Below are 288,358 nucleotides of genomic sequence, written 5' to 3' on the forward strand. Positions count from 1 at the left end.
TACTTCAAGTAAAAGAAATTCTAAGTCAAATAGTATAAACAATTAAAGGAATCTGTTTAAAAGTCAACCTTTTAGATACCCTCAATCAGGGATAGGTTGAGTTTCAAGAAGCCTTGACCAAGTGGCTCAACAGAATCATTGAAATCCATTTAATTCCATTTCCCCCTTTCATCTTTCTGTTCTCACTTTTTAAGACAGGAATTTAAACTATGTCTGGCTTCCCTGGTAGTTGCAAGATGGCTGTCAACATGAGCCAGACAATATATGTTTTCTCTTTTCACGTCCAGTGGAAGAAGAAAAGCTTATTTCTCCTAATCTTGAAATAATGGTATCCTGCCCCTCACCTTTGATTAGACCAGCCAAGGCAATCACTTATTGGTCCAACCACTGTGCAAAGGGGCTGAAATTGCATCACTTGTCTGGCCCAATCATGGCCCACACTGGAGCTATGAAAGGTAAGAGATGTCAACCGGCTTGAACAGCATGACTGCAATCAAAAAGGGAATGGAGGGATGCTTTTATATATATATATATATATATATATATATATATATACACATACACAATATATTAAAAAATAGTGGCTCAATCATGTCCGACTCTTTGTGACCCCATGGACTACAGTCTCTCTAGGGTTCTCTGTCCATGGAATTCTCCAGGCAAGAATACTAGAGTGGATAGCCATTTCCTTCTCCAGGGGATCTTTCTGATCCAGGAATTGAACCCGTGTCTCCTGCATTGCAGGCAGATTCTTATACAATACATACAACAGTCTTCATAGCTGGTTGGGCCACAGTCAAGTCTTTCCCACTATGGGCCTTTGTATTATCTGGCTGCAAGACCAGAATTCTCCAGGCTATTTACTCCTAGGGCTGAGGTTTGTAGTTCAGTGGTGCTGCCAGTAAGGGTGGGGGCGGGGGGGTGGGGGGGGGGGGGGTGGGGCGCGGTTTGTTATGCCTTCCTCTCACCTTATGTTCCAGAATTACAAACACATCAGTAACTACATGGGTCAACTAAAAAATGATCACTTCCCTGATTTAAAAAAAAAAAAATGTTAGAACAGCTTTTAAAAATAAAGAATTCAATAGTTAAACAGTTTTTTAAAAGTTACATTAAATAGGTTAGAAATAGGCGGTTAAAGAGAAAATTAAGAATGAAAAAGTAAGAGGAAACAAATATATAAGGTTATTAAATTTGCGTTTTAAAGGAGATCATGAACAAAATCTCAGCCATTGATTGGTACGCCCTCCTGATCCACACCATCACCATGATGATGTCACATATCTAGTTGGTGCGCTGTCTTCTGCTAATGCCTAATCTAGGGTGACTTTGTGTTTCTACTTCACTTTTACACCATTTAAATGCAAAAGGGATTTCTTCAAAATGTTTCTGTTGTTTTCCTGTCACCAAACCATGAAAGCTTTTTTTTTTTTTCACTTTTTTTTTCTTTGCCTACCTATGGTATAACAGATATAAACTCACAATACACAGAAGCCCTCTGAAATATTCATTAATCTTTATAAATTCAACTTCATATGAGCATGGATTCCATTTCTTAAAAACTTCTTGAATGTCTTCACACAATATCTCATCTCTCCCTCTAGTCTTTTTTTTTTTTTTTCCCTCTAGTCTTAACTCAATTCTTTCCAATCAAGCTTCCATCCCATCAGCCCTACTAAGGTCATTCCTTGCCAGAGTCACCAGTGACTTCCTCCCAGAAAATCAGTTGTCAATTCTCAATTCTCATTTTACTTGACCTTTCAGCATTTTCAGGGGTGAAGGGGAGGGCAGTTTATACTTTCCTTTTTTTAACCACTTTTAGAAATTGGCTTCTAGGGTACTAAACTCTCTTGCTTTTCCTTCTTCCTCACTGCCATTCCTGCGCAGGTTCCTTTGCTGGCCCTACCTTTCTTCGAGCTGTCTAAATGTTGAGTGTCCCAGAGTTTAGTCCTCAGCCATGCTTTCTTCTACTCTCACTCCTTGGTAATCTCATTCAGTTCCACAATGGTTCCCACAAGTATTGTAAGGTATAGCTCGGGCCGAGGCAGAAAGGGGAAAGATGACTTCAACAGAAGTAGGTTACCTTTATTCAGGCAAGGGGGGGGCGACAGTCGGCCTAACGACCAGGCTGAGCATGGAGAGGCATCAGGGAGGCTCCATATTTATAGTGAGGTTTGTGGAAGCGATAAGGGAAACATTAATCAGGCAGGATGTTTTGGGTATTCTTTAGTTGAGATGGCATTTGTAATTGGGCAGGGGGTGATAAGTCTTCTGGGCAGGTGTAGGGGGTGGAAGGTTTCTGGACAGGGGGTGATAAGTCCCAGACAGATGCAACCGCCCTAGAGCATCAGGGCAGGACCTAAGTTCTGTTTTGTTTTCTCCAAAGTTAGATGATTCAGCAAGGGCCTTTGAAACTGTTGTTTTCTTTTCTAGGCCCAAAAGACTCCTTCATGTATACCTCTAGTCCTAGTCTCTATCCAAGACTTATGTACCACCCATCTACTGGACATGTCCCCCTGGATGTGTAATTGAAGGAGGAAACAGAACAGGCTCTATCTTGAAAGCAGGACTCCATCTTGGGCCGGACTGTGGACTTTGAGCTATATGCCCAGTACGTATGGTAACGACATACCAACTGGAAAACCAGGCCCCCAAAGGAAGAGCCCCAGGGCTCTCCCTCGCCTAAAAGAATACCCTAATTATCTGTGTAACCGAATAGAATCATACATTCTACTATGCTTATTGTGGTATGACCATAGGCCTATTGATAATTGTCCAGTGTTAACTACCTAGGCTTAAGGCATATGATCATGGGTTAACTTGATTGTATCTTTCTTTTTCCTTTGTTCAGACTAGTTTCAGGGAACCTTATACACTTAGGGTATATAAGGTTTTCACAAAAACTGGTCGGGGTCCTTGGCTAAGAGGAGACTCTGCCTTGGGCCCGCCGGTGTAATAAACTGCACTCCACTATCTGCATTGTCCTTCTGAGTGAGTTTGTTTCCCGGAACACGTGGTTACAACAAAATAAGTATCTCAAAGTTAATGCACTCCCACTAGAACTTGAGATGCGTCTCCTCCCCTGACCACTCTGATCTCCACCTCTCTATTACCTGCTAAGCCCAAACCAGAAATAATCTTGAACTCCTGTTTTCCTCATTCACTACAACCAGTTCATCAGCATGTCCTGTGGGCTCAATCTTCAAGATACACCCTTCATATGACCACTTCTCACAACCTCCACCATTTCACCTAGTCCAAAGTTATCTCATTTCTGGCTAGGATTTTTTGCAACCGTTTTCCCTTTTACTGCCCTGTTTACACTTTTGTACCCTTCGAATCACTTTTATACCCAGGAGCCATAGGGGTAATTTCAAAGCATAAATTAAACCACATCACTCCCCACTTCAACTCTCCAGTGGATTTCCATCACTGTCAGAGTAAAATCCAATTTTCTTCCCATAGCTGCAATGTTCTACCTATCTCTCCACCTCATCTCCTGCTAATCTCAGCGTCCCTCCTCTGTTGTCATCAAACTAAACTCCTCAGTATTCTGCAAGCGTAATTAGTTCTTTTCCTTCTCAACGCTTTTGGCTTTGTAGTTCCCTTCACCTGTGCTCCTCCCCTGGACCCTCAAGTGGCTTGCTCTGTTACATCATTCACCTTTCTGCATGTCGCCTTCTCTGAATGGCATTTGAAGAACCAGCCGGTTATCCTTTATTTCGTTACATTTAATTTGCTTTCTTTTTAATACTTATCACTAACTTGTGACAAAAAAATAACTTACAAAGTTATGTGCCTGTTTATGGTATTTGTTTAGTTTTGTATTCTAATACCTAGAACAATGTATGGTACTCAATAAACATCAGGTGAAGAAAAGAATAAAATGCCTATTGAAGTGAATTTCCCCAGCCTGCTTTCAGAGTAAGACTTGGTATCTGAGTTAATAACATTGTAAAAGATATCTTTTTGAAAAACATTCTTTTAGGCACCTGGGCACCTCCCCACTTTCAGACCTGGTAACTCAAACCTCAAGAGTTAGCACTGAGCTTTGTGCTGGTCATAAAGGCCTCTCCCTCAGAGCTCTTTGCAGCTGAAAGGTGTGGTCTCCTCAGCCCCCAGGTGTAATTTGAGCGAGCTGGCCTGGTGAAACTCTGATTTGGGGAGCTTTGCCAGTGAGGAGTAAGATCTATACAGTGATGTGGTTATAGTTGTTGAAAGACACAAGGGGGCAGCAAATCCGGCCCTTATTTTTAAAGGCAAACCACGTCATCTGAAAATTACAATTTGATGTCAGATCGTTAAATAAATCTCAGCATGTCCATCCAATGAATAATAAGAATCAATGTAAATGAATGAATTACAGCTACAGGCAGCAATACTGATAAATCTTACAAACCTAACGTGAAAGAAGAAAGACATGAAAGAATATATACGGTATGATTCCATGGCGATAACATTCAAAAATAAGCAAAACTAAACTACACGTTTGGGAGACACACAGAAGTGCTCACACTCTAAAGAAAAGCAAGAAACTGATATACAAAACCGAGGCTTGTGAAGATTGAAGTATTTGTGGTCAGGATGGTACATACTGAAGGCTGTGAATCCTAGCATTAATCTATTTGCCACCTTTGCAGAAGTTACATAGGTGCCCAATTTATAATTACTTGCTAAACTTTAAAGGTTTATGCCCCATTAACCACAAATGGTTAATGATTTATACCCTTCTTTTACATATGTTTATGTTTCACATTAAGGTTTTTTTCAGCAAAAGGAAAAGAAAAGAGGTTAAGAATGTGAGCAAGAAAGAGAAACACACAGAGAGAGGCAGAAAGAAATAGAGACTAAGAAATAAAGTAGCAAAGAGAAGTTTGAACTTATAGAAGAAAGGAAGAGAGACTGAAAGAGGGGATAAAAAGAGAAAGAACCAGGAAAGTCCAGAAAGAAATGTTTAAAGGAAGTAGTGTTAGAATAAGTACTGACCTCCTAAGGTCAGTAGTCAAGAGAGAAAAAAAGAAAGAAGGGAGAAAAGATGAAGGGAGTAACAGAAAGAGGTGAAGAGGGTTGAAGACAGAGTGTAAAAGGAAACCAGAGTTCCTAGGAAGAAATATGAAATAGCAAATCTAGAAGAATAAGAGGAATTGCCTTTGGCCAGGGGAACTGAAGGGTTGGGCAGTCAGCCCTGAGACTTTGGTGGGGGGGTGGGGGGGCTCAGCCTTACAGTGGGCTGCAGCTAGAATATGACAGTGGAAAAGAAAGAAATCAAGAGACATTTGGTGTCAGGAGAGAGGTTTTTACCTGTGGGCTTTCATAGACAGAGCTATGAAAGGCAGGACTGCGGCCCAAGCAAGAATTGTTGTTGTTCAGTCATTCAGTCATGTCCAACTCTTTGTGACCCCATGGACTATAGCACTCCATGCTTCCCTGTCCTTTACTATCTCCCAGAGTTTGCTCAAACTCATGTCTGGTAAGTCGATGATGCCATCCAAACATCGCATCCTCTATTCACCCCTTTTACTCCTGCCCTCAATCTTTCCCAGCATCAGAGCCTTTTCCAGTGAGTCAGCTCTTTGCATCAGGTGGCCAAAGTATTAGAGCGTCAGCTTCAGCATCAGTCCTTCTGATGAATATTTAGCGTTGATTTCCTTTAGAATTGACTGGTTTGATCTCCTTGAAGTTGAAGGGACTCTCAAGAGTTTTCTCCAGCACCACAGTTCGAAAGCAGCAGTTCTTCGGTGCTCAGCCTTTTTTATGGTCAGACGGAGAGACATTGAGAACAGTAATGCTAATGTAAATAAGCCAGTCATGGAAATAAGCCAGTCACAGAAATAAGCCAGTCACAGAAATGATGTGTGATTCTGAAGCAGGAGATAGATGGGCCCCAGGCTAGACATTTGCAACTGGCCACCTGTTTACGTTGGAGCAAGAAAAAGATGGGCCTCAGGCCAGACCCTTACAACTAGCCTCCTGTTTACATTTCATGAAACAGGGGATAGGTGGGCTCCAGGTTATATTTACAACCAGCCTCCTGTTTGCTCTCTGAAATGGAAGTAATGACTGAAATAAGGTAACTAGCCAGGCTTTGTCTCCTGTGGACACCTTAAGATAGCAATCATGGCAAGAACAGAGAGGCAAGAACCTTGTTTCAGTAATGCATCAGGAGGTCATGTATTTCCCATCCTTGGAGTAAAAGAGACATTTCACATGCTCAGAAAGCCTCCTTCAGAGTCAAAAGCAGGAGGCACCACCCCATAATATGTGATGCTAATATGTGACCCCATAGGTCTCTGGGCTAGAATCTATCCTGGACAAAAACTGTGCATACGTGTGGTGGGAGTGGGGAAGTCCTAGGGCAGATCGGGTGTGGAGAAAGAAACTAGATAACTGGCCAAAGGTAAACATAGACCTGGAAGAACTGCCCTTTATAAATGATTTAACTGCCTCTTTCCCATGCTCCTCCTCATTTAGGGGGATGCCCACACCCTTTCTCTCCAGGTGTGCATCTCTGTCTTCTTCTATCTTAACTGTTTTCTGTGTGCTCTCCCACTTATTGTTGTGCTGTGTCTCTAATAATAAACTTTGTACCTGCATTCATAGTTTTTGCCTCCATGCTGCTGCTGCTGCTGCTGCTAAATCACTTCAATTGTGTCCGACTCTGTGTGACCCCATAGACAGCAGCCCACCAGGCTCCCCCATTGCTGGGATTCTCCAGGCAAGAATACTGGAGTGGGTTGCCATTTCCCTCTCCAATGCATACATGCATGCTAAGTCGCTTCAGTCGTGTCCAACTCTGTGCCACCCTATGGACATCAGCCCACCAGGCTCCTCTGCCCACAGGGTTCTCTAGGCAAGAATACTGGAGTGGGTTGCCATTTCCTTCTCCATTTTGCCTCCATAAGAAATGCATTTTTCACTGGGGGCAAAGATCCAGGGAAAAATAGCTTCTAGCCTCTAGCTCTTGCTAGTCTATTGGCTAGGCTTTCAGGGTTTCATCCAGGCTACCCAGGTTCACTTCCTGAACAGGGAATTAAGATCTCTGTTTACGCCAGTGCTCACCGTTGACTCTCTGAGATCAGTTCTACTCATTTGAGGTATCTGAAATAATCAAATTCACAAAATCAAAGAGAAGAATTGTGGGGGGCTAAGAGGAGGGGGATATGGGGAGTTACTAATCAATGGGCATAAAGTTTCAATTAAGCAAGAGATTGCTGTACAGCACTGTACCTATAGTCAACAACAACAAGTTGTATCCTTAACAATTTGTTAAGAGGATAGCTCTCATGTTGTGTCCTAACCATAGTAAAATAATTTTTTTATATCTAAGATTCAACATTTGGACAGTAAAATTCCCAGAAAAACAAAATTACGGAAAGGAATAATTTTCCAAAGCTGAAAACCACAGATTTGTTGATTTAAGGGAACCAACAGAAGTGTGGCACTTTAACAATAAAAGGAACCACAGTAAGACATTATGATGAAATTTCGGAATAGTAGTAATAAAGAAAATATCCTAAAATTTCCCAGAGATGGGGAAGTTCACAAGTTCAAGAATCAGGCATTGGATTTCTCCACAGTCTTCGAAGCTAGCAAATGACGTAACACCTCCAACATTCTGAGATAAAATTGTATTCAACCTAGAAGCTTATACCCAACCAATTTCTTAATTAAAATGAGGGAGGAATAAAGATGTTTTCAGACATACGATGTCTCGAAAAATTATTTTTCTCTCATGCAAGGTAGTAGGGGTAAGGGAATTTTTAGTTTGATGATTTGGGGGAAATCTGTTGACCTACAAAAGCAGCCAAGGAAGGATTCCAAAGAGGAAAACTCCCTTCATAATGAGCAGATTGTAAGGCTTTGCCTCCAGTGTCATAAACTGAAGTGTCTTTGTTTCCTTTGACGTGTTTCTAGGAGGTAGGAAACATTAAGTACGCTGTTGGAAGAAGATATGAGGTACAGCAGACTCATGGCTGACGGCAGGGTATTTTCAGGTGGTTCACAAATGAAATGGGAACTGAAGAGACAACAAAGGCTGAGATGCCACATATCACACAGGTAATAGGGGACCTTAAAAAAACCATCCTTCATCTATGTACGTTATGAACAGGACCCTTTATCTCATCAGAAAAGGACAAAGATCAGGGAAGAGTCACTGTATAGATACTGAAAAGGACACATGCAATAAGAGAAATATCCACCACTGGAAATTTCTCACCGGCCACGTTTCCCTTGCATACTCCTGTTTCTCTGTGCATCCAGAATGTCTCCAGCAAGTTATTATGGCTGGAAGCTACAACTGACTAAACTTCAGCCAGGGAAGAATTTAATTTAAGGACCTCTGGTTTGAAGATGGGGCATCAAGTTTCCATTTCTTCCTTTCCTTGGAAAGAAATCTAAAAGCAACCAGTAGGAAGAGAGGCAGAAATGCAAACTCTTCCTTCAAAGAAAGTAGGAGATTGCTGAAACCTCTATTCACAAAACTAGAGGAAACAGGAAGGATTGGGGAGAATTCCAGTGAATTGGAATTACATGAGGAGTATGTGAAAGAGTGAAGGAGAGAATGCCTACATGATCAGAAATAGATCATGAAGTACATAAAGCATACCTTCTAAGGACAGGTGCATGCTCTGAATTGCAAAAATCTAACTTTTTTTTTTTGGAACTGAAGGGATATAGTATACAATGGCAGGGTCTCTGGACTTGGTTTTGAGGTAAAAAGTGGAAAAGGTAAAACTGAGTTACAACAACAAGACATAATTTCAGATAACAGTCTACCTTGTGTGGTGCAGGGAGAACAGAGACTTAAGTGAAAACCCCTGTAGCTGCCTTTTCCCATCATCAGTAAGAACTAAAGGCTGTAAAAACTCATTAAAACCCTCTTAAAATCCAGAACCAAAAGAAAACTTCTGCTAACTTAAAATGTAGGCCTGGCTGCACCTCCATGTGGAATCTCCTGGAAATACTGAAAATATATGATGCAGAAAAAACTCATCTCTGTCAAAAATGAGGCCACCAAGAGATCACCAAAACTGCAAATATCTTATTAAAAATAAGAGGGAAAAGAAAACAAACAGGATCTGAAGGACATTTACCAGGAGAAAAAAAAATCTGTTTTAGACAACTTGAAAACTATGACTATTTCACCATGAAATTTAAAAAAAAAAAATAAAAATTTGATTGCAAAATTGCAAGGACACACAATGTCCCAGGAAAAGTAACAGAGAGACATACTGCAAAGCTAAGCTACTGAGCTTCAAAGACAAAGAATTCTTTGGGGAGTTATGCAAAAATACTAAGTCATTTTCAAGGAGAAAAATAAGGCTGGTCTCAGATTTCCCAAGAGCAAATTTCCATACCAGAAAATAGTGGAGCAATGCTTATCAATCCTCAAGAGAAAGTGTAAGCAAAGACTAACACACTAGTAAAATGTCACTGAGGGCAAAGGCAAGAAATAAACATCTGGAACATCTGATGAGCCCTTCTTGTAGAAAATACTAGATGAACTTCAGTCAGCCAGGAGATAAGTGAGAAAGACAAAAGGACTGGCACTGAGATTGACCTACTTTACTGTAGGACAAAGATGAAAGCAAAGGCGGGGATTATGGTAATAATGCAGAATGTAAAAGCAATAATCCTGACTGCATGGGAACAACATATATAACCGATTTGAGAAGAGATTTTGGAGAATAAGTAGGTATTAATATTTGCTGCATTCATTCACACTTTATAGCAAGCCTTCAAAAGACATCATTGGAAACTAATAAATCAAGTGAAATTAAAGGAAGTTTATTTAGCAGTACAAAGGTAAATGCTAAGAAAAATGGTAACTAATATTGAATGGAGGGGTAAAACTGAAGCAAAAGGATATATAATTTGTGATTACTCACAGTGTGGAGTTAGATTCTGTCTAAACAGACATAGGATTAAAGGTTTTATTTTAAGTTACAGTTATAACAATAATTGTTAGATCAAAAATAAATAATGTTCAAAGTATTAGAATAAACATATACATTCAAAAAATAACAAAACACATTGCATGGTAGATATTAAAATACTAAAACATAAAATTAAATAATGTGACAGAACTAAGCTAAAATGTTCGCTCTGTGAAAGACTTTGTAAGAGGATGAAAAAACAGCTACAGAATGGGAGAAAAATATTTGCAAGACACATATCTGACAAAGAGCTACTACTTAGAATGTATTTTAAAAGCTCTCAAAATGCAACAGTAAAATAGGGACAGGGTGGTAAAAGGAAACAAACTTTCAGTTATAAGATGAATAAGGTCAGAGGATCTGAGGTATAGCATGGTGTCTACAGTTGATAACACTGTGTTGTATCATTGAAATTTGCTCAGAGAGTAGAACTTAAATATTACCACACCCTTACCCCCCAAAAAGGTACATATGTGATGGATGTGTTAATTAATTCAATGGGAGGAAAGCTTTCATGATGAAATATTATGCCATTTTGTGGTATACTTTAAATATCTTATAATTTCATTTGTCAATTTTTCACTTTAATAAAGCTGGAGGGAAAAACCCAACAATGAAAAAAACCCAAAAAATCCAAAGGAGAGACAGTTCACTGAATAGGACACACAGATTGCAAATCAGTACAGTAAAGGTGTTCAACATTACTGAGAAATGCAAATTTAGACCACAATGAGATATCACAATGAGATATTCAAAATGTTGACAACACCAACTGCTGGTGAGAATGCAGAGAATTTGGATGACTCATAGTTTGCCGATGGGACTATAAAATGGTATGGCCATCCTGGAAAGCAGTTTGGCAGTTTCTGAAAAACTGAACATGCATTTACTATACAATTCAGCAATTGCATTTCTGGGCATTTATCGCACAGTAACCTGTATACAAATGTACATAGCAACTTCATTTGTAAAGACCAAAAACTGGAATCAGCCCAGATGTCCTTCAGTTGGCTACATTGTGGTATATCCAACATGGAATACTACTCAGCAACAAAAAGGCACAAACTATTGATACAGGAAACAATGGAGATGAATCTCCAGATAATTATACTGCTTAAAAAATGCCAATCCCCAAAGGTTATAAACTGTTTCCATTTATATTACAATCCTGAAATTACGTGATTATAGAATTAGAGAACAAATTAGTTATAGTAGTTATCATGGATTAAAGGTGGGAGTGGGAACAGGTAGAAAGTGGGCGTGACCATTAAGGAGCAACAGAAGGGATTCTTCTGGTGATGAAATGTTCTGTATCTTGACTACATCAATCTCAACATCCTGGTTGTGATATTGTAGTATACTTTTGTAAGATGTTACCTTTGGGAAAAACTGGGTAAAGGGCACAGAGGATCTCTGTGTAATTATTTCTTACAACTGCACATGAATGTATGTACAATTACCTCAAAATATGAAATTTTTTGATATTTCAAAAAATAGAGGGTAATTTTTTTTGTAAAATTATTGAAAATAGATAAAATGGAATTGTTAACATTTGATACACAAATTGTTTCAGAACAATTTTAAAAAACACATTTTGATAGCATTTTTTGAATATCAGCTGCAGTTGGTTAGTAGGATCAGCTGGTCACATCATTTATCAATAGTACTCTTAGAAAAACATCATAACCCAGAAGCATTATAGAATTAATTACCAAAACTAAGAGAACAACTTTCAATGGTATTTTTAAATCTCACATTAACAACAGATACGAGTTTGAATGTCGTAGCCTGCATAAGGAAATCTTGTCTATAAAAAAATTTTTTTAAATATTTTGTTCACTATTTGAAATGACTAGGATGCTTTGTTTCAATCAAAAAAAGTAAAAAGTAGAAGACTGACATATGTTTTAAATATTTTTCAAAGGTAAAACTCAAACTGTAAGAAAATAAGTTATCATTAAATGAAAGAAATTAAGGTAAGATTTACCAACAAATTTAAGTCATGTTATGTTAATTTCATTTACCAACATCTTTCAAAATTTCCACCTTTGCATGAGTTAAGTAAGGATATGCTTTTTTTTTTTTTTTTCAATCTGATGAATTGTGACAACCTAAAGTGATATCCTCAAGCTCAGAATTGGGTAACTGGGTGATTACTAAAATGCAGATTCTTAGGCACCCAGTTCATCCCTGAGATTCAGAGTCATGGGTTTTTTGGTTTGGTTTTCTTTTTTAATAACTATCCTAGAGGATTTTTATAAAGTGGTGTAAGCTTTTTAAAGAAATATAGTTCAGTAAAATTCAACCCTTATGTATTGGATTGGGCTCACAATTCTTTTATGAGTCAAGTTGGAAAGGTTGTTATTAACCATATCTTCTTAATCAATACGAAATTTACTTTTTAAAAATTTAAAGACTATAAAGAAATTCTGGCTTTACAGAAAAAAAACTGAGGGTAAAATGTCCCCATATCCAGTTTCCTCTATCATTAACATGATGTATTAGCATTGTACATTTCCTACAATTGATGAGCCAGTATTGGAAAGTGACTTTGAACTGACATGTCCAAGGCTGCCAGTGGGTGGGCTGATGCTGAGAACCAAGCCACACCCATACTCTCACTTGAACAAGCTTGCCTGGTACTTCCTCTTGAAAGATGTCCTATAGAAATTAATAGCATAATGACTGTAAATTCTCTGCAGAAGTATCTGAACACAGGTGGCAGCAGGACTTATTCGACTAAGCACTTTGGTTGGTGCCTGGGATGGCTGGTGTTTATCCTGGCTCCATCTTTTTTTCCCAGATTTGAAAATGTACTGACTTCTGAGTATGGTAAAAAAGATCTATGTGATTAATCCACGTGTAATTATATAAAAACAATATCAGACTATTTGCAGGACACCTATTCTACTGTTATATGATTTAATCTGTGTAATTAGGAAGGGTTTTATATCTTCAGTTCAAACTTTTATATCCAGTTGTTTGGAAATAAGATACACTTCTTATAATAGCATCTCCAGCTGCAAATTTGTCTGAGAATGGTTTTGATGTACCATTGCACTTACTGCAAAGATGAATAAGTGATAAACTGCTAGCATGTAACAGATTTTGCATTCCTTTAAATTTAGAACTAAATTAGCATAGATATTGCATTAGTAGGAATCTTACTAATTTTGTCACTATTATTTTTAAATAAAGCAGTTTAAATTTTAGTTGCCTGTGATGTGAGCATATCATCTTGACTGCCAGTAGTGACTCCATGCTAAGTTGCTTCAGTCGTGTCCAACTCTATGCGACCCTATGGACTGTAGCTCGCCAGGCTCCTTTGTCCATGGGATTCTCCAGGCAAGAATACTGGAGTGGGTTGCTGTTTCCTTCTCCAGGGAATCTTCCCCACCAAGAGACTGAACCTATATCTTTTACATCTAACCTGCAATGGCAGGTGGGTTCTTTACCACTAGTGCCACCTGCGAAGACTTCCAGTAGGGAGAGGAGCCGATAGGGATGGAGGAAGACTTGGAGCTGAGAGTGGTGGTGCTGATGTCTGAGAGGCTGGAGGTTGCTCGGTGGACGGGGGGCGCATCCTTGAGGCCTTGGCGTCTCCTCACCTGCCAAGGTGTGAAAATCTTTCACTAGTTTATCTGACACATGAGAATTATTAGTCCATGTAGTGTGCCAAGCGTCCTTGTTGGGTGGCAGACACAGAACAAATAAACAGTAGGAACCCCACAGCATCCCAAACGGCAGCACACCCCAGAATCCCTCCTGCCCTTGGGCTACTCCTCAGAGGGGCGTGGCCAGGCGCGCGGGCGGTGGCGGGAGGGGGGCCTGTTGCCCAGGAAACCCCTGGCTGGCCCTGCCTGCTTCCAGACACCAATTTCCGTTGAACGGCTGCAGGTGGACGCCCGGAGCGGTTGAGACCCCCGGACACCAGTGGAAGAAGGATCTCTGAGGCTCAGGTCCACAGTGGCCCCAGCTGCCTTTTGCAGCGCCATCACGGGCTTCAGGAACAGTAGAGGTGGTTCGGGTTAGTTGTTCCCAGACCTGGCAGTGCCTCTAGTCGAGGGGCTGACAGGCCCGGCCCTAATCTCCTAGTCTCGAGGTCTGTGTTCCCCTCATCCTGGAGAAGCAGAAGTGAAGACTCCAGAAAGAGCCGATGCTGGCCATGGGTAAGAAATTTACCTCCTCACCCTCAGCCCGCCCAAGCACGGTCGGTGGCTACAAACCACGCCACAGCTTAGACTCCTACAGGGCTTCACAGACCTTCTGGAGGTCACTCATCATCGCCACCTGTTTCTGGCTAGGAGAGGTGAGACGTTGAGTAGAAGTAGCTTTAAAGGGATTCCTGCTCAGGCCCGCAAGTCACCTTTGTAGATGTAAGTCTGTTGTTGCCCAACCTTGACCTTATGAACATCCGATGTGTGAATGACTCTGACTAATCAGTGGTTTAATCAACGAAGGCACATGTCTTATCTGCCTCCTTCATCTCCTCACTTCCTCTTTCCAAGGTTTTTCATTGGCTCAAAAACTTCTCTTCCCCAGTGAATTCCAGTAGATACGATTTTGGAGTCTTCTTTAAGGTCTAGATCCTCAAGGATAGTCTAGGGAATCTTACCACTTGCCTGCTTCATCCAAAGACACAAGCCCAACGGGGACCAGTTTTGTAGAGGGTCAGCCTGTGCAGTTCCAGGACTCCAGGCTCAGAAGGACACTGTTCTCAGAGGGCCCTGTGCTTGCTTTAATGCTCTGTAGTCAAAATCTTAAAGTTCTTCATTTTTGAACAAAGGACCCATATTTTCATTTTTCACTGGGCCCAGCAAATTATGTGCCAGCTCTCCTCTTTTTCCAGAGGCCTTCATTGATGACATTTAATTATCAGATCAGATCAGTCGCTCAGTCGTGCCCGACTCTTTGCGACCCCATGAATCGCAGCACGCCAGGCCTCCCTGTCCATCACCAACTCCTGGAGTTCACTCAGACTCACGTCCATCGAGTCAGTGATGCCATCCAGCCATCTCATCCTCTGTCGTCCCCTTCTCTTCCTGCCCCCAATCCCTCCCAGCATCAAAAAATATAAACAAGGTTTCTACTCTAGACCTCTGAGCTACTGACACCTCAAGACAGAGGAGGGGTGATTTTACTGACTACACTGAGAGTTGTTGAGATCTTGAGACCTTTGTGATCCAGTGTTCATTCCCCACTGCCTCATATTTTAGGGCCTTTGAAGAATGTACAAAATGTGGAAATGCCACATCACTGAAGGCAACAATGCTTGGCTGCTTGCCTAAGGAGAGAAGCAGGTAAGGAATTGGCTAATCACGTACAAATGGGTGTCCTGGGAATGTTTTTACAGGTGCTTTGGAAGGGCTGGTGCAGGTGGGTATGGGGGATTCAGAGAACAGAGGCTGCCTTGTTTGATATCCTTCAGAAGAAGAGAGACACTTGGAGAAGGAGGTTCTAAAGCTATGCCCTCCAATTCTGTAGCCACAAACTACAGGTGGTTCCTGAGCACTTGAAGTGGGGCTGTCTAAAATATGGTGTGCTCTACATGTACACGGAGAAGGCAATGGCACCCCACTCCAGTCCTCTTGCCTGGAAAATCCCATGGATGGAGGGGCCTGGTGGGCTGCAGTCCATGGGGTCGCTAGGAGTCGGACACTACTGAGCGACTTCACTTTCACTTTTCACTTGCATGCATTGGAGAAGGAAATGGCAACCCACTCCAGTGTTCTTGCCTGGAGAATCCCAGGGACGGGGGAGCCTTGTGGGCTGCCATCTGTGGGGTCGCACAGAGTTGGACACGACTGACACAACTTAGCAGCAGCAGTAGCAGCTACATGTACAAAGCCCTCCAGATTTCAAAGTCTCACTTTTTAAAGTAAAATATTCTATTTTTAAAAATAAAAAAAAATGAATTGCTTGTTGAAATTATATTTTGGATATATTAAATGTTAAAATTAATTTCAGTTCACTTTTACTTTTTAATATGACTACTGGAAATTTTATATGTGTGCTCACATTTCTTTTGGAGAGCTCTATTCTAAAGATTTTGGAGTATGGAAATGGCTTACTTTAAAAGTTCAGGAAATTCTGCCTCTCCTCAAAAAACTCACATTTCCCAGAAAGTACCCTACCTATCATTGTCCTACCACCCACATCACCCGCAACCTTACTAACCCAGTAACTTCAAACTAAAGGCCTCAGCACTTAAAGAACTGCAGCCTAACCATGCTCTAGAATTTCAAAATTATAGTTGCGTGTACAGAGAAGGCTCAAACTTCTGTCAGCTGTTGCCACTAGAATCAATTCAGGTGCTTGTAAAGCTGTTTGTGCTACTTTGGCTCTTTAATTGTTCAGGTTGGCAGAAGCAAATTATTGAAAAACTAGCGAAAGGAACGGAGAAGGCAATGGCAACCCACTCTTGCCTGGAAAATCCCATGGATGGAGGGGCCTGGTGGGCTGCAGTCCATGGGGTCGCTAGGAGTCAGACACGACTGAGCGACTTCACTTTATTTTTTCACTTTCATGCATTGGAGAAGGAAATGGCAACCCACTCCAGTGTTCTTGCCTGGAGAATCCCAGGGACAGGGGAGCCTGATGGGCTGCCGTCTATGGGATTGCAGAGTCGGACACGACTGAAGTGACTTAGCAGCAGCAGCAGCAGCAAAAGGAAGAAGTAAGAGGGGGAAGGTGGTCATCTCACCAACTTTTACTGCAAATCATTATGTTGTTACAAATTATGGGATTCAGCAGCCTTGGTCTGACTTCTTTTTGTTTGTCATACCACCTCAAAAAGCAACTGGCTTTGGTGAAGAAATTGCTTGGTGCCCTGGTCTGAAGTAGAGATAAGAATGGAGGGTTATCTGTAAATTTAAGCTCTCACTTGAGCTTAATTAAACTTCCTTTAATTAGGAAATGCACAATGGGTGGACTTGAATATCTTAACCTCCAGTGTTTTGAATGGTTCTTAAAAAAGCAGTATGGTGAGTAAAGATGTTAGCTCTAAACCAATGTGCATTAGATGCTGGTCTTAACCCAGTCCTCCTAGAGCCTCTTGTTCACTGGAAAATAGCTCTAGAAGTGTATGTAAGAGAGCTGAGGCCCAGTGTCAGCCAGTATTGAGATTTTTCCATGTCACTGGATTACCTCACTCTACTGTGAAAGGGATCCGCCCAGCTGCTGTGGCTGCAGCCAGGGCATTTGCTGCCATTCTCCCAGCCTTTGGGCTGCCTTCTGTGGCATGGTTCAGTTTGTTTTCTTATTGCCCACATTTTCCAGAGTGATTCAGTTTTATGTTTGTGTCTCCCACTAGAATGATTTGGCTTTGTTTGTGAGCTACTTGACCCAAGAGTTTGCTTTGCCCACCCACTGTTTACCCCTTCAACCATGAGGCTCACTCTCAGCTGTGCTCTTAAAGGGCTTTGCCTCATGAGCTACACTATCTGACCAAAGCCCAGAACCTTGTCAACTAAAACAACAACAACAACAACAACAACAACAGGAGAGTTGCGAGTCAAGTTTTATTTGGAGCACCATGAGGACTGCAGCCCGGGATACAGGTAGATGGCAAATGCCCATGGCAAGAGACAATTTGTAGTTGACAACCTGGATCTCCATACCCTTAGACTCTTAGATCTTAGATCCTTAGATCTCCATACCCTTCAGTAATCCACACCTGTGTTTTACTGAAGTGAGACTGCCCCATAAAGTATGGGAAGACCTACCAGCACATGGATGTATCCAGACAAGAGATAAAGAAAGCTTTAAGCAGAAAAGTCTTAGCAAGTTGAGTTGGAGAGACTCAATTTCAGAGGCTGAATTTCAGAGGCTTCCATGATTTCATTCAACTTGCAAAAGCCAAGGGCACCTTTCACCCATCATCAAGTCAGCACCGCAAGATAGCACTAAGGTGTCTTCATCAAAGAATGTGAAATATTTAGGTCCCTGAAATGGTGCCTTAGAGAAAGAAAATAACTTGAAATTCTGGAGTTTTTGTAATTTGCAGGAGGTTGAAGCCTGAGCATTAAGACAGATAGCACTAAGATAAACATCTGTCAAATAGATGTGTAGTAAGAAGAGCTAGTCTTGTCCTAATCTTTTCCTTTTGGCGGTGAAGGGATCTTGGCCTACAGGTTGCTTTGAATTTGTAGTTAAGAATTTTTAACAATGTTTTCAATAGATGTAGGACTATATAGGTTATGTGCTTAAGTAAGCTTTGGTAGTTTCCACCTTATAAAGAATTTATTTCATCCAAGTTTTTGAATGTATAGGCATGCATTGTTTGTGATATTGTCTTACTCTTTTAGTGTCTTGGGACCTGTAGTGATGTCACCCTTTTCATTCCACACATTGGTAAATAGTGTCTTTTTTTTTTTTTTATTAGTCAGGCTGAAGCAGTCTGACATGTTTGACATCTCAGGTTGAATAATTCTTTGCAGTATGGGGCTTGCCTTTTTAGGATGTAGTATGTTTAACAGCATTCCTGGCCACTACTTGCTGATGCCAATAGCACTGTGCCCCCATTGTGACAACCAAAAATGTCTTGACATTGCCAAATACTTCCAAAATTGCTTCTGGTTGAGAACCACTGCTTTAGATGACCAATTGTCTTTTAGAGCAATTAAAAAGAAGATGAAAATATATCTTTTATATTTTGCTTTCAGTTAAGTTCAGTCACTCAGTCGTGTCCGATTCCTTGCGATCCCATGAATCACAGCACACCAGGCCTCCCTGTCCATCACCAACTCCCAGAATTCACTCAGACTCACGTCCATCAAGTCAGTGACACCATCCAGCCATCTCATCCTCTGTTGTCCCCTTCTCCTCCTGCCCCCAATCCCTCCCAGCATCAGGGTCTTTTCCAATGAGTCAACTCTTCACATGAGGTGGCCAAAGTATTGGAGTTTCAGCTTCAGCATCAGTCCTTCCAATGAACACCCAGGGCTGATCTCCTTTAGAATGGACTGGTTGGATCTCCTTGCAGTCCAAGGGACTCTCAAGAGTCTTCTCCAACACCACAATTCAGGAGCATCAATTTTTTGCTTTAATTTTAATTATATCTGTAAATCTTCATTTTGTGTGTGTGTGTACATGCAAATATGGTTGGTATCATGGTCTTTCTGTTGAGGAAGTTTTTAAACCTTTATTTTAGTGCAGATCTGCTGATAATAATTTCTCTCTCTCTCTCTCTTTTTTTTTTTGATCTGTCTTAAAAGGTAAAATTTTCCTTCATATCTGAAAGACATTTTCCCTGTGTAGTATTCTGGATTAACAGTATTTTTCCTTCAGTGTTTTAGATATGTATCCATTGTATTCTGGGTTGTATGGTTTCTAAGTCCCCCACTGTAATTTTTAATTTTGTTTCTCTGTATTGTATCTTTTTTCTGTAGCCAACTTCAGTATTTTCTTTATAATTTTAACTTTCCAACAGTTTGAATATGATGTGTCAGGGTGTATATTTTTTAATATTAATCCTGCTTGAAAAATCTTTGAGTTTCTTGGATCTGTGGTTTGGTGTAGATTTTTTTTCTTTTTTGAAGATTCAGCCATTCTTTCTTCAAATATTTTTTCTGCTGTTCTCTCTCTTCTTCTGGAATTCCAAATCCCTGCTGAAATTTTCTATCTGTTAAGTCATGTTTTCCATTGGAGCCTTTAGTATTATGATTATTGATATATTAGTCAAAGTTACTTTAAATTTCCTCTCTCATAGTTCCAACACTTAACGTTCTCTCTGAATCTGGGTGTTTTGTTTTTTCTTCCATTTTATTAATACATGTCTCATATGTCAGGCATCTTGTATAGAAAAACAGTTTATGATAAAGAGAATGTATACCTTAAAATGAGTGTTTTTTTCCCTGCAAGGTCAGCAATGTGATGTGTTGAGTTAATCTAACCACTAGTTACGGCGGGCTTGGGTTTTATTGTTCCACCTTCAATATACAACTAGTTTTTATTTTCTCTAGTGTTACCTTATGCTTAGAGTGTGGGCTGGAAAAGTAGCCCACAATATTCTCAATATTCCTGTTTCTCTCATAGTTTCCAACCTTCCCTCTGAAACTACATCTCAAAGGGATCTCTCTCCATGCTTTTGCCTTTCCTTTTGCTTGTTATCTGGTGCTCACTAGCTTGGGAGTAGGGACTGGAGGGTTCTTAGTCATTCTGGCCCAGCTTGTCTTAGCAAGCCTTGTATTCTTAGGCCTGGAGAGTGAGGCTTTCTTAGACCTTCAGCCTCACTGTGGCAGACAAAATTTCTGCCTCGTGTCCTTGGTATGTCTTGAGAAGATGAGAGTCTTCTGACCCTCTTCCAATGTTCGTGCATGTGTGCTAAGTCACTTCAGTTGTGTCCAACTCTCTGTGACCCTATGGACTGTAGCCTGCCACGCTCCTCTGTCCATGGGATTTTCTCTAGGCAAGAATACTGGAGTAGGTTGCCATTTCCTCCTCCAGGGTATCTTCCTGACCCAGCAATTGAACCCACATGTCTTAACGTTTCCTGCATTGGCAGGCAGATTTTTTACCACTAGTGCCACTGGGGAAGCCCCTCTTCCAGTGTAGGAGCCCACTAATTGTAATAGCATGGGATCCTGGGCCAAGACAGTTTCCTGCCCTTCCTTACCCAGAAGTGTCGGAATTGTCTGTCCTCCCCTACTTCTGTCTTTACTCAGTATCAAAGGCCCCTGGAGGCAATAGAGTTTGCTGTCCCTTCCCCAGAGACTCAGGGAAGGCAATGGCAACCCACTCCAGTACTCTTGCCTGGAAAATCCCATGGACAGAGGAGCCTGGTAGGCTACAGTCCATGGGGTCGCTAAGAGTCGGACACGACTGAGCGACTTCACTTTCACTTTTCACTTGCATGCATTGGAGAAGGAAATGGCAACCCACTCCAGTGTTCTTGCCTGGAGAATCCCAGGGACGGGGGAGCCTGGTGGGCTGCCATCTATGGGGTCGCACAGGGTTGGATATGACTGAAGCGACTTAGCAGCAGCAGCAGTAGCAGCCCCAGAGACTTGAAGCTATATATTATAGGTGAAGAGGGTCTGTACAGGACCCTTCCCTACAGTGGGAGCTACTCCCTTCCAACAGGCCTTCACCACCAAGAGAGTCTCTCTCTGGTCTATTGGTTTTTCCTAAATCTTTCTCATCAGTACCCAGTAGAGCATGGAGAAGAGACTGAAATTGAGGGCAAATTCTTTTGTGTCTGAGGCTCCCAAGGGTTTGGTACTCTCACGCTAGCCCACACTTGGCCTTTAGCAATTATTTAGCTGAATTCTTATCATTTTGTGTTGTATTTGATGTCTCTTTTGTGCCCACATCCTATCTGTCCTTGATGGGTACAGTCTTTCCATGAATTTCAGTCTACTTAACTAGTCTGCAGCTATAGATAGGGAGACCAACCATCCCTGATTGCCTGGGACTGAGACGTTTCCCAGGATGGGAGATTTTTAGTACTGAACCCAACAAAGTTCACTTGGTCAGCCTAAGCTCAGATCTCTGATAGGTTCAATAAAAGTTATTTTGTAATTTTTCTAGTTGTTAAGGTGAGAGCAATGCTCTTTCTAGATTTCTGCATCTTCAGCAGAAGCCAAATTACTGAAATATTTACACATACTGAATCTGAACAAAGATGGTTCTTGAGGTAGTAAGAAGCCATATGGGGAAACATCTGTTTCTTACTAAGGCAAAGGGGTTCTTGTGAAATCTTTCCTAAAATAGAGAATATGAAAAGTGAGTTGTCTCACTATTTTTTTGCTTGTCAGGAGCCGATTTATCTCATTACTTAAACGAATTCTAGTTGAAGAGCTGGATTCATACCTGTTCTTTCCAAAACTCTTGGTTCATTTAGCTGGTGCCAGGTTTGGACTTTACTCCCCTGCAGGCAAGCATCTTCCTATAGATTTCTGAGTGAAACTTAAAAGTTTATGGTCTTTTGTGGATGAGGAAGAAGGCGGAGTGTAGCTATAAGCTATCTACAACAAGAATACTGACCATCTCTGGGTAGATGTGTAAGTATTCATGTACATGCATGTAAAACTTTGCTGTCAAATGTCTGGAGACATTTGATTTATATTGCTATGGGTCATACATCTGGTCTGGGCATTTTTTTGTTGTTGTTGTTTTGTTTCAGGTATGGAAGCCAGGAGTGTTTATGACCCCTAGAGCCTGCATTAATGGTTGTGAGGCACACAGCATCAAGGCAATGCTCTGTTATTTTGTGAGATAAGGAAGGCTCTATCATTTTCTCACTCTTTTACATATTCTTGAGTATCCAGAAGAGATACTTATGACCTCTAGATGAACTTAAAAGCTGTATATGTGTTATCTTCCTATTAAATGGTCAAGATAGTTTGTTTATATAGTAAAAAACAGCACAGAAATCATAAGACCAGGAGCATATATAATCTCAACAGCTATGAGGTTTATATGGCTATAGATAGAATTATTTTAATAATAATAGCTAAGACTCGTGTAATGTTTATCATATGTCAGGCATTATTCTGAGAGTTTTACATTCATTAACACGTTGAATCCATACACAGACAAAATCCATAATAATGACTTCACAAGTATGATGCCAGCTATTATTATCCACATATTACAGATTAATAAAATGAACAACAAGGAGATTTATAGTGTATTCAAGGTCACACTGATAACAAGTGGTGGTATTGGGACTTGAACCTGTGCAATCCATTTCCACTATCATGGTGATAACCACTATCATGGTGGTCAAAGACACATAAAAAACAAAAGAACCATAAAATAAACCAAACTGAAGAAAAACAAGCACACAGATACAGAAAACAGTAGTATTTACACAAAAGGAAGGGAAAGGGTGAAATGGGTTAAAGGGGTCAACTGTATGGTGACAAATAGAAACTGAACTTTTGATGGTGAGCAAGCAGAGAAGGCACTGGCACCCCACTCCAGTCCTCTTGCCTGGAAAATCCCATGGGCAGAGGAGCCTGGTAGGCTGCAGTCCATGGGGTCGCTAAGAGTCGGACACGACTGAGCGATTTCACTTTCACTTTTCACTTTCATGCATTGGAGAAGGAAATGGCAACCCACTCCAGTGTTCTTGCCTGGAGAATCCCAGGGACAGGGGAGCCTGGTGGGCTGCCGTCTATGGGGTTGCACAGAGTCGGATACGACTGAAGCGACTTAGCAGCAGCAGCAAGCTGGTGTGTGTACAGAAGTTGAAATATAATTTTGTATGCATGAAGCCTACATTGTATTCAGTATTATAAACTATGTTACCTCAATAATGTTTATAATTATTTTTTAAAAAGACACAGAAGAGGTAAACATTTCAATCTGCAGCAAGGTGTATGGGAATGGGATGTATGTGTATGTGAAAAAAGGATTTTAAAAAACACTTTGATTTTAGGTTATGTACCAAACAAAGATGTGCAAAAATGGAAAGAGGACATGCTAAGGAAAAGGATTCAGAAAATTGTACAGTGATGCCTTGAACTTTGTACGAGCCAGTGGAGTATGAATTACACAGACAAGAGTGATCAAATATTTGATGGAAACTTCCTGATGCAGATAACCTGGTAATGATGGTAATGTGGAAAAAACAACTTGCAGGAAGATTACTACTTCTGTGTCAAATATTTTCTGCACAAAATACTTGAATATTTTCAGTTTCAAAATTGAAGATTACTAAGAAGCTTCTTGCCATACAGGAAAAAAAAATAATGGGGAAAAGTTTTACCAGTCCTATTTATGATAAAGTGAGAATAAAACCAATGAATGGTATGTATAAAGAACTTTGGTCTGAGAGTGACAGAGGACATTTTCAACTCACATGAAGCGCAGTAAGATTTGCAAAAGACTAGAAAATCTCACAACCTTCCAAACCAGTTCTGGTAATCCAGAGGACACAAAGGCGAGTTGGACAGTCAACAGGTATATCTACAACTTTTTATGAGTCTATAGCAGGGACTCTGACTTTCTTACAAGAGTAGGACGCTTTGAGGACTTGTGATTGGTTTTCAAGCCAAGTGATTATTAGAACAAAGTATAGTTTATAACTGTGGATGGGATGAAGTCTTAACCTAGCTTGAGAGTAATCACTATTATCCTCCTTATACCTACAGGGTGACCTAGATGATTTTATACAGCTCTTAAGTGACACTTATATGAACCTGGTATCCTCACAAGGGCAAAAAGGGGTTGTATTTGCATCTTTTCCTTGTTAAAGTAGGAAGTTTCCCCCTTTCTTTTAACTTCAGGAAAAAAGCAGTAACTTTTTTTATTGTACACTTTTTCTTGTTAAAATTTAAGATGGTGGTTTTTCAGCTTTGCAGGTATTTTTACATTGGGCTGTGTCTGGCATATCTCTAGGATTTTCAGAAACTTAAGCAGTTTTTCTTAACTCTGAAAGCATTTTGTGAGCTAATTACATTAGGAACTAAAGTTGAAGAAGTTATATTGTATAGCTTTATAACTTTTTGCACTTTCTACTTTGGGGATTGACTTTAAATGATAGTGGCACGATCATGGTGGGTAAGCTTAGTGGCATTTGATGTATGTGACTCAATGGAAGGACAGACAGTGATATCACTGCATTTGAATATAAATGTATAGTGATAACACCATGTAATCCCCACTGATATCAAGAAATAGAGAATTGCCAGGAAATTGTAGGAAATTTCTGCATGTTGCTTCCAAATTACAGCCATTCTCCTCCCCATAGATGACCACTCTGCTAACCTGTGTAATAATTCACTTTTTAATACCAGTGGTTCTCATAGTATGGTCTGGCATCTACATCATCTGGGAATTTGTTAGAAGTGCAAATTCTTGGGCTCTTTCCCAGATGTAATACACTTACACATTTTTGTAGGATGTATATTTAATATGATTAAAGTATGAAGCATTGATTCTCAAACTTGAGCATATATCAGAATAACCTGCTGCTGCTAAGTCGCTTCAGTCATGTCCAACTCTGTGCGACCCCATAGATGGCAGCCCAACAGGCTCCCCCATCCCTGGGATTCACCAGGCAAGAACACGAGTGCATTGCCATTTCCTGGGTGGCCTATTAAGACACAGATCCTGGGTCCTTCACTTGCAGTTTCTGATGATCTCTCTCTGTTTTATTCACTAATTTTAATTTTCCTATGTGCTGGATATATTTGGCTCTGCACTAGTCATTGCACTTGAAAGGTTATTTTGTAGGAAGAACTGTGAGACTTGTAATGAAAATACTTTGCTCCAAAGAGTATTTGTGTTTACTTCTACCAGGCACCTAGGGGCACTACCTGTCTGGGACCACCTGTTCAAAGTTTGCTATTTCCTGGATAACTCAAGGGATTGTTACTCTGTTTTCATTCTCTTCAAGTTAATTCCATTTTTGTTCACCTTCACTCTCAGATCCTGGAACCCAGATTGTTGTAGGGGAAGGTCTCCTGTCAGACTCTCTGACTTGCATGGACCCAGAATTTAGTTTTCTATCCCCTTCTACATCCTGAAAAGCTGTCAGAATGGAGGTTCTAGTTTTCTGGGATTATCTTCAGGAGTGTTTACTTCTCTAGATTGTTGACTTCTCTTTACTTTTGCCTGATAATTCCTTACTATTTTATAATCTCTTTGATGTTTTTAAAAAGATTATTTCAAATATATTTTATCCAGCTTTTTAGTTGTTTTCAGCTGTAAGCCTGATTCAAACAGCCTGAACCACCATTAGCAGAAACGGGAAATCTGGAAAATACATTCGTAATGCACAGCAGTTTATCAAAATACTGTGGCTTTTCAAAACATTAAAAATATATGGATGTTGAGGCCCTTAAGAAAAAACTTCTGTTTTTAGCTTATACCTTTATCCAGACATGGAACACACAAGATGATTTTGATACAGAAACTCTCCTTGTGAAAAGATTCCCAGGATTTCATTTTTATGACCATTAACCACTCCAAACTGCTCTTGTTTTTACTAGTGGGTTCCAAGGAATGCTTCCCACCATTCAGAAAGCCTCACAAAATGCAGAGATGTGCCTAGTACAGGATCTATTTCACAGTTGGTGGCACTTTCTTTGAGGTTTGATTTTTCCATAGCTTTAACAAGTCTGGAGACATGAAATTTGGGAAGCATAAATGGTTTACACTCTTATCCCTAGGAAAGTTTCTGTTTGTGATAGCACATGGAGTGTCCCAAACTTTATTTACTGTCAAGTTCTAATCATTTGATGGATAATATTTTAACCACCTCCCTCCCCCCTCCAAAAATATGTCACATCATCTCTTTTTCCTATGTCAGGTTGATCTCTTGAGGTAGGCAAGATTCTCAGTGAGAAAATACCTCTTCCCAACCTGTTCCTGATGACTCAGAACACCTGCTTTCTGGGCAAGGATGAGTCTGTTATATTTATCTTTAGATATCTTTTGAAGGGGACTGGAAATAAAAATGCACTACTCCTGCATTTGACCAAGTGCTAGTGCCTGTTCCCTTCAGCTCAGACTCAAGAGAAGCATATATAGATAGGACTGGGGACTATGGTTAGGACAGGGACAGCAGGGACCAGGGACCAGGGTTTAGGGAATGGATCATTTCTGTAACAGCTCCAGGTAAATGACCCAACTATAGTTAATCCTGTTTCTTGACCTTTGGAAGTTAAGCTGGTAGGCTTTTCAGAGGTCAGAGGTTGTTATAATTTGATGAGATACTTGAGTACTCTAATTAGTGCATAATAGTTAGGATTTATAATCATCCCTGTAGGCTAGGCTTGGGGCAGGAATGAACAAATTCTGACAGTTATGTCTAGAGTCCTTCAAGGATGCTTGACAGTCACTTGATGAATTCCAGGATTCCCTGAAAGGAGTAATGGTTGACTGTGGTAAGAGCCCGTGACCCCTAGAAGATTGTGAGTCAGGATAAATGTCAGAACTTAAACCTGACAGTAGCAAGAATTAGCTTATCTCAGATGAAGGCTATAATTCAACTAGCTAGAACAGAGAATGCCTTAAGGTGGTAGGACAGGTGCTGCTCCCCAGTGCCTTTCTTTTCTCTCTCTGAGATGTGCCTGAATCTGTGGGTTTATGGGACTAATGCAGGATGGGAATCCCACCAGATTACAGGGGCACTGAGTCTCTTCAATTTGTTTCTTTATCAGTTTAGAGGGTGATGTCATTGATAGATAAACCAGTAAATCTGTACTCTAGCTACCTTGTTACGGTACCTAAAGTTCATGTTTTGAATACAGACCCTCAAACTGAAAAAAGAATATAGAAACTCTCCAGTTCAGAGCTACACATAACAAGGGCCCTTTCCAGAGGGCTTTTGCAGCCATGGACTTCTTAAATTACAAGTCATGATCCACCCCTTAGTTGATAGCTTTTGTCTAGACCAATATAATGACTCCAGATCAACATGCTGCCGTTGCTTTCATAGAACTCATCACTTAAAAATAGAAATATTTATTTCACAAATAATAAATTTCCTTAATATAAATCCCCAGTTTATTACAAGGCAAGGAGCCATGACCACATGAAATTCACTTAGTTTAGCCACTTCCTTATGGATATATCTTATTGAATCCCATGTGTTTTGGGAATTGTCTGGGATATAGGTATTTTCCCTGTTTAATAGCACATGGTCCTTCTTCCTTCCTAACTAGAATATAATATTAAGAAGATGTGGTTTTATACCACTATATATCTTATGGCTACCATTTCTTCAGCATTCAGTTCAGTTCAGTTACTCAGTCATGTCTGACTCTTTGAGATCCCATGTACTGCAGCACACCAGGCCTGCCTGTCCATCACCAACTCCTGAAGCTTGCTCAAACTCATGTCCATTGAGTAGGTGATGCCTTGATGCAACTCTTCAGCATTAGGGTTATATATGTGTATGTGTATGTATGTATGTGTGTATATATATATAGAGAGAGATATATGTGTGTGTGTGTGTATATATATATATAAGCTTTATCACAAATCTCTATAGTGCTTTGTTAATCTAAACTTTGGAAATTATAAATTCTGTTTTGGATCCTAATAAGGATTTGGAGGAGCCATTTAGTGGCTCCCAATGCTGATCTAGTGAGCCCCAAAATAGCAGCTCCTACTGTATTTCACAGGCAGCCATTGGATTGGTCCTCATATCCAACAGGTAGGAGAATTAAGAGTGGGCTACACTTTTTGCCAAAACCCAGGGTCCAGTTTTTGGTACTTAATATGGGTGTTATAGTATAAGATCTTTATAAGCATCCTTGATTTTACAAGTGCTAGTGCCTATTCCCTTCAGCTCAGACTCAAGCATATATAGTTAGGGTTGGGGACTATGGTTAGGACAGGGACAGCAGGGACTGGGAAGTGTCCTCAGGGTTTGGGCAATGGATCATTTCTGTAACAGCTCCAGTTGAATGACCAACTACAATTAACCATGTTCCAGCTGATAGAGATTTCATAAGTTTAGTGTGCCCCCATCCTCACTTGTGTCTTCTCTTATAACTAGAGTAGGACCTTCATGATACTTTTAAATTTACCCTTTGCATAAGCCATACAGGTTCTGGAATTTGCCTGGGTTTTTACTTGGCATGATATGATTTCCCATCCTTCGTTTGTTCTGATATGAAGTATGGATCTTCACAGTTGAGCTCTGTATTATTCTATATATGCAGCCTCTATACTAATTAGATAACTCGGCATATTGACAAATAATATGCAATTTAGTCTTTTGAGGAAAGTCAGTTATCACAGGTGTTCTGAATTACATAAGATGTCTAGTGTGATCATTCCTTCAAGACAGAGCTGCTGTCATAGCCAGTGCTGTTGTATTAGAATAAGGACCTCTAGCTTATGGCTATAACCTTATTTAAATTGGTATTATAGCCAGACCTTCTAGAATTTATCTTCACTATCTCCTATCTTAATGTGGGTTACAGATAATCTCTTTGAATTTTTTCCATAAAGAGTTAGCTCCAGCTAACAGCTGTGTGTTATTGGTATTGAACTTTCGGCAACACTGGGTCAGGGCTCCTAGTTCAAGAGTCCCCCGACTCTTGGTGCTCATCCACTTTACTAGGAACTACTATGTGAAATAATACAGTAAATACATTTGTCCTACTGCACATCTTTGTGTAACTACAGTGAAGTTTTCATTGAGAAGACTTTCAAATGAGGATGATCTCAAGAACCCTAGGAAGCACAACCAGTGTTCTCAAGGAAGGGAGTGGTCCTCTCATTGGTTTTGGCAGCCACCCAGCCGATTTCTTCTCTCACATCCTTCCAGGCTTTATCTGAATGGCTGGAGAGGATTAACCAATGGTACAAACTGTTATGGAAGGAATGGTAAAATCATCCAAAGAGTATATCTGAGTCAGATGCTTTCTATAGCTGTCCAAAGTCATCATTTGGTAACCCAGAGAGAACCATGATAGATAGCTAAAGATTCTCTTTTGTATAGGGAGAAAAGGAGAGGATGAAGCAAATATAGTAGTAAGTCTCTTCTTTCTTTACTATCCATTCAGTAGACATACGGGTCATGGTGGAGAGTTCTGACAAAATGTGGTCCACTGTAAAAGGGAATGGCAAACCACTTCAGCATTCTTACCTTGAGAACCCTATAAACAGTATGAAAAGTCAAAAAGATAATGACACTGAAAGATGAACTCCCCAAGTCAGTCGGTGGCAATATGCTACTGGAGAAATAGCTCCAGAAAGAATGAAAAAGCTAAGGCAAAGCAGAAACAGTGCCCGCCTGTGGATGTGTCTGGTGGTGAGAGTAAAGTCCAATTCTGCAAAGAACAATATTGCATGGACCTAAAATTTTAGGTCCATGAATCAAGGTTAATTGGAAGTGATCAAACAGGAGATGGCAAGAGAGAACATCAACATTTTAGGAATCAGTGAACTAAAATGGACTGGAATGGGTGAATTTAATTCAGATGACCTCTATATCTACTACTCTAGGCAAGGATCCCCTAAGAGGAAATGAAGTAGCTCTCATAGTCAGTAGGAATCCAAAATGCAGTACTGGGGTTCAGTCTCAAAAACGACCAAAGGATCTTGGTTCATTTCCAAGGCAAACCATTCAATATAACAGTAATCCAAGTATATACCCCAACCAGTAATGCTGAAGAAGCTGAAGTTGAGTGGTTCTATGAAGTCTGACAAAATACTCTAGACCCAACACCCAAAAAAAGATGTCCTTTTCATCATAGGGGACTGGAATGCAAAAGGAGGAAGTCAAGAGATACCTGGAGTAACAGACAAGTTTGGCCTTGGAGTGCAAAATGAAGTGCAGAGCAAGTGAGTTTTGCCAAGAAAATACACTGGTCATAGCAAACACCCACTTCCAACAACACAAGAAATGACTCTACACATGGATATCACCAAATGGTCAATACCAAAATCAGATGATTATATTCTTTGCAGCCAAAGATGGAGACGCTCTATGTGGCCAGCAAAAACAAGACTGGGAGCTGAACACTGTAGCTCAGATAATGAACTCCTTAATGCAAAATTCAAACTTAAGTTGAAGAAGGTAGGGAAAGCCACTAGGCCATTCAGTTATGACCTAAATCAAATTCCTTACGATTATACAGTGGAAGTGACAAATAGATTGAAGGGATTAGATCTGATAGAGTGCCTGAAGAACTATGCATGGAAGTTCATAACATTGTACAAGAGGCAATGATCAAAACCATCCCCAAGAAAAAGAAACGCAAAAAGACAAAAGGTCTGAGGAGGCCTTACAAATAGCTGAGGAAAGAAGAGAAACAAAAAGCAGAGAAAAGAAAAGATACACCCATCTGAATGCAGAGTTCCAAAGAATAGCAAGGAGAGATAAGAAAGCCTTCCTAAGCAAACAATGCAGAGAAATAGAGGAAAACAATAGAATGGGAAAGACTAGAGATCTTGTCAAGAAAATTAGAGATACCAAGGGAACATTTCATGCAAAGATGGGCACAATAAAGGACAGAATGGAGCTAACAGAAGCTGAAGATATGAAGAAAAGGTGGCAAGAATACACAGGAGAACTATACAAAAAAGATCTTAATGACCTGGATAACCATGATGGTGTGATCACTCGCCTAGAGCCAGACATCTTGGAGTGTGAAATCAAATGGGTCTTTGTTTGCATCACTACAAACAAAGCTAGTGGAGGTGATGGAATTCCAGCTGAGCTATTTCAAATCCTAAAAGATGATGCTGTTAAAGTGCTGCACTCAACATGCCAGCAAATTTGTAAAACTCAGCAGTGGCCACAGGACTGGAAAAAGTCAGTTTTCATTTCAATCCCAAAGAAGGGCAATGCCAAAGAATGTTCCAACTACCATACAGTTACACATCCTAACAAGATCATGCTCAAAATCCTCCAAGCTAGGCTTTAACAGTATGTGAACTGAGAAATTCCAGATGTACAAGCTGGATTTAGAAAAGGCAGAGGAACCAGAGATCAAATTGCCAACATCCGTTGGATCATAGAAAAAGCTAGAGAATGCCAGAAAAACATCTACTTTATTAACCTTTGACTGTGTGGATCACAACAAACTATGGAAAATTCTGAAAGAGATGGGAATACCAGACCACCTGACCTGCCTTCTGAGAAACCTGTATGCAGGTCAAGAAGCAACAGTTAGAACTGAACATAAAACAACAGACTGGTTCAAAATTACAAAAGGAGTGCATCAAGGCTGTATATTGTCACCCTGTTTATTTAACTTATATGCAGAGTATATCATGTGAAATGCTGGACTGGATGAAGCACAAGCTGGAATCAAGATTGCCAAGAGAAATATCAATAACCTCAGATATGCAGAGGACACCACCCAACGGCGGAAAGTGAAAAGGAACTAAAGAGACTCGTGTGTGTGTGTGTGTGTGTGTGTGTGCAATTATTCTTTTTTTAAAATTTTATTTTATTTTATAACTTTACATAATTGCATTAGTTTTGCCAAACATCAAAATGAATCTGCCACAGGCACACATGTGCTCCCCATCCTGAACCCTCCTCCCCCCTCCCTCCCCACACCACCCCTCTGGGTCGTCCCAGTGCACCAGCCCCAAGCATCCAGCATCACGCATCGAACCTGGACTGGCAACTCATTTCCTACATGATATTTTACATGTTTAAATGTCATTCTCCCAAATCTTCCCACCCTCTCCCTCTCCCACAGAGTCCATAAGACTGTTCTATACATCAGTGTCTACTAAAGAGACTCTTAATGAAGGTGAAACAGAGTGAAAAAGCTGGCTTGAAATTCAACATTAAAAAAACAAAGATCATAACATTCAGTCCCATCACTTCATGGCCTATAGATGGGGAAACAATGGAAACAATGACAGACTATTTTCTTGGACTCCAAAATCACAGCAGATGGTGACTGCAGTCATGACATTAAAAGATGCTTGCTCCTTGAAAGAAAAGCCATGACAAACCTAGACAGAGTATTAAAAAGCAAAGATATTACTTTGCCAACAAAGGTCCATCTAGTTAAAGCTACGGTTTTTCCAGTAATCATGTATGGATGGGAGAGTCCTACTATAAAGAGGGCTGAGCACCAAAGAATTGATGCTTTTGAATCATGGTTTTGGAGAAGACTTGAGAGTCCCTTGGATGGCAGGGAAATCAAACCAATCAATCCTAAAGGAAATCAACCCTGAATATTCATTGGAATGACTGGTGTTGAAGCTCTAATACTTTGGCCACCTGATGTAAAGAGCTGACTTATTGGAAAAGACCCTGATGCTGAGAAAGATAGAAAGCAGGAAGAGAAGCAGACGACAGAGGACAAGATAGTCGGATGGCATCACCAACTCAATGGACAAGAGTTTGAGCAAGCTTCAGAAGATGGTGAAGGACAGGGAAGCCTGGCGTGCTACAGTCCACGGGGTTGAAGGAATCAGACACGACTGAGCAACTGAACATGACAGAGTTTCCAGGCCTGTTTGTTAAGTCTATTAGCTTGTAGACTCCTGGAGGGGGTCCCTGTGGCTTGTTTTCCATGAAACATCTGTGTTTCAGCCAATCCCACTCTACACCCTACCGTATGTACCTGCAGGTCTGTTACCTGCACATAAAAGCTCAGTGCGGAACAGTTCCTGTTCTCAGTGTGGAAAGTATTCTGGTCTGAGGGTGTTAGCCTCCCCACTAAGGCATTTTTCTCAGACCTATCTGAAGTTTGGGTACTAGGGTTGAAGAGCAGACAGTAAGGTTGGCAATGTCTATTCCTTTTCTTGGTATTTCCTTACCATGGCATTCATAGATTGCCCATCAATTTGGGCTTTTTGTACCCTACCTTTTAATAGCCAGACCAATACATCTTTCTACTGAAACTACTTCTTTCTCTTTTTTACATTTCCCTCCATTTTCCTTTAGTTATTTTGGGAACTGAAATTCCCAGAAGTCTTCCTAAGCCATCTTTTCTAAAACTGTGTGTAGTTAACTGTGCTAGTTAACTACTCCTTTATTTATTTTTTCTTCTTTATTAATAGAATCCTGATTTGCATGGTGGTGACAATGTGCTCAGCTCTCCACTACTGATAAGGATGAAAGGGTGACACAGTTCTTGTCATGAGGTATAACTAAAGATAGGGCAAGGTTTCTAGTAAAGCTCATTAAAAGAGAGCTTTAAGGCATGGCCTTAGACATTCACCCTATTGCCATAATTTCTTCCCCTTCTTTCTGCCTGCATCTTAGAGAAGATGCTGGACATAGAATAGACATTTAGCAACAAGATGACCATGGGAGGAAAACCAAGCGAATAACTTGGGGTCACATCTGAAAAGGCTGGATTAACAAGCAGACAGGTCTTACGTGTGAATTTGTACAGACTTCATAATTTCTGTGGCCTGCCACACCCTTGCCACCTTAGGGTTGGGGAGAAAAGGCCCTGTCACAGCATATCATTAAGGCTCACATATCTCTAACATCATTTACAGTAAGACTGTGCTGCCATAATTTACTCCCACCTTCTGAGACCTAGACTTCTTTTGCACCTAAATCCATTAAAAGTAATTATTTGGCCTCTTAAACCCAAGTTCAGAAGATAAAATTTATTAGTGGGAGGTCTAAGATCCTCCAGTGGAACGGTAGCACACAGTTTGAAAGAAGTTCAATAGATAGAAAGTTAGTCAATTTTGACAGTTAGATTTTCAAAAGAAGATTAATATCCACAGGCACTGGGTCTTAAAATAGTAATGTAAACATAACATGAGGTGGTCCTACAACACATTACCAGTTTTAAATGTATATATTTGTGTTTTAAGTTTTATGGAGGTAAATTACTTTCCTTTTAGATTCCTATGTGTTTTCAACCAGCTATTTGTGTTTTGTATTTTTAATAGTGGAACATTAGAACAGATTTAAGATCTCCAAATATAAAAAGTTATTGTGACAACTTATAAAGTTCCCCCAAATTTGTGTATTAAGAATTGTAGTTACAAAGTTATATCTATAAATGTTTCAGTTTGTAGAAAGATAATTTCTGTGTACATGTATGTTCTCTAGGAAGATATTGTATCAAATTGTTAGTTTCTTTCTAGATAAATAAGATGATAGCTTTTTAATGTTATCCAATTTTTCTGTAATAAGTTTACTTTTTTCATAAGAACAATTTTTTTAAGATAAGGAAAACTTCCTCATGATAGTTAAGAGAAGCAGAAGAATGTTGCTGAGAAATGAATAGCAGGAAGAAATCAGAAACTGCAGGAACCGAGGGGCATTTACTTCTGTTGCTGAGACACCATAAGAGCTGCGAATGACTCAGACTACTGAGGCTCAAGAACTGCTCCTGAGTTGCCATGGGATCTGCATGCAAGGAGATGAGCCCTGGCTGTAATGCCAGGGATGCTCTTTCTTGTCTGTTTTTACTTCTTCATGTTACCTTCTCCCATCGCATGTTAACATGTCTCTCTGATCCTTAAAAACTGTACTTTCATTTATTCAATAAACACTAGAATCTAGGTTATATGTCAAACCCCTAAATAATGCTGAGGATATACCAGTGAGCCAAACAGAGCTTCATGGAAGTAATGTTGATAGTGGGAGAGAGAGCTGCTAATCAGAACATGCAAGTGTATAGATTGGGATAGAATGGGACAAGGACTATGGAAGAAAAGAGCAGGCTTGCAAGGATGTAGAGTTATTGGGCAAGAGGGGAGACTCACACTATGCAGTCAATATGCCAGTCAGAACTCAGTTTAAGCTGAGAACTGTAGCAAGGGCAAAAGTCAGGTAAGTGGCTATTCTGGTTGGGGGAGGAAGTGTTTCAGACAGAGGAAACAGCATGTATGAATGCCTGAGCAGCAGTGAACCTCAGAAACCTAAGGAAGTGGAGGGTTGGTGGCCAGAGCATAGAAAGTAAAGAGAGGGACTCAAGAGGAGCTTGCAGAGCTAAGTAGATGCAAACTCACACAGGGCATTGTAAATTATGATAAAATTTCACCATTTTTTCCTAAGCAGTAAAACCACTGGTAGGTTTTGAAGTGAAGAATAGCTTAATTAGGATAGTTTTCATAGTGGCTGTGGTACAGCAGATAGATTGGATGAAGAAACAAGAATGGGATTAAAAAAAAAAAAAACAGGTGACTGATAATGTGTAAATATCACAGCAGTCTGTTAAGGCCCAGCCACAGATTTGGTCATTTATATTGCTATTCCAGTTAAATGAGACAGTATTCAGAAGCAATTGTAGGTGCTGACCCAAAATTTGTATTCTTGGCTAACTATTAGCATTAGCAGTCTCTGCTTTGCAATTGGCTGCCCATCTCACTCTTCTCTGTAAGGGTCCCCATGCTTGCCATAGATAAACTTTTAAACTTTTGGACAATGGTCATGTCTGAGTTGGAAACTTTTTGCTTTGTCCAAAGAACTAAACCCACAGTTATAAAAAGGATCAAAGAAATAATGAGCGCTTACTAGGTACCAGACACTATAGTGGGCACTGACATAATGGAATGTGTAAAAACAGAGTTCCTAGTGGGCTTCCCAGGAGGTGCTAGTGGTAAAGAACCTGTCTGCCAATGCAGGAGATGTGAAAATTGCCGGTGTGATCCCTGGGTCAAGATGATCCCCTGGAGGAGGGCATGGCTACCCACTCCAGTGTTCTTGCCTGGAGAATCCCATGGACAGAGGAGTCTGGTGGGCCACAGTCCATAGCGTCACAAAGAGTCCGTCATGACTGAAGTGACTTAGAACGCACACGCGCAAACTCATGGAACTAACTAAACAGAATGGGGAGAGTATTCTTGCAGATGTAATTACAGACTGAGATGACCACGTCTACTTGCCTTGTCAACCGCTAAACAAAATCTTAAAGTAATACTGTTCTTGGATCCCACACTGAGGGCTACCTGATATGATTGTGCAATTGGAGTGTCACACAAAGATGCCTGGCCAAGGAAGTTAGTGGGGACAAAAGCTCTCACGATTTCCTTTGTCATGCCATCCCCTCTGCAGGGCTACATCTTCTCCAAAGGGAGGATATGTTTTTCTTTCTACTAAGGTGTCAGTAACATCTCTTTAATATTAGGAGGGAATTCCCGCTTCTCAAAATTGAATGAGAGACTCTACCTTGTAAGTGTGTGCCTGCCTCGAACACAGAAATGTTTCTGAGGTGAATGTAAAAGGTGTGAGTGGATAGACAGAAAAAATGGAAAATAAAAAGGCCTAAGACATTGATATTTTTTTAATTTAAATTTATTTATTTTAATTAGAGGCCAATTACTTTAAAATATTGTATTGGTTTTGCCATACATCAACATGAATCCATCACGGGTGTACACGTGTTCCCAATTTTTAAGACAAGTTTTTTGAAAAATGGATCCTACATCTGCAAGACTTAGAGCAATATCAAAGACCTAACACAAAGTAGGTAAAGACAACCCAGTGGTGGGACAGTGGAGAAAAGAGCTGGACTGTGCATCACAGCAGTGACTGTTACTGGGTTGAATGAACTTATAGGCATCACATTGGGAAAAGCTGTGGTGTTGGAAAAAGGGAAACATTAGGTATTTCTGTATCCTGAGCCTGGCTAATTGAACAGATCTTCGCTCCCAAATTTTAAAATGTTAGACTCCATTCTGCAATCATGAACTCAGTTTGTGGGAATGGTCCTGCTTCTGGGAATAATCTTGCCAGAATAAATCCAGAAACAAAAAGCGAAGAACAAGGAGACTGTTACCTTGAAGTCATGGTTTTTCCCAACAGTTGTATCGTATTGGACAACTGGAGCAGCCCTCTCAGACGCTTAGTATTCATCTGAAAATTAGAGGCTACTTTTCTTGGTGGGTTGTGAATCTTGAAAGGTATTAAGATACTCTGAAACTGGGGCAGTAAGGAGGATAAGTTTTTCATTAAATGCTGAGTTTCAGTGGCCTGGCTCTGAGCAGGGTTTAGTTGGCTGAGTGGGCAGAATCTCAACTTTGGAATGACGGTCTGTTTCTGAGTGGAGGTCTGGGCTGATTGCTGCCTGCACCAGAGGCTTTGACTACATTCTGGGATTGACAACTGAAAAACAATTTTAGTCATACAGATTCAAGACAATAAGTTTCTTGACTCAGGTTATGTTTTGAGCATAGGCCATATGCCTTCCAATGGCATCTGTGGTCGATTCAGTTCTTCTCTCCTTTTGAACAGGCCCATAAAACCAGGTAATTCATGCACCACGGCCAACCTTAACAGAAGCCCTAGAGAGCTCCCCTCTCCTTGGCTGCTGGTTTGTTCGGCATCTGCAGCCTGCACAGGACTGGTCCACTGCTCCTCAGGCTCAGTCCCTCACTTGCCTTCTTTCTCTTGATAGATATTTTCAGCTAATGAAGAGGATAGGGTGGCAAGAAAAGTAAAAGCATCTATTAGCTTCCCCACCCCTTCTCAAAATGAAGTTTAATCTCTGTGTTCAGTTCAGTTCAGTCGCTCAGTCATGTCTGACTGTTTGTGACCCCATGAATCGCAGCACTCCAGGCCTCCCTGTCCATCACCAACTCCCAGAATTCACTCAGACTCACGTCCATCGAGTCAGTGATGCCATCCAGCCATCTCATCCTCTGTCGTCCCCTTCTCCTCCTGCCCCTAATCCCTCCCAGCATCAGAGTCTTTTCCAATGAGTCAACTCTTCGCATGAGGTGGCCAAAGTACTGGAGTTTCAGCTTTAGCATCATTGCTTCCAAAGAAATCCCAGGGCTGATCTCCTTTAGAATGGACTGGTTGGACCTCTGTGCAGTCCAAGGGACTCTCAAGAGTCTTCTCCAACACCACAGTTCAAAAGCATCAATTCTTTGGCACTCAGCTTTCTTCACAGTCCAACTCTCACATCCATACATGACCACTGGAAAAACTATAGCCTTGACTAGACGGACCTTTGTTGGAAAAGTAATGTCTCTGCTTTTGAATATGCTATCTAGGTTGGTCATAACTTTTCTTCCAAGGAGTAAGCATCTTTTAATTTCATGGCTGCAGTCACCATCTGTAGTGATTTTGGAGCCCAAAAAAATAAAGTCTGACACTGTTTCCACTGTATCCCCATCTATTTCCCATGAAGTGATGGGACCAGATGCCATGATCTTCATTTTCTGAATGTTGAGTTTTTTTTTAAAATAATTAAAAATTCAAAATTTCTCCCAAATCATCCCGCCCTCTCCCTCTCCCACACAGTCCAAAAGACTGTTCTATACATCAGTGTCTCTCTTGCTGTCTCGTATACAGGGTTATTGTTACCATCTTTCTAAATTCCATATATATGTGTTAGTATACTATTGGTGTTTTTCTTTCTGGCTTACTTCACTCTGTATAATCGGCTCCAGTTTCATCCACCTCATTAGAACTGATTCAAATGTATTCTTTTTAATGGCTGAGTAATACTCTATTGTGTATATGTACCACTGCTTTCTTATCCATTCATCTGCTGATGGACATCTAGATTGCTTCCATGTCCTGGCTATTATAAACAGTGCTGCGATGAACATTGGGGTACACGTGTCTCTTTCAATTCTGGTTTCCTCAGTGTGTATGCCCAGCAGTGGGATTGCTGGGTCATAAGGCAGTTCTATGTCCAGTTTTTTAAGGAATCTCCACACTGTTCTCCATAGTGGCTGTACTAGTTTGCATTCCCACCAACAGTGTAAGAGGGTTCCCTTTTCTCCACACCCTCTCCAGCATTTATTGCTTGTAGACTTTTGGATTGCAGCCATTCTGACTGGTGTGAAATGGTACCTCATAGTGGTTTTGATTTGCATTTCTCTGATAATGAGTGATGTTGAGCATCTTTTCATGTGTTTGTTAGCCATCTGTATGTCTTCTTTGGAGAAATGTCTATTTAGTTCTTTGGCCCACTTTTTGATTGGGTCTTTTATTTTTCTGGAATTGAGCTGTAGGAGTTGCTTGTATATTTTTGAGATTAGTTGTTTGTCAGTTGCTTCATTTCCTATTATTTTCTCCCATTCTGAAGGCTGTCTTTTCACCTTGCTTATAGTTTCCTTTGTTGTGCAGAAGCTTTTAAGTTTAATTAGGTCCCATTTATTTATTTTTGCTTTTATTTCCAATATTCTGGGAGGTGGGTCATAGAGGATCCTGCTGTGATGTATGGCGGAGAGTGTTTTGCCTATGTTTTCCTCTAGCAGTTTTATAGTTTCTGGTCTTACATTTAGATCTTTAATCCATTTTGAGTTTATTTTTGTGTATGGTGTTAGAAAGTGTTCTGTTTCATTCTTTTACAACTGGTTGACCAGTTTTCCCAGCACCACTTGTTAAAGAGATTGTCTTTTCTCCATTGTATATCTTGCCTCTTTTGTCAAAGATAAGGTGACCATAGGTATGTGGACTTATCTCTGGGCTTTCTATTTTGTTCCATTGATCTATATTTCTTTGTGCCAGTACCATACTGTCTTGATGACTGTGGCTTTGTAGTAGAGCCTGAAGTCAGGCAGGTTGATTCCTCCAGTTCCATTCTTTCTCAAGATTGCTTTGGCTATTCAAGGTTTTTTGTATTTCTATACAAATTGTGCAATTATTTGTTCTAGTTCTGTGAAGAATACCGTTGGTAGCTTGATAGGGATTGCATTGAATCTATAAATTGCTTTGGGTAGTATACTCATTTTCACTATATTGATTCTTCCAATCCATGAACATGGTATATTTTTCCATCTATTTGTGTCCTCTTTGATTTCTTTCACCAGTGTTTTATAGTTTTCTATATATAGGTCTTTAGTTTCTTTAGGTAGATATATTCCTAAGTATTTTATTCTTTTTGTTGCAATGGTGAATGGAATTGTTTCCTTAATTTCTCTTTCTGTTTTCTAATTATTAGTGTATAGGAATGCAAGGGATTTCTATGTATTGATTTTATATCCTGCAACTTTACTATATTCATTGATTAGTTCTAGTAATTTTCTGGTGGAGTCTTTAGGGTTTTCTATGTAGAAGATCATGTCATCTGCAAACAGTGAGTGTTTTACTTCTTCTTTTCCAATCTGGATTCCTTTTATTTCTTTTTCTGCTCTGATTGCTGTGGCCAAAACTTCTAAAACTATGTTGAATAGTAATGGTGAAAGTGAGCACCCTTGTCTTGTTCCTGACTTTAGGGGAAATGCTTTCAATTTTTCACCACTGAGGATAATGTTTGCTATGGGTTTGTCATATATAGCTTTTATCATCCTTCTATTCCTGCTTTCTGGAGAGTTTTTATCATAAATGGATGTTGAATTTTGTCAAAGGCTTTCTCTGCATCTATTGAGATAATCATATGGTTTTTATTTTCCAATTTGTTAATGTGGTGTATTACATTGATTGATTTGTGGATATTGAAGAATCCTTGCATCCCTGGGATAAAGCCCACTTGGTCATGGTGTATGATCTTTTTAATGTGTTGTTGGATTCTGATTACTAGAATTTTGTTAAGGATTTTTGCATCTATGTTCATCAGTGATATTGGCCTGTAGTTTTCTTTTTTTGTTGCATCTTTGTCAGGTTTTGGTATTAGCGTGATGGTGGCCTCATAGAATGAGTTTGGAAGTTTACCTTCCTCTGCAATTTTCTGGAAGAGTTTGAGTAGGATAGGTGTTAGCTCTTCTCTAAATTTTTGGTAGAATTCAGCTGTGAAGCCTTCTGGACCTGGGCTTTTGTTTGCTGGAAGATTTCTGATTACAGTTTCAATTTCCATCCTTGTGATGGGTCTGTTAAGATTTTCTATTTCTTCCTGGTCCAGTTTTGGAAAGTTGTACTTTTCTAAGAATTTTTCCATTTTTTCCACGTTGTCCATTTTATTGGCATATAATTGCTGATAGTAGTCTCTGACCATTATATCTACTACTGAGGGCAGGAATCCCTCAGAAGAAATGGAGTGGCCATCATGGTCAACAAAAGAGTCCAAAATGCAGTACTTGGATGCAATCTCAAAAACGACAGAATGATCTCTGTTCGTTTCCAAGGCAAACCACTCAATATCACAGTAATCCAAGTCTATGCCCCAACCAGTAATGCTGAAGAAACTGAAGTTGAATGGTTCTATGAAGACCTACAAGACCTTCTAGAACTAACACCCAAAAAAGGTGTCCTTTTCATTATAGGGGACTGGAATGCAAAAGTAGGAAGTCAAGAAACACCTGGAGTAATAGGCAAATTTGGCCTTGGAATACAGAATGAAGCAGGGCAAAGACTAATAGAGTTTTGCCAAGAAAATGCACTGGTCATAACAAACACCCTCTTCCAACAACACAAGAGAAGACTCTATACATGGACATCACCAGATGGTCAACACCGAAATCAGATTGATTATATTCTTTGCAGCCAAAGATGGAGAAGCTCTATAGAGTCAGCAAAAACAAGACCAGGAGCTGACTGTGGCTAAGACCATGAATTCCTTATTGCCAAATTCAGACTTAAATTGAAGAAAGTAGGGAAAACCACTAGACCATTCAGGTATGACCTAAATCAAATCCCTTATGATTATACAGTGGAAGTGAGAAATAGATTTAAGGGACTAGATCTGATAGATAGAGTGCCTGATGAACTATGGACTGAGGTTCGTGACATTGTACAGGAGACAGGGATCAAGACAATTCCCATGGAAAAGAAATGCAAAAAAGCAAAATGGCTGTCTGAGGAGGCCTTACAAATAGCTGTGAAAAGAAGAGAAGAGAAAAGCAAAGGAGAAAAGGAAAGATATAAACATCTGAATGCAGAGTTCCAAAGAATAGCAAGAAGAGATAAGAAAGCCTTCTTCAGCGATCAATGCAAAGAAATAGAGGAAAACAACAGAATGGGAAAGACTAGGGATCTCTTCAAGAAAATCAGAGATACCAAAGGAATATTTCATACAAAGATGAGCTCGATAAAGGACAGAAATGGTATGGACCTAACAGAAGCAGAAGATATTAAGAAGAGATGGCAAGAATACACAGAAGAACTGTACAAAAAAGATCTTCATGACCCAGATAATCACGATGGTGTGATAACTCACCTAGAGCCAGACATCCTGGAATGTGAAGTCAAGTGGGCCTTAGAAAGCATCACTACGAACAAAGCTAGTGGAGGTGATGGAATTCCAGTTGAGCTATTCCAAATCCTATAAGATGATGCTGTGAAAGTGCTTCACTCTATATGCCAGCAAATTTGGAAAACTCTGCAGTGGCCACAGGACTGGAAAAGGTCAGTTTTCATTCCAATCCCAAAGAAAGGCAATGCCAAAGAATGCTCAAACTACCACACAATTGCACTCATCTCACATGCTAGTAAAGTAATGCTCAAAATTCTCCAAGCCAGGCTTCAGCAATATGTGAACCATGAACTTCCTGATGTTCAAGCTGGTTTTAGAAAAGGCAGAGGAACCAGAGATCAAATTGCCAGCATCCGCTGGATCATGGAAAACGCAAGAGAGTTCCAGAAAAACATCTATTTCTGCTTTATTGACTATGCCAAAGCCTTTGACTGTGTGGATCACAATAAACTGTGGACAATTCTGAAAGAGATGGAAATACCAGAACACCTGATCTGCCTCTTGAGAAATTTGCATGCATGTCAAGAAGCAACAGTTAGAAGTGGACATGGAACAACAGACTGGTTCCAAATAGGAAAAGGAGTTCGTCAAGGCTGTATATTGTCACCCTGTTTATTTAACTTATATGCAGAGTACATCATGAGAAATGCTGGACTGGAAGAAACACAAGCTGGAATCAAGATTGCCAGGAGAAATATCAATAACCTCAGATATGCAGATGACACCACCCTTATGGCAGAAAGTGAAGAGGAACTCAAAAGCCTCTTGATGAAAGTGAAAGAGGAAAGTGAAAAAGTTGACTTAAAGCTCAACATTCAGAAAACGAAGATCATGGCATCCAGTCCCACCACTTCATGGGAAATAGATGGGGATACAGTGGAAACAGTGTCAGACTTTATTTTTCTGGGCTCCAAAATCACTACAGATGGTGACTGCAGCCATGAAAGTAAAAGACGCTTACTCCTTGGAAGGAAAGTTATGACCAAACTAGATAGCATATTCAAAAGCAGAGACATTACTTTTCCAACAAAGGTTTGTATAGTCAAGGCTATGGTTTTTCCTGTGGTCATGTATGGATGTGAGAGTTGGACTGTGAAGAAGGCTGAGTGCCAAAGAATTGATGCTTTTGAACTGTGGTGTTGGAGAAGACTCTTGAGAGTCCCTTGGACTGCAAGGAGATCCAACCAGTCCATTCTGAAGGAGATCAGCCCTGGGATTTCTTTGGAAGCAATGATGCTAAAGCTGAAACTCCAGTACTTTGGCCACCTCATGCGAAGAGTTGACTCATTGGAAAAGACTCTGATGCTGGGAGGGATTGGGGGCAGGAGGAGAAGGGGACGACAGAGCATGAGATGGCTGGATGGCATCACTGACTCAATGGACGTGAGTCTGAGTGAATTCTGGGAGTTGGTGATGGACAGGGAGGCCTGGCGTGCTGCAATTCATGGGGTCGCAAAGTGTCGGACACGACTGAGCGACTGATCTGATCTGATCAGATGATCCTTTGTATTTCTGTGTTGTCTGTTGTGATCTCTCCATTTTCATTTCTAATTTTATTGATTTGAGTTTTATTGATGAGTTTTATTGATGAGTCTGGCTAATGGTTTGTCAATTTTATTTATCCATTCAAAGAACCAGCTTTTGGCTTTGTTGATTTTTGCTATGATCTCTTTTGTTTCTTTTGCATTTATTTCTGCCCTAATTTTTAAGATTTCTTTCCTTCTAACTAACCCTGGGGTTCTTCATTTCTTCCTTTTCTAGTTGCTTTAGGTGTAGAGTTAGGTTATTTATTTGACTTTTTTCTTTTTTCTTGAGGTATGCCTGTATTGCTATGAACTTTCCCCTTAGGACTGCTTTTACAATGTCCCATAGGATTTGGGTTGTTGTGTTTTCATTTTCATTCATTTCTATGCAAATTTTGATTTCTTTTTTGATTTCTTCTGTGATTTGTTGGGTATTCAGCAGCGTGTTGTTCAGCCTCCATCTGTTGGAATTTTTAATAGTTTTTCTTCTGTAATTGAGATCTAATCTTACTGCATTGTGGTCAGAAAAGATGCTTGGAATGATCTCAATTTTTTTGAATTTACCAAGGCTAGATTTATGGCCCAGGATGTGATCTATCCTGGAGAAGGTTCCGTGTACACTTGAGAAAAAGGTGAAATTCATTGTTTGGGGGTGAAATGTCCTATAGATATCAATTAGGTCTAACTGGTCTATTGTATCATTTAAAGTTTGTGTTTCCTTGTTAATTTTCTGTTTAGTTGATCTATCCATAGGTGTGAGTGGGGTATTAAAGTCCCCCACTATTGTGTTATTGTTAATTTCCCCTTTCATACTTGTTAGCATTTGTCTTACATATTGCGGTGCTCCTATGTTGGGTGCATATGTATTTATAATTGTTATATCTTCTTCTTGGATTGATCCTTTGATCATTATGTAGTAACCTTCTTTGTCTCTTTTCACAGCCTTTGTTTTAAAGTCTATTTTATCTGATATGAGTATTGCTACTCCTGCTTTCTTTTGGTCTCTATTTGCATGGAAAATCTTTTTCCAGCCCTTCACTTTCAGTCTGTATGTGTCCCCTGTTTTGAGGTGGGTCTCTTGTAGACAACATATATAGGGGTCTTGTTTTTGTATCCATTCAGCCAGTCTTTATCTTTTGGTTGGGGCATTCAACCCATTTACATTTAAGGTAATTATTGATAAGTATGATCCCGTTGCCATTTACTTTATTGTTTTGGGTACGAGTTTATACACCCTTTTTGTGTTTCCTGTCTAGAGAAGATTCTTTAGTATTTGTTGGAGGGCTGGTTTGGTGGTGCTGAATTCTCTCAGCTTTTGCTTACCTGTAAAGCTTTTGATTTCTCCTTCATATTTGAATGAGATCCTTGCTGGGTACAGTAATCTGGGCGGTAGGTTATTTTCTTTCATCACTTTAAGTATGTCTTGCCATTCCCCCCTGGCTTGAAGAGTTTCTATTGAAAGATCAGCTGTTATCCTTATGGGAATTCCCTAGTGTGATATTTGTTGTTTTTCCCTTGCTGCTTTTAATATTTGTTCTTTGTGTTTGATCTTTGTTAATTTGATTAGTATGTGTCTTGGGGTGTTTTGCCTCGGGTTTATCCTGTTTGGGACTCTCTGGGTTTCTTGGGCTTGGGTAATTATTTCCTTCCCCATTTTAAGGAAGTTTTCAACTGTTATCTCCTCAAGTATTTTCTCGTGGTCTTTCTTTTTGTCTTCTTCTTCTGGGACTCCTATGATTCGAATGTTGTAGCGTAATATTGTCCTGGAGGTCTCTGAGATTGTCCTCATTTATTTTAATTCATTTTTCTTTTTTCCTCTCTGATTCATTTATTTCTACCATTCTATCTTCTAATTCACTAATCCTATCTTCTGCCTCTGTTCTACTATTTGTTGCCTCCAGAGTGTTTTAGATCTCATTTATTACATTATTCATTATATATTGACTTTTTTATTTCTTCTAGGTCCTTGTTAAACCTTTCTTGGATCTTCTCAATCCTTGTCTCCAGGCTATTTATCTGTGATTCCATTTTGATTTCAAGATTTTGGATCATTTTCACTATCATTATTTGGAATTCTTTATCAGGTAGATTCCCTATCTCTTCCTCTTTTGTTTGGTTTGGTGGGCATTTTTCCTGTTCCTTTACCTGCTGGGTATTCCTCTGTCTCTTCATCTTGTTTATATTGCTGAGTTTGGGGTGTCCTTTCTGTATTATGGCAGTTTGTGGAGTTCTCTTTATTGTGGAGTTTCCTCACTGCGGGTGGGTTTGTACAGGTGGCTTGTCAAGGTTTCTTGGTTAGGGAAGCTTGTGTCGGTGTTCTGGTGGGTGGAGCTGGATTTCTTCTCTCTGGAATGCATTGAAGTGTCCAGTAATGAGTTATGAGATGTCTATGGTTTTATAGTAACTTTGGGCAGCCTGTATATAGGAGCTCAGGGCTGTGCTCCTGTGTTGCTGGAGAATTTGCGTGGTATGTCTTGCTCTGGCACTTGTTGGCCCTTGTGTGGTGCTTGGTTTCAGTGTAGGTATGGAGGCGTTTGATGAGCTCCTGTCAGTCAATGTTCCCTGGAGTCAGGGTTTGTACTTAAGCCTCCTGCTTCCGGTTTTCAGTCTTATTTTTACAGTAGTCTCACAACTTCTCCTTCTACACAGCACCATTGATAAAACATTTCTGAGCTCGCCATGGCCAAATAGTGAACAGAAAAACCTTCTTCAATCTTGCCAGGGAAACCTGCCTATGAGCAGTTTTTCATATCACAGAAAATGCTGGTCCTGAGGCTCAGAGCAGGATATTTCACAGCCTCCACATGGACAGGAAGTGCAGGGTGGAGACTGAAGGCCTGTTCACTGTGGAGCAGCTCGGCTTCCACCCTGGACTCCTGAATGTTGAGCTTTAAGCCAACTTTTTCACTCTCCTCTTTCACCTTCATCAAGAGGCTTTTGAGTTCCTCTTCATTTTCTGCCATAAGGGTGGTGTCATCTGCATATCTGAGGTTATTGATATTTCTCCCAGCAATCTTGATTCCAACTTGTGCTTCTTCCAGCCCAGCATTTCTCATGATGTACTCTGCATAGAAGTTAAATAAGCAGGGTGACAATATACAGCCTTGACGTACTCCTTTTCCTAATTGGAACCAGTCTGTTGTTCCATGTCTAGTTCTAACTGTTGCTTCCTGACCTGCATATAGGTTTCTCAAGAGGCAGGTCAGGTAGTCTGGTATTCCCATCTCTTTCAGAATTGTCCACAGTTTATTGTGATTCACACAGTCAAAGGCTTCGGCATAGTCAATAAAGCAGAAATAGATGTTTTTCTGGAACTCTCTTGCTTTTTTGATGATCCAGCAGATGTTGGCAATTTGATCTCTGGTTCCTCTGCCTTTTCTAAAACCAGCTTGAACATCTGGAAGGTCACAGTTCACGTATTGCTGAAGCCTGGCTTGGAGAATTTTGAGCGTTACTTTACTAGCTTTGTTTATATATTCATAAATATGTCTAATATGTTTTTATGAAGACCCATGGGGAGATTTCCTTGTGTCCTCATTAAAAATAGTTTTGCTTCACATGAATGGCAGATTTCTCCATTTTTTGGAGACCTGATCCTGTATCAGATCCTAAGTTCCTCATTTTGATGGATTGTCCTGTGCCCAGAACACACATGTGACAGAAAAATGGGCAAAAGGTTTTAACAGACCACATATACACACAAGAAAGATATAAAAATGGCTCTTAAAACATATAAAAAGATATCTAGTCTTAGAGAAATGTAAATTAAAATTACAATGAATTACTATTTCTCATTTATTGTATTGAGGAAATTGGATGGTACCCCTAAAACATTTAGCTCTGGTGACCAGACGGGAGTGTGCTGCTGGGCACCATAGGATGTCTTCTACATAAGGCTACTTCAGCAAGATCAGGAAATATAACTGACATACCTAATACATAGAAATAAACACAGAGAATTAGGCAAAATTAGATAGAGGAATATGTTCCAAACCAGTTGTCATTCATTCGTTTAGTCATGTTGGACTCTTTGCGACCCCATGGACTGCAGCATGCCAAACTTCCCTGTCCTTCACTATCTCCTGGAGTTTGCTCAAACTCATGTCCATTGAGTCAGTGATGCCATCCAACCATCTTATCCTTTGTCACCCACTTCTCCTCTTGCCCTCAATCTTTCCCAGCATCAGGGTCTTTTCCAATGAGCCAGTTCTTCACATCTGGTGGCCAAAGTATTGGAGTTACAGCTTCAGCATCAGTCCTTCCAATGAATATTCAGGACGATTTCCTTTAGGATGGACTGGTTGGATCTCCTTGCTGTCCAAGGGACTCTCAAGAGTATACTCCAACACCACAGTTCGAAAACATCAGTTCTTCATTGCTCAACCTTCTTTCTAGTCCAACTCTCACATCCATCCATAACTACTGGAAAAACCATTGCTTTGACTATATGGACCTTTGTCAGCAAAGTGATGTCTCTGCTTTCTAATACACTGTCTAGGTTTGTCATAGCTTTTTTTCCCAAGGAGCAAGCGTCTTTTAATTTCATGGCTACAGTCACCATCTGCAGTGATTTTGGAGTCCAAGAAAATAGTCTGTCACAGTTTCCATTGTTTCCCCATCTATTTGCCATGAAGTGATGGAACAGGATGCCATGATCTTAGGTTTCTGAATGTTGAGTTTTAAGCCAACTTTTTTCACTCTCCTCTTTCACTTTCATCAGGAGGCTCTTTAGTTCCTCTTTGCTTTCTGCCATACGGGTGGTGTCATCTGCATATCTGAGGTTATTGATATTTCTCCTGACAATATTGATTCCAGCTTGTGCTTCATCCAGCCTGGCATTTCACATCAGACTTCCCTGGTGGCTCAGATGGTAAAGCATCTGTCTACAATGTGAGAGACCTGGGTTCGATCCCTGGGTTAGGAAGATTCCCTGGAGAAGGAAATGGCAACCCACTCCAGTACTCTTGCCTTGAAAATTCCACAGACAGAGAAGCTTGGTGCAGGCTACTATCCATGGGGTCACAAAGAGTCGGGCACGACTGAGCGACTTCACTCACTTCACTTCACTCTGCATGTAAGTTAAATGAGCAGGGTGACAATATACAGCCTTTCCCAATTTGGAACCAGTTTGTTGTTCCATGTCCAGTTCTAACTGCAGCTTCTGTACCTGCATACAGCTTTCTCAGGAGGCAGGTCAGATGTTCTGGTATTCCCATCTCTTTAAGAATTTTCCACAATTTGTTGTGATCCACACAGTCAAAGGCTTTAGCATAATCAACAAAGCAGAAGTAGATGTTTTTCTGGAATTCCCTTGCTTTTTCTATACTTTTTCCATACAAGTAAAACCCCAGAAAAAGAACTAACTGAAGTAAAGATAGGCAATCTACTCATAAAATGTTTCTATTCATGAAGTGATTTTTCATATAGAAAATCCCAAAGATTCTATAAAATATCCTACAAAACAGGTAGAACTAATAAGAGAAGTTGTAAAGCCACAAGATACATAGTATACAAAAATCAATTAGATAAACATTTATAGAAATTAATGATTAGAAATTAAAATAGAACCAATTACAAAATACCAAAACATGAAAAACTTAAGTTTAACCCTTAACAAAATATGTGTAGGATTGTGTGCTGAAAGTTACAAAACACCAATGAAAGAAAGCAAAGCCCTAAATAAATAGATACACCATGTTCATAGATTAGAAAATTCAATAAAAATTCAAATTGTTAAATTGTCATTTCCAAATTGATCTATAATTTCAATACAATTCCAATCAGAAACGTAGTAGACTTTCTGATAGAAATAGACAAGTTGATTCTAAAATTTATATGGAAATACAAAGGACCTAGAATAATGAAAACAACTGCAATGGAAAAGGACAGCAATGTTGAAGGACTCAATCCTACCTCATTTTGATTCTTATTATAAAGCTACAGTACTCAAGTCAGAGTGGACTTGTTGAAAGAATAGACAGGTACAATGAAGGAATCAAATCGTTTTATTAGATTATCTTGGAGCTGACCATTTCAGATTAATTTTTTTCATCTATTTAGCAAATCCTTTCAATGTGTAGATACATGTTTTATTTCTGGGACATTTTCTTCAACTATAATTTTTAAAGTTCATTATTTTATAATTCTTCTTCAAAGGCTCCAATTATGTCTAAGCTGCATTGCCTGTCTTCTGTGTCAATCATTTCCTTCCTGGCTCTTATTACTCTATCTTATTTCATTTTCTTGGCTGATTGCTTGTCCTTCTTTGGTGCTGCTTATTAAATTTCCACGTGAGTTCATTCTTCCTTAGGTGCTGTATAGAGTTGAATGTTGGCCTCCCAAAAGATAAGTCCACTTCCAACCTGTTAATGTGCCTATATTTGGAAAATGAGGTTTTGCAGACCTAATTAAGTTTAGAATCTTGAGATGAGATCAGTCTATATTAGCTGGGTGTGGCTGAATTGCAATGGCAAGTGTGCTTAGATGAGAAGCGGAAGAAGACATTTAGAAAAGAGGGCAGTGTGAAGATGGAGGTGGAGATTAGAACACTGCATATATAAACGAAGAAGATCAAGGGTTGCTGGATGTCCCCAGCAGCTAAGAGCAAGGCCTGAAGACTGGGAGAGCTCCACCAGAAGAAACCAGCCCTGCTGACACCTTGATTATAGGCTTCTGGCCTCCAGAACCCTGAGGGAACCAATATCTATTGTTTTAAGTGACTCAGTTTGTGGTGACTTCTTAAGGCAGCCCTAGGAAACAAATACTTAAAATTTACTTTTCAATTCTGAGATAATTTTTCTTTTTGTTCTAGTTATTCCTTGAGTTCAACCAGCTCTTTTAAAAATACTTCCTTTTTTTCCCCCAAATCCACCTATGTTTTTAATTTCTGATTGAAGATAACTTTTCATATTTCCAAATACTTATTTGAGGTTATTTAATTCAGCCTTGAAACGTGGTGTTGCAGTTTTCTTTCACTTCATGTTTGCTTGGGTTTGTGTGTGTGTGTGTGTGTTTTAAATCTCCCTTGGAATGCTGGAGTTCCATCACTTGAAATGTTTATTTCTCATAGATTATTCCCTTCAGTTCTTTTTGTGGATTTGTGATGGTTTACAATATTCTTAGTTTAATGGTGCCCTCTTCTGTCAATATGGCAAAGTACAGCTTCTTTAATGGTTGTTTTCTGTATGTTCTATATTTGAGTTTTAAGCCTGTTACATGCATGGAAGAATATAAAGATTTATCTTATGACCCTTACCTTTCTAGTTCAGTATGACTGAAGCTTATTGCTGCCTCAGGAAAAGCAGAAGTTCACAGTATTCTTGCATTACCCCCAGAAGGATATCTTTACATTTCTTTATGAAGGTGCTTTCTCTGAGCCATCCCCAGCTTTACTCCCTGCTTCCCTCTCTCCATCCATGTATCCTTTCTCTGAAACCACTGTTGAGGTATATCTCACAAAAGCATGGAGGTTTAAGCCAACAATAAAGCAGTTGTAACAGAAAAGGGACAGAATCAACAGAGAAGAAAGGCAAAGGGAATTCCTGAGATGACAATGAAATGAAATTCTGTGAAATGAAAACCTGTTTAATGTAGGATAGAGACCACCAACTCAGAAGAGATGACTCCCTCACAGCCACTCCTCAAAAGTTTAAGGTATAGAACAGTCTTTTGGACTCTGTGGGAGAGGGAGAGGGTGGGATGATTTGGGAGAATGGCATTGAAACATGTATAATATCATATATGAAACGAGTCGCCAGTCCAGGTTCAATGCATGATACTGGATGCTTGGGGCTGGTGCACTGGGACGACTCAGAGCGATGGTATGGGGAGGGAAGAGGGAGAAGGGTTCAGGATGGGGAACACATGTATACCTGTGGCAGATTCATGTTGATATATGGCAAAACCAATACAATGTTGTAAAGTTAAAAATAAGAAAAGAAAAATAGAAAAAAAAAGTTTAAGGTAATAGAACATCTAATATTTATAAATATACTGAGAAATGTTATATAGTTCTGTCAGAATTCCGGGATAAACTGGTTGTTGTTGTTTAGTCGCCCAGTCATGTCCGACTGTTTGTGACTCCATGGACTGAAGAACGCCAGGCCTCCCTATCCCCCACCATCTCCTGATGGTTATATTACCAAAAAAGAAACATAAGCCAGCAAAAATGTAATCATTAACTCTTGGGAGAGGAATAGATTTTAAACAAAGGAAATGTCACCATGAACTATAGATCAGCCACAAATAACAGGTAACACTTACATAGCCAAGAATGTAATCATTAAATATTGATTTAACCAAGTAGGATATTATTAAGACCACCTTAGGAGTAGCCAAAAGATCCAAAGTGAAAGTCGCTCAGTCATGTCTGACTCTTTGTGACCCCATGGACTGTACGGTCCGTGGAATTCTGGAGTGGGTAGCCTATCCCTTCTCCAGGGGATCTTCCCAACCCAGGAATCAAACCGGGGTCTCCTGCATTGCAGGCAATTACTTTACCAGCTGAACTACCAGGAATCACCTTAGGAGCAGGGTATAGGGTAATTATGTATTGGTGAGGGGTGAATTGTATAATAGCTAAATTATCATGTTCAGTAAATAATTTCTAAAACTGAAAATTTATAATCATATTTTTAAGAAAGATGGAAGTAAATACCATGATAAATACCTGAAAATTTTGAAAGTTGTTGCCTCTGGGGAACAAGAATAGAGAGATGGGGTGGGAGAGAACAAAAGGAGAATGAGTGCGTTGTTATGCTACTGATGTGGTGATCTGAGGATCGAAGTTGATAAGCACTGATAAATAGCATTTTCCTGTCTCTCTTCTCTGTACTAGATGTCTCCACACTGCACAGACACTTTAGCTACTGTGGAGGCAATTCCCCTCCACCTTCTCTACAGCTTATCATATTTTAATACTCAAGTCCTACTGTCTTCTGAAAGTCTTCCATGTTTGCTTGAACAAAATTGTCTCTGATTCCTGCATTGGGGCTGTAGCTCATCTACTTCCCACTAATGAGACCCTGGACTTGCAATTCAGTCTCTCTGGGCCTGAGTTCTCCCTTTGGAAGGATGGACTGGGACATCATTTTATTTCATTAGATTAAAACTCAGATAATACATATAAAGCCCTAAACATAGGGTCAGATACACAGTGAATTCTCAACAATGATAGCTTTCCACATTCTGATGTCTTAAATTTACCATAAATGTAACTTGTATTGTCTCTTATCATTTCAAAAATTTGGTCACTGAGCTCTCGTATTCATTATCTAGTATTCTTTTTTGTTTGTGTCTCATCATATTTTGTTTTGTATTATTAAATAGCAGTGATTCGCAACTTGCAGTAAAGGCAGGGAAATTGTAAATGTTAAACTGATACAGATATGTCCCAAGAGAGGATGCAGTGCCTTACTTCAAAGTCCTTGCTGGGTGACCACACCCAATACATAGTGGAGAGTAAGAGGTGGAAAAGGAAAAAGGCTGGGAATGGAATGGGGAGCAGGGGAATTGGGCCAATGTGCTCAGAACTTACTTTTTCAAAAGATATTTCCTAGAGGACCTTGCAACAAATATGAAGGAGAGATTATTGAGCAGAGGTAGATGCTGAGATATTTGGGGTTTTGCTTTGTAGTTTGTTTTTTTTTTGAGCCTAGTGGCTCAGCAGTAAAGAATCCTCATGCCAAAGCAGGAAACATGAGTTCAGTCTCTGGGTCCAGAAGATTCCCTGGAGAAGGAAATGGCAACTCACTCCAGTATTCTTGCCTGGGAAATCCCACGGACAGAGGAACCTAGTGGGCTATAGTCCATGGGATCACAAACAGTCAGACATACCGACAAAACAACAATGGATAATATAGAGAAAGCATTAAAGAATCTCAGTGTCACCTCCTGTGGTAATTCCCTCTTGTGCCCAGTCACTACTGACAGCCCCACTAAGGATAACTATGATGCCCTTGTTAAGACAATTGAAGTCATACATTCACTGCCTCTCAATTAATCTGTCTGAAGTCTGACTTTGTACAGGGAGCTTTCTCTGACCACTCCATCTCTCTCCTGATCTCTTGAATCTCTGAAGTCAGAGCATTTCTTCCTGTCTCACTGTGGGGCAAGCATAAGGGTGCCCTCCTCAGATGCCCATAACCAGTGTGTGTCTTCATCCCCCAGCTTCTCCAAGCTTTGCAGCTAACCGTCAACACTTGTGACCAGCAGCTGTTTTCTCTCCTAGGTAGTGGGGCTACTTACTTTACCATTAAAAAAAAAAAAAAAAGAATAGTTCCTGGCATCTGAACCCTGACAAAAATGAGCATCTGACCTTTGTAAATCAAGTAATTCTGGGACAAGTGCTGCCCCTCTTAAGCTGAGAGCTGTGAGAACTGCCAACTCATAATGTCAGGCAGGCCAGCAGCAGGCCATCATATGACAGAAGTAGTATGTTCCAGATGCAGCTGGAGCTGGTCCAGAGGGCACAAGTAATCTGCATGAATAGGTGGCCCAGTTCTCACTCATCATTCATCACCAGTACTTCTCTGCTAACAACTGTGGCCCATAGAGGACCTGACTTTGATCAACTGACAGAGGACAAAAATAATCAAACCTGATTCATGGGTTGTTGAATATGTTCGTTTAAGCCAAAAATCAACCACGTCTACACTCGGCAGTGGTTCTGAAGATAGTGTTGAGGGGAAATTCTCCAAGTGGATTGTTTGGATGTTGTATCTGGTCATCTACCTTGTGTAGAGAAAAAAGTGGGCTCTTAAGGGTACTTCCTTAGTCAGTCACTACCACCCACCTTAGTTCAGTGACTTAAGGAGAACCTAAGTGACATAAGACACACTCCCTTGTCATATATGAAACTATGTCATCATTTTTGTGAGCTTGTATTGATATTTAGGCCTAGCAATGTTAACTTCACTCTTTTGTGAACATATAATTCAGCTCCTTAACTACTAAACAAATGCCTTTGAAAGCAGGGATCTTGTTTTATTAATCTTATTTCCTTAACTGTACAATGGGCATAATAACAGCACCTTCTCCTAAAGTTATTGTTGGGATTAATATTAAAAATATTAAGTACATAGGAGTGTTCCTGGCATTTAACAGATATACAAGAGTTTGTCGTCGTCGATTTTTCCCTCAGCTTTACTGAGATATAACTGATGTGTGACATTGTGTAAATTTAAGGTGTACACATGTTGATTTAATATACTTATATGATGCAAGATGATTAGCACCACATCCTCAGCTAAGACTTCCATTGTATCACATAATTATTTCTTCTTTGTGGTAAGAACATTTAAGATGTACTGTCTTAGCAACTTTCAAGAATGAAGTACATTGTTGTTAACTATAATCACCACTCTGTGCATTAGATCCCAGAACTTATAACTGGAAGTTTTTAACCCTTTGACTAACACCTCCTCATTTCTCCTGCTCCCCATGCATGCTAAGTCGTTTCAGTCGTGTCCAACTCTTTGTGACGCTATAGACTGTAGCCTGCCAGACTCCTCTGTCCAGGGGATTCTCCAAGCAAGAATACTCGAGTGGGTTGCCATGCCCTCCTCCAGGGGATCTTCTTGACCCAGGGTTCGAACCCACGTCTCCTGAGGCTCCTGCATTCCAGGAGGATTCTTTACCACTGAGCCACCAGGGAAGACCCTCTCCCGCTCCCCAGCCCCTGGTAACTACCACTCTCCTCTCTGTTTCTACGAGTTCAGCTTTTTCAGATCCCATATATCATATAGTATCTACCTTTATCTGTCTTTTTAAATTTAACTTAATTTAATTTATTTTTTTAATTTCATTTTATTTTTAAACTTTACATAATTGTATTAGTTTTGCCAAATATCAAAATGAATCCACCACAGGTATACATGTGTTCCCCATCCTGAACCCTCCTCCCTCCTCCCTCCCCATACCATCCCTCTGGGTCGTCCCAGTGCAGTAGCCCCAAGCATCCAGTATCATGCATCGAACCTGGACTGGCATCTCGTTTCATACATGATATTTTACATGTTTCAATGCCATTCTCCCAAATCTTCCCACCCTCTCCCTCTCCCATAGAATCCATAAGACTGTTCTATACATCAGTGTCTCTTTTGCTGTCTCGTACACAGGGTTATTGTTACCATCTTTCTAAATTCCACATATATGCGTTATTATACTGTATTGGTGTTTTTCCTTCTGGCTTACTTCACTCTGTATAATAGGCTCCAGTTTCATCCACCTCATTAGAACTGATTCAAATGTTTTCTTTTTAATGGCTGAGTAATACTCCATTGTGTATATGTACCATAGCTTTCTTATCCATTCATCTGCTGATGGACTTATTTCACTTAGAATAATGCCCTTAAGATTCATCCATGTTGTCACAAATGGCAAGAATTTTTTCTTTCCTATGGCTGAATGATATCCCATTTTATATATGTTTACACCTTTAATAATTCATCTATTGACAGACACTTGGGTTGTTTCCATATTTTGGCTTTTATAATTAATGTTGCAATGATCATGGGCATGCAGATATCTTTTCAAAATACTGTTTTCATTTTTTTCCAGTCTCAGAAGTGAAATTGTTGTATCAATGGTAGTTCTATTTTCAGTTTTTGAGAAATCTCCATACTGTTTTCCACAATGACTGCATCAATTTATATTCTTACCAACAGTGAACCAAAGTTCCCTTTCTCTACATCCTTACCAATCCAAATTATGTCTTATTTTTTGATGAAAAGTCATTCTAACAGGTGTGAGTTGATATCTCATTGTGGCTTTGATTTGCCACAGTGAGACATCACTAATATCTCACTGATGATTAGTGTTACTGGGCACCTTTGCATGATTCCATTGACAATTCGTACATTTTCTTTGAGAAAATCTCTATTCAGTTTTTTCCTCTTCTGCCCATTTTTTAGTCAGATTGACTTTTGCTATTGAGTTGTATGAGTTCTTACTATATTTTAGAATATTCACCCATTACCAGATATATGATTTGCAAATGTTTTCCACCATTCCCTGGGTTGCCTTTACATTTTGTTCATTTTTTCTTTTGCTCTGTAAGAGCTTTCTAGTTTTACGTTGTCCTTCTTACTAAGTGTTGTTTTTGTCGCTTGTGCTTTCAGTGTCATATCCAAAAATTTGTTGCCAAGACTATTGTCAAGAAACTGTGTGTTTTCTTCTATGAGTTTTATAGCATCAGTTCTTACTTTTAAATCTGTAATCCATTTCGAGTTAATTTTTGTGAGTGGTGTAAGATAGAGGTCCAATTTTGTTTCTTCTGCATGTGAAAAGAATAGTTTTCCCAAGATCTTTTGAAGAGATGACCTTTTCCCTGTTGAGTATCTTTTAGGCAGCATGTAGCTGGTTCTTGTTTTATTTTGTTTTACTCACCCAGCCACTTGATGTCTTTTGATTGAAGAATTCACCATTTATGTTTAGAGTAAGCACTGATAGGTAAGGACTTAACAGTGCCACCTTATTTATTGTTTTCTGACTGTTCTGTCATTCTCTCATTCCCTTCTTCCTCTCTTGCTGCCTCCCTTTGTGAATTGATGCTTTTCCTTAGTAGTAGGCTTTGATTCTCTTCTCTTTATCTTTGTGATTTTCCTTTGTGTAGGTTTTTCCTTTATGGTTTCTGTGAGGCTTATACAAAACATTTTATATGTGTAACAATTTTTTATCCATAAGGATAACTTCAATCTCATACAGAAACTACCCTTTTACTCTCACTTTTATGTTTTTGATGGCACAATTTTACATATTTTCATATTGTGTATCCATTAACTAATTGTTGTAGTTACATCTATTTTTAATACTTTTGTCTTTTATCTGTTATACTAGAGTTAGGTAGTTAACACACCACCATATCTCAGTATTCAAGTATCTTGAATCCGGCCATAAGTTTATCTTTATCCCAGTGTGTTGTATGCTTTCATGTTTTAAAATTACTAATTAACTTCCTTTCATTTCAGCTTGAAGGACTTCTTTCAGCATTTCTTATAAAGTATTTTTAGTGGTGATGAATTTTTTCAGCTTTTATTTAAAAAAAGTCATTATTTTACCTTGATTTCTGAAACAGCTTTGCTAGGTATTCTTGGTTGGCAGTTTCTTTCTTTCAGCACCTTGAATACATTATCCCATTCTCTCCTGGCCTGCAAGACCTCTACTGAGAGTTTTTTTCTCTTGTTTCTTTTAAAATTCTCTCTTTGATTTTAAACAGTTTTGTTACAATGGGTCTTGGAGCTTTCTATTCCTTTCCCCTTCTCTTCTCCTTCTGGGACTCCAATCATTGTACATTATTTCTCTTGATCATGTCCCATAAGTCCCACAGGCTCTTTTCATTCTTTTCTATTTTTGCTCACATGATTGGATAATTTCAGTTAGTCTATTTTTAACTCACTGATTCTGTCTTCTGCTTTGTCAAGCTGCTGTTGAAGCTCTCGTTGGATTCTTCAGTTAAGCTATGGTATTCTTCAGCTCCAAAATTTGTTTGGATCTTTTTTATGTTTTCTTTTTGTTGAACTTATTTTTTCTTGTATTGTTTTCCTGTTATCATTAAATTTTTAGTTTGTATTCTCTTTTGGCTCACTGAGCATCTTTAGAAAAATTTGTTTGAATTCTTCATCAGACCACTTTCCTGGATCTCCATTTCTTTGGGGCCAGTTACTGTAGGTTTATTGTATTACTTTGATGGAGTCATGTTTCTCTGCTTTCTTCATGATTCTGGTAGCCTTGTTTAAGTATCTGTGCATTTAAAGAAGCAGTTGCTTCTTCCAACCCTTGGGGACTGACTTTAGTAAGAGAAGACCTTTACCACGTGGGTGGGTGTACACTGGAGCTTGCTGTGATGTCAGGTCTGGTGTTGCCGGTGCCAAGTATGGCAGCATGTGGCAGCACAAAGTCCATCAGAGGCATAATGTCTCTTCAGCTCTGGCCACTGGAGTGCCCAGAATCAACAGCTGCATGTCCTTGGTGAGGACTGCAGGGAATCTGCAGTGGTTGCAAGAGCTGCTGGGGTCCTGGGTGGTGCCTGCAAGTCCAGCAGCTAGTGACCAGGGCAGGAATTGCTGACAGTGGGAACACACTCGACTGTGGGGGCCAGCTGCAGGTGCCTATGTCATGGCAGGAGCCAGGTGTAGGTATACAGAACTCGGTGAGGGCCAGTGCAGGCAGCAGGGACCAGGGACAGCTACAAGCTGTAAGCTGGCAGCTTCTGGAGCTCTGACTACCAGCATGCTCTCCCATGGCTGCACAATCCTCCCCTGGGTGTGTGAACTTCAGTAGAGGCCAGTAAAGGGGATTGGGCTGGGGGCGTACAGATGTACAGCTGGAACAATTCCAGCTAAGGTAATCACAGTTGTTCAGGCCAGTTACATAGGGCAGGGCCTGGTCTGGACCCACAATTGGCTATGGGAGCCCTGGCGGTTAGCATGATCTCCCAGTGGCTGTTCAGTCTCCCCCTAGGTGTGCAGCTGGGTGAAAGCTAGTGATAGATGTCAGGCTAGCAGCATAAAAGTGAGCTGAAGGGCCTAGCACTGGGTGCATGTACAGCAGTAGGGGTCATCCACAGGGTCTAAGCTGCTGTTTTGCATTGGTGCAGCCTCAGGGGCTTGAGCTAGCTACCAGTACTGTTCCCAGGCTCTGGCAAGGGGATATAGGGGGTGGGGGTGGGGAAGGTGATGGAGCAGGGAGGGACTCAGGCAATTGGCATCAGTGAACACAAATACCTATACGGCAAGAGCCAGGGAAATCTTCAGGGAGTCTGTGGCAGCTGTGTTGGCCACTAATTCTTCTTCGGTGGCAAAGGGTTTGTCTATAGAGCAGGTCAGTGTGAATTGCAATTGCTCCCACTATATGACTGGTTTCTTTTCGTCCCTCGCCATCTCTGTACATCTCAGTTTTTTCTGTCTGTGGAGCAAAACCTAAGCAGATCCTTTGTATGGTACCCAGGAAGGGTGGAGAAGCTGCTTGACCCACTGTTTCTTTCCTAGAAAGGAGACTTCTTTCTAGCTGGGAAGTTCTTTCTTGGCACTAAGAAGTGCCAGCTTGAGGGATGGAACAATGCAGGCAAAATGAAACTAATTGTCTTCTCTTCTTGTGCATTTATTCTCAGAGTTTTTGTTCCACTGTGTGTTAAAATTTCTTAGGTGGAATCCAGAGCTCTCCCAGAGCTATTTGGTTTTACAACTAGCTGTCTAATTGTTGGTCTTTGTGCATGGAGAGAGCTTAGGGCCTCCTATGTTGCCATTTTGATGCCATCACTCTCCTTGTCACTGCTATCATCAGTGTTATCTTTGTAACTCCATTATACAGTGTGTACACCAGTGTATATCAGTTGAATGGAAGAGTGAATGGGTGGATGGATAGATGGATGAAGGAACAAACTTAATACTTTTTTAAGTTCTAAAAGAGGATGCAATGAGATAGCTGGAAGGATTGGTGGCACTAGATTCAGAGTTTTAAATGAACTTAAAACTGAGTGTCTTAAAAGAAGGTTTCTAGGTTAGGCCATCATAAAAACGTCAGTGCAAGGATGACTTTAGAAAGTGTTACCACTCTTGAGTAGTGGGGTGGCACTGTTGGTGTTCTTCCAGCTAGTAAACATGAAATAATGCTGTCTGGCTTCTGATGGAATTTACCATGTCTGATGAGAAATAACTCACATGAGTGAAACTGAAGGGAAAAAACTGAGATTACTCACTGCTAGCCAAGTATAGCAGACAGTGAGATCAGCACCATCACAGGCCAAACCACTAACTCCCTTCTCTTGGTTAGCACTGCCTGGAGCATTAGAGTCTCCTCCAGTTGGATTATTTTATTGTAAAAGTGGCTACTCAGACTTTCTCTAAGTTTTTACTTTCACCTAGAACTCCTAGTTGAATAGTACTTTATGACTCAACACTTCCCAGGGCCACCCACTTTCTCTGTGCAGTATGTTTCAAGAATGGGATATTTTCTATTTGGAAAAAAGGTGTTCATATAAAGATCTAGCAGACGTTTTTCTTTCAGTCTACTTCCACAGAGATTCAAGAAGGTTCATAGCCTTTGTCTCAATGTAAGCTGCAGATTTTAACAGAGTTTCAGCTATTTTCATGCTGTGCCTAAGACTGGTTCTTCTCCATTTATTTGTTCATGCCTTGGGGTAGACCTTTGACAAGTGGGTTTCGGTTCAGTTCAGTTCAGTTCAGTTCAGTCTCTCAGTCATGTCCGACTCTTTGCGACCCCATGAATCGCAGCACACCAAGCCTCCTTCAGAGCTTCCCAATAAAGAACTTTATGTAACTTTTTTCCACCTATTTTAAGACTCCCTCAATCTTTCTTTGGCAAGTGGTAAAAGCAAACATCTGAGGAAGCACAGTGAGAGCTCTGGGCTTTCAGGCCTGACCCTGTTTATTCAGCTGGACAGGCCCACCTGTAGGCTGCCCAGGAGGAAGATGTAGTCATTAGAGACAAAGGGATCTCATTACCACAGACAGACAGACCAGATCTCATGTCTGAAAAAGACTGGGTCACTTTTGTAGCCACAGTCTGAAAATTCAGTTACTCAGAGCTTTGTGGCCCCCACTATCATGTTGCCCTTGCCACCCCCTCCTGGTTGACCTCTGTGTGTGTGTATATATACGGACTCAAGGAATTCTTCTGTCAGAGGCCATTTTTGCTTCCCCAAATCTCACTTCAAGCTTTGACCTTGGCCCTTTAATTAAAGCTCCAGCACCCACAAGTCTACTGAAATAGCGCTGAGAGGCATTGGTATAAGTGAATCTGTCTTCATAACAGCCATCACTTTCCTCCTCTTTGTCTTCTGTGAACACCAACACCAATGCCTGGTACCAGCCTTTCTTGCTGACTCTCCTTACTGCCAAATTAACTGTTGCTGGAGCTGCAGATTTCTCGTGGCACACTGTGTTTTCGATATCCAATGTATTTTTAGGGGACTGTGAACTCAGAAGGTCTTCTTATACTTTCACTAGAGTCCTCTCTTCCTATTCCATGGAACAGGGCTACAGAACAATCAGCATCCATCCCTCCTCCTGTGGCCCCTTGACCTTAAGCCAGGCAGGTTCACCTCAGCTTTGTCCCCTCCCCTTTGGATGAGGCTCTTTTCTGGAGGCTCTTTACCAATTAGGAAAATAAAGGCTCATAGGATCCCTTCTCCAGTCTCAGAAAGTGAAAATGTTAGTAGCTCACTTGTGTTCAACTCTTTGTGACCCTATGCATGGACTATATCCCACCATGCTCCTCTGTCCATGGGATTCTCCAGGCAAGAATACTGGAGTGGATTGCCATTTCCCTTCTCCAGGGGATCTTGATTGAAGATCTCCCACAGTGCAGGTAGATCCTTTACCATCTTTAGCCAACAACCTACCTGCCCCTGGTCTCTGAGACAGAGCCAGATGATTGAGTGAGCCAGATTCAGTTTCAGTAAAACTCTTATAACACTTATTCACTTCAGTGTTTAATGATTAAATACTTCATCCTCCTGCATTAAACACCTAAAGAACAACAACAACAAAAAAAATGTAAAATGTAGTTTTGAAGATGTTGGAAATGTAACAACAGGTAATGGATCAAGTAACAGCAGTGATCCCTTGAGAAATGAGAAATAAAAGAGCTTAGGAGAAGTACTTAAAAAGAACCAATGGTTTCCAGGAAACTTACTTGCATCCCAGAACAAAACTCAAGAATATTTATTGGACTAAAAAAGTATCTAGCATCCAAAAAGAAAATATTTATATAGGCACCAATCTAAAATCACCAGGATATGCAAAAAAGGCAGAAAAAAGCTATCCATAATGAGGAGCAAAATCTATCAAAACTGACCCAGAAATAATGGTAGAGTTTTCTTTGTTTGTTTTGTTTTGTTCAGTCACCCAGTCAGCTCTGACTCTTTGCGACCCCACAGACTACAGCATACAAGGCCTCCCTGTCCCTCACCATCTCTTGGAGTTTGTCCAAGTTCATGTTCATTGCATTGGTGATGCATCCAGCCATCTCATCTGATGCCCTCTTATCCTTCTGCTCTCAATCTTTCCCGGCATCAGGGACTTTTCCAATGAATCATCTGTTTGCATCAGATGACCAAAATACTAGAGCTTCAGCTTCACTGTCCGGCCTTCCAGTGAATATTCAAGGTTGATCTCCCTTAAGATTGACTGGTTTGATCTCCTTGATGTCCAAGGGACTTTCAGGGCTCTTCTCCAGCACTACAGTTTGAAGGGATCAGTTCTTTGGTGTTCTGCCTTCTTTAAGGTCCAGCTCTCACAACCGTACATGATCGCTGGGAAGTCCTGACTATATGGACTTTTGTCAGCAGAGTACTGTCTCTGCTTTCAACACACTAAGTTTGTCATCACTTTCCTGCCAAGAAGCAATCATCTTCTGAGTTCATGGCTTCAGTCACCATCTGCAGTGATTTTGAAGCCCAAGAAGAGGAAATCTGTCACTACTTCTACTTGCCATGCAGTAATGGGGGCAGATGTCATGATCTTAGTTTTTTTAATATTTAATCTTAAGCTGGCTCTTTCACTCTCCTCCTTCGCCCCATCAAGAGGCTCTTTAGTTTCTCTTTGCTTTCTGCCATTAGAGTGGTATCAGCTACATATCTGAGGTTGTTGATCTTTGCTGCTGCTGCTGCTGCTGCTAAGTCGCTTCAGTCGTGTCCGACTCTGTGTGGCCCCATAAACGGCAGCCCACCAGGCTTCCCCATCCCTGGGATTCTCCAGGCAAGAACACTGGAGTGGGTTGCCATTTCCTTCTCCAATGCATGAAAGTGAAAAGTGAAAGTGAAGTCACTCAGTCGTGTCCGACTCTAGCGACCCCATGGACTACAGCCTACCAGGCTCCTCCATCCATGGGATTTTCTAGGCAAGAGTACTGGAGTAGGGTGCCATTGCCTTCTCCAGTTGATCTTTGCTACTTTTTATGTTTTCAAGAAAGTAGAAGACAGATGAAATTTCAATTATCTCAGATGAAAAATACTCTGGATAGGATTAATGGCACATTTGACATTGCAGAAGAAAAGATTAGTGAACCTGAAGATGTAACACCAGGCACTATATAAAATCAAACAGAAAAAAATATAAGAATTGTGAAAAATGGAAAGAGCATCAGTGAGTATGGGACAGCATTAAGCAACCTACCATTCATGTTGTTAAAGTTTCCAAAGGAGAAAAGAGAAAAAATGCTTGAGGAAATAATAGCCAAAACTTTTCCAAATTTGATTAAAACTATACACATACTTGGGCTTTCCTAGTGACTCAGATGGTCAAGAATCCACCTGCAATGCAGGAGACCAGGGTTCAGTCCCTGGGTTGGGAAGATCCCCTGGAGAAGGGAATGGCAGTCCACTCCAGTATTCTTGCCTGAAGAATCCCATGGACAGAGGAGCCTGGTGGGCTGCAGTCCATGAGGTCACAGAGTCAGACATGACTGAGTGACTAACCAACAACAACACAACAAGGCACATACTTATCCAAGAAGCTCAAATAATCCCAAGCATAGGAAACATAATGAAAGCTGACTACTGTGGGTAATCTGGTGGGTGTGTCTGGCTTCTGTTTCAGTTGGTTGCCAGGCCCTGCCTCGTGCCATGGCTGCTGGCTACTGGTGGATGGGACCAGGTCCTGAGCTGACTGTTTGCAGGACCCCAGGGGGTTCCAGGGCTAGTTCTGGCCCAGTAGTGGGCAGAGCCGGGTTCTGGGGTGGGTGGTTGCAGAGCTTGGGGTTCCTGGAGCTGCTGTTTGCTGGTGGAGGGGGCTGGTTCCTGACATAGCTGGCTGCCTTAATGATTTGGAGACATTTTTATAATATATTTTTAATTTTAAAAAAGCAGGATATGTTCTTTTTTGCATGCTATATATATGTGTGTGTGTGTGTGTGTGCACAATATATGTATGTGTTATATATTTCAGTTATAGTTGATTTACAATGTTGTGTTAGTTTCAGGTGTACAGCAAAGTGATTCAGTTATACATATATTGATTCTCCTTTAGATTCTCTTCTCATATAGGTTATCACAGAATATTGAGTAGAATTCCCTGTGCTATATAGTATGTCCTTTTGGTGATCATCTTATATATTGTAGTGTGCATATGTTCATCTTTAGCTTCCGATTTATCCCTCCCAACCATGTTTCCGTTTTTGTAACCATAAGTTTGTTTTTGATATCTGTAAGTCTGTTTCTGTTTTGTAAATAAGTGCATTTGTATCATTTTTAATTAAATCCCACATGAGAGATCATATGATATTTGTCTTTTTCTGTCTGACATACTTCATTTAGTATGATAAGTGAAGATTAGGATGAACTCTAGGTTCATCCATGTTGCTGCAAATGGCATTATTTCATTATTTTAGGGGGCTGAGTAATATTCCATTGTATAATGTACCACATCTTCTTTATGCATTCCTCTGCCAATGGACATTTAGGTTGCTTCCATGTCTTGACTATTGTCAAGTGCTGCAATTAACACTGTGATGCGCGTGTCTTTTGGGATTATGGTTTTCTGTGGATATATGCCTAGGAGTGGAATTCCTAGATCATATGGTAGCTCTATTTTCAGTTTTTCAAGGAACCTCCATACTGTTCTTCATAGTGGCTAATCAATTTACATTTCCACCAACAGTGGAGGAGAATTACTTTTTATCCACATCCTTTTCAGCATTTATTGTTTGTGGACTTTATGATGATGGCCATTCTAACTGGTATAAGGGATACTTCATTGTAGTTTTGATTTGCATTTCTCTGATAATTAGTAATGTTGAGCATCATTTCATGTGTACATGTGTCCTTTGGAGAAATGTCTATTTAGATCTTCTGCTCATTTTTTGATTGGATTGTTTATTTGCCTTTTGACTTAGAGCTGCAAAAGCTGTTTGTATATCTGGGAGAATAATCCCTTGTTGGTCACTTCATTTGCAAATGTTTTTTCCCATTCTGTGGGATGTCTTTTCATTTTGCTTATGGTTTCCTTTGCTATGCAGGAGCTTTTAAGTTTAATTAGGTCCCATTTATTTTTGTTTTTATTTTCATTACTCTAGGAGGTGGATCAAAAAAGATCTTGCTGCGATTTATGTCAAAGAGCATTCTCCCTATGCTTTCTTCTAAGAGTTTTATAGTGTCCAGTCTTATCTTTAGGTCTTTGATCCATTTTGAGTTTATTTTTGTGTACAGTATTAGAGAATGTTCTTCTAATTTCCTTCTTTAACCTGAAGCTGTTCAGTTTTCCCAGCACTATTTATTGAAGAGACTGTCTTTTCTCCATTGTATATTCTTACTTCCTTTGTTGTACACCTAATTAAACATAGGTGTGTGGGTTTATCTCTGGACTTTATATAGTGTTACAGTTCAGTTCAGTCACTCAGTCATGTCTGTCTCTTTATGACCTCATGGACTGCAAAGCAAAGCACGCCAGGCCTCCCTGTCCACCACCAACTCCTGGAGTTTACTCAAACTCATGTCCATTGAGTCAGTGATGCCATCCAACCATCTCATCCTCTGTTGTCCCCTTCTCCTCTCACCTTCATTCTTTCCCAGCATCAGGGTCTTTTCCAATGAGTCAGCTCTTCGCATCAGGTGGCCAAAGTATTGGAGCTTCAGCTTCAGCATCAGTCCTTCCAATGAATATTCAGGATTGACTTCCTATAGGATGGACAGGTTGGATCTCCTTGAAGTCCAAGGGACTCTCAAGAGTCTTCTCCAACACCACAGTTTCAAACCATCAGTTCTTCAGTGCTGAGCTTTCTTTATAGTCCAACTTTTACATCCATACATGACTACTGGAAAAACCATAGCTTTGACTAGACGGATTTTTGTTGGCAAAGTAATGTCTCTGCTTTTTAATATGCTATCTAGGTTGATCATAGCTTTTCTTCCAAGGAACAGGCATCTTTTAACTTCATGACTGCAGTCATCATCTACAGTGATTTTGGAGCCCAGGAAAGTAAAGTCTGTCACTATTTCCATTGTTTTTCCATCTATTTGCCATGAAGTGGGACCAGATGCCATGATCTTAGTTTTTTGAATGTTGAGTTTCAAGCCAGCTTTTTAGTCTCCTCTTTCACTTTCATCAAGAGGCTTTTTAGTTCCTCTTCACTTTCTGCCATAAGGGTGGTGTCATCTGCATATCTGAGGTTATTTATATTTCTCCCAGCAATCTTGATTCCAGATTGTGCTTCATCCAGCCCGGCATTTTGCATGATGTACTCTGCATAGAAGTTAAATAAGCAGGGTAACAATATACAGCCTTGACGTACTCCTTTCCCAATTTGAAACCAGTCTGTTATTCCATTCCTGGTTCTAACTGTTGCCTCTTGACCTACATACAGATTTCTCAGGAGACAGTTCAGGTGGTCTGGTATTCCTATTTCTTTAAAAAATTTCCACAGTTTGTTGTGATCCACACAAAGGCTTTGGCATAGTCAATAAAGCAGAAGTAGATGTTTTTCTGGAACTCTCCTGATTTTTCTATGCTCTAATGGATATTGGAAATTTGATCTCTGGTTCCTCTGCCTTTTCTAAATCCAGTTTGAACATCTGGAAGTTCTCGGTTCATGTACTGTTGAAGCCTGGCTTGGAGAATTTTGAGCATTACTTTGCTAGCATGTGAGATAAGTACAACTGTGCGGTAATTTGAGCATTCCTTGGTATTGCCTTTCTTTGGGATTGGAATGAAAATTGACCTTTTCCAGTCCTGTGGCCACTGCTGAGTTTTCCAAATTTGCTGGCATATTGAGTGTACTTTAACAGAATCATCTTTTAGGACTTGAAATATCTCAGCTGGAATTCCATAACTTCCACTAGCTTTGTTCATACTGACGCTTCCTAAAGCCCACTTGTCTTCGAACTCTAGGATGTCTGGCTCTAGGTGAGTGATCACACTATCATGGTTATCTGGGTCATGAGATCTTTTTTGTATAGTTCTTCTATGTATTCTTGCCACCTCTTAATATCTTCTGCTTCTGTTAGGTCCATACCATTTCTGTCCTTTATTGTGCCCATCTTTGCATGAAATGTTCCCTTGGTATCTCTGATTTTCTTGAAGAGATCTCTAGTCTTTCCCATTCTGTTGTTTTCCTCTGTTTCTTTGCATTGATCACTGAGGAAGGCGTTCTTATCTCTCCTTGCTATTCTTTGGAACTCTGAATTCAGGTGGGTATATCTTTCCTTTTCTCCTTTGCCTTTCACTTCTTTTCTCAGCTATTTGTAAGGCCTCCTCAGACAACCATTTTTGCCTTTTTGTATTTCTTTTTATTGGGAATGCTCTTGATCACTGCCTCCTGTACAATGTCACAAACTTTTGTCCATAGTTCTTCAGGCACTCTATCAGATCTAATCCCTTGAATCTGTTTATCACTTCCATTATATAATTGTAAGGGATTCGATTTAGGTCATACCTGAATAGTCTAGTGTTTTTCCCTACTTTCTTCTATTTAAGTCTGAATTTGGCAATAAGGAGTTCATGATCTGAGCCGCAGTCAGCTCCTGGTCTTGTTTTGCTGACTGTATAGAGCTTCTCCATCTTTGGCTGCAAAGAATATAATCAGTCTAATTCAGTGTTGAGCATCTGGTGATGTTCATGTGTAGCGTCGTCTCTTGTGATGTTCCATTGATCTATTTTTCTGTTTCTGTGCTGGTACTATACTGTTTTGATTACTGCAGCTTTGGGAACTGCTAATAGGGATTATATTTGGAAAAGATGAACTTTTTCCCCTTCATGATTTTGTGTTTTGACAGTAAGTATTTGTAACTTTTATAATCAGAAAAGCATTTTCCTTAAAGAAATAAGGAGGAATCCTGCCTGTCAAGACAGTCTCAAGACTGTCACCCACTAAGATTCCACAAATTCCAGCCAAAATGAATCTTTCTTTTACAACTTCATTATTGTGCTTTTACCTTATATGATCATATTCTTTCATATTTGGCATTTGTATAGTATTTTTCTTCTATGCAGTTATAAATGCAAGCCTAACAACAATAACCATACTTTCATTTTCAGAAAATGGCAGCTCTCTTATCTCACTTGAACCTGATAATAGTATACACAGACAGGGCAGATCCAGTCTCTCGGGCTCTGATTTCTTGGAGGGCGGGGGTTGGGAGTCTTCGTCACTGTCTCCCAGTGCCTCTCACAGTGGGTGCTCATTGTGCACTTGCTGGGCTGGATAGAATTCCTCTTCCTGGGCAGTCCTAAGATGGCAGAGGAATAGGACGGGGAGACCACTTTCTCCCCCATAGATTCATCAAAAGAACATTTGTGCGCCAAGCAAATTCCACAGAACAACTTCTGAATGCTGGCAGAGGACATCAGGCACCCAGAAAAGCAGCCCATTGTCTTCAAAAGGAGGTAGAACAAAATATAAGAGATAAAAAGAGAGACAAAAGAGTAGATCAGTCTCAGGAAGGGAGTCTGGAAAAAGAGAGAAGTTTCCAAACACCAGGAAACACTCTCTCTGGTGGGTTTGTGGTGAGCCTTGGAATTTCAGAGGGCAAAATAACTGGGAGGAAAAATAAATAAATAATTGAACCCCACAGATTACATGCCTAACAGCAACTCCCAGAGATGCAACAGCCCAGATGTTCGCATCCCCCACTAGCAAGTGAGGGAGGGACAGGGAGGAGCAGGCAGCATTACTTAGGATAAGGACCTGAATGCCCTGAGGGCAATCTGAGGGAACTAGCTTGAGATAGCAACTCAGACTGTGGGATAGCATCCCAGATCCCGTGAAAAGCCCTAACCACTGCCAGGCACGCTCACAAAGCAAAGGACTGAGCAGAGCTAGCTGGCTACAGACCGGCCCATCCCTCACCAGAGACAGGCAGGCGAGGGCAGCTACAGCCGGAAGGGGGCAATTGCCACCACCCCAGAGAGGCATCCTATACCAAACTGCAAGCAGACTTCATGGCTAACCAAGACTTCTTGGGATTCTGAACGGTCGACATCTGCCGGGAGGGTCGCAGTCAGAGATCAGCTTTCCAGAAGAGATACACAGCACACCTGAGAAGGTGCGCCCGTTGTACACCCAGAAAACCGAGCAGCTGGGACGGGGGAGGGGATAAGTCACAGACTTCAACTGGGGGCGACTACACGCGCCAAGGACCTGGTCATCTGAGCTGCTTGGACCTGAGATGGGCGCAAAATGCAGGCCCAACCAAGTCTGTGCCTTTGTGGAGTACCTGAGAACCTGAACCTGAGCGTCTTAGACCTGGGAAGTGCATGCAAACCAGGGCCCACATCAGACAGTTCCCAGCAGAGCAACCTAGAGTCTGAGCAGTGTAGACTGGGAAAGCACACACACCGTGGGTGGGGGCAAACCCAGTGTGGCTGAATCACTGTGAACACACGCCAGTGATATTTGTTTGCAGTGTTCCTCCCTCCCCAAAGCACGACTGAACAAGCAAGCCTAAAATAAAGTGACCACCACCGCGCCCCTTGTGTCAGGATGGAAATTAGATACTGAAGAGACCAGCAAACAGAAAAAGCTAAAATAAACAGAGGGAACCGCTTTGGAAGTGACAGGTGCAATAGATTAAAACCCTGTAGTTAGCACCGACTACACAGGAAGGGGCCTATAGACCATGAGAACTACAAGCCGGACCAAGGAACTATCTGAAAATGAACTGACCCCACACTGTCCACAACAGCTCTAGAGAAAGTCTTAGATATATTTTTACTATTATAATTTTTTAAATTAAAATTTTTTAATTTTTTTTGTTATTTTTAAGTTCCCATTACTCCTTTAATTTTCATTTTTATAACCTACTATTACCTTGCAAAAAAAAAAAAGACCCTATTTTTAAAGCAAACTTCATATATATATATATACATACACACATTTATAATTTCTGTGACTTTGTGTTTTTTTGTTTTGTTTTTTTTTGGGTGTTTTTTTTTTTTAATATTATATTTTGAGACTCTAACTTCTACTCAAGATTTTTAATCTTTGCTTTTTGGTATTTGTTATCAACGTTGTACCTTTAAGAACCCAATCTTCAGTACCCATTTTTACTTGGGAGAGAGATCACTGGCCTGATTGCTCTCTCCCCCTTTTGACTCTCCTTTTTCTCCACCAGGTCGCCTCTATCTCCCCTCTCCCTCTTTTTTTTTCTCTGCCCAACTCAGTGAATCTCTTCGTGTGTTCTGGGCTGTGGATAACACTTAGGGAACTGATTACTGGATGAATCTGTCTCGCTCCTTTTGATTCCCCCTTTTATCCTCCTGGCCACCTCTGTCTCCTTTCTCCCTCTTCTCTTCTCTCTCTAACTCTGTGAACATCTCTGAGGGATCCAGACTGTGGAGCGCACATAGGGAAGTGATTACTGGCTAGCTTGCTCTCTTCCCTTTTGATTCCCCCTCTTCTCCTGGTCACCTCTATCTCGCTCCTCCTTCTTCTCTTTTCCATGTAACTCTATGTACCTCTCTGGATGTCCCTCACTGTGGAGAAACTTTTCATCATTAACCTAGATGTTTTATCATTGGTGCTGTATAGATGGAGAAGTCTTGAGGCTACTGCAAGAATAAGACTGAAAACCAGAGGCAGGAGACTTAAGTCCAAATCCTGAGAACACCAAAGAACTCCTGAATCCAGGGAACATTAATCGATAGGAGCTCATCAAACGCCTCTATACCTATGCTGAAACCAAGCACCACCCAAGGGCCAACAAGCTCCAGAGCAAGACATACCATGCAAATTCTCCAGTAACACAGGAACATAACCTTGAGCCTCAATATACAGGCTGACCAAAGTCACACCAAACCCACTGACATCTCAAAAGTTATTAATGGACACTTCATTGCACTCCAGAAAGAAGAAAACCAGCTCCACCCACCAGAACACCGACACAAGCTTCCCTAACCAGAAAACCTTGACAAGCCACCCATCCAACCCCACCCACAGCAAGGAACCTCCACAATAAAGAGGAACCACCAACTGCCAGAATACAGAAAGACCACCCCAAACACAGCAATATAAACAAGATGAAAAGGCAGAGAAATACCCAGCAGGTAAAGGAATTGGATAAATGCCCACCAAACCAAACAAAAGAGGAAGAGATAGGGAATCTACCTGATAAAGAATTCTGAAAAATGATAGTGAAAATGATGTAAAATCTTGAAAACAAATTGGAGTTACAGATGCATAGCCTGAGACAAGGATCGAGAAGATGCAAGAAAGCTTTAACAAGGACCTAGAAGAAATAAAAAAGTCAATATATAATGAGTAATGCAATAAATGAGATCAAAAACACTCTGGAGGGAACCAACAGTAGAATAACGGAGGCAGAAGATAGGATAAGTGAGGTAGAAGATAGAATGGTAGAAATAAATGAAACAGAGGAAAAAAGAATTAAAAAAATGAGGACAACCTCAGAGACCTCTGGGACAATGTTAACCGCCCAACATTCAAATCATAGGAATCCCAGAAGAAGAAGACAAATATAAAGACCATGAGAAAATACTTGAGGAGATAATAGTTGAAAACTTACCTAAAATGGGGAAGAAAATAATCACCCAAGTCCAAGAAACCCAGAGAGTCCCAAACAGGATCAACCCAAAGCGAAACACCCCAAGACACATATTAATCAAATTAACAAAGATCAAACACAAAGAACAAATATTAAAAGCAGCAAGGGAAAGACAGCAAATAACATACAAGGGGATTCCCATAAGGATAACAGCTGGTCTTTCAATAGAAACTCTTCAGGCCAGAAGGGAATGGCAGGACATCTTAAAGTGATAAAAGAAAATAACCTACCACCCAGATTACTGTACCCAGCAAGGATCTCATTCCAATATGAAGGAGAAATCAAAAGCTTTACAGACAAGCAAAAGCTGAGAGAATTCAGCACCACCAAACCAGCTCTCCAACAAATGCTAAAGGATCTTCTCTAGACAGGAAACACAGAAAGGGTGTATAAACTCGAACCCAAAACAATAAAATAAATGGCAACGGGATCATACTTATCAATAATTACCTTAAATGTAAATGGGTTGAATGCCCCAACCAAAAGACAAAAACTGGCTGAATGGATACAAAAACAAGACCCCTATATATGTTGTCTACAAGATACCCACCTCGAAACAAGGGACACATACCGACTGAAAGTGAAGGGCTGGAAAAAGATATTCCATGCAAATAGAGACCAAAAGAAAGCAGGAGTAGCAATACTCATATCAGATAAAATAGACTTTAAAACAAAGGCTTTGAAAAGAGACAGCGACACTACATAATGACCAAAGGATCAATCCAAGAAGAAGATATAACAATCATAAATATATATGCACCGAACGTAGCAGCACCACAATATGTAAGACAAATGCTAACAAGTATGAAAGGGGAAATTAACAATAACACAAGAATAGTGGGAGACTTTAATACCCTAATACCCCACTCACACCTATGGATAGATCAACTAAGCAGAAAATTAACAAGGAAACACAAACTTTAAATGATACAATAGACCAGTTAGATCTAATTGATATCTATGGGACATTTCACCCCAAAACAATGAATTTCACCTTTTTCTCAAGTGCACATGGAACCTTCTCCAGAATAGATCACATCCTGGGCCATAAATCTAGCTTTGGTAAATCCAAAAAAATTGAAATCATTCCAAGCATCTTTTCTGACCACAATGCAGTAAGATTAGATCTCAATTACAGGAGAAAAACTATTAAAAATTCCGACATATGGAGGCTGAACAACACACTGCTGAATACCCAACAAATCACAGAAGAAATCAAAAAAGAAACCAAAATATGCATACACGAATGAAAATGAAAACACAACAACCCAAAACATATGGGACACTGTAAAAGCAGTACTAAGGGGAAAGTTCATAGCAATACAGGCATACCTCAAGAAACAAGAAAAAAGTCAAATAAATAACCTAACTCTACACCTAAAGCAACTTGAAAAGGAAGAAATTATGAACTCCAGGGTTAGTTAGAAGGGAAGAAATCTTTAAAATTAGGGCAGAAATAAATGCAAAAGAAACAAAAGAGACCATAGCAAAAATCAACAAAACCAAAAGCTGGTTCTTTGAGAAGATAAATAAAATTGACAAACCATTAGCCAGACTCATCAAGAAACAAAGGGAGAAAAATCAAAATTAGAAATGAAAATGGAGAGATCACAACAGACAACACAGAAATACAAAGGATCATAAGAGACTATTATCAGCAACTATATGCAAATAAAATGGACAACTTAGAAGAAATGGAAAAATTCTTAGAAAAGTAGAGCTTTCCAAAATTGAACCAGGAAGAAATAGAAAATCTTAACACACTCATCACAAGCACGGAAATTGAAACTGTAATCAGAAATCTTCCAACAAAAGCCCAGGACCAGACGGCTTCACAGCTGAATTCTACCAAAAATTTAGAGAAGAACTAATACCTATCCTACTCAAACTCCTCCAGAAAATTGCAGAGGAAGGTAAACTGCCAAACTCATTCTATGAGGCCACCATCACCCTAATACCAAAACCTGACAAAGATGCCACAAAAAAAGAAAACTACAGGCCAATATCACTGATGAACATGGATGCAAAAATCCCTAACAAAATTCTAGCAAGCAGAATCCAACAACATATTTAAAAGATCATACATCATGACCAAGTGGGCTTTATCCCAGGGATGCAAGGATTCTTCAATATCCACAAATCAATCAATGTAATACACCACATTAACAAATTGAAAAATAAAAACCATATGATTATCTCAATAGATGCAGAGAAAGCCTTTGACAAAATTCAACATCCATTTATGATAAAGACGCTCCAGAAAGCAGGAATAGAAGGAACATACCTCAACATAATAAAAGCTATATATGACAAACCCTCAGCAACATTATCCTCAGTGGTGAAAAATTGAAAGCCTTTCCCCTAAAGTCAGGAACAAGACAAGGGTGCCCACTCTCACCATTACTATTCAACATAGTTTTGGAAGTTTTGGCCACAGAAATCAGAGAAGAAAAGGAAATAAAAGGAATCCAGATTGGAAAAGAAGAAATGAAACTCTCACTGTTTGCAGATGACATGATCCTCTACAAAGAAAACCCTAAAGACTCCACCAGAAAATTACTAGAGCTAATCAATGAATATAGTAAAGTTGCAGGATATAAAATTAACACACAGAAATCCCTTGCATTACTATACACTAACAATGAGAAAACAGAGAAATTAAGGAAACAATTTCATTCACCATTGCAATGAAAAGAATAAAATACTTAGGAATATATCTACCTAAAGAAACAAAAGACCTATATATAGAAAACTATAAAACACTGGTGAAAGAAATCAAAGAGGACATAAATAGATGGAGAAATATACCATGTTCATGGATCGGAAGAATCAATATAGTGAAAATGAGTATACTACCCAAAGCAATCTATAGATTCAATGCAATCCCTATCAAGCTACCAATGGTATTATTCAGAGAACTAGAACAAATAATTTCACAATTTGTATGGAAATACAAAAAACCTTGAATAGCCAAAGCAATCTTGAGAAAGAAGAATGGAACTGGAGGAATCAACCTGCCTGACTTCAGGCTCTACTACAAAGCCACAGTCATCAAGACAGTATGGTACTGGCACAAAGACAGAAATACAGATCAATGGAACAAAATAGAAAGCCCAGAGATAAATCCATGCACATATGGTCACCTTATCTTTGACAAAGGAGGCAAGAATATACAATGGATTAAAGACAATCTCTTTAACAAGTGGTGCTGGGAAAACTGGTCAACCAGTTGTAAAAGAATGAAACAGAACACTTTCTAACACCATACACAAAAATAAACTCAAAATGGATTAAAGATCTAAATGTAAGACCAGAAACTATAAAACTCCTAGAGGAAAACATAGGCAAAACACTCTCCACATAAATCACAGCAGGATCCTCTATGACCCACCTCCCAGAATATTGGAAATAAAAGCAAAAATAAACAAATGGGACCTAATCAAAATTAAAAGCTTCTGCACAGCAAAGGAAACTATAAGCAAAGTAAAAAGACAGCCTTCAGAATGGGAGAAAATAATAGCAAACGAAGCAATGGACAAAGAATTCATCTCAAAAATATACAAGCAAGTCCTGCAGCTCAATTCCAGAAAAATAAATGACCCAATCAAAAAGTGGGCCAAAGAACTAAACAGACATTTCTCCAAACAAGACATACAGATGGCTAACAAACACATGAAAAGATGCTCAACATCACTCATTATCAGAGAAATGCAAATCAAAACCACTATGAGGTACCATTTCACAGCAGTCAGAATGGCTGTGATCCAAAAGTCTACAAGCAATAAATGCTGGAGAGGGTGTGGAGAAAAGGGAACCCTCTTACACTGTTGGTGGGAATGCAAACTAGTACAGCCACTATGGAGAACAGTGTGGAGATTCCTTAAAAAACTGGAAATAGAACTGCCATATGACCCAGCAATCCCACTGCTGGGCATACACACTGAGGAAACCAGAATCGAAAGAGACACATGTACCCCAATGTTCATCACAGCACTGTTTATAATAGCCAGGACATGGAAGCAACCTAGATGCCCATCAGCAGATGAATGGATAAGAAAGCAGTGGTACATATACACAATGGAATATTACTCAGCCATTAAAAAGAATACATTTGAATCAGTTCTAATGAGGTGGATGAAACTGGAGCCTATTATACAGAGTGATGTAAGCCAGAAAGAAAAACACCAATACAGTATACTAACACATATATATGGAATTTAGGAAGAAGGTAATGATAACCCTGTATACAAGACAGCAAAAGAGATGCAGATATATTGAACAGTCTTTTGGACTCTGTGGGAGAGGGTGAGGGCAGGATGATATGGGAGAATGGCATTGAAACATGTAAAATATCATATGTGACACAAATCGCCAGTCCAGGTTTGATGCATGATACAGGGTGCTTGGGGCTGGTGCACTGGGATGACCCAGAGGGATGGGATGGGGAGGGAGGTGGGAGGGGGGTTCAGGATGGGGAACACATATGGTGGATTCAAGTCAATGTATGGCAAAACCAATACAATATTGTAAAGTAAAATAAATAAATTAATTAAAAAATTAGAATTCCTCTTCCCATGATAAACTTGTTTCCAGTCAATCCTGACCTGAGAAGGACTGGATGGCAGCATAAATGCACCAGGTGATGGGATGCCATGGGTGCAGTAAGGCCTTTTATTCTCTCCTGAAACTGATGCCATTACGCCAGCCCATAGGGATGAATTTTCTGGGTTAGGGTGTTTCTGCCCCAGTTAGAGTGGTAAGTGTCCCTGGGGTCATAATGCACTCCCCATACATCACAGAACAAAGGCTGCCCCGAGGGTCACATGGGAAGTAGAAACCAAAGCCACACAGCGGGTGAGGAGCTGGAAATAGGTGAGGCGGCAGTCCCAGAGTACCCCCTTCTCCGCCTCTTGCTTCTAGCTGTGGAGCCATTACTGGTATGAGTAAAGCATACTGCCAGGGTGTGAAGCATTCTATAAGAACAGACAGCCTGGAGTTGGGCTTAAAGGGTGCTATTGGTGGGGTGGGCATGGAGGTTGTAGGTGAGTACCACTCTCTCTTTATTGGTCTTTCTCTTTGTGATTTGTGTCTTTCTTCTGCTTAAATGGCTGATAAGGTAAAGAAGAAGCCAGGTTCTCATTCTTCCTCCCGCATCCCTAACATACACACCTTAAAGTAAGCAGCAGATACCAGAGTAGGATCCAAGGGAAAAGGCAACCTGTGGAGGTGGCAGAAGCTCCCCACAAGGTTCAAACAGAGAAGCCTGGTGCCACCCCAAAACCCAGCTCACCAGTTGAAAGGACCTAAAAGAGACTTAAGGCTATTGTAAATCTGGCAAGCACAGATCTCAGTTTCCAAACTAATTGAAATCTCTTTTTCTGTCGCTCCTCTTTTGAACTCCCATTCTCCCGAGGTTTGGGCAGAAATTTCTGTATCTAAACAACTTGGCTATCCCCTTGGGTTAGCCTTAAATCCTTTAAGGGTTTTAGACTTTTGGAAACCAAGGTGAGAACTTCCTTTCATTCTGCTTTCTGTCCTCCTGCAGCCCTTCCTTGAGGTGTTGGATGAACAACAGCTTTGTCATTTGAATCCAAGCAAGAGCAAAAGGAAGAAAACAAACCAGTGGCTATCTCATAGATGATATCCTGCTGTGTAAGTAGTTCTTTTCTTGTAGAAGTGACAAGAGGCTAAGGCAGAGGAGCTCATGGGGGAGGGTTTGGGGGTTCAGGATTCCTGTTGTGTCTTCTTCGGAGACAAGAATTGAGAATGAGCAGTTGTCCCCTTAACAAGAAAAGAGGGATACAAGTTTTGAACAATCATTTATTTTAAAATTTTACATAATCTTTGGATAATTCAGAAATAGCTTAGGACATGATTCAGAAGTTTCTGAGACTGACGTCTCAACTCCAGGCCAATATCAATAGCTTATTTGATTGAGATGGAAAGATTTGAGGACTTCGTGATAGAGAATGAACAGATGGCTACTGAATAAAACAGAACAGCTTAGAGACAGTGGATTTCCTACAAGACACAGTCATAATTTTTAAATTGCCTGTCACAAATATAAAACATTTAATCAGACTAACAAGAATATCCACATCTTATTTGCATTCTACCCGTTTCCAGGTTGAGAAAGCACAATTAAATTAACTTGATCTCTTAATATAACATATAAAAGCTAGAATCTACCCAGTGTAGTCTCAGTGTCCATACCAATATATCTCTCCTGGCGATGGAATGTCACCTCCCTCTGCACTCCATGCTCATGATTCAGGGACTCCCAGGAATTCTTGGGCCCACAGACGTGGAAAAGCCTGGGGTCACAGTGGCCAGTGGCCCAAGTGCTCTGCCCATCCCAGAGCGGATCAGGCCTGAGCAGGGACACATTCTGCACCCTCCACTCCCTCGGATGGTTGCCAGGGTATTCCAAGCAGGGTAGGTATTATTGTCTCCCAATAGGACATTACATTCCCTGAGGACAAAGCCCACTCTCTGGCCTGCTTCACAGCAGGATGCTGCCAGGTGTGGGCACAGGGCAGGATCTTAGTAAAGGAAGGGAGAAATCCAGCATGCACTGAGCACCTGCCTTCTCCCAGGTAACCCTCAGAGCACCTGTGAGGCAGGCTCACCACCCATTTTACAAATGTGGAAATAGGCTCAGAGAGGAGAATTTGCCCATGGTGGCATGGCGAGTAATAGGGGAGCATCACTTTGAAAACCCAGGGCTTCTCACTCCAGAGCTCTTTCTACTGCCTGCACAAGCCAGCGGTTTGACCATGAATGAGTACTCCAGCTCCACAGCAGCTGGTCTGGACCTCAGACATTCAAGACCCATGAGCACATAGGGCTAGCTCAGGAGTCCAGAAGCCTGGTCCAGTCTAGTGTGGCTCCCCATCAGGGGAGGGGACTTAGCACAATGGTCCAGAGTGTGTGTGGACAGACCACAGCAGACAGACCTCTGTCCAGAGGCTTTGATGTTGCTCCCCTGCAGGCGGGGGTGGGGGCACAGTGCTCTGATACACCTGGTGAGAAATAGTCATGATCTCCAAGGTTCTGACCTCTGAGAGCGACTCTTAAGTCCTAGGAAACCACGTTCCCACTCCCTGAGAGGCCTTTCACAAAAGGCCCATGAAGGTTAAAAAAAAAAGTCAGGAAATTTTAAAGTGTAAAATGCTTGAAAGTAATTTGGGAGTGGGAAGATAAAAGGGAAAAACAGGATGGCAGGAGGAGGTTTGGGGGTGGGCATCAAAAAGGAAGACTTGGATAGGCTGTGCACACCCAGCTGGTAGGCTAGGCTGGGCTCAGGCCAGGCAAGCCTGGGGAAATCAGGGTTTTGGCATCTGGCTTGCCTGGCATCTGTATGGGGCTTCAGTTGATGCCTCAGACATGAGGGGAGTTCCTCAAAAAGTACCTTGAGCCTGTAAACTCAGGCAGTTCTTAAATACAGGTAATAAAGGCAGATAGGAAAACACATCTCAGATGACTTAGACAAAGTCTGCTTGACATGTTTCTCCTTTTCTAAAGGAAAAAGTGAATTTTACACTTCACAGCCCCCAGCTCCGTGAAGCCCTCTATCACCCACTGACACGGGAAGGGTGTGGTCCCTCCTGGGTGCAAAAAAAGCCACATAGCAAGCCCACACCCACAAGCCCCAGTGCATTAAGCACACTGAATCTATCTGGTCTCTCGCACTGATCTATAGGCAACTTGAGGATGGAGCTGCTGCTGCTGCTGCTGCTAAGTCGCTTCAGTCGTGTCCAACTCTGTGCGACCCCATAGACGGCAGCCCACCAGGCTCCCCTGTCCCTGGGATTCTCCAGGCACGAACACTGGAGTGGGTTGCCATTTCCTTCTCCAATGCATGAAAGTGAAAAGTGAAAGTGAAGTTGCTCAATCGTGTCCAACTCTTCGCGACCCCATGGACTGCAGCCTACCAGGCTCCTCCGTCCATGGGATTTTCTAGGCAAGAGTACTGGAGTGGGTGCCATCACCTCCGTGAGGATAGAGACTGTACCTTTTTTCCTGTTTCCCTGGTTCGCAATAACAACATCATTCTGGTGGGGAAAGCAGACCAGTTTTGGCAGCCCTGGTTGGGAAAGGTGGATCTTGTGTTTACCTAGGTTGGGGGTGGGAGGACCCTTTCTGGAGGGAATGCTAAATGGGTATATATGAGTGAGACAGGAGGCTCTGGGTTCACACACTCCCGTGACAACAGGGCAGGCTGGGCTGGGAGCCCTACCCTTGAGTTTCTGAAGCCCCAGGGCTCTTGCTGCCTGAAGTGTGGGCTGTGATTATTCAGGAACACAGTCTTCCTTCCCAGGCCTGGGGTGGCCAGAAGACCAGCTGTAAAATGCCAGTGGGGAAGGGTGAGGGGGCCTGGCTGGGGAGCTTATGCTCCGCAGCGAATTGTCCGGAAGCCAGGCAGCGTGGCTTTTCCAAGCAGGTAGATGTCCTCGTCCGTGCCGAGGTTGAGGTACTTCACCATGTTCTTCTCAAAGAGGAGTGGGTGGTAGGCGCCCATTGTGCAGGCACTGTCGAAATACCTCTGATAGTAGTAGCACACGTCAGTCTTGCGCTTGGATGGGAGGAACTCATAAATGTCCACCTGGTCACACAGTGACATCATAATGGCAATGCCTGGAAAGGAGAGCAGAGCTGAGTCCTGTGCAACAACCCACCCTGGCTCCCCGGAGTTCTGCCCAGGAGCCCCACAGCTCATGCCCTGAAAGCTGGAGAGGTATGTCTGGAATGTCTGTTCATGAGTGTGATTCCTAGTCTGAGTTGCTCTAGTAAGCCCATCCAACAGGCTGCTCCTCAGGGTGCAGGGCTCACGAACCTTCGTATGCTCAGCACCCAGGTCAGAGCCCAGTGCCCAGCAGGTCCTCCCTAAACATTAATGAATTGAAGGGCTCCACCATCAGTCAATGAACTAATCACTGTCAAGAAGCTCTATGAAGAGAGAGGGTAAGGTGACTGAGGAGACAGAACCATTCCATGCAGATATTACTTTCTCTCATGTCTGTATCTTGGATGAGCCTCGTAGCTGGTTATTTGGAAGGTGTTTCTTACAGTAGTACCTGGTGAAACAGTGTGGGGAAGGAAGGCTTCGTGCCTCATATGAGAGGGGGACAGCTGTTACAGGAGCATGTGCTGGTCTGTATTGATGGGCTCAGTCAGACAGAAGAGAGGAGCTGAGAGTGTGTGGTGGGTGGTGCGCTCAGGGAGGGTTACAGAACACAGAGGTGCAGACCCAACAAGAGACAGGGGATGCCTCCCATCCCCCATGCTTGTCCCCACCTGGCTCAGTCATCTCCTGCAGGACACGTCCCTCTAGGGGTCTCAGGTTCTCCACCTGTCCCAAGGGGGCGATCTACCCACTCTCCCTACCACATAGGCTACTGTTCAGATGCAATAAGATCATGGCTCTAAGACTGCTCTTGTCAACCATCAATATAGGGAACCTTTATGATGAACAGTTCTTACTAACAGCAAAATTGTAAACTGCTAGCAGCAGTTCTGTTCCAGAAGAATTAGACATGGGGAAAGCCCTGTTAACCCCCTCTGGCTGTCCCCCACCCTGGTATGATGGGCGAGAAAAGACATATGCAACTAAGTGATGATGGCCCAGCAGTTGTGCTTCCAGATGAGGGGAGGGAGGCTTCTATGAGAGCGGGCTCTCATGAGCCCCCCGGAGCACTGGTGTCGGGGCTGGCAAGGGCTCTGGCCATGAGGGATGGGCAAGGGGGAAGGACTGCTGGTGGAGGGGACAGCACAAGCAAAGGCAGGCAGTGGGGCAACAGGAGAGTGTCCCTAGGATGCTCTCCATCTATTCCTGCTCAAAAGGGGTCCAGGAAGTACCCCCAAGGCACCTATCCAAAAGCTGAAGAGAAAGGCATAAAGCAGATGGGATACTGAAAGCACCTTCATCTCTATCAGGAAATGCCTCTGATAATAAAGCATTTGTTCATTTACTCAAAGAACATTTACTTCAGGCCTGCCCTGTGCCCCCACAAGAAAGAGGCAAACACAGTTCCGCCCTGAGGGAGCTGCAGTCTAATAGGGAAGGCAGGTGGGCAGATGACAGTGCCAGGGGGCATCTGGCAGAAAGTGCCTGTGGTCCAGCTGAACTCAGTGAGAGGCAGCGAGCGAGGGGCAGACAGGCCATGAGGGCAGAGAGCTGTGGAGTAAGTCCAAGAAGAAGTCTGCAGCCAGCACTAAGGGCCCTCAGCACTCTGACCCCGGCCCGCCCCCACATCGGCACCCACAACTCCATTTGTGACCCCCAAACTAAGTGCAGCTTCACCACTCAGTCTTCTCTCAGGGCCACAGATAGGGTGGTCACTAGGTGAAATTCTGAATATTATTGATTCTTCCTTTTTCTTCAGATTCTAATATGGCTCACGACAATAATGGCATTATTACTGATCCTTTATCTAAAATTTTAATATTTTGTCTATCATGAAATTTTTCACTGTGATTTTTTTAAAGACACTATTAAGATATCATTTGTTTCTGAATTTCATGGCAGCTCCTTAAATTGTACATCTGAAGTAGGTGCCTGGCTGGCCTCACCCAAGTCCCAGCCCTACTCCTCCTGCCTCATCTTTTCTGTGCTTCCCTTTTTACTCCACATGCACTTGCCAACTCTCCCATTTCCCAGGTCTGGTCCTCTTCTCCACAAAGTTCTCAGGCTGTCTCCCTAGAAGGGGTCCTCTCTCCTATGGCACCAAGCTGGTCACGCTTTCCTGGCACAAACTGAATGTTGCCTCAGACACCTGACCAAATGCTCCCACTGGACACCCTGAAGTTAAAGAAGAAGATTCTATCATATTGATCTCTGTGTCTTAGTTGGAATTTGCCTCAGCATAAAAATATAGCAAAAACTAGCAACTGTTTGGTAAATGAACAAATGAATGAGACCCCAGAAGAAAGCTACTCTATTGTAGAGACAAGCACCAGAAGGTCTTTCTCAGACATGGACTCACCAAGCATCCCAGAGGATGGGGGGTTTGGCTGGATCAGCTCCGAGGAGATTTCTTGAATGATGTCCCACAGCTCCCAAGGCATCTGGGGCTTGAGGATGTAAAAGGGCTGATCAGGATGCAGCTTACGATAACTCTTGAAGTTATTGAAGAAACTGTAGTCGGGATTCCTGTACCACTGAAAAAGAAGGAAGAGGTCTCCTCAAGGAGAGCAATGGGCTGGTCTGCTGCCACCCTGGCGTTCATCATCCTCTGAGGACTAGGGGAGGTGGGGAGGGACCACTCGTGGCAGACTCCTGAGAGACATCGCTTCATCGAGATAGACTCCATGCTTCTCCATATCACAGCTCTCACCTGATAGCAGGGCACCCAGCACATAGCCTATGCTCACAGGGACATTTGCTCTTGGTGACCATGGAACAGCTTCAGACCTCAGGATCACAGACTGGGAAAGAGATCAGAGCTGAGAGGGGCTCTTGGCCCTATCTAATCCCACCTCTCTTTTTTAAAGGGGTGAAAACTGGGACCCAGATTGCCACAGCTGTGGACTCACAGTCCTTGACCTGACCCAGGCAAATTTCAGTTCTAAGTGAGATCAGTGCAAAACTGTAAACTGAGGTAGGTCGAGGAGGGTGCCAGGGATCACCAGAGCCTGTCAGCTACCGGTGTGTCCAGCATGAGAATTGAGTCAACCAAGGAGAGTGCTCTCTGTCCCTCCTCCTCAAAGCCTTTCTCCTGTGGCCACTGCAGCCCATGCCAGGGAGAGGCCAGCTGACTTGTGTGACAAACAGTGAGAGGCCAGAGAAGCTACAGCCCAGCAGGACTGAGACTGTCTCCTGCCCTGGAAAAGCTGATGTTGCAGATCTGGGCCCTCTGCTTAGCAAATCAAGTCCCAGGCAGATAACCCTACCACCACCACCACATTGTTTTCCTCATCTGTAAAATGGGAATAACCATGCTTCTGCCTACTTATTTCTGTTGCTATAAGAGTGAAATGAAAAGTGTCTGGAAACTGAAGTGTGGGGCAAGTAATATTATGGTAATATTGTGTATAGGAGAGATAATAACAACTGTGTATGCCTGCTACTGCTCATCAGAAATAATTATTACATGAACACAGTCCACCCCAGATGGTGGGAAATCCAGCCACTACTACTCCTGATACAGACCATAGTTGGGAGACAAATACATGGCAATGCAGGGCGGGCATGGAAAGCACTGGTATAGGACAGGAATTCTCCTGAACAACTAATCCAAAAGTGAGGTGCCCTGAAATGGAACCAGTCAGCCCTCAGGGTGGCTAGGTCAACCACAACTTTAAAAACCCAGTACATCAGGGAAATGTATAGAAAACAGGTGACCCAATCCCAATTTCCCATGGACATCCACTTACCTTTGGGATATCTGAATGGTAAACAGATGGGTCCCACACAATTAGGATTCCTTCATTGTACAAACTGTCTTTGAGGAAGCCCGCTTCTGTGGTGACCAACTGCAGGAAGAAACAGACAGGCTGTCACCTGGACATTTACATGTGAGTGTTGGCTTGTAGTACTATCTGTCACATCGTAAGTGCCACCTGAGTGAGGCCCTAGAGCCCAGTGAAGTGTCTTAAGTTTTGGGGCAGAACTTGTGAGAAGAAGGCAAAGATGACAGCTGGAACTGTGTGGACCTTAAAGGACATTTTGTCATAACCCATCAGCCACATAGCAGAAAGGGTTCCACTCAGACTTTTGAGATTATTGGAGAAAGGGTACAGTGAACATGGCTTGGGGTAGAGAGTCCTCTGTGGTCATGCCTCGTATGGAGGTCAGGGGGCTAAGGTTTAAAGTCAGAATCACATATAACCAAAATGATCTCTGAAAAGCCCTTCAATCACCTATCAAGCCCGGCATGTAGTAGTTACTATTACAAAGCATGCTGGAGACAGACACGGGACATCTGAGAGTCCGATACAGGTGCTGGTTTCTGCCACATTGGACCGGATGGCAGAATCTGTGCTTGAGCACCAAAGTAGTTGGCCCATGTGGAGGGGCCATCAGTTCAGTTCAGTTCAGTCGCTCAGTCATGTCTGACTCTTTGCGACTCCATGAATCGCAGCACACCAGGCCTCCCTGTCCATCACCAACTCCTGGAGTTCACTCAAACTCACGTCCATCAAGTCGGTGATGCCATCCAGCCATCTCATCCTCTGTCATCCCCTTTTCCTCCTGCCTCCAATCCCTTCCAGCATCAGAGTCTTTTCCAATGAGTCAACTCTTCGCATGAGGTGGCCAAAGCACTGGAGGGGCCATGGCATACACTTAAACATGAGAATCCCCCCAGGCTGGGGGGAGGCTCACATGCACCTTGCTGAGGAACCAGCCAGCCTCTCTCCTCCCCACACTCTCAGGCTCCCCAGCTCTTGGACTAGCCTGGGCAAAATGTGACTGTGATAAGGCTCCACAGGACATCCCTGCTGGATCAATTTTGCAAAACACATTAACAGCCTTCTTAAAAACCATATTTATACACCTTGACTCAGTAATTTCACATTTTGCCTTTTATCCTAGGAGACTCCTAAATTTGGGAAGAAATTATGCACAGAAATGTTAAAGTACTTATTAAAATAGGAGAAGTGTGGCAGCAGAAGGTGAAAGCTACTACACTTATTACAGAAAGACCCGGCTCAGTTCTTGGCTTTGCCACATGTCCAATGACTGCGAGCAAGTCCGGCGGTCACTTAGGTCCTCATGCTCATCTGTGAGTGCAGGTAACACTGCCCTCCTATCTCAGGAGCTGTCCTGAGGATCCAGTGGGGGCACTGCAGGGAGTGAGAAAGACCAAGGAGGGGCCTGAAGGCTTAGCAATGAAAGAAGTTGTGTCCCTCTTAAGGGACAAAGCTGATACGCGAGACCAGCTGTCAGTCACCTTAAAAGGCATGTGGGAGATACTGCCCAGGTTTAAAATGAGAGAAACAAATGGCAAAAATCAAATCAAGAACTGACTGGAATTGAAAGCAAGAATCACAACAGTAACCCCTCCCCACATTGATTGCTCACCATCACGAAGGCTGAGACCTAAACAGTGTCCCACTGTGGGAAGATGGGTTGTCTCTACAACCAAGAGCGGCAGTCTGCCATGAGCCTTTAAGATCATTCAGCTACCCCATCGCTATACTTTCCCCCAGATGTAGGAAGGTCCTGGGAGCCTGAAGAACATAATCCCATTTCTTCAGTATATCTTTGAAAGAAGAAATATTGGTGGTGGGCCCACCTTGGCCAGAGACTGTGCAGTTGTACTGGGTGCTAAGAAGCCCCAGGCAGTCACAGGGTGCCAGAGTGAGGATGGGCATGAGGTATCAGTGTTAAGGGACAGATAAGGCTAGGCCAAGCCAAGGGACTGAGAAGGGAGAGGGAAGAGGACCTGGACAGAAGGAACAACGTGCACACCCCCCAGATGTGAGACTACATGGCAGACTCCTAGGTGTCACCCCGTACCCATCCTCTCCTTCCTTGGAAGCAATGTTTACCTCAGCACATGGCTATCTAAAATAAACACTAGCCAAAATAAAAATTTCCTAGCCTAACAGCTAGGTGTGGCTGTGTGACAAAATGTTGACCAATGGTGTGTAAGCAAGTGTGACTCCCAGAAACTGTTCTTAGAGGCAGGGTTATGACCTTCCTTGTTCCTTCCTCCTTCCTGCTGCAAACGGTGGGTATAATAGCTGTAGCTTGAGCAGCCACCTTGGACCATGAAGTGGAAGTCACATGGTAGAATGGCAGATGCATGAGGTAGTAGAAGTCTGGGTTCCTGGCTCTCTGGAACACTATACCAGCTCTAGACTTCTTTTACATGAGAAATATAGTTTTATCTTGTTAAACTAGTATTGAGAGGTGGGCAGAGTATTCTTGTCACTTGCCGACAAACCTAATTCCAGTAAGTAAAGTGAAGAGCTAGTTTAGGAATTGAAGATTGTCCAGTGTGGCTTAGACACAAAGGGAGACCCTGAAGCGGTCAGAGAAATGTAGGTAAGTGCCACTCGGGGGAGCTCAGGGTTTCCTCAGTAGATTACAGGACCAATGAAGGCTCGTGAGAAGGATCCAAACAGACCAGTGTTCTGGACTAGAATTTTTGCAGAAAAGGAAGCTCAGATAGAAGATGCTACTATAGCATAAGTAAAAATGATGGAGAAATGAAAAAGTTACAACCGTCAGCTATATGAATAATTCATGTACAAATATGAATAATCAAGTCAATAGTATCTACCTAATAGAGTTGCTGCAAGAGTTCAATGACAATTGAACCTTGGACAATTGAACCAAGTCTGTAGACTTGCAGACTAACTGGATGTTGAAAGTGAAGGAAAAAGAGGTCAAGGTGAGTCCTGGCCCTCAGGTCACTTTCCTAAAACGAGAACATGGAAAGAACAGCAGACGGTATGTGGGGATAGAATAGAGTTTTGAAGTTCAAGGATGAGACAACTGGCCTGGAGTGCCACAGACGAGAGGCCACAGGAACCAGAAGTGGGACCCAGATCTTCCAACATCAAGCACTTTCCTCTTTCTGTGGGAAACATGGTAACTCACAGCACAGGAATTCAGTGCTATAGTCCAAAGGCAGAGTGGGCATCCAGGCAGACAGGGCTTTGCAAGATAGACATAAGGGGTGGGCAGAGGGACACCCTCAAACTATCTTATACAGGACTTTTAAGACTGAACTCTACAATTTCACTCCCTGTCCCCATCCCACTCCATAGGCCCCCACCCCACCACCAGAAACTGCTGGTATACTGAAAGTGTCCTTTCTTAAGCTATGCTGCTTTCTATGTAGAGGACTGACACCAGGTGATTTATCCCTGACTCAGGATTAGAGATAACTGGGATTTTTAAAAATGTTTCTCTCAAGCTGTCTTTTTAGTACACAAAGCCGGAGGCCAGGAGCAGTACTTCCTGCACCTTGATACTCTCCCAGGGTCTGTGGTGTTACTGTCCTCGCAAATCCAAGAGAGATGCAGAAAGTTTTCTCCTTTATGATAAAAGATAACTATGATGATCACAGATGCTGCTTAAATGATGTTTATTCTAAGCCAGACACTTTTATATGTTAGCTCATTTTTACAACAATCTTAGGTAGCAATTCTTAATATACCCATTTTATAAATAAGGGAGCAGACTCAGAGATGCTAAGTATTAGTAGTTTACCCAAACCATATGGCTAGTAACTCAGGGAGTCTGAATGGGATCCCTTTTGTCTGGTTCCAGATTCTAAACTTCTAATCTACCTACTTCACTGCTAAGAAGATAGGGTGGAACACCTGTGGCAGAAAACGTCAAAGAAAGCACTTGATGAGGGTATGGAAGTGTCATGAGGGAGTTCCCTGGTGGTCAGTGGTTAAGAATCCACCTTGCAATGCAGGGGACCTGCGTTCCATCCCTGGTCAGGGAACTAAGATTCCACACACTGTAGGGGAACTAAGCTTGCATATCACAACTAAGACCCGACACAGCTAAATAAATATTATTTTAAAAAAAAGAAAATGTGTCACGAGAATTTTGCTTCCTAAGTTTTCCTGTGTCATACAGGAAAATCCTCAAAAGACTGAATCCAAACCCATGATTTTCAGAAGGTAAAATGAGGTCTGAGACTTCCAGATAAGTATAAGGAAGAATCAGGACCAGATTTCAGAGCCTAGCTCTTAGCAGGCTTGTTTCTGTTCCCACAGGGCTGTATTCATAAACCACAAGATATTCAAATAAACCAGCACACTCTGAGGATCAGACCGATCTCAGTTCTCACTGTACACAGTGGAGAAATGGTCATTTACTTGAGCCACTTGAGACAAGTGAGAAAGTAATCTAGAAAATTAAGAAGAGGTGAAGGTAAATTCTTGTTTTATCTGGAGAAGGAAAAGAAAGTGACCAGGGCTGGGATCTGGTGGAAGGAAAGAGGAGAAACCAGCAAGCACCCCTCAGCCTTAGAAGAACATAGCTCTGGACTTACGTATGAATTTTGGTACCCCTTTATAAAAGAGTCAAGGATTTCCTCAAAACAACAAAAAAAGGCTTAAAAGTGCTTGGGGAATTGGGAGACGACTTTGTGTCTAACTCGCTTGTGGTCTTAGGATCATTGCCCTATCTGGGGCCCAGGTGCCTTATTTATAAGACATGACCATCCTGTAAGGCCCTGCCTGGGTGACTAGACATGACTGGACAACATCTCAGTCCTTTGTCCAACTGCAGCACAAGGGACTTAAAAATAAAGCTCTTCTCAAATGCTCCTGTACTCACCCTCATGCAGTCTGACCTGAGTTCGGGGATCCCCAGGGCCTCATGATGAGGAAAGTAAATCATTTCCAGAGCAACAGACCCCCAAGGAGGTCTGTGCCAGGGAAAGACTACACTGGGGAGATGGGTTGTTGCTATTTAGAAACCCGTTTAAAGTAGGCTTTCTAGTCAAAGTTAGAAATAGTCACTGCAGAAAGTTAAAAGAGAATACAAGAATGCACACGCACACATACACACACATCCATCTATCTATATACATATAGAAGAAAGTAATCATATATAATTGCATTCTTCAGATATTCTCACTGTGAGTATGTTGGTCTTTTTTCTTACCAAATCTTTCTTTCCCTCTGTTACAAACTGAATTATATCCCTCCCAAATTCATATGTTGAAGCCCTAATCCCCTATGTAATTATGTTGGAGATAAGGCTTTGGGGAGATAAGATTAAATAAGGTCCTAAAGATGGGGCCCTTATCTAATAAAACTGAGGTCATTATAAGACAGGGAAGAGATAGCAGAGATCTCTCTCTACCTTCAACTCACATGCACACGTAATGGCATAGAAGGTGGCCATCCTCAAGCCAGAAAGAGCCCTTGTCAGAAATGAACCTTGACATCACCTTGATCTAGTACTTCTGCCCCGGAGAACTGTGAGAAAATAAATCACTGTTGTTTCAGCCACACTATCTGTGGTGTTTTGTCATGGTGGGCCTAGGAAATTAATACACCTTCTGTGTGGGTGTGGTGTGGGTGTGGGTGTAGATACTGATACATCTTAACTATAGAGTCTAGACTTAACAGTTTTGTTAAACTCACACAACAGTCCAGTTTGATGTCTTTTCATTTACTCCTCACATTATTTCCAAGCCCCAAACAGAGCTTGAAGAGGAAGCTCTAAGAGATTATATACCCCACAATCACAGAGCTCGGAAGGGATGGACCTACAGTACAAAGCAAGGTCTGCCCAACGTCTCATTATACTAAGCAATCTTCTTTCAAAAATGTTAAGGGATGATAAAGTTTGTATTCTGGCTGTTAGATTTGCAAATCTGCCACAGTTGCAAAGCTAGTTAATGCTCTAGGAAGACAAAAGGATCTTCAGGGTCTTGAGGAGATGTAAAAATATGGAGTCTGTGGATCTTAAGGGAAGACCTGACCTTTGCAAACTGAATCTAGACAGGGAAGTGCTAAACAGAAGGGCAGCACAAACTGAAACCTACCACAAACCCAAAATCCAAGGGTCCTATCATTCAACCTGTAATCACAGGAAAAGTCATTCAAAGAACCGTAAAGTAGTAGGGGAAATAAAGGTTGGAAAGTACTTAAATGTTTGAGCAAAGGAGATTGATAGAATAAGCTGTGAAATTTACCCACAAAGGAGTACTATGCAGATGCAACAAAGAATGAGGAAGATTTCTGTGAACTGATATGGAGTGATTTCCAGAAAGCACTGGGGAAAAGGAGAGTATAGAAGAGCATATACAGTCCACTGTATTTTTGTACAGAATATGGGAATTTAAAAAAAAGAACATATATACATCTATCTGTCTTTATAGATAGAAGAAATCACAAAACAGTAGTCAGTTATATATAAAGGGTGGTAGTGAGATAGGGTGGAAGGAATTCAGTAGGAAGTAATGCTTTTCTGAGTATGCCTTTTTGGGTAGTTTTGAATTCTAGAAGCATGTTAACATTCTGCATATTTTTTTAGAAGAAGAAAAAGAAAAACCTAGAATTGAAACAAAATGAGTACAATTGAATTTCAAATGAATTCATAATCAAAGTGAAGAGAAACAGAATAGCTAATCAAGGTAACTTAGGTACACATTATTTGGCCATAAACCCTTAATTTTGGGCAGGGTGTGAAAGAGAACTGCAAACAAATCCTGAACTTTAAATAGGTTTGCTTTATGTAGAGATACACAAAATAATTTTCAAATTACTCTAGATGTATTACAGATATAACCAAATAAATCAGTGTGCTGATGTTGTTAGGAGGAGGATTCTCACTGTGGAAGAAGAGGGGATGCAAATACACAATGGAAAGGCAAGTACCTTTACCTGAATAGACTGAGGTATCAAGTAGAGTCTATCATTTCTAAAACAGACTTATGTGCATGCTGGGAGGGATTGGGGGCAGGAGGAGAAGGGGACGACAGGATGAGATGGCTGGATGGCATCACTGACTCGATGGACGTGAGTCTGAGTGAACTCCAGGAGTTGGTGATGGACAGGGAGGCCTGGCGTGCTGCGATTCATGGGTTGCAAAGAGTCGGACACGACTGAGCGACTGATCTGATCTGATCTGATATGGATGTGTACATATACATACAAGTATGCATATATATGGAGAAGGAAATGGCAACCCACTCCAGTGTTCTTGCCTGGAGAGTCCTGTGGACAGAGAAGCCTGGTGGGCTGCTGTCCATAGGGTCGCACAGAGTGGGACATGACTGAAGCGACTTAGCATGCATGCATGCATTGGAGAAGGAAATGGCAACTCACTCCAGTATTCTTGCCTGGAGAATTCCAGGGACAGAGGAGCCTGGTGGGCTGCCATCTATGGGGTCACACAGAGTCAGACACGACTGAAGTGACTTAGCAGCAGCAGCAGCAGTATGCATATATATGGGCTTCCCTGGTGACTCAGACAGTAAGGAATCCTCCTGCAACGCAGGAGACTTGGGTTCGATCCCTGGGTTCAGAAGATCTGGTGGAGAAGAGAACAGCTACCCACTCCAGTACTCTGGCCTGGAGAATTCCATGGACTGTATAGTCCATAGGGTCACAGAGTCAGACGAGCGACTTTCACGTGCATATATATATAAATTAACAAATACACAAGTATGTGTATTGTGTGTGTACCAGTATATATTTCCTCTACCTACTGAAAGGGCCAAGAAGCAAAGATTACTTCATTAGGCATGAACATACCTAGTACCTAAATCTTAGTTTCTAATGTCATTTTTCACTTAAAGGAATCAGAGCTCCTTGGGAAGAAATGGCATATCCCAGAACTAGGGTAGAATAGTATGGGGAAGTAAAACTTACCATGATGTCTCAGCACTCTTGCAAAAAGCCCTAGACTCCTGAGACTTTATAAATCATGATAATAAAATCTACAGCTAATTTGTCTAGTTAACTGCTCTTCTCTGACTCCAAACATAATGAAACTTTGCTTATCTCCCCGAGAAGCTAAATGGTTATAACTCCGACTATAACTCAAGATTAATACAGAGATATTCTAAGAGATATTCTGGAGTAGGAAGAAAGAGACCTAGGAACCCAGAGAGAGCTCTAGATATATTTATTTATACTCCAAAGGGCTGGAGTAAGAAGGGGACTCTCTTTAGGAGGAAAAGAGGACAGCTACATCCTGCCTTTTATAAGCAAGGGAAAAAAATCACTTCTTTTTTGTTCCTTTCTTATAGGGTACTGGCTACTCATGTAGGATAATTGGCCTGGCTCTTACTGCATTGCCCTAACAATAAAAACTAAGGCAGAGAGAGATTAATGCATTTATTATTTAAGGTAAGGGATTTAAATAAAGGGCTTCCCAGGTGCCCCAAGTGGTAAAGAATCTGCCTGCCAATGCAGGAGATGTAAGAGACGTGGGTTCAATTCCTAGGTTAGGAAGATCCCCTGGAGTTGGAAATGGCAACCCACTCCAGTATTCTTGCCTGGAAAACCCCATGGACAGAGAAGCCTGGCAGGCTACAGTCCATAGCGTCTCAGAGGAGTCAGATGCAACTGAACACACATTTAAATAAGAAATCCATCACTGATCTAGAACACTTTGTGTGTATGTTCAGGATAAAATTAATAAATATGAAATATTAAAAACCCAACAGATAGGTACTAATGAACTAGAACATCTTGTTATGCCAGAAAGTATAGGAGTATTTTAAAGAAATGATGAGGGCATGCATGTCACAGAACAACAAGAGCCAGTTTAAAGGAACTCCCACTAGGAGTTCCTTTGTCAAATCTGGGAAAAACTGAATACTTAGGTAGTTTGTAACTATAAAATGAATTATAAACCATTGAAAATATAGCAATCTATAAGTTTTTACCAATAACAAATACAGAAATGAAAGAAAGAAGGGAGGGAGGGAGGAAAAGTGGGAGGAAGGAAATAAATGGAGGATGAGAAGGGAGGCTTCTTGCTTATAGTAAAATTCTAAGTGCTAACTAGATGACATGGAGGAGGGGGAGCTGGAATTAAAAGACCGTCATTTTGCAACCATCATAGTAAAGATTGGTTCAGGCAAAACTGATCGCTACATATTAAATGTAGCAGGAAATTTTGATGCAGAGCAGAGTAATGGCATAGTATTAAAAGTGTTCACTCATAGATTTCAAGGGAAAATGTAATTATACAGTGGTCTCATCAGACACCACCACATTTAGGTGCTCAAAATAAACATCAGCTGAAGGGCAGATGGATATGGATGCCTCCTGATGTGATGTTCTAAGAGGGACACAATGTCATTCGTGCAGTTTTCCAGCGAAGAGTGCAGAAACTGAATTTCCTCGAGAAAGCATCAGATAAACGCTAAAAAAAAAAAAAAAATTAAAGGACTTAATTTTTTTTAAATGCTTAAATGTCTTAAAGACAAAGGCCATGGAACTATTCCAGGTTAAAGGAGACTGAAGAAGCATGACAACTAGATGTAGCACCTGATCCTGAACTGGATTCTGTACTAGAAGAAAAATTATAAAAGACATTAATGGAGAAATTAACAAAACTGCAATGCAGCCAGATTAATTTACATTGATACCAGATACATGGTATCAATGTAAATGTATGAAGTTGATAACTATGTTTTGCTTACTTGAGACAATATTTTTATTCCTAGGAAGTACACATTAAACTATTATCTTAGTTCAGGGCACTACAACAAATATACCACAGACTGAATGCCTTAAACAACAGACATTTATTTCTCACAGCTCTGAAGGCTGGAAAGTCCAAGATCAAGGTACCAGCAAATTCACTTTCCATGTGAGGGCCCACTTCCTGGCTTGCAGACGGTTGCCTTCTTCCTGTGTCCTCCCATAGCAGAAAGAGAGCAAGTTCTGGTATCTCTGTTTATGACACGAATCCCATCATGGAAGCCTCGCCCTCAAGAACTTCTTTATATTTTGAGGACTTCAAGGTATGAATTTGGGGGAGAAACATTCAGTCCATAACGTTCTACCCTTGTATCTCCTAAAATCATGTCCTTCTCACATGCAAGTACATTTAATTCCACTTCAACATCTTCCACAGTTTTAACTCATTCCAGCATCTATTCTAAAGGCTGACATCCAAAGTCTTATCTAAATATTATCTAAACCAGAAAAGAACCAAACGATTCAACCTGAAGTAAAACCTTCTCCTGCTGTGAACCTGTGAAACTGGATAAATTATGTGCTTCTGAAATACAGTGGTGGAACAGGCATAGGATAGAGTCTCAGTCCAAAAGGGAGAAATTGGAATAAATAAAGAAATGACAGGTTCCAAAAAGGTCCAAGCCTAGCAAAGTAAATATCACTATAGCTTAAGGCTGGAGAATAATCCTCTTTGGTTTGATGCTTGCATTATGGATGTGGTAGGGCATGAGTCCTACCTGCGTGGCTCTGCTGGGTAGGGGTCACTCCACCAAGGCCCTGGGCAGCTGCCATCTGGCCTATTGAAATCAAGACAATCCTCTCTCCCCTTTGGAACCAAGGAAGCAGCCCTGATGGTCTCTGAATCACCACTGGTATCCCTTGTCTTGAAGAATGGTATCTATTTGCAGGCAAAGAGCTCTATAGTTTGGTCCCATAGAATCTAAATCTGACAGCCTGCCTTCACCTTGTCTTCTTTAGTTCAAACTAGCAGTGTTTCTGCTAGGGTGGCTGATTAGGTCTGTGGTTCACTCCCAAACTGACCTTTTAAATCAAATGCTTCTTGGGCCATCCCCTTAGTGTTTTTGTCAAAACAAGCTTTCTTATTTTTTGCAATATACAGATAGGCTGGGAATTTTCCAAATCTTAAGTTCTGTTTCCTTTTTGCTAAATAATTCCTTCTTCAATTTGTTTCTCTCCTCTCATATTTTACTATAATAAAAGCATTCATGAGGAATCAAGCCACTCCTCCAACACATTCCCTAAAACAATTTCTAAATCTTGCCTCAATTAGATATCCAGTTTCTTCACTCACAAGTTCTACCTTCCACAAACATTAGTCAGTCAGTCAGTCAGTTCAGTCACTCAGTCGTGTTGGACTCTTTGCGACCCCATGAACCGCAGCACGCCAGGCCTCCCTGTCCATCACCAACTCCTGGAGTCCACTCAAACCCATGTCCCTCGACTCGATGATGCCATCCAACCATCTCATTCTCTGTCATCCCCTTCTCCTCCTGCCCTCAATCTTTCCCAGCATCAGGGTCTTTTCCAACGAGTCAGCTCTTCACATCAGGTGGCCAAAGTATTGGAGTTTCAGCTTCAGCATCAGTCCTTCCAATGAACACCCAGGACTGATCTCCTTCAGAATGGACTGGTTGGATCTCCTTGCAGTCCAAGGGACTCTCAAGAGTCTTCTCCAACACCACAGTTCAAAAGCATCAATTTTTTGGCGCTCAGCTTTCTTTATAGTCCGACTCTCACATCCATACATGACCACTGGAAAAACCATAGCCTTGACTAGACAGACCTTTGTTGACAAAGTAATGTCTCTGCTTTTGAATATGCTGTCTAGGTTGGTCATAACTTTCCTTCCAAGGAGTAAGCGTCTTTCAATTTCATGGCTGCAGTCACCATCTGCAGTGATTTTGGAGCCCCCCAAAATAAAGTCTGACACCGTTTCCACTGTTTCCCCATCTATTTGCCATGAAGTGATGGGACTGGATGCCATGATCTTCATTTTCTGAATGTTGAGCTTTAAGCCAACTTTTTTACTCTCCTCTTTCACTTTCATCAAGAGACTCTTTAGTTCTTCTTCACTTTCTGCCATAAGGATGGTGTCATCTGCGTATCTGAGGTTATTGATATTTCTCCTGGCAATCCTGTACACAGTTCCAAAGCAACTCACACATAGGTATTTGTTACAGCAGCACTCTACTTCTCAGTAACAACAACAACAACAAAGTCTGCTCCAGCTACTATAACAAAATACCATAGACTAGGTATGGTAGAAATCAAAAGACATTGATCTCTCATAGTTCTGGAGGCTGAGAAGTCCAAGGTCAAGGTGCCAGCAGATTTGGTTACTGATGAGGGCCACCTTCTCAATGTGTCCTCACATGGCAGAGAGCAAGCAAGCTCTGGTCTCCCTCTTCTTATAAGGATCCTAATCCCTTCATCATGGGGACCCCAACCTCAGGACCTCATCTAAACATATTTCTCTCCCAAAGGCCTCACCTCCAAATACTATCATATTGGAAGTTAGGGTTTCAACATACAAATTTGGGGAGGCAGCTGTAAACTCTCTGTCTGTAATAAGTTTTTAGGGATTAATGTCTGTGATGTACACATGGTAAGTTGCTTTAGTCATGTCTGACTCTTTGCAACCCATGGACTGTAGCCAGCCAGGCTCCTGTGTCCATGGGATTTTCCAAACAAGCATACTGGAGTGGGTTGTCATTACATTCTCCAGGGGATCTTCCCAACCCAGGGATCAAACCTGCATCTCATGTCTCCTGCATTGGCAGGTGAATTCTTTACCACTAGCACTCTCAAATGAAAAAAATAAAAGATATTATGAAAGATAGATATGGCATATGATACAGCAACGGGGTAAAATGAAAAAATAATAAGTGAATCTAGGTAAATGGTATATAGGCATTCTTTGTATTCATCATATTATTGCAACTTTTCTAGAGGTTTTCAAGTTTTTCCAAATAAAAAGCTCAAAAAAAAAAAATTGGAGGAAGTTTGGAGGCAATCCATTGAATGAGAAGGTTCCCTGGACTATATTTCACTAGACAAATATTTCTTGCATGTCTACTATGTAATGTAGATATGTAATAGGCACTATTCTGGCAGCTGGGCATTGGGCATATGTTAACGAAACAGACCACAATGCCTCCTCTCCTAATGAGAGAGCTAGGTAATAAATGAGGTGGATGAATAAGATGATGGGAGTGAGAAAACATGGACTTAGAAGGTGTCATCAGAGAACCAGGAAAGAGTCGTGGGCCAAGTGTCAGGAAGGCTCAGTCTACATGGCCTGCCATTGCCCTGCATGCACCTGTACCAGTCACCTTCTCTTCTCAGGCCTCGGTTATCTCATTTGTAAAATGAAATGATCAAGCAAGACACTGGGCTTCACAAGGGCAGGGAGCATGTCTGTTTCTGTTCTGCTGTTGTTAGTGGATGAGTTCTAGCTCTGTTCACATTGAGCAGGTGATCAATAACTCATTCTGGAATGAATGAATGGCTACTTGATCTCCAAAGTCATTTTTAGCTCTAGGATTTCCAATACTATGACTCACCTTGAAGGATGTCATATCACCTCAGACATCACATCTCATTCCACAGATATTAGAAGGATAATGAGGGAATTATGAACAACTTTATGATAACAAAGTCAATAACTTAGAAGAAATGAACAAATTTCTTGAAAGATACAGACTACCAAAACTCAAGAAGTCAAGAAGAAACAAGTAACATGAATAACTATCTATTATGTGTCTATTAAAGAAACTGAATTTGTAGCTAAAAATTTTCCCACAAGGTAAATTCTAGGCCCAGATGACTTTACTGGGTGAATTCTGCCAAACAGTCAAGAAAACAGTAATACTAATTCTACACAAACCCTTCCAGAAAAATTTTGGAGGAACAATTCCCAACTCACTCTACAATGGCAGCATTACTCTGATATCAAAAACACTGACAGATGTTATAAGAAGGGAAAATTACAAAATTACAAACTTACATCCCTCATGAACATAGATACAAAAATTCCTAGCAAATGACCTCAAAGTGTAGACAAAAAATTTTTAAGGTTGAGTGAGGTGTAAGCACTAGTCGCAGCGGGTAACTGAGCTGAAATGGGGTGTGAGGTCAGAGAGAGGTTATTTTAAACACAGCTATTTTCCACAAATTAAATACAGGTTTTGAATGTCCCCTTCTCAATTCAGTAATGCCCGCACAGAAAGAATTCCGTGCCAAAGATATGCCTTATCTAAACTGGCAGCCCCACACTGGAGTATACGCCCTTCTGTTTTTCATTGCAGTAAGAAAACAAAATGAGATCTACCCTCTTAACAAATTGTTAAGTGCAAAATACAGTATTATTAACTATAGACACAATGTACAGCAGATCTCTGAAACTTTTTAATCTTGCACAATTGAAACTTTATACCCATTGAATAGCAATTCCCCATCTGCCCCTCACCTCAGCCCCTGGAAACCACCACTTAACAGTCTGTTTCTATGGAATATTAACTTCAAAAAAAAGGAAAAAAAAGGAAATTGTACCAAATATGACAATAAGGATGAACCTGGAGGACATTATACTGAGGGAAATACAACTGCATGATTCCATTTATATGAGGTATCTTAAAACAGTCAGACTCATAGAAAAAGAATATACTCTGTTTTTGCACTTCACCTTTACTGGCCTTGTTGGAGAAGACTCTCGAGAGTCCCTTGGATGGCATGGATCAAACAAATCAATCCTAAAGGAAATCAACCCTGAATATTCACTAGAAGGACTGATGCTGAAGCTGAATCTCTAATGTTTTGGCCACCTTGATGTGAAGAGCTGACTCACTGGAAAAGACGCTGATGCTGGGAAAGATTGAGGGCAGGAAGAGAAGGGGACGACAGAGGATGAGATAGTTGGATGGCATCACTGACTCAATGATGAGTTTGAGCAAATTCTGACAGATAGTGAAGGACAGGAAAGCCTGGCACACTGCAGTCCATGGGATCACAAAGAGCTGGACATGACTTAGCAACTGACCAACAATAACAACATGTTGGGGGTTGGGTGTCTTTTTCTCTTCATCCAAAGGGAAGTCCTTATGAGCACTGTTTCCTTCTGCTCTTCCCTCACAGTAGGCAGGATCTTGTGGGAACTTATTTGATTGACTGAATGGAATCAGGGTAGCTGGCCCCACACCACAACAGATGGGCTACACAAGGAAAAGAAGACCAAGGGCAGCTCTGACATGTTGAAAACCACTTATGACCTAGAGGTTTGGAGTAAGAAGGTACCCTGAGTCCAATATCATCAAGTCAATCTCATTCTCTGGCTCTGAAAAATAGCAATGACCTGCTGCTGCTGCTGCTGCTAAGTTGCTTCAGTCGTGTCCGACTCTGTGTGACCCCAGAGACAACAGCCCACCAGGCTCCCCCATCCCTGGGACTCTCCAAGCAAGAACACTGGAGTGGGTTGCCATTTCCTTCTCCAAGCAACGACCTAGAAAAGCTTAAAAGAAAGTTCAGGGGAGTTAAAATACCACCAGCAAACAAACCTAGATTCAATCCACCTCTACTGCTTATCTCCTACCCAACCTGAGCGACTCCCTTCGACTCTTTGAAGCTAGTTCAGTTCAGTTCAGTTCAGTCACTCAGTCGTGTCCGACTCTTTGCAACCCCATGAACTGCAGCACGCCAGGCCTCCCTGTCCATCACCAACTCCCGGAGTTCACTCAAACTCACGTCCATTGAGTTGGTGATGTCATCCAGCCATCTCATCCTCTGTCGTCTCTTCTCCTCCTGCCCCCAATCCCTCCCAGCATCAGAGTCTTTTCCAATGAGTCAACTCTTTGCATGATGTGGCCAAAGTACTGGAGTTTCAGCTTTCGCATCATTCCTTCCAAAGAACACCCAGGACTGATCTCCTTTAGGATAGACTGGTTGGATCTCCTTGCAGTCCAAGGGACTCTCAAGAGTCTTCTCCAACACCACAGTTCAAAAGCATCAATTCTTCAGTGCTCAGCCTTCTTCACAGTCCAACTCTCACATCCATACATGACCACTGGAAAAACCATAGCCTTGACTAGACGGACCTTTGTCCTCATATAAAATAATGTTCGGTGACCACACCTCATAGGGTTATCATGAAGATTAAATATGATAAGACAAATATGGCCCTTAGATGATGGAGGTATTTGTAAGTGGCACTACCTCATATCTCAAGATAAAGTGAAGTGAAGTGAAGTCGCTCAGTTGTGTCTGGCTCTTTGCGACCCCATGGACTGTAGCCTACCAGGCTCCTCTGTCCATGGGATTTTCCAGGCAATAGTACTGGAGTGGATTGCCATTTCCTTCTGCAGGGGATCTTCCCGACCCAGGGATCGAACCCGGATCTCCCGCATTGTAGACAGACGCTTTACCGTCTGAGCCACCAGGGAAGTCCTGTGATCTGGAAATGCCCTGGGTGAAGTCCAGTCAGCATATGTCCCACTGTGCATGGTTTTCTCTTTCCCAACCTGTACAAGTGTCTCTAAGGAAGCACTGGGCCCAGCAGGGGCTCAGCTCAGTCTCACAAAACCTTTACACTTAGAGTCACAATTGAATTTATTTAAAGACTCACATTTAGCTAACTATAGCTTTCCAGCTGAATCTCATAACAATACCTGGCATATACTTGCCCAAACAGATCTACTGAAATTTCACAGTGTGACACCATTCTCTTATAAAAAGCCATCTTCTCAGTAAGGAACCACCTCTTTGTTTTCCATGGCCTTGTCACAGGCCAGATGCACATCTCTGCAGGTGAGGAGGCTGGGTGCTGAGCAAACAAACCTGGGCCCAGCTGCCGTCCAGAGGAGCTCTCCCTCTGGGAAGAGAATGAGCTGCTCAAAGGCATAATTTACCAAGCCCACAGATCACAGCTATGCCCCCAGGAACTGTGGAGTGCCAGGTGCAGTCTGTGTGTGATGTGGGGACTCAGTTTGCTCAGAAGCAGACACAAAACAGCTGAGATAACCAACCTGGGCAAAAGGCAAAGGAGACTGACTGCCAGCTTCCTCGAAAAGCAAGATGAGAAAGGACGATAACAGAAGGGCATCAGTCACACGTCAGTATCACAAGGAGCGCGGTCATGCAGCTTCCCGTGACCAGTGCCAAAGGAACAGCCTGGATGTTCAGTGCCACTTACAGTAGGACAGAAAGTAGGGTCAGTGTGTCTGAGGAGGACAGGAAATGCTTTTGTTATGAGTGGACACGGCACCCTGGGAAGTCAGCCACCCTCTTCTCAGCCCTGGCAGAGGGAGCACAGCCATCCAGAAGTGCAGGACAAATGCTGTCCCTCAGAGGAAAACTATGCATGGTCTGCAGCACACCCTTTTTCTTTATCAGATTCTGACCACAGAGGAGCTGTCTTACAGCTCTTAGTTGTAGCAAACTATAGACATGCTTATTCAACCTTGCCCAGTAGAATTTCAGTAGATTCCCTCCTCTTCCTGAAAAAAAATGAGGTGGTTTGGGTTTTTTTTTGTCCTTTATTCAAATTTTGATACTGTTTTGACTTTCTCTCTGAAGCGGTTATAACATGTGCCTGGTTCCCTCCTCATATGAATAAAATAGACACTATCTCTATGAGAGTCATGAGCTTACTTTTTCCTGAAAATTATCCTTTAACTTTCTCCTTCTGCTAGGCACCTCTGAAGTAATCCCAAGCTGGCTGGCATCCCTACTAGGAGCCAAGAAACCCACTTGCCTAGGAAATGAGAGGACATGGAGACTGCGCAGACATGGGCAGGGCTTCATTCTGCATTAGTGACCACAGCCACCCTTTTTTGAGTCCTCACTGCAGCACGCGGGCCTCCGAGTGACCTGCTCCACACTAAGCAGTCTCACTGGATCCTACAAAGACCCTGAACGGTAACTATTTCCCTGTTACAAATAAGGGAAATGAGGCTCAGAAAGATAAAGCAACTTGCTCAAGTCACTCACGCAGGAAGTGCTGAGGGGGAAATCGGATCAAGGTCTATGTGGTAATTCTCAGGCAAACTTACCTTGGCTTTATTTATTTTCTTTTATTGAGGTACAGTTGATAAACAATATTATATACTGTTTCAATCGCAGCATAGCAACTATGTTTAAAGTTACTATAAAATGGTGGCTGTATTCCCTGCACTATACAATATATCCTTGTGGCTTTTTATTTTGTACCTAGTAGTTTCTACCTCTTAATCCCCTTATTTCACTTAGCATAATTTCCTCCAAGTCCATCCATGTTGTTGCAAATGGGAAAATTTCATTCTTTTTTTATGGCTGTGTAATATTCAATTGTGTATATACCACATCTTCTTAATTCATTTATCTATCTGGACATCTAGGTTGCTTCCATGTCTTGGCTATTGTAAACCGTGCTGCAGTGAACACTGGGGTGCATGGATCTTCTCACAGCATTGTTTTGGTTTCCTTTGCATGTATACCCAGGAGAGCAATTGCTAGAAATTAAAATTTCAGAATCTTTGAGGATTGAGGTTTAATTCATCACTAAACACCCAGAGGACTTCCCTGGTGGCTCAGCTGGTAGAGAATCCACCTGCAATGCGGGAGACTTGGGTTTGATACCTGGGTTAGGAAGATTCCCTGGAGAAGGGAATGGCCACCCACTCCAGTATTCTGGCCTGGAGAATTCCATGGACTGTATAGTCCATGAGGTTACAAAGAGTGGGACACGACTGAGCAACTTTCCAACACCTAGAAGAGATGCCCAAGAACGGGGTAGCCTTCCAAATCCAAGAGAATTTTCAGGCCTCCTCCATGCTTCCTCACATTCAGCTGCCTGCTGACCTGTGGGTCATACCACCTATGAGCAAACACAACTGAATTTCTCTCTGAATCCATGGTCCCAACCTCAACGTGGTCAGCATGCCTAGAGATCCTGCTCCATTCCTCTGGTTTACTCCATCCTCATTGACAATTTCAAACCTTCTTGGCTCAAACGTCCTCTACTAAAACCTCTCTTCCCCTCACCTCCCTACAAAATGTCTCCTTTTCTCTGTATCCTAACTTTGCAGAGAAAACAGAAGCCCCTTCAGTCTACCACTACAGACTGCCTCCAGCTACTCCCCCTCCCCAGTCCTCCTTCCTTTCTGACCTGCTCCTGCTGGGGTTAATCTTCCGCTAGGTTTTGGACCAACCACTCCTACCATTGACTTCAGTGTCACCTCTTTTTAGTATATTCAATTTCTGGATCAACTTTTTTTTTTCTCATTGACTTAAATTTGTGTGTATGTGATAAAATATATGTAACATAAGAAGAAAAGCTGTGACCAACCTAGACAGCATATTAAAAAGAAGAGATATTACTTTGCCAACAAAGGTCCATATAGTTAAAGCTATGGTTTTTCTAGTAGTCATGTATGGATGTGAGAATTGGACCATAAAAAATACTGAGTGCCAAAGAACTGATGCTCTTGAACTCTGGTGTTGAAGAAGACTGTTGAGAGAAACTTGGACTGCAAGATCAAACCAGTCAATCCTAAAGGAAATCAACCCTGAATATTCATTGGAAGAACTGATGCTGAAGCTGAGGTTCCAATACTTAGGCCACCTGATGCAAAGAACTGATTCATTGGAAAAGACCCTGATGCTAGGAAAGATTGAAGACAGGAGGAGACGGGGATAACAAAGGATGAGATGATTGGGTGGTATCACTGACTTGATGGACATGTGTTTGAGCAAGCTCTGGGAGCTGGTGATGGACAGGGAAGCATGGTGTGCTGCAGTCCATGGAGTCACAGAAAGTTGGACATGACTGAATAACTGAACTGACTGAAGATATACTCTTTTGAGCATTTTTGAGTGTACAGCTCAGTGGCATTAAGTACATTCACACTATTGTACAACCTGGGTTTGTACCACCATCCATCTCTAGAACTTTTTCATCTTCCCAAACTGGAACTCTATATCCATTAAACAACAATTCCTCTTTCCTGCCAGGCCCTGGCAACCACCTATCTCTATGAGTTTGACTACTCCAGGGACCACAGGTATGTGGAAACATACAGTATTTGTCCTTTTGTGACTGTCTTTCCACTGATTTTTAAACATTCTCAATTCTCTCTAATCTAAAACATGAACAAAAACGAGCCCTGGAACCCTCAACTCTCTCTCCAACTATTGCTCTATTTCTCTCTGCCCTTCAGAACCAGAATTCTTGAAGGAACTCTCCGTATTTGCCATCCTCCACCTATCTCACTTCTCCTCATACTCCAGTCTGGCTTCTGGCTTTATCACTCTCCCTTCATCACCTAGCTATTGCTGAGGCCAACAGTGACCTCCATTTTGCTAAGGAGAGAATGATGCTTTTCAATCTTCATCTAAATTGGCCTTTAAGCAGAATCTAGTGGCGCTGACGTCTTTCTTACTGCTCTCATTGCCCAAAGCTCCTGCATGGACTTTTCTTCTCTTTACACCTCTCCAGTGCTCTCATTTGGTCCCACTGTTTGTTGCCACATAGAAAGAGAAGATTTACAAATCCTCATCTGCAGTCCAAACCTTTTCCACTGACCTCCAATCTCATTTGCACAACTTGACCTCTCTTCACAGATACATAAAAAGCAGCTCAGATCAAGCATATCCAGAAGATATATATATTTCTTTATCTCTGCCTGCCTTTCTGACCAAGCCCCTCACAACCCAAAACATCTCCAATACTCTTTGCAGTCTCAGTGACTCTAGCTGGCCAGTTACACAAGCCAGAAGCCCAGGTGCATCTGTGGCCTCCTCCCTTCACCTCTCACACTCAACCCCACATAGAGCCTGTCATCTGCACACATGGAATAGCTCTCAAATCCATCATTTCTCACAGTCACTTGCATGTCCACTCTGGTACAACTGCCAGCATTTCTAGTCCACACGATTTTAAGAGCCTCTTAAACGTGTTTCGCCATCCACTGGACCCACTGCATCTACTGCAGTGATCACTGGAAGCCAGGGATGTTTACAAAATGCAAGTGTGGGCGTGCATCAAAGAAGAAGACAAGCACCGTGGCCAAGCTCCTTCTTATCCTCAGCCTCGTCCCCCTTTACATGCCCCCACCCCACCCCCCGAGACTCTCACCTCTTTCTGGGTCCTGGTGCCCCCCTGTCTCCTTCCACACAGGACCTTCCCCAGGCCATTGCCTCTTCCCACACTTCTCACCATGACCCCTTACTCCTCCTGCACAGCAAAGACACCTCCTTGCTATTCCTGACTTCCCTGTCTAGGGACACCTCCCCTTTCTGGGTTCTGGTGGCACCTTGACCCTTTTCTTTGTAGTTATCTGTTGTAACTTTACATTTGTTTGTATAACTACTGGACTGTATCTGTAAGTTACATGAGAGCAGGGCTGAGTCTGATTCACTCACCGTGTACCCTCCACAGCCACCTCAGTTCTGCACACATAAATATTAGAGTAGATAACATTGACACATAAATGCCAGCCACTGCGTGCTTTGTGTGGATCTTCTTACTTCTTCGTCACAACCCTGTGACGAAGATAGACACTATCATTGTCCCCTCTTCAGAGAGGCAGGAGTAACATATGCACGACTCTTTAGCTCACAAAAGGCAGAGCTGGTTTCGATGGCAGACAGGCTACCTGCAGAGTCTCTGTACTGATGGCTGCACCCTACTCAGCACCACCCATGTTTGTGGAAGGATGTATTTCTGCACAGAAGAAGTTTTACCTGAGAGTTTACCAGACGAATGGTGGTTTTCGTGCCCACGTCTTGTTGGAATTTGACTGTGGGTGCCCCATTAAACCTCAGGACTGCATCGTGATCATCTAGAAACCACAAGGAAACAACACATCAGCAGTGATGACGGTGTGAACATCAGCGATATGAGGAGAGAGAGAAGGTCTGGAGGGAGAGAGGGCAGAAGGAAGAGGAGGGCAAGGGAATAATACTTCCCAATCTTTATGTCCTCATGGTACTCAGGGGACAGTGACCATATTTGTATGGCACAGTCAGGTCAGGTTCACAGGCAGAGACCACCAGCTGTCTGCCCAATCACTGCGAAGGCTAAAGAGGTCCGTACGTTGGTGTCCCTGAAACCCATTCAGTGTCGCACAGGGGCAATGTGGACAGGGCCAATGCATTACTCCCAGTGAATCACTATTCCAGTTACCAAAGGAGCAAACCAGACATTCTCTTGGTATTACCAGTAGGTCATACTTCTATCCTTATCAGAAAATCAAAGATCCTACCATAAGCTTGGCTTAATCCACAAGTGCAGAGTATCCCCATGGCACTCTGAAAAGCTGGCTGGGCATAGCACACGACAGCTCCCTAAGTGTTCCCTTTAGGAATCCAAGCCCCTGGAGGGGTCACAGACCTGGGTGCTGGACGAGATGGAATGAGAAGTCACAGAGCTAAACTAAACCCCGTATTTTCTATTTAAAAAAAAAAAAAAAAAAAAAAAAGCTCTTTGTAAGGAACAAAATCTTCAATCCAGCCAAGATCAAGTAGACCATCTTTTAAAAAATCTACTCGCTCCCCAGCTCTCATTCTCTGTCCTTGTAGCTGTTCAAGCAGTGTTTGGAAGACTAGGAGAAGATCCTCTATCTACAATGATCAATCTGATGGGGGAAGGAACTGATGACTTCTAAGATCTATTTTAACCTGGAGCCTCTGATCCTATGAGAGCTCCTTTCAAGTTTACGTGATCAAACAAGCTTCAGTTCACCACTGAAATCTGCACAGGATTTAGAGGTCAGTCCAGATCTCTGTTCAATTTCTTTCCATGAGGGATTGATTTTGGATGGTTCATGCAAAAAGGTGGCATCAGGAGAAGAAGGGTAGGAGTGGATTTTGGCTCAATATAAGTGGGTCCAAAGGAGAATATCCACAGAATTAAGGGATGAAAGCCTCCCTCTTTTTGTATCCCTACACCCCAGCAATCTAGATACCTCATTCACAAAAACAACCTTATCCTCAATCCTAGGGAAAAAATTTTTATCAAAAGGGTTTAAAAGTTACATTGTTATACACACACACACACACACACACACACACACACACACAAACTATGTATAAAATAGATAGCTGGCTGTGTAACACAGGGAATTCAGCCCAGTGCTCTATAACAATCTAGATGAGTGGGATGGGGGTTGGGGATAGGATGGAAGCACAAGATGAAGGAGATATATGTATAAAAAAAAGCTGATTCACGTTCTTTTACAGCAGAAACCAATACAGCATTGTAAAGCAATTATCCTCCAATTAAAAATAAAATTCTTTAAAAAGTTACATAAGATGTTCATAGTCTAGACATTATCAGATAACAAGACAGGCACAGAGAACCACAAATGGAGCAGCAAGTTTATCTTTAGATAACTCAGATTGCAATCAGTTTTGCTGAAATTAACCACTGGTTTCAAAAGTGACCAGCAGTAGCCATGCTAGAAATGCTGATGCATTAGAAACTTCCCTCAGTCAACTTTCCCATCTCACAGGTGAATAAGTTATTAATCTGAGAGTCCCAGTAGATAAGAATGGCAAGCTCAAATGCAGTCATTGAGAATCAAATAAAAGGACTATTTACAGAGCTGTGGGTGGAGTTTAATGAGGTAAAAGTCAAACAAGGAATGGGACCATGCCCTGGGGTTGAATATGGCAGGGAACCCCACTGCTACACTGCAGGTAGCAGGAGGCCACCTGGCAGGAACCTCAGAGGGAATCATTACACAATCTCTTTTTCTTCCTCTCCTCTGACCTCCAAGCCTGGAAGGAAAAGGAAGCAAGCAGGACTCAGAGAACCCGAAAGGGACTGAAACTTTTAGTCAAGGGAGAGAAGCAGTCTGTACTCATTCTAAAAGGTGAGATGGGACGGGGAAGGGGTTGGGGGAGAAGACAGATACTCCGCCTCACTCTCCTCCTTCTTAGTCTCAGATTTGTGCCAGTGCTTCCACTATCTGTATGCTCAGTCATTCAGTCGTGTCCAAGTCTCTGCAGCCCCTTGGACTATTATAGCCCACGAGGCTCCTCTGTCCATGGGATTTCCCAGTCAAGAATACTGGAGTATGTTGTCATGCTCTTCTCCAGGGGATCTTCCCAACCCAGGGACTGAACCCACATCTCTTGTATCTCCTGCATTGCAGGCAGATTCTTTACCACTAGCACCACCTGGGAAGCCCACTTCCTCTGTCTAGTTCCCAGTGAAAGCCAAAAGGGCAAGAATGCCCAGGTGACACAGTCTACATTTCTACTTCCCAGGAAAGGGTGGAGCGTGGGTTTGGAGCGGCAGATAGAGAACACCCAGCATAGGAGGCTTGGGATAGGCCCCTGGCTGACCATGAAAAAGGAGAATGTTTTTGTTCCCTCAATAAATACTTACTAGAAAAGAAGAAGTAAAACTCTATTTGCAGATGACATGATCCTCTACATAGAAAACCCTAAAGACTCCACCAGAAAATTACTAGAACTAATCAATAATTATAGTAAAGTTGCAGGATATAAAATCAACACACAGAAATCCCTTGCATTCCTATACACTAATAATGAGAAAACAGAAAGAGAAATTAAGGAAACAATTTCATTCACCATTGCAACGGAAAGAATAAAATACTTAGGAATATATCTACCTAGAGAAACTAAAGACCTATACATAGAAAACTATAAAACACTGGTGAAAGAAATCAAAGAGGACACTAATAGATGGAGAAATATACCATGTTCATGGATTGGAAGAATCAATATAGTGAAAATGAGTATACTACCCAAAGCAATTTATAGATTCAATGCAATCCCTATCAAGCTACCAACGGTATTCTTCACAGAGCTAGAACAAATAATTTCACAATTTGTATGGAAATACAAAAAACCTCAAATAGCCAAAGCTATCTTGAGAAAGAAGAATGGAACTGGAGGAATCGACCTACCTGACCTCAGGCTCTACTACAAAGCCACAGTTATCAAGACAGTATGGTACTGGCACAAAGACAGAAATATTGATCAATGGAACAAAATAGAAAGCCCAGAGATAAATCCACGCACATATGGACACCTTATCTTTGACAAAGGAGGCAAGAATATACAATGGATTAAAGACAATCTCTTTAACAAGTGGTGCTGGGAAATCTGGTCAACCACTTGTAAAAGAATGAAACTAGAGCACTTTCTAACACCATACACAAAAATAAACTCAAAATGGATTAAAGATCTAAATGTAAGACCAGAAACTATAAAACTCCTAGAGGAGAACATAGGCAAAACACTCTCCGACATACATCACAGCAGGATCCTCTATGACCCACCTCCCAGAATATTGGAAATAAAAGCAAAAATAAACAAATGGGACCTAATTAAACTTAAAAGCTTCTGCACAACAAAGGAAACTATTAGCAAGGTGAAAAGACAGCCTTCAGAATGGGAGAAAATAATAGCAAACGAAGCAACTGACAAACAACTAATCTCAAAAATATACAAGCAACTCCTACAGCTCAATTCCAGAAAAATAAATGACCCAATCAAAAAATGGGCCGAAGAACTAAATAGACATTTCTCCAAAGAAGACATACAGAGGGCTAACAAACACATGAAAAGATGCTCAACATCACTCATTATCAGAGAAATGCAAATCAAAACCACAATGAGGTACCATTTCACACCAGTCAGAATGGCTGCGATCCAAAAGTCTACAAGCAATAAATGCTGGAGAGGGTGTGGAGAAAAGGGAACCCTCTTACACTGTTGGTGGGAATGCAAACTAGTACAGCCACTATGGAGAACAGTGTGGAGATTCCTTAAAAAACTGGAAATAGAGCTGCCTTATGATCCAGCAATCCCACTGCTGGGCATACACACTGAGGAAACCAGAAGGGAAAGAGACACGTGTACCCCAATGTTCATCACAGCACCGTTTATAATAGCCAGGACATGGAAGCAATCTAGATGTCCATCAGCAGATGAATGGATAAGAAAGCAGTGGTACATATACACAATGGAGTATTACTCAGCCATTAAAAAGAATACATTTGAATCAGTTCTAATGAGGTGGATGAAACTGGAGCCTATTATACAGAGTGAAGTAAGCCAGAAGGAAAAACACCAACACAGTATACTAACGCATATATATGGAATTTAGAAAGATAGTAATAACTCTGTGTACGAGACAGCAAAAGAGACACTGATGTATAGAACAGTCTTATGGACTCTGTTGCAGAGGGAGAGGGTGGGAAGATGTGGGAGAATGGCATTGAAACATGTATAATATCATGTATGAAACAAGTTGCCAGTCTAGGTTCGATGCACGATACTGGATGCTTGGGACTAGTGCACTGGGACGACCCAGAGGGATGGTATGGGGAGGGAGGAGGGAGGAGGGTTCAGGATGGGGAACACATGTATACCTGTGGCGGATTCATTTTGATATTTGGCAAAACTAATACAATTTGTAAAGTTTAAAAATAAAATAAAATTTTAAAAAAATAAAATAAAATGAATAAATAAATAAATACTGATTAAACACCTACTCTCTGCCTGGCACTGGAGACAATGGTTGTGAGCAAGAAATCAAGGTCCTTGCCCTTAGAGACCTTGAAATCCACAGTAAAGAGAAAGGCAATAAATAAGCACAACAACCTATATTCAAGATAACTACAGATTGTGATCAGTACTGTGGCACAAAAGTAACCTATAATGGAAAAGAATCTGAAAAAAATATACATATATATGGGAAGGGTCCAGGAAAGTAAATTCCAGCCAGAGGACACAGCAGTGTCAAGACCCTAAGGAGGGTAAGGACTTAACTGCGAACAAGTGAATGAGGGAAAGAAAAAATAAAGGATGCAGTGGAAGAGACTGGAAAAAAGCAAACCATGCAGGCTGTGCTATGAAGGTATGAAGTTTGAATTTTATTCTAAGATTTAAAAAAAAAAAATCAAAGAAGAAAACTTTAAAACAGACCACTAAATTTAAGCTTATAAAAAAAGGGATTAGATTCTTATTTGTCAAACTGTCCTTTGCTATTGCTATTGAAGACTAAAAAACTTTCAGGCTTGAATAGGTCTTGAGGAAATCACCAGGAGAAATCCACAGCTACTGGGTCCAGGTATAATAACTCCAAATAGCTAGAAATTATGGTGAAAGAAATTTTATCACTACTTGGACCAAATATTTTTTTATATTTTCCAATGAGCTTAATGAATCATATAACCATGTATGGAAGACCATATTCTGATTCTGACTAGGAAAACTAGATATGACACAGACTGGGGTGGGCAAACTATGGCCCACAGAGCAAATCTGACCTGCCTCATCTTTGTAAATAAAGTTTTATTGGAACATAACCAGATACATTCATTTATTACTGTCTGTGGTTGATTTTCAGATGGTAAAGAATCATGTCTAATTAGAACCAAGTTCTGTCTCTTCCACCTCACCAAGCCTCTCAAGTCAAACCTTTTCTTCCCACCACCACCACCACTGCTCAACAGACCTGGCACTTCCCATTGGATATGGCAATATTCCCTAACAGCAGAGAGATTAGATTGCAATCCCCTGAGACAAGGAGACCCAGAGACATATGAAACCTCTCTGAAACACACATGATCCCAACACTTGCTTGCTCAAAACCTTCTAGGCCTCTCCATGGCTTAAAGAACCAAATTCAAAGTCCTTATTATGATGGTCAACTCCCTCTAAGAACTGAACCCTGACTACCCTTCCGATCTCATTTCTCAGCCCTCTTCACCCTGTGAGACCCTACCTCCCAGCCAAACAGGGTTATTTGTGATGCTTAAACATGCTCTGCACTTTTTTTTTTCCATGCAGCCTTCGCTTCTTACTTTTGTCTCAGAATGCTCTTCTCCTCTCTTCTAGGAGAGAAAATCAGGAAGAATATGAAGTTATTATTTTAACCTGACAAGGGATTCATTCATTATTATAAAACTACAATCACCATGGGGCACAAAAGAAGAGTTTAGGCTAAGTGTGGGGGCCTTGGAGTCAAACACCCCAGTTTCAAGTCCCAGTCTACTATCAACCAGCTGTGTAAGCTTTCTGAGTGTTAATACTTGGCTCATCAGTAAAACGGGGACAATAATTGTACCTACCTCGTGGGATTACTGGGAGGATTAAAAGAGCAAGGCTTGTTACTCACACAGCAGTTGCACCATACGTGTTACTCCTATTAGTTATAATATTTGTTAAGTGTGCTACTGCTTGAAATGAATATTCAAAAAAATCTAAGATACTTTACATGTGTATGTATCAAAAACAATTAAAAATTACTATGCCCACTGTTGGCTGGTTTGTGGGACTGCCAGAGACACAACACATTGTTACAGTTCCTCTGATAAACAGTTTTGTAATGCCCCAGAAAAAGAGCCCTAAAACATATGTTACTTGGTCTTCTAGCCCTGCTCCTGAGGGTATTTCCCCTTTGGAGGGCAGTAGTAGTCACTTACGGAGAAGGCAATGGCACCCCACTCCAGTACTCTTGCCTGGCAAATCCCATGGATGGAGGAGCCTGGTGGGCTGCAGTCCATGGGGTCACTAGGAGTCGGACACAACTAAGCGACTTCACTTTCACTTTTCACTTTCATGCATTGGAGAAGGAAATGGCAACCCCCTCCAGTGTTCTTGCCTGGAGAATCCCAGGGACGGGGGAGCCTGGTGGGCTGCCGTCTATGGGGTCACACAGAGTCAGACACGACTGAAGCGACTTAGCAGCAGCAGCAGCAGCAGTCACTTAAGTTATCTTCACAAAACTCATTAGCAGTACTACGTTTAAGAGCAAACAATTTGAAACTATTTGATATATTCAACAGTTGGGAATAAGCTGGACAAATTCCAGATGTGATGGGAAGGCTGTGGGCCTGGCAAGCTCAGAGGCCTTTAACAGAAGGCCTTTCCTCTCTCTTTCCTCTTTGTATTCTAAGTTCCTACTTGATACTGTTGATGAATCCATGAGGGAATAAAAGAATACATGAATTAATTTCTTAACGTATTTGTTAGACTAAATGCCCAAGGGAAATACCCAATAAAAGGCAGAACATTTGAAGTCTAGCACACGATTTTTGTTCAGTTCAGTTCAGTCGCTCAGTCGTGTCCGACTCTTTGCGACCCCATGAATCACAGCACGCCAGGCCTCCCTGTCCATCACCAACTCCCGGAGTTCACTCAGACTCACGTCCATCGAGTCAGTGATGCCACCCAGCCATCTCATCCTCTGTCATCCCCTTCTCCTCTTGCCCCCAATCCCTCCCAGCATCAGAGTCTTTTTCCAACGAGTCAACTCTTCGATTGACTCTAATGATTTTTGTTAGATCTCAGGATCAAAGTCCTTCCATGAAATCACATATTTGAAATGATAACTGCAGTCTATAGAAAAAGATTATTTTAAAGTTTAGTTAAACCCCTCCAATGTTTTATGAAGTACATAAAAATAAAGATTACAGTTCCAATTCATGGAAGTATTAGGTTCTACCTGAAACTTCAACACAATTCCAGCCAGGCAGGCAATGGTGACTTGAAGAAGAGGATCAGCTAACACCTGGAATATTCTAAACATTACCATTAAAAGAAAAATTGGGGAAGGAAGAAAGAAATCTAGTTCCATTATAGATGAAATAAAAACCAATTACATTTAGCTTCTAGAAAACGAAGTCCAAAAGAAACCAAAAAAGCAAAAGCAAAAGTTGGGGTGGGGTTGGTTATCTTGGCAGCTTTTATTCCTAAGTGCTGCCCATTTGGGGAAGTATAAAATATGATCTCATCACTTCTTTCTGCTCTAGAGAATCTAATTTGGGTCTACTTTACTTCTTTTGAGAGCCTATGCTCGGTTTCAGACCATTTTTCCTGGCAGTCATATGAAGGAAATAAAAAAGGAGACATATGACCTCACCTGCTCCAGTACCTTCCAGGGCCTGACAGAAGTGCTTTGCTTCCTTTAGCCTAATTCATTTCACAGTCATGGAAAACACATTCTCTCAGAACAATCGAACTAAGGCACATTAAGCAAATCCATAGCACTGTGCTATATCTATGTTTACAAATCTGGATCAACTTTCTACTTTTTTAAGTTTATTTCTACTGAAATATAGTTTTTTTTATTTTTTTATTAGAAGATAATTGCTTTACAATGTTGTGTTGATCTCTGCCGTGCAACAGCACAAATCAGTCATAATTTTACATTATGACTATATATCTATAGATACATAGATATCTATATATATCTATATCTATATATCTCCCCTCCCTCTTGAGCCTCTGAAACATAGCTGATTTACGATGTTGCATCAGCTTCATGGGTATTGCACAGTGAATCATATACATACACACACACCCCATATACATATATATGCATGCTACATCACTTCAGCTGTGTCCAACTCTGTGTGACCCTATGGACCGTAGCCCACCAGGCTCCTCTGTCCAAGGGATTCTCTAGGCAAGAATACTGAAGTAGGTTGCCATTTCCTCCTCCAGGTGATCTTCCCAACCCAGGGATGAAACCCCAGTCTCTTATTCCTCCTGTACTGGCAGGCCAATTCTTTCCCCTCCTGGGAAGCCCATGAAATACATATATATAATTTTTTTCAGATTCTTTTCCCTCATAGGTTATTATAAAATATTGAGACTAGTTCCCTATGTTATACAGCAGGTTCTTGTTGGTTTATCTCTTTCATATAGTGTATATGTTAACCCTAGTTTGTCTATCTTAATGAACTATGACAAATTTTGGGAAAAGCAAATTTATATATTCTCATCAGTGATTTTTAACGATTTTGGGGGTCACAGACCCCTTTGAGATACAACAGAAAGCTATGGACTCTCTCTTTGGAACAACGCAGGCTGAATTATACAGATACGCATGTTAAACACACATAAACAGCACATAGTTTTCATATGATTGTAGGGATTTGTGAACCTCCTGAATTGGTCCAGAATCCCCAATTAACTCCTTTCAAAGAGCAAAACTAAAAATTAGTTAGGTCATTGAGGCCAAAAGAGATAATTAGTTGCTAATTAATCAGTAAATTATAGAATTTCAGGACCTGAAGATAAAGTAGAGATCTATGCTTTAAATATTTTTAAATGTTAATGCAGTGTTTTCCTTCTTGGTAGCAAAGGAACTTTCTTTTCAAACAAAATTTTCTGTAGGACACCAGTATTTAAAATGGATCAAAATAGAGCTATTCGAATTAATAAAGCTGCTGGAAGACTGGATCCCCATTCTCTCCACTGCCCCCTTGCCACCTCTGACTCGTGAAGCACATCTGAGAAACACCGACTGGGCTGCTCCACCAGTCCACGAGCCATACTGGGACTGCTAGTCCCCACCCCTGTCCACGTGCCCAGATGGTCCAAATGAGCACTGGCCACTCAGATAACAGTCTCTACACGGCAGAACCCACCTATTTCTCGGCCCAGCCGGGAGGACTTCAGAGATCCTGCTGAAGAGACCACAGCACACCTGCCCCACGGCCCAGCCTTGGTCCTAATGTCCTCCTGAGGCAGGTAGCCCTCCCAGTCAGAGGTGTTGAAGGGAAAATCTGTGGCCTCTATCATTGAAATGTTGACGTGGTCCCGGAGGTGGCAAAGCAGGGCCTCTGCGCTGAACTTGACCCCGGGCCCTGGCCCCTTGTACGTCACTTTGTACTTGTTCATGTTCAGATAATTCTTCCGGATAGTTTGCAGCCTGGGGGCAAGGTTTTTGGAGGAGCTGTCCTTGTCCCACACCTGGAAGGTAGCCTTCAACTTGGCCTTGGGACCACCGAGTGCCTGGATGTTCCTCTGGGGGTTGTGGGTGCTGCTGGAGGACACAGGTTGGGAACTAGAGCTCACGGCCAGTTTCTCCAGGCCCTGCAACACCTGGTATTCCTTGTTTTGCAGTTTAAGGAACTCATAGTAATTCCCTTTCTTCTTTTCTTTCCACACACAGATGATGGCAAACAGGAGAAAGATGAGCACACAGCAGCTGAAGACTTTTTTCTTCAAGCTGGTGCGAGTCATAATGAAGGACGTGTTCAAGGAAACCACGCTGTTCTGAGCAGGAAAATATGCCTAAAAAAAAGTGAGACAAGGCAGAAAGTGATGTAAAGAACAGCCAAAAGTAATGACGAGCTAAGCAATGGCTTTAGAGTGACGAGAACTGAATTCCAGCCCATGCCTATCTCCCATTTTCAGCAAGTCTCCAAAATAAAAAAAAATCACCCTCAGTTTGGGCTTGAAATGTAGAAAGTCATCCTCAGACACTCTCATCTTCCTCTCTGAACCATGAGCACTCTATGGACTTGCCCACCACACCTTTGTACTCCCTGAATCTTAGTTTCCTATTGTCTCAGTCTGGCTTCCTGAGTACTCTCTGAGCTCCCTGAGGTCAAGAACCACAACTTACACACTCAGTTCCTAGGGCCTCACACTATTTGTTCAAGGAAGGCATACATGCTTGAAAAACTAAAAGAGAACAGCAGAGCAGGCTGACGTGTCTATGTCACAGGAAGCCAAACTCCATAAAAAGGCCTGGCCTCCTTTTAAAATTGCCAGGAAGAGACCTCTCACCATAGACGGTGTGGTAGGTGCACAGTGCATTTCTCTAAAGGCTCTGGTGCTAGATTCCTGTGCGAGAAGAAAGCCAAGGGTTAGCTTCACAATAGAACATTCAGGTTTATGGAGTTCTACATGTGGCAGGAAACTGACTCTCCTCATAGCAGAAGATGGGATCTCCTAATAAGATAGCAGATATGTGACCAGTTAAGGAAATGAAAACAAAAATGCATTAAGCACATAGGAGGTTATTTCATTTAATTTCATCATAAACCAGGGGGCATCATGATAAACAATATCAGTGAGCACCATGTTAATAATAACCTAACATGAAGGGCATCTCCAGAGCTGTGCAGAAAAGCCCTAACCATCACCAACCATGATGGTGCCATAATCTCCATTTTTATAGATTAACCACCTGAGGTGCTGAGAAATTAAGAGAAATGCCTAGGATCACAGAACTGCGTGAATAGTAGATTGAGATTCAAATCCAAGCGCACTTGCTTTCCTAACCCGTGACCCTTTCACTGCATCATGTCCAGGATGCTGAAAGTTCTAGAAAATGGACTTCACAAATTAAATAGAGCCTGAATAGGCTCCTTTATATCTGAGTAAAGACCTACTTTGCTTTCCCAGAATTTATTGTCAAACTGAACGGAAAATGGAAGAACTTTGAATTCAAATAATGTCTGTAATCTTCTGGAAAACATTAACTTATTCCCAAAGTAACTAGGTTTATTTACCATAATGAGTTAAAGCAACTACCCCTAGGATTTTGCTAACTGATTAAGAATCTATACAGTAGTAATTAACACAACATTGTAATCAACCATAATTTTTAAAAATTCAAAAAAAAAAAAAGAAACAGATCTATAGTCGACTTCCAGGAAGCCTGCTCCTAAGGTTATCAGAGATAAGGCGGTAGGAGTACTGAAATGGGTATCACAGAACCTGGCTTCTTGTCCCCACTCTTGGTGGCCTTAGGCAAGTCTCTTAACCTCTCTGCACCTGTTTCTGTGGAGTAATCATCTCTGCCATGTCTCATTCACTGGTCCTGGGAACACCAAAGGAGAATGACATTCATGGACTTTGAACTAGGTAAATATAAGGCACAGAAGGTTAGAGCCCACCCCCGCCAGCGCCCACGGGCATGAGAGCCACATGGAGGCAATGTGGAACGGCAAACAGTGGCAGAGTGGAGCACTGGCCATGACTCATCAACCTGAACTTCAGGTCCTTCATCAAGTATAACTGAAGTACAGGTCACTTATAATGTTAGTTACAGGTCTAAAACAGTGATTTGATATTTTTATAGATTCAGTTCAGTTCAGTCGCTCAGTCGTGTCCGACTCTTCGCGACCCCATGAATCACTGCACGCCAGGCCTCCCTGACCATCACCAACTCCCGGAGTTCACTCAGACTCACGTCCATCGAGTCAGTGATGCCATCCAGCCATCTCATCCTCTGTCCCTTTCTCCTCCTGCCCCCAATCCCTCCCAGCATCAGAGTCTTTTCCAATGAGTCAACTCTTCGCATGAGGTGGCCAAAGTACTGGAGTTTCAGCTTTAGCATCATTCCTTCCAGAGAAATTTCAGGGCTGATCTCCTTCAGAATGGACTGGTTGGATCTCCTTGCAGTCCAAGGGACTCTCAAGAGTCTTCTCCAACACCACAGTTCAAAAGCATCAATTCTTCAGTGCTCAGCCTTCTTCACAGTCCAACTCTCACATCCATACATGACCACTGGGAAAACCATAGCCTTGACTAGACAAACCTTTGTTGGCAAAGTAATGTCTCTGCTTTTGAATATGCTATCTAGGTTGGTCATAACTTTCCTTCCAAGGAGTAAGTGTCTTTTAATTTCATGGCTGCAGTCACCATCTGTAGTGATTTTGGAGCCCAGAAAAAAAAAAGTCTGACACTGTTTCCCCATCTATTTCCCATGAAGTGATGGGACTGGATGCCATGATCTTCGTTTTCTGAATGTTGAGCTTTAAGCCAACTTTTTCACTCTCCACTTTCACTTTCATCAAGAGGCTTTTGAGTTCCTCTTCACTTTCTGCCATAAGGGTGGTGTCATCTGCATATCTGAGGTTATTGATATTTCTCCCAGCAGTCTTGATTCCAGCTTGTGTTTCTTATGTACCATTATAACATTTTTTACTATAGTCTCTATGCGGTACATTACATCCCTCTGACTTATTTATAACTGATACTCTAGCCAGCCAGCCACACCAGCACACTTAAGTATAACTAGTAGTTTATACCTCAAACCCCCTTTACCTCTCTCATACTTCCCCCTATCACCGTTCCCTCTGGCAACCATTAGTTTGTTCTCTGTAACTCTAAGTCTGTTTCTGTTTTTTGTTTTTGTAGATTCCACATGTAAGTGAAAATGTACAGTATTTGTGGGTCTCTCTCTCTCTCTGACTTATTTCACTTAGCATAATATTCCTTGGGTCCATCCATATCACAAAATGCAAGGTTTTATGGTATGGCTTTATTCTTTTTAATGGCCGAGTGATATTCCATTGTGTTTGTGTATATACATGTATATATCACATACTCTTTATTCAGTCATCTGTTGATGGATACTTAGGATGCTTCCATATCTTGGCAATTATAAATTATAGGTAATTCTGCAATGAACATTGGCATGCATAAATCTTTTGAATTAGCTTTTTGTTTTCCAGGATAAATACCCAGGAGTGGAACTGCCTTGATTATACAGTAGTCCTATATTTAATTTTTTAAGCTAACTCCATACTGTTTTCCACAGTGGATACACAAATTTACACCCCCACAGTGTATGAGGGTTCCTTTTCTCCACACCCTTGCCAGTACTTATTTCCTCTATTCTTCTCCTGAGTTTGGTGAGCATACTTATAATCCAGAATTCCAACCCAGATTTGTCTGACTAAAAGTCCATGGTTTTTGCATTAATGGACAGGCATTGTGAAAAAGTACAGTGAAAAGTCAGTGTTGACTTAAGACTCAGAATTCAGGGTCTCTAATGAGATAACTGCTGGACAATCACAAAATAAACACCCTCACTATCTGTGCTGACACTGCTACTGTGCACTATTTTACCATTTAGGTGACCCAGCAACTGGATTTATGAGACCCAGTACAACCCTGTGAGATAAGCAGAGGAAATTTTATTAGTTTCATTTATAACTAAAGAAACTATGATTTTGTAAACATAAATAATTTTCAAAGTTGTGTGAGTGATTTGGTAATGATGGAGTTTGGACTTAACTTTTATGTGTATAAGTGAAATAAGACAGGAGGTAGGGATGTGGAACCTGGTTCACTATCTCACTGGGCCGAGGCTCAGAAGGGCTTGTGTTCAGCTTCCTGCCAAACCCTGCCCTCAAAGGTCAGGTTTCCCGGGAAAGAAGAGTTCTCCAAACCTTCAACCATACACAGTCTTACAACTTCAAGAGCACCTCAGCCTTTAAGGTCAGTGCTCTGGAGAAGACTCTTGAGAGTCCCTTGGACTCCAAGGAGATCCAACCAGTCCATTCTGAAGGAGATCAGCCCTGGGATTTCTTTGGAAGGAATGATGCTAAAGCTGAAACTCCAGTACTCATGCGAAGAGTTGACTCATTGGAAAAGACCCTGATGCTGGGAGGGACTGGAGGCAGGAGGAAAAGGGGACGACAGAGGATGAGATGGCTGAATGGCATCACTGACTCGATGGACGTGAGTTTGAGTTAACTCCGGGAGTTGGTGATGGACAGGGAGGCCTGGCGTGCTGCGATTCATGGGGTCGCAAAGAGTCAAACATGACTGAGTGACTGAACTGAACTGAACTGTCATGAGTGCCATGGGCACTCATCTGAAACCTCATGTCAGGGCTCCCAGTTCTCTGAACACCATCCTCTGTTGAGGCTCCAAGTCCACCACTGGCTAGACCCTCTAGTCAGAGGGACTTAGAGAGTCAATCTCATCTCTCAAGCTGCTACAGAGAGACACAGACTGAATAAATTTCATCTAAACAGCCCAGACTGAAGGAAAGGAATAGTAAATATTTTTCCCCAAATTCTTTGGGAAAATAGTCCAAGTTTTTAATTTCTCAATCATTTCTCTGATTGCCTTCTTACTTCTCTACAATTTTGCACTGCTGGAATCTCTCCTCTTGTCCATTTGCCTGGCAACCAAACAGCCTTTCCGTTTCTGGGCTCCTGTGGAGGCCATCTCCCCTTCCCTACTGTTCTTGCTCCCTGCTATTCATCTCTAGTGTTTAGTAATGCTTGCTTTTGATTTTCGTCTTTAGGCCATGCTCTACAACGTGGGATCTTACTTCCCAGACCAGGAATTAAACCCCTGCCCCCTGCACTGGGAGCATGAAGTCTTAGCCACTGGACCACCAGAGAAGTCCCAGTAATGTTTGCTTTTCATACTGACCCCCTGCTAGAGGGAGACTCCTCCTGGCTCATTTCTGAAATTCCAGTGCCCCCTCACACCTGGAACACAGTGGGTATTCAATAAAGGATTCTTGAATTGATTGGACTTATCAATGAATGCTAACAACCCCCACCTGGCTTCTAGAGGAATAAGTAACAACTCACATTATCACTTACAGAGAATAAGCCAACACTGAACCAACAGAAAGAAAATCCCAAGGGAGGGCTCCCCATCTATATCACTATATCACTACATGCTGGGTATCAAATGCAGGGTTTGGCCAGAATAGGTGCTTTAAAAAGGTAGATTGAATTACAGAATAAATTTAAATCTTATATTTATATTTTATAGAAATAGGCAAATCACCTATCAACACTAGGGACTGAAAAATAAATAAATAAAAAACACAAAGAAAACAGCAAAGCTGTAGCCATACATTGAGCCCCTATGGCTTCTTACCAGCACACTCCACTGTGCCTCTCCTAAACAGAGTATGGACCCCCATGCTGCTTCCACATCCCACTCCTCCAGGTGTTCCTTACCTGCTGCTAGCTAATCCTCCTGGGCTGCAAGCCCTCCAAGTCCTCAGGAACGAACACTGTTCTCCATGGATGTCTGTTTTACTGGGTCTGGAGGCCAAGGCTCATTCTTCTCAGGATGATCAAAAACCATCTACAAAGAGGACAGTAAAACAGAGTGAAGCACCAGTTTCCAAGAGGAGAAAGGTTAAAGATTAAAAAGATAGACGGGGACCTCTGCCAAACTCCAATGTGGGCCCTGGTATGGCTCAATCCAGGAAGCCCCAGGGGCTCAGAAAAAAAAAAAGAGACAAAAGTCAATTACAGGTGCAATGTTCTGGGCTCATAAACAGCACAGAAATCCTAAAAATAGTCCAATACTAATAAGAACATGACAGAAAGATGAAGCAAGCACCATACACCAACCTGGGAAGAAAGAATTGTTTAGTCTCTGGTTGGGGCATACATAAATAGCAATTTTAAGAAGACAGGATTCAGTTCATCCAAAATGAACTCTAAACAGATCTTTTAAAAGTTATTTATTATCAAAGAATATTTAATGATATATGAAAGTTTTATGAGTATAATGTTAACTGAAATTCAGAAAAAAAATTTTAAATTCAAATGTGAGAAAGAGGAAAGACTATACCAATATATATATACACACACACACATACCTGGAAGGTAGAATAAGGAGTAATGAGCATTTTCATTTTTTTATAAATTTTTGTATATTGAAAAAATTTTTAAGTGTACATGCATTACTCTTAGAGTTACAAGAAATTATAAAAATGTGTTTTAGAAGCTAAAAATAGAACTCTATACTTGTAAGCTTTCTTTCGTCTGATGGAATGTAGAAAAATAACAAAGGAAATTTAATAGTTGCATGAAAATTCCAACTCCTATACAATAAAAATATTGTAATAAAAAGGAAAATAAGACTCAAGGTGTGCAAAAGTTTCACAGTAAAAGCCTTTAAAAATGAACAGGCAATCAACATGAGCAAACAAATCACAAAACAGAAAATACCATTAATAAACATATGAAATTATGATTACTCTTGAGAGAAACCCAAAAGAGGTAACTGGAATATTAAGATACTAGTTTATAAAATTAACTTTAACCAGTAGTTTTCAAAATGATAATACTCATTGACAGGCAGATTATAATGAAATTGGTATATTTCAAGAGAGCAGTAGAACTTAACTTTTTTAGAAAGTAATCACACCAAAGAATTAAGAGCTTATGACTATGAACCAAGTTATTGTACTTCCAGGAAATAAGATTGAATAAATAATTCCAAGGGGAAAAAGTTGTATATTTCTATTTCCTCACATATAAGATAATTCCCTACCTTACACAGCTTTGGTGAGAATTGGAAGAAGATTCATGAGACAAAGAATGAGTTTTATGAAGCAATTTGCATGTGCAAAAAGAAAAAACAGCTTTCAGTTTCAAAGAGATTTATTATGGTGAAAAAAATCTAAAATTAATAATTAAGCTTACAACAATAGTGAAATAATTAAACTATGGTACTTACATTCAGATAGAATATATATATAATGGTATATGAATTTTAAGTAGCAACACGAAATAAAATGCTTAAAATATTATAACAAAGAAAGTGAAACAAAATGTTACCTGTACATACATCACTGTGACTAAAAGTTCTACGTATCTAAATATCTAGGCTGGGGTGTCTGAGCTTTTCATGACCAGGAGGCAGGCAGGCAGATCCTGGGCATGATGGACAGGACAGAAGTGAGAGGTGCCATTCTGCTCTTTGTCAAAAAACAGTCAGGGCTCCCCTTATCCATTTAGAGAAGCACTGGCTCCCTAGCAGCCTCCTGGTACAGTCCAAAAATTGCCTCTGATAGCTAGCCTTCTTTTCATGTCATACAAGTTTCCTCTGAGGTGAGGGAGGGGGGTTTGTGATTATGCAAGCATTCATATTATTATTGGATTACCATTTGTCTCCTCCTACTAAAAATGTGAACCCTGTAAGTGCTGGTTCTTCACTACTACCCTCAGTGCCCAGATGCATGTCTGGCATATGGGAGATACTCAATGAGACATGGTTTCGATCCCTGGGTCTGGAAGATCCCCTGGAGGAGGAAATGGCAACACACTCCAATATTCTTGCCTGGGAAATCCCATTGTTTAGGTAGTTAGAATAGGAAAAAGGAGTCCAGAATGGCAGTGGCTAAAAGACAAGGGGAAAGCCCGCAAAAATAGAACAAAGGAAGGTCCAGGACCAAATGAGGACCTCAGGTAAAACAAACAGCATTCCTGGCTAGCCCAATTTACATAGGGCAGGCCCAGGAGGAGGAGAAAAAACATACAAAAAGAGGAGCCAAAATTGGGCTGGGGGCTTCTCTTTGTGTGTTTTGGGTCGACCTGCCCTCACGCCTTTTCCTTTGCTTTAGAAATAAAACTGAGCTGTAACACGGAACTGTAACACTGGTCCGTCCGAGGAAATTACAAGGGGCTGTAACACTGGGCCGTTTGTGGCTTCAAATTTTTGTTGGACAAGACAGAACCAAGGAAACTTCAAACTCCCCCGACACCATGAATAGAGGAACCTGGCAGGCTGTGGTCCATGGGATCGCAAAGAGACAACAAACAAGGATTATTTGTTGAATGAGTGAGTGAGGGAAGTGTTGCCCATCCTTTAGAGGTCTATGCTTACCTCAGGCACCACTGATGGACAGGGTTCCTGCTCAGCGGCCTCACAGACAACACTCTGGGCAGTCATGGCACTTAGGATGCCACTCTCACCTGTATTTGCCACTTCACTGCCACCCCCTCAATGCTGGCCCATGAGACCTGTGTTTGGGTTCATTGCACAGACATCAGAGGAGTGCAGCAAACCCAGTTCTTCCTCCCTCACACCACATTTACTCAGAACAACTTGCCCTCTAAGGAGATTAAAAATCACTCTTGATTTCTAAAAATCAACCAATTGAAACAAGTGGTATAATCATTGATCTATATGTACTGTAGGTGGTGAGGGCCTTCCAAAAATAGTCACTGCTGGTCATGAGATACCAGCAGTGGTGATCTTCAACCAGCTACAGAAACAGTAATAGAATCCTCAACTCTCTGGGAGAGACACTTCAGCACTCATGACAATAATAGTTACCAAGTGTGTAATACTAGTTACATGTGAAGCACTGACCATAGCTTAAGAGTTAAGAGTAAGGACTCGAATTAGACTGAGCTGGGAAAGAGTTCAAACTGCCTCTCACCAGTTTACATGACCTTGGACAAGCTGTTCAACCCCCTAGGAATCAGTTTTTTTAATCTGTAAAATGGTAATAATAATAACAGAGCCCATCTCATGGGATTATTTAAAGAATCGAGTTAGATAAAACACCCAAAGGGATTGCAATAGGAACTGTGACAAAAATTATCCACATCACTTCATTTAGTCCTCACCATCCTGCCCTCCTCACCATCCCATGGTTGAGAGGATACCACTGCTATCCCCATTTTACAAACAGGGAGACTGAGACAAGAAAGAAGAGTGATTTGCCCAGAGTAACTCAGTTGTAGCACTCCAAATGCCTCATGCTCTTCCATGCGTTTGCAGTCCTGCCCAGAGAGCTCCTTCTGCTTGAAATGTCCTTTCCTACCCTGTTCTCATGGGACCACAACCTCCCCCCTGAACCTCCTCTACTAGCTCAAGTGCCCCTGGACTTTGAAGCCTTTCTTGACACCACAGAGATCGTCACAGCTCTGCGGTGCCTGTGCTGGCTCTCACCAGATCACATGTTTGCAGGTCTGTCCCAGCCTGTAAGATCCATCTCTGGCCCCCTGCACCTAGCCAGGCTCTGCACCATAACTGAGAAGTGCTCAGTCATGTTTGAATGAAAGAAAGAATCTAGCTCTGACACCTCTCCTCCCCTGTCCCCATGCCCTTCAATTTTTAGAATCACCCCCACCATCTCCCTACCCATCACCTTCAATTGCTGGAGTCCCCTTTACAGCACTGTTACTGAAAGATGTTCATTCTGCCTGCTGAACGTGCTGAGTGACAGGAAATTCACCACTTCCCCAGGTCAAATGTGGCTGTGTGAGCAGCTCTGCCTGTTATAAAGGTCTTAAAATGAAGAGCAATCAACCTACTTGCAAAAATAAACTCAGTGTTTTAAGCTTTGATCTCTAGATTCATACAGACTCAAAATGAAAACCAGTAATGCTTGCTGAGCCTATGCTCAGTGCTGGGAACTCCACCACATGCACCCACTCATTTCATCCTCATGACAACCTTGTGAAGGCCACACTGCCTACCGCCCACCTTGCTGCCCACCTTCTCCTCCACCCAGGACACTCTTCCTCATTCCCTGAATATGCTAGCTCCTGGCTTACTATAATTCTTTCCAACACTATTTCCATCATAACTGTTCATAGCATTAATATCCACTTACAGAATTATTCTAGTCCTCTGGTCTCTTTATTTTCTTGGGCTTCAAAATCACCGTGGAGAGTGACTACAGTCATGAAATTAAAAGATACTTGATCCTTGGGAAAAAAGCAATGAAAATCTATGCAGTGTATTAAACAGCAGAGACATTACTTTGCCAACAAAGGTCCATACAGTCAAAGCTATGGTCTTTCCAGGAGTCATGTACGGATGTGAGAGTTGGACCATAAAGAAGGCTGAGCACCAAAGAATTGATGCTTTTGAACTGCAGTGCTGGAGAAGACTCTTGAGAGTCCCTTGGACAGCAAGGAGATTAAACCAGTCAATCCTAAAGGAAATCAACCCTGAATTGATTTGGGTTGGAAATCATTGGAAGGACTGGTGCTGAAGCTGAAGCTCCAGTACTTTGGCCACCTGATGTGAAAAGCCAACTCATTGAAAAAGACCCTGATGCTGAGAAGATTGAGGGCAGAAGAAGGGGACAACAAATGATGAGATGGTTGGATGGCTTCATAAACTCAATGGACATGGGTTTGAGCAAACTCTGGGAGACAGTGAAGGACAGGGAAGCCTGCCATGCTGCAGTCCATGGGGTTGCAAGAGCTGGACACAAGTGCATGACTGAACAACAACAACTGGGCTCTCAGTTTTTTGATCTCTTCAATTCCAAAGACTGTGACCGCAGCAACGCACTCCAACGTTATATCTTTGATCTTGTCATTTCCAAAAAATATACTCCCTTCATAGTCTCGATTTCAGGTATCCCCTCTCTCATCATCACTCTCATCTCTGCAGCTTAGTCCAACCAGTACCCAACTCCAACAGTCTTCTGTGTTTGATCCTACCACCTTCTCACTGCCTCTCACTTCCTCCCTGCCCTCCCTTTCCTTTCTATCCACCTCAGATTCCCTGGTCAGTCATTCAACTGACCTCTCTCATCATGCATGGCTGCATAACCCCCAAGTCTGGTTAAATTCAACTCTCTGTGCTACTGCAACCTGCAAGTATGCAGCTGAACATGGTTAAAGAAAATCACACAATGACGCTTACCAATTTCACTTCACGTTCATGACTACTAACTGCAAGTAGTTCCTTAATGTTTCATAGCAATGATATGGTACGTGTCCAGTCAATTCATCTGCCACTCTCCTAGAGGACTGTATGACTTCCTCCCCCTAGAAATTCGTCTTACCCTCACCTGATGAACTTGCTACTTATTCACAGAACAAAAAAAAAGGAAGCTAACAGAACAGAACTGTCACACACATGCCTTTGTACAACAGCTATTCACCTTACCTACACTTATGCCCAAATGATCTCATTACTACGAATAAATTGGCTGCATTCAATACTTGCAATATCCAACTTTTTCCATAGATTCTACACACTCTTGTCTACTTAAGGACGTTCTTAAAAATCCCTCTTTTTTTCTTCTGCATCAATAGATAGCCTTCTGTCAAAGATCATCAGCATATAGGCATGCTATTATTTCTCCTATCTAAAAAAAAACAAACTCTAATTGAAGCAACCACCGCCTGACCCAGATCAGTCTTAGCATCACTAACAATGGGACACCTCAATAGTTTGTGCTTTCTGAAGTGAGACAATGTGAAGCACACAGCACCACCTATGGAAAATTCTTATCCAAGATGTTTAATCTGTATATGCAATTCTAGTTTTTTAGGAAATACAAGAGAAAGAAGAACAAGTCAAAAGACACCCTAATTTATCAGATATATCCAGAAAGTGGGACACTCCATAGAACAACTGAACTAGTTTCATCAAGTCAATGGGCACAAAAAAAAAAAAAAAACAAATAGCTTAAAAAAAGACAACAATCACATGCAGTCTGTAGGCCTTTGGTTTGAACAGAGCAACACCGGCGACAAACTGGGTTATCTGAATATAGATTAGGTATCAATATTAAGATATCACTGTTAATTTTGCTAGGTATAATAATAGGATTATCATGATTATATATGTGATTATGTTAGAAAAGAACTATGTATTTGAAGTAGAAATGAAATTTAAAGTAATTCAGCCAAAAATAAAGCAAATATAAAAAAAATGCAATGTTGTTTTGTTCAAATATATTCAAATTAAGCTATGTAAGGAATGAGGGTGATTTGCAGACTCTTCTTAGACAACATCATTTGAGATTAAGGAGAGTTTCAAAGAGCTTGAAAACAAAAAAGTTATGGTCAATAGTGTTTCTGTTTTACTGGAGGAATTAACTGAAAAAAGATACAGGACATTACAGAAGTTGCCTCTTTAGCCACTACGTGAGGTCTAAATAAGCTCCTTTTCCCTGTCCCCCCAATGAAAGCTCTACACCTTTCCTTCCCTTTACAGTAAAACTGCTTGAAAGAACTCTCCGGAGTCATTGTTTCCAATTTCCCTCTTCCCCTTCTCATCTGAAGCCCCTCCATGAAGCCTCCCTCATCTCTGTAAGACTGCTCTTGCCACATCCCAAACACCTCCATGACTCCATGCTACCAATCGGATGCTCAGGGCTGTCTTTGTCTTATTCAGCCCATCAGCCGTACTTCACACAGTTGGTCACATCCCCTTTCTGGCTCCCAAAACCCACATTTTTTTTCTCCCCTTACTGTTCACTCCTCAGTTGTCTCTGACACTGGTTTCCGCTCCTCTCCCCCACCTCTACACACAGAAGTGCCCCAACTTCTGGACTTTGTTCTAGTGATACTCCCTCTCTCCTGGATGTGGGCACCTTGTGACCTGGTCCCCGTCTACTCAGTCTGTAGTTTGCACCCAAAACACCTTTGCTGATGTGAAATGATTATATTTCCTGCCATATTAATCAACAAGGAATGTCACAGCCATCAGCGATTTCTGGCCTCCAAATGTGAATGAGGGGTCCCCAAACCACCATCCAGGGGATGCTGCCACCCCTCATAGTGACTGCTGAGCAGCTGGGGGAGTTCAAGCAGCAAGGTGAGCAAGGAGACAGGATTGGCCCCAGAGAGCTGAGGTGTACACGAAAGGAATGAACTCAGTGAGCCCAGAGGCTTACATCTCCCTGTAGGGAGAAGGCTAAATTCCTTAACTTGATTCCTCATCTTTGATGTTCAGACTGCCTGCTCCCTTTGTTGCAAACTTATATAGCCTGATGTCACCCCTGCCTCCTTGGAGCAGTTTTCTCAAAGCTACTGAGATGCTGTCTCCCAGGCTCAGAGTCTTAAACATTCCCACTACATAAAATAACTCTCTACTTTCAGGCTGTGACTATACTTTTTTGTTGACACTGACATGCACTAAATGAGTTCAGAAACAGGTTCTGTTGGTGAGCTTCTGCAGAAAGGAGTCTCTAATACTTAAAAACAAACTAAAAAGAAGAGTAGGGCTCAGGTTGGGAAACTAAAAAAACATAATATTCACTTCACTTGTTAGTGTACTCTCTATAATCTGCAGAGAGGAGGCAGCACTGCAGAGAACAATGATGATCATTTTAGAGCACATTATTGAAATGAGTTGTTAAAATGTAGATTCCTGAATTCTACCCTCAGTCATTCTGATCCAAGTAGAGATGGAGCTAGGAAAACTGCATTTAGCAAGCACCCCAAGTGATTCTGATGCCAACCAAAGTGCTAATCTGAGAAAGCTTTATCAAGATCCAGGATGGGAAAAGCATAGAAATTGAGTGCAATTGAAAGAATAATTTTATGCCTGTTGAGTCTAATAGTAACTTTAAAAATACAGCTTGTTATTGTAAATGTCTTTTCATTATTCTAGTAACTCCATGTTATTGTATTTTAAAAACTATGGATGTGGGAGAGGTTAGGGCAGAAATCCTGTCCTTCACCACCACTAGTTTGAGAAGCCCCAACTTTGGAGAAAGAGCTCAGGCTCTGGCATCTCAAAATCCCAGATTCAAATCCTGGCTTTTCTATCTGTCAGATGTTGCCGGATGTTAGACAAGTTTTGCCATCACCTGTAAGCCTTGTGTCTTCATCTGTGAAGTATGGATAATAATACTTTAAAATTTGCCTCCCCAGGGCTGTGCGGACATTCTACTGATAGACTTCATCGCTCTGTTCTGGCTAACAATTACTGTACTTTTACCATGTGCTAAATACTTCATCAATACAAAAGGTAAAATTCCTGCAATTGAGTGAAGGTCATTTAACCCCAGCAGCACCAATAGTGCTCGAGGTGTGTGCAGCTGGTTCACCTCCCAGGGTCCCCAGCAGAGCTGGTCCAGGCTGCTGTCAGACACAGCGTTCAGGTCCCAAGCACTGAGCTCCACTGTATGGGAGCCAGCAGAGGTCAGAACCTTAGTCGTTGTGTCAAAACACTTCTGACAAGTCCAGTTTTACTCAAAAGGACAGAAAAAAATCAGAAACGTGATAAGCAATGGAAACCAACCTGTAGCTGGTGACTCCGAGTGGGGAGTGAGAGGAAACCATGAGAGACTCACCAAGTAACTGAGTGGCTGCACTGACAAGTGTTTGCCTGGTGGGGAGGGGGGAATCTTGCCAGATCAGAGCCCTAGAGACAAATGGGCCTTTGTTCCTGCCTGTTCCAGACCCAGACTACAAACAAACAAACAAACAAAATGATCTCTTACCGGAGATTAGATCTTTTCCCAGCCAGGCAGGCACTAATGGAGAAGCTGTGAAATGGCTGAGTACATTTCCCTGAGGTTTCCTAAAACATGGAGATCAGAACTTTATCTATGAGAGGTGTTGAGTCCCCACCACAGAGAGGGTAGCTACTCCATGGTGCCAGGCCAGAGCCCGCCTCTCAGAACAGGTGAGGGGAGCTCTGAACTCAGGACTAAGAGAGAGGACAAAGGGGAAAAAAATCACAGGCCATTTGCTTGTGATTTGTCTTCAGTCTTGTGTCTTTAGTGGACACATATTTGTAGAAATTTTTGCCTTCCAATTCAATAGGTGCCTGGTGGAAAGTAAGCACTTCACAGCCCATCAGCTCTCCTTCTGTATGACGCCCACCTCCCAGTACCAGCAGTAGAAGCCCCAGCCCCAAAAGCCATCTGCCCACTCTTACCAGCTAAGACAAGTCTGCTCCCCTCCATCAGTCAGGGGTGAGCCGAGGAGGAAGGAACAAAAGAGCCTGCAAGGAGGGCTGAACAGACACAACGCTCCTCCCAAGCAAGAGACCCGCCTCTCTTCCTTCACACCCCAACTCACACCCCACAGAGACACAGAGAGGAAAAAAAATAAAAAATAGGCCTCTTTCCTCCTGAGAAAGAACTGTTTCACCTCCTCCTCATCTTGAAAAACCAAGTTTGTAGTGACTATTACGGAAGCTTTTACACATACAAAAATGGACAGAAAACACCATAAAGAACCTCCATGTTTTCATAACCCAGATCCAAAGATTATTAGTATTTTGCCAACCTTGTTTTATCCATCTCACACTCCAGTAATTTAAAGCAAATGCCAGGCTTCGTGTCAGTTCCCCATACCAGGTCTTCTTAACTGGGGTGCCATGAGAAAACTAAGTCTTAATAGCCTAAGATATCCATTTATGTAATGAATTAACTTACCTCCTTGGCATCTCTGGAGAAAGAAATGGCAACCCACTCCAGTATTTTTGCCTGGAAAATCCCTAGGACAGAGAAGCCTGGTGGGTTATAGTCCATAGGGCCTCAAAGAGCTGGACATGACTGAAGCAACTCAGCACAGCACACTTTGGCATCTAGAATAGTATTTGCTATTACCCTCCTCAGGAGAACTGAGAACATAGGCCCTCAACATCATTTTCTGTGGAGCTGAATTCTGTATAATATTACCCACCCCCTACGTGTTAGGTTCTGTGTATGTACATACATGACCATGATGTCATTATCATCCAATAGCCATTTCACTTTCAAATTTTTGCCAATTCTCCCAAAAATGTCTTTTACACTAAATTCCTTGAATGAGGATCCCATCAAGGTGGGCACATTTTGTTTGGATGAACTCTCTTCTAATCTATAACAGTTCCCTACTGCTTTATTTTTTTTTTTTTTTCTTTTTCATGATATACATTTGTTGAAAAAACTGTCATTTGTCCTGTGGAATATGCCACATACTGAATCTGGTTGAGACTTCCTTGTGGTATCAACTTACTCCCCTTTGCTCTGTGTTTCCTGTAAACTTAGAGTTAGATCCCAAGGCTTCTTAAGATGCAGTGGTTTCAAGTCCAATGATCCTCCCACTGTGGATCATTCTATTTGATATTCTAAGGGGGGCTAAATCCTGATAATCTAAGGGAGTTTGGGGTGGGGAAATGAACAGGGAGGTCTCCACGTTGCAGTGGTCCCAGAGCTTAAAGAACAACATACTCCAATACTCATAATAGGTTCATTCATTCAGCAAGTACTCATTTTCTACTGTGAGCCAAAGTGGAGATATGACAGTGCAGAAACCAGCCAGAAATCTCACGCCCCAGAATATGCCTCACAGTGAGAGGGTACGTAGAGAGTAAGACAAAATAAGAACATACAGTGTGCTTTGTAAGTAGATAGAAAATTAAAGCAGGGAAGATGGAGAGGGATAGTAGGGGCTAGGGGGCAGAGGATCCCTTGTAAATTAGATATTCAGAGATAGCCTCACTGAAAAGCATTTGAGCAAATATTGGAGGGAGTGAAGGAGGGCTCAGGCAGACTTTTGAGAGAAAAGGGTTCCAGATGAAGGACCAACAAATCATTAAGCAGAGACACGCTTGACCTGCTTGAAGACCAGCATGGGGGCCTGGGGAGAGAGGGTGAGGAGGAGAACAGCGCAGGACGGGGCAGGGAAGTGGTGGCTACAGATCACAGAGGGGTTTCCACTGGTATAAGAACTCTAGCTAAGAACTCGAACTCACTCTACGTAAGTCTTGGTTGACTTAGGTTTGAAAGGGATCATTCTGGCTGCTACATTGAGAATCAACTGTGTGGGTGGCAGGTTGGGAAAAGTTAAAAAAAAAGAAAGACCTTTTAAGAGGCTACTGCAACAAGCCAAGGGAGGAAAACCCAGGATCCTGTTAACTAGAGTTCTTCCCAGGCACTTGCATTTTGCGTTACCAAATTTAATTCTTGTAACCATCCAGTGGGGCGGGTATTAACAATTCTCTTTTATGAGTGAAGAAACTGAGGCTCAAAGAGTTTAAGCCATTTGCTTAAGATACTGTAAATGGTCAAGCTTAAGATATTGCAAATGGGGTGTGAGCCAGACTGTTCTAACTTGTAAGCCTGGTTCTGCCATCCAATATATATCCCTCTACTCAGTCTGTTTGTTTACTGTCGTGCCTCTGCTTTACCAGGTCAACTAGAGTTGCCAGTGACCATTTTGGAAACTTCTGTTGACACTTCTTTATGCTCTGTGCTCATCTCCACCTCTTTAATTTCTCAGTGTGCAAACTTCACCCTCGTCTGTACTTCAGGACCCAAACTTTCTGTCCCCAGACTAGACTCCTTGATATCATATTGCCTTCAGCTAACCACCTTCAAGAAGTAGTCTCTATGTCCTGGACTCCAGAAACCTCCCTGTAATGGGCTTCCATTTCTTTCAGATCAGGAACTCCTTTTCTTTTTCACTTTTTGGTTGTGCCACACAGCACGTGGGATCTAACTTCCCAGACCAGGGATGGAACCCACAGCCTCTGCATTGGAAGCATGAAGTCTTAACCACTGAACCACCAGGGAAGTCTCCTCAAACTCTTGAGTCACTTGAGTTACAACTCAACTCTGCAATGACTCATTTTCTTGTTTCTTCATGTCAGTGATAGCTGCCACCCTACCAAAGACGTGCTTTTTCTGCCATATAGAGTTGCTGCTTAAAGTGGTGGCCCAACCAGGGATTATATTGATATTTTTCAGGAAGTGTGTATGCGTGCACATACATACACATCCTGCATCTAGGTGGAACTGAGACTGTTTGACTAGTTATCAGCAATAAAATGTGACCAAAAATAACACGTGTCACTTCTGGGCAAGGTGAGTAAGAATTGAATCTATTTGTTCTATTCGTTTACTGTAACTAAATGAGCTACTGAGTAGAGTGTGTGTGCACGCGTGCCTGCTTAGTTGTGTAGTAGTTTCCGACTCTTTGTGACCCCATAGACTGTAACACACCAGACTTCATATATTTATTTCTACTGGTCTAAGTAGACTTCTGAGAATTCATTAGAATTCTTACCTATAGATTTTTCATTGTCCACACAATTCTCTCTTCATCCCAGCATTTCATTAGCACAGTAAAATAACAGTTCTCCTTAGTTTAGCCAAAGCCACCAGTTTCTAAATTCTTTTACATCCAGTGCCTTTTTATTTGTTTACCCCTGCCATGACCCCCAAATTTTGAAAACTGTTGACAGCCAAATTTAGCTAATAATTTGTGTTCTTGTTTGTTATCAAATGGACAGGGCTTCCCTTATGGCTCAGTTGGTAAAGAATCTGCCTGTAATGCAGAAGACGTGGGTTCAATCCCTGGGTTGGAAAGAATCCCTGGAGAAGGGAAAGGCTACCCACTCCAGTATCCTGGCCTGGAGAATTCCATGGACTGTATAGTTCATGGGGTTGTAAAGAGTCAGACACAACTAAGTGACTTTCACTTTCACGAAACATTCATCAAATGGACAAGGATGTTCCAACCTAGAGGGGTGGGACAAGGTGGGAGGGAGATTCAAGAGGGAGAGGAATATACCTATGGCTAATTCATATTGATGTATGGGAAAAGCCAAAGCAATATTGTAAACCAATTATCCTTCAATTAAAAATAAATATTTTTTTAAAAAAAGAGGTTCTGACCAGCATAAGACTGTCATTGTTATCACAATCAGATGACACAAGCTGAGCTTGAAACAAAGAAACTTGATGATTTCCTTGGTCTGAGGAGGTTTTTTGAGACAAATGTGCTTCTCCCATTTGACTTTTTGAAACCCTGAAGTGTCTGATGGGTCTCAGGAAACCCTGGGCAAGGAATTCTGGTTTGTCCATGACCTGAAACTGACCCCAATAAAATCATAACTTTCTGATCTCAGCTGGCCTCCTAAAAAAACAGGTTCTGCCTGTTGACTATTTATGGAAGAGTGCTTTTTAAAAAACTACCCCCATCTGTACCCAACTGGGCAAAATTTAGGCACTCCAAGTTTATCTGGAAGAATCTGGCTCCTAAGTGCTTAAAAATAAGGAAAATAGCAATGTAAAACCAGAATTTTAGTGACTGCCAGATCAAACAGGGCTTCCCTGATAGCTCAGTTGGTAAAGAATCCGCCTGTAATACAGGAGACCGCAGTTTGATTCCTGGGTTAGGAAGATCTGCTGGAGAAGGGAAAGGCTAGCCCACCCCAGAACTCTGGCCTGGAGAATTCCATGGACTGTATAGTCCCTGGGGTCGCAAAGAGTCGGACACAACTGAGCGACTTTCACTTTGTTCTTCCCTGGTGGCTCAGACGGTAAAGAGTCTGCCTGCAATGCGGGAGACCAGGGTTCAATCCCTGGGTGGGGAAGATCCCCTGGAGAAGAAAATGGCAACCCACTCCAGTATTCTTGCCTGGAAAATCCCACGGACGGAGGAGCCTGGCAGGGTACAGTCCATGGGGTCACAAAGAGTTGGACACAACTGAGTGACTTCACTTACTCACAGATCAAACAGACACAAGCCTCCCTCCTCATCACCTCAGCTCTCAGCAGTTGAGCAGCAGTTATATCAGAAAGATGCACCCTGGGGACAGAACACCAGTGCTGTGAAAGATGGGCAGGGTAATTAGCTGCCCAAAATTCTCACATACTAAAGAGCAAAGGAGGACTAAATGGCAACAACACAGGAGGGAAAGAGTGCTACTGAAAAAACAAAGCTTAAGAATTTTGTCTTAAATCTTGGAAACAAGGTGTGATGACCTACATTACAAAGTTTAAGAATATCGTCTTAAATCTTGGTAACAAGGTGTGATGACCTACATCTCACTCTTCAAACCCCAGTTTAAGTTTATCTTTAGTGAGAACAATGATGTCTGATAGTTGTCTTAAACATAATTTCCTCCAGAAACCCCACCACTGGGGATTGTGTCAGGGGCCATTTCCAATTTCTCCCCATGTAGTTTTACCTGTTGGACAGGAGGAATTCAGGCCTAGAGTTCTTTAGCACTTCCTAAATACCAGAATCAGTGAAGTGATCGGCCTCTCTTTAACATCACCAAGGTGATGGCTGTTTACCCCTCTCATCTTAGCAAATTGATCTCAAGGCCAAATGGGACACCATGCAAAGAGAAAAGCAAAGAGAATATAGAAGAGAAAGAGTTTGATCAAGTCTGTCCTCAGAAGTGCTCCCCACTTCTAAATCCCATAGCCATGAAGTTCAAAGTGGGTGAAGGGAACTCCTTAGAAGACTGCTGCTCTTGTCTGAGCATTAACAGCACTTAGGAAGCATTTTAAAAGTACAGATGCCTTACCCATGACATTTTTCACAGAACTACTAGAACAAATAAAATTTATATGGGAACACCAAAGATCCAGAATTGCCAAAGCAATACTGAGGAAAAAGAACTGAAGTGGAAGCATAACCTTTCCAGACTTCAGACAATACTACAAAGCTATAGTAATCAAAATAGTATGGTACTGGCACAAAAACAGACATATGGATCAACGGAACAGAATAGAGAGTTCAGAAAAAAACACACACCTACGATCAAGTAATCTTCAACAAAGAAGACAAAAATATATAATGGGGAAAAGACAATCTCTTCAGAAAGTAATATTGGGAAAGTTGGATGGCCTCATGTAAATCAATGAAGTTAGAACACACCTCTACGCCATACTTAAAATGGCTTAAAGACCTAAATATAAGACATGATACCATAAAACTTTTAGAAGAGAACATAGGCAAAATAGTCTCTGACATAAATCATAGCAATGTTTTCCCAGGTCAGTATCCTAAGACAAATATAAATAAAAGCAAAAATAAACAAATGGGACCTAATCAAACTGATAAGATTTGCACCCTGGGGACAGAACACCAGTGCTGTGAAACATGGGCAGGGTAATTAGCTGCCCAGAATTCTCACATACTACAGAGCAAAGGAGGACTAAATAGAAAGGAAACCATAAAAAAAAAAAAAAAGAAAAAAAGACACCTTATAGGAGAGAATATTTGCAAACAATGCAACCAACAAAGGTTTAATTTCAAAAATATACAAATAACTCATACAACTCAGTAACAAATGATCCAATCCAAAAAAAAAAAAAAAATGGGCAGAAGATAAGCATTTCTCCAAAGAAGACATACAGATGGCCAAAAGGCACATGAAAAACTGTTCAACATAGCTAATTATTAGAGAAATGCAACTTAAAACTAAAATGAGATGTTACCTCATACCAGTCAGAATGGCCATCACCATGAAGCCTACATATAATAAATGTTGAAAAGGTTGTGGAAAGAAGGTAACACTGTTGGTAGGAATGTAACTTGATGCAGCCACTATTGAAAATGGTAAAAACTACAATAAAAATAGTTATCATATGAACCAACAATCCCATTCTTGGGCATATATCCAAAGAAAACTATAATTCAAAAAGATACATGTACTCTAATGTTCAGAGTGGCACTATTTACAATAGCCAAGACATGGAAATAACCTAAGTATCCATCAACAGATGAATCGATAAAGATATGGTGTGTATGTGTGTACACACACACAAAGGAAGATTACTCAGCCATAAAAAAGAATAAAATATTACCATTTGTAGCAACATGCATCGCATGGACCTAGAGATTGTCATGTTAAGTGAAGAAAGTCAGAGAAAGACAAATATATAATACCACTTATATGTGGAACCTAAAAAATAGTACAAATGAACTTATTTACAAAACAGGCTCACAGACATAGAAAACAAACTAATGGTTACCAAAGGGGAAGATGTGGAGAGAGATAAATTGGGAGGATGTGATTAACCGATGTACACTACTGTTTATAAAACAGATAAGCCATAAGAACTTACTACATAACATAGGAAACTATATTCAATATCTTATAATAACCTATAATGGAAAAAATGTATATACATATATAGATATATATGTCTAACCGAATTGCTTTACTATACACCTTAAAGTAACACAATATTGTAAATTAACTATACTTCAGTAAAAATACAGCTAGATGCTTAAAATTCTCCTAGATAGATTCTGATTTAACTGGCCTGAACCAATAAACATTGACTTAGGCCTTGAAGAATGTGACATTCACAGGGGTGGGTCCTTAGGTGGAACAGGACAAGCTCCAGGCTTTTGGGATGGGGCAGGGGTAATGCCAGTTCAGTGAAGGTGGACATGGTTGATGGATCAACACAGGAGCTCAGACATTTTAGGTCCCTACTTACACAGGCTTTTCCATAGTCCAGGGAACTCACTGCCTGTGATGGGCCTGAGTTACTGAGGAGGTGGGGTGACAGGGCCTCAGCTTCGATCCAAATCTCCAAGACTTTCAGGTCAAATGTCATTAACTCTGGGCTCCCTGACCAAAGTGAAGATGTGAACAACTCTTATCTGTTACTAACCCTTACATCAAAGTGGACCTTTCAACTTTCTCTCCTCCCATCTGTGACCTTGAGCGTGATCGCCAGATGACACAGGCAGCAGTGGTGTGAAAAGTCATCTCCTGGACAAAGAGTGGTCCCAGAGGAAGGCTCACACTCCACTCTGCTGTTGGCCCATGGTCAGTCCCTTCTAGATGGCAAGAGCTGGTTTTCTGGGGGTTTTCACATCTGCCTCCCTGCCCACCTCACATACACACAGATCACTTGATTATCTGCGCCTGTGTTGGCAGATGGAAGGTTTGGATCTTTTACTTTAGAGATCAGATATCAGCACTCACTGCTTAATCCCACCCCCAGATCTCCCTCCTTTCACTGTACTCTGGGGCTGGCACTGCTATCATTTGCATTTCACAGATAAGGAAGCTGAATCTTAAAGAAGTTAGAGGGCTTCTGGTAGCGCCAAGATGTAAATCCAGAATTGTCTGACCATGCTCCTAATTCCTGTACTCAGATGTTCATCTTGTTTGACTTACACTCTCTCAGCCACAGCAGAGCCCACTAACCCCAGAAGCAAATGATCTTAGTGAAAAAGGAAAGTAACTGTGCCATAGTTCTGAGCCCAGGGCACACTCAGGGGCTGGACACTTATCATCTCACTGAATCCATCAGCAGCCCCGGATGGTTGTTGTCCTGACACTTGACCTTTGGCATTTACAGAGTCAACATTTGGGATTTTGACTATCTGAGTCCCTTAGTCTGCAAGAGAAGTCGCCTCCAGACCACAACTCGGTGCAGAGGGGTTCTATACTCTTCAGGTCATGATAGAAATAACTGCTTGTTTGTAGGGCTTCCCTGATAGCTCAGTTTGTAAAGAATCTGCCTGTGATGCAGGAGACCCCAGTTCAATTCCTGGGTTGGGAAGATCTGCTGGAGAAGGGATAGGCTACCCCCTCCAGTATTTTTGGGCTTCCCTTGTGGCTCAGCTGGTAAAGAATCCGCCTGCAATGTGGGAGACCTGGGTTTGATCCCTGGGTTGGGAAGATCCCCTGGAGAAGGGAAAGGCTACCCACTCCAGTATTCTGGCCTGGAGAATTCCATGGACTGTATAGTCCATGGGGTCACAAAGAGTCTGACACAACTGAGTGACTTTCACTTTGTGAGCCATGGCTCCCAAAGAAACCAGACTGCTAGTCTGTGTTAAGGAAAATTTATACCCAATGATGAATTTCTTTTAATAGACTTACAAATGCCTACAGCTCCATATTCATGAGATCAACAGAGCACACAGATCACTTAAGTTGCTCAGGACACAGATCGCTTAAGCCTGACTGCATAAATTGGGGGAACTCTGTGCTCTGGTAGCTCTGGTGCCTGACGTCCTTATCCATCAAATGAGAGCAGAACACCTCACCTTAGGACTACTATCAATAAATGAGAACTTGGTAAGAAAGATGAAGATGATGTGGAGCATTTCCAAAGATCTCCAGAGAACTCTCATATGAATGTCAAGTCTACTGTTTGAACATTTTATACAAGAGGAAACCAAGGCTGGAGGAGATCTTATGATTGGTCCAAGAATGTCTGGCTTTAAGCCCAGGGTGCTTCCCTCCCTAGAAGCCAATAGCAAGTCATCAAAAAAGTGCCAAACCCTGCATGCTGACTCGGTCATAGAATGTGACTTAGGAAGATGGAGGGGTAGAAGAGAAGGTCACAGAAGGGAGAGGGGTGCTCTTGGGCTTCCCACTCTCCCTCTAACCCCGCCCCCCCACCAGTGCTTGCCTGGGGGTGCCAGAACTGTGAGTTTACCTTTGATCACATCTGTTCAGATCAATCAATTCAACCAAAACACTGGTAACTGTGAGCTCAGAACAGTAGCCCAGAGGTAACTGGTACTTACTCTTTTTGCCCTCAAGATGCTAATCATCCTAAATGCCATGAGAAGTCAAAGACAAAATATTTAATGCACTATCTACTTTGCTCCTCTCACTAGAGAGTGAGCACCTGAACCATCTAGTTACCTCTGTGTTGCCAAAGCCTGTGGCCCAGTTACCTCTGGGTCAGAGCCTGTGGGTCATCTTCCTTTACCAAATAAGTGAGTGTTTTCTTCTGGAAAAGAAGGTGTTCAAGGATCTTAGCCCGGGAGGAGGGATTCAAATCCAGCCTGGGATCAAAGAAGCCTAGGCGGATGGGAAAGACCCGTGGGATGGGAGGGAAATGGCCTGGAGGTGGGCAAGGGCAGGGTGCTGGGCACAGAGAGGCTCAAGTCTGCCCAGGCAGGGAGACAAAGCTGAGCGTCGGGAGGTGAAGCTGAAAGGGAGCTTCAAGCCTCACAGTGAGGCACAGCAACAGGTAGGAGAGTCTGGCTTTCACCAGAGGTGCAGTGGACAGCAGATCAAGAGCTTCAGAGCAGGGAAGGGAGCTACCGAGCTGACATGGTGCTGTGCCAGTTCAGCCGTGTGGGGGAGCAGGTGGCGGGGGCAGACCTGCCCATCCCCAAAACCCTCTTCTCCACTCCCTGAGAGTACGTGACCAATAAACAAATAGTAGTCACTGCTTCTTGGGCAACTATTACAGGCCAGGCACTGTGACAAGTACTTGATTAATGATCAAAACAATGCTATAATTGTCTAATTTATTTTACAAATGAGGCTGTGGATTTCTCCACAATCACTCTGCTATAAAGAGACAGAGCCAGAATCCCAACTCAGGTTTGATTCAGGGTCCAGAGGTCAAGCCAACCCAGGTGCACCCCACTCCCTACCCACCCCCACACTCATGAGATGAGGATCAGGACTAAGATGGTGAAGGCCCACACACAAGGCGCCACTTGGAAGAGTGGAGCCAAATTTCCTGCAAACCCAGCCTTGGAGTCAGACGAATCTGGATCCTAGCTTCATCGGCTATCAGTATGACCCTGGCAAATTACATGAATGTGCTGGGTGTCAGCTTCCTTATCTGTAAAATGTGTACAAAACCACCTACCTCACAGAGTTGCTATAAGGTTAGAAGAAAGGATCCTACCATGCCTTGGAACATGGCAGGTGCTTAATAAATGGCACCTTGTGAACCTGAGCCTGCCAGGAGCAGAAGGCTTATCTACTGAGGATGGAGCAAGTCTTCATTTCTGAGAAGAGATGAATGTTCCAGGAGTACATGACTCAATATTTGCCTGGTTAAATCTGGGACCTAGATGACCATCTCAACAAAATCAACATAGCCACTTTCAGTGTTAACCATTTCAAACACTGATCCAAAGCAATGAGAACCAGAATCTGGAACTCTCAAAGGAGTTAGAGACAAGGAGCTGTTACTGGGAGGGCCAAACTCATGAAAAAGCCTGATATCATGGTATACATATGAGGACCCCCAGTCCTCAGATCAAATCTCTGTGTATCCTTGAAAGTCACTCATCCTCTCTGACCCTCTGTTTCCTTATGCTCAAAGGGGCTTAATAATCCTTACTTCACAGGGTTGTGGTGGAAACACTAGGGAAATAATAGAGGAGAAGGAACCTTAAGGCTCCAAGACAATGGCATGAGTTCTCCACCTCTATAAAGCAATAGGAAATAAAGTTTTTGCTTCATCAAGCACCCTTCCATTTGAAAGAGGAAAAAGAAATGCTTGCTATTTGACAAACGTTTACTGAAGACACCAATAGTTGATTCTACTAAAGGATCGTCTAGCTATGAATTGGGGTGAATAACTGGTATAAGAATCATTTTTCAATGATCATCAAAATGCAAACACAAAATCACTCAATTATCTCAGAGCATGGACATACCTGAGAGTCTTCTGCAGACAAACAACTAGAGAAGCTCTGCCCAAACAGCCCCACAGGAGTTGGCTGGCTCACTGCCCAAGACAGGAGAAGTCGGTAGACCCAAATTCTCACAAGAAAGCCTGCTGACTTTGCCTCTGAATTTTCCTTCAACTTAGAAAATAAGCCAAACTTACTCCATCTCCCAGCTCCACCCTTTGGTCTTTTGCAAGTAGACTGTGTCCAGGGAAGAAAATGGGAAATCAATGAGGTGATTCCAGAGCAAAACTGGGCTAGGCTGATAGCACCAGGGCCTGGGCACCCAGCTTTGATTTCAGGAGAAGTATTTCTCATTTGGGGGCTTTCCAGGTGGCACCAGTGGTAAAGAACCCACCTGTTAATGCAGGAGACATAAGAGACACAGGTTCAATCCTTAGGTTAGGAAGATTCCCCTGAAGGACAGCATGACAATCCACTCCAGTATTCTTGCCTGGAGAATCCAGGGACAGAGAAGCCCAGCAAGCTACAGTCCATAAGGTCGCACAGAGTCAGACACAACTGAAGCAGTTTAGCATGCATGCACACACATTTCTCATTTGGTATTCAAAAGACCTAAAGAGTAACCCCCACCCTCCGCCACCATTCCAAGGCAGTAAATAGAAGAATATGTCAGGTTGTCTCTTGAGCTGTGAGACAGGTTATTCAGAGTCCCAGGCCCCAACTCTGTCTCAGCCGCTCTTAACCTCTAGGTGTGGAGCAAGAATATGTCCAATTTAGAAATTCTGGGCCTGGGCAGAGAGGGAGCAGTAGGAAGGTGAGCGGTCAGGGAGGGACAGTGAATTTAGTCTGAGACCCCAGCTTGGCTGGGCTGCCCTGAAAAGAGCAGATTCCTACTCTGAGTTTGGCTCCAAAGAAGAAGGGGAGACACTGCCAAAGAAACCCACCTGAAGTTCAACATGATCCGGAGCTGAGGTTTGAAAGGTGCATTCCCACAGAATCAGATAAATACATTAGGTGTTGGCATTCACTCCCCAGGATTAATTTCCTGGCTCGGGATAGCTGCCTCTGTCACTGAGCAGTGACTGGAAGAGTGCTGTTTGAGGAGGTTGTAAAGAACGAATGGTAAACAGCAAACACGAGCAGCAGTCCCCACAGGGCCGTCCCAGGCAGGAGAGCTGGCTCTGGATTCCTGCTGCCTCTGCACACCAGGTAGTGCTTTTGTATCCTGAACTGCAGCCTCATAAAGCTACCATCTTCAGACTGACCGCTGCACACCAGGTTATTTCCCTATAAATCTCTATCACCTCACCCTTACAGAGGCCAGTGACACTGCTCTATTTCTTCAGTGGGAAAAATCTGAGGCTTCGAGAGCTGAAGGCTGTACAAAGTCTGTAGCTAGAAGTTGCAGAAAGGATTTGAACCCAGGGCTCTTTGTCTGCATTTGCTTCTCATCCCCAAAGGGAGGAATGAGGAGGGGCTGTAAATCTTTTTCCTTCTACTTGTCTCCCTTGCTTTCTCCCTACAAGGATGGGGACCAATCCAGTGGCAGGTTGAGGGTTCAGTGTTATTGAAAATTCAAAGAAATATACATTAAAATAACAAGATGCCACCTTCTCCCTATCAAATTAATAGCAGTTTTAAAACAATTATCCTGCAATAAAAATTAATTAAAAAAAAAAAGTAACCACAGAAACACAAAAAATAACCCCCAAACCCAGTAAATATAAACAAATAAACACAAACATAAATAAATGATAAAACTTTAATACCATCAAATATCTAGCCAGAAGTTCAAATACGTGTGTTTGTTTATAAAGCTGATTTTTTTTAAGAGTTTGTTTGAATTAAGGTCCAAATAAAGTCCAGTTGTTGTAAAAAAAATTACTAGCAGTTAAAAATATATATAATATAGAGCTGAAAGAGCACTCTCATGTGTCTCTTGAACAAAAATAACATGGAACATCTCTTCTGAAGGGCAATTTGGCAAAATGTATCAAAGCATTAAAAATGCCCATTCTCTTTTAACTCAGTAATTACATCTCCAAAAAGGAAATAATCAGAAAAGCTGTCTGATCCAATCTCAGCCCACACACAACCTGAAACAGCCTCAATTCACAACAATAATAGGAGAATCTACTTTTATGGAATGTCTGCAGGACAGGGAGTGATTAAACAATTAAAATCACATTTATGAAGACTTATTAAAGCTTTCTAATTTACAAAACACATTTAGAAAACTAGAAAGTAGCATGGGCTTCCCTGGTGGCTCAGATAGTAAAGAATCCAACAATGCAAAAGACCTGTGGTTCAACCCCTGGGTGGGGAAGATTCCCTGGAGGAGGGAATGGCTACCCACTCCAGTATTCTTGCCTGGAAAACCCTATGGGCAGAGGAGGATGGTGGTCTACAATCCATGGGGTCACAAAGAGTCAGACACGGCTGAGAATGTAATATAATGAGCCACCATGTACTCCTTACCCAGCATCAACAATTACTGATTTAATGCAAGTTTCATTTCTTTGACATAAGAAGCCAATCCTCCATCTTGACTATTTTAAGAAAATCTCAGACATTGTATCATTGCATCCATTATGTCACTATGGATCTCTAAAAAGCACTCTTTTTATAAATATAACCAAATCATCATTATCAAACAAAAAAATTTAGTTCTCTCAACAAAACAGTAATGGATTCATAATATAATGCAAACTGATAAAGAATATTATAAAACTCTAAAATCTTAGTTGAAAGAGAGAAAAAGCGGGAGAAGAAGAAAAGGAAAGGGAGAAATTATTCACAAAGGAAAATGACTTGCAGGAAATAAATTCAAAATATTGCCAGTAATCTATAATTACCCTTGTGTCATGGGAGTAGATTATTTTTGCTCAATTTTTTATTTCATATTTTTGAGTGTATTTTCACTGCTGGAGAGTCTACTATGTTGGATATTTATTATTTCTCCTGCTCTTCTTTTATTGCTCACATTCAAATTTTCTCTCCAATATGATTTAAAATGAGTTTCCTAGATCTCCTACATCTGAGAATATTTTGTCTTCAAACATGAAGGATTTTTTTCTACATATAAAATTCTGAGTTGACAGCTTTGTTTTTCCACTGCTTCAAAGATGTTGTTCCACTGTCTTTGATCTACATGGATTTAGATGAGAACTCTGCAGTACTTGAATAGGTTTCCCTTTCATATAATGTATCATCTTTCTCTGGCTGCTCTCAATATTTTTTTTTTAATTTTGTTTTCAGCAGTTTAATTATGATGTGACTGAGTAGTTGTCATTTGCGTTTACTCTGTTTGGGACTCATTGTGATTCCGTGTGTGCTGTGTGCTCAGTTACATCCGACTCTTTGCAACCCCATGAACTGTAGTCAGCCAGGCTCCTCTGTCCATAGGATTTTCTAGGCAAGAATACTTGTGTGTTGCCATTTCCTTCTCCAGGGGATCTTCCCCACCCAGGAATCACACCTGTGTCTCCTGCAGGTTTCTGCAGGCAGAGTCCTTACCACTGAGCCACCAGGGAAGCCCCTATGCTAACCATACAGAGCTGTTTTGAAGAAGTGAAACATAACAAACCTACAGCATTTAGCACAGTCCTTGGCCCATGGCAAATACTGAGAAAATGTCAATCAGTGCATTATCTATGCATATTGACTTTGATCTCATGTTACAGATACAGATGTTGAAGCATGGCATAGTTTAGTGACCTGACCAAAATTACACAACTGGATAAATGAAAAAGCTGGTATCAAAATTCACATTCACTCAACGATGGATACAAAAAAGAGAACAATACAAAACCAGATGCAAGATAAGTATATGTCCAGAATTAGAACATAAAGAAAATGCTGGAAATATCATTAGAGAGAAAACTTAGATTAGTCTGGAGCAGGGTTTCTCAAACTTGGCACCACTGACATTCGTGGCTAGATAATTTCCCTGGTGGCTCAGTGGTAAAGAATCCATTTGCCTATGCAGGAGACACAGGTTCAATCCCTGGGTCAGGAATATCTGCTGGAGGAGGAAATGGCAACCCACTCCAGTATTCTAGCCTGGAGAATCCTATGGACAGAGGAATCTGATGAGCTACAACAATTCATGGGATTGATTGCAAAGAGTCAGACATGACTGAGCAACTGAGCACATACACACACACACACAGTACCATAATACTCTATCCATTTGTTTCCAATAAAAAATATATTTACAAATATATTTTAAGTGTTGTATAATTTCTATTGCTCTATATTCAAGATCACTGACTTCTTTCTCTGTCATCTCTATTTTGTCACTGAGCCCATCTAGTGGATTCATTCCCTCAGATGTTGTCTCTTCAACAGTTCTACAATTTCCATCTGGTTATTTTGCATAGTTTCCATTTTTCTGCTGAAAACCTCTCCTTTCATGTCTTTCAAGAGTGGAGTACGGTTTTAACAGCTACTTTAAATCTTTGAGAATTCTACCATCTGAGATATCATAGGGTCAACACCTGTTGAAAATCTTTTCCTCTTTGTTCAGCTTTTCCTGGTCCTTTTCATAGTGAGTAAATTTGGATTGTATCCTGGACTTTTGAATGTTAGGTCATGAGACTCTAAACTCTGTTAAATTCTTCTGAAAAAAACGTTGATATTTCCGTTTATTTGTTTTAGCAGGCGTTTAGCCCACTTTGGTTCAAATAGAACATTCTCCCTCATCTTTAATGACCGGTATCTCTGACGTCAATTTAATTTTCAAAGCCTTTCCTGTGCCAAATGAGTATGCCAGTCACATAGGCAACTCAAGGGTTTATCTGGGACTCAGATAGTGGTTAATACCACAGATTAAGTTCTCAAAACTTTTGCTACACTTCATACGATCCATCCCACATCTTGTAGTGCACCTTGTAGAATGCCCAGGACTTGTGCCAAACCATACACAGAGTGGGTCCCCCTTTCAGCTCTTTCTTCTCAGGAATTTCCCTGGAGTCTCTGGCTTTCATTGGCTCATTTTCCTGGTTCCTCTGGCTGGAAAGATGGGGTTATCTCAGAGTTCTAGCCTCCCAAACAACTACACAATTCCACATAGCAAGGGTCATTATTTAGGTTTTGATTACAGTATCCTATCTGCCTTTTCCAAGTTTTCATGTAGTTGGTTCTTGCATTCTATCCAATTTTTTGTTATAAATAGTGGTGAGGAGAAGTTATAGCTGGATTATTTCATCTTGGCTGGTATTCTGCCCTTTGTTCTCAGAATTTTTTATTTCTCAAAATTTCACCCATCTCTCAAAGCTCCGTTAAAATATCACTCCCATGCAAGAAGTCATCCTTCTTCTCTTACCTGGAAAAACATTCTCCTTCCTCTGAATTAGGGAAGATTCAGATTCAGCAATATTGAGAATCAAGCTGAAAGCCAAATCTTTTCACTGACTATCTTTGTTCAAACATCTGGATTCAATGAAATCAAACCTAACTAAGAAGCATCATAGTGGTTAAGAGATTGGACTTCACTTAAATTCAAGCTCTGCTAACTGCTAGCTATGGGACCTTAGGCACATCACTTACTTTTATGTATATACATCAGTTTTCTCATCTGTGAAATGGAAAAAATAATTACCGCATAGAATTGTTGTGAACATTAAGTGAGATAATAGTTGTAAAGCACCTAAAAAAATACCATGTTGTAAGTGTAAGTGATTATTATCAATTTCTCACAGTTACCATATCTTCACTCTGCAGATGAGAGAACACTGCAGTGGGAATAAGAAAGGACAGGGCTTACTCTATTCCCTGCTCTTACTATGTCCTGAAATGGCTATAATTTTTGCTTTAGTAAAAACTGTAGGAGCTCAATTTGTGTATTTATGTGGATCTTCAGAGAAGCATGTGACAGGGTGGGAGATGAGATGCATGAGATGGGTTGGGAGATCTGGGTTCCAAGATCAGGTCTCCTCTGGGTCTGTGTTTTCTGTTGTAAACCATCGCTGCATAGAATAAGCTGGTCTACCTCCTTGTAGCTGATAGCAATCTTGAGAAAAAGCAAATGTTATAGGGTCATTTCTAGGTTTACCATCAAAATGCGTTCCTGAAACACAGAGAAAAAATTCCCAATTTCTTAAGCTGTCTTGTAGACCTTTTGTGTTTTTTTTGCTGCTATCTATAATCTCATCTCTGAGATTCTAGCTGCACTGACCTAACTAAGGCTCACCTAGTCCACCTTACTGATTCCCAGTTATACCAGGGCCCTCCTGATGTTTGAGCTCAAACATCCCTCCTTACCATCTTGTCAACATGTAAATGTTTCTTCTTTCATCCAAACTGCTCAAAGACATCTGTGAGGGTCTCCCAGACTCTCTGGGACTCTGTTTGCTCAGTCCCTCTCTCTCCTTTGTGTCCCTCAGCTCACACTCTAGCAGCACTTTGGGATGGCTGGTAATCACTTATTTTACAGGTCCTTCTCTCCCACACTATACCAGTGTTTTTCAAAATACATATTATTTTACATTAATGAGTCAAAAACAATTTAAAACATCACTCGGCTTATAAAATACAGCAAACTAGATTTGAAAGTATCAAAATTCACTGCATGTAATAACCGTGCTTCATGAAACTTTTATCTGAAATAGATCATTAGCAACGTGGCTATAGATGGATGACAAATAATGAACTCTCATGGACCCATGACTCAGATTCAATAATTATTAACGATGTCCAATCTTATTTTGTTTATATTTCTACCTACTCCTGTACCCCCTAGCTAATTTTTAAACAAATCCCAAATAGCATGACATTCATTTGTAAATATTTCAGTATGTATTTCTAAAAAATAAAAACTTTTTAAAAACACAACTATAATACCATAAACTACATTCCTTCTTGTTGGTGACAGTCCAAAAAGTTTGTACAACTTTAAGTTCCCCAGGGGAGAAGCTCCCTCATTTATCTCTACATTTGCAGGACCTGGCACTCAGTAACGGAGGGAAGAGGAGGAGAAGAGAGAAAGGACAGAAACTGAAAAGGCTGGAAAAGGAAACTTAAAGGAAGAGAGTCAAGTCTTTTAGATTTGAATCAACTTCTACTGAAGTTCTCAAAAGAAAGAGAAACAAAACACTCAGTAGATTAAGTTCCTCGACTTTAAATGATTCTTGGGTAATTAAGGCTTCTGTGCTTGCTGTTTCCCTCTGGGGTGCGGCACATGATTGGGCAAGGTATGCACTGCGTACAGTGCTCACATTCTAGCTGCGGTGGGGCACCGGGATCTTTCACAAAAGACAACGCGCTTAATGGGCCGATGGCGAGCCTGTCCTTCCTCTGCGCTCCGGCGACTTACAGTTACCTTGGTCCACCTTTCCCCCTCTGCTGCGTTCTCCCCTGCCTTCTACGCTGTCCACAGAGGCCAGAGGCCGAAGACTCACCATAAAGCCAGACGCCTTTGCCGTGCGTTCTCAATAAAAGTCCACGTTGATAAACATAGACTGTGGTATCAGGAGCAGACCCTCTCTCTTAGGAAAGCCCTGAGTTCTGACAGCCTGGGACTGCCATGGTCACCTGCCAGTCACAGGACTCTCAGATAATATCCCTGAGGCCAAATTTCCTTATATGATATTAGGAATAATAATAGCTCTGCTGTCTCTGAGAGCCCTTGTCGGTCCAAAGGAAGGAAATGCTTTAGCAATGGTAAAGCAGCACACAGATGAAAAGGATGTTTTAGTGATGATTTATGGTTACCTCCAGAACAACAGTTCCTAAACATCACTGCTGTCTGACAAATCGGGAATTACATTTCTTGCAAAACACTATGCATTCTTTAAAAGTATGAATACACAAATAATTGGAAAATATATCTTATACACAATTTATAATAACAAAACATCAAATGCCAAGAAGCAAATTAAAGATAGCCAAGACTTCTCACTGAAAAACTATAAAATTGTTCTTACTGAGAGAAGTTAAGGAAGACTTAAAGAAACGGGAACATATATCATGTTTATGAATTGAAAGGTTTAGTTTTGTTTAAATGTTTGTTTTCCCCCAAATAGACCGTGATGATAAATTTAACGTGTCAGTTGGACCGCAGGTGCCCAGATATTTGGTCAAACGTTACTCCAGGTAAGTCTGTAAGAGTATTGATAAGATAAACACGCAAAAGTTCTATTAGTTTTGTTTCTCTGAAGGCTCGACTATTGCATTGATCTATAGCTTCAGTGCATTCTCAATCAAAATCCCAACAGGCAATTTGTAGAAATTAACAAGATAACTAAAAATTTATTTTAAAAAAAAATACAGAGAACTTAAAAAACAGAATTAAAAAAAAAAAACACATAAATTACTATATGTGGCTGAGTCCCTCCACTGTTCACCTGAAACTATCACAACACTGTTAATAGGCTTCACCCCAATACAAAATAAAAAGGTTTTTAAAAAGGTAAATTACCAGACTTGTTATAAAACCACAGTAATCAAGACAGTGATTAAGTAAGGACAAATAGATCAATGAAAAAGAACAGAATCCAAAAGTAACAGTAACTTAATTTTTTTTTTTAACAGTAACATTTTTCTTTTTTTTACAGTGCTATCAGTGAAATTCAGTCGAGAAAGAAAGGTCTTCTTAATAAATTGCTCTGGAGTATCTGGACATCTATATAGGGAAAAAATGAATCTTGAATTGTTCTTCACACTCTATCTAAATAATTAATGTGAAGCAGATCCTAGACCTATATGTGAAAAATCAAGATACAGACTTTCTAGGAGAAAACATATTAGAGTATCTTCATGATCTTGGGGTAGGAGAAGATTCTTAGACCAGACACAAAAGGCACTAATAATAAAAGAGAAAATGACAAGAACTTCAACACATTTAAAGGCCAAGTTATTTAAAAGCAGTCCTAATGATTAGTTTCAGTTTTTAGTGTGAGAAACACTACATTCAGGCTTGGAAGCCACTGTCCCAGAATAAACACATACAGCCAAGATGTTTCAGGACCTTTTACACAATGTTGCCTCATATCTCGCCAATGTGGTAGGCCCACGGTTAGGAAACATCTAAGAAAACAAGTTTTTTGTCACCAGGAGGTCAGAGTATCACTAGGAGATAGATTCACTCAGTCTACTCATAATACACAGTTCCAACCTGCAATCCAAAAAGTCACGCAGGCAAAGAAGAGAGCAGGCTGGACCGCATTCAACACCATGATGGCATGAAACAGAAGAAAATCTAAAAGCATCTGGTCAAACTGTCATCATCCCATTTTCATAGACGGAAAAACTGACGTCCACTGCCACCGAGAGAGCTACATGATCACTTTATGACAGAGCCAAAGTGGAACTCAGATTTCTTGGCTCCCTGACAAATTCTCCTTCTATCACCAAGTTGTTATTATGCTCCCGGCTTCAGGGTCTGGCCAGGTTTCTCAGAAGATGTCTCACAATCATCCTACAGATGTAAGTACCTAAGCCAGCATTTGTGAAGCTCTCAGTATATTGTCCAACATACAGGAGGTGCTCAGTAAAGAATTCTATTACTGAGTTAGATTCAACTTCCCAGATGAGCAGTGATAATGCAGAAGGCCCCGAAGCCAACATTTGAATAGCAAAGACTCATTTCATACCAAGATTATTCCTCCACCTGCCAGGCACCCCATGCCACCAGTGACTACCATCCAAGGAAAGCCAGAGAGACCCTGGTCCTTCTCAAACCTATAGGGCATGAGGATTAAAGAAGAAAACACTTCTCCTTTCTGCTGATATGCCCAGGTTCCAGGTTTTACCCCCAAAATCAGAAGGCTACAAATTGGACATGAACACACAACAGAACTATCCTCACTTCAAACCCTCAGCAAGGGTGAATGGAACAGATGGGAGCTGGCAAGATGTTGATAGAGAAACACGGCTTAGAGGCAAGAAACAGCTGGGATGAGGGAATACCGATGCCTCACAGGGCACAAGGAAGTACACACAAAGGGAAATCTTTGCGTTTTCCAAACGTAAATATTATTGTTTTTCTTTTCCTCAGCCCACTTGCTTCACTTTGCAGATGCACCTCTCACTACTTGACACACACCTTCTAACTTCACATGCAGGTTTTTGCAAGTTTCTCCATTCAGCCAATATACACTGATGGAGTGCTAATGTTGCTCAGGACCAGAGCTAGGCAATGAGAACATGAGGGTGACTGTGGAGGACTCTGACTCCGGAGGGAGAGAAACGGGTAAGTAAGAATAACAGCCACAGAGCATGTGCCATGTGGAGAAGTCACCACACAGTGTGTGTGCTTTGAGGAGCCTGAGGATCAACTTCACATTTGAGTAACTCAGACATGAACTAAAGAGATTCCTGATGAAAGACAAAGAGGAGAATGAAAAAGCTGGCTTAAAACTCAACGTTCAAAAAACTAAGGTCATGGCATCTGGTTTCATCACTTCATGGCAAATAGGTGGGAAAGTGAAAGACTTTATTTTCTTGGGCTCCAAAATCACTGCAGGTGGACTGCAAGGAGATCAAACCAGTCAATCATAAAGGAAATCAGTCCTGAATATTCACTGAAAGGACTGACACTGAAGCTCCAATACTTTGGCCACTTAATGTGAAGAGCTGACTCTGATGCTGGGAAAGATTGAAGGCAGGAGGAGAAGGGAACGACAGAGGATGAGATGAGGGACATGAGTTTGAGCAAGCTCCGGGAGCTGGTGCCGGACAGAGAAGCCTGGTGTGCTGCAGTCCACGGGGTCACAAAGAGTCGGACATGACTGAGCAACTGAACTGACTGAACTGAAACACGAAGAGGAAGAGGAGTCAGAACAGATGAGAGGAGGGGGTGTGAGATGAGCTATGTTCAAGCACTTCAATGGCCATTTTTTGCATTCCCTAAGACTTGGTTTTTACCTTATCATTCAGACAGACTTGATTTGTGTTGCTGAGCATAAAGAAGCACTGGATACCTTCCACAAACCTGACAGTTTGCTTTGATGCCAACCATAGGGTAAAGCCACAAAATTAATAAGTATATGAAGTATCATCCTTTCTCTGTGAAACTATGCTCTCTCTAACCGTAAAAACACGATTTCATTAAAACCTGTTAAAAGCTTCAGGGACATGACAACGTCGATTTGCCTCCCATTTGTTTCAGGATGCAAATGTGGACAGTAAAAACACACAGTGAGGGCATATATGTCAAAATCTGAGCTAATTACAATAGAACTGCTGCTTAGATCAATATAGTGAAAGAAAGAAAGTGAAGTTGCTCAGTCGCGTCCGACTCTTTGCGACCCCATGGACTGTAGCCCACCAGGCTCCTCCATCCATGGAATTTTCTAGGCAAGCATACCTGAGTGGGTTGCCATTTCCTTCTCCAGGGGATCTTCCCAACCTAGGGATCGAACCCGGGTCTCCCGTGTTGCGGTCAGACGCTTTATCATCTGAGCCACCAGGGAATCAGATCAATATAAGAGCAGAAAATAAAACTAAAAAGCAGTTTTTCTTTTCATTACACTTATGGAGAGTGTTTATGTGCAGGACTCAGCTAAATGTTCTCTATACTTTATCTCATTAAAATCCCTTCATGTCTTTGTGAGGCTGATGCTATAATCCCATTTTACAGATGAGAATGCACAAGGCCAGAAAAGTTAAGTAATTTGCCTGAAGAAGGCATGTAGAATATATTGAAACTAAGACTCAAACCCACATTTACAACATTTTATTGAGTACTAATTACGTTCTTGGTACTTGATCCTCCCAGAAAACTTATAGGGAACTATCACTGTCATCCCCTTTAGATGAAAGAGGGATTAAATAACATTCCCAGCTGTACACATCTTCCTGCTCCAAAGCCTGTGACAGATCCAAGTGCAATTAGGATGTGGAAGGAAACTGGAAGGTCATCCCTTTACTGCAGGCTCTGTACTCCATTCATCTGTGCTCCTGTGAGAGGCTGAGGCCGAGCTCTGGGGAAGTGTCAGACTTAAAGGCTGTGGGTCTTTCGGCTTAGCCTTCACCATCTGTCTGCAAACAGCTTCCCCAGGGAAGCACCCCGGAAACAGTGGTCACCTGTTCCTCTGGTCAGTTACATCAGAGGTGTTCTAAGAGGCACGTGGGGAAGGACACACAAACACTTGACGCATTTTGACCTTTGTGAAATTTAGCAAAACTTTGGTTTTTAGCATCCAGTCTTGGTTGTTTTGTGGCAAAACTGGTGAGCTCACATGTCACCCACTGCTGAGAAAACAAAGCTTATGATGTACATATTAAAACTTACCCAGTGCTATATGTCAATTACACTTCAATAAAATGGAGGTGGGGACAGAAGCAACACTTCAAGAAAACAGAAGTGTTGTGCCAGAACAACCAATACATTTTAAGATGTTTATAACTCTTCTGGCTTGGAATTCGAAAGCTGATTAATTTCTTACAAATAGTTGTAAATTTATAATTATATTTACAAATAAGATATAATGACAACTATAAATTTATAATTTTATAATTAATTATAAAAGATATAAAAGAAAATAAGCATGAGGCTGCAGGCAGTAGCATCAAATACAATGTCAAGAAATTTTGAAACAACCCAAATATCTAACCAAATGAACAAGCAAACTGTGATGTAGAATTGAGTGATATTCTTTGAAGCCATTAACATACTACATGCATTATAAAGATAGGGAAAATGTTTATGATAACAGGAGAAATAAACTTTGTCGACATTAAAATTATATTAAAAACATTTTTCCACCAAAGGACGATGATTGCAAGGGAATAGTACAAAATGAATAGTAATACATCAGGATGCCAGGGTTTTCAAAGTGTATCTTCACTGCTGTTGTAATCTTTGTGAATAAAACAAGAAAAGCTTAGAACCAACTTGGTTGCCCACAGGAGAGGCACATGACCCTCCCAATTCAGTTTCTCCCACATTGGGATATCACAGTCTTCGTGAAAAAAAGATAAAACTGGGATTTTACAGAAACACCTGCCTTAGCACAGAGCAGGGCAAATACATTCACTTAGCACCTGATGACCCAGCCCTGGCTAGCTGAGCTCTCTCTGTGTGTTATAACAGACTCTTCACATAACTTCTGAAAGGTAAGTGTCCTTGTCCTGGGAGAGAGACACTCCACCTACTGAAAGGACTCCCTTAACTCCAGCAAATGCGCTTGAAGACAATGGTTCCCTTCACTTCCCTGGGCTCTCTCAGCCAGCTCCACGGCAGCTTATTTAACAATGGTTTGGAAATGGGCTACTTCTGCCTCTGCACCTGACGCCCCTTCCCCCCACGCTCAACCATCCACACCAGCAGCAGCTCAGACACTTGGGGGTAACTTCAGGACATGGAAAACACTGCCGCTTCCACCTATTCAATTCCAGCATCCTTCCAGACCAGGGGTCAAGAATCCCTCCTTTCCTCCTTGCCTGAGGACTGGCAGGCCACCAGCCACAGCTGAAAGCCAAGGGACAGACCTGGGTCAGCTTTATCACTCTCCAGCTTTGTTACTCCAGGAAAGCTCCCTAATCTCTCCTGTTTTCATTTCCTCAGTTCTTACACAGGACTACAATAAACTCTTCATGTGATTCCTGAAATGCTTGAAATACGTAAAAAATACCGACCTGCCCAACATAGTAGTCACAAGCCTCATGTGTCTACTGAGCCCTGGAAGTATGGCTAATCCCAGTGGAGACGAGCGATAAATGTAATCTGAAGGCCTCACATGGGGAAAAAAGAATGCAAATGTTGGATTAATCATTTTTTTATAGATTACATGATAAAGTACATATTTGGGTGTATACTGGGTTACATATAATGCACTATTAAAATTAATTTCATCTGTGTATTTTTGTTGTGATTATTATAAAAGTTAAAACTACCTATGTGGCCCACATCCGTGACTTGATTTTCACTGAACATGGCAACTGCTCAATGTTCTTTCTCTCCTTCTCCCTCCCCATTCATTGACCACATACAGTGCTTGGCATCTCACTGTCTAAAGTCTTGCGTCACAACTGCAGTACCAGGTGAGTCCCTTCTCCTTTCTAGGCTCCAGGTTACCAGAGACCAGGAGTAGAAAGGATACCTGATTTAGAATCAGAAGACTGGGCCCCAGTTCTGGTTCTACCTTTACTAACTGGGTGGCCCTCAGCACATCATCTCACTCCTCTGAGCCACAGGTTTTGTAATCACAAAACAAAGGGCAACAATCTCCAGGAATAAGTAGGATAATTCACACAGGAAGGAAGTTGGGCACTCATATTCTCTGCCTTTCATTCTGTACAATTATTTAACTTCTTTTGTCTCATATCTCTGCAAACCAATTTCCCTAAGAACACAACTCCTTCTTACATGCCCCCAACACAACACAAGCAGAGTGCTACAGGCAGACAACCCCCCTCCCACCTCAAAACCCCACGAAAGCTGAGCACATCCTGTGTACCAGGCAATAAGCTTAGGGCACTCAGAGCACAACAGTGCAGATGGCCTGGCAGAAAAAGAAACTGGCAACACAACATGGGACGTGCATGAAACGGGGGAATCGAGTAAGAGTAAGCGCACCAGGTACCAAGAGTGGGGCGCACCTTACTGGAGAGAAGCAGAGAAGAGTGGGGGTGGGAAAGTTGTATGAAATGGCCAATAGGAAGGACTCTTAGAGGCATTTCGCAAAACAGAAGGGCATAAAGATATGAATGAGCATGGAATGCTACAGCATTTAATCCAAAGGAAAGGTCAGCACAGAGTGTACAATGGGCCTCCTAACCACATGAGGCTGAGAGGTCCTGCCTACGGCGGAAACACGATTGCCCTCCTGACTCAGCTACTTCAGGCTCACCCAGCTCACCCCACAGGCCACTCAGGAAGGTGTGCCATGATCTTAGGAACTTAAGTTCCACCCGTGGCAACTGCATAAACCTCAGCTACTTGCACAGGAGGCCTATTTCAAAACATTTTGTTCTTATTTTTAACCCAGAAAATACCTCCTTACCGTCTATACCTCCTCCCAAGGTCAAGTGTCAAAAGCACAAAGATACACCATCGTTTGGGAGGTCAGGCTGGCTTCCCTACGTCATAACATGCTTCTTCCCAATTCCAAGGTGAGATCCAGATTATTTCTAGTTAAGTTGCAAAATTTCATTTCATCAAAAACTCAGTGTTCTACCTGCATGGCCAGGAAAAGCAAATATACAAAGCTTTCTGGGTGAAGATCTGGAAGCTGCGATTTTGGCAGCTAAACTTGTCCTTTGGATTAGTATTCAAATATTTAGAGAAGATTCTAAGTATGAATAAAAGATCAGGAAGATCTTTTGAGTATGAATAAAAGATCAGGAAGTAGGTGTCTCTGAAAGGGACAGCTGAACAGTACAAGTAAATACGCAGCTAAGCAGAGAGATCGTCTGTGGGCCCTTGTCCCACAGACATGGAGCCACACCTCACCCAACAGTTAGCTGCAAAATCAGTGCTGGGTTCGAAAATTCCTCTCTCCCAGGAAACTTCTGATTAAAAGCATTTTAGGAATTTTAAAATTCATATTAACCTATTGCAATGTCATAAATTTATTAGGATCCTGATTTGAATTAACACAGTTTTTATTCTTCTGCGGACCTGAAGAAATAATTATCTTGAGGAGAAGGCAATGGCAACCCACTCCAGTACTTTTGCCTGGAAAATCCCATGGGCAGAGGAGCCTGGTAGGTTGCAGTCCATGGGGTCGCTAAGAGTCGGAGATGACTGAGTCACTTTACTTTCACTTTTATGCATTGGAGAAGGAAATGGCAACCCACTCCAGTGTTCTTGCCTGGAGAATCCCAGGGATGGGGGAGCCTGGTGGGCTACCACCTTTGGGGGCTCACAGAGTCGGACACGACTTCAGTGACTTAGCAGCAGCAGCATGAAAAAAACAACTATTTTGACACTGGGATCATATCCGGCACAAGATGCTCAGCCTACAGAGACTGGGGGACCCCTGGTTCATGTCCCCCATCTGTACTCGTGCAAGCCTTAAATTAAGCTGACTGGCTGTCAGAACTGTGTGCACTATTTCCATTACTCTTTCTTTCCCAAGGCCTCCTTTTTTAAAAATGTGACAAGTAGAACTAACATGCCATTGTGTGCTCATTTGCTGCCTCAGAGGAAGCTATACCAAGCTTCTAGTATTAGAGTTGATATTTAGGAGAAGAAGATAATCGCATCTTAACACATAGGAATATATGGGTGATAAGGAGCCTGCAGAGTGGTTTAGGTCACAGAGACCGTCTTTGATGAGGAAGCATCGCTATGTCTGCCTATACACATTACCATTATTATAAGGTTCACTTCCTGAGTCCCTGTTCTTAGGCACTCTCTATTTTTAAGTCTTCTGAATAATTCAGTGGGTTATTTTACAGGTGAGAAAGCTGAAGTTCAGAGTAACTGAGTGATTTTCCAAAGGCCACCCAGCTAGAAAGGGACAAAACCAAGATTCAGATCTCACTCCCCAAGTCTAGCACACAGCTACCCCTGCCTACAAATGAGGTCTTTAAGGCACAGTTATTTAATAAGTCCCCTTGATTTTCTTAAAAAAAATTTTTTTTAATAATAAATCTAAAAAATGAAAGAAAAAAAAAAAAGATGAGTTGCCTAACTGAAAAGCAGACAAAAACCCCACTCTATGATTCCACAGGGTGACTTCTGCAAGTCTGCAGCCTGTTGAGCTTTACTTCCAGTTCCCCTGGCATTCCTTTTGCTATTTCAGCACCTCTTGGCTCCATCTGACATATTTGAAAGAACAGAACAGGAAATGACCTTTTTTTTGTTTGGAATGACAGAAGTCGTGGTGACCTCATAACACCCCTCAAAAAATAAAACAGGTCCTGTAAGACATTTTTTTTCCTTTAAATCTCAAGTGCACTGAATTATTTATGGCAACTTAATAACTGACTCAAACTGGTCATTCATGAAAGAGAACGGACAAAGGATGTGTTCAGGTAAGAGCCAGCCAAGCAGTAACCACAGGGACCCCACAGGGAGAATGACCTTGAAAAAGATTCCTTTATGAACTTGATGCTTCAACTCTTCACTCAAGTGTTTATCAAGTGCCTGCAGAAGAAGCCCGCATTCTAAGCTGGGTGCTGTCGGGACAAGGACACTCAAGTCAGAATCCCAGTCCATAGGTAGCTCCAGGCATCACAGGAGGGGTATGGGGGAAAACAGCCACCTTCTGTCACACGAGCCCATTTCCTCAAATCATACTATCCCCAGAAGGATTGGAGGACAAAGGTGGTGGTGGCGGGGTTATTAAACAGTTCTCCTCCTCAGTGCTGACCAGCAATGGGACCCATCTGATCTGGATAGGACAGTGGGCTGTGAATGCCTTGAGAGCAAAGACCATATCTAATTTGTTTTTCTATTCCCAGAACAGTAGGCCTGAGATATTTGTTGTGGGTATTTTTGGTTGTGGTCATGTACTAAGTTTACACTTTTAAAAGATATTTATGGTTGAATACCGAAACCACTCTCAGGTGCCACAGGAGTGGCTCAGTTTCAGGAACTGGATTCCTATCCTCAGACCCCATTTGGCCAAATGGGAGGTCAGATGGAGAGGAAAGAGATGGTACAATGGTACAGAGAAGCCTCTCAAATGGTGAGATCCATTGATAGCCCAAAAGATTTTAGGCAGATGACCCTTTGTCCTCAGGAGGGAGGGAGGTGGCTGGGGAACAAAAGCCCATGCTGACTCCTGTGGGAAGGTGAGCAGAGGCCAACCTCTGTACTCAGTGGAACCCACCTCTGCCCATGTGCTTAAGGCCCTCCTCACCCTCAACAGTGGATTTATAAGAACAAAGAAAGCAAAACGAATAAGGATGATCACAGAGGGCACCACGGCAGCTCATACCTCCTCCCACCCCCAGTTTGGAATGAGACCAACAGGCGACTAACCCAGGCTTCCAATGAACTCAGGTCATAAGAGCACAGGCTTCACTAGGGAAGCCCGGGGAGGCTGGAGGAGAGAGTCCTCACTTGGGACGACTGTGAAAGGTCTACATGGGGCCATCCAGGGAGGGGCCACAGGCATCCTTTGACTGAACATGTGGAGGGAACCAGTGCGTCTGGCTGGTCTTAACAGTGTGTTGACTTAGAGGTAATTCAGTATCAGAGCCAAAGTCTCTCTGCTGCCCCAGTCTGAGCTAGGAGCCCCTCAGCTGTGCTCCCACAGCACCCTCTCACAGTGCCTATGTCTGTATCTCTGTGAGGGTGTGACCTTCCAGACTGCAGAAAGCATTCCAGTCTCTCTGAGGCCTGCTAGGTCTGTCTCAACTGGGTCCTCAGCAAAGACTTCTGCATGCCCTGAATGAAAGAGTCAAGAATGAGATGCCTGTAGGAGAATCACACTCCACCCAAGAGAAAAGAAACGCCTGGCCTGACTTTAGAGTCATCAAAAGTCCACAAGAAAGCAACTGGCTAAGTCCTACCTGCCTCCCCCATAGTATAAACTAAAAGCTTCAGTGGAAAGATCCTCCCCACAAAAGGAAAAACGAGAATCAGTCAGCTGAGTGAAGTAAGTCAGATAAAAACAAACATCATATATTGTTATATGTGGAATCTAAAAAAGGGTACAAATGAACTTATCCACAAAACAGAAATAGGGCTACAGATTTAGAAAACAAGCTTATGGTTACCAGAGTATAAGGGGAGGGGAGGGATAAACTGGAAGACTGGGACTCACACACACACCACTGTATATAAAATAGGAAACTAATAAGAACATCCTGTATAATGCAGGGAACTCTACTCAATACTCTGCAATGACCTATATGGGAGAATAATCAAAAAGAGTAGATATATGCATATGTACTACTTTGCTGTACGTCTGAAACTAATACCACACTGCAAGTCAACCCATACTTCAATAAAAAATAAAAAAGAACCAGTTCGTTAGTCACTGCTGGGCACACAGGGTAGGAATTTAGCAAGATGATGCCTCTACTAGAAACTCTGCGTAACTATTTGCAGGTGACCTGGAAATGGATGGAGGAGGTGGGAGGCAGGCAACCATGACAACCAATGACGGAGGAACTGACTGAAACTAGTATCTGAGTTAACTGAATCTGGATAAAACCAGCATCTGGTTTATATTATCTACTGAAATTTTTCAGAGGAAATCAAAAAAGACCAAGCTGTAGAAAAGGACTGCAATGGTCTATGAGAGAGGGACTAGAGAGAGTGATACTGGAAAACCTCACCCGAGAGGCAGCAGTTTCCAGCCAGGGAATTCTTCTTGGCAGGTAACCATCCTTGGGGTAGGTTGAATACAGATGTCAAGAATAATGCCTATCAGTTAGCATCATAAAGATGAATCCTATTGGCTGAACATGAAACACGGGACAGGTGCTATGCTAAGCATTTTCTCTCTCCTCAGTTATCTTAATAACATTGCAAGGTAGATACAACTCACCTGCATTTTATAGATAACGATGAGGATGCTTTACATGGAGAGTGAAGTCCCTTGTTCAAGGTCACAGTTAGGACAGTGCCAGGATTCAAACCCAGTTTAACTAACTCTCCAAGGCCCATGTCTACCATGTCTACACCCAGAGACAAGACCAGCCTTGCAGATAAGGGTGGGTAAGGGAGGCTTCCCGTGAAGAAAGAGGATTTGACCTGGGCCAGGTCCTAGACCAAGGAGGCTGTGTAGGATGCGGGAAGCTGAACAGGGCTGGAAGAACATGAGGTCCCTGAGGTCCTAAAGGTCCCTGAGGTCCTATGGAATCCTACGGGAGACTCAAATCCCAGTGCTCTATTGTTATACCACTGTTTTTTAAATAACAAACGCTACCTATGGGTTCTTTAGAGTTCAAATTGTTCATTAATTGCAGAAAAAGTCAAACAGAGGAAGATTTCCATCATTAGCTCTTTGTCCAAAGCCCAAGCCTTCCACATTGGCCTCTTCATCAGGTATCTGGTTACTGGGTCCCCTTGTACGTCAAGTCGGGGGCCTGGGTGCTCTCTGAGGCCTAGGAGCCCCATCACAGTTAGAAATGACTTCAGGGGACAGTCAGGTGGTCAACCTACCACCTGATGAATGAACTTCCCATTCAACAGCAACAAAAAAATGGCCACCCTGCCAGCATCTGCTTTCATACCTGTAATAATGATAACTCTCCTTCCAAGGCACCCCATCTGCAGACAGCTAAATATTAGTTCTGAAAAGCCTTTTATTTATTGGGTAGGCCAAAAAGTTCATTCCGGTTTTTCTGCAAGATGTTATAGAAAAACCCAAATGAACTTTTAGGTCAACCCAAAACATTGGACTCATCCTCCCAAACTCTTTAGCTTGTACCTGCTGGTTCTAAGACCATCCTCTAGAGGAAAAACAAACATCTGTTCTTTTTTCCATGAAACAATCCTTTAAAACTATTATGGGCATGCTAAGTTGTTTCAGTCAACCCCATGGACTGTAGCCCACCAGGCTCCTCTGTCCATGGGATTCTCCAGGCAAGAATACTGGAGTGGGTTGCCATGCTCTCCTCCAGGGGATCTTTCCAACCCAGGAATCAAACCCATGTCTCTTATGTCTCCTGTGTTTGCAGGTGTGTTCTTTATCACTGGGAAGCACCCCCTGGGAAGCCCAAAACTATTACACACACATCCCGCCTCAACCCTTCTCTTTTTCAAGCTAAACATTCTCATTGTTTGAGCCATTCCTTAAGTAACACGTTTTCTGAACTCCACAGTGTCTAGGTGTGGCCTCACTAGTAGGGAACAGGAGACCAACTATACTCCTACCATGCAAATGTGGACAGTTTCTGGTTAGTTTTTAGCAGCCTCATGCTAATGACCCTCAGTCAAGCGTTAACTGAACTCAAGTTTACCAGCCTTTCTTATAAGCCTTTGTCCCTAACTACACCTCCGGCTGGGCTGTCTGAGTGTGCCATTGGTATTTGGAGCTCACCTTTTATCCTCTATTTATCCTGGTGCTACACTTTATCTTTCTACACTCTGTTCCTCTTCTAGCCTGTGAAGCTTACAGAGAATTTTGACCCTGGCACACACAACATTCACTATCCTTCCTATCTTTAAATCATCCATAAATGAGATCAGCAAGCCCTGTCTATGTACTGCTCAAAATCATGGGTTAAATAAGTGCTATCTTCCCAACAGACACAAATTAGTATCCTTTAGTGACAGTTATAAAAGCACTACGTTGAAGTAGTGAACCAACCACCATCTAGTCCACATTTTCCAACTTATTTGAAAGTGAAAGTGTTAAGCACTCAGTTGTGTCCGACTCTTTGTGATCCCACAGACTGTAGCCTGCCAGGCTCCTCTGTCCATGGACTTTTCCAGGCAAGAATACTGGAACAGGTTGCCATTCCCTTCTCCAGAGGATCTTCCTGACCCAGGGATCGAACCCAGGTCTCCCACACAGCAGGCAGATTCTTTACCAACTGAGGCCTCAGTTATTAAGGATACAAATATGTTCATTGACTGATAGAAGCGTTCTAAATTCACTATTATCATAATCAACATAAAGTGTCTTTATGCTTTGGTATCACACAAAAATGTCTGGCCATTGAGGGAATACTTGGGATGGTCTTTAAATATAGGGTCTGAGATAACACACAAGTTTCCTTGTGCAGAAACCACAAAGAGTTGCTAAACTGAGGGGCAAGAGGCTAGGACTGCCAACAGGGAAAGATATATTATATAATAAGACATCAGGGATAAAGAAAAGCTACAGTGCTTTCCAACATGAACCCCAAAAGTGTCAGGTCAGGGAACCCTGTATCTTGTGTCCCAGAGTGAGGTGAAACAATGGGGATGTATTGATTTAATAATTACCTTATGCATTAATTATTACTTACTGAGAGCTACCATATGCAGGCATTTTACACAAGTCATCTTAGTGATGACCTGATGCTGATGCTTTATAATTACTCCTTTTGAAAATTTAAATGTTTCTCTCCCTGGGTTTCTCTCACTCTCTAGAAAGTGCTGAAGACCTCTAACAGCACTTTAGCAAACCTATTTGCAAGTTTTCCCAGGGCTCTGGTAATTCATTCAATTAACACACTATCCCTTTGATAAATATTTCTCAAGATTTTCTTGATTATAAGGCACTGCGCTAGTGCTCGGGACTCTGGCTGACTTCAAGCAGCTGCATTTCCTAGATGCATCCCTCTTTAGCCAAGAGGGTCAACCCCCCTCCCCTTTGCTGGCTGTGTGGCCTTGGGTAGGTTACACTGATGAACTGCCCTTTCCCTAGTGTGGATGAGTGTCATGTGCATTTGCATTATTTCAGGCACACAGGATATTTAATAAATAGTAAGGGTTTTTTTCTTTCATTCTTTCCTATGCAGTCTGCCAATGTCTTCCCAGAGAAGGTGGGATTAAAATAGGAGTCTAATCTTTAGCCTTCTCCCTGGACATCTATAAACTTTGTCATTTGCCACCATCAGGGAATTAAACCTGCATTCTTCGCGTGTCATTTTTTAAAGAAGGAAACAGACTGTAGTTCTTAATACATTTCATAAATCATAGTTCCTTTTATTTCTTCCTTTCCTGACACTATTCTATTTATAAAATCCAAAGGCAACAAACTTAGATCATTTAAATCCAACTCCCAGAGGTGGTACCACTTGGTGTGAAATGGAACTGGTTCGGGGCCAGGCTCTAACTGAGAGTCAATTGGTCTTTCTGCCACCCTTGGCCAACTCTCTTGTTTCCTTGGACTTAGCATTTGCTACGGGCTGAATGTTTGTGTCCCCTGCAGATTCATGTATTGACATCCTAATCCCCAGACGTGAAGGTATGAGGTGGAACCTTTGGGACATGATTAGGTCATGAGGATGGAGTCCTCATGAATGGGATTAGCACTCTTATAAAAAAGAAAGCCCCATCACTGCTTCCACTGTGTGAGGACACAGCAAAAGGTGCCAGGTATGAACTAGGAAGTGGACCGTCACCAGAATGCCAGCACACTGGCTTCTTGATCTAAGACTTTCCAGCCTCCTAAACAGTGAGAAATAAATGTCTGTTGTTTATAAGCAGCCCAGACTGACTAAGTCACCATTATATGCACACAGAACTCTTGGGTAACCAGTCATTCTAGTCACCCAAGTGAGTCACCTGCAAATTTATCTTCTAAAAGCATAACCATGGTGCAGAAAAGAGGAAACCAAAATATAACCACATACAACTGTTCATAACACTCACGAATATGCTGCTAAGGGGAGATAAATGCCACTCGCCTACAGTCAGTGGCTTGAAAAGCCAACTCCCTGTATCAGACATCTTTTACTGCATTGTAGTTGATAGTGACCTGTCACTCAATCCCATAGTATTTTACAGTATACCCAATAAATACTGTGGACCCACTATGTGCCAGGCATTGAGCTATGGGCTTGAACTCAGCAGCAATTCTTGGGCAAGGACCAGACAGAATTTGCTCAATGTCTCCTTGCCAATCTGGATGAAATTAGCTTATTTGTCACCTCCCAACCCCCTCTTGTGTCACTTCCTCACTCCTCTTCACCCACCCATACCCAAAAGGTTGGGGTTTCTTTTTTAACAGATTAAAAAAAAAAAAACCCTCAGAGGGGACATATGTATACCTACAGCTGATTTTTGTTGATGTTTAACAGAAAACAAAATTCTGTAAAGCAATTATTCTTCAATTTAAAAATAAATAATTTTTTTAAATCCTCAAACAAAACACTTCCTCAAAGAACAACCTAACCTCTCCTTCCTCACAGCACAGCCTCTTGAGATGCTTACACTTCTCCACTTTCCACTTGTTTCCCAAGTAACTGGAGTCAGCCCACATCATTCCACTGAAATTGCGTCTCTAATTGCAAAATCTCCTCTCAGCACCTACCTCAGTGAGGCCTCTCTGGTTCCTTTTCTTCAAACTCCCTCCCTCTAACAGGCATCCTCCCAGCTTTCCTCTTCCCTCCCCATGCCAACTTCCTCTGGTGACCAGATTCCTGCTGGCACTGAAGTGTCCACATCCCTAGAAGTCCAGCCTCAACCTCACGGGCTCCCCTCTGTACCCCCTTACACACACCCATGGGCACCTCCCCTAGACTCCAGACCACATTTAAGAACAAAATTTAAACCAGACACCTGTACAGAAAATTGACACCTACATTTACTCATTTTTAAATGTATTAACCACTAACTATGTGCTCAGCATAATTCTGAGGGCTTAAGATGCTTAACCAGATGAAGATCACTGCCCTTGGAGCTTTACATTCTAGCAGAGAAAGACATAGAAAACCATAAGTGTAATGAGTGAATAACTTAGTATCTGGGGATGGTGCTGCTTTCAACAGAAAAGAAGAAGATGAGGGAAGAGAAGCTTGGGGAAGAGCACATCAGTTCAGCTCTGGGTATCCTGAGTTTGAGATTAGACTCTCAAGTGGAGTGTGACCTGGCAGTCTGATAGAAGATTACAGAGGATGGTAGGAAGGTCTGGGCCAGAGGTATAAATGTGGGGGTTATCAGCACTCCAGTATTCTTGCCTGGAGAATCTCCACAGACAGAGGAGCCTAGTGGGTTATACTCTATGGGATCACAAAAAGTCAGACACCACTGAGCAACTAGGCATAGCACACAGCGTGTATCAGCACTGAGGGCCCTTTGGGGATTCCTGATCAGCTGGTTGAGTTTTTCTCTACCCAATCACATGGGTGTTTACTTTGGAACAAGAGTTCCTGGATTTAAACCTGACTTTACCACTTCTCAACTATGTGATCTTAACAGGCTACTTGACCACTCTCAAGATGTGTCTTCATCTGTAAAAATGGAGAAAACAGTATCTACCTCATAAGATTATAATGAGGGGGAAAGGAGGCAATTCATGTTAATTACCTTGCACATGGTAATAAGCATTCAATATGTGTTAGGAATTATAATCCTCTCCCTCAGTCTCTCTATCACTTAATATCTTGTTAAGCATTTTTCCTTCTTTATTATCCCATATTCAACTCTCCCTTCACTCAGGGTGCTCCTGGATTGCATATTCATCCTGGTACCTCACTGTCCCTAACACAAGCCCATAAAGGTATTGAATCAAACGCAACAGGAAACAAAGTTCTATTATTACTACTCTCAAAACATTCTTACATCTGTCTCCATCTCTCTTGTCTCATCATTTCTCATCTGAGCACCCAATAAATTTTACTCAAACCTCAATTATAGCTCAAATAAAATTAAAATTTTAATTTGCTTACATGTCTGTCTTCCCTTAAAATTAAGCATCTCGATCAAGTAACAATTAGCTCCGTAACCCTAGTGCCTTTGTGTCCAGTGCCCAGACCAAGAAAAGCATCCAATAAACATCAGTTAAACAAATTTAAAAAAAGTTTTTCTTGGCTACCTGCTAGACACTGAAATTAAAATACAGTCATCACCACCTCCACATAAACTACATTTCCTGCCCTCAAAGAGTCTTGAGACAAACTTAGCACCTAAGGCAGAAAACAAAATAGCTGAACAAATGTAATGAAATTAACGACAGAGTAAAGTTTATAATATTGGCCATATTTACACAAAGAGTCCCAAGAAAAGATACTGTAGCTAGAGTTAGAAATGAAGAAAGGTGCTGCTACCCACTTTTCTTTCCTTTCCCTGCTTCTCTCCTTTCCCCTGGAAAGGAGAAATGGTAGTGTGTAAGAGCACCCAGCTCAAATTGCAGCCCAAAGGAGCTTCTAGAAGAAAAGATGGCAGACAGGCAATCAGAAAGGAGGGGATGGTGAACCTGCCATCTTGAGTACTCAAATGATGTTAAACCAAAAACAAGATCTGTTCACAGTTACAGAAGATAAAGCTTGAGTTGGAGAAAGCCCTCAAATTTCTTTACCTCTCTTGGGATGATTTTTGCTCTTCTAACAGAACAGATCTGTGTATCAGAAGACAATCTCTTTGTGTTGGCCAACCAAGATGGGGCCAGACGTCTCCTTTTCAAAGTTAATACACACAGGTGCCCTTTTATCTCAAGGTTGATGAAATGATGCACATCTCACACTCCGTTCCTCTCACTGAATCTTCCCACCTGTTTTCATTCCTCATGAACAAATTCCTGGCCCTCAACATAGTTGCCTCAGAGCCCAACAGTCCCCAACATAGTCAGCCACCATCCTTAGCATTAATGGTACCTCACCGAGAGTCACTAGCAACCAGAAATCTCTCTCTGCCAAAGTCATCAAAAGATGTCTTTGGGAAGGTCATGGCTATCCATATTAATAAAGGTTAGAGAGGAGTTCAAATGTGAGTACAAGGATCTGCCATCCCTGTGATACACTCTTTACACAGCTTTGCTCTCATCAGTTGTCAGGGTAACCAATCCTTAAGCTTCCTCATCAAGAGAAGCAAAACTTCCTATTACTCCAAGAAGGCAAAATTGTATATGCCTAATGAGTTCTAACTTGTGATTCACAAAGAGATAGGTTGGAAGTCCAAGTCCATTGTTTCCTAGCTCTGTTACCTAGGGCAACTTAGCTGAATTTTGGGGCCTCAGTTTATTCATTGATACAACAGGGATAGCGCTACCTCTATCACTGGGTTGTGGGGAGAATTAAATGACAAAAGAAACACCCAGCACACAATCAGTGTTCAAGGTGGCAGCTATTAATAACGTCATGGATCTTAGAATCTAGCGTAGGCAATCATTCAGCTGGTTTCCTTCTAGCAGGGTCTTAATGACTGCTCTTAGTCTGTAAGAAAGCTTATGCTGAGGTTTTTTGTTTTTTTTTTTTTAACTGCTTCTGCTTTATGTTTTGGTTTCCTGGCCACGAGGCATGTGGGATCTTAGCTCCCTGGATGCTAAGGGATCCTTAGCAGGATCGAACCTGCACCCCCTGCATTGGAAGGTGAAGTCTTAACCACTGGTCTACCAGAGGAATCCCTATGCTGAGTTTTATCATCAAAGGTTGAGGTTGGAAACAAAAGGTCAATGGCCCAAGGTAAGGGGTTGAGCCTTCCTCCAGGCTCTGCTGAGACAAGATTTCCAGACTATGATCTGTAATGTATGTGCTCACAGGATAGGCTTTGAGAACTTAAAGACAGGAAGACCTGGGAATCCTGGGAAGAGATAGAAAGACATGTGCCCACCAGCATTCCCTGCGAAACATAAAGTGCTCAGAGCCCTGATGGCAGGACTGGGGTTCTGGTGACTCAGAAGCTATGGAAGAGAGTGCAGGTTGCCCAGGACACATTGCTGGAAGCAATGGCCCCTGAATATCTACTCGCTTTGGCTTCTGCCACTCCTCCTTCCTGCTTTCCCTTCCAGGGTTAGAATCCGTTCTGACTTTGCATAGCTCCTCAACTTCACCTCTGTTGGAACCTTCACACACCCAAATCCTCCGCAGCATGTGCATGCAGAGGGCAGTCACTAACCTGGCCCTAGGTCCTTAAAGCACACCGGCTTTGTGGTATGGCCGATTTCTTTAACAGGAGGAACAGGTATCTCTGAAGGCAGCTCATTTCATGTACAGATAGTTCTGAGTATACAGTTTTAGATTGTAGATTCACAATTCAGAATCTACTTCTCTTAACTTCTAAGTTTTAGTTCTAAGACTAATGAATTTTTAAAAGATGAAAGTCTTTGCACGATAAAATACACTGCATGCTAAGTTGCTTCAGTTGTGCCCAACTCTTTGAGACCGTATGGACAATAGCCTGTCAGACTCCTCTATCCATGGAATTCTCCAGGCAAGAATACTGGAGTGTGTTGCTATGCCCTCCTCCAGGGCATCTTCCCAACTCAGGGATCGAACCTGCATCTCCTGCATGGCAGACAGATTCTTTACCACTGAGCCACCCAGGAAGCTCCTATGATAAAATATCATCTCAGTTAATTCATGTCACAATAGTCACAGCTAATAGTTATTGCAGGCCAGCCATGACCCACACCTTACAGGCAGGAAAGTACTACATAGTATTTCCTGAACTTGCTAGACCTTAATACCATCTCGAGTACCTGCTATATACATTGCTCCCCAGACCCCACCCCAACCAGACTGAATCAGTGAGCCCCAGGTGACTAAGATTACACAACCTGGAGGCTGGAGGCCTAGTGGATCAAGTGTGCAAACCTGGGTCCACTACACGATTGTATCATTTACTCACTGGGTGACTTTAGGCAACGTATTTAGCCTATCTGAACCTTAGTCATGTATCTGTGACTTCAGAACGATGACACCTATCTTTAGGGTATGCCATAAACCACTTAGCAGAAAGGCTGTAGATAGTGATCACTGATCCATATGATCAGTGATCACTGATCACTGATCCAGATATGGCTCACTGATCCATAACAACTCTCATATTTTTGCTCAGTGCTACACAATTCAAAATTAAAGTGCCCAAGACAAGGGAACATTTCATGCAAAGATGGGCTCAATAAAGGACAGAAATGATATGGACCTAACAGAAGCAGAAATTATTAAGAAGAGGTGGCAAGAATACACAGAAGAACTGTACAAAAAAATCTTCATGGCGCAGATAATCATGATGGTGTGATCACTGACCTAGAGCCAGACATCCTGGAATGTGAAGTCAAGTGGGCCTTAGAAAGCATCACTGTGAATAAAGCTAGTGGAGGTGATGGAATTCCAGTTGAGCTATTTCAAATCCTGAAATATGATGCTGTGAAAGTGCTGCACTCAATATGCCAGGAAATTTGGAAAACTCAGCAGTGGCCACAGGACTGGAAAAGGTTAGTTTTCATTCCAGTCCCAAAGAAAGGCAATGCCAAAGAATGCTCAGACTACCACACAATTGCACTCATCTCACACGCTAATAAAGTAATGCTCAAAATTCTCCAAGCCAGGCTTCAACAATACGTGAACTGTGAACTTCCAGATGTTCAAGCTGGTTTTAGAAAAGGCAGAGGAACCAGAAATCAAATTGCCAACATCCTCTGGATCATCGAAAAAGCAACAGAGTTTCCAGAAAAACATCCATTTCTGCTTTATTGACTATGCCAAAGTCTTTGACTGTGTGGGTCACAATAAACTGTGGGAAATTCTGAAAGAGATGGAGATACCAGACCAACTGACCTGCCTCTTGAGAAACCTGTATGCAAGTCAGGAAGCAACAGTTAGAACTGGACATGGAACAACAGACTGGTTCCAAATAGGAAAAGGAATACGTCAAGGCTGTATATTGTCACCTTGCTTATTTAACTTATATGCAGAGTACATCATGAGAAACGCTGGGCTGGAAGAAGCACAAACTGGAATCAAGATTGCCGGGAGAAATATCAATAACCTCAGACATGCAGATGACACCACCCTTATGGCAGAAAGTGAAGAGGAACTAAAAAGCCTCTTGATGAAAGTGAAAGAGGAGAGTGAAAAAGTTGGCTTAAAGCTCAACATTCAGAAAACTAAGATCATGGCATCTGGTCCCATCACTTCATGGCATAAAAATGGGGAAACAGTGGAAATAGTGTCAGACTTTATTTTTTGGGCTCCAAAATCACTGCAGATGGTGACTGTAGCCATGAAATTAAAAGACGCTTACTCCTTGGAAGGAAAGTTATCACCAACCTAGACAGCATATTCAAAAGCAGAGACATTACTTTGCCAACAAAGGTCTGTCTAGTCAAAGCTATGGTTTTCCCAGTGGTCATGTATGGATGTGAGAGTTGGACTATAAAGAAAGCTGAGTGCCAAAGAATTGATGCTTTTTAACTGTGGTGTTGGAGAAGACTCCTGAGAGTCCCTTGAACTGCAAGGAGATCCAACCAGTCCATCCTAAAGGAGACTGGTCCTGGGTGTTCACTGGAAGGACTGATGTTGAAGCTGAAACTACAATACTTTGGCCACCTGATGCGAAGAGCTGACTCATTGGAAAAGACCCTGATGCTGGGAAAGATTGAGGGCAGGAGGAGAAGGGGACAACAGAGGATGAGATGGTTGAATGGCATCATCTACTCGATGGACATGGGTTTGGGTGGACTCTGGGAGTTGGTGATGGACAGGGAGGCCTGGCGTGCTGCGGTTCATGAGGTCGCAAAGAATCGGACACGACTGAATGACTGAACTGAAGACAAGGATTTATTTAAACTCAGATCTGACCATGTCTAAAGTCTAAGTGCCTACACGCAGCAATTAGAGAAGGCAGAATTAAATGGGCATGAGGCCCAGTGGCACAGAATGGCCTACATATCCAGGTCCTAGCTCCAAATTCACTCAGACTCAGCTCATATTGCATCCTCAGGAGCCACCGTGGGGCAGAAGCCCTGGCCAACAAGATGCCCCCAGTACCACAGTTAAGGAAAGAAAGGTTACCCTGGATTTCCTCCTGCCTCTGCTTCTGTTCTTCCCCTACATGCCACCCACCTCCCCTTCCTTTTGGGAATATTCAGAATGCCCAATTTTTCTCCTGGTGAGCACCCAGGTTTCCTGGGAGGCAGGCTGGGGAGAGTTTGAGACTGCAGGCTGGGTGCTTCGCTCCCCAACTGTGAGGCTTCACTTCTTTCCTCTGGGACCCTCTCTTTCTGCAGTGGGGCTCATTTTTAGGAATGCTCCTAGCACACAATCTGGTTCACCTGTCAATGAATCAAGAGCCCCACAGCTTTAGCCTATCACTTCTCTTTCTCTAAAGTCCCTGGGATTTTCAGTTAGTGCGGCCACCTGTAACTCATATTTAATAGTTTAATTGATAAGCCTTCATTCATTTGTTCACACAAATATATCACCCAAGTACAGGTGATATAGAAATAAATAGGGTCCAGTCCCTATTCCTGAGGCCTTAGAGAAAGGGGAAGATCCATAAACTGAAAGGCGGAAAGATCATGCAAGGTATCAAGAACTAAGGGCTGGGGGTGGTGCCAACTCAGAAATCAGAAAAGGTAATGTTCACTCTGGGTTTTGAAGGATGAATAGGAGTTTACCAGGCAGAAAAAGGTATGCCCAACAGCAGGGGGAAAAAACAGTGCAAAGGCTGAGTCATGAAAGTGGGCCTGTTTTACTTAAGAAATATTAAGCTGTGAAGGGTAAAGGTATGAGAGCTGCAGAGATGAGAAACGGGGTTCAACAGGATTATCTGCTCAGACATTAAGGAGGTTTTCCAAGCAAGCAAGTGATGTTGCTAGATAATCTTCCCTAAACTCAGAGTTGAGCTCCTGGCACTAAAAAGGAGCTTTGGTAGAGCATGAAGAGGAATCATTTCGGCTGACAGAGGGGAAGGAGCCAGAGCCATTTATCCTCACCCTTACGCTGGCCTGGAGCCCCACCATCTACTCCACCAAACCTTGACCCAACTGACACTGAACTCTAGTCAAGTCCCCGCTTACAGGGTGATGAGAACCACAAAATGAGAGACGGGGGAGCTGAGACCAACTGTAGGAACAAACCAAAGGAAAGAGGAGGAATTATTTTATGTCTGGTGGCTCATGGTGTCCTCAAAGGCATCCTCAAAGCCAGATGACTCTGGATTAGAATCCCATCTCCATTCTTTACTACTTACACGACCTTGTGTAATTCATTCCACCTCTCAGAGGCTGTTTTCTCATCCTTTACACAGAGCTAACAAGCTTTACCTCAAAGATTTGTTCTAAAGATTAAAACTACATCACTTATTTCAAGTGGCCAGCATAGCGTCCAATGTAAAATGGTTCTCTAAATATTACTAAACTGATTTTAATATGTTCATTTTGTCTTAGAGGGGAGGAGGCCACCAGACTAAAGGACGTTCAAAGAAAGGCGGGTGCCCCTGAAGCACCAGGATGGAGTCAGCCCCATGAGACACTTACTAAGCAGTTGTGAACTCCTAGGTGAGACCCTGATCCACCCCTTCCAAGTTTCTCTCTGCCCTCCGTGGCTGTTTGCAATTTCTGTAGGACAGGATCACATTTCCCACCTAAGCCCCTGGGCCTAGGAGCGCTGGGGGCCTTGCAGCCCAGGACTTTTCAGAGGGCTCACATGACAACCTGGCAAGGCACAGCCATTCCCAGCAAAGGCATTAATAATATACTCCTTTTTCCACAAACTCTGGCAAACAGTCTAAAGTGACAAGTGAAAACATTGAGTCCAAATTCTCACTGGGGCTGAGGAGGCCAAAATAACTTGCCTATCAGGGCTAAATCATGGGGCTGAGTCACAGTTCTGCTCAGGGGTTGTGGCCAAATGAAATGGCTGATGATAAAGCTAAGAACTGAAGCAAAACCATGTTCCTTGAGGAATAAACTGCCCGTATAGCCTCTGAATGATTCAAGTGGAAAGTTTCCTCAATCCAGAGGCACAGAGAAAGGAGGCCGTAAGACATACTGGTTGAGGAACGAATTTAGCTGTGGACAGCATCTCAGCAACAGCCCAAAACACAGCAGCTACCACAGGCAGCCCAGAGACCCTGAGGTAGGGGACCTGAGGAAGCACAGGCTGATCCCCTGCAGGAGCAGGAAGACAAATAGAGTAGGTTTCAGTAGGATTTTTGTCTCCTTGTTTGTACCATTGTTTTGCTGTTGTTATAGTTCAGTCATTAAGTTGAGTCTGACTCTTTTGTGACCCCATGGACTGTAGCCCACCAGGCTCCTTTGTCCATGGAAATTTCCAGGCAAGAATACTGAAGCAGCATGCCATTTCCTTCTCCAGGAGATCTTTCTGACTCAGGGATCGAACCTTTGTCTCCCACATCACAGGGAGATTCTTTACCACTGAGCCACCAGGGAAGCCCTTGGTTGTACCATATCAGCACCAAACTAGTGCCTGGCTTCCAGGCACTCAGTTGTATGAATAAAGAAATACGTAGTGGGTATCAGGCAGCATGAGTTAGTAACTATGCAAATCTAAGCCAGCCCCTTATCCTCCTGAACCTCAGTCTTCTCATCAAGAAAATGGGACAATGACAACTACTTATAATGGTTCTTATAGGAATAATAAATGGAATAGCCCCTAAAAGAATGCTAAATAGCAGGCACTTTAGAAATGAACTTCTCAGAATTAGCCCTCAGTCTTCCAACAAAGTCCTTGAGTATCAGCTGTTGGCAATTCTCATTGGTAGAGGAGGGAGAAGGAGATTGGGAGGAACAGTGAAAAGAGAAGATAAAGTAACTAAAGGTCACACATCAAAGGAAGATAAAGAAGACTCCTTTGGTCACCTCTCCATGTGTGGCCCTAGACAAGTCACATATTTCTCTGGGTCTCAGAATTCTCTGATAAGAAGTGGAGCTAGATCTAAGCAGTGGTCTTCACGTTGTGGTCCAGGAAGCCTAGGGAATCTGTAGAGACCCTAAGGGGCCATCCTGCAGTAAGGAAGAAGTAGACAGGCAGGCCCCCAGGCAGCTTCAGGAAGCTTCCTACTGAAGGCAATCTTCTGAAGAAACAGTTCCACCCTCGGTCCTTAACTTTCTGAAAGCTAATGCTTTCTCCAAAGTTGCTGGCATCCTCCCAACCACCAGTTTTCTGCAGGAACCTGGTCTAGGACTCTCGTTTCAGGGTTATGCAACACAGGGTTCACAGCCAGGGCCTCCTTAAACTTTGCGGCCAAGGGACCTCACTCACCTTGAGTACCAGCCCTGAGTCCCCAGCCCTTCTTCAGTGTCTGCACTCACGCACCTTGTTGACGTCTGGCACTTCCCTCCCTGGAAATCTCTCACTACTACCTTCAGTGGCGCTACCTTCCACCAGGATAAGTGTTCCACTTCTTTCTGGTTCCTCTCCTTCCTCCTGGGCAAGAGGAGTAGAACAAGGAGAGGCATGGAGGGGAGAGAAAAGCACACCAGGCAAGGGTAAAGCATGACAGGGAGGAGGCTGTGGAGCCTGGCTTTGGACAGGCTGAATCTGAGGGGCTGGTTGAAGTACCACAGGCAGATGGGTAAAGCAGGTATGGACCTTAAGAGAAGAAGTTGGGACAGAGAGGTTTTCTCCCCTACCTGGCAGAATCTTCTCTCCCATCCACTTCTTCTTTCCTTGCCCCACTTCCCCTGTTCACACCAAGTCCACATCACCTAACATTAGGATACTTACGAACCTCCTAACCCATGCCCACTTCTCATCCCTCAGATAACACGAGATTACTCACCCAAGCCCAGCTCTGAATAGTCACGCTCCCCTCCTTGGAGACTTGAAATAGCATCTTCCCTGTTTGCTCCAGCCAGTCCAAATTCCTCAGTCTAGTATCCAAACCTCCCACCTTGCCCCAATCACCACCCCACTGTATGCTGATGCACCCCTAGGCCACCTGAACAGCCAACCATCCCTGACTTTCCTGGCACTCTTTTCCTCCTTCAGCACACCTCACCACTCACCCCAAGTCCACCTGTGGAATCTTCACACTGCAAACAGCACCCGCAATCTCCTCTCTTCCCAGATCCTGCAACCACTCTTGCCAAAGCTTACAGCTGTGTGCGGATATTGGAGAGTATGCTTCCCTCCAGCTTGGCCAGTAATTTCAGTGCAATCAGCAGGTATTGCAAAAGCATGGCCCTTGCCTCATCAATTAGGAGCCACAGATAGAAAACTATCACCTGCCCTGCAGCAGCCACAGGTAACCTATAACCTGCAGGCTGTTATTTAGTTGCTAAGTCCTGTCCAACTCTGTGCGACCCCATGGACTGTAGCCCACCAGGCTCCCCTGGCTACAGGATTTCCCAGACAAGAATACTGGAGTAGGTTGCCATTTCCTTCTCCAGGGGGTCTTCCTGAACCAGGAATCAAACCTACATCTCCTGCACTGGCAGGCAGATTCTTTACTGTCAGTTGCCAAGGAAGCCCAACCTGCAGGTAGATCACATCTAACAATGTATCTTCAACAGGAAGCTTGTCAGCCTCCATCTCTGTTTGTTTCTCTTTATTGCCTTTTGCACCTAGCGCAGCTGTGGTCTCCAGCAGGCTCTCAGTAAATACTAACTGAATTAATTAATGAGATCCTTCTACAGGGAGCACAGAACTAATTCCATAAAAAATAATTACGGATCTATTACCATGAAAAATAATTTCTTGATTTTTCCAGTTGAAGATGACCCAACCGATGATGGAAATGTTCTAAAAGTGGATTTTAGTGATGGTTGTGCAACCCAGTAAATTTACTACAAATCACTGAATTTATTCTTAAAGCAAGTTAATTTCATGGAATACAAATCCTATCTCAATAAAGATGGTTTTTAAAAAACCCATGTGATGAATAACTCTACCATGGTGGCTCACTGTGTTTGGTTGAGTAATAAGTTGGCTGAGTCATGAGAACATTCAAAAACAAAGAAACAACAAAAAATGATGACCCAACCCTGTGAGGTGTGACCCTGAGCTTAGTCTCCATCCCCATGGGATCAGCAGCAGCTATAAATGAGGGATGAGTAACCTCACAAAACAGCCTGGGTTGTTGGGGTGGGGAGAGCGCTAGGATGACCGTGCATTGGGTCAGTCTATAGTCAGGACACAGCAGAAAGTGAAAGGATCCTGTAGAATGTTCCACAAGGTCCTCTGCAGTAGATCAAGGCTAAGGAATAAGACTCCTAAGCCTTATTATTAGCCTTAAACAGAATCACTTTCCCAAGGAGGCATCCTCCGACCTCAGACTGGTTAACTCACCCAGCACCCCAGAATTTCCTTTATAGAAATCCACAGTCCATGAGTATACACTTGGTTGTGTTATTAATCAATTCATATTTCTCTCTGTAGACCACATGCTGTATGAGGTCAAGGACTGTAGCTCTAGGGCTCACGGTGCCTAGTACAGAAGCAAGCACACCTTACATTCTTGAAGTTGACTGAATGCTGATTGAGTGAATGGACACTCATCTTTGATTAAAGTGGGACAAGGTATACAGACACCTCGTTTTCTTTCAGTGCAGTACTGCCGTGCAGCTGAGTATTCATAATTCTTAAGGGCCTCTGTAGAGGAGAAGGAACCAGCATTCTCTAGGGTAAGTCACTATACCACCCCTACTTATCCTTCCCAATCTACCCACTAGGTATGGTTACTGCCCTGTTTACAGGTAAGGAATCTGAGGCTCTGCATCTGTCAGTTTGTCATGGGAATTAAATCGGAAAAAGCACAAAGCACTTGTTATCCAGTATGATTGCTGTGTAATTCTTAGCTACCATTATTATTTTTCCCAGCACACTGAAGCCGCCTCTCCACCTATAAGTAAAAAGAAGAGACAATCCCAAGCACAGAGAGGGCCTGAGGCCGTGGCAGCCTCCCTTGGCACCTCAGACCTCCAAACACTGAGAAAACTCATTCGGAGTCAGATCCAGACGTTTCTTCATCTCAGCTGCCAGGAAGTACGTATTTTGGCACATGGGGACCAAGGAAGGAAGGAATGGAGGAGAACTTACCCCAGAGGCTAGTAAAATATCAGCACAGGTTGTTTGCTCATCTGTGGGAAAACAATAGAAAAGAAAAAAAAAAAAACCCTCTCCTGAAAAAAACACACAAGTTTATAAACTATCACTTTCCTAGAGCCACTCAGGACAATGAAGAAAGATCCTATAGCCAGGTAACTGGATCAGAAAACAAGTGAAGCCAGACTTCCAAGGCAGCTTCCAAGGAAGCCAGACTTCCAAGACAAACGGTGGGAGGGGGCTGTCAGCTTCCTTTTGCTTCTCACATTTAAAAAGTACAGGCTGGGGTCGAGATTATCACAGCCAACCCGAGAGCAGAAAGGGAAAGAGTTACACAACCAGCCACTAGAGAAACACAGATGAAGACCACAATGAGCTACCACTGCACACCTATTAGAACAACTGATATTAAAAAGAAGACACCCCCTAACTATTCTCCCATCCTGCCCTGCCACTCCCTCCCTTGGCAATCATAAGTTCATTCTCAAAGCCTGAGAGTCTCTTTCTGTTTTGTAAGTTCATTTGTATCATTTCTTTTTAGATTCCACATATAAGGGCTGTCATAAAACACTGCTCTTTCTCTGTCTGATTTACTTCATTCAGTAGGGAGTTCGGGATGGACAAGTACACACTGCTATATTTAAAATAGATAATCAACAAGGACTTACTGTATAGTACACGGAACTCTGCTCAATATTACATGGCAGCCTGGATGGGAGGGGACTTGGAGAGGGAATGCATACATGTGTATGTATGACTGAGTCCCTTTGCTGTTCACCTGAAACTGTCACATTGTTAATTGGCTATACTCCAATGTAAAATAAAAAGCTTTTTTTTTCTTAATTTTTGAAGAAATGTTTGTGTTCAAATTGATGAACTAGAGTGCTTTTTTCCAATGAAAAATAAAATAAATAAAAAAGGATGCTGCAAATGCTGATGAGGTGGAAAAGTACATCTTTCCTACATTGCCGGTGGGGACAGAAAACCATACAGTCACTCTAGAAAATAGTTAGGCAGTTCCTTAAAAAATTAAAAACACACTTGCCATACAACTCAGCAACTGCCCTCCTGAGCATTTATCCTGGAAAAATACACACACACAAATTGGGGAGTTTCTTTTTTTTGGAAAAATAAAATTTGATGTTCATATAAAAACTTGTGCAAAACTGCTTACAGCAGTTGAATCTGTTATAGTCAAAAACTAGAAACAACCCAAATGTCCTTCAATGGGTCAATAGTGAAACTGACACATTCATACAATGGAATAACACCCATCATTAAAAAAAAAAAGAGCTAACTATTGGTACTCTCAACAACCTGGAGGGACCTGAAGTACATTCTGATGAATGAAAACAAGCCAGTCTCAGAAGATTGCATATTATATGACTCTATTTACAGAACACTCTGAAAATGACAAAATTATAGGGATGAGAAAAGCGAGAAAGGGCCAACCCAGCATAACAATGAATGGGTGGCATGAGGGAGACCTCTGTGTGGAATAGTTCTGTACCTTGATTGCAGAGGTGGCTCCACTAATCTAAACATGTGAGAAAATGAGACATTGTTCCACACACAGCTGTACCCAGATTCCTGGTTTTGATACTGTACTATAATTGTGTAAGATGAAACCAGGGGAAGAAACTGAAGGATACACTAGACCTCTCTGTACTATCTTTGCAACTACAACTGAACCTATAATTGTTTCAAAATTAAAAGTTATAAATAAATAAAAGAGGTGCACAGCCAGTAGGAGGGCATCTGGGATTCCAGCCCACACCACATTCTTCCACTTGCCAAACCCCAGGGCTCCAATCAAATGGCTTACAATTGGGCCTGCACCATGATGTTGCACATATCCATGCCTTTGCACATACAAATTCCTACCTACACTGCCCTTCTCCTGCCTAGCTAACGTATAATTTCCTTTAAGCCCCAATTCACATACCTTTACCTCCTGAAAGATTCCCTGACTTCGCATCCTAAGATTACTGATCTTCCTTTGTACTCCCTGAGCACAGCACTATTCAACTGAATTGTAATTGCTAATGTGTTACTGCTTCCCACCAAAAGGAAGTCACAGAATTAGAAAATATATTTGCAAAGTCTCCAATTAAAAACACTGGTCTGTAGAATATATAAAGAACTTTTACGATCCAATCACAAGAAGACAGTCCAATTTCATTTAATGAACAAAAGATCTGAATAGCTGCTGCTGCTGCTAAGTTGCTTCAGTCGTGTCCAACTCTGTGCGACCCCATAGTCGGCAGCCCACCAGGCTCCCCCGTCCCTGGGATTCTCCAGGCAAGAACACTGGAGTCTGTTGCCATTTCCTTCTCCAATGCATGAAAGTGCAAAGTGAAAGTGAAGTCGCTCAGTCGTGTCCGACTCTTCACGACCCCATGGACTGCAGCCTACCAAGCTCCTCCGTCCATGGGATTTTCCAGGCAAGAGTACTGGAGTGGGTTGCCATTGCCTTCTCCTAAGGAAAGAACTACTGATGCACAAGCACAGATAAGTATCAAAATACTTATGGTGAGTGTAAGATGAAAATATGCTGTATTATGCAATTTATGTAAAGTTCTAAAAAATGCAAACCAATTTACAGCAATAAAGCAGATTAATGGTTGTCTAGGGATGGGAGGCTGGAGAAGGCAATGCCACCCCACTCCAATACTCTTGCCTAGAAAATCTCATGGATGGAGAAGCGTGGTAGGTTGCAGTCAATGGGGTCACTAAGAGTCAGACATGACTGAGCGACTTCACTTTCACTTTGCACTTTCATGCATTGGAGAAGGAAATGGCAACCCACTCCAGTGTTCTTGCCTGGAGAATCCCAGGGACGGTGGAGCCTGGTGGGCTGCCTTCTATGGGGTCGCACAGTCGGACACGACTGAAGCGACTTAGCAGCAGCAGCAGCAGGGATGGGAGGCAGGACACAGAGGGGGCAGAAGGGAAGGATTAGGTGAAGGAAGAAACGGGAGGATAATGGTTATGTTCACTGATTTGTGTGGAAAATTTCATAAGTTTATGCATATGTCAAAACTCACTAAGTTTCACGACTTAAATATATGCAGGTTTTTTTCTCTCAATTATATCTCAATAAAGTTGCATGGGAAAAACGTGATGGTTGTCATCTAATAAGCAGCTACCTTGTGGGCAGAACATTATAAAAATAATCATTAATCTGGGTTTCCCTGGTGGCTCAGTGGTAAAGAATCTGATTGCAATGCAGGAGACCCAGGTTCAATCCCTGGGTTGGGAAGATCCCCTGGAGAAGGAAATGGCAACCCCCTCCAGTCTTCTTGCCTGGGAAAACCCATGGACAGAGGAGCTTGGCGGGCTACAGTCAATGGGGTCTCAGAGGAATAGGATGTGACATAGAGACTAAGCAAGCAAAAGGAAAAAAAAAATTATAATTATTAACCTTCACTCAAGGTAGGTGTTATTCAGCCCAGTTTACAAACGAGGAAACTGAGTCAGAAAGACAAGGTAATCATGCAGCTACTGTGAAGCCTGGCTCAAACCTATATCAAGTATCTCCAAAACAGAAGCAGGGCACCTGACGCCACCATGAGCTCAATCAACGCCCTTCTCTACCCTTCCAAGTGTATATATATATACCTTAAAAGGGCCTCAGATAACATCTTCTCAGCTTGTTTCACTGACCTAGAAAGCCAAGCTCCTGATGAAGGAAGAGGACTTAACTCTAAGCGTACCAGAAGGGCTTGTCAGATACAGATGAGGGTCTGGGGGCGGGGGGAGGCAGGGCTGGCACCTGGAGGACACCCACCTGTGCCCTTGCCAGGTGCAGACAAGGCTCAGTGAGCACATGGCCTCGGGAGCAGCACCCTCTCACAACCGGTGTCCCTCCCTCCCCTGGAGCACACACCTTCTCCTCAGCAACTACAACTGCTAACCACAGCTGTGGGACCAGGCTTCTTTAAAATGAAAGTGTGGGACCAGATGGCCTCTACAGTCCTTTCTACTTCTGTAATTTTCCAAACTACAGTTCTACACAGTACCCTGGTGCCCTGCCTTCTCCCCATCCCCTCTTGCAGGCTACTTAAAGGAGGTGGCGAAAAGGAGCCAGAAGGTTCAGAAAGCGAGGGAGAGGGCAGAGGTTGGGGTTCCATTATGCTAATTTAATTAGTTCTAATCTGCTGACAGCAGGGCCTGGAAGAAAGAGCCTTTGTTTAAGTTTCACATTCGGCAGGAAGTGCCCCTGCTCCTCTCTAACCCCAACGCCCCCTCCTCCCCGCATCAGAGCCTGTGAGTCTAAAGCTCTGATTTCAACCCTGGCTCTCAGGTCCAGCAGCGCCCGGGCTTCCTTTTCACACTTCTCTTGATTTCTTGATTTTTCCAGGAAGGAAATTTGCCCCAGATGTTGGTCCATAAATGGAGAGCTTTCATCAGCCCGGATGAAAGGGTGTTAGTAATTCACAGATTTCCCCAGAAGCAAGAGCCAAAAGGAGAAGTTCCAGCCAGTTTGTCTCCATCAATAAACCAAAGGCTTACCAATCAATTAAAGCCCCTCCCCTCCACGGGCAGGAAAATTTACAACATGCAAAACATTTCATTTTCACTCTTATGGGACTCACTTTATGGGATAGTAAGAACAGAAACTCAGTCATTTATTCAATTAATGATTATGAAGCACTTAGAGTTCACAGGGGAGGAAGCGGAGGGATACACAAGTGAAGTGACCTGTCCTGTGCCTCCCAGCGTGGGGGGCAGGAGTGGGGGCGGGGGAGGTCCATCAGAATCTCCAAAGCAAAACGTCCCTCGTTTGCAGCCTTGGCTAATTTCAGTGGTGTCAGTTTTCCCACTGTAGCCAATTTCAAGTCGCCAATTTTTAACAACCAATTTGCAAAATTCCGGAATATTTAAAATCAGCTCAGGATAGCCTCCAGAGGGGAGGTGAGTTCTCCTAGCTTTTGAGTATTCCCTCCGCCTCCCCCCTCTGCCTCCACGCAGGAAGAGCCAACATGCCCTGGAGGCCTAAAGAGTAATTTTAATGGAAACTACCTGAAGCTCTGTTAGGGTTTCAGGCGTGTTTTCTTTTCTTCCGTGTCTTCTTTTCTTCCTCGTCATTATTTCTCCATTTTACTTTTATAATCAGAACATATCTAAGTAATTTAAGTAATTTTTTAGGAAGCTTAGTGGACTATTTTGCAATAACCTCTCCAGGTAATTTCTGTCACTATATTCCTTGGGGGGTGGGGGTGAGGTAGTGTTTCCTAAAAACTCAACTTCCCCAGCAGAACAGAGCTGGTGCACCAATGTTAAGCATTCCCTGAGCTTGGTGCAGTCTTATCTGAAGGATAAATTCATTCCCTTGGGAGTTCAAATTTCACCCGCAATTGAGAAAACACAACTTTCTGTTAAGAGTCCAGAAGACCTGCCCTAAAAAATCAAAACCTCTTAGGCCACCAAATGACCTTGCCCCTGGTTGGGCTGAAATAGAAGCTGATGGTTTGAACCAGAAACAAGTGGCCTTTATCTCCTGCTCTTGAGAGGATGAAGTGTCCAACACCCCATCCAGCACCCCAGGAGGCATTTTACCTTCTTGGTCCCCAGGCTAGGATTTGAGGGCTCTTACCTCAGCGATAGGACACAGGCCTTGCCCCAGGGCTTGGGCAGGCTCACGTGGGCCAGTTCATTTCAGCTGCAGTCTACAACTTCACTGCTTCTCCCTGGGCTGCTCTCTGCAGATCTCAGCACAATTCACTCTACACTGCCTGCAGGAAGGGGAAAAAAAAAAAAGCAAAGCGAAGTTATCGGCTAAGCATCAGAGGCACACATGTTAATACACACAGGAGGAAAAACACCCTTGCTCCTCCCATCCGTGGTCACTCCGGCCACTTCAGAGCCCCTTCCAGAACTCCAGCCTCCTTCCCAGGGTTCAACTTGGCCATCTGTTCACCCAGACCTACCCCTTCTGGAGCTGAGCAATTTCAGAGTGAGCTGCAGATTAAGCAAAGCAAACTCTTCTACAATCACTTAATCCTCATGCTACTTGCTATTATTGGTAAGAAAAGCAAGAGTAAGAAAGCATTAGTTCTGGCCCTGAGTCTAATGTTTAGCTAAGGTTTGTGGACAACCGATTTCCATCAACAAATACATCCAACTGGCTCACAGTCTCCCTCTGACCTATAGTAAATTCTTTATAATGTTACAAATGTGAATTCAATTCCTAAACTTATTGGGGAACATTTTTAACTGAATCTAAAGTTTCATCCTGTATGTTATTATTGTGTCTGGGTGGCTAGTGTTTGTTTTTAAAGTAATTGTTGTTTTTCTTTTTTTTTTTTTCATTGATAGTTTTATTTTATTTTTTTTAATTTTATTTTATTTTTAAATTTTACATAATTGTATTAGTTTTGCCAAATATCAAAATGAATCCGCCACAGGTATACATGTGTTCCCCATCCTGAACCCTCCTCCCTCCTCCCTCCCCATACTTTGTTTTTCTTAGTGCCAAAGAAATGTATGTTTAATCTTGAAATTTTAGAAAATGTAGCTGTCAAAAGGAGGGAAAAAAGTTACCCTCTCTTGTCCAGCCAAGATAACTATAGATAACACACCCTTCCTGGTTTTATTTTGTTATCTGGACTTCTTACAAAGATCCAATAAAGTCATGGTTTAATAATCATATTAAAAGTATATGCCTCTGAACCCAAAAGCTGAACAATTAAGTCATCTTCAACTCTTTTTTTTTTTTTCAAATTACAGATTTGTTGTTGCTGTTCAGTCGCTCAGTCATGTCCAACTCTTTGTGACACCATGGACTGCAGCACACCAGGCTTTCCTGTCCTTCACCAACTCCCAGAGTATGCTCAAACTCATATCTATTGAGTCAGTGATGCCATTCAACCACTTCATCCTCTATCGTCCCCTTCTCCTCCTGCCTTCAATCTTTCCCAGCATCAGGGTCTTTTCCAATGAGTCAGCTCTTCACATTAGGTAGCCAAAGTATTGGAGTTTCAGCATCAGTCCTGCCAATGAATATTCAGGGTTGATTTCCTTTAGGATTAACTGGTTTGATCTCCTTGCAGTCCAAGGGACTCTCAAGAGTCTTCTTCAACACCACAACTCAAAAGCATCAATTCTTCAGCATTCATCCTTCTTTATGGTCCAACTCTTACATCCATACATGAGCACTGGAAAAACCATAGCTTTGACTATATGGACCTTTGTCAGCAAAGTAATGTCTCTGCTTTTTAATACACTGTCTAGTTTTGTCATAGCTTTTCTTCCAAGGAGCAAGCGTCTTTTAATTTCATGGCTGCAGTCACCATCTGCAGTGATTTTGAAGCCCAGGAAAATAAAGTCTGTCACTGTTTCCATTGTTTCCCATCTATTTGCCATGAAGTGATGGGACCAGATGCCATGATCCTCATTTTTTTAATTTTTTGACTTTTAAGCCACCTTTTTCAGTCTCCTCTTTCACCTTCACCAACAGGCTCTTTAGTTCTCTTCCCTTTCAGCCATAAGGGTGGTGGTATCTGCATATCTGAGGTTATTGATATTTCTCCTTACAATCTTGTTTCCAGCTTGTGCTTCATCCAGTCCAGCATTTCACATGATGTACTCGGCATAGAAGTTAAATAAGCAGGGTGACAATATACAGCTTTGACATACTCCTTTCCCAATTTTGAACCAGTCTGTTGTTCCATGTCAAGTTCTAACTGTTGCTTCTTGATCTGCATATAGATTTCTCAGGAGGCACGTAGGTGGGCTGGTATTCCCATCTCCTTAAAACTATGGGGGAAATCCATAGTTATTTCCTTAAGACACAGTCTTAAGAAGTCAAATTGCAGTCAAAGAGTTTCCAAATTTCTCGGGCTTTTGAACAGTCTTGGCAGGCTCTCTGCAGAACTATCATACCACACAAACTCCCAGGAGTGGAGAACTCTGCCCATTCCTCTAACACTCCTCTCCTACCCCAGCCCCTCCCTCACCCACACCCTTGCTCACCACATGTAACATTTCTAGTGGAAACAAGTGTAGAGTTTGGGGCACCCAGGTTTTTCATATTTCATACTCATACTCAGCATGCTGCTGCTGCTGCTAAGTCGCTTCAGTTGTGTCCGACTCTGTGCGACCCCATAGACGGCAGCCCACCAGGCTCCCCCGTCCCTGGGACTCTTCAGGCAAGAACACTGGAGTGGGTTACCATTTCCTTCTCCAATGCATGAAAGTGAAAAGTGAAAGTGAAGTCCTCAGTCGTGTCCGACTCCTAGCGACCCCATGGACTGCAGCCCACCAGGCTCCTCCATCCATGGGATTTTCCAGGCAAGAGTTCTGGAGTGGGGTGCCATTGCCTTCTCCGCACACTCAGCTTAGGCCAAGGCTTAAACAAGAACCAGGATGAGAAAATGAGTTCCCCTAATCAAGCTTTGGGGAGGGGGGATGCATGAGTAAGAATTGGTACAGAGGGAAAAAGTGAAAAATCCAATGAAGAGAGGAATGGTGTTACACAAGGATATTGTCCAGAAGAAAGAGACCCTGAGATGCTAAGAGAAATAAGAGGAAGCACAGATGGAAGCACAGATGCTGGGAACTGACATCAGATGAAACTGAAGTTGAAGTGAGCCATTTGAGGGGTGCAAATGTCAAAATCTCACAAAGATTCATGGCAGAACAGAGCAAACAACAAAGGAATCAAGCGAGATAGAAAAACAAAAAATCATTTGTGGCACCTGTGCACTTTGCTGCTGTCTGTAATTAATACCAACAAAACAACCAAGAGCCAGAGTCACTGTGGGGAAAGTGAACCAGGCCAGGAAGAATTACTGCCTGCAAACACAGCTGAGCTTGTGGCTATCTGGGAGCCTGCCAATAAAGAACCTTCTCCAGGAAACAGGAGCAAAGTGCCCCCAGGGCCAGAGAACAATGAAACTGCTTACCTGCCTGCCTCATTTACATGAAGGAGGCCCCTACTCTCCATCTCTCTCTGGCCAGCCTCTCATAACTTGTCTTTTGCCCTAGGCCAAACCTTCAGTGATAAATGGTTAATACACCTTGTAATCTGTCTGAAGAGACTGAATGGATTTCTGTGTCCCCGTGACCCAGGCAAAGACCAACCCTGCTGTCTTTCCTCCCCGTGCACCGTGCACTCTGGCCACAGTATTCTGCAGACTAGTGAGGAAATGTGAGGTCCCTTTATTGTTTTCTAAATCCTTTGGAAGATGGCTTGCAGACCTCCCATATTACTCAAATAGGCAAGTCATTCTATCTGCCTACCCTACTGCTACCCACTTACAATACTTGGGCCTCTGCTTATGGACAAAGGGTAGAACTTTGATTTTAAAGCAACTCACTATACTATGGAGCAAAGATAAGTCTCTTCGACAAGCGGCACTGGGAATGTTGGACAGCCATATTGATATAAATCAATGAAGTTAGACACACCCTCACACCATACATAAAAATAAACTCAAAATGGCTTAAAGACTTAAATGCAAGACATGACACCATAAAACTCCTAGAAGAGAACACAGGCAAAACAGTCTCTGATATACATAGTACCAGTGTTTTCTGAGGTCGGTCTTCCTAAGCAATAGAAAAAAAAAGCAAAGATAAACATATGGGACCTAATCAAACTTATATACTTTTGTACAGCAAAGAAAACCATAAATGAAAGGAAAAAACCACCTTCAGACTGGGAGAAAATATTTGCTAATGATGTAACCAACAAGGGCTTAATTTCCAAAATATACTAACAGTTCATACAACTCAATAATAAAACAAACAAATAAAAAAAAAAACACACAACCCAGTTGAAAAGGCAGAAGACCTAAATAGACATTTCTGTAAAGAAGACATACAGGTGGCCAATGGGCACATGAAAAGATGTTCAACATTGCTAATTATTAGAGAAATGCAACTCAAAACTACAATGAGGTGTCACCTCACACCAGTCAAAATGGCCATCATCAGAAAGTCCGCAAATAATGAATGCTGGAGAGGCTGTGGAGAAAAGGGAGCCCTCCTACACTGTGGGTGGGTGGGAATGTTACTGAGTCCAAGCTCATGCTGCTCACCACAGGACAGGCCGATCAATCAAGAGATGAGTTGTTGTGGCAAAGAATAACAACTTCATTCAGAAAGCCAGCAGACAGAGAAGATGGTAGACTCATGTCCCAAAGAACCATCTTGCCTGAGTTAGAATTTAGGCTTCTTTTACACTAAAAGGGGAGAGAGTAAAGTCAATCATTTCCTGGTCACTTCTGGATCCCAGTCAGCCTCCAGAGGGAATGTGTTCTTTCCTTCCTTCCTGAAGTCATTCACAGATGGGCCTTGTCAGAATATTTCCTATGAGCTAGACAGAAGTATTTTAGCCTAAGACTCATTATCTGGGAGGCAAGTTTCCCTGAGATGAGCCATTATGCATAATTTAAGCTTATAGGCAACATCCCTTTAATAACTAACTTATATTAGAATACAAAGGTTCTTCCCTGTTACAGGAATGTAAACTGGTGGAGCCATTATGGAAAGCAGTATGAAGGTTCCTTGAAAAACTAAAAGTAGATTTACCATATAATCCAGCAATCCCATTCCTAGTCATATATCTAATTTGAAAAAATATATGCACCCCAGTGTTCAAAACAACACTATGTTAGTCAGCCATCAAAAAGAATGAAATAATGCCATCTGTAGCAACATGGATAGATCCAGAGGTTATCATACCAAGTAAAGTAAGTCAGAGAAAGACAAATATCACATAATATCACTTATATGTGGAATTTAAAAACATGATACAAATGAACTTATTTACAAAATAGAAAAAGACTCACAGACACAAAGGCAAACTTATTGTTAACAAAGAGGAAAAAGGTGTAAGGGAGGGAGGGATAAATTAGGAGTTAGGGATTGGCAGACAAATTACTATAAATAAAATGGATAGATAACAAGGTCCTACTGTGTAGCATAGAAGACTATATTCAGTATCCTCTAAGAAACCATAATGGAAAAGAATATGAAAAAGGAAAAAAATATATATATATATGAATCACTTTGCAATACACCAGAAACAACACAAAATCGTAAATCAACTATACGCCAATATAAATTAATTAATTAATAAACAAAAGCAACTCTCCCATAAATAAGGGAGTTGGATCAGTCAGATGCTTTCAACATTGCAACTATGAAAAAAAAGACCACAGTCAGTTGGCAGTAGACTCAGAGCTTAAAGGAAAGGTAGTGAGCACAAGATGAGAAGCAAATGCCACACGTGAGATCAGGTGACAGGCCGGTGGGGCCCTGCAGAGGGAAAGGAAGCTGGTCAACAAAGAGAACAGGGCAGAGGCCCGCAGAGAGACAGACAGGAAACCCTGCATCCCCAGAGAAGGTAGATGCTTGGAAACTTTCTAGTGGCTGCAAGGCTCGTCTGTACTTTGTATGTTCCTTCCTGTAATCCCTTCAATGGACCCCTGAAAAGCTCGGTTTAGACCAGCCCTAGGGATCCCAGCTGCCTCTGACCCACTACAGCCCTACAGGGCTGTGAGACGGGAGGGCCTCAGTTGTGTGATAGGGCTGTAGCCATCCACTGCAGCTGCTCAGAAGCGTTTGTGTTTTTGTTTTTTTTTTCCACTTCCTTTTTTTCACTTCCTTCCAAACACTGTGACTGGGCCTTTGACAGATGAGGCAATGGGAAAGAACAGTTCTGGATTGCAAGTGTACTTTGCAGAAACATAAGAAATAAATAACAGAGCTTGTTATTTAAAACCAACAATAGAGACTTCGGGTTTTTCTTTATAAGAATTTTCTATTAAGTGGCTTAAACCAACTCTTCCTATCACCCTATGGGGATCATACATTCAGCTGGTCCCAGGGTCTCCTTGCAGCCCCCTTGTCCCTGAGCCCCCTATATACTTATGCACTTCCTTGTAGTTTCAGTACAGTGCCCATTTAAAGCAGGACACCCCTGTGATCTGCATCTTCTGCTCCGGGAACCCCCTCCCACCCCACAAGGATCATTGGCTTGACATCAAGACGTAGTTTCACTTCTCTCCCCGAGCCAACCCACCTCCTTCCTCTTCCTCAGGGTCTATTCTCCACATGATCTCTTTCTGCTATCATTCCTGCCCGCCCCGGCCCTATACCTTATAGCCTCTGGCAACTAATCCCCCTCCTCCTCTGTGCGAAGTCAGACACAGAAGCACTCAAACCAAACTCTAACAAAGAGACCAAATGAGAGTCTGCCTAGACCTCATGAACTCCCACATGCTCCCAGTAAGTGTGAGGCAAATGTAACTCGCACTGTGTGAGGCCCTGACTCCAGACCAACTCCAGGATTTAAAGATCCCACCCAGAACTAAAGAAGTTCATAAAATGAGCCAAGAATACAGCCTAAGAAATTCACAGCCCAGCATACCCGCAGGTGAGCCTACTCCTGGCAAGACATTAGTAAAGAGCTCAGTTTTGAGTCAGAGAATGAGACAGCTAGAGTTAGAGCCCTGATCCCAGGTCCCTGGCTTAAATGAACAATCACCACAAGGCACACAGGAGCCTTGGGGTAAAAGATAATCCTATTAACCCTGGATCCATTATTCCACATTATCTGGGATGGGAGCAATTGTTCTGTGTTTAGACTTGGAAGCTCAGCAAGCTAAGCACTTTATCGATCCTTAGGCCTAAAACATTCCAGGATCTGGGTCTCCACAAGTTTGCTGAACCCTGCAGTCTAATCAAAAGACACTACACTCAAAAAAATACAGTAAGAACTTTTGCTACAATCAGCAAACTTCATGGATTATTTGCACCACCACCCCCCAAATTCCCCCCTCCCAGAGCTCTTGCCCCTACTGAATGGTTCATCTGTGGGGCCTGGCCCCTACATTATGGGGTGCCCGCCCTAGACTAAGGGTTATCCAGTGTACCTCTTCTTTTGTTTAAATATATCAGTAATGACTACGTACCAGACACTTTATGTAGTAAATTATTTATTTATTCCTCACACCCTCCTATGAGACAAGGAATGTTTTCTCTATTTTCAAATGAGGAATCAGAGCTTAAGGATCTAGCCCAGGCAAAAGCTGGTGAGTGACTAAACCAGAATTCCATACACTAGCCTGCCTTCCTCTCCAGCGTTTGGGGAGAGCTAGGCCAAGCTCTTTCAGTAAAAGAGCTGAAATTAAAATTGAGTTGAGCACAGCGTATACAGGTTCCGACAAAAAGAAAATGGAGTAAAAAGTGATTTTCCAAGAACCAGAAAAGGGAAGTTCTTTTGCTACCGCCATATGCACACTATCCAAAGCAGGGTGCTCCTGCTCAGAACTTGGACTGTGTTGTTACCATGTTCTCTGCAGCGGTCACTCCATTTTTACCCTGCTTATTTCAGGTGCCAATCTGGATACATGATGAGACGCTAAGCCCTCCAAATACATGATTTCAGGCCTTGCCCCACTCCTCCACACCCCTAATTTCTGCTGCTCAAATGCAATGACTCTCAACCCTTTTTCTAAATAGCCTGCTTATATGGGTGTATTTTTTTTTCCAGTGTTAAATATTCTCCACTGACTTCCTACTACAGAAAATGAGGATTTAGCTCTTTTTTTAACCACATCCTACAGACCTCTTCTCCTTCCCACATTCTCCTAAAAGCTTTATGCCATTTTTTTTTTAATTAAGTCAACACTAGAAGCTTCATCGTTATGACCAGATAAATGATTGTTCACAGCTGAGCCATGGAGCCATGTTATGATTAATCCACTTTGTGTACATTTCTTAGTTGTCATTTCTGGAGGCCACTATTGTCTCTTCTGTTAATTTGCTGAATTTTCTAGATAGCTATCACTAATTTAGGCCTCAACTTTTCAACAATTCTTTTTTTGTTGTTTTCAGTTTCTTGGAGCTCTCCCCTCTGGAAACTTCTGTTCTCCTACTCCAACCTGAGCTGGTTGCTCTTGGAGCTGAAAGGAAGAATTCATTTATTTCCGTCTTAATTTACTCTCTAAATGTGAAGGAACATATCCATAATTGCTTCCTTCAGAAAGGGAAGTAAAATAATTGAGACTTCTCATACATGAAAATGCCATTGTCCCACCCTTACATTTGATTAATAATTTGTCTCAGTATAAATCCTCAGTTGGAAACAAATTATCTCAGAATTTTAAAGGTGTGGCTTCATTCTGTTCTGGCTTCTAGCATAGACTAAGATTCTTATCTTAGATCTTGTATATAATCTTATATATAATTCTTATCTTAAATCTTATATATAATCAGTTTGAGGTTGGTTTTGTTTTTGTTTTCCTGTGCCAACAGGCTTTTCTTCTTTCCCCTATCCCCCCAAGAATGATATGCTTTGGTATCTGTCCTTTCTCATTCTTAACTCTGGATACTCAAATGAGTTTTTTAATCAAGAAGCCATGTCCTTCAGTTCTGGGAATTTTTTTTTCCCATTGTTTCTTTGATGACTCTTCCCTTCTATTAGCTCTATTCTCTTTTTGTATAAGTCCTACTATTCAGATGTTGAACTTCTTAGAATGATCCTTTATTATTTTTCACTTCACAGCCTTTTTTTTTTTTACTTCTTACAAGGTTTCTTCAACTTTATATTCCAAACCCTCTCTCAATTCATTTATTTCTGCTATCATACTTTTAATTTCCAAGAGTTCCTTCTTATTCCCTGAATACTCATGTTTTTTTTTAGTCTTTATTTTTATTAATGGGATAGTGAACGGTTATTGCTGAACCACACAAAGATGCTGGGATTCTTGGCCTCTGGAGGAGAAGAATTCAATCCGGGGCCAGAGACGAGGCTTGATCACTCAGAACTTTTGCGTAATAAAGTTTTATTAAAGTATAAAGGAGATAGAGAAAGCTTCTGACATAGGCATCAGAAGGGGACAGAAAGAGTACCCACTTGCTAGTGTTAGCATTGGAGTTATACACTCTCCAGTGAATCCAAAGAATGTCTGGAGGTTGTAATGACCTCACCAGACTTACTCCCATAATTTACATTTTAAGATAACAGAATTAGCCAAAAGGTTTAATCCAGAGACTGTTCTCAGGCAGGATAAATTACTGTTATATAATCCTTGTAAAGGTCAGACCTACTCCCATAATTTGATTATATTATATTTGATTATATTATACTCAGATTGATTATATTCTTTGCAGCCAAAGATGGAGAAGCTCTATACAGTCAGCAAAAACAAGACCAGGAGCTGACTGTGGCTCAGATCATGATCTCCTTATTGCCAAATTCAAACTTAAATTGAAGAAAGTAGGGAAAACCACTAGACCATTCAGGTATGACCTAAATCAAATCCCTTATGATTATACAGTGGAAGTGAGAAATAGATTTAAGGGACTAGATCTGATAGATAGAGTGCCTGATGAACTATAGACGGAGGTTCATGACATTGTACAGGAGACAGGGATCAAGACCATCCCCATGGAAAAGAAATGCAAAAAAGTAAAATGGCTGTCTGGGGAGGCCTTACAAATAGCTGTGAAAAGAAGAGAAGCGAAAAGCAAAGGAGAAAAGGAAAGATATAAGCGTCTGAATGCAGAGTTCCAAAGCATAGCAAGAAGAGATAAGAAAGCCTTCCTCAGCGATCAATGCAAAGAAATAGAGGAAAACAACAGAATGGGAAAGTATAGAGATCTCTTCAAGAAAATTAGAGATACCAAGGGAACATTTCATGCAAAGATGGGCTCAATAAAGGACAGAAATGGTATGGACCTAACAGAAGCAGAAGATATTAATTAAGAAGAGGTGGCAAGAATACACAGAAGAACTGTACAAAAAAGATCTTAACGACCCAGATAATCACGATGGTGTTATCACTCACCTAAAGCCAGATATCCTGGAATGTGAAGTCAAGTAGGCCTTAGAAAGCATCACTACAAACAAAGCTAGTGGAGGTGATGGAATTCCAGTTGAGCTATTTCAAATCCTGAAAGATGATGCTGTAAAAGTGCTGCACTCAATAGGCCAGCAAATTTGGAAAACTCAGCAGTGGCCAAAGGACTGGAAAAGGTCAGTTTTCATTCCAGTCCCAAAGAAAGGCAATGCCAAAAAATGCTCAAACTACCCCACAATTGCACTCATCCCACACGCTAGTAAAGTAATGCTCAAAATTCTCCAAGCCAGGCTTCAGCAATATGTGAACCGTGAACTTCCTGATGTTCAAGCTGGTTTTCAAAAAGGCAGAGAAACCAGAGACCAAATTGCCAATGATCCGCTGGATCATGGAAAAAGCAAGAGAGTTCCAGAAAAGCATCTATTTCTGCTTTATTCACTATGCCAAAGCCTTTGACTGTGTGGATCACAATAAACTGTGGAAAATTCTGAACGAGATGGGAATACCAGACCACCTGATCTGCCTCTTGAGAAATTTGCATGCAGGTCAGGAAGCAACAGTTAGAACTGGACATGGAACAACAGACTGATTCCAAATAGGAAAAGGCGTACATCAAGGCTGTATATTGTCACCCTGCTTATTTAACTTATATGCAGAGTACATCATGAGAAACACTGGGCTGGAAGAAGCACAAGCTGGAATCAAGATTACCGGGAGAAATATCAATAACCTCAGATATGCAGATGACACCACCCTTCTGGCAGAAAGTGAAGAAGAACTAAAAAGCCTCTTGATGAAAGTGAAAGAGAAGAGTGAAAAAGTTGGCTTAAAGTTCAGCATTCAGAAAATGAAGATCATGGCATCTGGTCCCATCACTTCATGGGAAATAGATGGGGAAACAGTGGAAACAGTGTCAGATTTTATTTTTCTGGGCTACAAAATCACTGCAGATGGTGACTGCAGCCATGAAATTAAAAGACGCTTACTCCTTGGAAGGAAAATTATGTCCAACCTCGATAGCATACTGAAAAGCAGACATTACTTTGCCAACAAAGGTCCGTCTAGTCAAGGCTATGGTTTTTCCAGTGGTCATGTATGGATGTGAGAGTTGGACTGTGAAGAAAGCTGAGCACCAAAAAATTGATGCTTTTGAATTGTGGTGTTGGAGAAGACTCTTGAGAGTCCCTTGGACTGCAAGGAGATCCAACCAATCCATTCTGAAGGAGATCAGCCCTGGGATTTCTTTGGAAGGAATGATATGAAAGCTGAAACTCCAGTACTTTGGCCACCTCATGCGAAGAGTTGACTCATTGGAAAAGACTCTGATGCTGGGAGGGATTGGGGGCAGGAGGAGAAGGGGATGACAGAGGATGAGATGGCTGGATGGCATCACTGACTCGATGGACGTGAGTCTGAGTGAACTCCGGGAGTTGGTGATGGACAGGGAGGCCTGGCGTGCTGCGATTCATAGGGTCACAAAAAGTCAGACTCGACTGAGCAACTGAACTGAACTGAACTCCCATAATTTACATTTTAAGATAAAAGAATTAGCCAGAAGGTTTAATCCAGAGACTGTCCTCAGGCAGGATGTATTATTGTTATATAATCCTAAGGAATGTAGAGGGGGAAAAAATGGTTTGTCCTTCCTTCCTTCTTGAGAATTCCAGACCCCTCTCTCCTTGGGGACCCCTAGACTTCTAATCAACCTGCCTAGGAAATGACTCTCTCATTCTCGTTTTCTTTTAGGAAAATTACGTTGCCAAGGGAAAGGGGCATCATTTTCATTCCATAACTACTTCCTGCTGTTTAGGGGCACAGTCCCTAAATTGTTGAGGCAAAATATTCTCCTAACCCTCATTTTGAGGGTCTCTGATCCAGGGGCCCCAAGTAATAGTTGGAGGAGGCTGTGGCACTCATAGGAGCTTGGACAACCATTTGTTACTTAAAAGCTTTTAGAAGGTTAGAAAACCCCATTATAGTTACAGACGTAAGGCAAAATAGTCATTAAACCGAGTTAAAATCAAAATGAAAAGTCACATTATGTCCATAGTTATATCAGTCCATCTTAAGATTGTTTGATGTCATCAGTTTAAGAAGAGGCATCACATGTGATTGTTGTTGAAGGTATTTGCAGACTTGGAGAGAGTCTTTTGCTTGAAGTGGCTATGTCCACCACGGGAAGCCTTCCACTGATGAAGAGGAGAGCACTCCACAGACCCAGCAGTTAGACTGATTGTGGAATTCAGTGTAGGAGTGAGTCCAGGACAGGAGGGCATTGTCTTGAGGATCAAACGGCAGACTCAGGATTTTTGGAGTCAGCAGAAGTAGGCTCACATAGATTATCAGGCCCATCTTTTGGCTCGTCCAGACAGTCCCATTACAGAAGTGGATTGGGAAGAAAGTGGGCCAGGGGCTTCAGTAAGCACGGAGTAAGTTGCCCCAATATCTAAAAGGAAATCAATGGATTGGCCCCCCACAGTTATTGATACCTGGGGTTCCTCAGGTGAAATTAGGACAGGAGCTTGTGTGGGGACCCCCAGGCACCTTCAGTCCTGATGGTCTTGAGAGTCTGACCCCTGATACCTACACCTCTGGGGGCAGTCTCTCTTCCAGTGTGGTCCTTTGCACACTGGACATGGAGCCGGGGGTGGCTTAGATGATTGAGGGAAATTCCGCTTGAGATGCCCCTCCTTTCCACAGTAATAGCAAGCCCATCCCTTTTCACCTGGGTCCCTGTGGGCATTTTTCTCAGGCTGTTTAAGAACGGTTCTCATAGCCATTGCGAGGGCTTCCTCCTGTTCCTTTGTCTTTTTCTGCCTTTCTTTCTTTTCCTCATATTCCCTACCATAATAGACTGTGTGAGCCAGTTGTAACAGAGTATCTAAAGACTGACTTGTTCCATACACCTGTTGTAATAGCTTATGGCAGATATCTGGAGCCCACTGAGTGAGAAATCTATCCTTTAAGATCACTTTTCCCTCTTCACTTTCGGGATCAATCTCAGTAAATCTGCAAAGGGCTTCTCTCAGTCTATGTAGGAATTTACCAGGAGCTTCCTTCTCCTCCTATTCTATGTTTGCCAATTTGCTATATTTTAGAGGCTTAGAATGCACCTGCCTGAGTCCTTCAAGAATACATCTGACATGAAAGCAACCTAGATGTCCATCAGCAGATGAATGGATAAGAAAGCTGTGGTACATATACACAATGGAGTATTACTCAGTCATTAAAAAGAATACATTTGAATCAGTTCTAATGAGGTGGATGAAACTGGAGCCTATTATACAGAGTGAAGTAAGCCAGAAAGAAAAACACCAATACAGTATACTAACACATATATATGGAATTTAGATAGATGGTAACGATAACCCTGTACGCGAGACAGCAAAAGAGACACAGATGTATAGAACAGCCTTTTGGACTCTGTGGGAGAGGGCGAGGGTTGGATGATTTGGGAGAATGGCATTGAAACATGTATATTATTATATGTGAAATGAATCGCCAGTCCAGGTTCGATGCATGATACAGGATGCTCAGGGCTGGTGCACTGGGATGACCCAGAGGGATGGTATGGGGAGGGAAGAAGGAGGGGGGTTCAGGATGGGGAAAAAAAAAAAAAAGAAGAATACATCTGACAAAATGACTCTGATCCCATCTTCCTTTAGCTGTGTTGTAGTCCCAGTCTGGTTCTGTAATTGGGACCACCTGATTCCCAGTGGGAAGGGTGATTATCTCATCCTCCCTCTTCCCTACTGATTCATTACCAAACCATTCATCTCCATAAGCAACTGCTTTTCCCAAAACTCAAGTTTTTGAGTCAGGAGTCAGCGTTTGTCCCAAGATATACATCACATCCTTCCAAGTAAGGTCATAAAGCAGAGTAACACCTTTAAAAGCTCTAATGTATTTTTCTGGGTCCTCTAAACAGTCTCCCAGATCCTCCTTGATATTTTGTATTTCTTGATAAGAAAAAGGCTTATTAACTCTCATAGACTGATTATTTCTCCTGGTGGGGGCTTCAGGAAGAGGCAACAGCTTGTCTGGCTGTTCCTCAGTCTCTCTGGCTGCTCTGCGCATATGATCCCAGGGATAGATTGGAGAAACCTGCTTTTCTTTATCTCTTTGTCTCCTGTCCTCCATCTCATCTAGCAAAGCTGGACAGGAGGGAGCTGAAGGAGTCACACCCAAATCTATACCTGTAGGATATAAGTCTGGCTATTTGGCAGAGAGACAAAGGGCAACACATATGCTACTTCTACCCATTTCCCTTGTTTTCTACAGAACCGGTCTAATTGTAAAACAGTATTATACTTAAGAGACCCTCCAACCGGCCACCATTAGCCATCCTTCAATGGATACTATGGCCATGCAGTATCACATAGGAAGACCACGTGTGTCTTCTTTAAACCCTGGGGATCAAATCTATCCCAGTTTTTCAGGATACAGTTCAAAGGAGTGAGGCTGGAATTGTTAGCTCCCATCTGTAAGAGAGAAAAAAAAGCGACCAGCGCCATCTTTCTACCAGAGGCATCCCTCCTTGCTCTAGATAGGGGTGTAGACAGACTTTACACCAAACCTTTCCTCCCCTGGTCGGACTTAGTCGGTCGCTTACCGGCGCAGGCGACCTACTCGTCCCTCCCAGTTCTACCACGGAGATGGGGTGGAGATGCACCAGGGGTAGACCTGATGGCATCCCTGACTGACATCCAGCTCCTCACCATTAAAACCTTGCTTGCCTCTGATGCCACCCGGGGTGCAGAGTAACCTTCTGGAATGCCTTCTAGGCTAAGCCGCTGGGGGAAACATTCGTCACCTGAGTGCCTGCGCACAACCCAGAGTATATTCCTGACCACAATAAGACCGATACAAACATAAAACTGAGATTTTTTTTCAAAGCATCACCACACCAGTATAAGGGCCTCCTTGGAGAAGGCAATGGCACCCCACTCCAGTACTCTTGCCTGGAGAATCCCATGGATGGAGGAGCATGGAAGGCTGCAGTCCATGGGGTCACTGAGGGTTGGACACGACTGAGCGACTTCACTTTCACTTTTCACTTTCATGCATTGGAGAAGGAAATGGCAACCCACTCCAGCATTCTTGCCTGGAGAATCCCAGGGATGGGGGAGCCTGGTGGGCTGCCATCTATGGGGTCACACAGAGTTGGACATGACTGAAGTGACTTAGCAGCAGCTGGTCCACTAAGAGCCAGCGTTACCAAAGGGTGAAAAAAAAAAACCCATTGTAGTTCCAATGTGAGTAACCTTTTATCCTCAGAGATACTCTTGTAGCTAAAGCTCCATCTAACTTCCGAACTTTTGATTCCTAGCGAAGCTAGGTGCTTTCTGACTACCAATCCAAGTCTGGGACCTAAGTCACAGGACACAGTAACAGCATAGATCACAAGTCCCTTGAAAGTCTATGATCTGATAGATTAGGTTGCTAAGTCACTTCAGTCGTGTCCGACTCTGTGTGACCCTAGAGACGGTAGCCCACCAGACTCCCCCGTCCCTGGGATTCTCCAGGCAAGAACACTGGAGTGGCTTGCCATTTCCTTCTCCAACGCATGAAAGTGAAAAGTGAAAGTGAAGTCGCTTAGGTTGTCTACTTGAAAGTTATACAGTCATGTCCGACTCCTAGCGACCCCATGGACTACAGTCTACCAGTCTCCTCCGTCCATGGGATTTTTGAGGCAAGAGTACTGGAGTGGGGTGCCATTGCCTTCTCCGATAGATTAGGTTAATACTTCTAATTTCCAAGGAGTTATGAAATGGTCAAAGAGACCAAAAAGTTTGACCAAGAAAGGAGAGTTTGGTCCACACGCTTTGCCCATTTCTGCTGGGGCCAAACGCTTGGGACATTGGGTGCCTCTTGGCATTGGCAGGTCGGTATAAACCCCCGGCAGGTTTCTGCCATAAGCTGTATGAGGTCACTGCAGAACTGGAACCTCAGAGCAGGGCTCCTCACTTGCTTCACACAGGGCGTTTCATTAATTCACGCAAGTACACCGTAGAGTTAGTAAAGTACAGCAGAAAACGTGTTCACTAGGAGAACAAAGAACTAGAGCTCCAAGCATCCTTACCTTGTCTTCAAGAATCCCGGGTGAGCCCCCAAGATGAAAGGTTGTTGCTGAACCACACAAAGACGCCGGGATTCTTGGCCTCTGGAGGAGAAGAATTCAATCTGGGGCCAGAGACGAGGCTTGATCACTCAGAGCTTTTGCATAATAAAGTTTTATTAAAGTATAAAGGAGATAGAGAAAGCTTCTGACATAGGCATCAGAAGGGGGCAGAAAGAGTACCTGCTTGCTAGTGTTAGCAATGGAGTTATATACTCTCCAGTGAATCCAAAGAATGTCTGAAGGTTATAAAGACCTCACCAGACCTACTCCCATAATTTACATTTTAAGTCACAGAATTAGCCACAAGGTTTAATCCAGAGACTGTCCTCAGGCAGGATATATTATTGTTATATAATCTTAAGGAATGTAGAGGGGAAAAATAAGTTTGTCCTTTCTTCCTCCTTGAGAATTCCAGACCCCTCTCTCCTTGGGGACCCCTAGACTTCTTATCAACCTGCCTAGGAAATGAGTCTCTCAATAGCTTCACCTGCCTCTGTGATACTCATAATTATTTTTGTGAAGTTTTCTTCTACTCCCTACACTGTCTCTGTTTCTTATAAGTCTCTTTTTATGTTCTTCTTGTTTTTATTTGTCTTTTTTCGTTTCTTTCATGTTTCAAACTTTTTCAAATATCTGGGTGATCTTTTAGCTTAAATTTAACAGTAAGACACTGGGAACTCCCTGGCAGTCCAGTGATTAGGATTCCACACTTTCACTGGCAAGAGCACTGGGTTTTGATCCCCAGTGCAGGAACTAAGACCCCACAAGCCATGTGGCCAAAACAGAAAGAAAAGTGAAACACTAAAAAGTTGTCGAGAAGCTCTGTGTACGTGGGCAAGGCTACTGAACTGGTGGGTCTTACCAAAGGGAGACTGAAAATAATCTGTCCATCTTATCTAAAGAAACATAAATATCAATATTTCATATTAAGCTGTTAAATTTAATCAGAGAAACTAATCTCATGACTCAACTGGAAATTGCCAGCACTGCTGGAAACAAACAAACAAACAAACAACAACAACAAAAAACAGAAGACTGGGGAAGAGATGGTCTCACTATTCAGTATGTAGACTTTTATTTATACCCAGTTTTAAAATGGCATCTCATGCATGCCCTGACTCAGCTTGGCCTGCTGTGCTTGATCTTAATCAGATCATAAAATTGAGTCTGTTCTTGGTAAAATCTTTAAAAGAAACTGTGGTTATTAAGAAAAAAAGAAAAAATTTAAGACATCCAAGCCAGGCTTCAGCAATATGTGAACCGTGAACTTCCTGATGTTCAAGCTGGTTTTCAAAAGGCAGAGGAACCAGAGATCAAATTGCCAACATCCGCTGGATCATAGAAAAAGCAAGAGAGTTCCAGAAAAACATCTATTTCTGCCTTACTGACTATGCCAAAGCCTTTGACTGTGTGGATCACAATAAACTATGGAAAATTCTGAAAGAGATGGGAATACCAGACCACCTGACCTGCCTCTTGAGAAATGTGTATGCAGGTCAGGAAGCAACAGTTAGAAATGGACATGGAACAACAGACTGGTTCCAAATAGGAAAAGGAGTACATCAAGGCTGTATATTGTCACCTTGTTTATTTAACTCATATGCAGAGTACATGATGAGAAACGCTGGACTGGAAGAAACACAAGCTGGAATCAAGATTGCCAGGAGAAATATCAATAACCTCAGATATGCAGATGACACCACCCTTATGGCAGAAAGTGAAGAGGAACTAAAAAGCCTCTTGATGGAAGTGAAAGTGGAGAGTGAAAAAGTTGGCTTAAAGCTCAACATTCAGAAAACTAAGATCATGGCATCCGGTCCCATCTCTTCATGGCAAATAGATGGGGAAACAGTGGAAACAGTGTCAGATTTTATTTTTCTGGGCTCCAAAATCATTGCAGATGGTGACTGCAGCCATGAAAGTAAAAGACGCTTACTCCTTGGAAGGAAAGTTATGACCAACCTAGATAGCATGTTCAAAAGCAGAGACATTACTTTGCCAACAAAGGTTTGTCTACTCAAGGCTATGGTTTGTCCTGTGATCACATATGGATGTGAAAGTTGGACTGTGAAGAAGGCTGAGTGCTGAAGAATTGATGCTTTTGAACTGTGATGTTCAAAAGAAGACTCTTGAGAGTCCCTTGGACTGCACGGAGATCCAACCAGTCCATTCTGAAGGAGATCAGCCCTGGGATTTCTTTGGAAGGAATGATGCGAAAGCTGAAACTCCAGTACTTTGGCCACCTCGTGTGAAGAGTTGACTCATTGGAAAAGACTCTGATGCTAGGAGGGATTGGGGGCAGGAGGAGAAGGGGACGACAGAGGATGAGATGGCTGGATGGTATCACTGACTTGATGGACGTGAGTTTGAGTGAACTCCGGGAGTTGGTGATGGACAGGGAGGCCTGGTGTGCTGCAATTCATGGGGTTGCAAAGAGTCGGACATGACTGAGCGACTGAACTGCACTGAACTGAATAAGCATCAGAATTCAGAATTCTTCATATTTCAAAAAAGCAATATGTTGCCTAACCCATGTATTACACAACACCAGCAGTAGGGGCAGGGCAACTCTCCATAATTATATGGATTAATATTTCTGCAACAAAACAAATAAATATTTTAACCAAGTAGGATAAATAAGAATTTATAAATAGCCTCACATTACTCTGGATCAGGTTTTGCCACCAACTGAGTTAAGAATAAAATGTGATTTTTCACAGATTTGGGGATTTGGGATTTGCAAATAAGGGATTGTGTATGCATTTCCTATACACCTCCTACACCTCCAGACACATTAGGGGCATTTTCACAGGGATTCTGTCACTCTGCAGGGCTGCCTGCTTGCAGTGAGATGTGGGAAAAAATAAGGCAAGCTGAGATGTGGATGCTGGGACACAGTCTGATGACAAAAGCACTTGGAAGGTTCTGAGTCTTAACTCAAAACATGTTAGCCAACTGTGTTATTTTGAAAAAGTTACTTAACCTGTCTGAGCTTCAATTTCCCTCATTTATAAGTTGTGGGTTATTCCAACTAATTTTGAAGTGCTGTTGTGTGGATTTAGTCAAATTCAGACAACAGTTATCTATTGTGTCTATAATTTCTGAGGCATTTGCTCTGGGTCCTAGGGGAATAACCATGAACAAAAGAGAAAAAGTTGGCTTAAAGCTCAACATTCAGAAAGCTAAGATCATGGCATCTGGTCCCATCACTTCATGGGAAATAGATGGGGAAACAGTGTCAGACTTAATTTTTTTGGGCTCCAAAATCACTGCAGATGGTGACTGCAGCCATGAAATTAAAAGATGCTTACTCCTTGGAAGGAAAGTTATGACCAACCTAGACAGCATATTCAAAAGCAGAGACATCACTTTGCCAAACAAAGGTCCATCTAGTCAAGGCTATGGTTTTTCCAGTGGTCATGTATGGATGTGAAAGTTGGACTGTGAAGAAAGCTGAGCACCAAAAAATTGATGCTTTTGAACTGTGGTGTTGGAGAAGACTCTTGAGAGCCCCTTGGACTGCAAGGAGATCCAACCAGTCCATCCTAAAGGAGATCAGTCCTGGGTGTTCATTGGAGGGACTGATGCTGAAGCTGAAACTCCAATCCTTTGGCTACCTCGTGTGAAGAGTTGACTCATTGGGAAAGACTCTGATGCTGGGAGGGATTGGGGGCAGGAGGAGAAGGGGACAATAGAGGATGAGATGGCTGGATGGCATCACCGACTCAATGGACATGAGTTTGAGTGAACTCCGGGAGTTGGTGATGGACAGAGAGGCCTGGTGTGCTGTAATCCATGGGGTCACAAAGAGTCAGACACGACTGAGTGACTGAACTGAACTGAACTGAGTGAGAAGAGACACAGAATAAATAAGTCAGATGACCATCTGTACCATAGAAGAACCACAAAGCAAGATAAAAGGGAAAAAGAGAACCAGGTATGTCTCCTCCCCTCCAGATTACTATCTTATGTAAGGTGATCAGAATGACTTTTCTAGTGAGATGACATTTAAAGAGAACCTAAAGAAAGAGATGGAGAAAACAATGGGAATAAATGGAGGGGGGGAAGTGAAAGTGTTAGTCACTTAGTCGTGTCTGACTCTCTGCAACCCCATGACTGTAGCCCACCAGGCTCCTCTCTCCATGGGATTCTCCAGGCAAGAATACTGGAGTGGGTTGCCATTCCCTTCTTCAGAGGATCTTCCCAAACCAGGGATCGAACCTGGGTCTCCTGGATTGCAGATGGATTCTTTGCCTAAGCCACCAGTGAAGCCCTATATGAAGGAATGGTGTTGCAACTGGAGGGAATAGGCTCTGAGGTAAAAATGTGCTTTATGTTTAAAGAGCCAGGTCAGCGAACTGAAGCGGAATGAAGAGGTGGAAAAGAGCAGGAAATGAAGTCTGGGAGGACTTGAGCACTGGCTCGTGCAGAACCCTGGAGGCCCTTCTAGGAACTTTGGCTTGCAAAGTGCAATGGGAAGCCTTTGCTGGTTTTAAATGGAAAATGACACTGCCTCTTGCAGCCCAGTTATGAAACCATTCTAAAATTTAGAAGTAGAGATTGATCTATCTTGAACCAACATGAATTTGGTGGCTCAAATAAGCAGTTAGTTTCTTGATGTATTTTGCAAGTATGGTTATATGGTTTACTGACAGACTGGGTATAGCATGAGAGTATCAGAGTCAAGGGTAACTCCAAAGTTTTAAGCAGTAGCAACTGCAAAGATGGAGCTGTCATTTACTGAAGTGGGGAAGAGAATGGCAGCAGTTGGGCTATGGACTTGTCATCGCCGACATCAGAGGAAGGCCTTGTTGAGTAAACAGTTAAATGTTGAGTGTGGAATTCCAGGCAAAAGTCTGGGATGAAGCTATACATCGAGAGTGGTCTGCATTTGGATGCTAAGAGATTCCCAGGGATTGAGGGGACAGAGAAGAGGCCAAGTTCAAGGGCTGCTCCCTGAAGTGCTCCAAAGTGAACAAGCAAAGATAAGCCAACACAAGGAACTGAGAAGGAGAAGCCAGTGACAGAAAAGGAGAACCTGAGAGTGGTGTTCCAGAACTAAGATAAGAAACTCCAGGGGGCAGAGTGAACTATACAAAACGCTACTGACAAATCCAGATAAGGACTGAGACTTGACCATTGGATTCGATACTGAATTGACCTAACTGACGGCTCCAGAGGTCACTGGAGAACCTGACAGGTGTCGTTTTTATGGACTAATGGAGGCAAAACACTGGCTGGACTGGGTCTGAATGAAAATGAGAAAAGAGAAACTTCAGGGAGTGAGTACAGATGACTTTCAGGAGCAGAAAAATGAGGCAATAGCTAGAGGAGTTGGTGTGGTCAGAAGATATGTATGTGCTTAGGTGGTGGGGTTGGTGGGGGAGGTGGTTTTCAATGGGAGAAACAGCCACAGACAGACAGATGGGGCAGGTGTGGGTGGTCTATGAATAGAGGAACAATGGAGAGAGAAGGGAGAACTGCTGAAGTCCTGTCCAGTACCTAAGGAAGGGAACAGGGTGCAATACACAAGTGTAGGGGCTGGTCTTAAAAAGGAAGAGAAACACTTCATCATCCATAGCAACAGGCAGAAAGTACAATATACAGGCATCAATCTGGTGATGGAAAAGTGTGAAAGTGCTCCTTTGCCATTATTTTCTCAGGTAAGTGAGAAGTAAGGTTATCGACTGAAAATAGGCAATGGAGAGGAGGTGTTAAAGGTTTAAAGAGAGGGAGAAAAGCATGAAAGAGTCATGGAGATTGGAGAGAACGGCAGTGGGTTGCATCCAAGGGTGCCCACTGGAATAAATGCAGAGCTTTAAAACGGGATATTCATGCCCAGATCCACCCCATAAAAAAATTAGATTTTATTAGTTTGGGGTAGAAGTCAGGCAGCAGTACTCTTTATAACCTTCCCCAGGTAGTGCTAATGGCAGCCAGAGTGGAGAACCACTGGACAGAGTGAGATGACCTGACAACACCGAAGTCTACTTAAGGGTCATAGTTGTGAATTAGAGTGGGACCAGTCGGGATGGTGGTATGAGTTCAGTAAATGAAAGCTGCTATGTTTATTATATCACCAGCCAAGTGATATAAACCAACCTCATAGCAAGTATAATTTAGCTTTTATCTCATCCAAATGATTCACCCAACTGGTGTACATCATAGGGTTTTGAAGTCATTTGTAAATAACTAAAACCACAAATGTACACCATTGAAGTTCAAGGAGGTGTCCTCTGGTTCTTTCTATGTGACATTGAGCATTGCACATGGGGTCACTAGGCTTTCCAACAACTACAAAAATTCCAGGCCACCCCTCCTCCCCACACTCCAATGTCCCACTGTTGATGACAACAATTTCATGAAACCCCTCCAGTCCACACCACCTGGAGCCTATATTTTAGAGGGTTCCACATTTGCAATTTTCCATCTGGTAAGCTGCTCTGCTCCCTCCAGGGATCCTAGCTTTGAGCCTAGAGAGATCTCTGTGATGACAACTGTCACTCAACACTGCCCCAGTCCAACCTGGCTGGGACTCTGTCCATGTTCACCCCACCACCTGAAAAAAAGACTTCAGACTCTATCCTGAGTCAAACTGCATGGTCTTGAATGCCAACCGAGGGCAGAAGCCCTGTGAGGAGACCCTACTGTGGGCTAAGGGAGACCATACTGTGGGCTCCTGTCCCCCACATATTGGTGAAAAAGTGAAAGTGAAATTGTTAGTCACTCAGTCGTGTCTGATTCTTTGTGACCCCATGCACTGTAGCCCACCAGGCTCCTCTGTCCTTGGGATTTTCCAGGCAAGAATACTGGAGTGAGTTGCCATTCCTTTCTCCAGGGAATATTCCCAACGCAACGATCAATTGAATATTCCCAATTCAACGATCCCTGGGTCTCCTGAATTTCAGGCAGATTCTTTACTGTCTGAGCCACCAGGGAAGCCCACTTATGGGTGGATCAACCACCAAATCCCAGTTGTAAACCTCCCTCTGTCTGCTGCTGCTGTTCTGAGGAGAACATTCTAATTGCCCAGCAAACTCCTCGTGCTGGGGTCTCACCTCTTCTTCCTTTTTCCCATCCTGCCTCCTGCTCATACATACATAGAATCATGCAATTCCCATTCATCTAATCCCTGATCCCATGTGCTCTTTCCTCCTACCTGGAGGCTCCTCCAGGGAGAGACTGGGTCTCATGTATCCCCATATCCACAGGGCCTAGCAGAGTGCCTGATCATTTAACTGTCTATTAAGTGATCAATACTGAGACTAACTATTAACAAGTGCCACAATATTAAAAAGAGCTACTGTGTATTCATGGCTTTCCAGGTGGCACTGGTGGTAAAAAAAAAAAAAAACAAAAAACCTGCCTCCCAGTGCAGAAGACGCAAGAGATGTGGGTTCAATCCCTGGGTCAGGAAGATCCTCTGGAGTAGGAAATGGCATCCAACTCCAGTATTCTTGCCTGCAAAGTTCCATGGGGAGAGAAGCCTGGTGGTCTACAGTCCATGGGGCTGCACAGTCAGTCATGACTGAGCGGCTGAGCACACCATGTATTTATCACTAATCACATGCTGCCCTAGGTTAAGCACTACACAGTACTCACATCAATGCTATATAGCAGGAATGATGAACACAGATAACGATGAGAAACTGAGGGTCGGAGAAGTTAAATTCCCAAGTTTACACAGCTGAAAGTGGCACATCTGGAGTTAAACCCAAGTCTGTGTGGCTGCAGAGCCTAAGATTTTTTCCCAATATCAGGGTTTTCCAGGAAAGATGACCCTACAGATGGTGATGGAGTGGCCTCCCAGCCCTCCCACTATGAGTCCCCTGGACTGGCTGGGAGACAAGGGTGGGACTCTCCAAGCCCAGGAACATTTCCCTGGGAGGCAGCTTTCATCTGTCTCTCTCCTACCTGTTATTTCCCCTTTTCCAAATCTCCAGGCCAGAATAAGCTGTTCATTGTGTAGAGAAAAAAAAAAAGGAACTGCCACAAGCCCTCCAGCAGGAAGCATCTTCTGAGGATTTATTCCTGACACCATCATTAACCACCCCCGGCTCCGGCCCTGGGCCAGCGTCCTCCCAACAGCACACAACTGACAAAGGCAATCCTGCTGGCTGCTCAAATACAGGAAGATTCACCTCGGTGCCTTTGTCGGAGCTCCCTTGCCGCCTTCCTCCCTCTCTCCCCTGGGATACACTCCTATGACCCTGGTTCCCAACAGCATAAGAAAAAGAAAAGCAAAGTCCCACACCTGATTCCCCATCAGGGCTCAGCTCCAAGGATCAGCCCAGAGAGCATTCCCCATTTTATCTTGTTGCTTGTCTCTCATTCCCATGACCAGGGGTGACAGGCAGAAAAAGGGTTGTTCAGTGGGGCAAGAGGGCCCTCCAGAGCCCCAGGATGCTCCCCAACACAAGCTCCTGCAGCTGCTATGTGCTCTCATACATTGGCCTTACCTAGAGAGCACCTGCGCATGCCCATTGGGGACAGACACATCCTGGCTTCAGCAAGGGGGTGGAGGCGGGGAGCTTTGGGAGGGCTGAGCTCAGTCCACCAGGCCTCCTGAGGGCAGGGTGCTATGCAGAGAATCCCCTCAGTGTCCCTGCCCTCTGGAAGATACTGACTAACATAACTAACTTCACATGTAGGAAATGAAAGGTCTTCTCTTTGTTTTGGGTGCCCTAAATTTGAAGGACTCACCCAGAGCTAAGGCTGAGCTAAAACACCTGTCTGGGCAGAGCAGAGACCAGTGGTGTGAGCTAGGAACCGATCTCTTCGTCAGTAAGGAACAGCTTGGCTATCTCTCTGAAACCACCATGATCACCGTCCCACACATAACACACAATAGGACTTTTGGACCCCTAGGGGCATGCCAGGCCCCAGTGTAGACCCAGGAACACTCCCAATCCTTCCTGGAGCAGGTGTAAGCTGCCTTGGGCCCCTCCGCTCCCATGCCAGGGGCTGCTGCCCGTCCACTCTGATGTGCTGCATCAGGGCCCAATTTCTCTGGGGCCAGGGCCCTGCTTCATCCTCATCAGTACTCCTGCCACTCCTACAGACTGCTCCAGAGTCCCTTGTCCAGACCACGAGCCTCTACCAGACAGACATGGCAGAGGCCTGCTCACCTGGCAGCTCCGATATGCCTTCCTGCAGCCTGGCATGTCTGAAACACCCTCCTCTGCCCTGTATAAATCACCAAGCTGTCAACAGCCATCCCGACTCCACTCTCTGGCCCAGACTTTCTCAGCAAACAGGAAGGGAGGCCAAAGTCTTCCCCTGCCCTGCAGTGGGACAGCCAGACTAACTGTGTGCGTCCCTCCCTGACATCCCTCCCCCTCAACACCCCCAAATCTCCCACCACAGCCCCCAGCTGGTTATCTGAGCCAGGAGAGCACAGCCTCTGACCAGTCGTTGCAAGCCTGAGGGGCCGTGTCCGTGATTGTGGGAGTTTTTATAGACACCTGTAGGTGCTCTAACAGATGTCTGTAAGCTCTCAGAAGAGTAAGGGGTGTGTCAGCAATAACAAGCCCTTCTGTGTAGCTCTTTTATACTTTCTCATCTTTTCACATCTATGAGCTAATTGGAACACAAAAACAAATCTGCAGGCAGGCAGCATCAGAATCATCTCCTTTTATGGATAAGGACATTAGAGTTCAAACTGAGTTGCACAGGGCCACACGGCCGCTGGACAGCAGAGTCCAAAGCATAATTGAGGCTTTTATACTTACCTAAAAATTTACATGCAAAATATATGGATATGTCATGAGTCTGTGTGTATATAAATATATAAAGTCTGTGTGTATATAAATATATAAAATACATTTACCTGTAAAAATATTTGGATATTTATTTGTATCTGTATATGTTATGTTTCACAAAGGTGGCTAATTCAGGCCTTCTGAGCACTGCAGATCACAGCACAGGAGAGAGATATTGAGCGCTGAGGTACAGACAGCCCAGGGGATTCAACCAGTTTCACCACTAAACGACTTGGCAGATAAGTGACTCTCAGCTTCAGTTTCTTCATCTGCACAGTTATTTAGTCGCTAAGGCATGTCTGACTCTTTTGTGACCCTAGGGACTGTAGCCCACCAGGTTCCTCTGTCCATGGGCTTTCCCAGGCAAGAATACTGGAGTGTCTGTACCTCAAAGCCCACTCTCTCTCTCCTGTGCTGTGATCTGCAGCACTCAGAAGGCCTGAAGTAGCCAGGTTTGTGAAACATAATATACAGGTATAAATAAATATCAAAAAATGTGTGCAGGTAAATATATTTTATATATTTATATATACATAGACCAATGACACATTCATATATTTTGCATGTAAGTTTTTAGGTAAGTATAAAAGCCTATTAGAAAAGGCAGAGGAACCAGAGATCAAATTGCCAACATCCACTGGATCATGGAAAAAGCAAGAGAGTTCGAGAAAAACATCTATTTCTGCTTTATTCACTATGCCAAAGCCTTTGACTGTGTGGATCACAATAAACTGTGGAAAATTCTGAAAGAGATGGGAATACCAGACCACCTGACCTGCCTCTTGAGAAATTTGCATGCAGGTCAGGAAGCAACAGCTAGAACTGGACATGGAACAACAGACTGGTTCCAAATAGGAAAAGGAGTACATCAAGGCTGTATATTGTCATCCTGCTTATTTAACTTATATGCAGAGTACATCATGAGAAATGCTGGACTGGAAGAAACACAAGCTGGAATCAAGACTGCTGGGAGAAATATCAATAATCTCAGATATGCAGATAATACCCCCCTTATGCAGAAAGTGAAGAGGAACTAAAAAGCCTCTTGATGAAAGTGAAAGTGGAGAATGAAAAAGTTGGCTTAAAGCTCTACATTCAGAAAACTAAGATCATGGCATCTGGTCCCATCACTTCATGGCAAATAGATGGGGAAACAGTGGAAACAGTGTCAGACTTTATTTTTTGGGGCTCCAAAATCACTGCAGATGGTGACTGCAGCCATGACAGTAAAAGATGCTTACTCCTTGGAAGGAAAGTTATGACCAACCTAGATAGCATATTCAAAAGCAGAGACATTACTTTGCCAACAAAGGTTCGTCTAGTCAAGGCTATGGTTTTTCCTGTGGTCATGTATGGACGTGAGAGTTGGACTGTGAAGAAGGCTGAGCGCCGAAGAATTGATGCTTTTGAACTGTGTTATTGGAGAAGACTCTTGAGAGTCCCTTGGACTGCAAGGAGATCCAACCAGTCCATTCTGAAGGAGATCAGCCCTGGGATTTCCTTGGAAGGAATGATGCTAAAGTTGAAACTCCAGTACTTTGGCCACCTCATGCGAAGAGTTGACTCACTGGAAAAGACTCTGATGCTGGGAGGGATTGGGGGCAGGAGGAGAAGGGGACAACAGAGGATGAGATGGCTGGATGGCATCACTGACTCGATGGACGTGAGTTTAAGTGAACTCCGGGAGTTGGTGATGGACAGGGAGGCCTGGCGTGCTGCAATTCATGGGGTTGCAAAGAGTCGGACATGACTGAGTGACTGAACTGAACTGAACTGAAAAGCCTAAGTTTCCTTCTCCAGGGGATCTTCCCAACCCAGGGATCAGACTCATGTCTCCCGCATTGGCGGGCAGATTCTTTACCACTGAGCCACCAGGGAAGCCCCCATATGCACAGTAGGGATAATTAAAGCCATTCTGTATGGGCTGTCGGGCAGCCTATAGAGATCTGTGTGTCACACACATGTCACACCATGGGCACTTAATGAACAGCATTGTTCATTCATCCTTTGTTCTCTAGCCACAACAGATTACTCAGGGTTATCCAGGCACACCTTGGACTCTCACTCCTCCTGGTTCTCCTGCTGCCTCCAGGCTGGGAATGCCCTGCCTCCCATTCTCCACCCATCAGGACTCTGCTCATCCCTCAACATCCAGTTCAAATGCTATCTCCTTTATGAAACCTTCCCCATTGTCCTCGGGCCTCAACACCCCAATAGTCTGCCTGATTTACAAAGGGTTTTGTTCTGCCTAGAGCCTGGTGTTCACATAACTGATTCACCAACTTCTCCATGAAAAGACAAGGTCTTGTTCATCTCTTTGTATCTCCCATCCCACTCCCCACACCTTAAGCATTAGTATTTAATGATGCCTCTTAAATTAGCTTTAGTGGTTTGATTCAAATAAGACCAGCTCAGAGGGAGGGATAAATTAGAACTTTGGGATTAACAGATACACATTACTATACAGAAAACAGATGAACAAGGTCCTCCTGTATAACATGCTGCTGCTGCTAAGTCACTTCAGTCGTGTCCGACTCTGTGCGACCCCATAGACGGCAGCCCACCAAGCTCCCCGTCCCTGGGACTCTCCAGGCAAGAACACTGGAGTGGGTTGCCATTTCCTTCTCCAATGCATGAAAGTGCAAAGTGAAAGTGAAGTCGCTCAATCGTGTCAGACTCTTTGTGACCCCATGGACTGCAGCCTACCAGTCTCCTCCGCCCATGGGATTTTCCAGGCAAGAGTACTGGAGTGGGGTGCCATTGCCTTCTCCGCCTGTATAAAATAGGGAACTATATTCAGTACCTTATAATAACCTACAGTGGAAAAGAATCTGAAAAAGAATATATGTAAATATATATATGTATATATCTATATGACTGAATCACTTTGCTGTATACCTGAAACATTGTAAATCAACTATACTTGTATTAAGAAAAGAAAAAAATTAAAGAAGTAAAAAACTGAAAACAAAAACAAAATATACCAGCTCATTATTCTTTAAATCAATGTATGAATTTATAGAGCTAAAAGTCATCCAAGATCCCTCCACCTAAGAAAAAAAAGATAAGTTAATAAATTAACACCCTTCATCACATTTCTCTACATTTATATTTGGACAGAGTGTGGAGGATGGAAGAATACATGAAAGAATAATAGATAGGATTGCTTAATAAAATACTTATTTTCAACTTTTTAGATTTAATTTTAATTCTACATGAAAGTAAAACAGAAAAAAAGATGAAATTTTAACAAATGTTTCTACATCAAAATAGATATTATTTCCTTTAAAATCCCTCCAAGTTTAAGAGAAAAACATTAATTGACTTATAATGTTGTATTAATTTCGGGTATATAACAAAGTGATTCAGTTATACATGTACATATAGTCATTCTATTTTAGACTCTTTTCTCCAATAAAATTAAAAAAAATTTTTTTAATAATGGGTTAAAAAAATTAATTGAAAGGTTGGAGCCATGACACTAATACCCTCCAAAGACAGTGCAAGAGAGGGAAGGTTAGCACTTAACGTCCTTCACCCTCTCCCCCAGCTCTCCATTTCCATTACATTCTTTCTTTTTACTTCCTCCCACTTCCTTCCTTATCCTTACAGCCCATCCTTGCCAAGGTTTTCTCTATTTGAGTGGATGAGGGGCTCACCAAATGGCCTTTCACCACTTCTTACAAAGGGTGCTTTTAACTAATCATTTTCATCATAAGCAGGTTTTCCCAAGAAGGGCTCATATTCCCTGAGTCCTTGCACACAGGAGATAATGCCTACCTGTCTTATCCTTCAGGAGTGATTTGAGGGTATAAGTCTTCAGTTTTATGACCTTTCCCTCAGAACTCTGTAAATATTTCCTCTCCATGTTCTCAAGTTTTCCTTCTGCTGCAAATCAAGTCTGAGACTAACAAGACTTCTTCCCTGAGGCAGAGATGAATTGCTCCCAATATCCATTTTCCTCATCCCACTTTGGGTAATAAAAGGCCTTCCCCCAAATCTGAGTTTGCAGAGGGTACACGGCCACCCAGATGGAGATGTTTTCCCGGGCTCCTTTGCAGCCAGGCATGTCCACGTGACTATGTTTTGGTCAATGCAGCATGAAAAGTGAGCTGTGACTCCAGATAGTCCAATTACCCTTCTGAGAGATCATCTTTTTACAAACTTTAGATCTCTGAATTTCTCTGATTTGTTTCTCTTTTCTAAGCACATACTGTGGTTTTCCTAACCCTTCCCTCTCTGTTAGTAATTTAGTTTTCAGTGGATTCTACTTTGCTCCTTTATTAACCTTCCCTCTAATGATGTTGTTTGTAGCATCAATTTTTTCCTTAGCTCTGTAATTGTGCTTTTTTATTTCATTCTGTAGTTTCATCATCTTGTCTTTGAACTCTCAATTGATTAGTTTTCAATAAACTTTATTTTGAATGAATAACTGCCTTTTCAGCCCAAGAGCCAACTCCAACCCAGAAATTGTCTTGGTGGATGGGAGGAATAATCCATTTATCACTGAGTAAGACAGAATAATATTACTCACACACCATATCTTCCACCTTCCTGATCCTACCCATCCTCAAGGGACAGCTCAAAGCCCATCTGCTCCAGACTTTTCCAGCCCACACAGATTGCTCCCTCTCCAGACCCAGAGGGCTTCTCTGAATTAAAGGTAATACCTGGGCTACTTAATGAACTTGGACCTTTTGAGAAAAGGGATAAAGCTTCTCCTTCTCTCTTGTAACACCTGGTTGGGCAAATAGAGATTTTCTTTGAAGATTTCTGGGCTACTGATTCTCTGAATGAAAGGGAAGACAAAATTATAACCAAGACTCAGAAGAGGCCTCAACATCAGATTCACTAGTCCCCACTTAATTACAAGTTGGGAAGTCATGAGGCACGTGGAGGAAGAGGATTCACCAAGGGTGTGACCTTTGAAAGCTTAACAGAGAGGAAATAAGCACCTTAGTTTTCGAGGCAGATCTTCTCAGCCTGCCTGTGCAGGCAATGCTATGAGGGCCGAGCAGGCCTTCATTCAAGTTCAAGCACTTCAACTCACTCACTTCTGACTTTGAAGAAGTCACCAAATCTCCTTCAGCCTTTGTTTTCTCATCTATTAAGTAGAGATGATAATAGTATATGTCACAATAAGGAAGTTATGAAAATTATGTTTGATAATGGGTGTGAAGGTTCAAGCTTCATCTACCCACACTTCCTGCCTCAGAGGTTCCCTTGTGGGAACATCAACCTACTAGCGGCTCCCCCACACCCAGCAACAAACCATCCTTCACCCCACACCTTTGCTCCTGCACTCCCTTTTCTTCTTCAAATGCTCTTTTCCCAGAGGCTCAGAGCTACTCCCCTCTACAGTCCGGCATTGGTAAGTCACAGGTCCTCCAGAAAGCTTTCCCAAACTCACTATACCATTTTCCCAACCTCTATAAGATATACCCATTTGAATGCAGAGTTCCAGAGAACAGCAAGGAGAGATAAGAAAGGCTTCCTCAGTGATCAGTGCAAAGAAACAGAGGAAAACAATATAATGGGAAAGACTAGAGATCTCTTCAAGAAAATTAGAGATACCAAGGGAACATTTCATGCAAAGATGGGCTCAATAAAGGACAGAAATGGTATGGACCTAACAGAAACAGAAGATATTAAAAAGAGGTGGCAAGAATACACAGAAGAACTGTACAAAAAAGATCTTCACAACCCAGATAATCACAATGCTGTGATCACTCACCTAGAGCCAGACATCCTGAAATGTGAAGTCAAGTGGGCCTTAGGAAGCATCACTACAAACAAAGCTAGTGGAGGTGATGCTCCACTAGCATCACCAACTCAACTCCAGTTGATCTGTTTCAAATCCTAAAAGATGATGCTGTAAAAGTGCTGCATTCAATATGCCAGAAAATTTGGAAAACTCAGCAGTGGCCAAAGGACTGAAAAAGGTCAGTTTTCATTCCAGTCCCAAAGAAAGGCAATGCCAAAGAATGCTCAAACTACCACACAATTGCCCTCATCTCACACGCTAGTAAAGTAATGCTCAAAATTCTCCAAGCCAGGCTTCAGCAATACGTGAACCGTGAACTTCCAGATGTTCAAGCTGGTTTTAGAAAAGGCAGAGGAACCAGAGACCAAATTGCCAACATCCGCTGGATCATGGAAAAAGCAAGAGAGTTCCAGAAAAACATCTATTTCTGCTTTATTGACTATACCAAAGCCTTTGACTGTGTGGATCACAATAAACTGTGGAAAATTCTGAAAGAGATGGGAATACCAGACCACCTGACCTGCCTCTTGAGAAATCTGTATGCAGGTCAGGAACCAACAGTTAAAACTGGACACGGAACAACAGACTGGTTCCAAATCAGGAAAGGAATACGTCAAGGCTGTATATTGTCACCCTGCTTATTTAACTTATATCCAGAGTACATTATGAGAAATGGTGGGCTGGATGAAGCACAAGCTGGAATCAAGATTGCCAGGAGAAATATCAATAACCTCAGCTATGCAGACGACACCACCGTTATGGTAGAAAGCAAAGAAGAACTAAAAAGCCTCTTGAGGAAAGTGAAAGAGGAGAGTGAAAAAGTTGGCTTAAAGTTCAACATTCAGAAAACCAAGATCATGGCATCCGGTCCCATCACTTCATGGCAAATAGATGGGGAAACAGTGGCTGACTTTATTTTGGGGGGCTCCAAAATCACCTCAGATGGTGACTGCAGCCATGAAATTAAAAGACGTTTACTCCTTGGAAGGAAAGTTATGGCCAACCTAGACAGCATATTAAAAAGCAGAGACATTACTTTGCCAACAAAGGTCTGTCTAGTTAAAGCTATGGTTTTTCCAGTAGTCATGTATGGATGTGAGAGTTGGACCATAAAGAAAGCTGAGAACTGAAGAATTGATGCTTTTGAACTGTGGTGTTGGAGAAGACTCTTGAGAGTGCCTTGGATTGCAAGGAGATCTAACCAGTCCATCCTAAAGGAAATCAGTCCTGAGTATTCATTGGAAGGACTGATGTTGAAGCTGAAACTCCAATACTTCGGCCACCTGATGCGAAGAACTGACTCACTGGAAAAGACCCTGATGCTGTAAAAGATTGAGGGCAGGGGGAGAAGGGGACGACACAGGATGAGATGATTGGATGGCATCACCGACTCAATGGACATAAGTTTGGGTAAACTCCAGGAGTTGATGATGGACAGGGAGGCCTGGCATGCTGCAGTTCATGGGGTTACAAAGAGTCAGACACGACTGAGTGACTGAACTGAACTGAACTGAACTGATATACTTGAAAATCATAATATTTATCACATGACGTGTGCCCAGTCACTTCAGTCATGTCTGATTCTTTTGCAACCCTATGGACTGTAGCCTGCAGGCTTCTCTGTCCATGGAATTCTCCAGGCAAGAATATTGGAATGGGTTGCTGTGCTCTCCTCCAGGGGATCTTCTCAACCCAAAGATCTTCCCAACCCATCTGTTCCATTGCCTGCAATGCAGGCAGCTTTTTTACCACTGAGCCACCAGGGAAGCCATATATCACATTATATTGTTATTAATATCTGCATGTTCACCTCCAACTAAGCTTTTAAAGGAAGAGAACTATGGGACCATTTGGGTCTCTGTTCTCAAAATGAGCATTGTGCATGGGCTACAGCAGGCACCTAATGAATGAATGGACAAAGCAAAGACTCTGAGAAAAGAGGAAGAGGGTGATACAGAAAGTTTGTCTGCCATCAACTTCTAAGGCCCCACTGCTGCTGCTGCTGCTAAGTCGCTTCAGTTGTGTCTGACTCTCTGCGACCCCATAGATGGCAGCCCACCAGGCTCCCCAGTCCCTGGGATTCTCCAGGCAAGAACACTGGATTGGGTTGCCATTTCCTTCCTCAGTGCATGAAAGTGAAAAGTGAAAAGTGAAAGTGAAGTCGCTCAGTCGTGTTCGACTCTTAGTGACCCCATGGACTGCAGCCCACCAGGCTCCTCTGTCCATGGGATTTTCCAGGCAAGAGTACTGGAGTGGGGTGCCATTGCCTTCTCTGCTAAGGCCCCACTAGTTATACCAAATTTATGTGTGCCTATCTACAATGCATGTTCTTTAGGTAGAAACTCCCAATGCCTCCCACAATGGCTACCACACAATAGGCACTCAAATATTTGGTGAACAAAAATAATATTGAATGAACTTTACAAGAGAAGAAATTATTCAAGAGCCTACAAGCACAGCTGCAAAACCAGCTCTTAACAATGCCAATAATGAGTTCTTTTTACCACCTAAAGATATCAAAGTTGCCCAAGTAATAGTACCCATTAATCTATAGCCATGCTCCACCATAAGTGTGTTTATTCCAGTTATAAGCAGAAAATGAGGACAGGTACTTTAAAAGGCAGGCAAGAAGCAGGGGAAGGCAAACCAGGCTTGATGAAAACAACTCTTACCAAAAAGGAGAAAAAGCAAACATATGTTGAGTCCAAATGTCAAGCTATTCGCACATAACTGTCCCGTGAGTTCTTCCATTCATCTGTTCTTAGGGGAATGGCAGAAAGCTTTCAATAGCCCCATAGGGATAAACTCAGCCAGGCTCCCAGTGAAACACAAGGACGAAGCACTTCTCAGCCCCAAAGGACTGGGAGTGATTAGCAGTGGAAAAACCTGTAACGTGATGTAGGGAAACAACTACAACCAACGCCAGCATCGCTACTTAATAGCAGTGAATCTTGGGGTGGTTCTCTAGCCCTCTCTGAGGTCAGCTTTCTACCCTGCAAAATGGAGCTTGTGACACCAAGACACCAAGGCTATGGGGACTAGATAAGGGAATAAATAGTGCCGCATCAAGGTCAGGAGCAGAGCAAGAGCCCAGATGATGGTAAACTTGCCATGTTTCCCTCACTAAGAACTCGGCTAAGACTTAAGTTCAAGAGGTTCTTCCTCAACTGCAGGAAAGGAACAAGCATGAAACCTGGAGGGTGCTGTTAACTCCAGCTCAGAGGACCTTTGAGAGGTTGCCAAGGGTAGAATGTTCTAAAATTAAAGCTGAATGGTGTTTCAGTCCTGTGCTAGGGAAACCAGGAGATGGATGCAAGTTTAGAAAGACTGTAATAAAAAAAAAAAAAATTAGAATCATCCTCCTGGGACATGTAGTTCTTTTCTGGTTGCCAGATTTCCTGGTCATCTAAAGTGTATGTGATATATTTATTCCTGTAGAAATAATTTATGAATATAAAGTCAAGCAGAGCTGGAGCCAAGGACAGAACAGGAGGAGGGTTGCCAAGATCCAGGGGGAAACAACCGTCTAAGTCACATCTTGAAGGCTTCCATTTTACTCCATCTTTTGAGAGCAGGTGAAAACAGCTCCAGGCATGTTGTCTGTAACTTGCCCCATCCTCTGAGTCCTACTTTGCATCTTTCTGCTTCTTGCCCCACAATCACAGACTTTTAGAGTTGGAAAGGGCCTTACCAGGCACTTAAATCAACCTCTCTGGCAAGCAGAAATCCTTTGATGGCAAGCACGTTCACTTGGGTCTTTTGCTTAGAGACTCCCATGGCAGGCAGTTCTTTACCATGTGACCCAGCAGCCTCTCTCGTGGTTGGGAAGATCTGCTAAGTAAGTTCTTCCTTATCTCCCATTATGCAACTCTGTATTGGTTTGCCTCTCCCCAGCATCCACACAGTATAATTCTAATCATTCTTCCACATGAAGAAAGTGCTTTTTACTTTAGCTTCTGCAGGTTAGAACACCTCAGTTTCCACATTTATTCTCCCTCCAAGACAGCGTCCTAAACCTCCATCTTCCAAGTAAGTGCAACTCTGGGCTTGCTTCATTTTATCCTGATTTGTACAGAACCCAGGGGAACACAGCATTCCGATGGGTCTGAACAACAAGGAAGAGTAGACAGAACTGGCACGTTCCCTCCTCCAGAGACTGATATCAATTCCTCCTCTTCTTCACTTCTTTCTCCTCCCTCCCATCACTCAAGTTGCAGTCCTCCCATCAGATGCCACTGACCCTGAAAACAGAAGTAAATTTGGAAGAGCCAGTGATGGTGGAATGAGGAAGAGAAGATGATGACGCAGCTCAGTTTCTTTCACTTGCAGCCTAGAGCACCCAACCAGGCAGGCCATCTCCCAAAATAACCTTCCCTCCAAACAGTCAGCTCCTTGTAACTTCCAGGGAGCCCTTCATTCCAGCTTTCTAGGGCGTGGTTCTCAGTGTCCCTGTGCCCATTCTCTAGCCACCCTTTCCAGAGCTCGATAGACTGACCTCATTTAACCAAGACATTTACAACCAACATTCCATATTTTGTTGTGTTGTTATTGACCCCAAGAATTGTAAAGCCTGCCAGGCTCCTCTGTCCATTGGATTTCCCAGGCAAAGATACTGGAGTGGGTTGCCATTTCCTCCTCAAGGGGATCATCCCCGACATTGAACCCGAAACTCTTGCACTGGCAGGTGGATTCTCTATCACTGTGACACTGGGGATTCTCCAAATACACTTAGAAATATATTTTAATGGAAATAAATATCCATCAACAGAAGACTGGTTAAATAAACACATCCATAATATAGGATGTGATGCAGCCATGAAAAAATAATCTGTATATGCTGATATGGAAAGACCGCCAAAAGGGCAAGCCTGTAAAGTTGTAGTTATAATGTAATCTATTTACAGAGCTTTTAAAATATATCTGCATATACCCATAAATACATACATACATAGATCCAAAGGGAGCTGAAGGACCCAAAACAAACTGCAAACAGTAGTCACTTTGCAGAAAAGTGGAATTGGGCTAAGTGAGCAAAGGTAAGGGGGTTAATTGCTTACCCCATTTGAAAAGAAAACAGATTACATTTATTATTTGTGTGAAGAAGCCCCTAACTCTATGTGTAGTTTCCCCATTTTTATACCTGTTCCCCAATTGATGATCTCAGAGCTGGAAGGGGCCTAGAGACCTGGGAGTTGAATCCCGTGGTGGCATGCCAAAGGTGGCATTTATCTCACCCAAGGCCACACAGCAAGCTCGAGACAGCCAGAGACTACAAGTCACAGGGCAGGCCCAAACATAATGGGAGTCCCAGTGGATTAAAGACAGGACTTGAATGATGACATCAAATCAATTTTCTCCTTTTAGCTGAGTCAAAAATTCCTACTTGGGAGCAACAGTGACTTAGGAGAGACCAAGACTCTCAACAAAATTGGAGGGAATAGGGGAGCCGAGTGTCTTCCCATGGAGAAAAGGAGGCATCAGAGAAGACCTGTTTCTCAGGCACAGTGGCAGGGCCCTACTTCCCCTAGGCTTGCTGACCTCATTCACAAATCAGAGGGAAGGGGTTGAGTGCTAGACAGGAGATTCACAAGCATAGTGTGCCACGTGCTCATCTGAGTGACAACCATATCTTCAGAATTAGACAGGAAGCAACTCTACTTGAAGAAACCCCAGTACTCTCAGGCCATCAGGCTCTGACCTTCATTCCATATGAAAACTCTGCCTCTCGGGAACTGTAAGGCTGGGTTCAGGTGTGATGCAGAGTCAACTAATATTGAGTTGCTAGAGCTGTACGTGGATTACCTCATTTGCTACTCATCAAATTTTTAGAAATATATTCAAAGAAACTCAGAAGTCACTTGACAAAATATACAACTGGTAAATGTTGGTGCCCTATTGCAAATCAGGTCTCCTGACTAAATTCAGCGTTCCTTTTACCCTGTGTCTTTGTTCCCCTGGAGAAGAGAAAGTCTGCCCACTCCAGTATTCTGATCTGGGGAATTCCACGGACTGTATAGTCCATGGGGTCACAAAGAGTCAGACACTGAGCGGCTGAGCGACTTTCACTTTGAGACAGACACAGGTCATGGCAGGAAAATTCACTTGAGCACTAAAACTTTCTCTCTCTCTCTCTTTGTCACTCTCTCTCTCTCACACACACACACACAGGGTTCCATCTGTAACACTGACAGCAGACACAGGCTCCACGAGCCTCAAATATGGCATTTCACCCAATGCCTCAAATATGCTTCATGCAACTAACTCAGTGAAATATTTATGGCTGAGCTGAAAAAAATGCCTGGGACTTATTTCAAAGTCATGTAGGGTCAAATGTGAGGTTGAAGACCCTATGAGTTTTGATAATTATTGAAGATAAGTGATTATAAATGGGGAAAGGGGGGTAATTACACCATTCTTTCTACGTTTGTGTGTTTGAAACTTTCCGTAAGAAGACTTGTAATGCATCACACCAGTGATCATTTCTCTCAATTTGTCACCTGGTAGGAGACGCCACCTTAATTAATTTCCTACCTGCTATCATGGTAAGAAAAAATATTAGGACCACAGTCTCTGCAGCTTGTGAAAATTTCAATTATAACAACAATAGACATCACTTATGGAGTGCTTCCTGTAAACCTGGCACTATACTGGACCCTTTATCTAGGATTTATAATGGAGGCTTCCGTAGTGGCTCAGAGGTAACGAATCCACCTGCCAATGCAAGGGACATAGGTTTGATCCCTGATCTAGGAAGAGCCCACATGCTTTGGGATAACTAAGGCTGTGAACCTCAACTACTGTGCCCTCGAGCCTGGAAGCCACAACTACTGCAGCCCACACACCTAAGCCCGCTCAGCAAGAGGGAGCCACCGCAGTGAGAAGCCTAAGCCTGCTCAGCAAGAGGAAGCCACCGCAGTGAGAAGCCCGTGCGCTGCAACTAGAGAGCAGCCCACACCCGCCGCAACTGGAAAAAAGTCCACGCAGCAACAAAGACTCAGCACGGCCACAAATAAATAAATAAACATTTAAAAAATAAACGAAGAAAAATTAAAATATTTTTTAAAAATAAAATTCTTTCTAAAAATCCTTACAATGATCCAGTGAGGTGAGGCAGTTATGTCCATTTTACAGAGAAGGAAATTGAAGCTTCATGAGCTTAAGTAGCTTGTAGACGTCTATATTGGTGATAACTGGTACACAAGTAATTCAAATCCTGAATTACTTGCTCTCAATTTCTACCTTTTCCACAATACAAAATACTTAGGTACTTTAAAACTTCATAGGCAACCGGGACTGAATCTACAAACTTTTTAAAAATGATGATAGTCTTTGAAGTATGACCCAGTAATTCCAAGTTTAGGATTGTATCCTATGGGAATTATCTGGAATGTGGAAAGAGATTTATCACAAACATGCTAATCTCAGGGGTAATTCAATAAAGGATCTGAAGTAGTTGAACAAGCCCATGACAGCCCTTATCCAGGAAGCCTTCCCCACTGTCCCAGTCTGGGGTGGCTGCCCCTCCTCTGCATTCCCAGGGCACCTTGCACTGGTCTCTTGCTACTCCAACTCCTCTGCTGGATCATGAGCTCTTCTTATACAGCTTTGGTTTAGAATGGGCACTGGAAGATGCAAGGAATGAGCTAACAAATGACCCTGGGGTTGCTTATTTTAATACATACAGAAACAGAAAACCAAGCTGTTAAAGTAAGTTGTCACAAGGGCAGGACTAGAACTCAAGGCCATACCAGGGTCCTTCTCTCTCCACTAGACTTTAGCTGTCTTCTTACATGAAATATATATATATATATATTTTAAACAGCTGGTATCTGGATGCTTGAGGCACAGCTAGGAAAAGGAGAAGCTGGAGACTCTTTCCTCTGCAGGCCTTCACTGAAATGATCACTGGAGTGATTGGATCCCATGGGACCATGTGACCTTGGAGATGCTGATATGTTGATGAATGAAAAGGTACAGGTTTAATGTGAATATAAACTGTGACATGGGTACATGAAAAGACTAAGCAAAAAAGCCAAGAGTAACTGCACAAGCAGTAAGTTCTCTACCATTTAGAGAAAACAAATCCACTAAAAAAAAACAAACAAAAAAAAACAGACAAGAAGGAAAGTTGCAAACATTAACCGTGGTTGCCTTTGAATAATATAATTTTTTTTCTATTTCTCTATCCTTATTTGTACTTTCCAAATTGTCCTCAATGGGCATGCTGTATTTTTATAATCAGAATGATAAACAAAATTTAATCACTAAACTGATTCTAAAGGCTAACCTGATTCTTCTAGTCATGACTCAGAAAATCACCCCAGTATTTCAATGTGCTGACACTTTGTTGCTTACTATGTTACTGTTTCATGTACAACTATAGAAAGCACATCTATTCAAGTCAGTATACAATGCAGACAAGCAAGAAAAATATATGTTTTTCCCCAATTTGGTTCTTACTGAGTAAGTCACTGACACCAAATCTAAGCAAATTCTCAAGAGTCTATGTTCCAGAAGATTACTGCAAATTTCACTAATGAATTATTTCCGACACTCTGTAATGCAACCACGTCCCCATACTTGTGGAGATCCACCTTCTCTTGGAAGCCTTCCCTTTTCCACTCTCTCATTTACCACCTGCTCTTGGTTTGACTTGACGAAAAGAGACAATCCTACTCCTGCAGAGGTCAATTTTGAGATAAATTAGATCTATTTTCTGTGGGTTCCTGAGGGCAGTTTTCCAAATGCATTCCAAGCAAGGATGGTGGGGGGCCAACAAGTGGATCTGGTTCTTTGTAACTCCAGGCCCAGCATAGGAACCACCCCTGCCCCCACCTGCGTGCTTGTCAGTAAGTATGGAGTAAATGGATGGAAAGACTAGATTGCACTCACCTGGGCATGAAATTTCTGGATTTTTTTTTTTTTCAAACTAGGTTTATTTACCTTAAAGTCACACACACTGCACAACCACCCAAAGACCCTTTTAACAGTCTGGCAGACATTCCACCTTGTTTGTGACCAGGCTGGGCCTCTTCCTTTGAGCACAGGGCTCACCCAATGGGGTTATCTTCCCATCATCATTCTCTCCCACTAAAAAGCTGATGAGCACTCAACCCTGCTGGGAGGTCTGAATAAGCATGCATCACATGATTTACTACCCGCCACACCCCTGGGAGATGCATACATGTTCTTCCCTTGACACTGTGTGGATGCAGTCCACAAGGAACACAGGAGAGGAGGGTTGACCCAACCGGACTCTCTACCTCTAAAGGCTGAGCAACTTCCACTCCATCCAAACAGCCTGTGCAGAGACTGGGCAGGAAGGACTCTCACTGCACAAGGAACACTGGAACCCAAGAAGTTAAATAGCATGAAGAGCTAAAGAGGGTCTCTCTTCTGACTTCCCGCTGCCTTTCATTCTGTGATCATACTTTAAAGCACTTCCCTACTGGAGGAGCAGGAGGCAGAGGAATGTGGGGAAACCCAGGGCAAGAGTAAAGAGAACCACTTAGTAAACACTAAAGAAAACCAATCCCCAATGAAAACTATTAATATAATACTCCTTACTGAATCTACCACTGGGATCCATGGTTTTGTTTAATAACCAAAACCTGTGTAAGTCCTTAAGGAATTCACTCTCTGACTTAAAAATGTGTTGTTGTAACAACCATCATAACTTTGACTGTACACTGGGGTACCAACAAAAAACTCATTTGACATAAGTTTCGCTAAAGCACAAAAAGGGCACTAACAGCAGACACCTTGTTGTGTGTCCCTGGGCAAGTGATTTCTCACTGAGCTTCAGTTTTTTCATTTAGAAAAACAGGCCAGCTGATTTCTAAGTTCCTTACAGGGTGAGCGCTCTGATGAGAACCATATTCAAGTGTTAAGTGGAATTACCACAAAAATGAAACACCCTAGAAACCTTAAGAGAAACCAGTGTAGTTAGGAGGTAAGAGGAACAGGGTGAAACAGCACTTTGGGGAAACCCAGACTCAAAGTGATGTCTTTGGTTTTCCAATGTTTCCCCTGACAAATACAAAATTAAAAAGCTACTTCCGTGAGACTCTCATCTCTAAAAACTTAATTAAATAAAATCAGTGAAAACAATGCTTTGTTCTCCCACAAGTGACTCAGGAGTACTGCCCTAGGAGACACTTTCTACCCTGTGTGCTTATGCCCAAACAAAGGCCTCCTGGCACAAGGATGAGAGGCAAAACATCTAAGTCTCCACAGCTGGCTGGACTCCAGCTTGAGGAGAAGGGGCAGCCAGAAGAGAAAACTAACTAGGCTTATGAAAGGCTAGAAGGAGAGTGAGGAATTACTAAATCTATCTTCTCTCAAATGGATAGAACTCTTGAAAGGCATAATGGAAGGGTGCAGCTTTCAATCTGAATTACATTATTTGTTTAACTGTTCTGCCTAAGGCCACTGCCTTTCCAGCCAACCACAGATTCCGGGTTCTGTCTTCAGTCGCTGCTCGGCAATGCGCCATGGGGGAGTCGGAGACTCAGGCTCTTGTCCTCTCTAGGTGGCCAACTTCACATGGGTTGAAACTTGGTACAAGGAACTGAACTCTCCCGGCCTCCGTTTCCCCTCCTGTAAAATAGGAGGGTTCGCTGGATGCTCTCTAGACTCCCCGAGACCGTGGCGCAGGGCTGGAGGCCCGCCGGTCCCCGAGGGACAGGTTTATCTCCAGCGCTGCTGGCCCAGGTGAAGCCGCTGCCCGACCCCTCAGCAAGCACAAGGCTGGCGCACACCCCACCCACTCCACAACCTGTCTGGCTGCCTTCTGCACCCACACCATTACCTAAGGGGCCAGGGCATCCCCTAAACCATCCCCCTGCTGCCAGAACAGGACTATTGAACTAAAATCTTCAAAGCATTCGTAGGCAAAGAAAAAGCAAAACAAGAGGCCTCTCCTTCCGGACCTCGGCATTTCTCGCAAATAAACTCGATAGAACTGAAAATAAGGGCGTCCCCCGCTAAGACAAGAGACCTCGGCTAGCCTTCCTCATAAAGAGACACGACAAGCCAAAAGGGGCCAATGACAATGGGGCTGGCTAGACGCAGGGACCTACACGGCAAAGCGCAAGCGAAAGCCAAGACAGTGCTGGGCGTAGTTTAAACCGGACTGAGGAGGCGCTCGCCGTCCCCTACAGGGACAGTGCAAGGACGATGGTGCGCTAGGCACAGTCTTTTCTGGGGGATGGGGGACTCGCAGACCCTTAATTCAACCCCTGTCTCTAAGAAACCACCGTGAGGTGACAGTGAGGGGTGGCCCGGGTCATCTCAAGTCTGCACCACCGCCGGGAACAGACTCTCGGCCTGGAGTAATCTTTTTTTTTTGCTCCTTTCTCCCTTCGTGTTTCCAAATATTTTTGAATTTGGTGGTTTGGTCTGATACCCAAGCGGTACCTTTTAAATGTGTCAGTCTTTCTCCTCCAGCAAGTGGCGCCCCCAGCGCCGTTCCCTCCCGATAGCTGAGACAAAGGCCGGGTTCCGCAGGGCGGCTCCGGAGGACTGGCGGTGCACCCCGCACCCTGGGCAGGACGCACGTGCGTTTGTTATGGTACCTGCGCCCCCACCCCTGCAGAGAGCCCGGGTTTCTCCTCCTGTACATCCGGCAGGCGAGATCCAAAGGAACCTGGACTTTACGTCTCCCTTCCATGTTGCCCGTGCAGTGGAGAAAGCGGGGCTCCTTGGGGCCGCGTGCACGTGGGTTTGTTGTGGGTCCGCAGTCTCGCGGAGCCGGCGGGAAGCCAGGGATGCCCCCTCGGCCCTGATTAATCCACAGACACCCCAGCAAAAGGCGGCGGGTCCGCGCAGTGAAGAGTGCTGAGGAGTGCTGAACATCGATTCCCTGCGCCCTCGGCTCGCCACGGGCCCCGCCGCTCCGCTGCCCTCCTGCGCCCCTTCGCTCCACTCCTCCCTGGGGGCTTGGGTCCCGCCACCGCCCCGCAGCAGTCTTACTCACTCGCTGCGCTCTCAGCCGCGGAAGCTGCGGTTGCTCCGCCCGCTCTGCGCCCCAGCCGGTAGGCTGCCGGTTCCCTTTGTTAGCACCGGGTAGTGCCCCAGGCGTCTTCCCCAGCCCGGCCTTGCCTAGGACTCCCCTCCCTGGGATGCCTCCGGACGCCGCCCCCGGCGGCGGCCTGACAGCCCGGGAGCTGGGAGTCCCTGAAGGAGGGTCTGTTGGGGAGGAGTAGAGGGGCCGGGAGATGAGGGGTGGCGGGTACGCGGGAAGAGTGCGGCGAAGGGGCGGGGGAAACGAGCAGTCTCCGTTATGCAAATAGTCGGGAAGACGGGGTGGGTCCCTTCGCCACACCGCGCCCCAAATCCGCCAAGCCCTTCAGAGGTCGCTAGCGAGGGGGCTGCGGGATTAGGGGTGCTTGGTTAGGTGGTGTACCTAACCCGGGAGTGATGCTGGGATCCTGCTCCCCGCCCCCTCCCACGGCGAGGGCGGGCCGAGGGGGAGGGGCAACGCGGAGGGGCAAGGTCCCTAAACGTCTGATCCTGCAGAGTTGAAGCCAGCACTGTCCTAGCAGGCAGAGACTATAAATCTCGCCTCTGCTACTGACCGGTTGTGTTACCCTGAGCAAGTCCCTCAACTGCTCTGAAGCCTTATGCAAAATATGAAACAACAAAATCTATTTCACAGGGTATGGCAAGAACCTCCCACTCACTGCAGGTACAGAACAGGAGGGTCGGTGAGTCCCTGCCCATGGCCATATCCACCTCAAGCCGTCTGCAGGCTGGTGGGCAGGAGGACTCCAGTAGGGTGGAAAAGGGAGTGAGGATCCTTCCTCCACTGAAGCTGAGCTAGGGCTGCTGGGAGAAGGCGAGAGGAGACCACTTGTTGAGCAAACGTCGTCGCCCCACCCTGACCATCCCAGGGGCCCACTTGCCTAAAACAGAACTCTGCCCTGTAGGAGGGCATAAGCGGCCTGCGGCCACCACTGCAGTCCCCGTAGAAAAGATGTGACTACCAGAGGCCATAATCTTCTCCCCATCGAATGGATACATGGGTGTTTATGGATGCTGTCCCTTGCTGTCTGCCTGAAACTATCACACAACATTGTTAATCGGCTATAGTGAAAGTATTAGTTGCTTAGTTATGTGCAGACACTTACTCCAATATAAAATAATATTTTTTTAATATCTCCCCAGGGTCTATGGAGGTCCCACTTGGCGCTAGACTTTGTATGGGGAGGGAAGGAGTGTGGAAGGTAGTCCTTGTCCTCTGGGGAAAAGAAGTCAGGTACACACTAGAGTGCTTGAAGCCCAGGCCCAGAACTTTCTCTCCAAATCGGTGGTCCTCTCCCCACCACCATCCTGGGAAAGAGGGGGTGGTCATCTCATCCCCAACATCCTTCCAAACACTGCTTTCCCCAGCCCACTGGACCCCTTCTGTTGTCACTGCTGTCCCTTCCCATCTGCCAAGGATGCATTATTGCTCAGTACAAAGAGCTCCAGTTGGAGGGGGTGACAAGCAGAGTGAATTCAAATCTCTAGACCAACTAGCCAGCACTCTTGTGTAAGCACCTCAGTCTGTTTTCATCTGGCATTGAGAAGATACTCATCATAATATGAGTTAATGAGTAGAAACAGAGAAACTCTTAAACCGGTATCTGGGAGGCTGCTACAATTGTCTTTATTCTGAAAAAACTGGAAACCTAAAATTTTTGTGCAGGAGGATGACATACCTCTTTGTATTTTACACTTATTTCTCTCCCAGTGAACATCCTGGAAAATGGATGGCAGGATCAGAGACTAAAGTGTGGAGCATGGAGACCAGCTTGGACGCTGGAGATATAATAGGAGCTGTGGCAATGACAGTTGTTCAGTTGCTCAGTTGTGTCCGACTCTTTGAGAGTGCATGGACTGCAGCGTGCCAGGCTTCCCTGTCCTTCCACAATTCCCAGAGCTTGCTCAAACTCATGTCCATTGAGTCAGTGATTCCATTCAATCATCTCGTCCTTAATTGTCCCCTTCTCCTCCTGCCTTCTATCTTTCCCAGCATCGGGGTCTTTTCCAAGGAGTCGGCTCTTCGAATCAGGTGGCCAAAGTATTAGAGCTTCAGTATTACTCCTTCCAATGAATATTCAGGACTAATTTCCTTTAGGATTGACTGGTTGATCTCCCTGCAGTCCAAGGGTCTTCTCCAATACGTTCGAAAGCATCTGAGCATTCTTCAGCACTCAGCCTTCTTTATGGTCCAACTCACATCCATCAATCTCTACTGGAAAAACCATAGCTTTGACTATATGGACCTTTGTCAGCAAGGTAATGTCTCTGCTCTTTAATACACTGTGTAGGTATTTAATATGGTGTCTAGGTTTAATACGCTATCTAAGATTGAGGGCAGAAGGAGAAGAGGGAGTCAGGATGAGATGGCTGGATGGCATCACTGATACAATGGATGTGAACTTGGGCATACTTCAAGAGATGGTGAGGGACAGAGAGACCTGGTGTGCTACAATACATGGGATTGCAAAGAGTTGGACACAACTGGGCAACTGAACAACAACAACTAGGTTTGTCATAGCCTTTCTTCCAAGGAGCAAGTGTCTGTTAATTTCATGGCTGCAATCACCATCTGCAGTGATTTTGGAGCCCACGGAAATAATGTCTCTCACTGTTTCCATTGTTTCCCCATCTATTTGCCGTGAAGTGACAGGACAAGATGCCATGATCATTTTTTGAATGCTGAGTTTTAAGCCAGCTTTTTCACTCTCCTCTTTCACTTTCATCAAAAAGCTTTTTAGTTCTCTTTGCTTTCTGCCATAAGGGCAATGACAGAGAGAATGAGAAAAAGACATGCAAACAATAGCTACCATTTGGGGAGCAAAAGCACTTTGCTTACTATATTATCTCTCCTCATCATAAGATATGTGGTGGCCTTAGCCCTATTTTATGGATGAGGAAATTGAAGTCACTTGAAAATGGCAGAGCCAGAGTGCCCCAGACCCTGCCGCAGGCCACTGCCAACCCCGGCCTCTACTGGAGACTCCAGGACACTCACAGATCTCTCCCCTCGAGGGATGGTGAAGTTGGAGAGAGGCTCCTTTAACCCTCCTGCAGGATGAACCCCCTGCCAGAAGACATGGTGAATACGCTCACAGGGAGTCAGAGCTCACACGCTTCTGTGCGCGATGTCCACTCCATCAACCCCACGCAGCTCATGGCCAGGATCGAGTCCTATGAAGGAAGGGAGAACAAGGGCATATCTGATGTCAGGAGGACTTTCTGTTTGTTTGTCACCTTTGACCTCTTATTTGTAACATTACTGTGGATAATAGAGTTAAATGTGAATGGAGGTATTGAGAACACCTCCATTAGAGAGGTTAGAGAAAGAGGTGGTGCAGTATGATTACTACTCTTCTTATTTTGATATATTTCTTTTGGCAGTTTTTCGATTTAAAGTGTTAATATTTGCATATGCAGTGGTGGGACATAGCGTTGACAACAGCAGTGACCAGTGCCTTTTTATTAGCAAAAGTGATCCTCTCAAAGCTTTTCTCACAAGGGGCTTTTGGCTATGTGCTGCCCATCATTTCCTTCATCCTTGCCTGGATCGAGACATGGTTCCTGAACTTCAAAGTGTTACCTCAAGAGGCAGAAGAAGAAAACAGACTCTTGATAGTTCAGGATGCCTCGGAGAGGACGGTGCTGATTCCTGGGGGTCTTTCTGATGGTCAGTTTTATTCTCCTCCTGAATCTGAAGCAGGATCTGAAAATGAAGCTGAAGAAAAGCAGGACAGTGAAAAACCACTTTTAGGACTATGAGTAAGACTTTTGTTAAAGTAAGTCTTTGAAAATGAAACTGTTAATAGTGAAGTAGTTAAATATGGAGGCTTCCTTCAAGTAGATACAAAGTTAAATTCAGAAAATATGAGAGTGATTATAGTTTTATTTCTCCTAATTACGTGAATTTGTCAGGCACATTTTATTATGTAAAATCTGTTAACATTTTCTAGGTATAAATTGGCAGAGGATGAAAACTACGTAAGAGTTCCACATTTCTGAATAAGGGTGACTTGGTTCATTTTTGTTTATTGTAGCCAGAGTGTCTCCATGTCAGGCATGATTTAATGACAAACCCTAACTTCTGAGGGCGGCAAGGGCAGCAGTCCCGGGAGGTAGTACTGTCCTTGTCCCCACTGGCAGGGAAGACTGAGGGTGAGTGACTGGTCCAGAGTCCCACAGCTGGCAGGGGCAGAGCCAGGACTCAGGCGCCCCGTCTGTACCACCATCCACCCTGGTCCGCACAGGATGGTCGTCTCTGGAGTGTGTTGGAGCTTCTGAGATGACAGGTGTGGTCCAGTCACAGCAGTTGGGCTCCACGTGCCTCCAGGTCAGGGCACATTGTTCAGTCCCTTCAAATCATCAAAGGAAACATTTCAACCTCACAAATATGAGCGAATAAACAGTCAATTGTAAAAGCTGTATTTCTGCTTAATTATTTAACCACAGAAGGAGAAGAATAGACCTTAAAACTTCATCTGATAAAAAAATAATCTGTTAACTATGTATAGTGAAGGATGTTAACTTATGTAGACTTATTGTGGTGACCATTTCAAAATACATACAAATATAGAGTCATTATGTGATATAACTTAAACTAATAAAATGTTATTTATCAATTATAGCTCAGTAAAAAATAATGAAATAAAATTTTTAAAGCAGGAAAAAGTAGTGCACTGATTCATAGACGGTGGGCAGTTGGCATAGAGTCAGATATGCCGGCAGAGGCAGCCGGAGTTCTGGTATTGAAGGCCTTGCATCAGTGGTATCCACTGTGCTTCGGGCCCTTTTCCTACAACAGTGTTCAGACATAAGACAAAATTGTGGGCATGTGAATAGTAGATCCTTTTCGAAAAGGCTTTAAGATCTTGTGTCGCCCAACCCGTGGTTTTTCAAGTGTAGCATTTTGCCTTTTTACACTGCATCTCAAATATTGTTGTGTTCTCTCTTCTTCTAAGTGTGAAAAACCTTCATTGAAAGTCACCAGAAAGAAAAAGGAACTGGAGATGGGGTCTCCCTATTGAAGATTGAAATGGTGACGTCCACTGCTGACATTATTGAACGGCTAGTAAAGCATTTATTTATTGTAACACCTCACAGACACGGTACCATACCCGCATCCATTTATGTCACCTGCCTGTGGCTGGTAAGAAATGTCGTGGTCCACCCTATATTCAGTGAGACTGGATCTGACCTGTCAATGAATAGTTGCAGAAAGTCTTGTGCTGTGTTCCTAATCAAAAAGACTTCTTAATATATTGGAATAACACTTTTTTAGTATGTAAAATATCTTTTTTTTTTGATTTGCAGAATGGAATTTTTTTGTCTCATGTTTTTAATTTCTTTTGTATTTCTTTTTTAACTCCCTACATTTCCCTTATGTTTTTTAACTCATGCACATGCGCTATTTATACAATTTTAAAAGGTAATAAACTCCAACATATCAAAAAAAGAAAACGGCAGAGTCGGAATTTGAACCCACTTCCAAACACATTGAAAGCCTTCACCATTTCTGTCCTCGGCATCACTTTTTTGTCAGTACTATTTAGAAACCAAGAACAAGAAACAGGTGAAAGTCTTTTCCAGGAGGTTCTCTTTACCAGAAGAACTCTAGCCAAGTTATCAAAAAATCAAGGGACAGACTCACTCTGGTTTCTTGGTTTGCAGGACTGGGATGACCACAGATGACATAAGCCCAAGAAGATCCTGGGACTCTGAGCAGATAGCAGGCAAGAAGGAGTACCCTGACAAATTTCTAGACTGGGAGCAGTCAGTTATTTCCTTTGGGAACTGCTCTCTCAAGGTTGCTGTGTCTTCACTTGGGGCCTTCTCATCCAGAAGTGAGAGGCAAGAGGCCGGACCATTGGATGGGAGGTGATCCTATCCTCCCCAGTCTATTTATGAGGCTCTCCTACTCATTGTCTCTGGGGCTCCTGCTTTGACAGCGTGTTTTCCTTTGTTGTTGTCATTCAGTCACCCAGTCGTGTCCAACTCTTTTCAACTCCAGGGACTGCAGCATGCCAGGCCTCCTTGTCCCTCACCATCTCCCAGAGTTTGCCCAAGTTCATGCTTATTGCGTTGGTGATGCCATCCAGCCATCTCATCCTCTGACACCCTCTTCTCCTTCTGCCCTCAATCTTTCCCAGCATCAGGGACTTTTCCAGTGAGTCATCTGTGTGCATCAGATGACCAAAATACTGGAACTTCAGCTTCAGCATCAGTCCTTCCAATGAATATTCAGGATTGATCTCTCTTAAGATTGATCTCCTTGCTGTCCAAGGGACTTTCAGGAGTCTTCTCCAGTACCACAGTTCAATGGCATCAATTCTTTGGCATTCTGCCTTCTTTTTTCTTGAAAGTGTATTCCTTAGAAGTATAGATACCTACTTTCCATTTGGACACCATCTCAGCTTCCTGCCCCCTACTGATGTCAGCCTTTGCCCATGAATAATATTTTAAGTCATGCCTTTCTCAGTCATTAGTTTAGGCAAGTTACTGGCTAATGCAAATAATGCGTCCCCTGCTTTTAACATTCATCTGCAATGATCCACTCACACAAAGTATTCTCATAGCATTCTTCAACTGGAGGTTGATGTTATTACAAAGACTTGTGAGGGGAGGAGACACGGGCACCTCAAAATGCCCTTCTAAACCCTTCTTCCTCGCCCTGCTGTAGATGCTCATCAAGACTTTTAAATAGCCCTCCCTCCTCAATGCTTTCAGCACCTATTGTCCATTATAAAGGTAGGCTCAAGGTCAAAGAACTGCTCTGTGGTCTGCCTGCACCCCCTACCTTGAGTCTCGGTGCTACCAGCTTCAAAGATGAAGATACCCAGACACAGCTAAGTCTCTGAAACCCAATCAGAAATAGAGTAACAGCACTCTAATATCCCAGAGACTTCCTACTGTCCCTACAGGAAAGGATTAGTGGAGCATGGAGTGGGCCAGGGGAGAAGAACACTAGAGAGCAAAGGCTGAACACCAGAGACAAGCCTCATGGGAAGACTGCAGCCACAAGACAGGGAAATGGCTGGTAGAGCCAGCAGTGGCTTAGTGGTTGCATGATCTTAGGAGGCAGGGAAGGAAGGAAGGAAAAAAGAAAAATTCACATGACTATGGACCACTATATTTGCAAATGGCTTTCATATACATTCTCCCACTTGAGCCCTCTTCAGATTCACAGTAACCTGTGAGAGAGACTTGCCTCTTTATCACCTCATTTAGAGATGAGAACACTGAGGCTCTGGGGTAAAGTGAGTTGCTTAAAGCCCACTAGTGAGTACTGAGCTGTGCCTTGAAACTAAAGCCTCTGTCCCTCATATTGCATCTGTCCCCAGAGCTGCAAAAGACCAAAGACCAGACAAACCCAGCAAACCACTACTGACATGTCACTGGCTGCAGCAGCCCACACTGTTGCACTGCTGCCCTGGGGGCAAGATACAAAAGCTATGCCCAGGAGACTAGATGCACCAGCAACGGCAGGAAATACAGGGTCAAAGGAGCAGTAAAAGAATCACAGATGCTTGTAATAAATCCCTCAAAGAGATCCAGGAAATTGGCTTTTCCTGAGAGACTTCTTCCAGACCCAAGTGGAAGCTGCCTCCTGTGTATTTATGACTCGAGGATGACTGTCAGAATAGCCTGCAGGAATGGGCAGGTTTTGAAGAAGAGAGCTTGTTTGTGGGCTAATGAAACTTTTTTGAAATTAACAAATGGTTTTGGCGAAAAAAACAAGTGTTTGATACCTATTGGTGATCCATCCCAAAGCTGCCTCTATATGGCCTCACGTTTTTAAACGCTGATTTTTAGTAGTATTTTCCCCCTCATTTTACAGATAAAGCTTGCTTTAGGAAATTTAGAAAAGTGAGACAAGTGTAAAGAAGCAAGCAGGAAAGGGGGCTTCCCTGGCAGCTCAGTGGTAAAGAATCTGCCTGCCAATGCAGGAGACATGGGTCGATCCCTGGATCAGGAAGATCCCTCATGCCGGGAGCAACTAAGTCCATGCACCACAACTATTGAGCCTGTGCTCGAGAGCCCAGGAGATGCAACTACTGAACCCTAGAACTGATGTTCAGCAACAAGAGAAGCCACCAAAATGAGAATCCCATGTACTGCAACTGGAGAGTAGTCACCGCTCACTGCAGCTAGAGAAGGCCCATGCACAGCAATGACAACCCAACACAGCCATAAAAAAATAAATAAAAGTATATGTATTTATATATATGTGTGCGTGTATATATATATATATGAAGCAAGTGGGGAAAATCGTAATCCCATCAACCACAAGCAGAATGAATGAAACTTTAGGACTATTTTCTCCCAGGTAATTCCTGTACAGTGTTCTTTCCATAGTTGAGATCATAATGCATATAAGGAATATGCTGCTTTTCTACCCCACTTAGAGTATATTTCCCATGTATATTGAACAATAAATGTATTCATTCATTTCAGCCCTTAGTAGATGAAAGGCAAATATTCTTAGGCAAGTTATTAGTGGTTTATTGCTCTGTTTGTTGTCTGCATGAGGGACAGTTTAGTTTAGTGGCTGAGAATACTGACTCTGAAGTCAGGCTGCCTGAGTTTGAATCCTGACTACTACTTCCTAACTGTGTGACTTTGGACAAATTAATTAACCTCTCTAGCTCTATTTCCTTATCTCTAAAATGAGAATAATAATATCTACCTCACAAAGTGGTTCTAAAGATTAAAAGAGTTAATTATATGAAAAGCACTTAGAACAATACATGGCATCATAAGCACGGGTAAGTGATGGCTATTATCAATCTATGAGTGCATCATAAATTATTCAGCCATTTTACTGCAGTTGGACATTAGGTCATTTTCAATTTTCCCACTATTATAAATAGTTCTGCAACAAACCATTTACAGCATGCATGACAGGAAGAAAAGTGGATTGAAAGTCCATTGGGAAGGCATGCCAAGATAAGGCATGGGAATTAAAGTCAGAATAAATGACCCAGGAGAAGAATACTTCTTGGGAGGTGGCATCTGATTAACTTGAAGAGATGATATTTAGTTCTACTTGACAAATATTTATTGAGCACTATGGCCAACAAAGGGTATAGACTAGGTCAGGGAACATTAAGATGAATAGAAGAGGGATTTCCCTGGTGGCTCAGTGGTGAAGAATCTACCTGTCAATGCAGGAGGTGTGGGTTTGATCCCTGGTCCCAGAGGATCCCAAATGCCCTAGAACAACCAAGCCCATGCACCACAACTACTGAGCCTGTGCTCTAGAGCCCAAGAGCCACAACTACGGAAGCCCAGGTGCTCTAGAGCCCACGCTCCCTAACAAGAGAAACCACCAATAAGAAGCCTGCACACTGCAACTAGAGAGTAGCCCCCACTCACTGCAACTAGACAAAACGTGTGCACCAACCAAGACTCAGCAGAGCCAAAAATAAATAAAGTATTTTTTAAAGAAAAGAGGAATAGAAGATACCAAAGTGAACAAAGGACAGGCTCCATCCTCAAGGAGCTTTAGTCCGAGTTACAAAAATTTCACAATTGTTACCCCCAAGAGGATATTTTCACCATGACGTATTTCTATGTATCACTTACGTGGGCAGAGATTAAGAATGCCAGATTTCAAATGACCAATGCAGCTGAAGGTACAAGCTCAATCAGTCCCCCACTGCACCATCTGCTCACCAGGAAGACTTGCTGGGGAGCTTCCCAGGTGACTCGGATGATAAAGAAAGGCTTGATGGAGAATGCCAGTTTCACAAAAGGGTTGGACGTTGGGAATGGCAGCAGCCATCAAGCTCTTAGTCCAGTGTGGCGCATCAGATCAGATCAGATCAGATCAGTCGCTCAGTCGTGTCCGACTCTTTGTGACCCCATGAATCGCAGCACACCAGGCCTCCCTGTCCATCACCAACTCCCGGAGTTCACTCAGACTCACGTCCATTGAGTCAGTGATGCCATCCAGCCATCTCATCCTCTGTCGTCCCCTTCTCCTCCTGCCCCCGATCCCTCCCAGTATCAGAGTCTTTTCCAATGATCAACTCTTCGCATGAGGTGGCCAAAGTACTGGAGTTTCAGCTTTCGCATCATTCCTTCCAAAGAAATCCCAGGGTTGATCTCCTTCAGAATGGACTGGTTGGATCTTCTTGCAGTACAAAGGACTCTCAAGAGTCTTCTCCAACACCACAGGTCAAAAGCATCAATTCTTCGGTGCTCAGCCTTCTTCACAGTCCAACTCTCATGTCCATACATGACCACAGGAAAAACCATAGCCTTGACTAGATGAACCTTTGTTGGCAAAGTAATGTCTCTGCTTTTGAATATGCTATCTAGGTTGGTCATAACTTTCCTTCCAAGGAGTAAGCGTCTTTTAATTTCATGGCTGCAGTCATCATCTGCAGTGATTTTGGAGCCCCAAAAATAAAGTCTGACACTGTTTCCACTGTTTCCCCACCTATTTCCCATGAAGTGATGGGACCGGATGCCATGATCTTCGTTTTCTGAATGTTGAGCTTTAAGCCAACTTTTTCACTCTCCACTTTCACTTTCATCAAGAGGCTTTTGAGTTCCTCTTCACTTTCTGCCATAAGGGTGGTGTCATCTGCATATCTGAGGTTATTGATATTTCTCCCAGCAATCTTGATTCCAGCTTGTGTTTCTTCCAGTCCAGCGTTTCTCATGATGTACTCTGCATATAAGTTAAATAAACAGGGTGACAATATACAGCCTTGACGAACTCCTTTTCCTATTTGGAACCAGTCTGTTGTTTCATGTCCAGTTCTAACTGTTGCTTCCTGACCTGCATACAAATTTCTCAAGAGGTAGATCAGGTGGTCTGGTATTCCCATCTCTTTCAGACTTGTCCACAGTTTATTGTGATCCACACAGTCAAAGGCTTTGGCATAGTCAATAAAGCAGAAATAGATGCTTTTCTGGAACTCTCTTGCTTTTTCCATGATCCAGCGGATGTTGGCAATTTGATCTCTGGTTTCTCTGCCTTTTCTAAAACCAGCTTGAACATCAGGAAGTTCACGGTTCACATATTGCTGAAGCCTGGCTTGGAGAATTTTGAGCATTACTTTACTAGCATGTGAGACGAGTGCAATTGTGCGGTACTTTGAGCATTCTTTGGCATTGCCTTTCTTTGGGATTGGAATGACCTTTTCCAGAACTGTGGCCACTGCTGAGTTTTCCAAATTTGCCGGCATATTGAGTGCAGCACTTTCACAGCATCATCTTTCAGGATTTGGAATAGCTCAACTGGAACTCCATCACCTCCACTAGCTTTGTTTGTAGTGATGCTTTCTAAGGCCCACTTGACTTCACATTCCAGGATGTCTGGCTCTAGGTCAGTGATCACACCATCGTGATTATCTGGGTCGTGAAGATCTTTTTTGTACAGTTCTTCTGTGTATTCTTGCCATCTCTTCTTAATATCTTCTGCTTCTGTTAGGTCCATACCATTTCTGTCCTTTATTGAGCCCGTCTTTGCATGAAATGTTCCTTTGGTATCTCTAATTTTCTTGAAGATATCCCTAGTCTTTCCCATTCTGTTGTTTTCCTCTATTTCTTTGCATTGATCGCTGAAGAAGGCTTTCTTATCTCTTCTTGCTATTCTTTGGAACTCTGCATTCAGATGTTTATATCTTTCCTTTTCTTCTTTGCTTTTCGCTTCTCTTCTTTTCACAGCTATTTGTAAGGCCTCCCCAGACAGCCATTTTGCTTTTTTGCATTTCTTTTCCATGGGGATGGTCTTGATCCCTGTCTCCTGTACAATGTCATGAACCTCATTCCATAGTTCATCAGGCACTCTGTCTATCAGATCTAGGCCCTTAAATCTATTTCTCACTTCCACCGTATAATCATAGGGATTTGATTTAGGTCATACCTGAATGGTCTAGTGGTTTTCCCTACTTTCTTCAATTTAAGTCTGAATTTGGCAATAAGGAGTTCATGGTCTGAGCCACAGTCAGCTCCTGGTCTTGCTTTTGCTGACTGTATAGAGCTTCTCCATCTTTGGCTGCAAAGAATATAATCAATCTGATTTTGGTGTTGACCATCTGGTGATGTCCATGTATAGAGTCTTCTCTTGTGTTGTTGGAAGAGGGTGTTTGTTATGACCAGTGCATTTTCTTGGCAAAACTCTATTAGTCTTTGCCCTGCTTCATTCTGTATTCCAAGGCCAAATTTGCCTGTTACTCCAGGTGTTTCTTGACTTCCTACTTTTGCATCCCAGTCCCCTATAATGAAAAGGACATCTTTTTGGGTGTTAGTTCTAAAAGGTCTTGTAGGTCTTCATAGAACCGTTCAACTTCAGCTTCTTCAGCGTTACTGGTTGGGGCATAGACTTGGACTACTGTGATACTGAGTGGTTTGCCTTGGAAACGAACAGAGATCATTCTGTTGTTTTTGAGATTGCATCCAAGTACTGCATTTCGGACTCTTTTGTTGACCATGATGGCCACTCCATTTCTTCTGAGGGATTCCTGCCCACAGTAGTAGATATAATGGTCATCTGAGTTAAATTCACCCATTCCAGTCCATTTCAGTTCGCTGATTCCTAGAATGTCAACATTCACTCTCGCCATCTCTTGTTTGACCACTTCCAATTTGCCTTGATTCATGGACCTGACATTCCAGGTTCCTATGCAATATTGCTCTTTACAGCATTGGACCTTGCTTCTATCACCAGTCACATCCACAGCTGGGTATTCTTTTTGCTTTGGCTCCATCCCTTCATTCTTTCTGGAGTTATTTCTCCACTAATCTCCAGTGGCATATTGGGCACCTACTGACCTGGGGAGTTTCTCTTTTAGTATCCTATCATTTTGCCTTTTCATACTGTTCATGGGGTTCTCAAGGCAAGAATACTGAAGTGGCTTGCCATTCCCTTCTCCAGTGGACCACATTCTGTCAGATGTCTCCACCATGACCCGCCCATCTTGGGTTGCCCCACGGGCATGGCTTAGTTTCATTGAGTTAGTCAAGGCTGTGGTCCTAGTGTGATTAGATTGACTAGTTTTCTGTGAGTATGGTTTCAGTGTGTTTGCCCTCTGATGCCCTCTTGCAACACCTACCGTCTTACTTGGGTTTCTCTTACCTTGGGCGTGGGCTATCTCTTCACGGCTGCTCCAGCAAAGCGCAGCCATTGCTCCTTAACTTGGATGAGGGGTATTGGCACATAGTAAACACTAAAAAATAAAGTGAAGTCTCTCAGTCATGTCCGACTCTTTGCGACCCCATGGACTGTAGCCTACCAGGCTTCTCTGTCCATGGGATTTTCCAGGCAAGAGTATTGGAGTGGGTTGCTATTTCCTTCTCCAGGGGATCTTCCCGACCCAGGGATTGAACCCAAGTCTCCCGCATTGCAAGCAGACGCTTTACCCTCTGTGCCATCAGGGAAGCTCTAAAAAATAAAGCTAACAGCTACTGAGCACTTCCCACGTGCCTGACATCAAGCACTTTTCAGACATTCTGTCATTGAACCCTCGTGGCAACCCAATTAAGTAGATACTATTGACTTAATTATTCGTATTTGTAGATGAGGAAACTAAGAGGTTAAGTGACTTAACCAAGTCACTTAAACAATAAGTGGTGAAGCCGTATTCTTAATCGAGGTATTTGATTCCTTACAGTAAGTTAATAGCCAATGTTAGGTTCTGGTGACTTCGACATTCAAAGGATGATGCCATGGTTTATTGCACTTCACCCGTATGTATTTTACATGTCTCTCCCCCCAAAACAGTTGATGTGCAATAACATTCCCGTACACCTTTCAGTTGATCTCTGTTTTATAGATAAATTAACTGAGGTCACAAGACTCAGATCACTTGTCAAAGAACACCTAGCTAATAAAAAAGGCAGAGGCTGGACTAGGGTCATATCTGACTCTTTGTAGATGCTAATAAGGGGTCACTGGGCAGCCCAGGAAATAGAGAGAAAATCAAAGACTTGAGAAAAAGCAGAAATCACTGTGGGCCACCCTCCTTCAATGAGGCCCCTGAGAGGAACTGAAAACCTGCTCATTTTCTTCTGACTTTTCTTAGTGGTCAGAGATCATCAGGCTAGCTTTTCAACCTGTCTCTTCAAAGGGCTAAGAAAAACATAGAAAGTGATAAGCAGAGATTGTAGGAAATGACCAGAAGCCTGGTGGAATGCTGTTGTCGTTGCTGGGAAGAAGTAAGTCCCTCGGCTAAGCTAGCTTTGTATGAAGCTGAACCTCTGACAATACATTTTCTTCATGCAGGATTTTGGCACAGAGAGGGAGATGGCTTTACTGCTTCTTAGACCTCAGGGGACAGACAAAATTGTAATTCGTAGTTATTGATTACTGAGGTGAAATAGAGCATGTTAAGATAAGGATCTGGATATTCCAGCATGATCTGAGAGATAATAGCTTCCTCCAATTACTGAACCAGGAACTAAACTCTGGGTAGTGAAGCCTCACGAAGCCCCTGAGCACGGTGTGTCATTAACTACATTTGGAAACAAGATCACTGAGGCTTCAGGAGTTTAAGTAATTGGCCAGAGGCCCCATCTTGTAATTGGCAGAGCTGGGGACTGAGCCAACATGTGTATGACTTCAAGCCACTCTTGAAGCACTCTGCTCGTCAGTTTTTCCTTGGAGGCAAAGTGTTGTGAGGATGACCTGACACGTCTCCCCATTATCTTTCCACTAGGACTTGCTTCTACTTTTCATTCCTCTGACATGCCCCCCTTCATCTCACCCTGCCTGCATGAATACAACCTGTCCTCTGAGGTCTAGTTCAACCTTACAGCTTCTCCCAGAAGCCTTGAATCCAAAAGGGAATATTCATTCTCCAAAGTCTTATTAACATCTGCAGAATTTCCTGAGGCCATTTTTTTTTATTCATTAAATGTATAACTTAGTACTTTCAAATAAAATGCATCAGATATTTCACAGACACACTCTTTGTCTTATATGAATAAATCCACAAATTGCAACAGATTTTTCTGTAACAGATTCAGAGAGGTGATTCAAATCAGTTCAGGATTTTGTCTCCTCATTCAGCCATTCCACAACCTTGGATCCCCGGGGCAAAAAAGTGGGAGTCCTTCATGACTCTATCCATGGCCAGGAAACAGACTTGTTCCTCTTAGCTGACAGTTTCCTCTCTGATGCCTTCCAAGGTCTTCAATAAAATTCCAAAAAGAGCATACCTCTGCGGTGTGCCTCTCCATCATGTTGATAACACAGCTAAATAACTAACGAGATGGGAGCTAACTCTGTTGTAGCGGCTGACTGATAGGCTTTAAGATCCAGCAAAACAGAATTTGATTGTTGCCTCAGTTTTTTCTAGGGAGGTGCCTTTGAGAAAGGCCATTAAACCCTCTGAGCCTATGAAACAGGGGTACCATAGTCCTTGAAGGTCCACAGTAGGTATTCACAATAATGCTATTATGTGCTGTACCAGGCATCTAACAGGTACTCAGAAGTGGAAGTTATTATAACTATCAGATGTGAACCCAATTAAAAAAAAAAAAAAAAGTGAAAAACTAACTGGCCAATTACACACACACACACAAATGTAAATGCCCTTGTGTAAGAAGCCTTCTACTCCTTTTCATTTTTTTTTCTTTCTTCTTTTAATCCCATTAAAAAGTAAACATTGTAATTATGGTCATCCACTATTGTAGACTTAATGCTTATGCCCCCCCTAAAATTCTTATGTTGAGAAAAAACCTAGGAAATCCCCTGGTGGCCCAGTGGTTGAGTCTACTCTTTCAGGGCAGGGGGCACAGTTTCGATCCCTAGGCTGAGGAACTAAGATCCTGCATGTTGCACAGTGTGGCCAAAAAAAAAAAAAAAAAGGAGAAATAAAACTAACACCCAAGGCAATGGTATTAGGAAGTGGGGTCTTTGGGAGGTGATTAGGTCATGAAGGTAGAGACCTCATGAAAGGGATTAGTGCCCTTATAAAAACTGCCTGAGAAAATCCCCTTACCCCTTTCCACTACATGAGGACACAGAGAAAAAATGAGCAGGAAGCAGGCCCTCCACCAGACACTAAATCTGCCAGTGTTTTCATTGTGGACTTAGCCCACAGAACTAGAAAAATAAGCTTTTGCTCTTAATAAGTTGCCGAATCTATGGCATTTTGTTAAGGAACCCAAACAGACTAAGATGTCTACTTCATGAAATAAACAAATGTCCATGAAAAAATTAGCACTGCTTTTTGGCTTCCAAAGATGCCTATTCATATTGAGGCATATTGAAAAAGAAGCAACATGGAGACAACTTCCTCATGTTTAACTCTGAAATTATAAGCCTAGGACTAAATCAGAGAGCTGGAGACCACACGCAGGTCTTTTGCTAGTAGTTGCTCATCACCATGTGAGAAAAAACACAAGGCATTCCTGGGAGACTTTTCTACACTCATATGATGTCAAAGATTATCTCATGTCCCTCATGAGGAAATATCTTGATGAAAGTGAAAGTGGAGAGTGAAAAAGTTGGCTTAAAGCTCAACATTCAGAAAACGAAGATCATGGCATCTAGTCCCATCACTTCATGGGAAATAGATGGGGAAACAGTGGAAACAGTGTCAGACTTTATTTTTGGGGGCTCCAAAATCACTGCAGATGATGACTGCAGCCATGAAAGCGTCTTTTAGACGCTTACTCCTTGGAAGGAAAGTTATGACCAACCTAGATAGCATATTCAAAAGCAGAGACATTACTTTACCAACAAAGGTTCGTCTAGTCAAGGCTATGGTTTTTCCTGTGGTCATGTATGGATGTGAGAGTTGGACTGTGAAGAAGGCTGAGCGCCAAAGAATTGATGCTTTTGAACTGTGGTGTTGGAGAAGACTCTTGAGAGTCCCTTGGACTGCAAGGAGATCCAACCAGTCCATTCTGAAGGAGATCAGCCCTGGGATTTCTTTGGAAGGAATGATGCGAAAGCTGAAACTCCAGTACTTTGGCCACCTCATGCAAAGAGTTGACTCACTGGAAAAGACTCTGATGCTGGGAGGGATTGGGGGCAGGAGGAGAAGGGAACGACAGAGGATGAGATGGCTGGATGGCATCACTGACTCGATGGACGTGAGTCTGGGTGAACTCTGGGAGTTGGTGATGGACAGGGAGGCCTGGCGTGCTGCGATTCATGGGGTTGCAAAGAGTCGGACATGACTAAGCTACTGAACTGAACTGAACTGAGGTAGAGAAATGCTGCCTGCACAATGATGGAGCCCAAAGCAAAACCTGGACTACAGGTGCTTAGATCTCTGTCTGCCGCCTCCCATCCATTGGTCTAAAGACATTACTGAGGCCACACTTGGGCACTAGCTGTGGGCTTCTTGCAGGTGGAAGGCAGGAGGAAACAGGGCACCAGTCCCGCAAGACTTCACAGGTTGCAGAAGCAAGAGTTACCCACAGACAGCCATGAAGGAACAGCTCCAAGAGCTCAGTGAGTCACCCAAGCTCTAAGCATGTCCACACTGCAGGGGGTATACTTGCTTTGTTCACTGATGGTCCCTAAAGCAGTCCAGCTGCAGCAGCACATGTAAATATTGATGCAGTTATGGACTCTGGTGCCAGAGTGACTGAAGTTGAATTCCACATCACCAAGGAAGAGCTGAACAACCTTGGGCAAGTTACTCAGTCTCTCTGTGCCTCAACTTTCCCATAGGTAAAGCATAGATAGTATTGTAAAGATGACATGAGATAATCCAATGGAAAGTGATTTTTTTAAATATCTGCACCAAGTAAGTACTCAATGAACATTAGTGTGCATGCGTGTTCAGTCGTATCCAACTCTTTGCTACCCCATGGACTGTAGCCCCCCAGGCTCCTCTGTCCATGGGATTCTCCAGGCAAGAATACTGGAGTGGGCAGTCATTCCCTCCTCTAGGGGATCTTCCTGACCCAGGGATCAAACCTGGGTTTCCTGCATTGCAGGTGGATTCTTCACTGTCTGAGCCACAAAGAAAACCCAATGGACATTAGCCATAATTATTACGTAACTTATCACATTATTAGAGGAAAAATTAAGTATTTGATGAACATTTGTATGCCATCAAATGATATTTGAGGAATTAATTAATTAATTAATGCAATTGGAGTCAGAGAAGGAAGGAAGTTTTGTAGGCTGAAGTGCTCAGGGAAAGTTTGCTTATAGAGGCCAGACGTGAGCTAGGCATTTAAGGAATTGTAGAATGTGAGTAGGTGAAAGAGGGAGAAAAGAAAATTTTTTACACTTTCAAAGGATCTACTACAGACTTATGTTGAAAGATGACAATTGTAGTGTTTATTATTTTTTCTGCAAATACTGTTAATAGCCTAAATAGAACTGAGACAATCAAATAGTTTGATGAATTTATACAATGAATTACTTTAAATCAATTAAAGTGATATTTTCAAGCAATACTTAATGACAAATATGCTCAGATTATAATAAATTACCCAAAAAATGCACTCATTATAGACAATTTGCATGTAAAAAGAAGAAAAGGAAATTACCAAAATGTTAGAATGAAGGACTAGGGATCATTTTGTTTCTTTCAATCTTTCTTAATTTTTCAAATTATCTATAATGGGCATATATTATTTTAATAATTTTGTTTGTTTTTAATTGTGGTAATATATAACATAAAATCTGCCATTTTGACCATTTTTAGCTGTGCTCAGTTGCTCAGTCATGTCCAACTGTTTGGGATCCCATAGACTGTAGCCTGCCAGGCTTCTCTGTCCACAGAATTTTTCAGTCTAGAATACTGGAGTGGGTTGCCATTTCTTCCTTCAGGGGATCTTCCCAACCCAGGGATCGAACCTTCATCTCCTTTGTCTCCTGCATTGGCAGATGGACTCTTTACCACTGAGCCACTTCGGAAGCCCTATTTTTTTGTTTTTTTCAGGTATACAGTTCAATTAATAATATTCTTTAAAGTTTTTTTGTGTTTTTTTCAGATAAAGGTTCCTAGACTCAGAACAGGGTTGACAATGCCATACTTTCAGGGTGGCCCAAGCTACTCTCTGAAAGGAAGCATGGCCACTGCTAGTACCCAAATGCCCCTACCCTTCTGCCCGGCTGAACACCATTATGATTTTGGAGCATGTAACTGCCTGCTTAGAGTTGGCACTTCAGCCTTCCAGTGTGGGGGATAATTCCTCCCTAAAGTCAGGGTGTTAACAGGCTTGTCGTGTCTGGGCAATGCCGGGCCTCCCCCATCATTAAAGCTTTTTCATTTTGTCTCTGATAATGCTCTACACAAATGTGATTTTCAGGTATTGCCTCCAATGCTCACCAATCTGGGGTTGGGGGGCCTCCCCCTCTGGCTCCAGAATTCCCTTGTACCTGTTGAAAGTGTAAAAAGCAGGACTGTGGAGACTCTTTACCTAGTCTGGCAGCTTGGCCTCGGGCTGCAGCTTGCATAATGAATCAGCACATAAGATCGAGAGAACACTTTGTGTAACAGAAGGCTGGCCAGAGGGAAGAGCCACCTAGCACAGGCCTGTGTGTCTGCTACATGCCCAGATCCAAGGGGAAAATGCCAGCCTTGCAGTGCCTCCTCAGTTTTCCTGTGATTCCACCATTTCCTATATCCATTCTCTTCCTTCTCCATTTTTACATTATGATTCACTTATTTAACAATCATTATTTACCTCTTACTATACCCAGGCAAGCTTCCCTCATAGCTCAGTTGGTAAAGAATCCGCCTCCAATGCAGGAGATCCTGGTTCTATTCCTGGGTCAGGAAGATCCCCTGGAGAAGGGATAGGCTACCCACTCCAGTATTCTTGGGCTTCCCTTGTGGCTGGGCTGGTAAAGAATCCACCTGCAATGCAGAAGACCTGGGTTCGATCCCTGGGTTGGGAAGATCCCCTGGAGAAGAGAAAGGCTACCCACTCCAGTATTCTGGCCTGGAGAATTCCATGGACTATACAGTCTATGGGGTTGCAAAAAATCAGACACAACTGAGTGACTTTCACTTATACCCCAAGCAGTATGTTAGGAATGTGATATAGATACCAAAAATAATAGAAATAATCTATTAACTGCCAGCACTGTGCTAAAAAGCTCTCTCTACACTGTCTCACTTAACCCAAAACTCTACAAAGAAGGAACTGTCTCCTTCATTTTATAGATTACAAAGCTCAGGTTCAAGAGGGATAAGACATTCTCAGAAGAGAGCTTCTGGGTAAAAATGGCAAAGTGTCTCTAGATCAGACAGTCTGTCTCACTCAACACCCAAGACTTTCCACAATAAATGGCAAAAGAAAAAACAACCAAACAGTAAAAAAAAAAAACTTACCATTACCATCAATTTCCACTCTTGGCATGGACAAATGAACGTCTACCAGATCCTGCTCTGCCAGCAGAATATAGCTATAAACTCTAGACAAAAACCAAAAACCAGCAACCTGCAGGCTTGCTGAGAGTAAATAGAAGCAGACAGAATCTGGAGGGCAGTTACATCTTGAAAGAAGGTAATGACAAGTAGGGATTTACCTACTTTTGTAGTTTTTAGCCTAGGAACTGGCTGAGGTCAGCACCATGTGTGGCAGCTAAAACTCTGATAAAAGATTCGTAGTCCTTCGAACAGAGTATGCTGAAAAGTAGGGGAAGAGGGAAGATATTGGAAAGGAATGATCTAAAGAGAAAGCCCAAAATAAAAACAGAGGGGGAAAAGAAAGAATGACTGAAAGAAAAAAAAAAAGCAAAAGAAACAAAAATTTAAAAAGAAAAAAGTAAATTTAAATAATTAAAGAGAAAGCCCACAAGTTTTGCATATAAACTGACTGAGGTTCTTTTGGATTCTGAACCATTAGGCAGACTCAAAACAGCAGAGCTGAAGATAGAGGAAATGACCAGGGACCCGAGCTGCTCCCCAAAGGGCAGTGTTGTGTCTGAATCCAGTCCAAGTGCATTTACTTGCTAAAGCCAAACACTGCAAAGGACTGTAATAGGATAGAAAATCTCCATAACATCAAATGCTTAAGGTCTAAAATGTAATTCGTAACTACTCAACCTACAAACAATCAGAGGATATGAGCCAGGCTTAAGAGAAAAGACTATCAGGAGACCAAGCCCAAGATAATCCAGATGTTGGAATTAATCCAAGGACTGCCAAGTGGCTGTTACAATTATGTTCAAGGAAGACAAAGGAAAAAATGCTTTAAATGAATGAAAGGCAGGAAATCTCAAACAAGAACTATAAATTATTTTTTTAAAAGAATAACCGGAAATTCTAGAATAGGAAAATAAACTGATATTTAAAATTATCTGGATGGACCTGACCAAAAAAAAATTTAAAAAATGTCAAACAACCTGAAGAGAGATTTTTCTACCTGAAAAACAGAATGAAAAAGACACATTGAAACTATGAACGGAATCTCAGGAAACTGTGGGACAATATAAAAATGCCTCAGTTCAGTTCAGTTCAGTCGCTCAGTCGTGTCTGACCCTTTGCAACCCCATGAATCGCAGCATGCCAGGCCTCCCTGTCCATCACCAACTCCCGGAGTTCACTGAGACTCACGTCCATTGAGTCAGTGATGCCATCCAGCCATCTCATCCTCTGTCGTCCCCTTCTCCTCCTGCCCCCAATCCCTCCCAGCATCAGAGTCTTTTCCAATGAGTCAACTCTTTGCATGACGTGGCCAAAGTACTGGAGTTTCAGCTTTCGCATCATTCCTTCCAAAGAAATCCCAGGGCTGATCTCCTTCAGAATGGACTGGTTGGATCTCCTTGCAGTCCAAGGGGCTCTCAAGAGTCTTCTCCAACACCACAGTTCAAAAGCATCAATTCTTCAGCACTCAGCCTTCTTCACAGTCCAACTCTCACATCCATACATGACCACAGGAGAAACCATAGCCTTGACTAGATGAACCTTTGTTGGCAAAGTAGCTTTTGAATATGCTATCTAGGTTGGTCATAACTTTCCTTCCAAGGAGTAAGCGTCTTTTAATTTCATGGCTGCAGTCACCATCTGAGGTGATTTTGGAGCCCCAAAAATAAAGTCTGACACTGTTTCCACTGTTTCCCCACCTATTTCCCGTGAAGTGATGGGACCGGATGCCATGATCTTCGTTTTCTGAATGTTGAGCTTTAAGTCAACTTTTTCACTCTCCTCTTTCACTTTCATCAAGAGGCTTTTGAGTTCCTCTTCACTTTCTGCCATAAGGGTGGTGTCATCTGCATATCTGAGGTTATTGATATTTCTCCCAGCAATCTTGATTCCAGCTTGTGTTTCTTCCAGTCCAGTGTTTCTCATGATGTACTCTGCATATAAGTTAAATAAACAGGGTGACAATATACAGCCTTGACGTATTCCTTTTCCTATTTGGAACCAGTCTGTTGTTCCATGTCCAGTTCTAACTGTTGCTTCCTGACCTGCAAACAAATTTCTCAAGAGGCAGATCAGGTGGTCTGGTATTCCCATCTCTTTCAGAATTTTCCACAGTTTATTGTGATCCACACAGTCCCTACATGCATGTAATTTGAATGCTAACAGTGGAAAAAAAGAAAATGAAGCCCAAAATTATTTTTGAAGAAATAATGGCTTAATTTTTCCCAATTTATTGCAAGATATAAATGTATAGGGGCTTATCAGATGGTGCTAGTGGTGAAGAACCCACCTGCCAACACAGGAGACCTAAGAGACCTGGATTCAATCTCTAGATCAGGAAGATCCCCTAGAGGAGGACACAATAACCCACTCCAGTATTCTTGCCTAGAGAATCCTATGGACAGAGGAGCCTGGAGGGCTAAAGTCCATAAGGTCACAAAGAGCTGGACACAACTGAAGCAACTTAGCACAGCACGGCATAAATTTATAGATTCAAGAAGTTTAGTGAACCAAAGCAGCATAAGTATAAAGACACACATTGATGTATCACAGTAAAACTGTTAGAAACTATAATAAGGAAAAGTTTTGAAAGCAGCCAGAGATGGGGAAAATGACATATCACACAGTGGAAAAGCCATACTTCATAATCTCGTACTTACCTTTCTGAAAAGCAGTGTGGAAGAAAATAGGTGAAATGGAAAAGGCTTGATAATTTTCAGGAATTGCAACACTCCCTGTTCCAATTCCTGGTAGCTCAGAGGTTAAAGCATCTGCCTGCAATGCGGGAGACCTGGATTCGAGAAGGAAATGGCACCCCACTCCAGTATTCTTGCCTGCAGAATCCAATGGACGGAGGAGCTTGGTGGGCTACAGTCCACAGGGTCACAAAGAGTCGGACACGACTGAACAACTTCACTTTCACTTTCACTGTTCCAAATGGGAAAGAATATGACTGAGAAGGTGAAAAGGCAAGTTGTAGGAAGTTAAGAGAAATCCCCTTGAAGCAGCAGCATTGAACACCAAGGACCATGGTGAAGGAGGGTTTGACAGTTTCTAGATCACTGTGGTGGGTGGGGAAGCCCACAGGAGTGGTATACACACTCAGCTGGGTGGCATGCGGCCCAGAACTACGCATTTTAATAGGATCTCAGAAAAGTACAGGTTCCAGGTCATATAATGAAGATTGCATGCAGCCCTAGCCTTTCTCATGCCCTAAAACTACAGAAAAGTGGACAGTAAGCTACTCACATTCTCAAGGTATAGTTCTGATGGGAAGACAATTGAGTTTTAGATAAGACAGGATGAGTTTCAAGAAGTCACCTAGATTCTATATCAAACCAAGTAATCCATGTTAATTATGAGTAAAAACTAAGTGCTCTGTATAGAGGGAAAAAAAAAATCAATGCAGAAAATATACCCAAACCAGGAGAAGAGAAGAATATTCATCATGAATACATCACTCTTCGGACATACATATTCAAATAAGAAATATGACTTCAACAAGATGAGATCTCAAAGACAAAATAATCAAATAGCACACAATAAAGAGGGAGATTAAAATGTCAAAGGGACAAAGTGTAGCAAAATCTTACTTTGGATTTGACAAATAACTTAGAAAAGTAAACAGGTAACAATAAATGCAGCTGAACATCAGATGACTTTCGTGAAGTTAAGACTTGAGTTAATCATGATGAATATTGGAGGAAAAGACATGAAATTTAAAACAATAAAGAAGAGATGACAAAGACTATCTAACATAAGAATTTTTGATATTCTGGAAGTGAAGCGCTACAGTAATTAAGTTGAGAAACTGTGTAGAAATGTAATAGAGGAAAATTTCTCTAAAGTGTAGGAATTCAAATTTTTAATGCAAAAAAATACTGTTTTCCAATAACATTAGTAGGAAAAAAGGGACATTATATTAGGGGATTTTTTAAAAAAGATTTATTTAGGTATTCAGGAAGAAAAGTCCAGTCACCTGTAAAGATGAAGAAAATCAGGTTTTCTATTACAATGTTCAGTGCAGAGGACAGTGGAGCAATGTCCACAAAGTTCCAAGAGTAAGAAAAAGTGACCCCAAAATATTACATCCTATCACAATGTCATTCAAGTATAAATCAAAAGGCACAGCTTTTCAAATATGTAAGAAAGAGCATGCATGCATGAACCCTTCTTGAAAACATAAGCTGTACCTGATCAAGAGTTGAATCAGAATAAAACACCTAGAAATAGAAACGCTGGGGCAAAAATCATAACAGCGAGCATCAAATCCGTGTACATATCAAAGTAAATTTGAGTAACAGGAAAGTCATGGGACAGAAGGAATTAAAATTGTCATGATTTTTACAAAGAAATAATACTGACCAGTGAAACACAGCAGGAGGGGAGGAAGAAGTGGTAAGATGTATAATAGTGCTGGTCTCATATTTTCTAGTAGGCCATCAGTTGGTGATATCCAAAATTAAAATACAATGGTTTACGAGATCACTGGTGGTCCAGTGATTGACTCATATCTCCTAGACTTTAAGAACCATGCACTTAACCATTTTATCCTACCTCCTGCACCCTGGAGTTAAGGAACTTGAAGTGTTTCTTTTTTGAATCCTTTACATAATTTTTTTTAAACTGGGAGTATAATTGCCTTGGGCTTCCCAGGTGACGCTAGTGGTAAAGAATCAGCCTGCCAATGCAGGATACATAAGAGTTGTAGGTTTGGTCCCTCAGTTGGGAAGATCCCCTAGAGGAAGGCTTGCCAACATATTCCAGTATTCTTGCCTGGAGAATCCCAAGGACAGAGGAGCCTGGTGGGCTACAATGCACAGGGTCACACATAATTGGACACAGCTGAAGCGACAGAGCACACATACACACGCTCGCCTAATTGCTTTATAATGTTGTGTTATTTTCTGCTGTGGAACTTGAAGTCTTAATGCAAGTAACAGATAAATATGCTAGAAATGATGGTATGTTTTTGAAGTGCTTGATTACATGTCCAGCAAATAATAAGTAGTAATTAAGTGTTCATGGTTATGATAATGTAAACTATCATATTATTATTCACTGATGCACATGCTAAGTCACTCAGTCAAGTACTTTATTAGAAATGCTGTAATCGAATGAGTATGTGATAGCATGTAAACAGAGGAGAAAAACCTGCTAATCCAAAAAGGTAGTCAAGGAATGCTTCCTAGAAAAGGTTACAGAAGGTGACTTTTTTAAAATTTGCTACATTGGGTCTTAGCTGTGGCACGTGGGATCTTTAGTTGTGGTACACTGACTCTCCAGCTATGGTGTACAGCCTGAAGTAGTTGCAGCTCACAGGCTTAGTTGTTCTGAGGCATGTGGGATCTTAGTTCCCCAATCCAGGGATCAAACCCACGTCCTCTGCATTACAAGGCAGATTCTTAATCACTGGTCTACCAGGGAAGTCCCCAGAAGATGACTTTTAAAGAGTAAGACTTAGCCAGGTAAGAAGTAAGGAGACTAGGGCATTCCAGGCAGGGAAACAGCATGATAGCTTAAAATAACCATTGGGACTAGGTTGAACAGCGTGTGGAAATGCAGCTGGAGAAGACGTGAGAAAGGTAAGTCATTGTTAGACCAGAGATGACCTTCTAGGCCATGCTATGCTAAGGAATTGGAACTTAAAATGCACGGAAACCCACTGAAAAGCTCGAAAGAGAAGAATGTCCCAATGACACACACCTTTCTAAGAGTTTACTGGCTGCCATGTGGAGACAAGAGACAACACTAGAGATGGAAAATAGTTATGGTTATGGCAATAGTCCCCATAAGAACTAATGGGCCCTAAGGAAGAGGCAGAGTCAAAGAGAGCTATCCAGGACAGTGCTTCTTGAATGTGATCCGCAGACCTGTAGGAGTCCCTGAAACCCTTTCAGATGGGGAGCTGTAAGGTCAAAACTATTTTCACAATATTAAGGCAATATTTGCCTTGCTCTCTGTTTACGTTTGCACTGATATAACGATTATGGGTAAAATTGCTGGTGTCTTCGCACCATCAAGAGGGCACTAAAGTCCAGTAAGAGTCCTGCATTCTTCACCACCATGCAGTCACAGAGAAAAACGAGTCAATTTCTCTTTTCAGTATCCTTGATGAAGCAATAAAAATGATCAGTTTCATTAACTCTTGCTCTTTCAGTGTACCCCTTTTTAACTAATACTCCATATGATGCGAGAGGAAAGACACATAAAGCACTTCAGTTGCAGAGAGAAATACAATAATTTTCTCAAAGAAAAATACTCTGGCCAATGAGTTGGGAGGCAAATTGATCACTTTTTTCCTGGGACGCCAGTTTCACCTGAAAAAAAAAAAAAAAGACCGACAAACTTCAGGTTATTCAGACTTGAGAATTTGGGAGACATTTTCTTAAAAATGAACAAAATGAACCTACCACCTCAGGGAAAACAACTTTTCCTTGTTTTGTTGTGGTTTTCATTACTATGGGCACTTGTCACTGATGGTGAAATTTGAGTTTTTGAACAAAAATTAGAATTTTGGAAAACTTGCTTCCACATCTGCAAAAGTCACAGCTCCCAATTCTTAAAGATTTTTTTCTTTTTTTAAAAAACATGTATTTATTTATCTATTTTTGGCTGTGCTGAGTCTTCACTGTTGCATTTTTTTTTTTCCCTTTAGTAGTGGCAAGCAGGGGCTACTCTCTAGTTGCGGAGTAGCTTCTCATTGTGTGGCTTCTCTTGTTGCCAAGCATGGGCTCTAGGGCATGGGGGTTTCAGCAGCTGCAGCTCCCGAGCTCTAGAGCACAGGCTCAGTACGTGGCACACAGACTTAGTTGCTCCGCAGCAGGTAGAATCTTCCCAGATCAGGGATCAAACCCATGTCTTCTACCCTGGCAGACTGACTCTTTACCACTGAGACACCAAAGAAGCCCTTAAAGATTTTTCTGATGAGGTGGTTGCTCTGGGTTGAATTGTGTTTCTGCCCAAATAATACACGTTAAAGTTCTAACTCCTGGTAACTGTGAACATGAGCTTATTTGGAAAGAGGGGCTTTGCACATGTCATCAAGTTAAGAAGTCATACGGGATTAAGATGAGCCCTAAATCCAATGACTCGCATCCTTAAGTTAATAGAGATTTGGGTAAATAGACAGATACACACATGAAAACAGGATATGTTAAGATGGAAGTAGAGATTAAAATGATGCAACAACCAACTGAGAAATCTGCTACGCTGCCAGTTTGCCATACTTTGTTACAGCAGCCCTAGGAAACTAACACAATGGTGATAACATCACATGTGATTATTTGATATTGTGGAAGAAAAGTATCAACATTTGAAAGATGTGCATAACTCAGTGAAGGAATATTTCCTAAAGTCTGATGTATAGTGTCACAAAATCATGGATGGGCAGAAGATCCACACAAAGTATAAAATAACCAATAGATTTTCATATAAAACAAAGCAAAAAGTTCATTATAAGGTTTCAGAATCCACATTGCAACTAACCTTTAAGGAACTAATACTGGGACTTGCCTGGTGGTCCAGTAGTTGATTTCCAAGCTTCCAATGCAGGTACTGTGAGTTCAATCCCTGGTTGAGAAACTAAGATCCCACATGCCATGTGGTACAGTCAAATTAACAAATTTTTTAAATCTTTTTAATTTTTAAAAAAGAAATAATACTTATGCTTTGGCATAGTATCAAAGAAAATTATTTACAATTATCTGAAAAAAGCTGTTAAAACACCCCTTGTTTTTACCTATCAGTGTGAAGCTAGATTTTCCCCACATACTTCAGCCAAAATAACATATTGCAACAGATCAAAAATAGAAACAGATATGAGATTCCAGCTGTCTTCTGTTAAGCCAGACGTTAAAGAGTTTTGCAAGAATTTAAAACAATATAACTCTTCTCATTGTTTTATTATTTCAGAAAATGGAGTTATTTTCATAAAAATATTTTACTCATGTTAAAATGTTATGGGTCTACTATTATTTTGAATAAATATTTTGAAATTTCTTAATTTTCATTTTTAACACAGTAAATATCTCTAAATACAGCTCATATATATATAGAAGCTTTGGGGCTCCTCGATGATTTTTAAGAGGGTAAAAGGATTTGGAGACCCCACAGTTTCACTAGTTTGAGAGGTGAAGACAATAGGATTTGGGAAGTGATTAATGGGGTTGAGAGAGAGGACGGTTTTCTCTGATGGGGAGTATGTCAAGAACAGGCTTTTAAGGACAGATGATGGGTTCAGACTTGGAAACACTAAATTTAGATCGCCTGAGGGATGCTGTGATGTAATAGACGTTAGACAAAGATATGGTTTTGAGTGCAGCTGTCTGAATACAGAGTCCATGTAGCTGCAGTAATTGAAGGCCCAGGAAAGAACAATACTATGAGGGAAGAAAATTGCCCTAGAAGAGTGCTCAGGATGTGTAGGATAAGGGATTTAGAGAAGGCGAGGTTCTGAAAAAGAATGAGACCGGCACTTTACAGGAACAGATCACCTTTAATGAAACGAGAAGGGGCAGCAGTCAGATTAGTGAGCTGCTGCACTAACCCAAGAAAAGAGTAAGTATATCTAGGCATATCTGCGGAAGTCTACTGTCTTAAGGGGGCCTGTTCTTCTCCAAGGTTGTTTGGGTTACTTATCTCATAAAAGGCTGGGGCAAGGAATTCTGGAGATCGGCCAGAGGCTGGGACTGGCTGGGAGCCGGGCATAATCAACCTTAGTGTCCATTTTTTTCTTCGGGTGAGAGAGTTCTTTGTTTTGCATAGAATGGTGGGGAGGACCTGGAAGGGAGTTTTAACTCCAGGCTATTTTGAGACTTGTAAGTTTCCTTCATTCTAGACCCTAAGGAATATATATAAAAAGAAAAAGAGAGATGGGCGTCCTTAATGTTCAGGGCTTCTTCATGCTGATAAATGAGGGTCAGGGGTTTGTGGTCTGGGAGGAAGAAAGTCTAAGACCTGTAGTGTTGATTTTCTATTCTAGCCATCAGGGTCTCAAGCAAAAGAACAGTCTTGATTTGGTCTTGGGAAATGGCTTGGATTTGGTCTTGGAGGAATCCCTGGAAAAGATTAAACAAACAAGACCCAAAGGTGAGTAGGAGGATGATAAAAATGAATGGTCTGAGTAAAACAAGGCATCCAGTTCCAATCTGTTAACCATGACTGCCAGGAGTTGCTTAATCACTGGCAGATTCGTGAGGCTCGATCTGTAAGGTTGTTTGCAGCTCCTTGGGCAATACTGGACCAGGTGGCATAGAGACAGCAGGATTCGTCTAGAAAAAGGCACAGACCTCCCTTCTCTGCAGTGAGTAGATCTAATCCCCTTCTATTTCGCAATACTACGGCCACCAAGGAATCGAGTTGATTTTAGATAGTTAATAGGCCTTGAACTATTTCCTGGAGACTGTCTGATAGGTCTTTAGATAGTGTCCAGTAGTTTTGGATGGAGATGGTTAAGCCGGTGGTTCCTATTCCAATTCCAGCTGCTAGTCCTAGTCCTACTAAGAGGGGAATGAAATGAATGGCTTGTTTTATTCATTTGTGGATGAGAGGAATAGGCAAGGGTTGATCATTGGGGGTTATTAAAATGTTTGGACAGGAGTATAGCAGGGTGCAGGTTCTGGTCCAATTAGTAGGTAGAGGAGGTATGTAGACGTCCCACACAGGAAAAATAGGCCAGGTGTCGTAATACAAAAGCTGAAGTCAATGGTGAAGAGGAGTCAAGGAGGGGGTTTGATTGTTCGCTCAAGGGCACTCAGAGACCCCACTAAGATGGCCCCAAGGATGGGAGAAGTGGAGGAGTATGCTGAGGGAAACTGCCCTGTAAAGGTTAAAGAGTGTCCTGTAGGACCAGAAACATTATATATAGCCTTTCCAGTGGCAAAGAGTAAGGTGGAGGTATGGTTGCACATGGAGTTAGGGATTGTGTCCATGGGTTGGTCATATGAACTGTTTTGGGAATTTCTGTATATGCAAAAAGAAGCTGGTTGTAACAGTGTTACTCTCTAGACAATAGGGCCTCTATTGGAGGTTTTTCGTTGAAGGAGGGAAGTTTGGTGAGTAAAGATTCTTAAGAGTATGTCTGAATTTCCGATTTGGTCACTAGTGTGAAGATATTTAAGATATGAGATGAATAAAGGCTCTCCACGGTATGAATGGTGTAGCGACATGTTACCTGTGGTCCAGTCGAGGATGGATGTGGGGAGGGCTGAATCTCCCAGAGGAGTTATGGATAAACATATCCAGCACTCTTTAGCCAATTGTGGGTTAGAAGCATTGAGAAGGGTATGGGTTAAATTAAGGGTCCGGAATAGATAGTTGAGGTTAGGATTTTGAAGGAGTTAGTGCCTCAGAGGAAGAAAGGAGGATAAGAAGATGTTAAACAACATTTGGGGAAGTGAGTATAAGATAGATTACTATGGAAAAGAATTGGATTTCAAAGGGGTAAAAGTTATAAAAGGTTCCCTGTAGCCACAGGGTGGAGATGTAATCTTCAACGTGTTCGAATGTGGATTCTTGAGGACTGGAAATATCTACCAGATATCTACCAGAAGTTGTTCCAGGAATAATTGCAGCCGTGAAACTCTCACGGCTCATCCTTCGCCATTTGGGGCCAGTGGAAGCCGTGAGAACTTTAGAGTTGTAGGGCGTTTGTGAGAAACTTGATAAGTATTAGTCTGGCAAGCATTTTCATCATTGAGCTGCATAATCTTTTTCAACCAAGTGATGTGTACCCAAGGGGTGATTTCTTTTAATTTTGCAGCAGTAGAGGTCAGCAGAATTACCTTGCAGGGACCTTGCCATTTTGGGGTTAGATCTGAGTGGGACTGAGTTGTCATATAACCTTTGCCTCCTATTTGAAGGGATGGGTATGGAAGATTGTGATGTGGTCGAGGGAGTAAGTCATCCATATGTTGCCAAAGGGCATCTTGTATCTGGCCAAGTAAAGGAAAAGGAAGGTGGGATGGCAGTTTGGGACCGTCCTGGGAGGGGGAAGACCCAAAGGTCCCATACATGGCCTTGAATGGACTGATATTTAAGGGGTTTTTTGGTAATGCCTGGACCTTTAAGTGGAGAAGGCAATGGCAACCCACTCCAGTACTCTTGCCTGGAAAATCCCATGGACGGAGGAGCCTGGTAGGCTGCAGTCCATGGGGTCGCTGGGAGTCGGACACGACTGAGCGACTTCACTTTCACTTTTCACTTTCATGCATTGGAGAAGGAAATGGCGACCCACTCCAGTGTTCTTGCCTGCAGAATCCCAGGGATGGGGGAGCCTGGTGGGCTGCCGTCTATGGGGTCGCACAGATTCGGACACGACTGAAGTGACTTAGCAGGAGGACCTTTAAGAGGGCTAAAGGGAGGAGTTTAGTCCAGTCTTGATGAAGTTCGATTGTTAATTTGGTCAGAGTTTCTTTTAGGAGTCGGCTCTCTCAACCTTACAGGACGACTTGGGATGATAAGGAACGTGAAACCTCCAAGGAACTTGAAGGGCTTGTGTAATATTTTTGGTGATTTGGGATGTGAACTCAGGCCCATTATCAGAGAGGGAGGAAGGCATTCCAAACCTGGGCAGGATTTCAGTAAGAATAAGCTGAGCCACAGTAGGGGCTCATTTGTTAGTAGTCGGGAAAGCTTCAATCCATCCAGAAAATATATCTATGAAGACTAGGAGAAATTTAACCCTTTTTACCGGTGGCATGTGGGTGAAATCTACCTGCCAGTCTTGTGCGGGAAGATGTCCGTGAATTTGGTGGGTGGGGAAAGGAGAGGGGGGGGCGAATATTAGAATTAGAATGTGTCCACCGACAGTACAAATTTGGGTCAGATTATTTAAACAAGTCACATTATCCTTAGTCAGTTCAATACAGTTCTGAAGGAAAGCCTTAAGTACTTTTGCAGAGGGGTGGAAAAGGGAATGTAAATATGAAAGTAATGTGTGGATGTTAGGCTCATAAATTTGGGCCATAGTAAAGACAGGACTAACAGAGGCGGCCTGCCACTTTGCTTCATGATCTGCTATATTGTTATAAAAGGAGATAGAACTATGTCGCTGATGTCCCCGGCAATGTATTACAGTAGCTTGTCTGGGGAGCTGAGCCTCATGGAGGAGTTCAGAAATAAAAGAAGCATTGAGAATAGGTGTGCCCTTCTGAGTCAGGAATCCCCTCTCCCTCCAGATTATGTTAGAATGTAATATGGTATAGACATATTCGGAGTCAGTGTAAATGTTTATCTTTTGGTCTTTGGCTAGGGTCAAAGCTTGTGTAAGAGTTATCAGTTCAGCCTGTTGTGAGTATGTGTGAGCTAGGAGTGTGGCTGACTCGATGAGGCGAGGCGGGATAACTTTGTCGGGCTCTCCATAGGTTACAGCTTATCCAGCCCCAAATGGGGCTTGTTTCTGGGCACTGCCATCTGTGAACCAGGTTAAGACTTTGGGGTCAGTAAGGGGCTGATCGGTTATATGTTCAACGGGATTAAGTGTCATATCTAAGGTCTGAACATAGTCATGAGATAGGTATTCTGCTTCTGGATCTGGTGTAGGGAGTAAGCTAGCAGGATTAAGAGGTTTACAAGGCATAAAAGAAAGGGATGGGTTGAGGAGCTGTGCGTGGAGAATCTGTAGTCGAGCAGGGGGCAGAGAAAGGAAAGCCCAATGAGAGAGTAAATCTTTGAAGGAATGAAATGAGCATACATTTAGAGGAGCATTTGGGGTTAGTTTTTGGGCTTCAGGTATTAAGAGGGTAGTTGCAGCTAAGGCCTGAAGACAAGGTGGCTATCCAAGCATGACGAGATCAAGTTGTTTAGATAGGTAGGCTAGAGGTGCCCATATGTCCCCCTTTTTTTGGCACAGAATCCCTAAGGCATGTCCTTGTCAAGAACGTACAAAAAGGAAAAAAAGCTTGGCATAATCATTTAAGTATAGAGAAGGGGCCTGTAGTAAATGTTTGATAAGAGTCTGTACTGGAGTGTGGAGAGAGGTGGGGGCCAATAAGGATTCATCTAAGTTTCCTCGGATAGCTTGGTAGAGAGATTTTGCTAGGAGGGCAAAATTTGGGACCCGTATTCAGAAGAGGTTTAATAGACCTAATAGTGAAAGAAGTTCCCTCTTGGTTTGGGGCCTGGGGGTCTGTGTCAAGGCTCGAAGTCTCTGAGCTGGGATTATTTTGGATGTGGAAGTGAGAAGCTATCCCATGTAATTGACAGTGGCTGAAGCAATTTGTGCTTTGGAGAGCAAGACTCTGTTGCCCCAGGTGCCTAGAACATTTAATACTCTCGCAGTATGGACTAGGCAGTTGTGACGAGAGGAACTACATAGCAATAAATCGTCTACGTATTGGAGTGAGGTAGTAGAGCCTAAGTATAAAGTTTGTAGGTCTCTTTGGAGGGCTTGATAGAAAAAATGAGGGCTATCTCTAAACCCTTGTGGTAAAACAGTCCAAGTTAATTGTTGAGATTGATATGTGTCTGGGTCCATCCAGGTGAAGGCAAATAGGGACTGTGAAGGATGGTGTACAGGTCTAGTAAAGAAAGCATCTTTGAGGTCCAATACCTTGAAATAGAGTGTGTCAGAGGGAATATGTGAGAGAAGGGTGTAGGGATCAGTGACCATGGGGTGTACGGGTATTATGGACTCACTGATCTTGCGAAGATCTTGAACTAGACGCCAGGAGTGAGGTCCCTTTTCGACTGCCAGTATAGGAGTACTATGAGGAAAACAGGCCTCAAAAGGCCAGCTTTGAGCAGTCGGGAGATTATCGGTTTAAGTCCTTGTCAGGATTCTGTGGTCAGGGAATACTGGGTTTGGGTTATTACCTGAGAGAGATTTTTAAGAAAAACCTCTATAGGGGAATGGTGTCAGGCTACCGACAGGGCTTCAGTGTCCCAGACCTGAATATCAGGGGAAGGTCAGGGGGCGGGTTTTGGGAGTGAGGGCTGGCCAAGGGTTCGGGTGCCATTTGGATGCAAAGAATTGATATGGGATCTAAGAATGGGAGATTTATAGAAGTTTGTAGCTTAGCCAGAAGATCACATCCCAACAATGTCATTGGGCATTGAGAAACTACTATAAAAGAATGTGTTAGTGTTGCCTTACCAAAGGAACAAAGGAGATGAGGGGTTATTTTGGGATGAAAAGGGATATCTGAGACCCCTTTGATGGCCACTTCTGAAGGTTGGAGAGGGCCCTTAAAGGAAGTTAAAAGTGAAAAGGCCGCTCCTGTGTCAATAGGAATGAGACTTTGTGTCCAGCCACTGTGCCAATTAGCTGAAGCTCCGAGTCTGTCTGTATGGGGTGGACTTGGGGTGTAGAGCTTGGGCTCTGTCACTGGAATAATTCAGGCACAATTGGATCATCTCTCACCTCATCCAAGGAACCATGGTCTGGGGTGCCAGGGTCCCCCTGAGTCTGGTTCCTGGCCCATTGCTGTTGGGCCTGGGGTGGACTCCGAGATTTGGTGGGTAGTGTCTGAGGACAATCCATTTTCCAGTGGCCCCATTGTTTGCAGGTGGGGCAGGGTTTGGAGTGTGGCCGGGGCAGGACTTAGCCCAGTGTCCCGTTTGGTTACATCTGAAGCAGGGGCCTGGAGGGTTAGGTCCCGTACGGGTGGGCCAAGGTTGATGGGCCAAAGGGGTTTAATTTTTTTCTTGGATAGCTGCAGCGAATAAAGCATATTTGGCCTTTCTTTCCTTTTCTTTTTCCTTTTTTGCTTCTTCCTCCCTATTGCTGAAAACTTTAAAGACTATTTCTAGGAGATCTCGCTGAGGGGTTTCGGGGCCCTTCTCTAACTGGTATAGTTTTCGGCAAATATCACGGGCTTACTGGCTTATGAACTGGATGTGTGGGTACAGAAGGCTGGAGGGGGTGGAGATATCTAGATTAGTGTATTTTTGGACTGCCTCAGTAAGCCATGCAAGAAAAAGGGCAGGATTTTCATCTTTTTCTTGAGTCACTTCCCTAATCTTATCGTAGTTAACATGAATGTGAGAGCTTTTTATCATTCCTTCTAATAAACAGGTAATCATATGATGTAGGTACCAGATGCCGGCATCACCTGCTTGATATGTCCACCGCGGCTCAGTTAAAGGGACTGCATCATCAGCCACCGGATTAATCCTATCTTGGTTATGGAACTGATCAGCTCCATAACCCAGGGGGAAAGGTGAGCTTGTCAGGCTTCCACACTCTGAAGAGCTGGCTGTAAAGAACAATAAGGAACCTCAACCTCCTGGGTTTGGGCACCAAGAAATGTAGGGTAAGGGAGTTAGAGAAGGCGAGGTTCTGAAAAAGAATGAGACCGGCACTTTACAGGAACAGATCACCTTTAGTGAAGCGAGAAGGGGCAGCAGTCAGATTAGTGAGCTGCTGCACTAACCCAAGAAAAGAGTAAGTATATCTAGGCATATCTGCGGAAGTCTACTGTCTTAAGGGGGCCTGTTCTTCTCCAAGGTTGTTTGGGTTAGTTATTTCTTAAAAGGCTAGGGCAAGGAATTCTGGAGATTGGCCAGAGGCTGGGACTGGCTGGGAGCTGGATGTAATCAACCTTAATGTCCTTTTTTTTTTCTTCTGGTGAGAGTTCTTTGTTTTGCATAGAATGGTGGGGAGGACCTGGAGGGGAGTTTTAACTCCAGGTTATTTTGAGCCATGTAACTTTCCTTCAGGATGGAGTCTAGGTTTACACTGGAGAGTTAAGGCACATGGAGAAAGCTGGACTATAAACCAACCCGAGTCAGAAAAAGTATCAGGGGGAAGAGAAACCTCACATGGAGGGATGTCAGAGAAATGAAACAAGGTAGAATTTTCAAGAAGAGAGGTATCAGTTCAGTTCAGTTCAGTCGCTCAGTCATGTCCGGCTCTTTGCAACCCCATGGACTGCAGCACGCTAGGCTTCCCTGTCCATCACCAACTCCTGGAGCTTGCTCAAACACATGTCCATTGAGTTGGTGATGCCATATAACCATCTCATCTTCTATCATCCCCTTCTCCTCCTGCCTTCATTCTTGCCCAGCATGAGGGTCTTTTCCAATGAGTCAGCTCTTCACATCAAGTGGCCAAAGTATTGGAGCTTCAGCTTCAGCCTCAGTCTTTCCAATAAACATTCAGGACTGATTTCCTTCAGGATGGACCAGTTGGATCTCCTTGCAGTCCAAGGGACTCTCAAGAGTCTTCTCCAACACCACAGTTCAAAAGCATCAATTCTTCGGTGCTCAGCTTTCTTTACAGTCCAACTCTCACATCCATACATGACTGCTGGAAAAACCATAGCTTTGACTATATGGACCCTTGTCAGTAAAGTAATGTCTCTGCTTTTGAATATGCTGTCTAGGTTCGTCATAGCTTTTGTTCCAAGGAGCAAGCGTCTTTTAATTTCATGGCTGCAATCACCATCTGCAGTGATTTTGGAGCCCAAAAAAGTAAAGTCTGACACTGTTTCCACTGTTTCCCCATCTATTTGCCATGAAGTAATGGGACCACATGCCATGATCTTCGTTTTCTGAATGTTGAGCTTTAAGCCAACTTTTTCACTCTCCTCTTTCACTTTCATCAAGACGCTTTTTAGTTCCTCTTCACTTTTTTCCAAAAGGGTGGTGTCATCTGCATATCTGGGGTTATTGATATTTCTGCCGGCAATCTTTATTCCAGCTTGTGCTTCTTCCAGCCCAGCGTTTCTCATAATGTACCCTGCATATAAGTTAAATAAGCAGGGTGACAATATACAGCCTTGACGTACTCCTTTCCCAATTTGGAGCCAGTCGGTTGTTCCATGTCCAGTTCTAATTGTTGTTTCTTGACCTGCATACAGATTTCTCAGGAGGCAGGTCAGGTGGTCTGGTATTCCCATCTCCCACCCTCTCTCCTCCTCAGGTTTGGTTGGGGGAGGAGGTGTTTGTGACAGTGATGGTTCCTAGGGCCGCAGGGCTGGTATTCCACCTCTTAAAAAGCTGTGCCTGGATTATCAGCTCTCTTTAGATGTGGGGGAGTACTGCTGCCTGTCATTTTCAGTTGTGGGTTCTGTGCCTGAAGCAACGGGAGATGTTCCCCTCAGCTGGTGAGGTAGCTGGTAAGAAGTCAGGGAGGTATTAGCCTAGCTCAGAGTGGCAAGAGATGAGCTTTAGACAGGCAAAGGAGCCAGATCTGAAGGTGCTCCCCATCGCTTGACCTGTTATCACAGGCTGGGTTTTCTAGAAGTAGACACTAAAATGGGATTTGGAAGTGTACTATGTTTGGTAGTGGAGGTAGTTTGGTTGCTAAGTTGTGTCCGACTCTTGAGACCCCATGGACTGTAGCCCTCCAGGCTCCTCTGTCCATGGATTCTACAGGCAAGAACACTGGAGTGGGTTGCCACTTCCTTCTCCAGGGGATCTTCCCCACCCAGGGATTGAACCTTCTCCAGGGTCTCCTGCCATTGCAGGCAGATCCTTTACCAACTGAACTACAAGGGAAGCCTCTAGAAGTAGACACTGAAATGGAATTTGGCGATGCACTATGTTTATTAGGGACCAACACCTATATAAGGAAGAGGGGAGAAGCAGGATCAGGCGCAGGGAGCAGATGAACTGTGACTCAGGCCTAATGGGGAGCTCTGGACTCAGGACATCTGTTGGTGTCTCAGGTCGCACACAGAGGTCCGGAGCTTTGTACCACCGCTTTACTCCATCCCTGGACATAGGCTTCCCTGGGAAGGGTAAGGCCATCCATGAGGCTGCTTTACAGCTGCCACTGAGGCTGACAGCACTGAACACTGCAGCCTGTCTGCCTAGCAGTCCTGCAGCCAGGCAGCAAGCCTTCTCTTGGAGGGGGATCTAGCCGATGCATCTCCATGACTTCTGTTCCGCACTCCCCTCCAGCACCCTCCTCATTTCCACTCTGGGACTTTGTGATCAAGCTTGCTCCTGCCAGCCTGCCTCTTGCACTTCTGCAGAACTTTGACAGCCCAGGAAGTTTGCCAGCAGGGCTTTGGAGAAGGAAGCAGGAAGAACTTTAGACTTTGGAAATGCTATTTATCTGTAATTGTAGCTCCAGGCAACCATAATTAGGAAGATGAATTTAGTTCTCAAGAAATTGCATAACACCTTCCCCAGTAAGAGATATTTTGGAGATTTTCTGTCTGACTCCCATCCCTACCTGAAATAATCTAAAATTGAGAGCACTGACCATCAAGAGGATAGGCGGCTTCCTGAGCCCTGGACATCCCCTTGCTCATCCAGACTTTGGACTGACCCTGACCAGCTTTGCCCTTGCCCAGGAAAACTTGAATTAAATTAGAGTTGGAGTTTGAGAAATAGTTTATAGGCTTATTTTCAAGTTTCTTTAAGGGTCATCTTAAGAATCCAGAGACCACCATTTGCCAGGTATGTAGCAGGTTTGCTTGTTAAATGAAACTCCCTAAATGTTTGTTGAATGAAACTTCTTCATGAATCTAGTAAGATTTCTCTGAGATGAGCACAGCATTCAGTTAAAACCTCACTCATTAAGTTTCTGTTAAAGGGGAAAGGCAGTTAATGAAAGAGAGAAGATGAGGGAAGGGTAGATGGACTTCCAGAAAAGGAGTTTCTGATCTCAATTTATGACATAAAGTGTTGTGTAAAAGGCCAGGGCTCTTGCTTAATTGTTGATAATCCTTAGTCAGAAATTTATCATTTATAAGCCTTTGTAAAATGACCATATTCCTAATACCTAAATTACAAGGTGTTGTATGCATTAATGAGATAACAGCTTAAGTGTCGCCTAGCAGGAAGCCTGACACTTAAGGTGAGGTGACGGCACTTGTGGGGCTTCCCAGGTGGCGCAAGTGGTAAAGAGCCCGCCTGCCAATGCAGGAGCCAAGAGAGATGTGGGTTCGATCCCTGGGTCAAGATCTCCTGAAGTAGGAAATGGTAACCTATTCCAGTATTCTTACCTGGAGAAGCCCATGGACAGAGGAGCCTGGAGGGCTACAGTCCATGGGGTCACAAAGAGTTGGACACGACTGAAGCAAACCATTCTGTTCTTTGTCCTCTCCTGCAGTTGTTCATCATAATAAACAGAGGCTTGTGTTTTGCAACAGAGGGAAATGGCAGGAGAGAAGGGACAATGACACAACACAAGAGAAAGGACACAACGGTCCTTTCCTCAGGCACAGAGAGAGACACATGGTGCTCGTCACTCACGTGTTCAGTCATTCCCTGAAAATATTTACTGAGTGCCAGCTATAGGCCAGGTAGGATTCTAGGTGCTGAGGGTTCATCTGTGAACAAGACAGGTAAAGATTCTTGCTCTCACAGGGCTTGCACTCTATTGAAGAAGACAGATGAGAAAAAATATTCGGTATGTGAGGAGATGAGTGTTACAGAAAAATAACAACAACAACAAAAATTAAGGGGGATCATAACTGAGTGAGTCAAGTGAGGTAAAGGGAGGGAGGCAGTTCACGAGTGTAAGCCAAGGTAGGTAGATGTCCTTGAGAAAGAGAGATGAAGACCTCTGGAAAGCTAGGCGGGGAGCAACCCCATAGCTACAGCAGACCCTTTAGATGGAAGCCTTCCGGTGCAATCTCCGCAGTGTTGGCAGGAGGCCAGGGTGACTGGACAAGTGAGCTAAGGGCAGAGAAACAGAGGAGTCATTTTGAATGACAAGGAGAAATCACACTGGATTTATTCAAGACTTTGCTTTTGTTCCGAGTGAAACAGGGGCCTTTGCAGGATTTTGAACAGAGTGACGGGATCTGACTCTAAAAAGGTTATACTGGCTACAGTGGGAGATCCATAAGAGGAATTGGTGCCATCATTCAATATCATTGATGGAATCTGTTCCAAGATAGATCACTTAGTTTTATGTGGGACAATCTCAGCAGGTTGTTGCTGGAGATTGCACACAACAAATGTTTCCCAACGTTAGGTAACTTACAGGGATGCAGATTCAGACCTTTCTGGCTTATTTTAATGCATAAACTAGTCTTCTTCAGCAAAGAAAAGAAGGAATGTTTAAAAGCTGACAAAAAAAAATTGGAAGACAAGTTTATCCCCTTTTTTTTTACCTAATTAAGTTTTTAAATAGGTATTACCTGCATTGGACACCTCAAAAGGTACAAAAAGATGAAAAGAGTATCTTTCTCCTTACCTGTTTCCGGGTCCAACAGTTTCCCCCATAGAAGCAGACGCAGTCACCTTTGTTTGTGTAGCCTCCTGGAAGCGTATACAAGAGTACATATGCACCTTAGGGATGTGAACTGGCCTGTGTCATCCCCTACCCCCAAATCCATAGGTTGAAGTTCTAGTCGCAGAAGGGGTTGCATTTGAAGATAGCATCTTTAAGAGGTAATTAAGGTAAATGAAGTAATTAGGATGGGCTCTAATACAATATGGCTGGGATCATTTTAAGAAAAGGAAATGAGGACACAAACACAGAGGAAAGACTAGGTGAAGACATGGGGAGAAGATGGCCATCTACAACCCACCAAGACAGGCTTCAGAAAAAAACCAACCAACATTCTGTATATATGGAGATATATATATATATCTCCATATGTACTCCTATGAACTTTGCTTTTCTCTTTTAAAATTGCATCTTAGAGGTCATTCCAGGCCATTACACATGGAGCTGCTGCATTCTTTTTAAAGACTACACAGCAGTCTACACTGCATGGATGTTTAATAATTGATTTACCCATTCTTTAAGCAATGTATCTTCAAATTGTTTCAAAACTTTTTTATTATAAAGAAGATTACAGTGAGTAACTTTGTATACATGTCATTTCATACATGTGCATGAATGTAAGAAGAATAGATTCTTAGAAGCAGAACTGAAAATAAATGTTCAGCTGAAAATAAATGAATTTAAAATTTTGACAGATACTGCTGAACTGTCTTTTCAAAGTACCAGCATACACACCAATCAGCAAAAGTTCCTCTTTCTCCATTGTATCACCAATACGTTATGTAATAGAGCTATTTATTGCCAATGTGATGGGTAATCAATAGTATCTTGCATTTATTATAAACAAGATTGGGTGACTTTCCCATATCTAAATATTTTTATTTAACTTCAGGATTAATATTTCTTCTCCTACCCTGCACAGTGGTCTGAGCAGCATTACCATTAATCTGAACCCATATGTTTGTTACCCTGCAGCATTTCATATCCTGTCTTCCCACCATCCAAAGCAGTTTCCATTCTTTATACCACAGGGGACTTTTTCTGACTCCTCCATGGTTAGGATCACAGAGGATGCTCATCATGGTTGTCATTGGCATCCACAACCTAGCTTGGTTAGCTGACATATAAACACATTTGCAATTTCATATCTACCTGGAGGAGCCCAGGAATTTTTCAAAGAAGTGATATTTGAAGTACTTACGGAATTTAGCCAGATAAGTAAACCATTCTAGACAGGTAAAAAGGCACAAAATTTAAAACACTGCAAACTTGAACATCAAGTAGTCTGTAGGACATCTTAAGGCTTCCCTGGTGGCTCAACTGGTAAAAAATCTGCCTGTCAATGCAGGAAACATGGGTTCAATCCCTGGCTCAGGAAGATATCCTGGAGAAGAAAATGGCAACTTGCTCCAGTATTCTTGCCTGGGAAATTCCATGGACAGAGGAGCCTGGTGGGCTACAGTCCATGGGGTCCCAAAGAATTGGACACAGCTAACCATGCATGCATGCAGGACATCTTAAGGAAAGTAGGGAAAAAATGTGGTTGGAAAGTCTCAGCCTCCTTGTTCAGGCCTGTAAATGGGGATAATAATATCTACTTCTGGTTTATAAGCTAAGACTTTTCTCTGGCACCCACAGGTATGACCCGCCCCCAATTCCTCTCCTGACTTTCCTCTCTCTGAGCAAGTTGCTCTCATAATGACTGATAAAATTAAACAAAAATGGCTTCTAAATACCTTTACTAATTTATCTGACTATAGTAGGAAATTATGGAGAAAATTCAAGGCGTGCAGAATACCAGGAAAAAATTAAAAAGAACAAAATATTAATACTAATCCCCAGAAGCAACCACTGCTAATATTTTGCTGGAGATCTTTACAGAAGTCTCCATAAACACACATATATAATGCTGATTTTACATATATATGTGTATATACAGAGAGAGAAACTATGCATATACTCTATGTAATATATGTAATATCTACATAGTTCATGTAGCTTAAATAATTTTTTAACTAAAAATACAGAAATTTTTCATGCCAATGTAAATAGAACCATATTATCCTGGTTATTGGGGTTTCCCAGGTGGTGCTAGTGGTAACGAACCTGCCTGCCAAAGCAGGAGACATAAGAGACGTGGGTTCAGTCCCTGGGTTGGGAAGATCCCCTGGAGGAGGACATGGCAAACCACTCCAGTATTCTTGCTTGGAGAATCCCATGGACAGAGGAGCCTCGTGGGCTACAGTCCGTAGGGTTGCAGAGTCACACATGACTGAAGTGACAGCATGCACGCACCCATCCTGGTTATTGCCTACGTGGTATTCAGTTCTGTCGGAGCTGCTAGAAACCATGGACTAATTCTCTATTAGGGGTACTTAGGCTATTATGCAAACATTGCTACAATGAATAACTTTGTATACGTATGTCTGTCAAGGTATAGTCTCTTTTATCTACTCCACTGCAAATATATATTGAGGTTGCTATGTTGTACTGCAGATTCTTGTCATTGAAGAAGGCAACACTGAATGTGTTATCTAGTCACTACAAGTGTCAAGTTCATTCAATGTCATCAGAAATTGATCGGCATTTTTCTGGATACCAAGATCTAGCCCTGTAGATCCTATTGTAAGTCACTATCAATCACTTTTCTAATCTGAGCCTCAGTTTCCTCATTTGTATGATAAAAAGTTTGGACCAGAAGATTTCTGAAGTCCCTACTACACTTAAGGCTGTAATGATGAATGGACTTAGCTAAAAGAATGAATGAGCATGTTACTTGAGGACAAACTTTGTGTGGTTTGATTGGAATCCAAGCTGTAAATTGGTGAAGTGAAGTGAAGTGGAAGTTGCTCAATTGTGTCCAACTCTTTGCGACCCCATACAGTCCATGGAATTCTCTAGGCCAGAATACTGGAGTGGGTAGCCTTTCCCTCCGCCAGGGGATCTATCGAACCCAAGGATCAAACCCAGGTCTCCCACATTGCAGGTGGATTCTTTACCAGCTGAACCACAAGGGAAGCCCAAGAATATTGGAGTGGGTAGCCTGTCTCTTCTCCAGCGGATCTTCCTGACCCAGGAACTGAATGGGATCTCCTGCATTGCAAGCAGATACTTCACCAACTGAACTACCAGGGAAGCCCAAGAGTTCAACAATCTGTTACCTCAGTAACAGCTCAGGATGACAGTGAGAGGAGTGTCCCAAGGATATCTTGAGTGATTATTGCAGTAAGTTCAGTTGAAGGTCTGAGGAGGTGGGTATTGAAGAGGTCAGAGGTGGCAAGCGAAGGTAGGTCTAAACCTGCTTACAAAGATGAAATGTTACCCTGAATCCTGTCTCTGGTTACATCTGCAAGGTTTCAGTTTCCCTAGACACTGCTTCAGCCCTCTGTCCCCAGATCACCCTGGTGGTATTTGAATTGTCAGTCTATCTCCAGCCTCTCCCCCTATTCCCCGTGTGATGGGGCTAGAATTCACATTCACTTACAGTGCAGGTGTGAATAGAAATGTGAACAGTTTCACAGAGGAACCTGGCAATGGCAGGGCCCAACTGGTAGAGATAAGGATCTGATGGGGTTCTGTAGGCACTGGCACAGTCCTGTGGGAGAGATAGCATGATGGTGGATGTTTATATTGATGCTACCACACTTTATATTTTTTTTCCATTTATAAATTTGTTTTTTATTGCCACCAGGGAACTCCCAACTATCAGTTCAATTCAGCCACTCAGTCATGTCTGACTCTTTGCGACCCCATGAACCACAGCACGCCAGGCCTCCCTCTCCATCACCAACTCCCGGAGTCCACCCAAACCCATGTCCATCGAGTTGGTGATGCCATCCAACCATCTCATCCTCTGTCATCCCCTTCTCCTCCTGCCCTCAATCTTTCCCAGTATCAGGGTGTTTTCAAATGAGTCAACTCTTTGCATCAGGTGGCCAAAGTATTGGAGTTTCAGCTTCAACATCAGTCCTTCCAATGAATACCCAGGACTGATCTCCTTTAATAAAAACCATAGAGTATTCTCAGAAATAAAAGCTTCAGGAAGGAATGCTTAGGTTACAGAATTCTGATTGTCAAGCATTCTTATTCTCAAGATTTTATATACAACCCTTCTCAAAGTGTCAACCACCTCAATGAGACTAAAAGTCAGTTCTGACTTGCAAGGAACAAAAGATGAACTCTGCTAGGGCTTGATTTACCTGTTTCTTCAGACTCTTCTATTTGCTTTCACTACCCACCTCTCTCACTGGACCTAGTCCCCACTAACATTGCATGTAGTCTCACCCTGAAACAGAGGCTGTCATTTGTTGGCAGGTTGTATCATGTCCCTGATAAGCCTGATGGTTGTTTCAGTTAGCTAATGCTGCATAATATATCACCCCCAAACTTAGGGGCATAAAACATTTTTTTATTCTCAGATTCTGTGAGCTATGAGTTCAAAAGGGGGCACAGCCAGAAAGCTCTGCTCTGCTCTGTGACGTCTGGGGCCTTAGCTGGGATGACTCGAATGTCTAAGAATGACTCAAATGGCTGAGGGCTGTGACAAGCTGGGCTGGAGAATTCACTTGCAGGATGATTTCTCATGTGTCTGGCCTCTTGGCTGAGATGGCTGGAAAGCTGGACGCAGCTGGCACTGTCTACCAGAGTGCCTACACCTGGCCTCTCCAGCATGGCATTTCTGTGCTGAATAACAGTTATTCAGGGACTGAGTAACTGGAAAATGATGCTATGAGGAAATAGACAAATTCAGAATATGAGACTCTCCACATTGGCTTCTTGCCTTAGCAAGTCAGTGTCATGGGGGTGGGGGGAGGAAGATAACTGTTTTTGATTAAATGAAACTTAAAGGATATAATAAGATACACATCTTGATTAAATCCTAGTTGGAATAAAAGAATGTAAAAGAGAAATTTGGGAATGATTGAGAAATTTTAAACATTGGATAAACACCAATATTAATGAATTATTGTTAAGTATAATAAATATTAATAAATTTAATCATCATAAGTGTGATTTCTAATTTAATAGTTTATTCTAGTGTGCTTATATAAACACAAATATGGCTAAAATTTTGCCATTTGCTTGAAGAGTGGTTATATCTATATAATGCATAGAGGACATAGAGGGAGTAACTGTACTATTCTTTCCATTCTTGTGCTCCAATTCTTTGCAGCCTCATAGGCTGTAGCCTGCCAGGCTCTCAGGCTCTTTTGCTCATGGAATTTTCCAGGCAAAAATACTGGAGTGATTTGTCATTCCCTACTCCTAGCAATCTTCCCAACCTATGGATTGAACCCACTTCTCTTGCATGTCCTGCATTGGCAGGCAGCTTCTTTACCACTAGCACCACCTGGGAAGCCCTTCCATTTTTACTGTGTGTTTAAAATTTCTAATTTTTTAAAAGGTACCTCCTTTCATGTTTTTATTGTGGTAAAATATGCATAGCATAAAACTGATTACTTTAACCATATTTAGTTGTACAGTTAAGTGGCATTAAGGACACACACAGTGTTATGTGCCTCATTGTGTTCTTAACCTAGTTTATATCAAGGTAAAATTTACATATGAAAAATTCATGCATTTTAAGTGTATGATGGAATGAGTTTTGAAAAACGTATACTCCTATGTAACTACCTTGCATCAAAATATAAATTTTGTTCATGTCTCTTTGCAGTAAGTCACCCCTCACCATCACCTTGTGTAGCAATCACTAATCTTTTTTCTATCATCATAAAATAGATCTATACCTTAATGTAAATGGAATCATATAGCATGAATCTAGCCTATTTTTCACTCAACATAATTTTAGATTGAACTATGCTATTGCAAGTATCAGCAATTTGTTCCTTTTAATTACTGAGTGGTAGTCATTGCATGAATGAATATACAGCAGTTTGTTTATGCATTTACCTATAGACGAAGCTTGGGTAATTTTCAGTTTGTGGCAATTATGAATTGTGAATAAAATAGCTATGAATACTCAGATACAGCTCTTTTGTAGATATGCCTTCTCTGGGTTTTGTGGCAAATGTATGTTTAATTTTTTAAGAAATTACTAAACTACTTTTCATAGTGGTTGTGCCATTGTACATCTCTAACCACAAAGTCAGGGGTTCCAGTTACTCCACATTCTCAACAGCACTTGATATTATAAAACTTTTTTATTTTAGCCATTCTGATGCTTACAAAGTGGTGTTCTTCATGATTTCACTTATATTTCCCTAATTATTAGTGATGTTGAGTATATTTTCATGAGTTTATTGAACATTCATATACCTTTGTTTCTAAAGAATCTGTTGATGTTTGTCCCTTTAAAAAAAATAGGGCTATTTGTTTTCTGATTCTTGAGTTGTTAGGGTACTAACATGGGGGCCGAATTCTGAATTTTCTACTCTGATCTATTGATCTATGTGACTATCCTCCTACCAATACCACACTGTTTTGATTTCTATAGCCAAATATTGTGCTGAAATCAGGTAGTGTAAGTCTGAAACTTTGTTCTTTTTTGCCAAAATTGCTTTGCCTATTCAAGATCTTTTACATTTCCAAACAAATTTTAGCAACAGCTTGTCAAATTCTACAAAAAGGCCTGGTGGAATTTTGACTGGGATTGAATTAGATCTAAAGATAAATTTGGAGAGAATTTCCATCTTAATAATATTAAACCTTCCTGTCCATAAATATGGTATATCATTCAATGAACTCAGATTTTATTTTCTTGTTTTAATAATTTTGTTGATATTTGAATTGGTTTCAGTGGGACATTTGCTTTAAACTATAAGATATCACCTTCTGAATTATCAGAGTACAAAATCCTTTCTCTCCTCCCCACCCCCAACCAAAACAAACAAACCTCAAACCCACAACTTGGCTTCAAATAGGCTTTGAAGAAAAGGACTCTAAATATTTTCATACAGATCAAGAAGTAAATCACAAACTATTTGCAAAAATACCCAAGCTAATATGCATTAACAATTTTTACCAGTTCACAAAAATTTTAAAGTATAAAAAAAATCATGTAAAAGTTAAGAACTCAGAAGTATGGCAAAAACCAACACAATATTGTAAAGCCATTATCCTTCAATTAAAAATAAATTTTAAAAAGACCTCAGAAGTATGATCTAACACTTCCTACGTTGCTTCTCTCATGTCAGTCATGGTTGAAAAATCAGTTTTTCCTATCCTGGAATCTCAACTGCAAAACAACCATTTTTATTCTTTTAACACCAGCAGCACTACTCAAAAAAAAAGACCCTCTGTGGACACTGACATTATCTTGCACATAGGTAAAATATACCATACCTGCCTGGGTAGCTCAGCTGGTGGAGCATCAGACTTTTAATCTGGGGATCTAGGGTTTGAGTCCCTGTCCAGTTGCCAAAAATAAATAAATAAACATAATAAAATTTTTAGAAATAAAAAAATAAACTATACTGTTCCTGACATTTCTGTAACACACAGTACTAAAAATCACATGCCTCTAACCATTTGGAAGCATCTTTCTGACACACTTTTACTTTCATGATGACTCCTTACACATACAGATCAGATGATACTTTGCCAACATACTGAATGGGTGACTGACAGGGCTGAGAACAAGTGTATGGACTTTGCAGGCTCCTTTTTAATTCATCAACATGTTTTGTAGTTTTCAACGTGGAGATTTTATATCATTTGATGTTATCATACATTTTATTTTTTAAATGTCATCTCATTGTGGTTTTAGTTTCCCAGATTATTAAATAAGAATACCTGCCTCTTCATATGTTATTGACCAATTGTGTATTTTTTCAATTTATGCTTTGCTCAATTTATTTTTATTTTTTGGCCATGCATGTGGGATCTTAGTTCCCTGAACAAGGATCAAACCTGAGTACCTGCTGTTGAAAGCACAGAGTCTTAACCACTAGAGTGCCAGGGAAGACCCTTTTAAATCCTGCACATTTTTTATAGAACTATGCTAAATTTTGTAGAACTATTTTTTTAGTTCTGTATATTTTCTGAATACTAATTTGCTATCATCAGAGGTATGTGGTGCAAATAACTTCATCCAATTTGTTATTTGTTCCTTTCACTTTCTTTGGCCATATTATGTGATTAACAGAAGTTCTTAAGATCACTATAATAAGATATAAATATCTTTTCCTTTTTTGTTTATGCCTTTTGAGTCTCGTTTATAAAATTATTCTTCTTGCATTTTCTCCTAAAATTTTTTTCAGTTTTCTCTTTCACATTTAAGTCTTCAGCTTTCTTGGAATTAACTCATGTATGTGGTGGAAAGAAGGGATTCAATTTCATGTATTTTAAAATCTGTATAAACAATTTTCCAGTATCATTTATTGAATTATCCACTATGGTCCTACTGGTCTGTGAAGTAGTCTTCCTGTGAATAAAATTTTCCTACATCCATGGACTCATATCCAATTGTATGTATTTCTTTGTCTGTTCCTGAACTAAACTACACTGTCTTATGTAGTTTAATCACTATGTGTATATGTGTGTGTTTAGTTGCTAAGTCGTATCTGACTCTTTGCAACTTACCTCATGGACTATAGCCCCCCAGGCTCCTCTGTCCATGGGATTTTCCAAGCAAGAATACTGGAGTGGGTTGCTATTCCTTCTCCAGAGTAACTTTGCTACCCAAGGATCAAACCCACATCTCTTGTATCTCCTGCATTGCCAGCAGGTTCTTTACCACTTAGCCATCTGGGAAGCCCTTAATCACAATGGCTTTATAGTAAGTCTCATTATCTGGAAGTACAAATTCTCGAACCAAGGTTTTCTTTCAAAGAATCATGGCTTTTCTCAGCCCTTTGCTCTTCCCTGTAAATGTTAGAGTCAGCCTGTCCAGTTTCAGGAAAATTGTGCTGGGATTTGATTGGAATACCATTGACTTTATAGATCAATTTGGGAATAACTGACCCTCCGTGTAATAGTGAGTTTTTCTGTCCATCCATCATGGCTTATTTCCAATCTCATCTTTTGATCTCCATCAAGCAACCTAAGGTCAGGCCCTGAGGAGAAACTCAACATATTCTGTTGAATGGCTTGATTAATTAACGAGTGAGGTGAATTTACCTATTGAGGTGGTCAAAAAGTTCATTTGGGTTTTTCCATAAGATGTTACAGGAAAAACCCAAACAAACTTTTTGGCCAACCCAATAGAATCATCACCACTGCATTGCTACCAGTAGTCTTTTTCATTTGCAGTGAAACATCTCCAGGATTTCCTAACAAGGGTATAGTGACTCAGAGAACAGACACAGGGTGGGAAGAAAGGCCAGGGTAAGGGTTTCCAGATGATGCCCACTGAAATTTATTGCAACACAGCATTTATGTTGCCTTTTCCAAGCTGGGCTTTGGGCATTTCCCATGTAGCACAACCTGTCTCAGCAGGCATAACAGGTTCAGTCGCTGTGTGTTTAATATTAACAGAGGAAAGGATGATTTGGGGAGGGGGGAGGGAGACTATCAAACCCACTTTCAAATCAGCAAAGATTTTCCATTGTGTTTAATATTCAGGGAAACTGCCAAAATCACTTTTCTTTCTACTGCTATAAGAGGGTGAGCAAGTAGTTTTTACCTTAACCTCATGACAGATTGAGCTTTTACAGATTTTAAAACAGTGCAGCTTTAAGAAGGGATTAGTAAACTTACCGTTTAACATTTTACATCAACAAATAGTTTGAATCCGTTATCAGTTTTCCTGCTAGACACTAGTTTATGACATAATAATATGAAATGTGTGACAAAAGCATTCAAAACAACAAATAAATATTTATTCTGCATATCAGAAAAAGAAGCTATCAAATTTATACTCACTTAAGAGAAAGTTCTTCCCCTAACAAACTGCTGGTGGCACAGGAAAAATTATGACAGCATAAAGGAGGCAACAGAAATGCGTTTGCTTTGGAATATTTTTAACCTCCATTCTTAGAGATGATCACTGTACTAATTAGGAACTGCCTGACATTCTGAAATGAGAAATGTTTATTTCTGATCGTAATCTTCCTCCATTTAAGAAGAGAGACTTACATGCTGTTTTTCCACAAGGTTGTGTACAAAAACTTTCCTGGAAAACTTTTTATCCCTCTGTGTCTCTTATCAGTGCAGACAGACACGTGATGAGGGACCGGATAGCAGGTGGAGGGCCCTGGACATTCCACCTTCTTCTAATTCTTGAACTTCCCATCAGCCAGACATATTCTAGGATTTCAGAATCTCTCACCGTGGAAGGGCTTACTAATTTCTCCTGCTTGATTTCATGTTTGATTTCAGGGAGATTTTGCTCAGAAACAAGAAATCATTAAGAAAGTGAGAAAAGGTAGGGAGGAAAGGAGGCTCAGTGCTAAACTTAATCTGGTCAGCTGACTACACTGTAAACTCTTCCTGCTCTTATCTGAGAAACCATAATTACCTTGAAATTTTACTGAGGTAGACTGAAAAGTGAATCAGATATCTCATCACAATTGGAGAGCAAGGTTCTTATCAGTGATGATCTATTTCCAAAAGCTCTTCACCAACCAGCAGCCATCAGCCTTAGAAGAAGTTTTTATAAGATCGGTGCCTACGTAAATTCCAAATACCTCATCCACCACTACTCATAGCATCACGCCTCAACATATGTAGAAATGCCCTGTGTTAAAATAACTCACAGTACAGTGTGAAAATCTTAGATGACAAAATAAATGCATTTTAAAGGGAATAATTCTCAACACAGAGGTAACATCCAAAGAGTCCCTTTAATAAAAGACTTCCTAGGACAAAGTGGCCTTTTTGTAACTTCAAATGTTCAAATGTCACGGAGGACACAGAGAATTTCCCTGAGTAAACTGATGCATCCGCCTCTTTCTCAACAGCCTGGGTGTGATAGTATAGATAAGTAAACCAAAACCTATGCTTGTTTGCTGCTGCTGCTGCTAAGTCACTTCAGTCATGTCCAACTCTGTGTGACCCCATAGATGGCAGCCCACCAGGCTCCCCCATCCCTGGGATTCTCCAGGCAAGAGTACTGGAGTGGGTTGCCGTTTCCTTCTCCAATGCATGAAAGTGAAAAGTGAAAGTGAAGTCGCTCAGTCGTGTCCGATCCTCAGCGACCCCATGGACTGCAGCCTACCAGGCTCCTCCATCCATGGGATTTTCCAGGCAGGAGTACTGGAGTGGGATGCCATTGCCTTCTTGTCTATTGTCTGTGAATAGGGATTGAGACCTCCACCCAAAACTAATGCACACTTTTACTTCTCTTTTCACTTGGCTCCTTCCAACACTCCAGGTGATTGAGCAGAAAATGTTAGTCTAAATTACACTGAAAGAGACACGTGTACCCCAATCTTCATTGCAGCACTGTTTATAATAGCCAGGACATGGAAGCAACCTAGATGTCCATCAGCAGATGAATGGATAAGAAAGATGTGGTACATATACACAGTGACACAATGGAGTATTACTCAGCCATTAAAAAGAATACATTTGAATCAGTTCTAATGAGGTGGATGAAACTGAAGCGTATTATACAGAGTGAAGTAAGCCAGAAAGAAAAACACCAATACAGTATACTAACGCATATATATGGAATTTAGAAAGATGGTAATGATAACCATGTAAACGAGAAAGCAAAAGAGACACAGATGTATAGAACAGTCTTTTGGACTCTGTGGGAGAGGGAGAGGGTTGGATGATTTGGGAGAATGGCATTGAAACATGTATAATATTATATATGAAACGAATCGCCAGTCCAGGTTCAATGCATGATACAGGATGCTTGGGGCTGGTGCACTGGGACGACCCAGAGGGATGGTACGGGGAGGGAGGTCGGAGAGGGGTTCAGCATGGAGAACACGTGTATACCCGTGGCGGATTCATGTTGATGTATGGCAAAACCAATACAATATTGTAAAGTAATTAGCCTCCAATTAAAATCAATAAATTTATATTAAAAAATAAATTATGTATATGCTAGTGATATAATTTTAATATAGAAATATCTCTAAAATTGACTCTTTCCTCTTCAGTTCAGTTACTGTTGTTTTTGTCTTCCCCTGCTGGGACCCATAACCTCCAATCTGGTCTTTCAACATCAGTAACACCAGCAAATGACCTTCATACCATGCCAGTCTGATGCTATGATTCTCCCACTTAAAAGATTTTTGTTAGCTTCCCATCATCAAAAGGTGAAGTCCAAACCCTTTACTGGACCCATCTCTACTTTGCCTGCTCTTGCCATGCCCAACCCACCTCTGCTCTTTACTCTTACATGTGTTTCTCTCCAGTCACATTGAGCATCTCACCTTGTTTTATCAGCCCATTTATGCTTTTTTGACTTTGTATCTGCCGTTCCCTTTTATTGAAATATAGCAAATTCCTTTTCATTTTTAAGACTAAGTTCAAATGTTATTGCCAATACATAGATTTCCTGACCTCTCTGGTAGCCTAATGCCATTTTATTAATTTTTGTGGAAACAGTGACTATATTAAAGGAAAATTATGAGTATTGTGTCTATCTGTTTTCTAGATGAATGCTGTCCAGTGAAACTTTCTGGATGATGTTAATGTTCCTCTTGTGTTGTCCAAGAAGATAGTTGCTAGTTATATGTAGCTATTAAACACTTGAAATGTGGTAGGTGTTACTAAAGAACTGACTTTTAATTGAATTGATTTATTTAGAGTAAAAATTTAAAAAACAGGCCACGTGTGGTTAGTGGCTTCTAAATTGGACAGCACAGTTCCTGCATAATAATTGATGGTCAGCATGTTTTTATTGAATGGATAAGTGGATGAACAGAAATAATATTACTATTTTACATTTCAAGGCCATCTAGTTATTATATGCCCTCTAGCCTGGTATCTAAGAGATACCTGAAAGTCATAGCACTAATTTCAGAACACAATGAAATTGACACATTTAACTTAATTATATAAATCAAGAATCAGCCAGTATTATGATAGTATATTCCCAAAATAATACATAAGGTGTTTTTTTTTTTTCAACAAAACTTTTATTAACATTTTGAACAGGTTCAGCTATTACTGAAACTGGTAATTTCTAAGCTTAAATTGGGGTAAATGGCTAGAGTGCAGAAGGATGTCATCATTGAACATTATGAATAGAAGACTGAAGAATTAACAGCCACCCCTCAGACGAAGGACCAGGTGCAGCGTCGACTCTTTCTGGATGTTGTAATCAGAAAGAGTGCGGCCATCTTCCAGCTGCTTGCCGGCAAAGATGAGCCTCTGCTGGTCAGGGGGAATGCCTTCCTTATCCTGGATCTTGGCCTTCACATTCTCGATGGTGTCACTAGGCTCCACCTCCAGGGTGATGGTCTTGCTGGTCAGGGTCTTCACGAAGATCTGCATTTTGACCTGTGAGTGAATGCGAAGATGCCGCAAATTCAATCACGCCGAGTCACCTCCAAGACGACACAAGAACCCAACAATGCCAGCCGCGTCTAAGTACATAAGGTATTTTAAAGATCACTTTTTAGCAGGATAAATCCTTTTATCAAATTTATGAGAAGGTTGGAGCTGATAGTTTGAACAAAAAAAACCTTGATATCCGGTCTTCAACAATTACATGTTTATTTCCAGGACTATCGTGCTTCATCTTGAGGAAACGTGAAGGGAGTATTGAGCTTACCTAGGAGTGACAGTGAAGTTGAGAAGTTGGCGCCTAAAGGAAAAATAAACGCTAGCAGCAGTAATGTTGTTTAGTCGCTCAGTCATATCCAACTCTTTGCAACCCCATGAACTGCAGCACACCAGGCTTCCCTGCCCTTCGCCATCTCCCAGTTTGCTCAGATTCATATCCATTGAGTGGGTGATGTTATCTAAATCACCCTTAAAACTTTATAACAAATGAATCTTAGTAAATCTTTATTTCTTACTCATGTCATAGTCTGAAAAGGCGGGGCGCTCTCTACAGGAGTGCTCTCTCCTCTAAAAGGTGGTGCTGGGATACAGAATCCTCCATCCCCATGACTCTACCATCATCCATCCATCATTAACCTTTGGCATCTGCTCTCACAATGGAGGAGAACACGGTGTGTGGTAAGGCACATGAGACGCTTATTTCAGGCTGGAAATGGCACTCACTGCTTACATTCCATTGGCCAGACCTGCTCATGGGTCCAAGGTAGCCACAGGGAGGCTGAGAGATACAGAGGAGCAAGCAGACATCAGTAAGTTCCAGTGGTCTCGGTCACAGTGCTTAAGGCAATAGCCAGATTCACTAAAATTAGCCTTGATGATCCTTTTTTTTAAGAATTTTGAGTATATCCAAAATAGTTGGCTTGCATCACTGAGTATACTGAAGGAAAAATATCTGTCTTCAGAGAGTGGGTGATACTCGGCCAGAGGAAAAGCTCACGGCAAAGAGAGATAACTGAAGACCAGCGAAGGAAACAGATTTACATCTCAGTTCTCATGTTCACTGTGAGGGCTGTAACTCCCTACACATTTTAGAAAAAATCTCTCAATGGTGTGCATTTTTTGTGACACTGCACTATAGCAGGAAAATAATGGGGTGCACTGGTAGCTTATTTGCTGCATCTGGGAAATCAAGGATATTTTTATCTAATACTTGATCAGGTTCCTACTTCAAAATATCTTAAATCTTTGTTACACCTGAATCCCAGTCAGTGCCCTTCCCTTTATTACAGAAGACAGGGAGCATACTATTGCCTGGCCTGTGTCACAATTTTCATTTTCCAGAGAAAACACTCACTCGTTGAAAGCAGTTTGGCATGCAGACATTCACAGCATTGTAGCATTCCTCATTGAATCATCCATCATGAAATTATTCACTGAGGGAAAGTTTTCCAGGGTGGGAAAGCCACTCAATAGAACTTATTCTTCATTTGAATACCAGAACTCATACTTCCTTTTATGTGACTGTAATTTTGTCATGAGTAAGGAAAACAGTAAGGTCTTTGTCTTTAGGATTCAGAGTTAATGTATTCCTATTTACTAAAACAAATGTGTCTGCCAAGTAAGCAAGACTATGAACCAGATAATATCTTGCTGCCAATAAGTCAGAAGGAATGTGTGAATCTGAGAAAGAACTGCTACTTCGACTCTTTGCTAAAGACTGACTCTCCCTTTGCCAGACCTCAGCCAGTCAACAGCTGTGTGTGTGCAGCAGTGGAATATTAAGGAAGTTTTCTATAAGCTCAAATTATAGAAAACAGTTACACTTTCATAAGCCTGGATTTTATAAAGTTTACTTAGTTAATAACATCATTCAAACACATGTTTGAGTCTGTGAGTCACTCTTCTCATCTCCATTTTCTGGCTGTAATTAATACTGAGACAACCAGTCCAGAGTTGAGGTTTCCAAGTTATTTGAGCTCTGACACCATTCTCTAAATTAGGCAGGCATTTTGCCCCATTTATAGACACATCTGCCAACATGTTTCATTTCTAGGTATAAACATTATCCTAATAGATTGGTGTGACACTCTGCTATGGATTGCATGTTTCTATCCTCTCAAAATTCATATGCTGAAGCCTAAATCCCCAATGTGATGGTATTTAGATGAGGGACCTTTGGGCAATTAATCAGGTCATAAGGGTAGCATCCTCATGAATGGGGTTAGTGCCCTTCTAAGAAGATATCCAAGAGAGATGATCTCTCTCCCTCTATCATGTGAGGTTCCTGCAAGAAGACAGCCATCTGCAAACCAGGAAGGAGACCCTCCCAAGACCTGACAAGCATACTCGCACTCTGATCCCAGACTTTCTTGCTTCCAGAACTGTGAAAGGCACATTTCTATTGTTTTAGTCACTCAGTCTATGGCATTCTGTTAGAGCAACTCAGACCACTATATTTGCTCCTTGCTTGGCTTGATGATGGACAAGGAGGCCTGGCATGCTGCAGTCCGTGGGGTCTCAAAGAGTTGGATATGAGTGAGAGACGGAACTGAATTGAACTGGCTTGCAATAAATGCTGTGCTACATTCACTATACCTGGTGTCAGCAGACTTCACTGCATGCAAGCAAGTGGACCCAAGTATGGTTCAGTAAAAAAAACAAATTTAGCAATACACAAAGAATCTTATAACATGATCAGCTGAGGTTTATTCCCAGGTCAGGGCGGGGGGAGGGGGTGGGCAGTAAGCTGGCTAAACATCTGGAAATTAGTCAGTACAATTTATCATATTTCCAGAGACAGGAAGGAAAAGCATATAAGCATCTTAAAAGATCTCGTGCCCCCTAAAAAAATCTGCATAAATATCACACTCATTCGTGCTTTAAAGATAGTAGCTCTCAGCAAATTATAAATAGAGGGAAACTTCCTCAATCTGATAAAGAGTGCATGTAAAAAAAGAAAACAAACCTGCAGCTAATATCCTCAATGGTGAAAGAATGAATGCTTTCCAGCTGAGATCAAGAACAAGAGGATATACACCCTCCTCATTCCTAGTCAACATTGTACTGATTGAATACAGGAAGAAAAGGAAAAATAAATAAAAAGCATATATTAGAAAGGAAAAAATATAATTGATCGTAATCCTGTACATAGAAGGTGCCTGATAGTCCACAATAAAGGCAATTAGAACTAATAAGCGACTCTAACAAAGTCACAGAAAACAAGACCAATATATAAAAGTCAATTACACTTTCACATACTAACAACAAACAACTGGATATTGAAACTTATAGAAACAATGCCAAATGTGCATGCATGCCTACATGCTCAGTCGTGTCCGACTCTTTGCGACCCCATGGACTGTAGCCCACCAGGCTCCTCTGGCCATGAAATTTCCCAGGCAAGGATATTGTAATGAATCGTCATTTCCTCCTCCAGGTGATCTTCCCGACCCAGGAATCAAACCTGAGTCTCTTGTGTCTCCTGCATTGTCAGGCAGATTCTTTACCACTGCACCATCCGGGAAGTCCAAAATATGAAATACTTAAGAATAAGTATAATAAAACCTGACTAAGATGTGCTGAAAATACAATACCATTCGATCCAGAAATTCTACTTCTAGATATATACCCAAGAGAAATGAAAACATACCCACAGCAAAACCTGTACATCAACTTTCATATATAGCAGCATTATTCATAACAGCCAAAAAGTGGGAACAACCCAAATATTCATCTACTGATGAATGGGTGAATAAAATAGGTTTACATCCATACAATACAATGCTACTCCACAATAAAAAAGAATAAAGTACTGATATATGCTATAGTATTGATCAATCTTGAAAACATTATGCTAAGTGAAATAAGCCAGTCACAAAAGACCACAGGTTATGAGTACATTTATATGAAATGTTCAGGATATGCCAATCTATAGAGACAGAAAGTAGATTGTTTGCCTAGACTAGGAGGTATGAGAGATAGAATTAAATTGAGAATAGGGAATAACTGCTGATGGTTACAAGGTATCTTTTAGGGGAAATGAAAATATTCTAAAATTAGATTGTGGTGATGGTTGTCCAACCCTGTGAATGTACTAAAATATCATTGAATTCTACTGTACATCAGTGAATTGTATGGTATATAAATTATATCTCAATAAAACTATTTTTAAAAACACAGGAAAAAGTTTTCCAACAGTGAGATAGATGAAAATTCTTAAAAGGATTTAGAACACATAAAGAAACTATAAAGCTATAAAATATAAAGGGAAAAAATAATAAATTGTACTCCATCAAAAGTTTTACAGTTGTGTCTTCAAAAGACACAACTAGGAAAATAAAACAGTAAACCAGCAGTTAGGAGAAAATATTTATGATGCATAAATCTGAGAGATGACTTGTATTTATAACAAAGAACTCTTACAACTCAATAATAAGATAAACAATCCAATTTTAGAATGAGCAAAACCCACAGATGTTTATAGCATAGCGGCTTTATTCATAATTTCCAAAGCTTAGAAGCAACTAAGATATTCTTCAGCAGGTGAATGACTCTGTGTTACATCCAGATAATGGAAGAGTCCTCAGGGTTCAAAAGAAATGAGCTATCAAGTTCTGAAAACTTATGGAGGAATAATAATTGCATATCATTACAAGAAAGAACCCAGGCTGAAAAGACTACCAACTGTATGATTCCAACTATACAACATTCTGGAAAGAGTAAAATAACAGCGACAGTAAAAAGACCAGTGATTGCCAAGGGGCTGGGGATGGGGGATTAACAGATGGAGCACAGAGGATTTTTAAGGCAATGGAAACATTCTATATGATACTATAATGAAGCATACGTGTTATTGTACATTTGCCCAAACCTGTAGAATATACAACACCAAAAGTAGACTTTCTGGCAAACTGCAGACTTTGGTTGATTCTGATGTGTCATTGTACTTTTATTAATCATAACAAATGCACTGCTCTGGTGAGGGATGTTGATAATGGAAGAGGCTATGCATGTGTGGGAGCAGAGGATATATAAGAAACCTCTGTATCTTCCTCTTTACTTTTGCTATGAACCTAAAACTGCTCTAAAAGGAGAAAGGGATGACAGAAGATGAGATGGCTGGATGGCATCATTGACTCAATGGACGTGAGTCTCAGTGAACTCCGGGAGTTGGTGATGGACAGGGAGGCCTGGCATGCTGTGATTCACGGGGTCACAAAGAGTCGGACACGACTGAGCGACTGATCTGATCTGATCTGATCTGATTCTTTTTTTAATTAATATATTTATTTAGCTGCATTGCATGGTGGCTCAGATGGTAAAGCATCTGCCTACAATGCAGGGGACCCAGTTTCAATCCCTGAGTTGGGAAGATCTCCTGGAGAAGGAAATGGCAACCCACTCCAGTATTCTTGCTTGGAAAATCCCATGAACAGAGGAGCCTGGTAGGCTACAGTCCATGGGGTTGCAAAGAGTCGGATACAACGGAGCGACTTCACACTCACACTCACTCACTCACACTCACTCATTGTGTCTTAGTTGTGGCATGTGGGATCTAGTTCCCCGACCAGGCATCGAACCTGGGTCCCCGGCATTGGGAGCATGAAGTCTCAGCCACAGGACCAACAGAGAAGTCCCAAAGCCTATTATTTTTTAATGAGCAGAAGATTTGAACTGGTGCTTCACTAAAGAATCTTTACAAATAGCCATTATGCACATTTGAAAAGTTCAAACTCATTAGTTATCAGGAAAATGTAAATCAAGACCAAGATGGAATCTCACTTCACACACACTAAAATATCTAAAACTAAAAAGACAAAATAGCTAAAACTAAAAAGACTAAAAATAAGTGTTGGTACCTGGAACTCTCCACTTTCTGCCTGTGGGAATATAAAATAGTACAACTACTTTGGAAAAGAGTTTAACAGTTGTTTTTTTTTTTTTAAGTTAAACTTTCCTTTACCATTTGGCCCATAAATTCTAGGTATTTACTCAAGAAAAACAGCAATATACATCCACCAAAAAAAAAAGTATACAGTTTCATAACAGATTTATTCATAACAGCCAAATACTGGAATAGTCTCAAAGGGCCATCAACAAATGCCTGGATAAACAAATTGTGCTATATCCATACAATGGAATATTACTAAGCAATGAAAGAACTACTGAT

The 288,358-nt window shown here is 42.2% G+C and overlaps 2 protein-coding genes, 2 long non-coding RNA genes and 1 pseudogene across 14 annotated transcripts in view; 3 read left to right on the forward strand and 2 right to left on the reverse strand.

Annotated features, from left to right (window-relative positions):
• Window positions 1-13,723: 13,723 nt before the first annotated feature.
• Window positions 13,724-112,693, forward strand: LOC133245625 (uncharacterized). 4 transcript variants are annotated; one of them, XR_009735755.1, is made up of 8 exons: window positions 13,724-14,107; window positions 15,155-15,238; window positions 23,323-23,846; window positions 77,958-78,064; window positions 102,241-102,466; window positions 107,108-107,296; window positions 108,307-108,402; window positions 112,406-112,693. It is a non-coding gene; the product is annotated as an uncharacterized LOC133245625 (long non-coding RNA). The 4 variants fall into 4 exon arrangements; XR_009735757.1 differs by lacking the exons at window positions 102,241-102,466; window positions 107,108-107,296; window positions 108,307-108,402; window positions 112,406-112,693 and adding an exon at window positions 88,638-88,933 and having other exon boundaries at window positions 13,763-14,107; XR_009735756.1 differs by lacking the exons at window positions 102,241-102,466; window positions 107,108-107,296; window positions 108,307-108,402; window positions 112,406-112,693 and adding an exon at window positions 83,073-83,477 and having other exon boundaries at window positions 13,763-14,107.
• On the reverse strand, window positions 78,213-228,809 carry ST6GAL1 (ST6 beta-galactoside alpha-2,6-sialyltransferase 1). 8 transcript variants are annotated; one of them, XM_061413281.1, is made up of 8 exons: window positions 228,347-228,809; window positions 184,505-184,643; window positions 122,029-122,158; window positions 115,945-116,593; window positions 106,271-106,368; window positions 84,788-84,886; window positions 83,398-83,572; window positions 78,213-81,049 (listed from the first exon to the last, which is right to left on the reverse strand). In XM_061413281.1, exons 4-8 carry the CDS (start codon window positions 116,540-116,542, stop codon window positions 80,802-80,804), a joined length of 1,218 nt encoding a protein of 405 aa, XP_061269265.1. In that variant the 5' UTR covers window positions 116,543-116,593; window positions 122,029-122,158; window positions 184,505-184,643; window positions 228,347-228,809; the 3' UTR covers window positions 78,213-80,801. The 8 variants fall into 8 exon arrangements, with proteins under 8 accessions (XP_061269265.1, XP_061269268.1, XP_061269267.1 ...); XM_061413284.1 differs by lacking the exons at window positions 184,505-184,643; window positions 228,347-228,809 and adding exons at window positions 131,019-131,098; window positions 131,459-131,557; XM_061413283.1 differs by lacking the exons at window positions 184,505-184,643; window positions 228,347-228,809 and adding an exon at window positions 150,072-150,275.
• Window positions 228,810-230,190: 1,381 nt separating this feature from the next.
• LOC133245608 (STARD3 N-terminal-like protein) lies at window positions 230,191-233,817 on the forward strand (annotated as a pseudogene).
• A 47,459-nt stretch (window positions 233,818-281,276) lies between these two features.
• LOC133245847 (uncharacterized) overlaps window positions 281,277-288,358 on the forward strand; it is a 7,089-nt gene continuing 7 nt past the window's right edge. The window contains exons 1-2 of the long non-coding RNA XR_009735784.1: window positions 281,277-281,793; window positions 282,283-288,358. The exon at window positions 282,283-288,358 is cut by the window's right edge and continues 7 nt beyond it. This is a non-coding gene — a long non-coding RNA (uncharacterized LOC133245847). The remainder of the gene's footprint in view (window positions 281,794-282,282) is intronic.
• On the reverse strand, window positions 281,797-282,280 carry LOC133245840 (ubiquitin). Its single transcript, XM_061413487.1, has one exon. The coding sequence runs from the start codon at window positions 282,175-282,177 to the stop codon at window positions 281,944-281,946; it is 234 nt and encodes a 77-aa protein (XP_061269471.1). The 5' UTR covers window positions 282,178-282,280; the 3' UTR covers window positions 281,797-281,943.

Source organism: Bos javanicus, chromosome 1 (assembly GCF_032452875.1).
Source record: "Bos javanicus breed banteng chromosome 1, ARS-OSU_banteng_1.0, whole genome shotgun sequence".
NCBI classification, from domain to species: Eukaryota; Metazoa; Chordata; class Mammalia; order Artiodactyla; family Bovidae; genus Bos; species Bos javanicus.

Bases quoted from the DNA above. Each gene is read 5' to 3' on its own strand.
- LOC133245840 (XM_061413487.1), bottom strand. From the start codon at position 282,177: ATGCAGATCTTCGTGAAGACCCTGACCAGCAAGACCATCACCCTGGAG.
- ST6GAL1 (XM_061413281.1), bottom strand. From the start codon at position 116,542: ATGACTCGCACCAGCTTGAAGAAAAAAGTCTTCAGCTGCTGTGTGCTC. The intron at 106,369-115,944 runs GTGGGTTCTGCC...TGTGGTTTCTAG, and splicing joins CCGGCTGGGCCGAGAAATAG to ATGATCACGATGCAGTCCTG. The intron at 83,573-84,787 runs GTAAGTGGATGT...CTTCTTTTTCAG, and splicing joins ACCATTCAGATATCCCAAAG to TGGTACAGGAATCCCGACTA.